The sequence below is a fragment of the Panthera pardus genome, unplaced genomic scaffold (genome assembly GCF_024362965.1).
Source record: "Panthera pardus isolate Hobbes unplaced genomic scaffold, ASM2436296v1 HiC_scaffold_16, whole genome shotgun sequence".
Taxonomy (NCBI): Eukaryota; Metazoa; Chordata; class Mammalia; order Carnivora; family Felidae; genus Panthera; species Panthera pardus.
In genome coordinates this window covers 54,763,197-54,990,431 of record NW_026526721.1, presented here as the reverse complement: position 1 = coordinate 54,990,431, position 227,235 = coordinate 54,763,197, and the positions used below count along the sequence as shown (strand labels likewise).

Sequence of the window (227,235 nt, the reverse complement as noted above, 5' to 3'; positions counted from 1 at the left end):
AAAAAAATAAAAAAAAAAAAAAAAAAAAAATGTTGAAAAAAATAAACATGTATTGGGGGGGCACCTGTGTGGCTCAGTCGGTTAAACGTCCAGCGTTGTCCCAGGTCATGATCTCACAGTTTGTGAGTTCAAGCCCTATGTCGGGCTCTCTGCTGTCAGCACAGAGCACACTTCGGATCCTCTCTTCCCAACCCCCCTCTGTCCCTTTTCCACTCACTCTCAAAAATAATAAATAATTTTTTTTTAATAAATAAACATGTATTATGGACAATTGCACTTCTAGGAATTTAAGGATATTCAACAAGATTTAGAATGTGCATTTTGACACTATTGAAAAACAAAATTGGAAGCAACCCATGTATACAGTGTAAAATACATTTAATAAAATAACAGCCTTTTGAAAAAAATAATAAAATGTGTAGGCACATGGAAAGAGATCCTGGAAAAAGGATGGAAAAAGCATAAAACCAGACTGTAAGCAATGATTCATATATCTGCATATCTTTAAGATATATTGGCATGTATAAATATAAATATAAATGATAAACTGGTTGCCTTTCAGTAGTGAAATTATTTGAATTTGTTGTTTATTTACATTCTAAAATTTTTAAATGTTACTTTAAAATTTTCAAAACCATGTTTTAAAACCTGAGTTTTGTAACCACATCAAAATTTAATTTCTGACTTTACCTAAGGAAAATTTCGTCTACAAAATGAAGATAATACATATTTTGTAGTGTTGTTTTTATTTATTTAAAAATACAAAATAAAGCTGGTGGCTTTTAGTAGTTTCTGTGTAAGTACTTACCTCCCTTTTGCGAGAGAAATAGGGTAGAAACCTTTATTTCCTTTGTCCTCAGTTTCTTATTTATCATCAGACCTATGGCCAATTGTAGAAAGTAAAATTAACAGGAAAGATTCTGCATTTTCAAGAGTGTGCAGGGTGGCAAGGTTAGTACTAGGAGTTAAATAAATCTTCAAAGTATTGTCTACACCTAGGGTAACTTCTTGACCAAAGCTAGTCTAGGTTGCTCTCTTACCTAATTTATTTTTACGAAGTAGCTATTCTAAGCAGTGTTAAGTAAACCATTTTTCTCTTTGAAAGAGACATTTTCCATGCTTTAAATCTGCCTTCTCTTGGGTGTCACAGGCTTCTCCAACTAATGCATATAATCTACAAAATTCATTATGAAGTTGTACATTGTTATTTTTTAATTTCCTGGAAGAGATTGAGGAAAGGGCATGGTTGAAAAAAGTTTGCCAAATGTTAATAACAACACAGTATGTCTAAGACTTGGATCCTGTTATCTTCCTAGCTCTTTTGACAGATTTATGGACACTAAGAGCATACAGGCTTTAAAAAGATACTTAGCTACTTAAGCCACCATATATGTGTAATAACTTCAGTCAGTTTCCACTTAATATAAATCAGAGTTTTCCTATTTAATCTTAATATTTCTATTTAGAAATGTCATTTATATATTAGCCTCTTAAAAAGTCCAAAAATATTAGGGCCATGTATCTCAAAGTAAAGATGTATGCATTGTGTTTACAGAAATAAAATAGAAGCCATTAGTTGTAAGATCAGGAATAATAATGGAAAGTTGTCTGGAATCAAGAGGAGAATTAACAGTAATAGACATTTGAGGCTGGCTGTGTAAAAACACTTTAATAAGCAAGGTCACCTTGAATTACTTAGACCTGTATTTCATGCAAACACCCTTGAGATTAGACTAATTGGAGCTATGACTTGAATTGCTGCTCTCTTTGAACTACTAATCTAAATAAGAGACTTGAGTTATTAATGATGTGGATTGATCCAAGTAGTAAAACATCTCATTCAGTGATGATTATAATATTAATCAAATGTATTTATGCCCATTTTGCATCTGTCCCGTCTGTAGGCAATAGTATCACCTTAATTTTAACAACTGTAAATGGAATTCTCTACTTGGGAATGGGGCAGCGGTAAGGAATAGATTATATAAGCACATGGTTAGAAGTTCAAAATTTAAGAAGAGATACATGGACTTCCAGTTTCTACTCTGAGAAGCAAAGTGCTTGAAAATTTTTTCTCCCACACTCACAATGAGAAAAAAGCTGAACAAACTGAAATGACTTTATTTAGATTCATCAGCGAATTGAGGTCACAGGACTAATCACCACCTCAAAAACTGGAGTTAGGTGAATACAGAGAATATAGATCAACTTACCTGAAGCACAAGCATGGTAGGAACACCTGAGTGGTAACTTTGATGAATTGCTACAGACTTGGGTGAACTAGCTTGACAGTTTATCAATCCTTAAGAGCATCCATACTTTCAGTGTCCTGAGTTTTACCTCTGGGAGCCTCACCAGGTTCTAGTGAAGATCAGAGAAAACTCCTCTCATGTTTGGTCAGAGGCAGAGAGAACGCAATCCTTTTGAAATTAGCAGAGAGCATTCTTAGCAACATAGTAAAGGTTTACCCAACAAAGAAAAGCTCTGGAGCCTTATCGGACTTGGAGGAAGGAGAACTACCCAACTCCAGTCCATTGGAATCTTCAAGTCTCAACTAAGGGAGAAAATTTTCTGACAAGTATTTGTAGGGGTTATAGCCGTAAGGCACAGGCCTACTAATTGTAAGTGATCATCACTACTGAGCCTACGAATATGGGAAGGATAATAAAGGAATACTACAAACATCTCTGTGACCACAAATTTGATAACTCAGATGAAATGAACCAATTTCTTGAAAGACACAAGCTACTAATTTATGGATACTCTGAATAGGACTATATTAAAGAAATTAATTACTAGCCTTCCAAAATAGTATCAGGCCAAGAGGGTTTTACTGATGAATTCCACCAAACATTTAAGAAAAATGATACAAATGCCCTATAATCTCTTCTAGAAAATAGAAGCAGAGTGATCACTCCTTGTCATTCTATGAGACCATCGTTACCCTAACACCAAACTCAGACATTACAAGAAAGGAAAGCTGCAGACTGATATCTCATGGACATAGATACAAAAATCAAGTTGAATCCAACAGTGTATAAAAAGAAATGAGCTATCAAGCCATGAAAAGACATAGAGGACATTTAAATGCATATTGCTAAGCAAAAGAAGCCAGTCTGAAAAGTCTGCATTGTATGATTCCAATTATATGACATTCTGGAAAAGTAAAAACTATTACAGCAGTAAAAATAGTGCTTGCTGGGGGCAAGTGGGGAGTAGGTAGCAAGGAAAATGGATAAATAGTTACAGGATAGACATTTTTTAGGGCTGTGAAACTATTATGTATGCTACTGTAATTGTGGGTACATGACATTAATTTGTCAAAATCCATGGAACTCTGTAACATAAAGAGTGAACCCTAATGTAAACTATGCACTATGGTTAATATATCACATTGATGCATTAATTGCTAGGGAGTGGGGTGAGTATATGGAACTCTATCTGCTTAATTATTCTCTAAATATGAAACTATACTTTAAAAACATCTTTTTTTAATGTTAAAAAGAAAAAAAAAAGATACATGGTGATATTATTCTTTTACCTGTCTGTTGGCCATCCTAATTCCCTTCCACAGAATCCTTGACCTGTTGTGAGTTTCTTTATGTAGCCTTAAAGAGAGGTGTAATACATACAAACATGTATATACATATATATTTGTTTGGTGGGTTACACAAATGAAAGCATTCCACACATAACTGTTTTATACCTTCCCTTTCTCACCACATGATACCTAGGAAAATGTTCTAGGGTTCTCATTATGGTGTTAAATTTTTCATGGCTGCCACACATGTAGAAAGGACTTTTTCTGTTTCCTTTTTTCTTAACTATTTAATCCCTTTCCATTTTTTCTATTGAGTTATCCACCTTTCTTTCTTATTGATTTGCAGGTAGTCTTTAGTAAGTAAAATTTCCAGTTATGATAAAAGTTGCAAGTTTTTTTCCCAGTTATTTGACTGACTTTTGACTTCATTGTATACAGATCTTCCTCAACTTATGATAAGGTTATGTCCCAATAAATTCATTGTAAACTGAAAACATCCAAGTTGAAAATGCATTTAATACACCTAACGCCCATATTTGATAGCTTAGCCTAGCCTACCTTAAATGTGCTCAAAACACTTATGTTAGCCTACAATTGGGCAAAATCATCAAACACAAAGCCTGTTTTATAATTGAGTGTTGAACACCTCACTATACTGAAAGTGAAAAACAGAATGGTTGTATGTGGATGGGTTGTTACCTTTGTGATGCCGTGGCTGACTAGGGGCTTTGGCTCACTGCTGCTGCCGGCATCACGACAGTGTCATACCTCCCATCGCTCTCCTGGGTGAAGGCCAAAATTCAAAATTTGAACGAGTTTTACTGAGTGTATATCTCTTTTGCACCATCATAAAGTAAAAAAATAGCTCTAAGTTGAACCATTGTAAGTTGAGGACCACCTGTACATTTTTTGTATGAAGAATTTTTTTCCAGTTTTTTATCTTCCATAATTTTTGTTATTGTATCTTGATAATGTTTTAAATTTCACAGAACTGGTCTCTCCTTGTTTTTTATTTGAGAAACTTCCTGAATGTGCTTGTTCATTAATTTTTTTCCATATTAATTTAGGATCATCTTGTCTAGTTAAAAAAATGGTTGACATTTTCATTTGATTAATATTAGATTTATAGATTACTTTAGGGAGAATTGACATTTCTATATTGTTAAATCATCTTTTCTAAAGCATAATATACCTCTCTATGGGTTTAAGTTTGTTATGACCTTCAATAATATTTTATTTGTATATAGTTTTTGTATACTTTTAAGTTTTGACTTTTGTCATCTTTTTACCCACTATATTTTGTGATATATTTAATCTTTCACTTTTCATTCTGCTTTAGATCAACCAAAAGTTTATTAATCCATTTCAAAGAGTCAGCTCTTGGATGTGTTTATTATTTCTATAACTTTTCTTTTTGCTAATAAAATTTTTTTAATGTTTATTCATTTTTTACACAGAGACAGAGAGACAGCATGAGTGGGGGAGGGGCAGAGAGAGAGGGAGACACAGAATCCCAAGCAAGCTCCAGGCTCTGAACTGACAGCACAGAGCCCGATGCAGGGCTCAGACTCACAAACTGTGAGGTCATAATCTGAGCTGAAGTAAGACGCTTAACCTACTGAGCCACCCAGGAGCTCCTCATTTTTCTTTTTATTAATATACAATTTCTCATTTTATTAAAAATTTTTAATTGTGAAAAATATATACATGTAGAAGAGTACACAAAACATTACATGCTATTCATGATATATAACAAAGCAAAACACCAGTAAATGACTACCAAAGTTGAAAGTCCCTCATGCGCCTTCTCAATCTCTGTCTTCCCTCCTCCTCAAAGGTAACTACTGTAGAGCTAACAACACAGTTGTTTTACCTGTTTTTAAACTTCATATAAAAAGAGTCATCAAATATGTATTCATTTGTATCTTTCTTCTTTCATTCAACATTGTGAGATTTTAAAAAAATTTTCATCCCTAAATCTGTCCCTATGATATTTAAATATAGTTGACTTTTGTGTGTTAACCTGTATCCAGCCAACTTGCTAAGATTACTTACAAGTTATTCATCTACTCTTTTGAATTTTTATATATACTTCCAATCGTCTTGAAAAGAATGACAATTTTCTTTCTTTCCAATTTTTATACTTTTCATTTCTCTTTATCATTTTATTGTACTTTGTCAACCTACTAATTTTTATTTATTTATTTTTTTAAGTACACTGTAGCCCCAATGTGGGGCTTGAACTCAGGACTCCAAGATCAAGAGTCCCATTTTTACCAACAGAGCCAGCCAGGTGCTCTCAACATATTTATTTTTAAGACCTCTAATAAAATGTCACTTTGAATGGACATTTTAATGTCTTTCCCAATCTTGAAGGGTATGAGGTTAACATTTCACCATTAAGTATAATTGATGTAACTGTTGTTATTAGAAATGCTTTATGAAATTAAAGAAGTTTCTCTTTTTAGTTCAAAAGAATTTAAAATTTTTATTAAATGTTTTCTCTGCAAGGGATATAAGTAGGATGGGCTCTCTGTTCCCATTGAGCTGACAGAATTTGAGCTTCGTATTCCTGCAATCTTAGGCTCTGCTGGATTGAAGTGTTTGGTTCCCAGAGTAAAATTCTTTCATCAAGGGATACAGTAAATGTTCTGTTAGACTGGAAGTTGAGACTGGCACCTGGCCACTCTGAGCTTCTAAATGCCAGTGAACCAAGAGGAAAAGAAGGGGCTAACTATACTACCTCAGGTGATGATTCTGTACCATACACAATGAAAGCATGGACAAGAATGTCTGGAACACAGGAGAACTACTGAAGTGCCTCTTAGTACTCCTATATCTGTGATGAAAATTAATGGAAAACTACAGTAACTGCTCATGATTCAGGAATGACCGTTTGCATCATCTCAGCAAGCAGCAAACTGATGAAGTTTTTAGTAAGGTCAAAGGGATATGGAATGGGTAGTGTAAGAAGGAAGTTAGAAATACCAGTAATCACTCTATATCCAGTTTCAAAAACAGGAACTGTAGTTCTGGGTATTTCATCCCAACTGTGAAAAAGATGTATTCTTTTCTTTCAATCTCAGTTCTTTTTCTTTGCTTTTCTTGCATCTTCCATTCCTCTGTTAACATAAGATGTGTTAATAGTGGTTAACCTGATAGCCTAGTATTCAGGTTACAAGACATCCACAGGGGAGTGTGATTCAGCCCAAAGAAGAATGAACATCACCTGTGACTAAGGTAACACGTGGAACTGTGTCCTCTGGCAGAGGAAGAGTATGTTTTGGTTGTACAAGGATGGAGTAGAGGCGTGGTTTTCCTATTGTCTTTATTTGGAAGTTAGGTACGGCTGGAACTATATTTCCCAGAACCTTTTTTTAAGGCTTAAGATTAGAGTCAGTCAAAAGAGAGGGTGCCTAAGATTTAGAAAGCAGAGACAAAGCAGCTGTCGTTACTTTTTGAAGGCTTCATTGGTTAGGTGTGGTGAAAGAAAAATGCAGAGAAACTAGGGGATTCCAAATTAACTTCACTCTCTCCTGCTCTGGAGGCTCTTCTTCCCACCTGTTAGTCCTACCCCCACAGCAGCCCAGGCTCACCTCCAAACATGGAGGCAGCAGCTTTCTTTGGTCATCACTACCTTTCCTTCACGGTATCCCTCCAGCAGCTGCCTGTATTCTCTTTCAAGCTCCCAACTTGCTTCAGTGCTTCCGGAAGTTGGCTGGTAGTTTGTCTCTGATCCTTCAGTTTCCCCTTTGGGAGGATAATCTTCTTCCACAATTGTTCCATGTATTCCTACAATAAATCCCTTATTCCTTGATACTCAGTGGTTCTGCCTTCCTGAGGGAATCCTTACTCTTACACTCATATTCCTTTCTACCTCCAAAAGTTATTGTTTCTGATCCCGCCAACATTTTCATTTTTTTAGAATTTATTCATGTATTCCTCATTGGCTGTGGGTTGCAGAGAAAGGTCTCCTTGTAATCTTATTGTCTTTTGTTAGAGGTTTGGAGGAGTTGTCATGCATCCTCACTTCTGAGTTATATTTAATTAAAAACAAACAAAAACACCAAGCAGGAGTCAAAATTAAACAGATTTAGTTTAATAATGGAAAAGCTGAATTTCAGAAATTCACAAGCCAGCCTCCCTCCTATCCCAATTAAAAATTATCTATTCAGCCATCAGAGAGAAAGCATTAAATCTCTCTCCACTCAGAGGGGCCTGTCCAGTGTGTTTACCACAAGGGAGAATAACTGAGGAGGAGAATATACTTCACTTATGGACACACAGTTCCAAGAGAAAGAGAGACAGACCTGCACTGTCTATGTTTTTAAACAGCAAACTGCCTCCAGAATGGTGTCATGAATGTCAGGCTCTCTCAAATTTCAACAAGCAGTTTAAAGTCCCTCACACCAAAAGACCCCACAAGTGTACATTCTAATATGGTCTCTTCTTTGGGTGTAGGGAAAGACCCCACATTGGAAACTTGGGGACATGGGGCTCCGCGTTCTGAAACACTGTACTTGCCCTTGTATCACAACAGCTTAAGAGATCCTTTTTGTAAATACTTTAGTTGTGACTACCTGGACTGACATCTCCTATTTATATTTTTTTTAATAATTTATTATCAAATTGGTTTCCATACAACACCCAGTGCTCATCCCAACAGGTGCCCTCCTCAATGCCCATCACCCACTTTCCCCTCTCCCCCACCCCCCATCAACCCTCAGTTTGTTCTCAGTATTTAAGAGTCTCTTATGGTTTGCCTCCTTTCCTCTCTGTAACTTTATTTCCCCTTTCCCCTCCCCCATGGTCTTCTGTTAAGTTTCTCAGGATCCACATAGGAGTGAAAACATATGGTATCTCTCTTTCTCTGTATGACTTATTTCACTTAGCATAATACTCTCCAGTTCCATCCACATTGCTACACATGGCCAGATTTCATTCTTTCTCATTGCCAAGTAGTATTCCGTTGTGTATATAAAACACATCTTCTTTATCCATTTGTCAGTTGATGGACATTTAGGCTCTTTCCATAATTTGGCTATTGTGGAAACTACTGCTATAAACATTGGGGTACAAGTGCCCCTATGCATCAGCATTCCTGTATCCCTTGGGTAAATTCCTAGCAGTGCTATTTCTGGGTCATAGGGTAGATCTATTTTTAATTTTTGAGGAACTTCCACACCGTTTGCCAGAGCGGTTGCACCAGTTTGTATTCCCACCAACAATGCAAGAGGGTTCCCATTTCTCCACATCCTCTCCAGCACCTACATAGTCTCCTTATTTGTTCATTTTAGCCACGCTGACTGGAGTGAGGTGGTATCTCAGTGTGGTTTTGATTTGTATTTCCCTGATGAGGAGCGACGTTGAGCATCTTTTCATGTGCCTGTTGGCCATCTGGATGTCTTCTTTAGAAAAGTGTCTTCTGCCCAGTGTATTCATGTCTTCTGCCCATTTCTTCACTGGATTATTTGTTTTTCGGGTGTGGAGTTTGGTGAGTTCTTTATAGATTTTGGATACTACCCCTTTATCCAATATGTCATTTGCAGATATTTTTTTCCCATTCCATCAGTTGCCTTTTAGTTTTGTTGATTGTTTCCTTTGCAGTGCAGAAGCATTTTATCTTGATGAAGTCCCAATAGTTCATTTTTGCTTTTAATTCCCTTGCCTTTGGAGATGTGTCCTGTGAGAAATTGCTGCAGCTGAGGTCAGAGAGGTTTTTTTCCTGCTTTATCCTCTAGGGTTTTAATGGTTTCCTGTCTTGCATTCAGGTCCTTCATCCATTTTGAGTTTATTTTTGTGAATTGTGTAAGAAGGTGGTCTAGTTTCATTCTTCTGCATGTCACTGTTCAGTTCTCCCAGCACCATTTGTTAAAGAGACTGTCTTTTTTCCATTGGATATTCTTTCCTGCTTTGTCAAAGATTAGTTGGCCATACATTTGTAGGTCCAATTCTGGAGTCTCTATTCCATTGGTCTATGTGTCTGTTTTTGTGCCAATACCATGCTGTCTTGATGATTACAGCTTTGTAGTAGAGGCTAAAGTCTGGGATTGTGATGCCTCCAGCTTTGGTTTTCTTCTTCAATATTACTTTAGCTATTTGGGGTCTTTTGTGGTTCCATACAAATTTTAGGATTTCTTGTTCTAGCTTTGAGAAGAATGCTGGTGCAATTTTGATTGGTATTGCATTGAATGTGTATATTGGTTTGGGTAGTATTGACATTTTAAGAATATTTATTCTTCCAATCCATGAGCATAGAATGTTTTTCCATTTCTTTGTATCTTCTTCAATTTCCTTCATAAGCTTTCTATAGTTTTCAGTATACAGATCTTTTACATCTTTGGTTAGGTTTATTCCTAGGTATTTTATGATTCTTGGTGCAATTGTGAATGGGATCAGTTTCTTTATTTCTCTTTCTGTTGTTTCATTATTGGTGTATAAAAATGCAACTGATTTCTGTACATTAATTTTGTATCCTGCGACTTTGCTGAATTCATGTGTCACTTCTAGCAGACTTTTGGTGGAATCTATTAGGTTTTCCATATAAAGTATCACGTCATCTGCAAAAAGTGAAAGCTTGACTTCATCTTTGCCAATTTTGATGGCTTTGATTTCATTTTGTTGTCATAGTGGAGGTAGGTCCAGACCACACCAAACCACGCACCTTCGCACTGGTTAACTGCGTATCCACCGGAGTGGCACAGACCCTGCGGACAGCTATTCCCGACAAGCGCTGCAGCATTGCCTGGATTAACTCTAGGTCAACTCTGGATATATAGATATATTCTCCCTCCCCACCACCACCATTTCTCCTCCTTATCTCTTCCCTCCCCTAGGCTGGTTACTCTGGTTATTGGTTTGTCTAAACAGACATATTTAATCCATTGTCTTAATACATGTTCTACACCTCCTTCTTTATACTCCTTTCTCTCTCTCTGGAATAATCAAGCCATATAGTTTCTCTGTCTGGGTAACTTTATCTTCGTTTCGTTTTCCCTCCTCCTTCTTATTTTCCTTTCTCTCTCTCTCTGGATTAAGCCTTTTAGTCTCTCTGCCTAGTCAATGTTTATTTTTTTCCTCCCCCTCCCCCCCGCTCCCATCATTTCTCTCTTTGTATGTGCTCTTCTATTTATATTCTTGTAGATTGACCCATCATCCATGTCAAGACCTCCTTGCCTATATGAGTTCTTTCTTAAAGAACAGTACACTCTACAGTGTGAGAAAACAAAATTCTATACTTGCCTTCCCATCATTTCTTGATGGTGGGAGATTGTCCTGAGCCATGGTTGTGGCTAGTGAGCCATAGAAATCTGCTAAGTGGAGTGTTGTACTTGAAAAGCTTCTGTGTTTCTAATAAAAGTGGATAGACACAGGTGTCATCAACCCTTTCGTTTCTTCTTCCTGTCTTGCACATGTGTCTTTTAGTACTATTTGTTGAAGCAACTAAAATGTCAAAGGGAACGTAATTATGGATATAAATAATCCTTACCGACTATTCTGAATTAGGAGGGGAACTTGGTTACCAGACACTTATGTGGGATTTGGATGCATTTTGCCTATCTTATTCATTAAGGCTATCTAATAAGTCAATTGTTAATATTTTTCTCAATATACTTACCTTATTTACAAAAAAAAAAAAAAAAACAGAAAAAAAAACCTAATATCTTTTTACTAGGTTCTCACATTGTTAGTACCTTAGACGGTGGTTCTCAAATTTGAGTGTCCATCAAAATCATCAAGAGAGCCATTAAAATACAGATTGCTAGGACCCACAAAACTCATACCAAGTTTCTGATTCAGAAGGTCTGAGATGGGTCTAATAATTTGTGTTTCTGACATGTTCTCAGATGATGCTAATGGTACTGATCTGGGAACCACACTTTGAAATTTACTGTTTTACAATATCATTGCTGTGGTCTTCCATACCTATTTTGAGATAATAGATCCCAGTTGATGTTAGATGCTATGAGGAGCCACACTATGTTAAATTTTGATAAAGTAGGAATGGTGAAGTGACTCAAATGCCAGAAGCACATCATCAAAAGTTGCCTTGTCAAAAAGAAAATAGTGACATGCCTGGATGGCTCAGTCAGTAAAGCATGGGACTCTTGATCTCGGGGTTGTGAATTTGAATCCTTTGCTGGGTGTAGAGATTACTTAAAAATAAAATATTAAAAAAAAATAGTAACCTTTCCCTCTCACCTTGGTTAATGATTTATTGTACCAATGTCTATAAATTTTAGAAGCAATTTGTAAGAAGATAATCATCAGTTTTTCTTACCACATGACTTTTTAATAAAAAATAAGGGAAAATTAAACCAGTGTCCAGTTTAATCATAATTGAAAACCTCAATTTTTTTTAGCTGATGGAAGACCAAATGACTTTAATTTAGCTTTGGATGTCATTAGTTTGGTAGAGTTTTTATCAGGCATCTTTCTAAGGATAAACCTACTGAAAGATAATGTATTATCAAATAGACTGGTGTAATTTTCCATTTGCAAGTTAAATGAATTAATATGGTTGACATTGTGTTTTATCATCATATGCAATTGGAGTTTTCTGATGTGTGCTTTGCTGATTACTATCATTCAGCCTTCTTAAAGAACCTAGGCATCTCATTAGTATTCTGTTACTGAGCTGGGTAATCCTGTGTGCAGCAGCTGGAAAGGGATCATATATTTCACAGAATTCTTTGAATTAAAGATAAGAAATGCTCTGGTAGTGACCCATGATTAGCAAGCAGGAATATTGCTAAAATATCTTCAAATTTACAAGCCTATCTTTTTAGAGTTAGTTGGTTTTTGTTTTGTTTTATTTTGTTTCTTTTAATCCTTATAGTAAAGATCTACTTGGCTCTCTACTTAGTATCTCTCTTTACCACCAAATCTAAGAATGCATGGTCTTTCTCCTTCTGTAGATTCATCCCCACACAACGATCTAAGGTCAGTCCTACCTTTGATCAGGAGTCATTTAAAAAGGCCTACAGCGGGAGGCAAGGTGGTGATTTCACCTGGTGGATCTATGATGATCCAGCTTTAATAGGGTTTCCAGATTCCATAGTTAGGCTTTCGTCTTTGAACTAAGTCCTACCTTAACACACAAGTCCAAATAAATGGACTCCTGACCTGCCACATGTGTGTTCTAGTTTCCTGTATAAAATCCTAATTCCTCCATAACTGGGGCCTTGTCTAGTCCCCAGGTTTTCAAGAAATGCAACCTGACCCTCTCCTAATATGTGACTCCCTGTCCTGTGCTGTGAAGGTTCAAGTGCATCTGCCATCTGGATTATGGTCATAAACAATACTTGTGTAGGACTTTACCTTTGACAAACCACCCTCTTATCTTTTTATATATTCTCTTCTTTGATCATCAAAAACGATCAGGTAAGCATGGTGGTATTACCTCAGTTTAATTTTAATTTAATTACAGGCAATCTGAGGCTCAGAAGGGTTAAATAAACTTCCCAGGGTCCCTGAGCTAGTACATAGTCACCAATGATATGAGATCAGATTGCCGAACATAAATTCAGTACTATTTTTCCTAACCCTCCCTGTGTGCCAGACCTCTTTGAAATCCTGGCACTTTTGCCTGAACTTCTTTCTACTGCTTGCCATTGGGAACTTCTCTAGGGCAGTATGATCTCCAGATCAAATGTAGTCTTGCCCATTTCACCTATCCTGCTCAAAACTCATGAGAAGGGTCAATAAATCAGTCTCTCTAAAAGATTTTATTGATTTGCTCTATCTGAATGGAATTATAGTCACAAAAGATACATAACTTGTCAGTAGGAATAATATATCATCCAAAACATCAGTTTATCTCATAAGCAAAGTTCCCTTCTTGCTGGCCACTCACACTCCTGAAATTGCTTATTCTAAGTTGAGGGAAGAGCTCCCTATCAAATCAGAGTTATTTTTCAATTTCCACTCTTCACCTCCGTTACTTCCCAAATTCCTGCTCTGTGATGCAGTCCCTTTGTTTCTTTGGCAATATCTCAAGTCCATATCCTTGGGGAAGGAGTGAGGAAGAGTGGAAAGAACTGAGGTGGGTACTGGGAAGCAGATATCTAAATACAAAAACTGTCACCAGCTTGTTCATTTAAGGAAGTTGCCTAATCTCTCTGCAGGATGGGGATGGCCAGGGGTACTGGCATCTGGAGAGCAGACTGGCTCTTATAATGAAGCAGTTCAGGCCCAGGAACAAGTCCCATCTCACCCTCTTCTGAATAAAATGGAGATAATACTTTCCTTACATTCCTTCCAGCTGAGACTCACTTAAAAGTTTTTGTAGATAAAATGCCCTACAATCGAGACTCTTAATAGGTTATTAATATATTATTACTTTATTTTTACATACTTCACATTTTCCAAGTGTTTTTGCATTTTTTTTCCCTTAGAAACTTGATATTTAGAGAGGTTTAGTACCTACCGCAAGGGTGCAAAATTAGAGACTGGAGCCAAATTGTCTGTATTCTTATTTTGGCTCTTTCCATACACACGTTTGCTAGTACCTTGACCCTGGATTGCTCCGTTCATTCCCTCCTTTGTTTCTACAAGCAATACCTAGAGACTACTTCAAAAATACTTGTTATGGGTCTGTATTCTCCTACTCAATGTGTCTAATTATACACAGTACATGGTACATTAAGATACTAAAATCTACCTGGGTAGGGCAAGCATCTTGCGCTTCATAGATGCTCGAAAGAATTAGAGGTGGGAAAAAAAAAAAAAAAAAAGAATTGGAGAATAAAGAAAGACTGGCTGCCTGATGCTCATTGGTTCCACTGCTTATTACAAGAGCTACCAGTAGCTACTGAACTCTTGAAATGTAGCTAGTTCAAATTCAGATGTGTTATAAGGATAAAATACATACCAGATTTGGGGCGCCTGGGTGGCGCAGTCCGTTAAGCGTCCGACTTCAGCCAGGTCACGATCTCTAGGTCCGTGAGTTCGAGTCCCGCGTCAGGCTCTGGGCTGATGGCTCGGAGCCTGGAGCCTGTTTCCGATTCTGTGTCTCCCTCTCTCTCTGCCCCTCCCCCGTTCATGCTCTGTCTCTCTCTGTCCCAAAAATAAATAAAAAACGTTGAAAAAAAATTAAAAAAAAATACATACCAGATTAATATATGTGTATCTTAATATTAAAACAAGTAGAATTGCTCACTAATAATTTTTGGATTGATTCCCTGTTTTGAATATATTGGTTTAAATAAGATATATTACCTGTTTATTTTATTAATAAATTAATTTTATCTGTTTCTCTTTACCTTTTTTAAAGTGACTTCTAAAAATTAAAAATTACACATGTGACTTACATTCGATTTCTATTGGACAACACTGCTCTCGGGCATTGATTCACCACCTTCCATTTCCTAAATTGCTTGTTTCCTTCTTGGTATCTTTTCTCATATAACTTCTTCTACTTAAATCTATGTTTCTTCCTTCATAACTTGGTTTGTCACACAGTTAGACCCCAACCAGTTATCAGCTTATACTTCACACCAAGCACCATTACAATACTTTCACCCACAATTATTACGAATTATTCTATTTTTTATCTCTAAAATGAAGGCCCAGTGTCCATGAAATTTCAAATATAATACCTCTTTTTACATTGTTCTAAGACACCTAGTGTAGCTCTAATAGTTTGTTGACATGGGCTTGACTGTTTATCTTGCAGACTTATAGTTATCCTAAGTGACAGTCGAACTAATCCTTCCCATCAAGTAGACAGACTACCAGGTACACTAGGTATTCTTAGTAACCAAATGTAAATTAAAAAAGAAAAAAAAATTCTTGCCTCTATTTCCACTACCTTCTTTCAGGCCAAAATCTCACTTCCCTGTTGTATTGTTATAGTTACCTGGAATCTTTGACTCCTGGTCTCCCTATCAATTCCATCCTGAATCCCATTATCCATTCAATCTTCCAAAAATATCACAATTTTCATGTCAAATTTTGCTGAAAAATCTTCAGTGGCTTCCAATAGCCTAGAGCAATAATTCTCAAACCAAGCTTCACTGGACCACATGATTTTGCTCATCTTGGAATTAACATTTCTTGCACCAGAATAGCTATTCTATATTCTATTTTTCTGTCTCTCTTCTGGTTTCTTGAACATATGGAATATAGTTATAATAACTGTTATAATATTCTTACCTACTAATTCTATCATCCATGTCCTTTCTAGGTCAGTTTTGATTGATTGATGTTTCTCATTTTAAGCTGTATTTTCCTGTTTCTTTGAATGTTTGGTAATTTTTAATTGGATGCCAGACATTGTGAAGTTTAGCTTGTTGGGTGCTGGACATATTTGTATTCCTATAAATATTTTTTAATGTTTATTTATTTATTGAGAGAGAGAGAGAGAGAGAGAGAGAACATGTGTGTCAGCAGGGGAGGAGCAGAGAGAGAGGGAGAGATAGAATCCCAAGCAGGCTCTGTGTAGTCAGCATAGAGTCCAATGCAGGACTCGATCTCACAAACTGTGAAATCTTGACCTGAGCTGAAATCAAGATTCAGTTGCTTCATCCACTGAGCCACCCAGGCACCCCATCCTATAAATTTTTTTGAGCTTTGTTCTGGGATGCAATTAAGTTACTTGGAAATCTTTCAACTCAGATTTTTAAGCTTCGTTAGGAAGAACCAGCGCTGTGCTAAGTCTAGGGTGACTTTTCCCCACCATAGAGGTAACACTCCTATGAATACTCTTCCTGATTTCCCATGAGGGATGAAGTTTTCCAATCTGGCTTGGAGGAATAGGAACTATTTCTGGTGAGCTCTCAGAAATTTTCCTCCAATCCTTTGTGTGGTCCTTTCCTTATACATATGCACTGATCACTACTCAGTTGGATTTGTGGAGATCCTCTGTAGATCTCCAGAGCCTCCTCTCTGAGTAGCCCTTTCCTTTCCAGTACTCTGTTCTACAAACTCTAGCCACCTTGGCCCACCTCAGACTCCCATCTTCATCTTGTAAATTCAAAGAGATTCCTAGGCATTATCTGAAAACCTCCTGAGCCCTGGCCTGGAAATTCCCTAAGCAGTAATCTGAGTCAGTCATGGGACTCACCTTGTCTGTTTCAGTCTCTAAAGGATAATTGCCCTTCATTGTTTATTGACCGATGACTAGAAAACCATTGTATCATGGATTCTGTGAATTTATTTGGTTGTTGTATGTGAGAGGGTAAGTCTACTCCCTGTTTCTCAATCTTGGTGGAAGCGGAGGTTTCAGTCAAGAGACATATATTATAGTTTGTTTTAAAAATGTATTTAAAAAATTTTAAATGTTTAAAAATTGGTGCCTGGGTGACTCAGTCAGTTAAGTGTCCAACTCTTGATTTCAGCTCAGGTCATGATCTCCCGGTTCGTGAGTTTGAGCCCTACACTGGGCTCTACGCTGACAGCATGGAGTCTGCTTGGGATTCTGTCTCCCTTTCTCTTTGTCCCTCCCCCTCTTGCTCTCTATCTCTCTCAAAAAATAAATAAGTAAATAAACTTAAAAAATGTATTCGGCCCTAAATGAATATTTTTAAAAATCTATAATAAAACCTAGCCAGCTAACCAAAGCCTTCCACAATCTTCCCTCAGTCTTAATTTCAAATTTATTGTCCTGTTGCAAGCAGCATGACTGAACTCAGCTTACATGTTGCCACCTCTTTATGAACAGGTTTCCCATGCTGTCAATGTGACATTGTCTTCCTGGCTGGTGTCTTCTTATCTGATTATCTCTTCCAGTCTTTTCTACTTTGTCTGATTAGTGTAATTATGTTTACCTCACCTTATCAACAATATCATACGCTCTTTTAAGGTAGGAACTATGTCTGATATTTTTATATTTTTTCCAAAAGCATAGCACAAAGATTGGGCAGTGAGGGAACACTCAACCTGGGTTTATAATTTGTCTATGCAGAATGCAGAATAGCCTGACTGTAGTAACCTGGAATTTTATTCTTGCTAGTCTTAAGCAGCATTACACAAATTACTGTATGACAGAATAAAAATAGACTATGAGGTAATTTCTGAGTAATCATGATATGACATTATAAATGCAGACAGCCTAGTTTTAAAAACTCCAGACAGATGGTAAAACATTCCACGTGATTTTATTCTGCGTGTTCTGTGTCCAATTCAATGGCTCACATCTTCTCACTTCCCTTTTCTCAGACACCAAGGGTCATGGTGCTGAAATTTTCCACTATACCAGTCTTTTCTCTGGACCTGGTAGGACAGAGTATGTAATGTCACCTTCTCTATTTTCACTGACACCAAAGCTACATGAATCCTAATTATTTCCTGAGAGTAGCTGTATCGGGGACCAACCCAGAGGCAAGAAGTCAGAATGGTTAAGAGCATGACCTCTGGTGTGAGACTGCCTGACTTTGAGTAGTGGTTTTGCTGGATATAAGCACTGTGACCTTGCTCTGTCGTTTCTCCTCCCAAGCCCCAATTCCTTCCTTATAAACAGGAGATGATAACAGTACCCACCATGCAGAGTCCTGTAGGAACTTAGATCTGCCTACAACACTCTGTGGGAGTTTAGTGCTCTTGAATTGAATTGAGATATATGTTCATACTCCTAAATTGGGTCATTGCTTTTTAAGGACAAAATTCCTTACCAAATTGTTTGAAACCCACAGCAATGACCGAGAACAGAAAGACACAGCCATTATTTCCTATTTTAGTGTGTCCATGAGCTCAAACTGTTTCACTAAGAAGACTATTGTAAGAAGTTTAGGATCCAAGGAAATTAATTATACTTTATGCCTATCTATTAGTCTTGCCAGGATATGGCCATTCTCAATTAGTGAGAAATTGAATAAATTCTACTCATATATGCCCCAATATAATTACAGTTCTTTTGTGATAATAATAATTGCTGCCATTTTTTAAACACCTTCTCTTTTCCAAGTTTGTTCTGAACTTTATAGATATTATTTTATTCTTGTTCTGATGATTTTATAGGTATTATTTTATCTAAAATGAAAACTTTATGATGTAAGCATAATATGGATGAAAAGGCTAAGGCACAGAGAGAATAAAGATCGTTCTCAACATTACTTGGTTAGATAAGAGCAGAGTCAGAATTTACACTCAGGCAGCCCGACTTCAAAGCCTACCACTTACCCTCTCTGTTTTTCTGATAAGCCAAGATGAGATTTTTATCTATGGTGACATTTGTCAAATCTGAAATTAGCCTAACTAGTGCAGTTCTAAGATGTGGTCAACATGAAATAGGAGTCATGGAAATGCATCCCAGGCATTACCAGGGGGTGAGAGGGGTAATGATTTTTTAAAAACATTAGAGGTTATCTAGAATAACATACATTTTCTTCTGAAACATAGACTCTAGAGCTGAAACTCCTTTGCAGTGAGAGGTGGTAAAGCATGTTTCCAGGTAGACCTGTGTGTGGGGCAAGGTGCCCTTGAGGAGAAGGCTTGGCCTCTCTTAGAGTATGGAGAAGTACTAAGTGTGCCAGTGTATAAGGCACCAGAGAAAGGGCAATTGAGGCTGGTCTTTAGGGCTGGCTAGGAGGTAGAATAAAGTAGACCCTAATGGCTTAATAGAATCTCCCCACTCTTGCTATTGTTTAGTACACTAGTTCTTAAAGTGAGATCCCCAGACCAGCAGCATCAATGTCAATCAGGAGTTTGCTAAAACTGCAAATTCTCAAGTCTTGTCCCAAACATACTGAACGAGAAACTGGTGACACACAACAATCTGTGCCTTAACAAACCCTCTAGATCATCCTCAGTAGACACTAAATTATTTTTTTTAATGTGTATTTATTTTTGAGAGGGAGAGAGTGTGGGGGAGGGGCAGAGAGCATGGGAGATGGAGTATCCAAAGCCCATTCTGAGCCAACAGCACCTAGCCTGACCCAGGGCTCAAACTCATGAACTGTGAGATCATGACCTGAGCCAAAGTCGGATGCTTGACTGATTGAGCCACTCAGGCATCCCTAGACACTAAATTTTAAGAACCACTGCTAGCAGGATACTTTTTGAACTACACAATTAGAAATAAGAATATTAAGAGTATTAAAATGTGGGAAGATCATTGTGAGCTCTTCAAGATTAATTAGTTACAGATAAATGTAAAGTAATTTTGACCCACTGCATTTGATCTATTTTCAAAGTCTTTTTGACCAAGATAAGTGCACAGATAAGTCTAGTCCTCACTTCCTTTCCTCCTATATGACAAAGGTTCATAAAATTAAGGCTTAGGGCTGTGGCATAGATCAAATGGACTGCAGTTTATGACTTGGTATCAGCTAAATTCTTCCACTTGGGAAAATGTATGTGAGTGCAAGTAATATGTATTAATATGTGGATATTTTAAAAACTGTTGTAACATATTTTTTAAATAAAAATCACTGGGAAAAAATAAGCATTACAACTGTTGTTATTCTGTTTCAAATTTTTTTTTTTTAATTTTTAACATTTATTTTATTTTTGAGAGAGAGAATGGATGAGGGGCAGAGAGAGAGGGAAACACAGAATCTGAAGCAGACTCCAGGCTCCATGCTGACAGCAAAGAGCCCAATGTGGGGCTCGAACTCATGAACTGCAAAATCATGCCTGAGCTGAAGTCAGACTTAAACTGACAGAGTTTAACTAACTGACTGACTGGGTGGCACCCAGGCTCTCCTCAAATAACTTGTAATGAGTCTCAACACAGCACTTAGAAGTTCTGCTCTAGAGTGTGAGCTCCCGGAGGGCAGCGACTTGCCTTATTCACTGGTGTTATGTCAAGACTGGCATAGAGTCTGGTTCCCAGCTACCCAACAAACAGATCATGAACTGGAATGAATGGAAATGAGTGTAAAGATCAGAGAGCATTCACCTCCTAAGTAAGAGAACAGAGGTAGGAAAAGGAAGCAGAACGGGGAATAAATTTGACTTGACAACTCTACCATCTCCTGTTTAGTGAGGCCTAATAGAAGCTCTATGTAGATATATATGCCTCACAGCTGCAAAATCAGGTAGCTCTGGTTTCCATGATTCATAATTTTAACATGCTTGTTGGTGGCATGAATTGATTATAAAAGTGCTGCATGGAGAGTTTATTTATCGAAGCATCAGAACTGCCTAAGAGTCTAACTTTATTGGCCCATTTCATGCACTTGAGTTCAGTTTCAATCACGAGGGAAAAAGTTATGCTGCTGAATGACATCCCCAGAAGATTTTAGAGAGAGTGAAATTGTAAATGACAGCTCAAGACTTCTTCTTTTTTAAGAAATGAATATTCAATTTGATCAAAGAATAAAATCAAAAGACACATGTGTGCCTATTGCATGCCCCTAATTCTAATTCCTGACCATTTCTCTAATAATACAAATATTTTATTCCAAAATTAGAAACCTGGCTTGCTCAAAAAGTCTGCATTATTTCCAACATACAGCAAGCATTGGTGAAATATATTTTGAAATTTATCTCTTAGATTCAAAAGGGAGCCCACTAACAGACCCACATTATAAACCACAGCATCTGCTTTGACATCATCTTTACATTTTAAGATAAAATTTATTACATTCTTTTGCAATGTGTAATCTCATTAAAAATAGGCTAGACATGACAGCATCTAAACAGAAGTTACTCCTTTGAATGTAGCCACTCATTAAAAAACACCCAGCAGCATTAACCCTTCTAGCTGAAAAACGTGTTGTTATTTTTTTCCCCAATGCATTCTTTCTTTGCTCCTTTTACTAGGTTCACAAAGGATGTTTTAAAATTGTTGAAAACATTGGGCAATTGATGAACCTGAGCAATGGATAGGGGGAAAAATTCTCTTTATGTAGTGGTGCAGGGTCACTTCTGGTTGATAGCAATTTTCCAAGTAAGTAGGCATCATCTGCTAAAAACATCTGTGACACCTGGCTAGAGAAGAAAATGATGATTTTGTGTAAATATATTACAAGTTCAGCCATTAATTTATTCATTCATCATTTATTTATTTAGAGTAGTATAAAGACTTCATAAAAGGTATACTTTCTCCCAAGTCATTAATTTCAAAGTATCTCAGCAGATTATTGTTTTGAAGCTCTCTTGTGGTTAGTTTTTCCCCATCTTCCAAAGTATTGGAACCACTAATTTTTTAGCTGAGCACAAAGCCACTTGGAATGAAGACTGTTTCATAGTCTTCACTAGTAGTCAGGGAAATGTAAACATCCTTTGGAACTATGTGTAATTACTTTCTTGTTAATGTGATATAAATGGAAGTGGCGGACAATTTCTGGGAAATTCTTTAAAAGACATGGCCCATTTATTTTCCTTCTTTCCTTTGGACTGGAAATAGACAAAATGGCTGGATCTCTAACAGAATTTTGAATCATGAGTTGACCTGGGGAATGGATGCCTTGCACAGTAAACAGATCATCCAGAAAGAAGAAACCTGATCCTTTATACTGGGGTATACATACAAGCCCTGGATTAACTCTTTCCAGACTCAATGACAGAAATAAATGTCTATCTTATTTAAGTCATCATTATTTTGGAGTTTTCTGTTCCTATTTGTCTATTTGCAAAGGGCAATTTTGTTATTGTTGTTGTTCCCCTTGGCAACTAATACTAGGGCTGCCAAGAAATACTGACTAAATATAACCATTTATAATCCTCCGAAGCTAGACCAAAAAAAAAAAAAGTTAGTTATAAAAAGAAAATATATTTATATCTAACTATGTCAAAATACAAGACAAATGTTACCATATACAAATTCAGGAGACAAATGATATGGTAAATCAAATTAATAAGATAGATGACAAAGGATCAGGATACAAAAATGTGCAAGAAGCAATTGCAAATCAAAAAGAAAAGTAAATACCCCCACAGGAAAACAGGCAAAATAAACAAGGACAATAAACAATTCAGACAAGGATCAATACAAATGACTAATAAGCATTTGAAAAGATGCTCAAATTCTGTAATACAGAAATGAAATTAACATCAAATGATATATTACTTTATGCCTATTAGATTATCAAAAATTAAAAAGAATGACTGCCAATAACTGTCAGTAGTCAAAAAAAGAGTACTTTCATACCTGGCTAGTGTAATTAAGTGTTACTGCCTTTTTGGAAAGCAGTTGGCAATATCTATTACAATTTTGAATGCATTTTCTCTGACTTGACATGCCCACCCTTGGGGACTTTCCCAAAGAAATAAAATTATAAGTAATGACACATGTACAACGATATTGATTACAACATTTTTCATAATAGTAAAAAAACAAAACACAAAAAAACTAGAAACTTCAATAGGTGAATTGCTGAATACACTGTGGTATATCTACACCATGGAATATCATACAGCCATTAAAGTGATGAATTAGGGTTCTGGAAGCTGGTTTGGCGAGTCTTGAATAAATATTACTGAGTGAGAAAAGGAAGACATATAGACCTATATATAATTCGCCTTATTTTGTTAAACAACCAATAGGAATGTGTGATGAGTTTGCATATCTACATGAGCATATAAACATGGAGGAAAATACCAAAGGATGAATTCTAAATTGTTAACCTGTGCACTGAGCAGAAGCAAAAGAAATGATGTGAGTGGAAGGGTTAAAAAATGCACGATCTGATATGGGTTATGACAAGAAGACAAAGTCAAGCCAAAAGACCCCCCAAAAAAGTGTCTGGTATGCTTGACATACTTATATGTTAAATTAATTATATATGTGTATATGGATGTATAGGTATGTATTATATATGTATATGTGTGTGTATGTATATAACATATATATACATATATATACTGAATTATGATTCTAATTTATACTCAGAAATACTGACCACCATCTTAAGATAATTTTTATTACAAAAAGGCATTATAGGAAAATTATAAAATACAGCGATGAAAAATAATTTTTTGCAGAATCCAGAATTCCTCTACTCAGATATAGCCACTTTAGGACTACTTTTAAAGGCATATAACTTTTAAATATACCATGATACTGTTTTATAAATCATTCTTCTTCAAATACCACAAATTTCTTTAATAATTAATTCTTCTCATACGTTTACGATCTTGTTTTCTAACAAACATGAAGCCATCACTTTACATCCACACATCAAGTCCTTTGACAAATGTGGTCATCCTCAAACCACACACGGACTTGGGAAGGGAAGAAGCTGGGCAGCCTGGAAGAAAGAGGATTTGAGAATTTTGTTTTCTTCCTTCTTTAAAAATTTTTTAAAAATGTTTATTTATTATTAAGAGAAAGGGACAGAGTATGAGTGGGGGAGGGGCAGAGAGAGAGGGAGACAAAGAATCCAAAGCAGGCTTCAGGCTCTGAACTGTCAGCACAGAGCCCAACACAGGGCTTGAACCTACAAACTGTGATATCATGACCTGAGCCAAAGTCGGACACTTAACTGACTGAGCCACCCAGGTATCCCTGTTTTTTCTTTCCTTTAAATCTGTGGCAAGCCCATATGGAAAACTTCCTTTCCCTTCCTCCACAAGCCAACATACTCTAACATATTTCATGATATTGAAACTTCTGTCTAGGTTAAGAATGGGACAGAATAATTCATTAGTAACATCACATGACTTATTTAGCCCTCAAAAGGTTCAGTAACATCTGTGTAATCAATGCTGCAAAATATTTGGTCTTTAGCAATTATTATAGTAAGACTTGAGATTTGACTTTTAGTTCTGCATATTAGAGTCCTCGGCCAACTACTTTCAGTAGACCACTTTATGATCATCATATACAACAAATTTTCAAGGGGGTCTCTATGTTGGGAACAGTTACTTTAATTTTATTGTTCAGGCAATTATCTATACGATTTGATCATTTGAATGTAAAAGTTGTTGACAGAATTTAGCTCTCCTGTGCTTCATTTTTTTAAGACATGACTTACTTTACATTAAGGCCCTTGTTTTGATCCCATTCTCTATTCAACCCAGAGAATAAATAACTCTGCCTCATACTCCTGGGGTTATAAGAACGATATCACAGGCCAAGTTTGAATCTTCAGGGCTGCCATGCCTATTCACCTTGTAGATTTGAGAACTACCAAATGCCAACCAAGCCACCTAAGCAACTCCCTGATCCTGTCCTTTCTTGGAATTTTTTTTTTTAATAGAGCCAAAACATGCCCTACTTCCTTATACACCTCTTGCTCTCAACCACTTGCCCTCAGACTCTACTGGAACATGCCTCAATCCTGACCGTTCAAAGTGGTAACAGGTTTATTGCTTTTAACAGCTGCCTCTATTTAATACAAATTAGACCCCTCTGAAAACCCAATCTGGTTAGTTTCCTCTACATTTGAATATTTGGAATCCTCGGAGCTCCTTGAAATGCAAGTTAAACTGTTTTGTCTGCTTTATCTAGATTGATTCTTTTTTAAAAGCCCAAACACAACAACACACCCTTTTTCTCAAGCCCTAAGCACACATGAAAAATGGCTTTCAGCCTCCCAAAGGCCAAATGGACAGCTCTAATGTCCATTTCCTACAAACTGAAAGCCAGCCAGGGTGTTATTTTTCTTGCTTCATCTCATATTGCCTAGGATTCTGCGAGGTTACTGCTGACTGTCAGTTTACCCATTCTAATTAAATTGCATTCCTGTAAGAAGAAACAAGGATCATCTCAATTACGCTGCCATATTGGCTCATTTTAGCATAACTGATTAGTTATAATTATGCAGTACTTACTTCAGTATTTACTACTAGCCCACTTCTATCCATAACACTGCTGTAATAAGCTTCAGTATAGGTGTCTTTCTATTCTCTTCTCTTTTTCTCCAATGGGAAATGATGAATTAATTGGTTTGGGGAAGAGTTATGCAGAGCTGGCCCATCAGTACTGAGAACTGATTGCATGAACTGTTTCCTATAACCCAAAAGAGTTCCACTTTTTTATATCGCTTCCCAAGCTATTTTAAATGTAGTTCAGAAAGTCTCTTGCTCCAGGGAGACATTTGCAGGTTTTGAAAAAGACTTTCAAGTCCTGGAAAAGTGATTCAAAGCCAAAGGCATTGTCTGGCTGTTTCCCCTTTTATAGCAGTCAGTTAGCTATTTGCTTCACCTAGAGACTGCAGCAAAAGAAAATTTCCTGGCTGTTAGAAGAAACAAATAGTAACGTATTTCCTTATAGAGAAAGGAAATTTTTTTAAATTACACTTTTTGAGGGAAGATATTAAAGAACATTATCAGAATTGTGGGCTAATAATTGTACATTACAATGGTTACAAGAATAGATTTTGAAGCCCAAACTTCTAGGCTCAAATCTTGTCTCCAAAAATTGCTATCTTATCATCTCTGCCTCTATTTATTTCCTCATTTGTAAAATAGGAATAATAAAAGTCCTACCTTATAGGGTTATTATGAAGCTTAAATGAATTCATATATGCAAAGTGCTTAGAACAGTGCTTGGAACATAGTAAATCATTAATATGTGCTCTTTTAAGGAGTCTTAGAATGGCCTAAATAGTAGACAACTGTTATTAACTGTTTCCTTGGCACTGCGGAAAATGTTGAGATCCTTAACTTAATTGTTCAAAATCACTAGGGGAGATAGTCCTAGAGCCCAAGACTCCAAAACTGATGCCGCCAGAGGGGGTGTTGGCTGCTTCTCTTATTAATCTTGTCTAATCCTATTATACAGCAAGCATTTAGAGAATGAGTCAAATTAGTCTGTGGATTTTGGTTGTAGAAACGGAATAGTTTTCTGGCATCTTACACCCTTGCCTCAGAGACATTTTGGGTGCCAAATCCAGGTCCATGGGTTCAACTTCTTAAAAACCAGCAGACAAATTTAGAAACAATGGCAAAATTAACTGAGGTTGTCACCACTGACCTTGACAAACGTGTATAAAGTCTTGCCCAGCACTGGTCTACTCATTTCTTTTGCTCTTTCCAAGGTAGGTTTGTCTCTCTCCCTCTTCCGCTAGTACATTGAATGACAGGTAAAAAGATGCTTTGCTATTTTTACTGATATTTTTCCCTCGGGTGTTATCCATTATATGAAGTTAAATAGTTTAAGAAAAAAAAAAGCCCAATGTGTTTGTACAACGGAATCATTCTGAGGTAAGAATTTTAACCACAATTCATTTTATTTTCATTACAGCCTCTTGGAGAATGTATGTCCATTATTACATTTATCATCCTAAAAATGATTTGTTGATGAGTCTTGTCGCCTACTAGAGTTAAATCTTGAGAGCAGAAGCTATGTATTAATTATTCTGGCATCCCAAGGATTTTGCCAATTTTTTGTACTTACTAGGTATTCAAAAGCATTTGTTGAATTTAATTAAAGTAGAATATATAATACTTTAATTTTATTTTAGGTAAGTATATCTTTGAATATCACATGAAGATGTTGATTATAATTGTACTTACTTAAAACTCAGAATTATCCTGAGTTAAGGTCATATCAACCAGAAAAATACAAAAACAATGAGAACAATACCTTGGATTTATATTAAACATCACCTTTCAGAATCACTGAATGTATTTAATGCATATCATTTGTGCTGAATAATAGCATCAGCAATTCTAAATTAGATGTTAAACTATGATGCAGATCATGGGTCACTGATCCTAAGGAATATTTTACTAGATCATAATGATGTTCCATTTTATCTAATATTCACTCTCTGGCTGTGGTGTTTATCAGTATTATATGGGAGAGTATCTTTGCCTTCGACTCTGAAGCACAAAGATACAACCCTGAATCATAATTTTCTTTAGTTTTCTTCATAGATCTGAGTATTTTTTTCTAAATTCTGTTCAAAATTGTTCATACTTTCAGCCTGGCTCTACTAGTGAACTTGGGCCCGTCGCTTATTTTGCTGGTCTTTTTTACACTCACCTATAAGTTATGGAGCACTGAGGCGGTTGATATTAATGAACTTTTAGTTCCAAGATTCCAAGGGTTAAAAAATCTTGGGCTAATACAATTCAAATTTCTTAACCAATACAGTGGACACTTGAATAACACGAGGGTTAAACGCATCAATCTCCCCCCACAACACACACACACACAAATCCATGTATAACTTTCAACTCCTCCAAAATTTAATTACTGATAGCCTACTTTGCCTAGAACCATTACTCATAATATGAACCATAAATCATAATATGATTTATGATAACATAAATAGTAAATTGAGACATATTTTGTATGTCATATGCATTATATGCTGTATTCTTACAAAAAAAGTAATCTAGAGAAAATAAAGTGTTATTAAGAAAACCATAAGGAAGAGAAAATACATTTACAGTACTGTATTGTATTTATCGAAAAACATACAAGGATAATTGGACCCACACAGTTCAAACACATATTGTTCAAGAGTCAACTCTACTTTTATTTCACATTCAACATAAAGAATGAGGTGATGATGCTTTCTTAACCAAAGATATGTTATCTGTAAGGACATGTTGCATTTTGATTATATTCCTTTCTAACCAAGGACATGATCCCTCCACAGCTGGAGCTCAGCCAGGAGACAGTAAAGCATCATGCTTAGAAACATGAACCCAGGAGTCAGACTGATGTGTCTGATTTGTTAGTTCACTCCCTGGGTGTTTAAGTTCCTACTCTGCAAAGGATTCGAGTTCACTCTGAATGTAGTAGACTTAATCCCTGCCCTATGACTGTTTACATTTAGTTAGGAAGATAGGCAGTTAGGCAAATATTAATTATATAGAAAGATTACCATGATACAAATAGTAAAGGCATCTAAGACCACATCTAAGAAAGACACAGCCTAGAGAATACCTTCCTGTAAAATGTTGCTTAGCAGAGACCCAAAGGATGACTAGGAGCTAGCCAGAGGGAAAAGGACAGGGCTGAATGTTCCAAGCAGAGGAGGTCACATCATGTGTGAACATCCAGAGGTCAAAGAGAGCTATTGGCACTCACTAGTAATGCACTGGCCAGGTCATGCCTGGGATGAGAGAGCAAGGGAGATGGGTAGGGACATAGGGCAGGCCACAGGGTGAAAAGCTTTGCAGGCCCTGTTAATGTGTTGGACTTTATCTTAAAACATGAAAAGGTTTTAAATAAGATAGTAATATGATTGTGCTCCTGTATATACAGCCTCACTCTGGATTGACTGCAGTCAAGAGACCAATTAAAAGAGTAAAGCAATAAACCAGGAGAGAAATGGTGGTGGCCTTGATCAGGGTGCTGGTAGGGGAATGGAAAGATGTGGATAGAACTGAGTGATCTTTAGACAAGGAGTCAGCAGAACTTGGCAAATGATTGAATGTGAAGGTGAAGGACGTACTTAATGTATTGGGATTCCAAAGCAGAGATATCACTAGCTACTTCTCCAAGCCTCAACGTCTTTATATAATGTGACTTATTATATATGTCCCTCAAAGGCTGCTGTGAGGTTAATGAGAGTTATTACATGTAAAGCATTAACCCAGTGCCTGGTGTACAATAAGCCCTCAGAAATGGTTATCATTTGCTCTTATAAGATAGTGTTGGTAGTGAATGTACAGGTAGCATTTCAGGGACATTTAAGATTCCTTCCTTTGAGTTACAAACTGTTATTTAAAAAAAATTTTTTTTTAATGTTTATTTTTGAGAGACAGAGAGACAGAGTGCAAGTGGGGGAGGGGCAGATGGAGATACAGAAGTGAAGCAGGCTCCAGGCTCTGAGCCATCATCACAGAGCCCAATGCAGGGCTTGAACTCCTGAACTGTGAGATCCGGACCTGAGCCAAAGTCGGACGCTTAACCGACTGAGCCACCCAAGTGCCCCCAAACATTATTTTAAAAATATAATTACAGAAGCGCCTGGGTGACTCAGTGGCTTAAGCGTCTGACTTCGGCTCAGGTCATCTCACGGTTCGTGAGTTCGAGCCCTGCTTCGGGCTCTGTGCTGATGGCTCAGAGCCTGGAGCCTGCTTCAGATTCTGTGTCTCCCTCTCTCTCTGCCTCTCCCCTGCTCACACTCTGTCTGTCTGTCTGTCTCTCTTTCTCTCGTAAATAAATAAACATTTTTAAAAAATAAAAAATTAAACCATTTAAAAATAAATAAACAAAAATATAATTACAGATGAGAGGGTCATACCTCCATGACCTGTCCTGTACATAGCTCTATCCCAACATTTCTCATCTCTAACTGTAAGAGCTAAGACATATCTATGTGGCCCAGCACTCACTACAGTGGGAACCTCTTGAGGTCTTATTTCTCTTTTAACCCACAGCATATTTAAGAGGGCATACTTAAAAATGAATGCATGACAAAATTTAATCAGAACTTTTTCCTGTGAGTAAATAGCAATTAGGTGAGTGCAGAGAACTGGAGTTTTGATCCAACATTGGGAGAAAGGAAGGACTAAGATGAGATAGTCCTGGGCAGGATGAAAGGGAAGCTGAGAAAGGAGAACCTGTGGAAGGAGGGAGCTGAAGAGACATGTCTCTGATACTCACTATGTTGATTGGGGATGGATCTTTGATTAGTTAATGAACACGGTGAGGGGGTGGGGGGAGAACAAAAAGAGGGAAGTGTCCCAGAACAAGGGAAAGCATTAGAGACTGAAAAGTACCATTCGGATTTGTCTTTAAGAGATCAATGGAAAGAAGAGTTTCTGTGGAGTGATGGGAGGAAAATTCAAGCGACAGTGGGCTGTGGTTAGACAGGGAGGAGGGGAGCAGAGCCTGGGAATGCAAGCTCAATTGCCCAGATACCTGTAGTCATGATCATAATCATCCTTTGAAATGAGAGCTTCAAATAATCAATAATTTGTGCAACACTCTTGATTTGTAATTCAACTCAATGTTTTAACATTTCTCTTTCAAGGAGATAAACCTGCTTAAAGCCCCTGCTTTTGTAGAAAGCTAAATTGCATATAAATAAATAAAATTCAAGTATTATAGCTGGTTAAGGGATGGTAGATTTATGCATAAAGACTAAGCAATTAGCAATTTTCTACTGAATAAACCTGGCCAAGTTGAAGCACATAACACACTGTCCCAGAAGCATGAATATTAGGGAGACATCAGCATCATTTGTCTACCCAGTAGTGCCCCTAATTAAGAGCATCTTGCAGCATTTCCCCAGATTTGTGGTGTTCACTGGACCTTGTAGCTAAATGTATTTCACTTACTGCCTTGAGACACATGTTCCGGCTTGTTGGGAATCATTTAAGGGCTTGATAATTCTTCCTTCCTCTGTTGACATCTGGATAAATCCATTCTCATTTTCAGGCACTTTGTCTCAAATTTTAATAATGGAAGAGGCTTTGTCAAGAGAGCCTTAGTGTTTGTTTACTTGGAAGCATATTAATATTTCTTCTTATTACTCGCATTATGGTTTCCCAGCAGTGGAAGCCTTTGAAAGTAAACATGCATAATAACCTAACCCGATGAAGAACTCAAGTGAGTCTAATCAATTATGATGAAACCAACTCGAAAACTGTTGGGTTGCTAATCTGAGAAAAATTTAACTCTTTCAACAATGTACTTAATAGGCATCGATTGAGTTTCTGCTTACACTTAAGGCACTAAAATGCCAAGGCGGTATGGATTTCAAAGGAGAGTCTCTGTGTTTCCTCCCCTCAGAAATGTCTAGCCCTGATTAAAAGGGAGAAGACTGCCAATGATAGAGTCACTGCGGTCAGCAGTGGAGGATGGGGGTCAGTGTGATCTTCCAGGACAGAGTAGCACCCAAGTAAACAATACTTGTCTCACCTCCAACTACCCAGCCAAAGCTGCCACTTTTCAATTTTCCCACTCTACTTCCTGTGGTACTATTTTCTAGCATGGTTTTTCACATCTCAAATCCACTAAGCGATTTAGAAAGCAAAGCTACCCTCCTGCATCTTTAGCACAGCATTCAAAGACTGCACAAATGCTTGTTGAATAGTAATAAAAGTAGTTAACGTGGGTTGAAATGTTAGCATGCACAGTGCTGTGCTGACTTTCATTTATTTACATACAATAGTTACATGATCTTAGGAGACGAAATAAGAACCTGTATTAGGATGAAGAATCAGACGTAATGTCTTAGTTAAAGATATTCTGATGGGAAAAACAGAAATTCAGGATAATTTAAAGTTGGGGGAGGAGAGAAATGGGAATTTATTAGAAGGTTATTGAAAGATCCTATGAAAACCAAAGGCAGGAATTGAATCTAGGTCTCAAGAGGTACTGTTAACAGGAACGCTATTTGAAACACAAGCAATCTCTCTCCCTGCCCTTGTTCCCTTATTGCTGCCTCTCTTCATTCCTGTGATTCCCTCTCTATGGATAGTTCCACTGATTAGCATGCATGTGGCACCACATGACCACACCACAGTGCCAACCTCACCTCCCAAGTTCACATCACTCCATTCAAGCAAAAAGCACAGACTGAGAGTGTCACCTTGGGCCCAAATCTAATCTGTATTCCAGATAGGAAAGATACCGTGATTGTCCCTGATTGAATCAGATGCTCACACTTGGTCTAATCAGCTAGGCCAGGACACCGGTGTCACCTTACAGACATGGCAGCTTGTGGTTCATGCTTGTGGATGAAAGCAGGCACTTCACAGAGTAGGGTGTGGGCTCATTAGACACTACAAACTGTCTGCTAAAAATGGATAAGACTTGGGGCGCCTGGGTGGCTCAGTCAGTTAAGCCTATGACTCTTGATTTCGGCTCAGGTCATGATCTCACGTTGGTGAGATCCAGCCCTATGTGGGGTTCTGCACTGGGCGTAGCGCCTGCTTAAGATTCTCTTTCTTCCTCTCCCTCTGCCCATCCCCTGCTTGCACTCTCTCTCTCTCTCTCAAAATACATACACACACATACATACATAAAAGTTGATAAGATTTTATAATTATAGAATCAATAGAAATTGGTGGTCAATTGTGTGCATGAGAGAGGAGGAGAAATTGGAGAAATTGTAGATGACTCCCAGGATTTTACATTGGGGGATGACAAGGATCAGAGATGGGAAACCCTCATCCCTCCCATTGGGAACCCCCCAAGCAGAGGATGATGAGAGAGAGCCTGTGAAAGAACAGTGTGAGAACAAGGCCTCTCATGTTGAGAATAACATAACCCATTGAAGGTTTTAGCTCAGTGGGGAGCTGAGAGTCATGGCGGCCCAAGCTCCCCTCTTCTCCTGGCTTCCACAATCCCCCTGGGGTCCCTCATTCTGACTTCTGCTGTCTGACCAGTATCATCCACCCCAGGGAGTGCGAAGATTTTTGTCTACAAATTTGCCTGAAGTATTGCCATAATACAAGATAGAAGAAACCAGGTCCCAATCAATTATTCTAAGAGGACAAAGAGTGTTTATTCTGTCCATCATTGTACCCCCAAGCCTAGCATGGACAATTATAGATGGGTAATAAATGTAGATTGAATGAGAATATATAAAAATTTTCAAAAAGCTATTTATAAAATACCTGGGGGAGAGAGAGGACTACAGAAAATACAACTAGCATAAAATAGCTAATTCCCAAACAAGAGTTTTATTCTTAAAATAATTAAATGCTCTAGACTTAAAAGTGGGTGGCCAACTTGTCCAAGGTTGCCTGGGACTCTTCTGGTTTGAGCACTAAAAGACCCAAGTCCTGGGAAATGCTTCAATTTCTGGCCAACGAGGATGGTTGGTCACCCAGGCAGGTATCATTTCTCACATGGCAGGCAGGCATTAAATTATTTCCTATCAAGTAGAAGCTAAGTTTTGACCAACATGATTCTTTCTAGTGTTATGCCCAGAATTCGTGATCCCCAAATACCGCCAGGGAGCCGAGTCCGATGTAAAAGCAAAAGAGCCTTTATTCGAGCTAGCTCAAGCTCAATCCCCTACCTGCACCGAGGCAGCGGTGAGATACCTGAGATACCGGGGAGAGAGAGCAAGTTTCAAAAGGACAAAGGTTTTATTGGGGCCTAGGGGCAGTTGGTGAGGTAATGGCTGTGGCCTCAGCCGATTGGCTGGGGAAGGGTCCGAGTCCTGTTAGGCAGGTGAGCGGTGGGGTTACTCAAGGGAAGAGGTGTGGTCAAGGTGAAGGGCACAGAACAAGATGGAGTCGGCGTAGGCCCACCCTTTCACTAGGCCAAGGTGAAAAATCATATCTCAACTCTCCCTTTCACTTAAGGCCTTCCCACTCCTTGTCTTTACCTTGTTAAGTAAGTAACTGAGATACATTTAATTCTGGAAATTGTTTCATTTAATGCAAATGTGAGTGTGGTGGTTTACATAGCACTCAGTTCCTGAAAAAATAAACACCAGGAGAGAATAGGAGGAATTATTTAGCTATAAGGCAAACTGAATGAAAACAAACATGAGTATTTAAAGCCTCTCTCTGGGTGAAGCTTTCTGATGGTAATATTCTCCGAGAATCCTGGGAATAATGGACACAGGCAATCAGGACTTGGTAGTTATTGAAAAGGTGTACCATTATTGCTGATCTATAAATGGTCACTCCAAGTCTTTGTTTTTCTTATAAATGGGGTGTCCATATGTCCTTATTTGCTTGGGACAGTCTTAGATTATATCTGCTGCCCAAGTTCAATTATTAAATTAATAATTTTATTATTACTTTCTAATATTTATTATTACTATTTACTACTATGTCCTGGTATAAAAAATACATGTGGGATTGGATGATCAGTAATATGGTCACCGTATGTATGAGCATAGCCAGGTGGCTCCTAGAGTCCAATCTCTCCACAAGCGAGTTGACAAACCAAACTCTGGAACGTTCAAAGGAAGTCCACATGTGAAGAATTTACAGCAATGTGCAGACGACCCTTGTGCCTTATCCCTTCACTTCTCTCCGGCATCCCTTTTCTCTCTCTGCCTCTTACATACTAGCAAATAAATGTTATAGTAGGTCTCAGCATCTTTTGACAAAAATGAACCAAAATGCCAGTCTCAAATTTAATTTCCTCTCAATAGATGTAGATTAAATTTTCCTTCTGAAAAATGCACCTTTAATTCTACACTCATCTATGTTTCTCTATCATGATTAAAATACACCTTTTGTTTATTTTGCTGGCAAGGTTAATTTGTTTACTTCTTTTGGGAGTTTGGGCTTTTTCATTTTCTATTTTAAGACGTTGGTTGACCGGGCTGTGATAAGTCTGTTATTCTGTCAAATTCTAAAGCCATGTGTGCAACTTGATAGTAAATGGGCCCAGGGGACAGTTGGAGCATTGGGTTAACGGATGTATACAGGAGGCCAAGAGGGAAGGAAGAGTCTATCCTTCCTTTGCTCACGTGGGTCATGTCTTGATCTCAGCTTCCTGCCTCCAAAGAGTTGCCAGGGCCTCTCTGCTCTCGGCACATTCAGTTTTCTCCTATCTGGTACTGCTTTTGACACTTTCTGTTCTTTGTATACCTTTAAATATGCAAAGTGGTCCAGACTAGGAAAGAGATTTACACAGCTGTGTGCTCTGTCTTGATGTGATCTTTTATCCTTGGATGTTATAATAAGAACTACTTTTAAAAATCTGTTATGAAAATGCATGAACATGCCACAAACTAAAATAGACCAGAAAAGTAGGAAGTGAAAGGTAACTGTCTCCTTCCCCCACCCATATCCTGTTCCCATTCCTGCCTGTTCCTTAGGTATCTTTTCCAGAAGTGCGTGCGCACACACACACATACACACACACACACACACACACACACACACACACACACACATTTATGGAGATCTTCTATAGCCACAATATACTTCCTGAGCTCTTCTATCTATGGGGTGCAAGCCATCAGGAAGCCACACAGAGTGAGGGGGGAGGATTCAGTCCAATCCCCTCACAAATATGGAGCCGCAATTTGTCTCCCTGACTACGGCTTCTCCCTGTTCCAACCCTCCCTGAATATGCTGCCAGAGCCATTTTCCTAAAATACTGCTTCCTTCATATTCTCACCCTGTCTGCAATGTTTCCTGTAGTGTTTATTCCTAAATTTCTCTGCCTAGCTTTCTAAGCTTTCCTTTTTCTTGCTCCCTTCAACCTATTCAAATGTTTATTATTATTATCATTACATATCCTTAGTCTGAGTGCTCACCTGTGGAAAGGTCAGTTTCAGCTTTTTCTCCTGGGAGATTTCACCCTCAGTCCCATTTCTGGGCTTTTGCTCATTGCTTCCCTTGCATAGTTCTCTTCTCTCTACCTCAAGAAATGTATCCACAGATTATGACTAGTCCTTGCCTTGTGCAGGGGAGGAAACTGAACCTAGAGGGAGTTAAGTGATTTCCCACAAGTCACATGCCTGTTTTCTGGCAGACATAAAATGGACTCTAGCCTGGACCACTAGTCTTAGCTTTAAATCACATTCCTTAGATCCCAGAGGTGTTATTGCTGGTCACACCCAAACCACCACACAAAAAAGAGTAGATCAAGTTCAGCAATGCATTATTTTATTGGGTTTGTTCATTGTCACCCATGTGTGAAATAGAAAGCGATTAGTTTCTTCTGGAGGGTGTAGACCATGGTGCTGATCAGTCCTCAAGAGCAGCACCAGAGCTAAGTAACTGTGGCAAGTCCTGCTCTACCTACTTGTCTGTAAAATGGGGCAAATAACAGTTGCTGTGCAACCTTGAGTGGAGAGGAAAAGCCTAAGACTCTTTTGTCCAATTAGAAGGAATGACCTCTTATTTTGGATCATGATAGCCCAGATTTCATTTCTTCTCCTTGTTATCAAATGTAAAGTGTGAAGATTAAAGATAAAATAAGTAAAGTGTTTGGTACAGAGTGAACACACACTGAAATTAACCCTGATAGTTTGCCCAGCCACCAGCCCTTCCAAGACTAGCACTTGCCTCACCTGAGCTGATGAACTGGTCCACCCACAGCCACTCATTGCCTTCAGCATGCAACCTGCTTCCCACCTCCAACCTGTGCTTCCCTGCTGCTTCCCAAATGTCTGTTGGCCAGTAGTGTTGCAGGATTCTTTGCCTCAAAACCCAGGGTTTGTTGTCTCACTGGTTTGAAGAATAAACTTATAGACACAAAATGAGCAACAGGCAAAAGTTCATTAGAGTATAAGACCAGAGAAGAATAGTAGGAAAGCTTTCTTTACAGAGAGGGGGACTTTGAAAGAGAATACCCAAGACTATAGGCAAGGGTCCTTGTTTTATAAGGTTTTGGATAGCCCTCCTTTCCTCCCTGTTCCCTCTCAGGTCCCACCTTTATTGGCCTGATAGCTCTGGGTGGTCCATTCCTTATTGGCTCATTTACATTGTATGAGGGGTGGCCCATGGCCATATTTAGGCCTTTTGTCAAATTCCTGAGGGGAACCTGAGGGGGAGTGGGTGGTGTCTGTTACATTCTTAAGGGGAACCTTACACCTGAGGGGATTTGCCATGGTCAGACACTCCTAACATTGTTCCAAAATATGTGTGTTTCCCTACCCAGGGACCTCAGGTCCTATTCTTTCCCTCTCTGCCTACTCAATCCTATTTTTTCCTATCATATATAGTTTTGTGTCCCCTCTGCTCCCAGACACTCATCTCTGTGGGATACTCACATTGTTACTCCTGTACTCTCTAATGCTGAACACTAGTCTGGATGACTTCTCCCCTTTGTCACCGTAATCTGGTTACAGTGCTCCCTCTTCCTGGATGCCCCTAGAAGACTGGAAACCTTTCCTCCACTCCTGTCAAGGCATCTAGTGTTCACAACTGGATGTTTCTCAGTCTGACCCATTCTACCACCTGCCACAATCAGGACTTTGTGGTTCAGGGGTGCATTGTGGACTTTCATGGGCCCCAAGCACTTTTGTCTTTGTGGGTGTCTTCCTTCACAAAAAGTATTAAAAATAGGGTTTTGCAACTGCATTGGCATAAAGACTAATTAATATAACCCAGGATGGATTCATTATTGTATATCATTAATATTATACTTATGTTTTCATTCTGATTTTTAAAAATTTGTTAATGTTTATTTATTTTTGAGAGAGAAAGCATGACTAGGGGAGGGGCAGAGAAAGAGGGAGACGTCTGAAGCAGGCTCCAGGCTCTGAGCTGTCAGCACAGAGCCCAACGTGGGGCCTGAACTCAGGAACCGTGAGATCATGACCTGAGCTGAAGTCGGACACTTAACTGACTGAGTCACCCAGGTGCTCCTTCATTCTGATTTTAAACAAAATTATTATTCAGCTACCTTTGTGGGTCCCTGAAAGCATCATGGACGATAGGCACTGTGCTTCCTGTGCCTGGCAGGTAAGTTGACCTCACTACAGTGAGATGTTCTTGAGTCCAGCTTTGTCATACACTTGAGGCATGCAGAGAGAGAGGAGGTGTGGACATAGTTAAAAAGATTTAACCCTTCTTAGTCTGTCTATAGTGAATAGTGTCTTGGATTAGTGCCTGGTACCCCATGTCTACCAATTTCTTCCTGCACCTATCTTCTCTACAGAGTGAATCCTTGTAGCTCTCTTTCAGGCCCAAGCCTGTTTTGGTGGATCACTTGAAGAAGGATGGATCTGTCCGAGCTTGGAGAGGCTGCAGCCTTCCTTAGAAGAAGCCAGGCTGAGCTGCTTTTGCTACAGGCCGTGGCCTTTGATGGTAAGACTTGTGGTGGCCTCTGTCTTCACTTTATTTTACTGCTTCTGGGTGGCAGCTGAGATACTTGATTGGTTGAGAAGAGTCATCCATCCTGGAACGAACTTATTTGCTTGGGATGCATTCACCTCTATGGACCTTCGAATGAGTAAGCAAGGAGCCAAGTGGCCTGGGTAGGGATGAGTCTGCAAGGAAGAGGAGGACAGCTGGGAGGCAGATCAAGCCCAAGCCCTGCTTACTCCCTTTCTCTTTGTGATAGCACAGACACTCCTGGGGGTGGGCCAGATAAAGCCTTTCTCAGAAACCCCTTAGTATGGGTGAAAACAGACAGGGGCCTGGGACTTTGACCATGGGCAGGGTTGATACATTCCAAGGAAGAAGGAAGGAAAAGCTTTGGGGAAGGCAGGAGAAATGGAAGTTTTCCCTGGCCCTCCTCAGACTTTTCTAATCTTGGAACTTTGCCCTCTGCTTATCTTCCAGGTCAGCAAGGTCACTCAACCAACACTCAATAAGAGATAATTGGGAGACTTGCTCACCCTGATGAATAATCTCTTGGTAGTTACAGACAAGGACAAAGGTTAATGAGGATTTACCCTCAAGATAAAGGCTGAGTTCTACATTAAAATCTCTAAATAAATGTCACATTTCGCCCTCCTTTTTTACGTGGCTGGGCTGCATAGTCATCTTCTGAATTTCAGCTAATTAGAGATTTCAAGTCAGATTCACAGTGTGATCTAGCATCAAGCCACCTACATATCTTAATTCCAAAATTATCCAACAGTGTAATATAAATACTGACTGAGTGTTGTTCTAGTACCCACAATTAGTCAACATTAGACTTTAAGATGACCAATTACAATTCAAACCAGTTATGTAGGACATTATATTTCCATCATAGACCAGTCCTGGATCAGCTCCCAGTTTCCAGTCATCGGATTTCATTACGATGATTGGATTTTAGAGTAGCTAATTATAATCCATCAAATCAAATACAGTAACAGAACTATCCCTGAGGTCAGAACTGGTCATGCGGAAGCTTATCACAGGTAGTCAGATAATGAAGGACAAGATCGCAGTGGTGCCAAGTGAGAAAATAAAAATTAGGCCAAAACATTAGAGATAATTGGATGATGCATTTAATAGAATTAGCACTGTAAATAACTTAAAAATAGCAGTAATTTTTCATTAATTTTTCATTGGCCAAATGGTTTTCCTCATAGAAATGCAGTAGCAGCAAAAAAGATGAGAGTAAGCAAAAGATTTTCATCCTTCTGGGGGAGTAGACAATGGAGTTTGCTTTTTTGAACTCAGGCCAAATGGAAGCAGTGTGATCAGAGTATTTGGCAAGTAGTCTTGGGTTCACATTCCCTGGCCTCGACCCTCTCCAGCTATGTAATTAGAGCAAATCACTTCACTTTACTAAGCCTTTGTTTCCTCACTTGTCAAATAGGATGATGATACTTGGATACTTGCCTGCCTACCTTCCTCCATGGGGACCTACTGTGACAATAAACATGAAAAACAAACACAATACATTGTTACCTGACCCGGGAAGGAAAACTAGAATTTCTGGGTGTCAGGGAGAAAGTGTGCTTTTAGAGATAAACACAAACACCATTCCAAAGCTAAATGTAGATGATTTTTATGTTAGAACCCATAAACAATCTATTTTGAATGGCTACCAAACTGAAATAGTATTACTACAATCTTAATCAATAGTATAGAAAAAAGACTGGAAAGAAATGCTTCAGATAGATGATAGTGACTATCTCTGAGTTGTTCCATTATAAGTGACATTTTTTTCAGTTTTTTAAATTAATTAATTTATTTATTTATTTATTTATTTATTTTGGTAATCTCTACACCCAACGTGGAACTTGAACTCATGATCCAAGATCAAGACTCACATGTTCTTCTGACCGAACCCATGGAGCCCCATGGGTGATTAAAAAAATTCTTTATGTTTCTCTACTTTTTCAGTTTTCTCCATTAAACGCACATTACCTTTATATTAGAAAAGATATTTAGTCATCTAAAAATATGAAACCATATAGACAAACCTCCTGAGTTTACAGATGGGAAAACTAAGGCCCAAAGAGTTATTACTAGCAAAGCCAAGACTAAAATCCAGGTGGCCTGACTCAAAACCATTGCTGTTTGCATTTCCATCTCTGCAATTATTCATGAATGCAAAAAACTTAAAACTTAAAAATTGAGTTCTTTTACTTTATCTTCAAAAACATCCCTGTTAGGGACTGGCCCTCAGATAGGTAAGGGTTTCCAGAAATTCTCCCTCACCATTTCCAGGAATGATAAAAGAAAGGGCTAACCATGAGGCAGGTGATGAACCTAATCCTGAGAGAAAAATTGAAGGAACAAAGCTAAGCATATACGAGACAGGAAGCATGCTATAATGGAAGAGCTCTGATTTAGGAGGTGGGTGATTGATTTAATTTCTAGAGTCATTATTCTAATGACTGCCACTAATTAGCTATGTGACTATGGACAACTCTCTTGATCTCTTTTCTCAGGTTTTTTTCTAAAATTAAAAAAAAAAAAAGTGGAAATCCTGCCAGGTATATCCATGTTTCTTTCAAGTGATAACATTTGGTGTAAAATGCAGTGCATTTATTTACCTTAAACACACAAAATTTATGCAAAATAGGTACTTTTTGAAAACATGCCTCTTTTCATAGACATAACACAAAGCAAAATCCATTTTTGTAAAAAAGAGACCAAAATAATAAATATAATGCAAAACCAGCATTTAAAACACAAATGACAAGTAGAAGCAAATGCAAAATCAGTTTGATAGGAATATAAAAATCTTCTTGCCCAGCAATTCTAGTGGTGAATTGGTTGTAATTAAGGAAACAGGGAAGGGAGAACAGTGAAGACTGGGACAGCAAGAAAGTGTGCAAGAAAATTCTTTGCAGAGACAAACACGGTGGAAGGAAGGGCGAATGCTCCCTCACCTCACCTCACACTGTCCCCAAGTCCTACTGTCCACCTCTGGGGAGAGCCTCTGGTGAGGGCTGCCTGTCCAGCACCAATGAGGCCTCCTAACTTTTGTTTCATGTGTTGGGGTGGTGGTAGTGTTGGAGTTGGCAAGACCCACCCATGCCATGGTTGTAATGGGGCTCCCCCTATTCATGAGTTCGGATTTTCCCTCTTTCAGCCAAATGCTCTCCTCTCCCTTCCCCCCTATCTACTTGAGGATCTGTGACTTGGGACTTCCATGAGCTTCTGGTAAGACTCGCTTTCCCTTAAAAGTAGTTTTCTTATTCATCTTCCCTGGCTATCTGTCTCAGGTGGGAGAGAACCTGAGAAGCATCTAAGTGAGGCCCAAAGAAGCTGTCTCAGGTGTTGTAAGAGTGTTTCATTTTACCCGAAGCTTCTTATTGGTTAATTGCATTGTGGAGGGCTGCTTTACTTAGGAGTGGGGCGTGGAAGTGAGGAGGCCAAGGAGAGAAAAACAATATATAGTGGGAAATAATATGAAGCTGCTATGCTGTATGGCAAAAATAACCCACATTCTCTTCTCTTAATCCCACATCTTTAATTCTACCATGTAATTTTCATAGCAGGCTTTTATTCCAATATTAAAAATAAGGTCTAAAGAAAGCCAGAAAGACAGAAATGGCCACTAACCTAATTTTCACTTAGTTGTAACCAGACCTTTCTGAGTGAAGTGTTTTGGAGGGGAGCTGGGAAGGGTAAGGCACCAAGACAACCACTCAGGACCTGAGACTATGAGTGAGAGGTAAGTGTTAGGGTTGGGAAGAATGGCTTATAAGGTGTTGGCCAGTAATTGTCTTGTAGCAAAATGGTCTGTGATGTTCCCAGCCTCAGCTTGCTCAAGTGTTTCTTGTTCCTACAGAGTCAGTGTGCAGGGCTATCTTCAGGATGAGCTTTGATGATTTTATCTAACTCTGCAATTTCCTGTATTGGTGATTCCAAGTCACCAAGCAGAACTAGCAGAAATGAGATCATATCTATCAGTACAAAAGTGCCCAATGTATATTTTGTACAAATACTATGGTTATAATCTTTTTTCTTCCTCTGTAGGAAAAAAGAAATGCTGGATTCGCGATGGCAGAAATGCATATGTTGAGGCTGAGGTTAAAGGGAGTGAAAATGATGGCAAAATAATCGTTGAGACGACAGATGGAAAGGTAAAGGGATCTTTCTTTCATCTCAGGGATAACTAAGTTCTCCATTTAATCAAATAACTAAATATGTCCTTTCTCTAATAGTTTAATTAGAAACCTAGTGTAGGAGGGGCGCCTTGGTGGCTCAGTTGGTTGAGCATCTTTTGATTTCGACTCAGGTCATGATCCCAGGGTCTTGAGATTGAGCCCCGAGTTGGGCTCTGCACTGAGTGTGGAGCTTTCTTGGGATTCTCTCTCTCTTTCTGTCCCTCCTCCACTTGTGCACATGTGCTCTCTCAAACAAAACAAAACAAAACAAAACAAAAAAAACCTGGGGTAGGAGATGCCCCAGATACACGTTTGGAAATTTCATACATCTTTGAGAAGCTGCTCCACTTCCTATCAAAGATTCAATGACAAACACTGAGTAAATCAGAGTAAAACAATTGCCAGGTGGTAAAGATCATGGACCCTAGAATTCACAATTCCACTTCTTTCATCAATATTTCAAGGTTTGTTGTTTTCAAAAGGTGCCCCTTGCAGTGAATAATGACCTAAAAAACTATGAAGCAAGTTTTGTTCATAGGATTGAGAAAGAGAGGGATAATTTGACTAAGAATAGCACAGTGCCAGAGAAGCCAAGAGATGAGGCATGGTCAATAATGCCAAATATTAGAAAAGGCAATTAAGGCCTTGGGAAAAGAGTTTCAGAATTAGGAGGTCACTTATGACCTTTGAAAGAGGTTAGTAGGGCAAGTGTTGGGCATAAGCTAGTCTGTAAGGTGTCATGGAGGGCATGTGAAGTAAATGTGTAATGGCCTTCAAACCCTTCTCCCTGTCACCAGGGCAGCAGACAGTCCATTCTCAGGACCTTCACCCACATTACTGAACTCAGGTTACCTGCCATTCCCATGGTGGTGAACTGGGCCCTATTGTTGGTCTGACTCGAATGAACAATTCCTGGTAGATTTTATAGATGATTCCTTGCCCATATTGTCTCCAATCTCCTTCCGATTCTGGCTCAACTCCATAACAAACAGAAGTAACCCTTACCAAGAAAGTTCCTCCTTTTTTGCGCCCTTATCTTTGCATCTGGGCAATTTATAATCTAAAGCATTGCCACTTGAGTTGTAAAATTCTGGAGGCTACTTATAAATTACTATGTATGGTGTCTTAATAGGTCTTTTTGGCAGTATCTGGACCTTAAAAATCCCAGAATAGCTAGATTTTATATGATTAATGTAATTAAGGGAAAAACTTGGGCATTATCAGCAGGAACATACATTGGTGGCCAGGAAAAAATTGAGAATGTCCTAAATAAGGAAACAGAGGGGTCCTTCAGCCTTGGGACTATCTCTTATTAAAAGAGAGAAAGTAGATTTGAATGTCTCTTTTCCATCATTGTTTATGACAATTTTTTAAAAACAACTTAATTGAGATATAATTTACATATCATATAGTTCACCTCTTTAAAGTGTGCAATTCAGTTTTTAGTATATTTAAAGAATTATGCAACAATCACTGTAATCTAATTTTAGAATATTTTCATTATCCCCAAAAGAAATCTTGTACCCATTAGCAGTCACTCCCTTTTGTCCCCTCTGATCTGTGTTATTTCTCTACAGATATGCCTATTCTGGAATTTCAGATAAATGGGATCATACAACATATGACCTTTTGTGTCTGGCTTCTTTCACTTAGTATAATAGTTTTGGAGTTCATTCATGTTGTAAGATATATCAATACTTTATTCCTTCTTATAGTTGAATAATATTCCATAGTATGGACACACCACATTTGTTCATTCACCAGTTGATAGACATTTAGGTTGTTTACATGTTTTGGCTATTAAGAATAATGCCACCATGAACGCACACATGCAAGTTTTTATGTGGATGTATTAATTTCTCTTGTGTATATACCTACGAGAATTGCTGGGTCATATGGTACCTCCTATATTTGACATTTTGAAGAACTTCCAAAATGTCTTCCAAAGTGGCTGCATCATTTTATATTCCTGCAGCAATACGCAAGGGTTGTAACTTCTCTACATTCTCACTGACACATATTATTATCTTTTAGATTATAGCCATTCTAATGGGTGTGAAGTGGTATTTGAGTGTGATTTTATTTGTATTTCCCTAATCACTAAATGATATTGAGCATCTTTTCACGTGCTGATTGGCCATTTGTGTATCCTTGGAGAAATGTCTAATCAAACCTTTTGCCCATTTTTAATTGGTTTGTTGCTTTTTTTGTTGCATTTTAAGAGTTCTTTATATATTCTGGATACAAGTCCCTTATCAGATATATGATTTGCAAAGATTTTCTCCCAGTGTTGTCTTTTCACTTTCTTAATGGAGTCCAACCCTATTTTATTAGGCTTCCAAATGAGAGGCTTTCTTGTCTGAGCATATGTTCCAAAACTGTGGCCTTTCCACAGTATTTAAGGTGATTTGTAAATATAATATGGCTATAATTATGATTTTCAAAAGAAATCGTAGGAAGAAGAGCATGAAAGCAATAAGTTAATGATGTAGAGAGAAGAGTCTAAAGGGGTTTGCTTTGTCCTGTTTGTCCTTCCACCATGTGATGATGGTACCATTTACCCATTCCTACTCTATCTCCCTGGCTCCAGCCTTCTTCCTCCTGATGTTAGAAGTAACCACACTTTTCATAACCATATGAACAGTCTTTGTAATATTAACAGAGGCAACAAAGCCAGTGAGTGTAGAATAATACTTATGGAAGAAAGTTGGCAATGAAAGAAGAGAGAATAATAGAATCAGAGCTAAGGGGAGATATTTAAAGATGCAAGAGAACCTGGTTATGTTCTACAGAAAAGGAGTCCTTGAAATATGGAAATTAAAAGGATTCAGAACAAAAGGGATTACTATTGGAACAATGCTGAAGCAGACTTTGGGTAGGAATTTGATCAAGATTATGGAGAATGTGAGAAGAAGCCATCACCAACTGGGATTAAATGGAGTCATCAGTTGATACCAATGTTTTTTAAGCAAAGAAAAGGGCTGTAAGAGATGGTGTTAGGAAACTTTGAGAGCAACTCTAGACAACTATTTGGTTGCAATACATCCATTTTCATCAGGAGATCAATATTTATTGAGTACCTACCATGTCACATCACATTATATATCACATTATAATAGATGTTTTAGTAATTATAAAAGAAAACATCAAAACTCCTTCTTCAAGTGTTTATAATCTAGATGAGAAATAGCCTAACACAGTTAATTATTAAAACATACACAAGAGTTAGTGTCAGTATAGTACAGGTTGTTTATATGGTAAAAGATTTTTTTAAAAATGAGCTAAGGGAGTGGGGAAAGGTTTGAGGAAGAGGATAGGTCTTGAACAAAGTCTGGAAGGATTCATCTGCCTCCTCAATCTTTCTATCCAAATTCCTTCTTCGAAACCTAAACATTAAGAGAGGTGCCAAATCATATACAATATGATGTGTGTGCTCTCAGAGACAACCAGAGTCAGTAAGGAGCCATAGGATTAGAGCTCTGCAAGATAGAATATTTTGATTCAACAAAAACTTTGTTAAACTTCATCTTCAGGCAAGGAGTGATCGTGGGCAGGAGAAACTCCTGTTTCTTTCATTAGGGTGGGTTAAACTTATGGCCCCATCCTCTCAAGAGGCATCTTTTTCTCGACTCTTTGAAGATTCTTTCCAATGCATGGCAAAATGAAGGAACATAAAATAGGAAAATACATATTATATTTTTCTCTTCTCTGCAGAATCTGAGTGTCAAGGAGGACGAAGTTCAGAAGATGAATCCCCCAAAGTTTGAAATGATTGAAGATGTGGCAATGCTGATTCATCTCAATGAAGCATCTGTGCTGCATACCCTGAAGAGGCGCTATGACCATTGGATGATCTATGTATGTATATATGCTTTACTGTGAAATATGTTGGCACTCATATTGGCAATGTCTCAGCCCTCTTTTGGATAAGCGCTTACCTTGAAATTAAGCATACTCACATGGGGATAATTTTTTAAATGTTTTTATTTATTTTTGAGAGACAGAACATGTATGCAGGGGAGGGGCAGAGAGAGAGGGAGACAGAGGATCTGAAACAGGCTCTGCACTGACAGCAGAGAGTAGGTAGGACTCAAACTGAAGAACTAAGAGATCATGACCTGAGCCGAAGTCAGACGCTTAACTGACTGGGCCACCCAGGTGACTCACATGGGAGTAATTCTTGAGGAATGCCCACTGGAAAGGGATCTTAACATTTCCCCAATTTTAATTTGTCAACATTCATATCCCTTTCCCTAGGTTGTCAAGCTAGAGTAAAGGCATAAGGCTTAGAGCCAAATGCTAGTTTTGTCCGAATGCTAGTTTTGTCACTTACTAGTCTTTAAGTTTCTTAACTTCTTGAGGTCACCTTATCTGTAAAATGGGATAAGAATGCTTGACTCTCCAAGGTAGCCTGGAGGATTAAATAAGAGAATGTAAAACAGACAGTGCAGTGCCTGTCACCTCGTTTGGGCTCAGTAAGTAGAATGATTTTTTCATCATCATTAAATTGGTGATGGTTGCTCAAATTCTTTGATTTACTCAGAACCCTTTCAACAGAAGCAGCACTCAGTAGATTGGGCCAAAATGGTGGCATATGGGATCCATTGCTATAGAAGCCATGAAATGTAGTCAACTTGCTCCTTGGCACTTTGATTTACTACATGACTATATTAGTTCCCCTTGGAAGCTGTAATTACATGACTATATTAGTTTCCTTGGATGCTGTAACAAAATTATTACAAACCAGTTGGCTTAAAACAACAGAAGTTTATTATGTCACAGTTCTAGAGACAAGAAGTCCAAAATCAAATCAAACCAACAGGGTCATGCTCCCTTTGGAGTCTCTAGGGGAGAATCATTCCTTACCCCTTCCAGCTTCTAGTGGCTGCTGGCATTCCTTGTGGCCATACCACTCCAGTCTCTGCCTCTGTCTTCACATCACTGTCTCTTCTGTGTGTCCGTATCTACTCTCTGTGTGTCTTATAAAGACACCAGCCATTGGATTTAAGGCCCACCCACATTATCATCTTGAGATCCCTAACTTAATTATACCTGCAAAGATCCTTTTTCCAAATAAGATCGCATTCACAGGTTGTGGGGATTAGGATCTGAATGTATCTTTTTAGGGTCACAATTCAACCATTATAGTGACTCAGTGACCCAAATGAACTACTCCCCCTCAGTGCCTTAAAAACCAGGTTCCAGATCTTATTGAAACACAAGCCACCTTCTGGCCTCAAATGCCTGATGGCTGCTCAGCCTACTGACGGCGTGCTCTCTGTCTTCAAAAGGTGTGTGTGTCAGACATGTTAGTAGTTAGCGCATCTCCCTGGGAAGAGGTAACCCCAGGTCCTGCTGCCACTCTAACCTGATTCTATCTCCTCCTGTTATAGTCCCCTCTCTGTAAGAATCTAAAAGCTCTCCTCCTTTTAGTTCCTTTATGAGTAAATATTTCAGCAAATATTATCTGGCAGTGAGAGAGCTGACAAACCTGGAAGTATTTCTAACCTGTTTTCTGAAATCTTCTCTGATTTTTCCTCAGACATATTCAGGTCTCTTCTGTGTGAGCATAAACCCTTACAAGTGGCTTCCAGTGTATCAGAAAGAAGTCATGGCTGCCTACAAAGGGAAGAGGCGATCAGAAGCTCCCCCTCACATCTTCGCTGTTGCCGATAATGCCTTTCAGGATATGCTTCACAGTAAGTGGCTGCCCTACAAAATGAAAGGTAAAAATATCTGATCTACTTTCTCTCCGTGTCACTAAGAGTCACGTAGGCATTGTGAACAGAGCGTGGCCTTTACAGTTACCTAATCACTTGAAGCCTCTGTTTCTTTTGGATAAAACATGGGCAAAATAGAGCCTGCCTCCTAGGGTTCTGGAGACGATTAGCTCACACGTCAAATTAAGTGAGATAATGCATTGAAAGTGCTCATCCCAGTGGCTGGCCCAGAGTAAGCCCCCTGTAGATGGCAGCTTTTATTACATAAAGCTCCTGCTAGACTTTCTGGCACAAAGAAGTTTCTCTGTAGCTATTGTAGCACCATGCTTCTTAAAAGGCTTAAAATGGCAAAAATGTCAACCATTAGTCAGTTATCATTTGTATTTGGAGCAAGAGAATAGGCCTGAGATTTGTATGTTCTTATGACTGGCATATATAGGGGCAAGGGAAAAATCTATTTTACTCTGTACTATTTAAATGGTATTTTTTTTCCAACTGAGAGCAAATCCTTTCCCTTGTGTCTGACTTCAAACTGCAACCAAGGAAATTTTGAATAAGTTTGCCAATACGTAGAAGCTCTGGCAAAAGAATGTTCTGACATTTTCTTTTCTTTTGTAGCTCGAGAGAATCAGTCTGTACTTTTGACGTAAGTGTTTGCCTTGCCTCTTCTTTTTGGCCAGCCGTGAGAGTTTCAATGGAAACAGACACCTACCTTTCACTGGGAATAAAACATAAATTCACTGTATTTGAATTGTTTGCTCTTTAGATACAGAATACATTCTAGGCAAGAATAAGATACTCAGGAAATTGTCATAACACTTTAGTCAGTGATTACTCTAAAATTGGTACTAGCTAGACTGCTTCCACCATTTTAGTAGATCTTTTAGAACTCCTAGTACACAAGCTGATTTTAGTCATCTTCTTGGAGAACTCCCTGTCCATATAAGCAGTTTCAAAGGTCTTTGGACTGGCTAATTGGACAGAGAGAATGAAAGTCCAATGGGTATGACCACAGAACATATAATCTGCTATTATCTGGGCAGTCAGATTGAGCAGACCAAGGTATATTAAGTAGTAGGAACTAAGAGATGGTGAAACTTGGAGGAAAAATGGAAGGAAAAATACTTCAGTGATACCACATTGTATGTTAATTTTGATGAGAAGAGCATTGATTGGCCAGGTAGACTGTCAGCATGGTGGCTGAGGGGAGAGGCTAAGACCTAAGAGGCAGTGAAATGCTAAAGTTGTTAGTCTTCCTATGCAATAATGTTGTCACCTTGTGTGTTGGGCTCTCCATTGGCTCTAGTCATCCTGAGAAGAATAACAGTCTCAGAATCTTGCAGCTAGATGGGTAGTTAGTGTTCAGCCTTTTGCAGAGATGATAGACTATTTCCTGGAGTTTCATACAGATAAAGGCAGACCTTGATCCTATGATGCTTTGAGTGATGAAGCTATCACCACTGTGTTTTCTTCCCACATTACAAAGTTAACTGGTTATCAAAGGTAAAAGGGAAGTCTAAAACCCAACTGCCAGATGGAATGATTGGTAGGCCCTCTTCTTAGGGAGGGGGTTGGACCTAGCCATCTGATAGCCTCAATATGTAAAAATCCCTTGAACAGTTGGTAATGAGGAGACCAGTCTTTAATTAATAGAGGTGCTCTTCAGCTCTTTGTTAACAGGAGCATGAGGAACAGGCTTCTGGTTTTTATAAAATCTTTAATCTTTCTGTACTGAGTTTTGATTTTTGTTCATGCTGTTTTTAGAGCCTGAGATAGTCCTTCCCCTTCTCCCAACCAATTAAATATCTACATCTCTTTAAAGTTTTCTCTTAAGTTCCATTTTTTTTCCATAGAAATGTCCCTTCTTGGGAAAAATATATTTAACTTTCACTTCATTTGTATTCTGAACCAGTTAACTGTGTCATTGAATTTTCAATCACAGAGGAGAATCTGGTGCTGGAAAGACTGTGAACACCAAACATATTATCCAGTATTTTGCCACCATAGGAACCATGCGTGAATCTAGGGAAAAGCTGGTAAGTGTTCATATATCTTGGCAGGAAAGATGAAGTGGTCCTATCTGCTGATCATGGAAGCTCTGCCTTGATTACTTTGGGGGAGAAAAGAGGAGACAAGAACCACAGAACAATTAGAAAATTTTAGAAAAGTCTTTTTTCCCCCATCTTTGCCTCTTGAGAGGATTATTAAGTGCTTCAAACCAATAACTCCCAAATATAAAATTACATAATTTGTTTTAGACTTGCTTCAAGGGTTTAGTCTTTGTTGATTGAACCCTCTGAGAATTACTTTTAAGATCTAAGCCATCTTCCCTAAAGGCTAGGGTCATCAGTGCCTTGAATGGCTACTTTTGATATTTCTGAATTCCTTTAGCTATCATGAAATGTCAAACTCCCACAGATATGCACCAGTAAAAGTCTGCTTCCTTTACCACTATCCCCTGGATCAGATCTCAAATGCCTGGTGGACATACCCTCAACTTTAATCATATTCCAGGTTCTATTTACCGTCCCTCTCTATTTAATTAATTTTATCTTTGGTGATTTTTAATTTAGCTTGTTTTGTTAAGCTCCATTAACATGTTGATGAGTTTCATAATAATTTGAGGGTAACTAGACCATGAGAATTGGTACGCAAAATAAAATTAGATAATTCTGAGTGGGACTCAAAATCAATGAGTTATTGAGCTGTTAGAGCCTCTTATCTTTCTATGTCTGGCATTGTTATTTTGCCTTTTCAATTCAATTCTGGATCCATCCTGCTGTTTTGCAAATAAGAAGTATATCAAAATAACAAACTGGTCCAATTTTCAAACCATAAAAAGTTTCTTTACCAACCCCCACATTTCTGAATTTGATTGATTTCTTTAGGTGTCACTGAACTCTGTTATTCACTAGATATTACTTCATTTTTGTGTGCATTTTAGATTGTTTGGTGTGAGTTTGTTTGGTGGAGCCATTGAGCCTTATGATAATATATAACACATTACATAATACATAACACTTCTATGAAAATCTTTGCTTAAATAGCCCCTTACTTATTTAAAGGATAGTAGACCCATAATACTTAGAAGGGACATAGTATTTATCAATTTATAAATGCCTAAATACTATAAACTACATGGTTGGTTACATAGTTAACATACATTGTTAACAGGACCATAAGAACTAGGTTTCTGGTTTTTATAAAATCTTTAATCTTTCTGTACTGAGTTTTGATTTTTGTTCATGCTGTTATTTCTAGGCTAAGATAGTCCTTCCCCTTCTCCTAACCAATTAAATATCTATATCTCTTTATGTCACAAGTCACTGCTTGGCATGGACTGCTAGATTACTTAGGAATAGTAGCAAGGTAAAAATCAATTTAATAATGCCAAGATTCTGTTCTGTTATCTTAGGATAAATTCCCAGGTGTGAGAATTAGATGGGAAGAGATGGAGATTAACAATGGGGAAAATATAAGGAATGAAACTTGCTTGGAAATAGGATATAGATCTCTATGTTCTTTTCCCACTTAGGCCAATGCCAACCAAAAGAGAAGCATTTCAAATAAATGAGCTCCCACATATATTCACAGAGGCATTGTATATTAAGACATTTTCTCATACATCTATTTTTCTGAGTTCCCATCCCAAAGTAACATTGTATAACCAAATCTGGAAATGGCTTTTAGCTACTGGTTATCAAAACAAGAATTGGGTCTGGCCTAGGAATGGAGGGTTTATCACATTACAGAATTTTGCTGAAAATTTTATCTCTTTTATTTCTCATACCTGCATCTCAGGGGACTTTAGAAGATCAAATCCGTGAAGTGAATCCTATCTTGGAAGCATTTGGAAATGCCAAAACCCTTAGAAATGACAACTCCTCTCGTTTTGTAAGTAGCATGATTAAGCATCATATCAGAGTCTTTAATTTTGAAACAAATGATAAAATTCATGTCTTAGCACATAGGTGTAAAAAAATTTCTGGAACACCAAAGAGGTCTTTGATTAAAGTTTATAATATTGTTAGAGTCTTTGAAAAAGAAAGAGATCAGTTTCATCATTAAGAAATTAAAACTACATACAAATGTGCAACCTGAGGAGCTTCTATTTGGTCAGTTTTAGGAAGAAAATATTTAATAATTTCAAATTCCTCTCCACTCCCAGTAGGGAAGCTTACCCAGCAAATTCCAATGACGCTTTATATTTTATTACATTTCACAGATTTGAAAGTACTTTCTCTTTCATAATTTCCTATACTCCTTATAACAAATCGATTTAGTAAGCACTTCCTAATTCACTTAGTATAATTATTGTTTCTACTCTTGCTATGGCTCCCCTACCTCTGTATATTTTCCACGGGGAATTTTTTTGTTGGGAGACAACATTTTTTAAAATAGCTTTTGATAGCTTGCAGCCCCAGGATAGAGAAAGAATTTGGATTTCCAACCCTAGTTTCACAAATCCATTTTATGCCAAAAATGAGTGGCAGGGAGCCACTCTATAATTTACAAGGAAATTTGCAGAAGGCTTCCTGTTTGAATCTTTGGGCACAATTACATAACACCTCATGCTGATTTGGCTAGTTTCCATCCAGGGCCTTAGCACTGCCCTGCCTGTGCTTACATCTGCTTGTAATGTCTGGCTGCATAGCAGGTGCTAATATCGGTCCATAAAACAACTGCTAGATTTGGGATTGATTAGAATGTGAAAGCGTTTTCTGCTGAAATGTGAAAAAAAGCTGGAAAAGAAGAGGGGAAAAGGAAGGAACAGAGGGAAACAGAGGGAAAGGAAAAGAAGATAAAAGAACATAAGACAGGAAAAAGTAAAAGGAAGAAAGGAAAAAACAACAAGTGGAAATAAAGATAAATGAGAAGGAAAGAAAGCAATTGAAAAAGAACAAGAGGGGTGCCTGGGTGGTTCACTTGGTTAAGCATCTGACTCTTGATTTTGGCTCAGGTCATGATCTCACTGTTGTGAGATCAAGCCCTGAGTCAGGCTCTGCACTGATAGTGTGGAGCTGGCTTGGGATTCTCTCTCTCTCTTCTCTGTCTCTCTCTCCCTCTCTCCCCATGCTGGTGCTTGCTCTCTCTATCTGTCAAAATAAATAAACATTTAAGGGAAAAAAAAGAAAGAAAAGGAACAAGAGTGAGAAAAAAGTTGGAAGGATAGAAGAAAAAATAGAGAAGCAAAATCTACAAAGATGGATGAATAGAAGGTAGAAGGAAAGGAAGGGAGAAGGAAAAAGGAAAGAGAAAAAGGGGTCCAAAAATTAAGAAACTCAGGTTAAATGATTTCAATTAATACTGTGTATATATGTGTGTATATATGTATGTATACATAAATGTATGTGTATAAATGCACATATATGTGTGTACTTTTGTGTGTGTGTGTGTGTGTGTGTGTGTGTGTGTGTGTGTGGTTCCCATTGCCCTACATTTGTTAACTTAGTGGCTCAATCCCAGTGCTTGTAGCCACTCTCCTTCCCTTGCCCAGCTGCTATCCTGCTCTGACTCCCTCTTTAAATGGATGACCTCCACCAGCTGGCCTTCTGCCCAGCACTATCATCCCCATCCTGCAAGATCTAGCTGCCACTGATGCTTCATCTTATTTTTTTTATTATTATTTTTAATGTTTATTTATTTGGGGGAGATAGAGACAGAGCACAAGCGGGAGAGGGGCAAAGAGAGAGGGAGACACAGAATCTGAAGCAGGCTCCAGGCTGTGGGCTCCACAGAGCCCGACGCAGACTCCAACCCATGAGCAGTGAGATCATGACCTGAGCCGAAGTAGGATACTTAACTGACTGAGCCACCCAGGCATCCCCCACTGAGTGTCTCCTTAGCTGCTTGTGGCTTCTGACATTGGATCTGTCACCTCTGGGCAGTCTTTCTGTACCATTGGATCCTGTCCTATGGCTTTTCATGAGAAGAAAGGAAGGAGCCCCAACTGTTATTTAAGCCAAAGTAGTATTTTTAAAACATAAATGTGATCACATCATTTTTTCTGCTTAAAATCTCCCAGTATCTTCTGAGCACACATAAAATTAAATCTTACTCCTTCCTCTGGCCCACATGGCTTACTGATATGGTGCCTGGTGACTGTCTACCTGTCAGACTCCTTTTACTCACTGAACTCCTGCACAACTGACTTTTCTTCTTGATTCAAGACTCACCAAATGTTCCTGTGTTAATGCCATTGCATTAGCTGCTTACACTTAGAATCTAGAAGAGTAAGGACCACACCTGTTTTTCTAACATGGTATGTCCATGGCCTAGCAGGTTTCCTGGGTCATAGTAGGTGCTCAACAAATGTTTGCTGAATAAATGAAAGAGTTTGCTGCATGGAGCAATAGAGAATAGTTTGGAGAATAGTTTTCTCATTTTCAGATCAGAACACGGAGGCCCAGAGATGATTCAAGAACACCCACAAAAATACACAGCTAGAAGTCGGCAGATCTGAGACTAGAATCCAGGACCACTGCCAATCCTGGTGTCATTCTGGCTTGCTCCTAGCATTAAGTGGTGTCATCTCAGACCCATGTTGTATTTTTCTTTTAACTTTGGGGAAGTAGTCAGTTTGAGAGGAATGTGTGTAATAAAACCATTGCAACTGTTCGGAATGTTTCAGTAGGAGACCGTGTTTTGTGTCCACCTAGGGCAAATTCATCAGGATGCACTTTTGTGCCAGAGGCAAGCTGTCATCTGCAGACATCGATATTTGTGAGTAGCCACTATACTATTTGATTACTTTTCTTCTAAGTTTTGCAAGAACACCTAAGTATGAATCTTTATCCTTTTCTCATCCTGCAGATTTGTTTGAAAAATCCCGAGTGATTTTCCAGCAGCCTGGAGAGAGAAACTACCACATATTCTATCAAATTCTGTCTGGAAAAAAAGAACTTCATGGTGAGTGCATTATTCTGGAGCTTAGGGACATACTAAAACAAAAGACAGAAGTCAGATTACAGACCTGGGAAAGGATTGCTTAATAAGTCTCTTAGCCTCTTTAGAACTCAGTTTATTCATCCTATAAGGTAAATAATTATTAAGCCAATCATAAAACCAATGTTCTATACTTTTATATGGCTAGAGAGTAAATGTTAGCCCTTTCCCCCCCTATGTAGTAGTGTTTGGAAGTGGGTAGGATGCCCAGCAGGCATAAATGAATGTGTGCGTGTGTGTGTGTGTGTGTGTGTGTGTACACACGTGCATGAGAGAGAGAGAGAGAGACATGTGTGTAAGAATATTAAATAATTTAAGGCCTTCAATGATTAGAAGATTAGAACCACATGAGTGGTATAGACAGGAGGCCAGAAGTGGGAGTCACCACTATGGTGCGTAGTGGACAATGGGAGTTTTATAAAGAAGGGAGGCTTTGGGTTGGGATATAAAGGATGGGAAGGGGATTTAACCGGAGTGAGTGGAGGATATTTCCTATGGGAGGAACAGTGGGTACAGTGACAGGAAAGGATAGGGCAAGATCATGCAGCAGAGAGACCCGGTTGACTGAAGGAAAGGATCTGTTATAGTAATAGTGGAGATTTTATTCTGATGGTTTCTGAACTCAAGGAGTTGGGAGGGCATGTGTATGTGCATGCATCTACATGTGTGTTATAGGGGGAGGGTAATAGGAGGTCATGATTTGTTGAAGGCAGGGACAATGAAGCTGGTGTGGTGGGCAAGAGGGATGGAAGGTGGAGATCCTAGACGGAAGTGACTATAGCAGCCCTGCTGTGAGATGACAAGGTATTGTTGAAGGCAGTGTCAGTGGGAATGGGAGAAAAGGAAGTGGATTCATAGAGGAATAGACAGGTCTTAGCAATGACTGCAGGAATGAGGGAAAGTGAGGAGTCAAAAATCCTCCCAAGTTTTATAATTTGACAAGGATAAAGGTAGTGCCATGAACAGAAATGAAGAAGTAACTTGTGTGGTAAGAGAATGAACTTCATGTATTCATTCAACAAATACTTATTGTAGGGCTGCTGTGTGTGCACCAGGCACTGTTGCTTAAGCATGGGTGTTGGAGAAGAAATAAGACAGGTCTCTGCCCTTGTGAGCTTACATTCTAGTATGGAAGACAAGTAATAAGAAAGTAAACAAAGAAATATATAATTTTAGAGAGTGGTAGGTCTACAAAAAACGTAGGGTGAGGGGACAGAGTGAATTTGGGCTTGGTGGGGGTATGTGGTTATATTTTAGATAGAATGGTCAGGCAAGATCTCTCTGAGAAGGCAATATTTTCACAGACCATAGTATGAATAAGCAAGCAAGTAGGCTAGATGTCCAGGAATAAAGTTCCAGGAAGAGGGAACAGTAAATGCAAAGACGCTGAGGCAGGAATGAATTTGGTTTACTCTTGAAATAGCAAAATGTCCCTTGCAGGTGGTGGAGAGAAGGTAACGAAGGGGGAGATGGGCAGGGCCAGATCAAGCAGCGTCTTACAGGCTTTGGCAGAGTTTATAGTGAATTTTAGGTGCTATGGGAAGTCATTGGATGGGGAGAATGACAAATTGATTGGATTGCAAAGGTCTTGCATATGAGGTAAACCACTGAGGACAATGATGCTCCCACAGGAATGGATGTGGGATGAGATAGAAGATCCAGGCGAGCAAATTGATGGAGAACAATCCCCCCAGCCTGTTATCCTAGATTAAGTATACTAATCATACACTTGGCTGTGTTTTGACCACATGGCCTTCAACTTCAAAGAGCTCTTACTGAATGGGGAAATATCTGCAAACTGGAAAATTTGCCACAGGCACAATAGGTGATATGAAAGCAGCAACTATTCTTCTCACTTTCCCTCCACCTAACCTTGAACAGATTTTTTTTTAATCTCCCTTTGATTAGCCCTGCCAAATCTAACATTCTTGGCACAAATTTCTATGCTGTACAGGGTATGTGACACAGAGGGTCCAATGTAAGTACCAGCAGTGACTGCAAGGCTTGGGGAGCTGTTTACTAATAGAACCATCTGAGGGCTCTGGGCTGCTATGGAAAAAGCATGCTTATCTTGAATTCATTGATCTTGTGGAGTCTTTGGGGGCTGCAGAGATTGATTAGTGTACAAAGGCTGACATCTGGTGGTCCATATTGGGTATTGTCAGTCCACTTGTTCTCACCACTGGTCATTCTTTGGGACATTTTAAAATTTGAACTCTTTTTATTCATGTTTGCCAAAGGAGATCTTCAGAAAGATCTCCCAAGAATTGATACAGGAGAATACATCTTAGCAACATAAGGATAATGTCCAAATTTCCTATTATAGAACTTTTATAGAAGAACTGGGTATGGAAAATCAGTCAAGAGGCTGGCCACCCACTGAAGAAGTCTAGGAAATGGGGTGATGCGTTACCCCAAAGTCAGGCCCCAATTAGTCTCTACATGGTCTGGAACATGCCTTTACTCCCTTTCAGTTTAGGCTCACCCTTGTTCAAGCCATGGCTAAAACTCACTTTCTTAGTCCCTTTAGACACGGCCCCTTGAAATTCCTTAATTCTTAATACCAACTGTATAGATTGGTGCTGCATATACCTTCCTATTTTTTCTTCTCTCCTTTACTATTTTTTTCTATTCATTTATCGTACCCATTCTTGCTATTCAACTAGTGTAGAAACTCTAGGGTGAAAGGTCAGAAACATGACCTTGTCTCTTGGAATCCCTAACATTTTGCTTACTGCTCTAAGTGCTCACTTTAGTATGTGGCAGTAAGGCAGTGTGGAAGTTGCCAAGAGGTGTGCCTGATCCATCTACTAGTGGCCTGAATGCATCTGGGGGAAGAAAGTGTCAGCATCTGGACCTCCTAGTCCGGAGCATATTAAGTTGTACTCCTTTTACCCATTATGTCTCTCTTGAACTAGTCTCATATCTTTACTCCCTTTTCTCCCCACTGGTTGTTAGGAGGAACAAGATGTGCGTGTGGTGGTGGTGCCTGGCCTAACTCTAGAGAATGCTATTCAAGCTGTAGACTATGCGAATGATTCTTTCTGGAGCTGGGCAGTGTACAACCTCTTCAGAGGTACATGGCAGTGTGAGAAATTGGTAATGATGACTTATGTGGCATAGAGGGACTAGCTACAGAACTTTGTGATTTTAAGGTGTTTTTTGTTTTTGTTTTTGTTTTTTTTTTTTGGTCCAATGGTTAGTTTTGCTCCTTTTCATAGTGAACTCAGCTAAATCTCGGAGAGCATTCAGCCATCCATGCAAAAAGTAAAATTTAATGTCAAGATGACATGGAAAACAGCCTTGAATGATAAAATACTCACTCTTAAAGGGCTCTCTGAATCTGCTATTGAAGAGAGACATCTAGAAATGACACCGGCACATTTTGTGGTTGTGAAGCAGTTGACTTTTAGCATCCTCTCGTGCCCCCTGTCTGTGCTCTCTCCAGCCCTCCTGAAAATCTCCCCCATTCTCCACATGTCCACAGCCTGGTCAACAATCTTGTGTGTGGGCCTTTAGTGGCCTAGATAGTCTTCCTGGCCCTAATAAGTGCCTCACAAAAATGTATTCACTGTTTGCTTTTTTTCCATTCTCTCTTGGCCATTTCTCTTGGTAGAAATGAAATTAATTAAATAAAGGAATCTCTGTTAACATGATATTCCAAGGTAACTTCAAGCCTCACCCCAATTAAAATTAATTGCTCCTTGAAAACAAATTTTGATAAGGCCCAGGGGGGAAGATGTTTTGAGCTAAAGGCCTTTCGGAGTTCCTCAAACACTCAGGCATTTAGTTTGTACATTTTTTAGAGCCACCACTTCATTGTGACTATATCTGCTCCAGATGATTAGGCCAATGCATCAGCCATATTTCTGGTTAGTGAGATAAAGCAAAAGCCCATTAAGTATCCTTTATAACTTCCAGAAGTGTATCTGGAAGCAAGACCCTCCTTCTGTCTATGCAAAGGAGGAAAGGAATTATGATTATAGTTACAAACACAGGTTCGAGTAGGTAGGTGGCTTAGTCTAACAGAAATACTAGAGACTAGGGGCACTTGGGTGGCTCAGTTGGTTGAGCATCCGACTCTTGATTTCAGCTCGGGTCATAATCCCAGGGTCGTGGGATAGAGCCCCACATCAGGCTCTGTGCTGAGCAGGGAGCATGCTTAGGATTCTCTGTCTTCCTCCCTCTCTGCCCCTCCCCCAGCTCTCTCTCTTTCTCTCAAATAAAATTTAAAAAAATACTAGAGACTGTGTTTTAAATTCAATATACTATTAATTGTGTCCTGGGCAAGTCATGGGGCTTTCCAGGTTTCTATTTTCCTATATTCAACATAGAGAAAATAATGTCAAATATAGCACCTTTGGTCATCACAACCAAAATGAAAATGATCAAAAATAACCTAATAAGTATTAGTGTAGGGGCGCCTGGGTGGCTCAGTCGGTTGAGCGTCTGACTTCAGCTCAGGTCATGATCTCACAGTTCCTGAGTTCGAGCCCCACGTCGGGCTCTGTGCTGATAGCTCAGAGCCTGGAGCCTGCTTCGGGTTCTGTGTCTCCCTCTCTCTTCTGCCCCTAACCCACTCACATTCTGTCTCTGTCTCTCGCAAAAATAAATAAACATTAAAAAAATTTAATCAGTATGAGTGTAAAATGAAAAGTATATGAATTGTTACAATTCAGAATGGTCTAAAAGGTAATTCTTGGCAAAACAATTTTAGAAGGTAGGTTCTTTTTGTTTTTTGTTTTTTTGTTTTTTTATGTAAATTGAAACATCCAACTGAAACATCCCCCACACTAAAAAGTGGGTGTGTGATAGCACTGGTTAGGTGTGTGATTCCTGTAGCCTCCTACAGGGAGAGGACCATGTTATTTTTGTATCCTTACCTCCTCCCATATCATACACCTATTCTAGAGAAAGAAGAGTAAGCAGATACTTTGATTGGAAAGACATGGAAATGATGTCTGTATTTGGCTGTAAAGGAGGTGAGAGGACAAGATTTTAAGGCCCCTTGGTGTCTGGCCTGGCTACGGCCTTGCATTCACCAGCATAATGAACCACAGAAGAGGCATAGCTTCAGGGCAGGCATGGTAAATACCCTGGATTCGGTTTTGATAGGGTTGGGTTTGAGCTACTTATGGCCACCTGCACTGAAATGTCTAGTAGGAAGTTGGAATTCTAGGTCTGGAACTCAGAAAACATAGGTTCGAGTCATCACTAAAACTACAAATGAGCCTTGTAAAAAGAATGTATAGAGATTTTTTGACCTTTAGAGTTATGACAATATTTGACACCACTGATTACCCATTCCTCCTTGAAAATCTCTCCTCTTGGCTTCTAGTACACCACCCTCCCTTGTTCCTCTCCTAAATCTCTGGGTATTTCTTTGTGGGTCTCTCTTTTTCATCTGGCCTGTGACTTTAGAGTGCCCTGGGGCTCAGTCCTTGCATCTATCTTGTGGTGACCTCCTGTAGACTTTTTTTTTTTTTCTTTCAAGATTTTATTTAAATTCAAGTTAGTTAACATACAGTATAGTATTGAGTTCAGAGGTAGGACCCAGTGATCCATCACTTATATATGAAACCTAGTTCTCATCCCAACAAGTGCCCTTCTTAATGCCCCTCATTCATTTAACCCATTCCCCCACCCTTCTCCCCTCCAGCAACGCTCAGTTTGTTCTCTATAGTTAAGAGTCTCTTATGGTTTGCCTCCCTCTCTGTTTTTATTTTAATTTTTATTTCCCTTCCCCTACATTCATCTGTTTTGCTTCTTAAATTCCACAAGTGAGAAAATCATATGGTATTTGTCTTTCTGATTGATTTATTTCATTTAGCATAATACACTAGTTCCATCCACACCATTGCAAATGGCAAGATTTCATTCTTTTTGATGGCTGAGTAATAGTTCATTGCGTGTGTGTGTGTGTGTGTGTGTGTGTGTGTGTGTTAGTGTATCAACAGTTGATGGCCATTTGGGCTCTTTCTATAATTTGGCTATTGTTGATAGTGTTTCTATAAACACTGGAGTGCATGTGACCCTTCAAATCAGTATTTTTGTATCCTTTGGATAAATACCTACTAGTGTAAGGTTTGAGGAACCTCCATTCTGTTTTCCATAATGGCTGCACAATAAGCCGACAGTTATAAAGATAGTTTCTATTGGATGATTTCCACAGTTTGGAGTTCAGACTTATCTCCAGTATTTTAGACTCCTAGCTAATTGACCCTTATTTCTCTACTTGGTTTGGAGAAGGACCACCTTATATGACTGACATATAATGAAATTTACTTGTGATTTTTTTCTATTGTACCACTAGTTTTTGAGGATTTTTCACAGTGTAAAATGACAGAATCATAGATTGCTGTGGTTTAGGCTGTGTATATAGTAAAAACTATGGGTTTTAGATGTTTGAGGGAAATTCCTATGGAAAAAAGAAAGACCTGTAGAAGAACCCACAACAAGGTTAATGGGCATGCCTCAGGGTTTTTGAGATTTCAGTGTGTACATTTCTGTTTAGCTTACACAAGTATAAAGCACTTTAAGTGAAAAAATATTTTCTGGAAATTTATAAGATGAAATTACATGGTATCTACTCTTTTATTGTCTGGCTTCTTTCACTCTGTGTAATTATTTTGAGAATCTTCCATGCTATAGCATGTATTCATAGTTCATGCATAGGCATCTCAAATTTAACGTGCCTGAGACCTGTTCCTGAACCACCCTCCCACACCTGCTGCTACCACAGTGTTTCCCAGGGCTATTGAAGGCAGCTCTACCCTTCCGCTTGACTCACCACAAACCCTTGGAATTACCTTTGATTATCTGTTTCTCCCACCTTATTGTCACTTGTTCCATCTACTTTCAAAAGCCTTCTTACCATCTTTGTTGGTACTGCCCTGATCAAATACCATCACCTCTCTCCTGGATTAGTTAACCATCTCCTGCCTGGTATTCCTGCTTCCACCCTTGCTTCCTCTGTCTTCAACCCAACAGCCATGGAAAATATAATAATAATAATAATAATAATAATAATAATAATAATAATAAATCAGATGATGTTACTCCTCTGCTCAAAAAGCTTCAATAGCTTCCTGTCTCATACCGAGCATAAATGCCCAAATCCTCACTCTGGCCTGTAAGGAGCTATCATCTGTCCTCTTGATGCCTCTCGGACCTCAAACCTACTATTTCCCACTTCCTTCATTTGCCCGTTCCTGACCCACCTTAGCCACTCAAAATGCCAGGCAAACTTCCCCCTCAGGGCCTTTGCATTTGCTCTTCTCTATCTAGAACATTCTCCCTCATTTATCTCCACGGTTCTCTCCCTCAACTCTTGCAGGTCTTTACTGAAATGTCACCTTGTAGAGGCCTTCCCTCATCACTTTCTTGAAAATTGTAACTCTGTATCACCAATACTTTTTTTGTTTTTAAGATTTTATTTTTAAGTACTCTCTACACCCAATGTGGGGCTTAGACTTACAACCCGGAGAGCAAAAGTTGCATGCTCCACCTGACTGAGCCAGCCAGGTGCCCCCATATTGCCAATACTTTTTATTCCCTTTCCCTGCTATTTTTATCCATGGCACTTATCACCATCTTACATCCCATATGTTTTCATGCATTTTACTTATTCTTAACATTTCTGTCTCTTGTCTCCTCCTATTAGGATATAAACTTCATGAGGGCAGGATTTTTTTTTTTCTTCTCACTGATGTATCTCTAAAACTTACAATGCCTGGCACATAGTTTGAACTCAGCAAATATTTGTTGATATAAAGTGAGGCATGAGAAAGAATATAAAGAGATTCTTGGGAAGTATTAACATTTAAAGGATCTTTGAATCATTCAAGTAAGAATTTAAGGATTATATTTCTATTAAATATACATTAAATACTATAAATACAGTACTTGCCTTCGGCATGATTTCCTTTGGGCTGGTTCAATTTCTTTTTACTTTTTAACTTTTATAAAATAGCTTCTTTGAAGCATTATCGACATAAATGTAAGTGTTGACATATGTATATATGCCTGCGACCATCACCGTAATCCAGATAATTCATGTATCCATTCAAAAGTTTTCTCATGATCTTTTATAATCCCCCCCAACCTGTTCTCACTCCTCTGTTTCTCCCTTCCCACCCAGTCCCTTGGCAAGTACTAATATGCTTTCTGTCACCATAGATTAGATTACATTTTCTTGAATTTTATAATTTGGAATCACACAGTATATACTCTTTTGCTGTCTGGCTTTCACTCAGCATAATTATTTGGAGATTCTTCCATGCCATAGCATACATAGTTCATAGTTCATTCCTTTGTTTGCTGAGTAATAATCTGTTGTATGGATATCCAACAGTTTGTTAACTCTTGATGGACAGTTGGGTTGTTTCCAAATAAAGCTGCCATGAACATTCGCAAAGTGCAATTTGTTTCTGAGATTTGGGGTTCAGGATAGCAGCTTCACTTTGCTGAGTGACAAATACGAAAATCAGATCAGCTCAAAGAAACTTCGTTGGAAGCAAATGTTAGGCATTAAGCAGTGAATGTGATTTGGCCAAGTCAGTCGCTGATGTGCTGCTGACAGCCTGCCTTGGTTTCTGCCTGCATTATGTTTCCTAAGTGAATCATGTCAGGAGTCTTAGACATATCAGAGGTGCAGTGCTGAACACAGAGGCTGATTTATGGATCCCTTGAAAGACAGACTCAGTCTCCCAATAGGAAGGACATGATATGACAGGATTACATTGCTAATGTTTCCTGGGTGCTAACCCCAGGGTCTGCCTGTTTCCCAGCCTTTGAAATTCAGGCCTCTTACACTTATAATTTTACAAAACATTTTTTTGGCCTCTGCCCTCAACCATGTATCTAGGCCAAATTTCTGTTTTCAAAGTTTTGCCAACCCACATTATCTGGGTTTTTTGTTGTTTGTTTGTTTTGTTTTTGTTTTTGTTTTCACACCAATTCAAGCTGCTGCAATTGAATCTGCTTTTGGATTTGGTCTGCCTGGTCTTCTCTTGGGAGGCATTAACACATGACTGACAAGTTAATAGAGGGCAAAATTTGATTGCAGAGGTTTGGCTGAAGAATATGGATTTTATTTTGGCTTGTTTACAAGTGCGCTATCAGCTGTAAGAATAAACTGTGAATATAGGTCAATTATTTTCTAAAGCCTTGTGTATTTCTCTGACTGTTTAACTGATGGTTTTCCCACTGCAGACATGCTCCTGGTGTCTGGAAATCCCTCTGACTTTCCCTTTTGCTCTCATGGAGTAGTTGCTATGGACAGCTGGGATGATGCTGAAGAATTGCTGGCCACAGATGTAAGGCTTGTTAGTTACCAAAGTCTGGTAATAACAATGAGAAATGAAAGCATTTCAGATCTTCCTTTTGAAGGGTCCAGGAGAAGTGACTTTCCTTCCTCTGGGGGTGGAGGGTGAAAGGAGCCCCGTTAGATCTGTGGCTGTTCAAAGTCTACTAACTGTAAAAGTGCACATTGGTCAGTATGGTAACTTTGGAACATGTGGCAACATGGGTAGATGTTTCAACTCAGTGACACCCACTGTTTTTATTTGGTATATCTTTATAGTCTTTGTTCTTTTTTTTTTTTTTTTTTTTCTATTTGGGGTTGCTACTATGTAGTTGGTTTGGGAAGATTTTTTTTTTAAATAAAAGATCATAATCACACTGTATATACTACTTGGTATACAGAGTTTGCTTTTTTGATTAATCTTATAAACATTTTCAGTGTTATTACGAACTCTTCATAAACATTTAAATGAATATTTAATATTTTATCATACATTTGTCCTGTACTGTGTTTAGCTATTCTCCTATCGTTAGACTCAAAGTTTTTTTGATTTGTTTTTTACTGTGGTAAATGTTTATAGGCAAATGTTTTTTCTGTATATTAGATTCACCTTATGCTAGATTCCCAAAAGTGAACTTACTAGGTAAGGATTATGAATTCTTTATAGTCTCTTGATACATATTCTAAATTAACTACTAGAAAGATTGTACCGATTTCTACCCTATTGGAGTGTGTGAGAACACACATCTTACCACGTGCAGTGGCTTCTTAAGATTTAGGTCTTCAGTGACATGGCTTTTTCTTTTCTGAAACACTTCCTTTTGCCAGTCTTTGAATAAAGTATGTCTGGGGGAAATGTATAGGAGCCTCCAAAATAAGCAACCCACCAGATATAGTGTTACTTTCTGCCATTACAATAGAAGACAAAACCATTTACCTTATATAGCAAGTTAATGATCAATGGCTAGAAGGGAGAAGAGAGGAGCAGGGCATCCAAGGAAAGTTCTAAAACTACTGGAAATTAAACAAGCCTTCCTAATTCTCTTTTAAAGGGATAAGCAGACTGCGGGTGACCAAGTGCCAACAGGCCTGATTTGCATTGCTTTGAACAGAGCTGTCACACCTCGGGCTGTGGCGATCTGTTTCATTCCCTTTGACAGCCTATGGAGTGTAGGGATGTGTGACACACAGCAGGGGTGAGGTGCTTACTGCAGCCATTAGGCAAATGAAGATATGGCCATCTGTTTCTCTTTTTACAGCGGGCCATGGACATCTTGGGCTTCCTTCCTGACGAGAAGTATGGATCTTACAAACTCATTGGAGCCATCCTGCACTTTGGAAACATGAAATTTAAACAGAAACCCAGAGAAGAGCAAGTGGAAGCAGATGGCACAGAAAGTAAGAATTGCTTTGAGGCCGTGGCATATATTCTGTTCAAATCCCTGAGCCCAGCCCTGCTCCCTTTTCCTTGCAGTTACCTTGCCTCTTAGATTTTGAAAACATTGAAACTGATCAGCAATCTCCCTCAATTGTTTCTCCTCAAAATTCTTCTCTTAACCATCATTCTGATGTATAATTCCAATATTTCAGAATGAGAAGCTTTCCTTAATCATTGACAATGCTAGTAAATTTGCTAAACTTGGGTACTATAGGATTAACTAGGAGAAAGCCCTTCTGTCAGCACATAGTCTGCTGAGAAAAACAGAGAAAGGAGGAAATTACCAGAAGATGTATTAAATGACATAATGGAGGTGTGAACAAAGATCTTTAGAATTCCCAAAGTAGAGTTTCCATTGGGTTGAGAGTACAATGGCTTCATTTCCCTTTGTTTTATATTCACATTAAAACATCTATATTCTTGGGGCACCTGGGTGGCTCAGTTGGTTAAGCGTCCCGTCTGACTTCAGCTCAGGTCATGATCTTGCGGTTCATGAGTTCGAGACCCACATCAGGTTCTGTGCTGATAGCTTGGAGCCTGGAGCCAGCTTCAGATTCGGATTTTCTCTCTCTGCCTCTCTCCCCCCACTCTCAAAAATAAATATTAAAAAAAAAAACTTTATAGTCTTGCCTGCTTACCAAAAAAAATTGAGGCATCCTCCTTATGAAAAGAAAGAAGCAGGGCATCTGGGTAGCTCAGTTACACGTCTAGCTCTTGATTTCAGTTCAGGTCGTGATCTCACAATCAGTGAGACTGAGCCCTGTGTGGGGCTCTGACCTGACTGCATGGAGCCTGCTTGGGATTCTCTCTCTCCCTCTCTTTCCCTCTCTCTCTCTCTGCCCTTCTCCCACTCATTCACATTCTCTCTCTCTCAAAATAAATGAATAAGCTTTTAAAAAAAAAAAGGGAAGGAAGCATAGTTATTATAATTATTTCATTTAATACTAAAATTCCTGGCTGCTAAAGCAAAAAAGAGAAAACCCATTCATTCAAATCTTTCAACAAGTAATTTCTTAAAATTTTTTGTTTTCAATTGTGCTAAAATATCCATAACATAAAATTTACCATTTTAACTGTTTTTAAGTATATAGTTCAGTGACGTTAAGCGTATTCACATTGTTGTACAACCATCACCACTCTTCATCTCCAGAACTTTTTTCATCATCTGAAACTGAAATTCTGTACCTATTAATAATTCCCTATTACCCCATTTTCTGAACCCCTGTCAACCATTAATCTATTTTCTGTCTCTATGAATTTGCCTACTCTAGGTATTTAGGTAAGTGAAATCATACAGTATTTGTCTTTCTATGTCTGGCTTATTTCACTTAGTATAATGTCTTCAAGATTCATGTTATAGTATATGTCAGAATTTCATTCCTTTTTAAGAAATGAATAATATTCCATTGTATATATATTTCACATTTTGTTTATCCATTTATCCACTTACAGACACTCAAGTTGTTTCTACCTTTCACTACTATGATTAATGCTACTGCGAACATTGGTGTTTAAATATCCATTCAAGTCCCTGATTTCAATTCTTAAAAAAAAAAAAAAAAAAAATTGTAATAGCTATCCTAATGGGTATAAAGTAGTATCTTCTTGTGGTTTTGATTTGCATTTCCTGATGATTAGGCATGTTGAGTATTTTGTCATGTGTTTATTGGCCATTTGGATATCTTCTCCAGAAAAATATTAATTCAAGTACTTTGCCCATTTTTGAATTGGGTTGTTTGTTTTTTAATTGTTTAATGAATAATTTTTGAGGCCAGTCTGTGCCAGGGGCTGTTTTGGTGCTCAGGATATACCTGTGCACATGAGATCATCCCTGTCCTGACTACCTAGTGTGGGAGATAGACCATTATACATAAGCAGACAAACACACATGAAGTCATAATGAAAACAATAAAGCAGAGTAGAAGAATAAAGCATAATCGGGATTTGAAGGTTCTTGTAGATAGTCAGAAAATCCCCTCAGGAAAGAGAACACTTGAGCACAGATGAGAATGAAGTGAAGGAATGTGACCTGATGCTTGTGTAAACATCTTATATTAACATATTAAAATGTGCTTTTATGACATCTTATTTTGTTGCTTTTTTTGTTGTTGTGTTTTTGTTTTTTGGTTTTGTTTTGTTTTTGCTTTTTACACTCTTTGAAACAGGTTTTTTGAAGAAGAATTGTTCTCATTATGAAAGCTAGGCATACTTATTTATCATAAAACACATACAAGAAAATGATGTACATAATATCCTCCAATCTCCCCAGTGGTTCCTTCTCAGAGTCTTTGCTGGACTGTCCTCATCTTTCCCACTTCTAAATGCTATAGAGATGCTGGGCTTGATCCTTGAATCTTTTCTGATTTCTTAGGTGGTCATCTCAAATTCAACCTGTGTAGAATTAAATTCTTCATCTCACCCCACCCCTGCTCTTCATTTCTCTTCATTTCTCAGTTTTTAGTAAATGTCAACTGGATTCTCTCAGTTGCCCTAACACTTAGCATCATCGTGAACTCCTTTGTCTCTGCCTTGCTGTATCTACCTTTAAATATGTATAAAACTCATAACTACTTACACACCATGACCATGTCTACTGTTAGCATCTAGCCCGAGGCATCATTTCTTACAAGATTGTTGAAATAGCTTCTTTATTGGTCTCCCTGTCTTCACTCTTGTCTCATGACTGATAGTTCTGCACAGAACAGCCAATGGTGACTCTTTCATAGTGTAAGTCCATTCATGCCCTCTCCTGGCTCTAGACTCACTAATAGCTCCCATGTTACTTAAAATAAGCCCCAAGTTCCCTTCATAGCCTCATCCTCTGTGATACCTCTAAATCTCTCTAATCCCACCTCCTACTGTGATACTGTGACTTTTTTTGATATTGTGATTTTTAATAAAAAATTATATTTTTTATTAACTTTTTATTAAACTCAAGTTTCTGGCACAGAGTTCTTAAAACTTTTGGAATTTTCTAAGTGATGAGAGCAATAAAGGTGCTTTTGTTATGTTAATGAGTCGACTTTTGGACTGTAACTAAGGATGGGAGCTGGTCACCATTGGAACTAACCAGGTGGTTAGAGAGATGGAACTTTCAGTCCCACCTCCAACAGGGGAGAGGAGAGAGGCTAAAGATTTAGTTCCATCACAATGACCAATGATTTAATTAGTCATGTCCGTGTAGTGAAGCCTCCATAAAAACCCAAAAGGACAGGTTTAGAGAGCTTCTGGGTTGGTGAACATATGGAGATTTGGGAAGACAGTGTGTGTTTAGGGCATGGAAGCTTTGCACTCTTTTTCTATACCTTGCCCTATGCCATCTATTCCATCTGGCTATTCCTGAGTGATTTGTTTTTATAATGAATTATTGATATAGTAAGTAATATATTTCCTTGAATTCTGTGAACCCCTAGCAAATTAATTGAACCTGAGGAGAGGGTCATTGGAACCACGGATCTACAGCCTGAGTCGGTAGCCCAAGAGACAACCTGGATTTGTCATTGTCATCTGAAGTGGAGGAGGGGGAGAATAGTCTCATGGAACTGAACCCATGCAATCTGATGCTATCTTCAGGTAGAATTGGGTTGAATTGTAGGGCACCCAGCATAGGACACCCAGCTGGTGTCACAGAATTGCTTGGTGTGGAATCATCACCACCTCCACTACCAACCTATGTCCCCGAAATAGGGTACAGAAACTTCATCTACCATTTCCCCTTCTGTCATTCCCTTCATTCAGCCCTACTGGTCTGTTGGCTCTTCTTAGAGCATAGGAGCTCCTTGTTTCAGGACTTTTTCACGACTTCTCCTTCCATCGGGAGCTCTTTTTTCCTAGGCATCCTCATGGCTTACTCCCTCATTTTATTAAGGTGTCTTCTTCAATGGTGACTTCCCTGACCACTCCCGCTGCCTCCTGATCACTCTCTTTCTCCTTAACCTGAATATTTTTCTTCATGTCATTCACACAGCTATTTTTTATTGACCAACAGGGACTTAATTTGGTGTGTTCAGTGCTGTGTTTCTGGGTTTTAAAAAAGTGCCTGGCACATGATTATTTGTTTAAAAAATCCTACTTACTCAGGGACAATCACTGCTAATGCCAGAGGACACATCTTTCCTGTGTTTTTATAGTTGAATATGCACAGAGAACTTTTTTAAACAAAATATATATGTTCATAGCTTTTCATGTTGTTTCATTCTAGAGTTTTTCACTAAATTATATGTGAACATCTTCCATATTTTCTGCAATAACTTTTTAGATGGTTATAAAGTGTCCCATGTATGGATAATTAGCTTAAATATTTCTTATTGAATAATTTATTTCCAGATTTTTACCATCATGAACAAAATTTTGGTGAACACCCTTACAAATTCAAAGATATATATAATTTTCTTAGAATAAACTTCTAAAAGTAAATTTTTCTCTCAAGCTGCCCTATGTTTTCCCATTTATATTCCTATTAGCAGCTTTGAGAGTAACTTTCTCACTGTGTTCACTAACATTAACAGTTCTTTCTCTTGCCAAATAGCCAAGTTTTGTTTTTTATTTAAATATTAATAAAGTTAATTTTTGTGTGTTCTGACGCATTTGCATCATTTCTTTTTCAGATTTTTATTTCCATCCTTAGCCCACTTTTAAATTGAGCACATTTTGGGGGTGTGTGGGTGGTTCCGTCAGTTGGGCATCCACCTCTTTTTTTTTTTTTTTAATGTTTATTTTTCTTTTTGACAGAGACAGAGACAGAGCATGAGCGGGGGAGGGGCAAAGAGAGAGGGAGATACAGAATCGGAAGCAGGCTCCAGGCTCTGAGCTGTCAGCACAGAGCCCAACGCGGGGCTCGAACTCACAGACTGTGAGATCATGACCTGAGCCGAAGTTGGACGCTCAACCGACTGAGCCACCCAGGCACCCCTACAACTCTTGATTTCAGCTCAGGTTGTGATCTCCCAATTTGTGACATGGAGCCCCATGTCAGGCTCTTCCCTGACAGCATGGAACCTGCTTGGGATGCTCTCTCTCTCTGTCTTTCTCTCTGTCTCTCTTTCTCTCTTCCCCTCCCCAGCTCATGCTCTCTCTCTCAACATAAAAAATAAACATTAAAAAAAACTGAACATTTTTGTTGGAAACAATCAACTTTCTCACTGATTTCTTAGGGCTCTTAATCTATTAAGCGTTGGTGATTTTTCCCCCCAATTAACCATAGAGGGAGGATTGAAGGAGCTGGACAGATGGACAAGAGGGTGGAAAGAGAGAAGGCACCTAAACTGAAGGGGGCATTCTTGCCTTTACGTCTTTCTTGAGTGCCAACCCCACATTCCTAACTTCCTATGGCATAATCACCTGGTATCCTAAACTGTGTGGCTAAAACTCATTGTATTCTCGTCTCCTCCCGCGAGACGAGATGTCTTTCTATTGACTTCTCTATTTGTATTCATGCTCTGCTCTTCTCTCCACTTCTCAGGTCAGAACCTCTTAGTCAAGTTTCTCAGTCTTTTTTTCCCTTTCTTATTACCAGTTTAGACCATCAGCACTTTGCATGTTGGCATCTTGCAGTGGGTTCACTTTCTTTCTACTCTTCCTGCTCTGGTCTGTCTTGCACACCTGCACAAAATTAATCATTGTGAAGCCTGACTCTATGCCATTGCTTTACTAAAAGTCCCTTTACTGTTTCTCCATTATTTAATGAATACCTTATAGTGAGTGGCATCAGATGTCTTCTGTGACCAGAAATCACCCGCTTTTCTGTTTATTGCTCACTCCCTGACTTTGTGGTCCAGTTTGACCAGGCATGCTCTGGCCTGCTGCAGTGCCTGTAAGTCATGCTGATCTGTCTCAGGTATTCTTGTTCACCTGTATTTGCCTATTATTATTAAAAAAATTTTTTTAATGTTTATTTATTTTTGAGAGAGAAACAGAGCACAGGTGAGTGAGAGGAAGACAGAGAGAGAAACACAAAATCCAAAGCAGGCTTCAGGCTGTCAGCACAGAGCCCAATGCAGGCCTTGAACTCATGAACGGTGAGATCATGACCTGAACCAAAGTTGGACACTTAACCAACTGAGCCACCCAGGTGCTCCTCCTGTATTTGCCTATTAAACCATTCTCATCTTTCAAGGCTCAGATCAAATACTATTTCTTTTTGAAATCTTCCTTGGTCAGACAGTCCTAAGGGATTCCTTCCTCTTTCAAACTTTCTAATAATCGATTTCTTTGTCTTTGATAAGAAGTTGTTTTACTGACTTGTTATTTTTTTCTGTTTTATTTACTTTCATGGATTATAAACTCCTTGATGCCCAAATTTTTTTGTCTTGTTTATCTCTCTTGCTACAGCATCTAGCACTTAGGCCTTGCACATAGTAAGTAATTAGTAAACTTTATTCAATAATAATAGCGAAATGTGAACAGCTCAGAAATCATATTAGAACCCTACTTGAAAGGCTAACAATTAAATGTCATTCTTCTAACCCCTCTTTACATCAGCCAGGATTGACAAAACTGGATTTTGTTCCTTTCTTTATATCTGGTTGTTTACATATGGGATTGAACTGGGATGAAATTGTAAAGTTGGAAAAGATTGCCTTTTGTTTTTCTCTACCCCCTTACTTGTTTTCAGGTAAAGCCAGACTTTGTTCTACCTTCTTGACTTCAAAACGTACTTACTAAACCTGGTTACCATTCTTAAGAGAATAGTTTTCCAATTTGGCTGCACATTGGACTCACCGGCGAGCTTTGAAATTTCTGAAGCTCAGCCCTCACCCAGACCAAAGAATACTAATCATGGGTATAAGTACAGGCATCATTGTCTTTTTTACAACTTACCAGGTGACCCCACTGTGCAGCCAAGTTTGAGGACCACTATAATATGGACTGTGTTCTCAAATCTTCATGTATGTCAGAAGCACCTGGGGAACATGATAAAAACAGGTCCAGACCCAACCACCTTCAGCAAGCTCAGTCCTTTGTACCTTTATGAGCTCTCCGGGGTATTTTGATTCATGCCAATGTGTGAGAACACCTGCTCTAGCTAAACATTGCCTCTCCCAGGTAAGACCAGACAGCCTAATTAAAAATCCCTGGGTTTATTCACAAGGTCCTGGGGCATGATGGTGGGAATTTCATAAAGCCTCTTTTCAGAACATATCAGTTTACATGATGAAAATGTGTTTACAGACCTTGCTTTGTTCATAATATCATTTCCTTACTGTCTGATGGATATTTATTCATAGATTTAAACTATTTTCATCTTGGTTGTGAAACTTTTAGTGCAAATGAAGTCACTTATTTTTTAGAGCAAGATGACAAGTACTGTTTTCTGTCTAAACAAAACAAAACACAACGAAAAACTGAAGAATGTGTAATATCCACCTGTAGGATAAATGCAAGGTATACCACTTCTCTGTCTGTAGACACTTGACTGTCTGTGGAGTGGGTGGCAAATAATTCTGTAATGTTGGATGCTATTTCTGTTAGAGCTTAAGGTGGGATACTGTACAGAGAATTTGAGTTTCCTTTGTTCATGGATAAAAATAGACTCAAAAGACTGTCCTTAACACTGGAAAAAGGAGGTATGAGTTTGAGACTATTATTACCTGTATTGTCCATCTGAATGCTTCCAAAGCTCAGAAAACTGAACTCCTTTTTTTTTTTTTTGAACAGATATTGTAGGAACTGTTCATTTTTCACATTGTCAGTTAGAATTCATTTCCACTCAGATTCATCAGGCACATTACATTTCTCTTTTTTAAAATATTTTTTAATTCTAGGTCATGTGCTCTTTAAAGTTTCTTCCAGTGCAAAAAGGCTATGATTCTGATCCATCGGATTCTCAACTTGAAATAATCATGCTTTTGTCTCCAAATATGGCACTCTTAGCAGGGATATCTCAGCATAGGATGAGCACGTCTGCTCTACTTTTGATTTCCCATTTATTTCCCCAAATAGGCTTTGCATTTTGAAAGGTTTCATAGCAACTGAGTACCTGGGCCATTATCTCTGACATAGAGTAGGTGTGTAGCCTGTAGAAATGTATGTATAATATATATTGATCTTAGTTAACAAGAAAATAAATATTTCAAGCTTTTTAATCCTTTGTGAAAGTTTCAAAAGCCCACAAAAGGAAATGGATATAGTTAATACAAGTGACATACAGTTCTCTAATTGTTCTTTGTTTTTACTTTACTCCCTATTTGTGGTTATTGCTCAGGAAATTTTTTTACTCCTTAGTGAAGTAATGAAAGACTGCATTTTCACCTCTTGTAAGACATTGTTTCATAAAGTGACTACATCAGAGATACTAGCATATCTCAGAATTCATATAAAAATGTAAGGTATAGCAGAGGGGTTAGATGAGCAAAATATTCCTTTGGCTTGACAACTAAAGAAATCTATAATTGGAGTGTGCTTATAACTTTTTGCCTGTGGCATTCTTTTGTATTGTCATTTTTTAACACATGATGTGATACATGTTTATTCTTTCTTCCCCACTTTCCTTAGAAAATGGAAGCACTGATTTAGAATAATGCCAATTGTGTGGGTTGTAAGTATATTTGTTGGGCAGCAGAGGGCACTATGGAGCAAACAGAGACGGTAGGAAAAGAAAGGTTTTGTTTTGTTTTTAATTTTTTTTAATGTTTATTTATTTTTGAGAGAGAGAGAGAGAGCGCGAGTGGGGGGAGGGACAGAGAGAGATGGAGACACAGAATCTGAAGCAGCCTCCAGGCTCTGATCTGTCAGCACAGCACATGGGGCTCAAACACATAAACAATAAGATCATGACCTGAGCCAAAGTCGGATGCTTAACCCACTGAGCCACCCAGGTGGCCCAAAAAGAAATGTTTTTGATAAAATGTCTTGAATTATCGAATTACATGCCCAAGTCCCTGTTTCATTGAAAGAACCTACACATGCATATGTAGATGGGCAAAATAGGCAAATAATAAAGATGAGATTTTTCCTGTGTGTCAAGTATTTTGTTTTAGAAGAGGGCCAGGATAAAGAAATAGATTTCTTTTTACAACTGAGGTGTAATTCACATACCATAAAATTCACTCATTTAAAGTATACAGCTCAGTGAGTTTTATCATACTCACAAGATTGTGTAATTATTACCACTATCTAATTCCAGAGCATTCAATTACTTCAAAGAGCCCTATTCTACACCTGAAACTAATCTTACACTGTGTGTTAACTAACTGGAATTTAAATAAAAATGTGAGGAAAAAAAACAGGAAAAGAATCCTGTACCCATTGGTACTTACTCCCTATTCCCTTCTCCCCCTAGTAACCACAGGGGCTACTTTCTGTTCTTTGGACTTGCCTGTTCTGGATGGTTCATATGATTGGAATCACACAATGCGTGGCCTTTTGTTTCTGGCTTCTTTCACTTAGCATAACGTTTTCAAGTTTGCCATATTGAAGCATACTTCAATACTTCATTCCTTTTTTATAGCAGAAAAAGTTTCCATTGTATTTATATACAGAATTTTGTTTATTCATTGGTTGATGGACATTTAGGTTTTTTCCACTTTTGACCATTATGAATAACATTGCTAGAAAGATTTGTGTGCAATTTTTGGTGTGAACATATGTCTTCACTTCTATTAGGTATATACCCACCAGTAGAATTTCTGGTTCCTAGATTAACTCTATTGAATTTTTCAGTAGCTCTCAAACTGTTTTCCATAGTGGCTCTACCATGTTACATTCCAACCAACAATGTATGAGGGTTCCAATCTCTCTACACCTTCACCAACTCTTGTTATTATCTGTCTTTTTGATTATAGCAAGGCTAGTGGGTGTGAGGTGGCATTTCATTGTGGTTTGATTTGCACTTCCAAGAAATAAAGTCTTCTAAACGTTTCAGATTCAAGCATTTTATTTCAAAACTATAGTCTACCTTGCTATACAGGTCTGAACATACCTTCCTTTTGTCCTCTGGGGAGTTTGTTTGGCTATAATTGAATGAATTGAAATAGTGTTTTCTCTTCCCTCTCCCCCCCCCCCTTCCTTCCTCCCACCTTCTTCTCTCCCCCTTTCCATCCAACCCTTCCTTCCTTTCTTCTGACCAGATGCTGACAAAGCTGCTTTCCTCATGGGCATTAACTCCTCTGAGTTGGTGAAGGGCTTGATCCATCCTAGAATCAAAGTTGGTAATGAATATGTTACTAGAGATCAAACTGTAGAACAGGTAAGGTGACATTTCCAGAGCATTATGACTCTATGATCTTGTAATAATTGTATACATATTGTACTTGTTATTTTTCAGCTTCTGATATTGTCTGCAACAAGAGCTTCTATAAAAAAGCAAGTAAGAGCTTCTGTGATGAGTATTCGGGATGTTTTCACTTGTGATGCATACCACAGTAAATGGTCTTGTGTTAAGAATCTTTCCAGATTCTTAATATACTGTTTGACAGTTTTCCTGTAGGTAACAAGTCTCTTGGTAGAAGTAGGCAAGCCCTTTACTTGTGATCAACGTCTTTCTTGTCCAGCTCGAGAAGCTTTCAAAGCCATTAATTTCCAATATGAACAAAACTGGTAAACTGGCACCCCTCACCTATTTGGAATATTGACTCTTTAGAGTAACAGACACATTAGTTGAGAAAGGGTTTTAAAATATAGGCTGAAGTTAGTACTTGAAGGAGGGGTGTTGAGAGCAGAAATGAGAGATGGAAGGTCATGTAGGTTTTGTTGTGCATCCAGGAGAATCTTTTAATGATAGAATAACAAGTACTCTCAGGACTGCTGATCCGGAGGCTTTGTCAGAATGCAGTAAGTGTTCCCAGGGCTGCCGGGTAATGAGACCATCTAAGTATGCTAGTGCATTTTAAAATAAAAATTTACATCTATAACGCCTGTTAGTCAATATGCAATACCATGCTGCAGTAACACATATGCACTGAAATCTCAGTGACAGCAAAATAAACATTTATTTCTGACACCAAGTCCAGTACAGATTGGATGGCCTTCTTCTGCATTGTAGTTAGGCCACCTGGAACACCTGGCCTCCAGAGTTGCCACGCAGGGGGGAAAGATGGTTTGTGGAGAGAGTGCACCCACCTTAACTGCTTGGGGCAGTGATCACACTTTCACTAATCGTCCCTTGGTGAAAATGAGTCAAATTATCCCCTTCGCTACAGGTATGGTAGCTTCCTGGAAAGAGAGAATGGTATGATCACACATAGTATGGATAAAGCACTCGCAGGCATTGATTCCTTCTCTTCTGGCAACAATACTCGGAGGTAAATAGAGGAATACTTAGGTTTTCCCGGTTGGAGAATCTGAGGCTTAGGAAACATAAGTAACACTGCAAAGGACACACAGATCATATCCAGGTGACATTTAGACTGTCTTACTTTACATACATTTTGAATCTGAAAATGAGATAGACAAATGTACAAATTTGTGATAGAAGACAGTTAATCTGATGACAATAAACTCTATCTTTGGTATATTAAAGCATCTGGTGTGACTATGTTATCTAAAACCTTTCCGCAATTTCCTTGCTTAGTTTACTCTATAAATCAATAATTCTAACTCTATCATAATACTATACTGAAACAATTACTCTCCATTTTTGTTCTCCCTCATCACTGGAGCTCCTTGAGGCCATGGACTGCGATGAATTCATTTTAGTACCCTTGGCCTCTAGCACAGTGCTCTCCAAGCAGTAGGTGCTCTATACACATTAAGATAAACTAAATATTGAGCTGAACTTGAACCACGATCAGCAGGACAAGTAGTTGAACTCTTTGTCATAGTGAAGTTAAGGGTGTTTGGCAGTTTCTTGCTTTTTAACACATTTACCACAACATGCATGCATGATGTGCTATGATTATAGAACAGAGACTCGCTCTGTATAAAACTAATGAGCCCAGAGGAGCACTGAAATCAAACCTTCTGCTCTTTAATACCGTGTTCTCAGGAACTGAGTTACCACCAGCCTTCACTATAATAGAACCAGTGAAGCAAGCTAATGTATTATTATCCAACATTAAAAGAAAAAAAAAAAACACTCCTCATCTTCCGTCCTCTCTCTGTTTCTCTTTCTCTTGCTCCTGGAGAGAGAGTAGGGAAAGCACCCTGTAAGGCTTTTCTTTTCTTAGGGATTTTACTGACTTTATAGAGACAATTGCCACTGCTAAGAATAGAGATGTATATGTTCTGTTGATGACAATTGCAAACGATGGCAAAAATTCTTGCAGTGTTAACACTTACAAAATTTGGTTCCAGCTCTGATGCTGACTAACTCTGGGACCTTGGTCAAATATCTTCACCTCTCTGAGCACCCAGAAAAGAGGCTGAATCCCTCTGTGTCTCAGGGGAGGGGTGACTGGCATCTGAATGGGATGGTCCTTCCCATTCAGACACATGGTAGGGGTTTTGCATTCCGGCTTCCAGGTGCTGAATGCCAGTAGCACAGTCATGATGGCAGCTGAAAACTGCCCTCTCAGGTTTCAAATGCGTTCTTTCTTCAGGGGCAGGTACCATCCCAAATTGAGAGCCACCACACATGATTATTCAGAACTAAGGTCCTTCAGATCTAGTATTTTATGATTCCATGAGAGTTCTAACTATACCTCTTAGAAATAAGTTGTTTTAATTTTATATTTTAATTTATTAAACAATTTTTTTAACATTTATTTTTGAGAGAGAGACAGAGAGATAGAGCACGAGTGTGGGGGGGTGGGTAGAGAGGAAAAGACACAGAATCGAAAGCAGGCTCCAGGCTCTGAGCTGTCAGCACAGAGCCCCACACAGGGCTCGAACTCACAGACTGCAAAGTCATGACCTGAGCTGAAGTCGGACACTTAACCGAGTGAGCCACACAGGCACCGCAATTGTTTTAATTTTTAAGAGTTTAATAATGATTTAAAAATCACAATAATCAGTAACTACTGACTATGTGCTGAGTGCTTTGAATGGATATCCCATTCAATTGAACAGCAAGCCTGCAAAATTGATCTTATTTATATTTCCCTTTTTATAGTCAAAGATGGTGAACCTTACAAAAATTAACTCTTCAAGGTAATATAGCTAGTAAATCCTGGAGTGAAGATGAGGAAGTAGTAAGAGTAGAAAGGAAACAGGAGAGTGGGAACCAACATTTATTGGATAGCAAATGCCAAATGTTGTGTTACATACATTTACATCCTCCGTCTCATTGAGTCTCTCCCAACAACTCTGGCAGATGCATATTTTAATATTAATAAGTTAATGTTAAATTAATAAATTAATAAAAATCATATTTTAATATTTAAAAAGGCAGGGATCAAAGTGGCCACAAATGTGGCTATTTGACTCCATTTCTTTTTGGTAGTTCTTGTTCTATCCTGTGATACTGCACCTCAGTGATCAAAGTCTTCTGCGAGGTTATTTGAAAAAGAGCGAAGGAATGAGTTCATGTAGTCCCTGAAAAGTGGAAGTGTAGGTCCTGCTGTGTAATTCCTCTTTATTGGATAGAAAAGGATGAAAATGATTAATTATTGAGCAGTATCTTGGCTTATTGGTTTCATTGAGCAGACGCCATATCGTCTAATTCCTCCCTTGACTACATCTTCAGGCTTTCTTCCTGTTTCTTCACTACTCTCCACCCCTGGCCAGTTTCTCTCCCACTCCCATTTCCAAACATTTAGGGAATTAAAAAGGGGTGAGCAAGTTCGTCATGTTCTTTTTAAAGTTTCAATGCGACTGCTGTAGACAGAGAGTGATTTCCTCAGTGCTCCAGAGGATAAAACCCTTCTTGGTGCTTTATCTGTGCGGGTGTGCTCTTGACGCCAATAATAAAAAACAGTGATGCCATCTGGCTTATGGATCACTGTGGAAATGACTCAAGATAACTGATCAGAGAGTGGGTGGCTCATAACTAAATCACCACCAGACACCAACAGGCTCCTGCTGCGTGCTCTCTCCTGGGCAGCTGAAGGATGGATGGGCTAGGCCTATTTTAAATGTTAAGTGCTCGGAGCCCATTCTGCTTCCAGGCTTGGAGACCGTCCGGCTGAAATTCACTCCTACCTGGGGTCTATCAGAAACCTGTTACTATCGCAGCACTTTTGCGTCATGGAAGTAGGATCTGCATTTACACACCATCAGTCGGCACTGAGGTTGGAGCTCTCCCCAGTAGGTTACGTTAGAGCCTTTGCCACACACCTCCAGGGAGGGGAAATGCAGCCTGAGTTTTCCAGTAGGAGAACCTGAGTCAGATTGATGCGCTAAATCGCCATTCTCCCTACAGGGAGTCAAGAGCAACCCTGGGAACTGATAGAATAAAGAATGTGGAAGCTGAGGCTAGAAAGAACCTTCAAGAACATTATTCAGGGGAAGATACTGTAGTCCAGAGAGAGTAGGTCACTTGCCAAAGGCTACAAAATTTCTTAACAGCAGCAGCAGGTAAGGGCTAGGCATTCCAGACTCCTAACCTACTCTACCAGTGTTTTCCAAACTTTATGGTGCACAGGGGTCAGTGGAGGATTGTGTTAGAGTGCCAGTTCAGATTCATAGGTCTCAGACCAGATGCAGAGTTGCTGAGAGCTGGCATCTTTAACATGCTTCCTGGTGGTGCTGATGCTGCTGCAGGTCTTAGGACCACACTTCAAATAGCAAGGCTTTCAAATGCATTACCACTCTACCCCCTGGGGAGTTGGTCCTTTGCTAATAGAAACATTTCTCTCACAGGAATGCCTGGTAAGGAGGCACTAGGCTGGCTTGCCTCTGTTTCCTCCCCCTTGCTTCCTTCTCCCTTTCTTCTCATTGTATTAAATTTCTCCTCCTGTATCATCTCAGCGGCACGCTAGAACCACAGAAAGTCAATAAATAGATCCCAATTTTGCTAGAAGGTGGCAGCTGATAGAAAATGCCCAGGATTAAAATGGACACTGCTGGCAGATGTGGAGTGCTTTCAATGTACTTTCCAGGTGATCTATGCTGTTGGTGCCCTGTCCAAGTCAATATATGAAAGGATGTTTAAGTGGCTGGTGGCACGGATCAACAGGGTGCTGGATGCCAGGCTGTCAAGGCAATTCTTCATTGGCATTCTTGACATCACTGGTTTTGAAATCCTTGATGTAAGTATATCTGGTTAAAATGAAGCCAATGCGTATTTATGAGGAGGTGAGAAAATGTGAATTGAACATCAGAAAATGGAGTCAAAGCATGATGAGTTTCATTCTCTGAAAACTTGAGAGCCACTCTGGTTGGAGAAGAGCTATTTTTAATATTAATAAATAACAATAGTTATAATTAGTAGTATTAAAAATTCAGCCTTAAAGGTAACTAGAAATAAAAGAGCCTTTTACGATTTTAAATTTCGATATCATTGTGTGTCATCTTATTGTCATAATGTTTAGTTTGCAGGTGTGTTTCAAGGAGGTAAGGATTTAATTGAGGATTTGTTACTTACTGAGTCTATTTGCCATCATCTGATTGCGGTTATGATATTCTCTGTACATTTTTCCAAGTGGACCTCAATTTTAGTTTATTTTTTTATTGAGGTATATTAGAGAATTAAAAAACATACGTTTAAGGCATACAACGTGGTGATGTGGCACACGTGTGCATTGTGAAATAAAGTCAAGTTAATTAACATAGCCATCACCTGGGATAGTTACCATTTGTTCAATTTTTCTTTTATCTCTTCTCACCTAATCACATCTTCGAAGTATAACAGCCTGGAGCAACTTTGCATTAATTTTACCAATGAAAAATTACAACAGCTCTTTAATCAGCACATGTTTGTTCTGGAGCAAGAGGAATACAGGAAAGAAGGCATTGGCTGGGTGTCCTTCGACTTCGGTCTGGATTTACAAGCCTGCATAGATCTCGTTGAGAAGGTAATGCATGCTTTTCTCCTCGTTCATTTTCATTTAAGGAGAATGGTCCCTGTTTGCCGTATCGATCCATATCAGGACTCGGGCTCTGTCAGAGGATGGGAAGAAGGGCAGGAGAGCTCTGCGCAGTTTCTCTTAATGGGCTTTGTGTGCAGCACCCGTGGCAACCTAACTCAACTCTCGTGTCAGTTGCCCTCCTCCATCATCTCCCGCGCAGATTGTCGGGACGCCATTTGCTGCTTACGCATGGCCTCCACTGTTAATGCGTGAGCAAACTTGTCGAGATTAAAAATGGTCATGCTCTTGACTGGAAAAACACAGGGCTGAAAATATGAGCACTGTAGGGCCTGGCTGATTAATATAAGGTGAATGAGTAGACCCAAAGCAGCTTAACGAAATTTGGCAAATTAGCATGCAAACAAACAACTGTCATAAATCCTCAAGGCCACTACCTTGCAGGATGTAGTTTGTTCATTTAATTGGACAAGTACCAGTTAGTTTAAGTAATTTATGACAATACTTCATGGCTTATTAGTAAATTAGCTGCAGTGTATGGTTTCTGAATTCAGTGATGTTCCCATACTCTGAAATCTTTCCATGTGCTCTGGGAAAGATTAACTGAGTTTGCCTGGGGAATTAAGTATAAAGTTTTCGGTGGCTTTGTCCGTGGCAGCATGCGTGGCGGCATGTCTTGCTATGACCGTGGATTGCAGTGAGTTCTGGAGCCAGGTCTGGGAAGGCCAAGGCCTACTGCTTTCAGTGTTCTGCACACTTTCGTTAGCTAAGCTGTTGGCATCTGATTCTCACGACCCTGTCAGGAAGGAGATAGGGTGACTGACCTCTCACTGTCTTTGTGGGCCTCAGGTTTTATTGACCAGTGTCCCATCAACCTTATTTATTAGGCTTTAGATGAAACTACATCTTCCTTGAAAATAACCATTATTCCTAACAGGAATGGATGTCACATTGATTTTGTTTATTTTATAACCAGTGAACTTCATCAGGGGAGGACAGGTTGATTAAAAAAATAATAACAATGATAATGACCCGACCTCTGAGCTGATCAAAATAATAATAATAATAATAATAATAATAATAATAATGGCCCACCCATGATGTAGTAAATGTTTGCTGGTGCTATTAAAGCTGTTTTCTGATTTCACTTCTGATGAGAAATGAAACTAAAGAACGGGACCTCCTCAGAGGGACAGATTCAGCTTTTGGCAATTGTCACCTGTAATATCTACTTACTCTGATTATGGCGAGATAACCACTTTCAGGCAGGAATGCGGGACATAGACATTATTCAGATCTGGTTAGGTCTGTGAACATTACTGATTTTTTAGTTGATATGAAGCTCATTGTCTCATTTATTCCGGTCCCAGTTATTCTAAATAACACGCTAGCAACATGGATGTAATTTCCTGTTGCATTTTCTACTGATACAATAAGATGAGAAAAAAAAAAAAAACCCTGACCAGATGATAGAAGGAAAAGATAAGTCTTTGGCTTCCTATGAATGATTTCAAAGGTATTCAGGTCAGGCAAATGAGGAATACGAAAATCTTTCTTGAAATTATTCTGTTTTGAAAAGACCCATTGAGCTGGTTCAGGCTACGTGAAGAAAATTTGTTGTAAATATTAATGTTGTACCAAACTTACTTCTTGAAATAGAATAAATCGTGAGAAGTTTTCAAAATTCAAGAGAACTGAGATAAATCAATATGTACAAAATATCTTATAGCATGCATCTGTGTGTGCATAAAAGGAAGGGGGATTTTCAGACTTAAAAGTTTCAAATTTTTGTGTTTGTCAAAAACTTTGTCAAACTAAAAAGAACGTATTTCAACACCATCTTTAATTGTTAACTTGGTCACCAAGCATACAGTGACCTCCTTCTGTGTGTGTGTGTGTGTGTGTGTGTGTGTGTGTGCAGTGAATAAATATATGCAGTGAACAAATCTGTTATAGGATTAGCTCACATTTCTTTCATTACCTGAAATATTCTAGTGTGTTTAGAACTAAAACATCAATAATTTACATATTAAAGTATTAATATATATGACTACATATTATTTATGGTTTTGCATAGGTATTGGTAAACAGATTCTTTCTATTATTTTTAAGACAAATACATCCAAAAGTATACATTTAAAATCTTCTTGCCCCTAGATTGTAGTCACCTTGAGAGACTACACCCATTTTCCAATAATTCAGCCCTTTTGCAAAAAGTTCCTCATAGGATTGGGATTTGAATAAGGTTTTAGAATATTACCAGCTGTGAGAGAAAATTAGCTGCAGTACTGATCATTGTACCTGTTTGTAAGTCCAAGCTGTATTACCTAGCTTGGTCATGTTTGTTTTTGTTTTTCTTGTTTTTTTTCTTTTTTTAATCTTATTTGTTTCACTGGGCCTGAATAAATTTTTGTTGTTTCTCTACAGTGATTACAGTGATACAGTTCCTAAAATATTTTAAATCCTGGTTGCATCTTGGCAATATGTGTTGTTGCCTCCCAAGTGGGATTCTTTGGGTATGCTAAGTCTGATTTTATTATTATAGAACGAATCACATTAATATCTAGCTATCTCTTGTACACCCATGAGTATTTCCTTGAAACACGTAATTCTAAGCTCTCTGTTACAACTCTTTCTGCCTGGCTACTGCCCACAGCAAAACAGTCCAGATCCCAGAGCTCAAATCTGGATGTTTTAGTGTTCACCTGTCAGTCAATTATGTAACAGAAATTTGCTGGGGACCTACATTTAGTCACCTTGGAACCTACTATACTAAGGGTTGTGAGAAATGCAAACCAGAGACATCATCCTGTCACTGAAGGAACTTAGGGTATCATCATTGGAAAGGCATCTTCCTAAGACTAAAACTTTTACTTCTTTGTTTTAATTAAACAAGTACATTTATTTAAGAACTACTTGTTTTGATCACTTCCTTGTTACCTTGCTGGTGAGGGAGGGATTCCTGCCCTGGGTTATAGAGATGGCTGAACATAGGACACCTGACCCTGGACAGGTGAGTTTGACAATAGCTTACTGGTCACATACACTCAGCCTGAAGAGGGAGGACACTGCATGCCAGGCAGGGTTACACAGTGGTTGCACTATTGACAGAGTGAATAAGAGGGACTGTGGGAGGCAGGCTTTATAGTAATAATAGGGTGCGGTGACTATCATTTCTCAAGGGAGGATGCGATTGGCTTGTTTGAATAATTCCAAGGGCTGGCAGGGATCTGAAACCCACCAGTCAAGGATAAGTAGGCACTGTGTCTAGTCCCATGATTAGGACAGTAGTTTGGCTAGCGGACCTCACTCACAGAGCAAAATGGAGAGGGAAACTTGCGATTAGGTCATCTGAGGCCCTCCCAGGCACACATATCAGGGCACACATAATGTTGGTCCTTAATTTCAGGCCCAATACCACACTACTGTAGAGAAGACTTTGAAGTAAGTGCTGTGGAAAACTTAAGCACTTGTTATAAGTAGCACTTGCCCTTAGGAAGTGTGCAGTCAAGCAGGAGATTTGTAAGTCTGATCAGTGTGAAAATATGTCTCAGTATAAATGCAGGAAAGGCACAAAGGCCCACAGAACTCCGAAGCACAGGAGTCCCCTCTGCCTGTGGGAATCTTGGAAGGCCAGGTAGGAAAGGGTATAAAATCTCAGCTGAATCTTAAGAAATGATTGTGATTTGGGGCACCTGGGTGGCTCAGTCTGTTGAGCATGACTTCGGCTCAGGTCATGATCTCACGGTTCGCGGGTTCGAGCCCCACATTGGGCTTTGTGCTGACAGCTCAGAGCCTGGAGCCTGCTTCAGATTCTGTGTCTCCCTTTCTCTCTGCTCCTCCCCTGCTCATACTCTGTCTCTCTCCCTCTCTCAAAAATAAATAAACATTAAAAAAATTTTTTTAATAAAAAAAAAGAAATGATTATGATTTTAGCAGGTGAAGAGAGGAGGACAGTGAGCAGGTAAGGGACTAGCAAGACCAAAGGTAGAGAGGTAACTAAACAAAGGCCACATTCTGAAATTTTCAGTAGTCTAGTAGAGCACAGAACACACAGAAGGAAGTAGCTGGAAGAAAAAAAAGGAGGGTCAGCTTGTGAAGAGACTTGAAGTAATTTATACCTTATTTTTTGGCAGCGGGGAGCCAGAGAGGGCTTCTGCGCTGGGAACAGAGCAGTCAGAGCTGCTCACGTTTGTTCTGTGGGTTTGTGTTTGATGTCTGGAATCGGAAGAAAGGCTAAGGTTAAGGCAGTTGGGGACAGCAGCACAGGTGAGAAGTAAAAAGGTCCTGAATCAGGACAACAGAAATGCAAATAGCAAGTAAGTGACAGACATAAAAGGAAGGAAGACCGGATTGACAATATTTGAAGAGGGAGAGGTGAGAACACTAATGTTCGGAGTCAGGGCAACTGACTCAAACCATTTAGTGTGCAATATAGGACATGTGATGCCACAGGGCAGCACATAATTACTTTTTTCCCTGACCTATTTGGAAATTAATTTACCGCAGGGCCTCATATTTATTAGAAGTTTTACACCTCCTGAGCACTGGAAAAATGGAGAAGACCCTGACGAAACAGTGTTTTTCCCCCTCAGTGGTTAGGCTGTTATATTTTGAGCTATGACATGTACTTGCTTAACATAAAGCTTCCATTCATCCGAAAATGGAAGTTGGCTTTATTAGATTCCCGGCAGAATGGCAGTCCTCATGGACAGAAGGTGACTGTTTGAGATGGGGACTGTCCCCCCTTGTGAGGCATTGCCACAACCCTGCTGTTGACAGACACCATTGCAGGAGATGCTTAAATTTCTAAATGATTCAGTCCAGTTTTCACTGAAGGTTGACCACATGCATGGTAGGAAAATCTGTGTGCAAGATAGAATCCATGCCTCCAAGAGCTCACACCAGTGAAGCGACTATTTAGTTTATCAGATTCTCCCTCCCCCTCCTCCTCCACCTCCTCCATGTTAAGTACTTTGCCAAGAACCCACAAGGTCAGTGGTGCCAGGAGCAAAATGGGTGTCAGTTTAGACTAGTTTGCTGTCACTTAGAACACTTCACATAATTACTCACTGCATCATTCCCCACCTAGATGTTTGGGAGGAACGAAGATGTCCCAGAACTCTTCAGTACAAGAACTAGTAGTGAAATTGTTAATTACGTTTCCTGTAAAGTGCATGTTTCAAGTCTATGAAAACACACACAAGATGTAGAAAACCATAGTCTGTATATTACAACGGTAGACTCGGGTGGATCAAAAATACGATCTTTAAATATCTGATGATCCACTACCTAGAAGCATGTGTATGGCTCAGGGAGAGCAATTTAGAACAAATTCTAAACTACAAACAAATTTCCTTTTAATATGTCACCCATCCAGAGCCTTGTCTCGGAGTTGGTGTGTTCTCTCTCCATGAAAGCATTTAAGCGTAAGCTAACCAGCTGTTTAGAAAGAAATTATGAAGGGAATTCAAGGAACTTTTAGGTGGGTTAGACCAGACTTTTAATGTCTTTCCCAAACCTGAGAGTCTATGCTTCTTAGGTACAAAGTATCGGTAGGAAATCATGCAATCTATGCCTGTTGGGCCCAGGGGTCATGCTCTGTCTCAGCATTCTTATGACATCTTCTGCATACCTTTGTTTTGTCTGCTTTCTTGTACTCACATGCATATATTTTGTCTTCTTGGTGAGATGCTCTGGAGCCACAACCCACGTATAACCCAAAACGTCTGGTACAGTGATTTATTCATAGAAGGCACTGCAAAAATATTTGTGGAGTAGACTAACGAATATACAAATACACTAATAGATATGCAAATATGAGAATCCTTGATTTTCCTTCCACAACCTGCTTTTCTCTATATGTATGTACCTTATTTTGGTTCATGGCAGCATCCATTGCCCATTTTCTCAAGCCAAAAACCTGGTCATCTTTCTCTTTCTATCAAACCCCACTTTCTATCCACCAGCAGCAGACCTTGCTCTACTTTTGAGCTATGTCATATTTCAATGACTTCTGACCACCTCTAACACTATCGCTAATCTGGACAGGGGTCAGTAAACTGTGGCCTTGTGGGCCAAATCTAGCCTGTGGCCTGTTTTTGTAAATAAAGTTTTTTTTTTTTTTAATTTATTTATTTATTATTTTTTTTTTTACAATAATTCCTCCAAAGGTTTTATTTATTTTATTTTTTTATTTTTTAATATATGAAATTTACTGTCAAATTGGTTTCCATACAACACCCAGTGCTCATCCCAAAAGATGTGACGATGTTTTATTAAAACTTTATTTATGTAAATAAAGTTTTAATAAAACATCGTCACACCCATTTTATTTACATGTTGCCACTTGCCGCTTTCAGGGCTAAAATTGCTGAGTGGATGGGAGAAGTGTAATGGGGACCACGTGGCCCACAAAGTCCAACATACTTAATACCTGGCCTTTTAAAGAAAAAGTTTGCTGACAGGGGTCATCAGGTTTTCTACCACATACTCTTTTTTTGTTGTTTTTGTTTTTGCAACCCTTTAAAAATGTAGAAACTCTTATTAGCTCACTGGGTCTCCAATACAGGCCATGAGCAGGATTTGAGCAACAGGCTCTACTTTGCCAATGCTGTTCTAAACAAATGATCTTTTTAAAGCAAACATCAAATCACGTGACTCTCTGTTAAAAATCTACAAAGACCTCCCATTACACTTAAAATCCAAATGTCTTAGTATGGCCTGGACAGCCCTTGGGATCCAATACTGCTTACCTCTCTGGCTTTATCTCATATCATATGCTTCATCTCACTACCTTAGTTCTGTCCACTCTTGCCTCTGGCAGGACCTCAAACTTGCCAAGTGTGCTCCTGCCTCAGGGCCTTTGCACTCATCATTTGTCTGCCAAGAATACTTATACACAGATCTTAGGATTTGCTTTTCTCATTTAGGTCAGAGGGTTTTACTTGACTATCCCACTAAAATAGCTCCCAGTCAGTCCCCTAGTCATTGTTGATTTCTTTACTTTGCATGATTTCTTCAGAACACTAATGGGAAACTAAATTATTTATTCTTTGTTTACTTGACTAGTATCTTTCTACTCCATTAGAATATAATCACTCTGAGGACAGGCACTTTGTGTATGTGGCTAATGGCTACATTGCCAGCTCCTACTGGTACCCAGCACTTGGTAGGTATTTAATAAATATTTGTTGAATGGATGATTGACTAGTTATGTATAGTGAATATTCTTTCCCTTTGTCAAGTGATTAGGTTCCTGGAATAAGAATTTACATGAGTTCCCACCCCCTTTGAAGATACTGTTTCCTGGTGTTTTCTACATCTGCTGTTCATATGTATCTCCAACAGCCAATGGGCATCTTTTCCATCCTTGAAGAGGAATGTATGTTTCCTCAGGCTACAGATGTGACTTTCAAGACCAAACTTTTTGACAACCATTTTGGGAAGTCGGTTCATTTTCAGAAGCCCAAGCCTGATAATAAGAGATATGAAGCTCACTTTGAACTTGTCCATTATGCAGGAGTGGTAAGTTACTTCTAGACCCTCAGCCCTGAATTTTCCTGACTCAGGCTCAAATGCATTCAGTCAAAATCCCTAGATAATATATAAGTAAAATTTAGATTAAATGAAGAGATGAACAACAGCAACAAAAAAATCTCCGTTCCAGAAAAAAAGTTGGTGTAGCCTTTTAGCATTTAGGAAATGAAATCCCCATACTATAATAGTATTCCATGTGCACAAAGGTTAGAAATCTCAAAATAGACCCTGTCATCCCAGCTCAAAGTAAGACAGCTTCAGAAAGTCATGGAGATCATCAAAGTCATGGGTTTTTTCATATTTGTCCTTCCTTTTAACTTAACATTGTGTGAATGAGTGATTTCAACTGATCTTTTTATTGAAGTTTTTTAATTTTTTTATTCTCTCATAGAGACATATTCACTGTAAAGTAATGGCCTCCAAACTATGGCCAACAAAGGTTTCCAATGACTCTCGCTGCCTCTCCTCATTTCCCTACTGGTGTGTGTTGCCCCTTTTTTTCTGCTTTTCTGCTTATGGTCAGTGATTCCGGATGGAACAGAAAGATAATTGATGAAGGATAAAATAATACTTCAGCCTGAAAGTGACCTGCCAAGTGTACATAAATGTGCTTGTAATTGTCTTCTTTCAAATCCTTGAATATTAATTATAATGATATTTACAGTAAAATATCATTATAATTGCTAATTTTTTTGAATGTTCAGTGTGTGTCAGAGACAATTGGATTTTTTTCATCTATTCTTGCCTAGGAAGGAGAGCTGATGTGAATTGTTTCTACTGGAAATACAATTTAATTCTTTCTCCCTCTCCTTTCTAGCTGTCTCTCTCCCTTCCCTCCCCTTCTCTTCCTTTCTTTCTACAATGTAAATGGTAAAGCCTAAGAATCTCTTCGGGTTGCACAATGGAACTCCTGGAGTATTATTCAGTACTGTTACCTCAAACTAATTTAAAGTTAAAGGACCCATACAATTTATGATTTTTTTTAAAGGAATGCACAGGTTGCTATGTTAATTTATGCACTCTCTTCTTTTGTTACCTGAACTGCATGCCTTTCCAAAGGTGCCTTATAACATTAGTGGCTGGCTTGAAAAGAACAAAGACCTTCTTAATGAAACAGTGGTGGCTGTATTTCAGAAGTCATCAAATAGACTGCTGGCAAACCTTTTTGAAAATCACATGAGTACTGACAGTGGTGAGTTGAACAATCTTCCCTAATTTTTTAGCTTTAGAATGGAACCCATGGCTGCCTCAGCACTTATAAAAATCCTTGCTTCTTTCCTGTGATATCTGTGTCTGCTCCCTGTGGTCTGAGTCATCCCCTCTTATTAGCCTTTCTGTCCTCAGGCTGGTGGTTCTTCAGGGAAATGGTGCTTTAAGATGGATGTATTTCAAGGAAGCTGCTCTACTCTGCTTTTATCTTCTACTCAACCCAGCTGCAAAGAGGGAGCAGCAAACCATATTTTGATAAATGATTTTGGGGAAATAACAAGCCTCTTTAATCTATATTCCCCAAATATCTTGGATTTCTCCTTCACAGTGCTTTTATATTATAGTAATTTGGGATTATTATAAGCTTCATGAGGGCAGGGATTAGGTCTGATTTATTTAATTGTAGCCTCAAGCGTGTAGCAAATGCCTGTTTAGCAGACACTCCATAAATATTTATTGGCCAACAAATAACTAATCTTGTTTAGTACTTTGTAATTTACAAAGCACTTTTATATATATTATCTTACTCAGTCCATGCCATGACACTTTCAGATACAGATAGAGGAAAATGTCTTCTTACCTTATAGAAACAAGTACAGAAGAGTCAAGGAGAATCCCCAATTTCACAAATCTACTGTTAAAAGATAAACTAAAGCATGTTAAAGTTTTTGAGCATTTATTTGAACACAAATTAATTCAAATGGGGTTGTGTCAAACCCTCAGTGTTTAAGACTTTTCCACCAGCAGGAGCTCAGGGAGATACTTTATGGAGAAAACATAGAAGCAAAGTAAGGAAGTTATTGACTGGTTGTAGTTTAAAGCCTAGTTGACTGTGATTGGTTGTCCTTAGCAGTTTGATTTTAGGGCATGTACAAGCTTAGATTATGTCTTGCTAATATAGGCCACTACAGAGTCTGAGCCACATCAGTGTAATGGCCCCTTGTTTAGTTAACTTAACACTAGTAAATTCAAAGCCAAGGTAGGAAGCAGAACTTCTGCTTCCTGGCCTGGTGCCTATACCACTCTCACTGTCTTCCAGAAACAAAACAGAGAGATGTACAGGCTACATGTATTTAGGACCTAATTCAGACTTTCGCACAATGATACAAAGGATTTGAAGATACTGAGCCCACATTGCTAACATCAGCCACACAACTGGATTAATGCTAGCTACAGAGGGAAACTCTCCATGATTCATAGCAAAAGTCACAGATTGGAAGGCCCCGAGCAGAGCCTTGCCTTCACATGGTTTGTTTGGTCCACATGGGTTAAAAAAAAAAATCAGAAGTTGCCATGTACACAGTTGGGTTTCCTTTTGTCTTCAAAAAGTGGAAAACATGGGAAAAGAGAAAAACTGGCCAGCCTAGATTCAGATACCCTTGTGGCAATGGGTGAGGTGTATCAGCTCTTCTTTAAGGGATGTGTGCTCTCATTCCCTAACCTTCTCACTGCCCTGCTGTCTCACACCCAGCTTCAAGTTAATTCCTGGCCACATCAGGCTGATTTGGGACTCCTGATTGACACAGTCAAGAAATGGAGAGAGAATTTGGCACTTCCTGGCTTCATCAGCACATGATGACATAATTCAGGAGCGAGCCTGAAATCCTGTTGGCCTGCCTTGAGAAGAGGTTGAGAAATGAAAGCTATTGTATTTGGACCCTGATAATCTTCAGGCAGCACATTTGCCTGATTCTAATGGTTTCTAAAGTGCCCCTGAGCAGTCAGTTAGTGACTCCTAAGCTTACAGCTCCCAAATGGGTCATTCTCTGAACATAAGAGATCAGGCAGCGGTGCAGGCAGAGAATCAGAGAGGAAATCATCTTCTAACTCTTCAGAGCATGTGCTGTGTCCTTTGGAAGTAGAAAAGAAGAACTATCTAGAATGTCTTTTTTGGGGTGATTTTTCAAGAACCTCCTGAAAATACTTGCCTGCATGTTTCTTATTCATCCAAACGTTAAATTACCCATAATAACCATCCTTTCTTCTGGGGACTCCAAGTACTTTAAACCAAAGTTATAATTAAAAAAAAATATATTAATAATGGAAGGTAGTAGTATTCTCTTTTCATAGATGGAGAAACTAGTGTACAAAGAAGTCAAGTGATTCATTTGGAGGGCCTGGGACATGTCAGTAGGACATTAGTGATTAGGTTTTAGGACATCTGCTCCAGCACAGGTACTACTCAGGCACAGGGAAGATTTTGTTTTTCATGTTGGCAGCTGGCCCATTTTTTCCAGATTGCCTAGGGATTTTGTGCTTGTTGTTGCTGTACATCTTTGTGAGTTAGCACTACACAAATGTTTGTAAAACAATTTGGCTTAGCATAGATTCTTTTGCTACAAGAAAATGGAAATAGATGTTTTTTTATAAATTATAAAAGTGATGCATGGTGTTGCCAAAAACACAGACTATATGGAAAAATAAAAAGAGAAATGTAAAAGTTATCTATAATTTCATCTAGAGTGGTAGCAATTGCTAACATTTTGGCCTACACTCCTCCCAATATTTTTTATGTATATAGTCACTAATAATACAACTACACTGAAAACCATGTATAGATACCGAGGATCATAACACGCAAACTGTAACCTACTTTTTCTCTTAAAATAACTCCTAGAAATCCTTCTATGCCAGTAATATGGATCCACATCATCATTTTAAAAGGTCACAGTGTTTCATTGTATACGCACACACACACTCTCTCATAATTTAATCAGTCAATCCATTGATAGACATTTGTTGATAATTTAATTTTCTGCTTTGTTTTTTTGCTGTAACTAAACAATGCTGCAGCAAGTTTCTTCACACAGTTGCCTATTTCCTTAAGGAAGAGCACTAGAAATAGACATTTGTGTTGAGACAAATATTTCTAAAGCTTTTGATAGATGTTGCCATATTGCTTCTAGAACTTGACGAATTTATACTTTCATCAACAGGGTATGGTAATGTGACAAGAAAAGAGCTTTTTAAATGCTTTCTTCTTCTTTTTTTAGCTCTACAGTTTGGGGAGAAGAAACGCAAGAAAGGAGTTTCATTCCAAATGGTTGCATCTCTGCATAAAGTAATTTTTAATTACATCTATTCATATATTAACTACTTCACAACCCGCATATATTATTATTTATTTGAAATTTCACATCTTCAAATGAGGGCAAAGCATTTGAAGTTAGCCGAGTTGGAAAAGTTGAAGTCTATCTTGATATAAATGGTTTTTCCATGGACACTGTTGGTGCCCCACCTAGGTCCCCTTTATCAGCCCTGCACCCATCTTCCAGCTGATAAGAATGTCAGCTCATAACAACTTACAGGTGCCAGGATTGCCACTGTCAAATGAGAAGCTAACCTATGTCCTTACTCACCCCTGTAGACTCTGGCCCCTTTCTTGCCTCAAGGTAGGGACTGAGTGTGGTACAATTGGTGCATTTACGCTCAGAGCTCATTCAGGGATCACTTTCGACTTTGAATCCATATCATTGCTTTTTTCTTCCCCTATCCTACCCTAGTTCTCAAATAAACCCTTCAAACCAGAATCCCCAACTCAGATTCTACTTCCAGAGAATCTGACCTAAGAAGAATTTGCATACTGAAAACTTGAAAAACAGTTTATGTGTTCAAGTCATTTTATTGCCCAGTCATAAATTATTGCTATCAAATTCAAAACAGGTAGATCTGATTCACAACAGAACTGTATCTGTCAGATAAATATTGGCTTGTCATAGGAAAGAAATAATGTATGGTTTGGTAAGCAGGGAAAATGTTGAATTCATTATTTTATTGTTGATATGCATCTTGGCTTTACGATTAAGTTGATGGACTTGGAGACAATTGTGAGGTAGATTGGTGTTTTTAGTGATTTGCAAAGTGATTTTGTGTTTGTTATGGTCTCTATTTAAGGAAAACCTAAATAAATTGATGACTAAGCTGAAATCAACAGCGCCTCATTTTGTGAGATGCATAAATCCCAATGTGAACAAAAGGCCAGGTAAGAACTAGACTTCTTTGTAATCCGTACTGGGGAATACATTTGATTCAAGCTATGTTGAATGTCTTTTTTAAAAAAATTACTGGTCCCTTTTATATAAGAGTAGATTTCTGATAGAAAAATGAAAGTAAGTTAAAAGCGAGGTCTTCAGAACTTCCTTAAGATTGCTTTTGAATTGAGATTCAAGTGGACATACAGAAGGATTTCACGAATCCGACCCAACTGGGTAACATTAGAATGCTTGATATTAGCATTGAAATTCCTCCTTGAATTTCACACTAAAACCTGGATGAGCTTCTATGCCATTGCCTATGAGGGCAAAGTATAATAAAAGGAATTAGATAATCACTGGAGGAATTAAGGTAGATATTTAGGCATAAAGGAGATTATTTGATCTGAATTATCTAAATTGACCATAAAGACAGTTCCTAAATCCATTTCTAATTGTTAAGAACTCCCTCCAGTCTTCCTCGCCAATACTAATATCTTCGTTCTCCCTACAGCACCCATCTCTTTAGCTATGTCTTCTGAGGCATGGGCAGTTTTTTTTTTTTTAATGTTTCTTCCCCCACCCCAGTTTTATTGAGATATAATTGACATATAGCACTACAGTATAAATTTAAGGTGTACAGCACAATGATTTGGCTTACATATATTGTGAAATGTTTACCAAGTTTAGTTAACATTCGTCACCTCATATAGATATTTTTTTTCTTGTGATAAAAATTCTTAAAATTGATTCTGTTAACTTTACTCTTTTGATGCTTAACTTTTCAAATATACCATATAGCAGTGTTAATTGTATTCATCATGTTGTATGTTATATCCCTAGTACTTATTTATCTTATGACTGGAAGTTAGTGCCTTAGGACCACCTTCGTCCAATTTCCCCTTCCTCACCCACCCCCTGTTTCTGGCAACCACAAATCTAATCTCTTTTCCTATGAGTTTGGGTTTGTTTGCTTTTAGATTTCACATATAAGTGAGATCACACAGTATTTATATTTCTTTGCCTGACTTATTTCACTTAGTATAATGCCTTCAGTGTCCTTCCATGTTGTTGCATATGGCAGGACTTTCTCCTTTTTTATGGCTGAATAATATTCCATTGTGTATACATGTATATATGTATGTATGCGCAAGCACACACACACACACACACACACACACACACACACACACCTCACCTTCTTTATCCATTCTTCCATCTCTGAACACTTAGGTTGTTTCCGTATCTTGGTTATTGTAGTGGATGCTTTTTGATGAAAGGACAGCAGTAGGTGGGTGGTGGTAAATTATTTGTTTGTGTATTTAATTGCCCAAACAAAGTTTTTACCATTATTAACTACATGGATTGCTTTCCTCACATAATGGGTTTGAAGATTCTCAGACTTCTTTTTGGAATTACAGGCTCCTATATAACTTGGTCAGAGGCTGTCAGCTCAAAGTTATATGTGTGATACACACTTAAGTCTTCAGAGCACTAATCACCTTTGGAATATGTAGCCAGCCAGATGCTGCTGATTCTAATTTCTGAGGTTCTGTAGTATCTTGCATTTTTATTAACCTCCTGTAATTAAGACCCTAATCTTGACAGCCTGTGACCTATTTTGGGAAAGTGTGATACTAAACAATGATACTGCAGTTTGGGTTTTTGCAACACAAACACTTCATGTTCATTGACTCTGTATGTTTTTGTCTCATTGTTTCTTATCAGCTGGGTTTCTGAATGCATCTAGGGACACTGCTTCCATTTGGCAAGAAATCTAATTAGCTGCCTCTATTTTGGAGCAATTCTGTTACCTATTAGAGTTGTCTCCCATAGAGTCAGCTCTGATTTTAGCAGTTATTTTCTTTTTTTTTTTTTAAGTTATAAGACAAAGTCATAAGAAAAGCTTTGTGATCTAATCAAGACAGTTTTTCATATGTGCTTAAAGAGAATAGCATGATTGACCTTTTGGGGTCATAGAGGTCCACTTGTTCCCCTTTTTACAGATCATCTGTTTCTATCTATGAAAGGAATTAGAGTACAGGAAGATGAATATATGGCTTAGAGTTTATTTCTGTGACTTTGGACATAAACAGAGAATCATCTGATTTCCATTTTTCTTACAATACTTTCATAGCCCTTTGTGTTAAGAGGAACACTACTTGGCTTCTTCCTGAAGACTCCTTGGAAGGCTCCTTGGAAGGTTTATCTAAGGCTTCTCTCAGAGATTGCTGCTGCAGCTCTAGTAGGGTTTCATCTGATAAACGTGGAAGTGATAGGAAGATGCTTATGCTATAGAATAAAACTTAGGTGCTCTCAAGATAGTGAGGAGAGAATGCAGGCTGGCATGTGCTCAAGTCTTTCATAAATAGTAAACAATTTTGTGGCTGTGCTCATCTTCTCCTTTCTTTGTATTCCCCCTTCTTGTAATCCCTTTTCCTTCCTACTTGGAGGTGGCAGTTGCCTTTTGTGTTCTTATACTCCTTTCTGGCTGGTTCTGGCCAGAGAATGGATATAATGCCAGCTATTTACAATTCTAGCAAAAATGTATTCTTTTTTGCCTTCTAGGTGTATTTGCTTATAAAACTTGACAAACTGTGAGTTAAAAGGTTCATTCTGTGTTAAAGGAATTTTGAGTAAATCCTATTTGGAGTAAATCCTATTTGGAGACTCTTGCATGAAAGGATGGGTACTGTGAGTGTCCTCAGGCTGGGGAGTGAGTGAATGCCTACTACCTATTATGTAAAGAGCACAAAATTCAAACATTTTTAAAATCTCAAGATGCAGCAATTAGGACAAAATCTTGAGTAATAATCTTTTTTGGACACAGACTAAGCGCGGCCCTTCTTCTTCAGGTGTATTGGACCCTTACTTGGTTCTGCAGCAGCTGCGTTGTAATGGTGTCTTAGAAGGGATCAGGATATGCTGTGAAGGTTTTCCGAACCAACTGTTGTATGCTGATTTTAAACAAAGGTAAAGATATACATCCTAGGACCCAAGGAACCTAAGGCATTCTGCTTTCCTCTCTTTCTGAGTGTTTAGGCATGCATTGTTTGTTTGGTTGATGTCCTCCAGACTACAGATCGATGTGTTTTGGTGGTGGTGAGATATATGACGACAGAGTTCCATTATTACTTCCCCTTAAATCCAACATCCATGTAGCTGTAATATCCTTAAATCTCTATTAACGGATAATAGACCTACATATAGAAGAAATATATACAGAAGAAAGACATGGAGGCTGAATTGAATTTCTGAAATGTTGTATGTACTTAATCGTAGCTGCCTTCCAAGTAGGCTGTTGCTTTACTAGCAAGCCTGTGAAAGAAAGGAAGCCAGCAGGGTGTGTGGCAGGCCGCAGGAGAGGCATTTTTGCTTTCTATTTCCTGAATTCCGAAAGTGTAAATTATAGGTCATCAAACAAATTTGAGCCAAGTATGGTAGAGTAGAAAGAGTACCTGTCTCAGAATTAAGAGGCATATTTCTAGTTCTCTGCCAGCTCACCATTAGGGTGAAGAAATCTTGGAAGAGACATTTAATGTCTCTGCTTTTCAGTTTTCTTACCTGTACAATAGAGATACTTAAGCCTGGCTCTTTCTCTCCCTTTGACTCTCAATCTCTCCTTCCGTCTGTAACTGAGCAGAGAATCAAATGATGTTGTCTCTAAAGTACTATAAAAATACACACTATTATGCCAAAGTAAGGTTTTATTGCTTGTATCCTCATTATTTTTTCCAGGAGTTTTCCAAAAGTTGAACATATTGATAGGAGAGGTACAAGTCTGTACCTTCTTTACCTCACTTGTCCAAATTATTCTTCGTTTGAATCATATGACCTCTCTGATCCCAGGACTTATTCTTTATCTATTTTAAATTAGGTACTGCATCCTGAACCCCAGGGCCTTTCCAAAGAGTAGGTTTGTGAGCAGCAGAAAAGCCACTGAAGAATTACTTGCCTCATTGGAGATAGACCATATCCAGTATCGCTTTGGAATCACTAAGGTAACAGAAAACTAGGAAGAATGCATTTGGAGAAGAGTGGGAGGAAAGAGTGTGTATCTTAAAATAAAATACCCATGAAAGTGCAATGATAAGGCATTCTACAGTTCTTGTGACCGCAAATAACACAAATAGAGCTTGGTTGAAAGTGGAAACTTCAACGCTGTTTGGGAGAAAACTCAATGTTTCTTAAACCTCAGTCTTGAGTACATTTGCATTTTTATAATTATTCATTTAAGTAAGTTTGGGCCAAGATATAAATATTGAATTAACCTTGCTGTGCTAGAAAATGTGCATCGACATCAGAGCTAGAAGAAGGTAAATCAGCTTATTGGAATGAACTGCTTGTATGTGTGTGAATTGGTTTATTCACAAGTACTCTTTTAGGGAATTAATTCTAGGAGACTATATGAGTAATTAAAAATGTTTAAGTCCCTGGGTGGATCAGTCAGCTAAGCGTTTGACTCTTGATTTCGGCTCAGGTCTTGGTCTTAGGATTGTGAGATGGAGCCCCACGCTAGGCTCTGTGCTGAGTGTGGAGCCTGCTTAAGAATCTCCCTCTCCCTCTCTCTCTCTCTACCCCTCCACAACTCACTTTCTCTCTCTCTCTCTCTAAAAAAATAAAATAAAATAATGTTAAGATCAACCCCACTATCTAAAAAAATTAATCCAAAATTAAGTCCCTTAAATGTAGTTTACTAAATTCTGTCTCATGTTAGATGATTTTGGAATAACCCACATATTATGGGAAACTTCTAATAGATTTGGTTTTAGTTGATGGTCAACATCAAGTTATTCCTAATGACATCCATAGAAGGATCAAATTGTTAGAAGGAGAATTGGAAGGTCTAGGGTAAAGAGCTCACAGAAAAAGAACTCCATTAGGACATGATTATAAAATGTTAGTCGACTCCCATCTTTTGAGTTCTTGAGAGTCTGTTTCTGGTGTTCGTTGTTTCTGCTGATTTCCACTACTGGTCTCTTGCTTCCTTGTGTGCTTAGTTATTTTTGCTGTATACTACTCATCTAGACTAGGACTAGCATGAGTAAAAAGAGCCTCCTAAAGCACAAAATTTGAGAAGCACTCACTATTAAGGTTATGTAAGTACTGACTTATACAACCTTAAAAGTGAGAGCTTCCTTAAAATTGTGCCTGACACCTCACTCACCTCATCTTGGCCATTACTAATAATTCTTGAAAAAGTGTATGTGGACTCATTAATATCGAAGACAAAGTGAATTCTCTGGAGCAGAGATCAAAAACTTTGGTGTAAGGTCCATCTACATGGACTATTTTTTATATGTTAAAATGGTTTGAGCAATCCCTATCAAAATAACACCAGCATTCTTCACAGAGCTAGAACAAACAATCCTAAAATTTGTATGGAACCAGAAAAGACCCTGAATAGCCAAAGTAATCTTGAAAAAGAAAACCAAAGCTGGAGGCATCACAATTACAGACTTCAAGCTGTATTACAAAGCTGTAATCATCAAGACAGTATGGTACTGACACAAAAACAGACACTCAGATCAATGGAACAGAACAGATAACCCAGAAATGGACCCACAAACGTATGGCCAGCTAATCTTTGACAAAGCAGGAACGAATATCCAATGGAATAAAGACAGTCTCTTCAGCAAATGGTGCTGGGAAAACTGGACAACAACATGCAGAAAAATGAACCTGCATCATTTTCTTACACCATACACAAAAATAAACTCAAAAAGGATGAAAGACCTAAATGTAAGACAGGAATCCATCAAAATCCTCGAGGAGAAAGCAGGCAAACACCTCTTTGATCTCGGCCACAGCAACTTCTTACTCAACACATCTCTGGAGGCAAAGGAAACAAAAGCAAAAATGAACTGTTGGGATCTCATCAAAATAAAAAGCTTCTGCACAGCGAATAAAACAATCAGCAAAACTAAAAGGCAACCAACAGAATGGGAGAACATATTTGCAAATGACATATCAGATAAAGGGTTAGCAAACAAAATCTATAAAGAACTTATCAAACTCAACACCCAAAAAAACAAATAATCCAATGAAGAAATAGGCAAAAGACATGAATAGACACTTCTCCAAAGAAGACATCCAGATGGCCAACTGACCCATGAAAAAATGCTCAACATCACTCATCATCAGGGAAATGCAAACCAAAACCACAATGAGATACCACCTGACACCTGTCAGAATGGCTAACATTAACAACTCAGGCAACAACCGATGCTGGCAAGCATGTGGAGAAAGAGGATCTCTTTTGCACTGCTGATGGGAATGCAAACTGGTGCAGCCACTCTGGAAAACAGTATGGAGGTTCCTCCAAAAATTAAAAATAGAACTACCCTATGACCCAGCAATTGCACTACTAGGTATTTATCCAAGGGATACAGGTGTGCTGTTTTGAAGGGGCACATGCACCCCAATGTTTATAGCAGTGCTATTGACAATAGCCAAAGTATGGAAAGAGCCCAATGTCCATCGATGGATGAATGGATAAAGAAGATGTGGTATATATATACAATGGAATATTACCTGGTAATCAAAAAGAATGAAATCTTGCCATTTGCGACTATGTAGATGGAACTGGAGGGTATTATGCTAAGTGAAATTAGTCAGAGAAAGACAAATGTCATATGACTTCACTCATATGAAGAATTTAAGATACAAACAGATGAACAGAAAGGAAGGGAAGCAAAAACAATATAAAAACAAGGAGGGTGATAAAACATAAAAGACTCTTAAAAGAGAGCAAACAGAAGGTTGCTGAAGGGGTTCTCGGGGGTGGGGATGGGCTAAATGGGTAAGGGGCATTAAGGAATCTATCCTGAAGTCATTGTTGCACTGCATTGTATGCTAACTAACTTGGATGTAAATTAAAAAATAAAAATAATAAATTAATTAAAAATGGTTTGACATTTTTAAATGGTTGTTTTTTAAAAAGAAGGGGGAAGAGTAAGAGGTGAGGAAGGAAGGAACAAGAGGAGGAGGAGGAGATGAAGAAGATTCTTTAGATCTATGAAAATTCTATGTGATCTATAAAGTCCAAAGTATTTTCTATCTGGCCTTTTACAGAAAAGTTTGCAGACCCCTGCCTGGCACTTCTGAACACTGCCTGGCTGAGTCTAACTTAAAACTTAAACCAGTTTCCCTTGACAACCTACACATTATTAACAGATAAGGAGAATAGTCTATGTTCTTTTTACTTTAAGTTTGTTTATTTATTTTTGAGAAACAGTGAATTGGAGAGGGGCAGAGAGAGAGAGAGAGAGAGAGAGAGAATCCCAAGCAGGCTCTGCAGTGCAGAGCCTGATGGGGCTTAAACCCATGAAGTTGTGAGATCATGACCTGAGCCAAAGCTGAGAGTCAGATGTTTAACTGATTGAGCCACCCAGGCACCCCAAGAATAGTCCATATTCTTAAGGAACCAAAATAACCACAAGATTAAATAAAATATTTTTTGCAAACTTTGAATTTATAAAATCAAACTTTCTAGAATGTGCATTTTACCCACTGAGTAAAACTTGACAAGAAATACAACTAATCAATGAGTATATTAGTTTATACAGTCATTCATTAGACATTTAATAAATACCCATTGTGAGTGGAAGTAATATCTGACTTATTTATTTTAGGTGTTTTTAAAAGCTGGTTTTCTGGAACAACTGGAAGCAATGAGAGATGAGAGACTTTCTAAAGTCTTCACAATGTTCCAAGCCAAAGTACGGGGCAAACTGATGCGAATCAAGTACCAGAGGATTCTGGAAGAGAGGTATGATATCACTACCCTTCACCCCCACTGCTAGAGTAGTGGTGTACCTAAATCAATGTGACCTTATCTCATTGTCTTATAATAGGTCAAGGTAAAGAACTGCAACCTCTGCTTATGTGGGGACATCACTTAAAAATTTTAAATCACGGAACACCAAACAGAGCACAAAGGGCTTTTATTGCCTTATCCAACCAAGTATAAACATAATTCAGGTATTTCTTGTATTGTTTCCAGCCTTCCCTTTGGAGGGATTCTTTATAGTCAAGGAAGTCTGGATCTCTGAGGATGGTGTGACTCACATTTCGTAATAGAAGCAGACTTGGAAAAGTTTGCATGCCTGCCACAGTCAACTCTCAGGAAGTTTGCTGCAGAGTGGGGAGGTGTCTTGACCCCTTTCCAACCTCCCCTGGGTCAGAAACTATGGCTGTTGGTGATATGTAATCCTAACTCTGTTACTTCATTTCAAGCAGGCTCACTAGGGACATTTATCACATTTGGACACTAAGGTATAGGTTTTGTCTAATAGAACCATGGAAAGCAAGCTTGTAAAATCTCCAAACAAAGGGATTCTGAAAAACAGATACTGCAATTGCATTTATTTTTTCCATGGTGTAGTTTACCTTCTGAAGACAGGTCCACAGGTCTTGGTATAACTTGTTTAATTCTCAGTGTATTAATTCCTTCTGTTTTTCCTAAGAAGAAAAATATCATTACATGGTGATACCAAAGATATTAGAGAGACCTCTCCTCAGAGTCTTTTGTGACTCAGTGCTTGGTACGGTATGGGAGTTTGGGGATTAGAAGACATGGCTTCTAGGAGTAGTTTTGTGAACATGGGTAAAACTCTTAATTACTATATAGTTTACTTCCTTCATCTATAAAATGAGGTCTTTACTATTAATTCCTTCTAAATCATTGGATGGCTTTTAAAAAATTATTATAAAATGTTTCAAATACACAAAAAATACAGAAAATATTCTAATGCATACTCATGGAGCTTATCATCAAAGTATTTCAATTCCTAACACTTCATCTATAATTGCTCACAATTAAAATATTTACAAAATTAAAACCCCTTGTGTATTTCTCCCTTGATCGAGGTCCTATACCTAGTTTCCCAGATCCTGAATTTGTTTTATCATTCCATGTTTCATTAATGTTTAATATATAAAATATATAAAGGTATGTTTTCATATCTTTAACCTATTTTTCTATAGTTGCTCAAAATATTAAAAAAAATAAATTAACAGATACAGTTGAAACCCCTTGTGGATTTCTGCCTTGATCCAAATCCTACGGGGATATATAGATATCCTTAAAAAATTATGATTTTGCATGTTTTCAGTCTTCACATAAATAATATTCCATATATTATCCTTAAATTTGTTCTTTATATTCGCAACTATTTTTGAAACTTATTTTATTTATTTATTTATTTATTTATGAGAGTGTGCACAAGCATGAGCAGGGGTGGGCCAAGAAAGAGGGAGAGAGAGAGAATCAAGCAGGCTCCATGCTCAACAGAGCCTAACTCAGGGCTCAATCTCAGGACCATGAGATCTGACCTGAGTAGAAACCAAGATTCAGACACTTAACTAACTGAGCAAGTCACCCAGGCACCCCTGAAATTTATTAATGTTTATAAATCTAGTGCTAGACTATGGAGTTTAAATGCTCTATAGTATTCCATTGTACAAATATATCATGATTTATTTATCCATTTTCTAGCCCAAGTAAATTTAACTCATTTATAATTTTTGCTATTAGGAACTGCTCTGTAGTGTCGTTTTTATAAATATCTGCTCCTGCGTGTATGCAAGAGTTTCTTGAGTGCAGTATTACTCAAAATGCTGGTTCATGCAGTGAGAGGTTGTTGATAGCAGCTGGTGAAGTTCACACTTTGAATAGCTTTCTCTAGGGTATGAATTATTAGACTTTAGCTTACACACAACTCCATCTTCATGAGATATTGTCAAAATGCTTTCCAATTTACTCTTCACCAGAAGTGTATGAAAGTCTCATTGCTCTGTATTGCTACTAACTTGCAGTATTTTGGACTTCAAAACTTTTACCAATCTTTGTCATATTTCTTGCTTTGGGGAAAGCTATCATTTCCCTTTTAAGATGATGTTTACTGTAGATTTTTTCTTTTTGTAGGTATGATATATTGTGTGGAGGACATTCATTCCATCCTATTAAGTGATTTCAACAGTAAAATGGTTAAATTTTTTCTGTATCTAATGAAATAATCCCATGCTTTTTTTGTCCATTAACCTATAAGTGTATTAAATTATATTAATAGATTTTTTAAATGTTAAAAGGACTTTATTTTTGAAATACCTTTTTCATATATTGATGGGTTTGGTTGCAGTATAATCATAAAGATTTTTGCAACAATGTTCATGAATAAGTTTGGTCTGTAATTTTATTTTCTCCTTCTGTGTTATCTGACTTTGGATCAAGATTACCTTAACCATGTAAAACAAGTAGAGAATGTTTCCTCTTTGTAAAACATGAAACAATTTATTTTGATTGTCTATTCCCTGAATGGTTGGTAAAATTGCCTATAAAGCCATGTAGATCTGGTTATGGGATTTTTTTTGATATATTTTTATAATTTTGATTCCATTTATTTAACAACATAGGTCATTGAGATTTTCTATCTTCTTGAGTCAGTTTAGATGAGTTTCTTTAAAAAAAAAAAAGTACATTTCAGAGTGCCTGGGTGGTTTGTTGGTTAAGTGTTCAACTCTTGGTTTTGACTCATGTCATGATCTCACTGTTCCATAAGTTCGAGCCCTCCATTGGGCTCCACGCTGACAGCATGGAGACTGCTTGGTATTGTCTCCCTCTCTCTCTTACCCTTCCCCTGCTCTCTCTCTCTCTTTCAAAATAAATGAAAATAAACTTAAAAAAAATTCCCAGAGTAGAATTTTTTCTTCATCCTGAGCCCATAGCAAATCAGATGTATTTCTCTTTGACATCACTTTGTGCCAGTGGTGAATTTTTAAATTTTTCTTTTCATTAAGGGTGACATTTGTTGAAAGTCTCAGCCTGTCTCTTTATCCATATGGGTATAAAAATATAAATCCCTACAATATCAAAACTGGATCCCTCATTCCATGAAGATGGCCAAGGTATACACATATTCACTTTTTGTTAAGGTTTTTTTGATCCCTCTTTCTTTCTTTCCTCCTTTAGGCTCAGTGCTCATTGAAAGGATGTAATGGGAGTATTTGGGGGACACCTAGCCCACAACATTGCTAGCCCCAGAAGTCCTCATAAGGCTTTTGCCAGAATCAAATGAGAGCCCAGATGTAGAAGTGCTTTGAAGACTAATGAGAATTTTTAATGACTCCTAAAAAGATATGCTTCTTAAGGATCTTAATTGGGAAAATAACTCTCATATAGCCTGGGTTGACTTGCTTTTATTCTTTCTCTTTTGATTTAGGGATGCACTTCTTTTGATCCAGTGGAACATAAGAGTGTTCATGGCTGTGAAGAACTGGCCCTGGATGAGGCTCTTCTTCAAGATCAAGCCTCTTGTTAAATCTGCTGGAATGGGAAAGGAGATAGCTGCTCTGAAGGAAGAGCATGTGCAACTGCAAAAAGCCTTGGAGAAATCAGAATCTGAGAGGGAAGAATTGAAAGCAGAACAAGTCTGCTTCATCAGGGAAAAGAATGATCTGCTTCTTCAGCTGCAAGCTGTGAGTGGCCCCACCATTTGTTCTTCAAATCAAGTTTTTAATTAGAGTCTCTTGTTTTGCAGGCAGTGTTCACTTGAGAAAAATGAAGCATGTGCTTTTCAAATACTATAGCATTTCACCAAACACAATGGAAATACTTAAAGAGACACCCTGTTTCATAGTGAAATGATTTCATTGGCAGGATGTCTTTGAAAAGGGGACAAACTATTAGATGGGTTTTAACTATATTAAAGCACCATAATCTATCACGGGAGCCAGGAAGCTCTGGGTCTTAATTTAAGTTTTGTATGTAGCTCCATACAAATCAAATTTGCTCCATTAGCAAATCAAAAGACAGGATTTAGTAGATCCCAAGAAAAGCTTTACTGAGATCTTCAGGATTATTGCAGTATGTTTCTAATCGGTTTTCCTGATTTTGGTCTCTCTACTTCCCCTTCCCCAGTCTAAATCAACTTTACTCATCAGTCCAATTCTTAAAAACATCAGCTCTTGACATTGGCTTTGCATCAAACTTATTGGTGGAGCATTAAAAAAATAAAAAGAAAGATGCCTAGACCCCACTCTCAGATATTTTGATTAAGCAGGCCCTGCATGAGTCCAAATAATCTATATGGGTGATTCTGATATCCAGTTAGGATTGAGAACCGTAGCTCTGTCTTAAACAAACAATATGTTGCTTTTCTGATGAATAAGCTTCAGATCCTGCAAGATGTGTGTTGTAGACTCCAGACTCCTTTGAGCCTACATCTCCAATCTGATGCCAGTGTGCCCTTACTCGCTGCCTTTCACATTCCTCTTCTCTGGCCACTGGGACTGCTGTTATCCTCAAACATCCCAAAGGCAGGGATGAGATTTTATCCACCTTTATTATATTTTCCACCCCACTTAGCACAGTGCTAAGTTAAAAGATACCAGGTTCCACTACAATTATATACAATTTATAATACAATTCGTACAATACAATTACAAAACTTTTTTTCCTGCTTTTTTAACTTAAGTGGAAAGTAGGGAAAATTTAGTAATTTTAGACAGACCCAAGTTATTCTTTTATTTTAGGGCTATGCTACTCATCAGTGTTCTAATAGGCCATATTTTACATAAGAATTTCACCCAGACCTATATTTTTGATACATTTTTAACATAGCAGTAGTTCCAGAACCTTAGTGCATTTCAGCCTCACCTGGGATGCTTGTTTGAAATACAAATTCCTGGGCCCCACTCCAAACCTACTTTAAATTCATACTGTGAAAATTACAGTTTGTAAGATCATGTTTTGTGTGGCTCAGGGGAGAGGCAGCTTTGGATGAGATCTGGCCTTCCAGTCTTCATCATTCTTCCTATGAACAGAGAGCATGGCCAGTGCTACCTAGGCTGGTATGGAAGATAGAAATGGACCCCACTCATGCAGGGGGTGGTAGGTAAAAGCCTCAGGTACATGATAAAGGATCAGTGTGGGGAACATGGGAAACACATTCAAGCCAGTTCCTGGGAAAACCCAGGAAGGCTAAGATGAGTTCAAATTGTAACTGAGATTTTAAGAGTTGACAGAGCTATGAAATATTTTATTATTCACTTTTAAGGGACACAGCTGAACACAATAGGGATCAAAGAAAGAAAGATTCTTATAAAATCATTTACTTACTCAAAATACCAGCAGAAGTGAGTAAACCCATTCCAATCAACATCCTGAATATGTGAGAGAAGAACTGCCATCAGGGAGAGGATGTTCCTACTGTTAGCCTGACATACCATTGCTCAGTCGGCCCCCAAATCCTGCCGTCATGTTTAATGAAGGGATCAATGATGGTCGATTGGACTGTCTTCTTCATTCAGTGATGATGACAGATCCAGTACACATACTGAATGGAATAGAGTGAATAGCTTTCTGCTTGTCGACCTGGTATGAACTAAAATCAAATGTTCCCATTATTTCCCAAACATTGGAAGCTTCTCTGATCTGCATGGACTCTTCCTGCTTTAACATTTTTGTTTTGTTTTTAATTTGTCCCTTCTCTTTGCTCCTCAGTGATGGTGGAGATTTACTATTCTATGCCTTCACCATCTGTGCCTCTTTGGGCACCATTTGTTGGGCAGATGGCCATTCTCTCACCAAAAGTTAGCCAGAAACCAATGGTCTAGAATTTTGTCTTTTTTTCTTGATCTGAGTTAATGAAACAACTTATGCAAGGCAAATGGATGGTTAATAAGTTGTCCAAAGTGGTGTATTGTAAAGGATGAATGAGGTCTAGAGATGGAAGACAGAGATGTATGTGAAGTTATATTGCAATGACACCATGGTAATTAAGAACTTGCTCCCAAAGAAAAGGTTTTATTTTGCCTCAGAGACAAATTAGAGAGGTTAAAAGTTATAAAACAAGTTTTGTAGCAAAAAGACAATTGACCCCTTCATTTTTTTTTTGCTTGACCCATAACACAGGAAGAATGGGTCACTCCATGAGAATTAGAGACAACACATTTGAAAGAACAAAAGGAAAGGCTATTTTACACTTGCTATGTATGACTTTTAGAATTTACTCTGGTAGAACATTGAGGAAAAGATTTTCACTGGAAGCAATTGTGAAATCTAGTTAGTGACTTGGAAATAAAATTTATGAATTCTAAATTCAGCCTATAAATAAAAAATACACAACTACTTGTTAGAGGATACCTATATGTATTAAACAAGTGCATCAGGGCACTTATAATAACATAAATCTTCTAGTGTCTGAGGGAACACTGCTTTCTTAAAAGACTGTATTCTGAGCAGGTATCAAACTCTATGCCCATGTGGATGCTTCCAGAAGCTGTGATTTAAGCAGTACACCACTGATTTTTGGAGGCATGTTATCTCCTTTAGGCCACCAGGATTCTATTAAGTGCTTTAGAAGAGGTAATCTAATCTACTGAATGGCCCAAAAGATCAAAAGCACCTCCAAGCACCAGCAACTCCTCCACTTCTCAACAATAGGATCAGGGAACTGGGAATATTATTTCACCTGCTGAGGAAAGGCGGGTGAAAGTGCTGGTCACAGGGCAGGCAATTATCTCTTTGCTATGCGTTAAGCAGCATTTTCGCCTAGCTGATAAATTATTTCCAGCTGTTGGCAACAATTTTCTCCTCATCATGGCAGGAGCAAGAGACCCTGGCAAATGTTGAAGAGCAGTGCGAGTCGCTGATTAAATCCAAGATCCAGCTGGAGGCCAGAGTCAAGGTGCTGTCTGTGCGGGTGGAGGAAGAAGAGGAGATAAATTCCGAGCTGACTGCCAGGGGGCGGAAGCTCGAAGATGAATGTTCCGAGTTGAAGAAAGAAATCGATGACCTGGAAACACTATTGGCGAAGTCACAGAAGGAGAAGTGTGCTACAGAGCACAAGGTACTTTTTCTATAATGTTAGGGAGGCCTGGATGCCCCAATCCTACTCCCTGTCGGGTTCCGGCACCAGACTTGCTCGGCTCAAATTAATTAACACGATGGCCTCCAACTTTGCAGCAGTGGGAGTCAGACTGGCATAAAATGAAGTATCTGATGAACTGTACTGTCCCCATTCAAACTTCCAATTCACACTTATGGAGCCCCACTTAATTTTCCAAATGATACATTTTCACTTGTTTCAATCTTATTACATCTGAAATCTAATAGAAAGAGCAGAGGGTTTCATTGGGCCTCTAAGTATCCTTTTTGGGGAAGAGAGCTAACATGATACCGTTTACTGAAAGGTGACTCGGGGGTATGTCTGAACCCCTAGCTCTGCCATTAATTTAAACTTTGACCTTGAAGATGCCACTTTAATTCCAGTTAAAGACTTTGACGTGCTGTCCGCTTCAGTTGAGGGTTTTAACTTGTGCATCTGTGTATGGATTGAAACTAGCTGAGGACTCTGTACCAAACCTCTGATAAACAACTGGTCTCTAAAATGACACTGTAATTTTGGCAGATGATTAAATAGCAACTCTTTGCCATTGGTTCCCTTTCATAAAAAGCACGTGGGCCTGATACAGCCAGCTTCCATTTTTATGTATTTCAACAGCTGGAATGCTTCTTTCATTGCCACTGTCGGGATGTGAGACACCACAAGATTCCTACGTGCCCCATGAATACTCACAAAACTACCTTTAGTGGTGTTCTTGTTATATAATAATATGACACTCTAAAAATGGCATCAAATGAGCTATCCTGATAATATCTGATTAACCTGAATACCTCATTCCCTAACTGTGTGTGTGTGTGTGTGTGTGTGTGTGTGTGTGTGTGTGTGTGTAAGAAAAAGTGAATTTAGAGTTTTTAACAGTATATTGGGAATTTGGTTCTTTATGACATTGGATACCTCCTGAGACTATACTAGAAAAGAGAGAAGATGGCCGTTAGCATTATGTCCACCTTCCCAGTGGAAACTCTAATGCTGCTATCATTGTTGTCTTCCCATAGGTCAAGAACCTGACTGAGGAAGTCGAGTCTCTAAGTGAGGATATCGGCAAACTTAACAGAGCGGCCAAGGTCATGCAGGAGACCCATCAGCAGACCCTGGATGACCTACGCACAGAGGAGGAAAAACTCAGCAGCCTGAGCAAAGCCAAGGTGAAGGTAGAACAACAAGTAGATGAGGTAGGTAGTGTACTATCTAGCTAGTTTGCTCCCCACATGCATACAAACCTCTGATTTTTACTCAATCTACTTGACAGTTTTGGAAAAACTTTGTGGCATGGCTTGTTTCCTTAATATTTGGAAACAGAGGTTTAGTTTTTCTTAATGTACACCGAACCACTACAGGAGAAGAGAAGCCCCAGCATGAAATCTGTCAGTTTTTAAATGCAACCTTCATACAACCCTGGGCAGTGGGAGAGCACTGAGATGAATTATAAAAGATTATCCCTGTAAGTGACTGAGTTTTCCTCATAGCTCCCACGGAAACTGGTGTTTTGCCCAACGATATGCTGGTTCTCTGTTTGACATGAGGTTGAAAGATTAGTTTCAAGGCCCTGTTGTGTCTCCAGTGGTGTGCTGAGGTTTATTTATAATTGAAAGATATGTAAATCACAAGTTGTGTTCTACCTACACTTTGGTAAAATACTTGTGAGATTCTAAAGACAGTGTCCGTGTTCTGCCTCCAAACACCCTGTGAGATGAAGATGTTTCAAACCACTCTTAATGGTTGCCTCACCATTCCTCCTACCCCCTGCCCCCTGCCCCACTGACATAGCATATGCATTCACTCTCTTATTTGCCCAAAAGCTTAGCCTTTATAAAATTGCTGACAAGGATGGTCTGGTTTTATTTGCATTATTTGCTTCTTTTTCCTCATGCCTTTCTATCAATTTCCTCTATTACCTGGTCGTTGTTTCAATTCTCTTCCCATTTCCACTGCTGGTGTGTCTCACAAAGCCTCAGTATAAGGATTTATTGTGTGTGCGTGCGCTCTCTCGCTCATACACATGCACACAATTACTTGTTTTCTCCTGGAGTTTATCTACTTTCAGGTTTTTACATACTCCTTCCAGAAATTCTCCCACCTCCTCCCATTTGAATTTTGTATATTTTGCTGGTTACAGGAAATAGCTTCTACTGCTGAAAAGTAATCACATCAATGATCAAATAGACATAGTGTAACTGTTATCTAGCCTCCTGCTAAACCAACCTTGGTATTGTTGACAACACTAATCCAGACAAAACTGGAATGTTCTGACCACCTTGGTGGGAAACGAGAATATGACATAATGTTATGGACTAGAAGAGGGTACCGAGGTGGTAAAGAAGGTATAGGAATCATGTCCTGTGAGATGTGTTCGAAAGGGTCTGTGATACTGAGTTGGGAGACTCAGGAGAGCTGCCTAACATTCATAGATGATCGTGTGGAGACATATTTGCTTGGTGCTGCTCCAGGGAGCAGAGTTTAGACTCATGAGAAGAATTTACTGAGAACATTTTTGGCTTCTTATGAAGAAGCGCTCCTGAGTAAATGGACTTACCCACCCATGAAATGAGCTGCTGTGTGAAGAAGTGGGCTTCCCATCAGTGGGAAACAATCAAACAAGGCCTCACTGGTTATTTATTATTGGTTCCTTCCTTAAGACTGAGCCTCATATTCTTTAATCTCTAAAGTTTTCTTTCATCACTGTAATTTCTAGATTTTTTGTTGTCCTAGTGATGCATGCAATATATATTTTTAAATATCTACATAACTGGGCGTCATTTACATAATCTGTGCATGTATTTTTCTTTTTTTCCAGAAGGTAAGTGTTAGTGAACACATCTAGTGAAGTATAAACTTTACGTATTTATTTGGCTAAATAATTACTCCTTTTGTCAGCTTGAGGGTGCCCTTGAGCAGGAGAGGAAAGCGAGAATGAACTGTGAAAGGGAAAAGAGCAAACTGGAGGGCGATCTGAAGCTGAACCTCATGAGTGTGGAGCACCTGGAGAGCGGCCAGCTGCAGCTGACAGAAAAGCTGAGGAAGTAAGTCACCTCGCTGTGGATGCGAGATTCGGGGAGACCTTATATTGGAAGGAATAGCTTTCTCATGGCACTTATCCTCATGACTCCAGGGCCAGATGTCTCAACACCTGACTGGGAAGATAACAAGCCTAGGAAATGAATTTTTTTTTTTTTTTGCTGGACTTTATTATATGGTTGCAAAAAGAGAGTAAATGCATAATCTAGAAGAATATGACTGAGGAAGCATCTGACTAGCAGATTGGAAAGAAAGGTGTAAAGCCTATGACTTGTGAATTATTGAAATTTGAGACTACAAGTCCAAAAATAAAAATGGCTCCCTTCTTTTACTCATGATGAGACCAATGGCATAAAAAGTAGAACAAAAAAAAAAGACTAAACTAAACAAAAAAACCCTAAACCCTTTAGTATGGAGTTCAATATAGCCTTTGATCTCTTTGAAAAAAGTTTGCCAGATATAACTTCATTAATATGTATATAGCTTTTCTATCAAGTAATTTATGATCTAAATATTAAACCTTAAAATCGAAAGCAAAACATAACAATCAAAATTAGCAAAACTTTCAGCTCACATGAACTCAAGGCAAGGTGGCTTCTCAGTTAATTTTACTGCTTAGTGAAATGGACTTTCTCATCTTGTCTCTTGTCATCCCCTGCTTAGCTAGACTTTCTTCTCACCATTAGGGATTTTCAAGTTATTGCAAAAAGATAAAATAGGAGGGAGAAACAGTGAAGCCCAAGAGTGAGGTAAGGCCAGGGTAAAGCCGGGAGCAGGTCCATCACTGGAGCCACAGGAAAGAACACAGTCAAGTGAGCATCACTGAGCTTCTGGTTTTTCTGTTTGTCTACTTGAGTTGCCATGATACATGCTCATGTTCAGGTTTTGTTCATATTCTGATGAGTTACTGAACTTGATAGGTGTTTGGAAAAGAAGTAATCCTATAAATGTATGGAACATTGAAATGATGATAGAAGTCTCTTAGCATTCCATTTTAAGATCATGTTTTAGCTCAGCAAAGTGAAAATGATGTTCCATGTCCTTGTAGGCCACAGGTCAAAGAGCTCTGGCATTTTAGAAATCCATGTTTTTGGAAAGATATAACATTAACTGTCAAACTTTTTCTCTAAATGGACCTATGTATATATAGAAACATAATATGTGATAAAGGTGGCATTTCAAATTAGTGATGACTAGAGTACTTAATAAACGGTGCTGAGATTATTAGCTATTCATTTTCTGAGATGAAAGTTAACACACTACTCATACACACAAAATCCAGTTGCACTAAAGAATTAAAGGTAAAGACAAGGCTATAAAACGGTTAGAAGATTCAGCTTTATTCACAGTAGCTAAGATATGGAAACAACCCAAACGTCCATTGATGGATAAATGGATAAAGAAAATATGGTGTTTACACACAATGAAATTTTATTCAGCCTTTTATTTTATTTTATTTTATTTTATTTTATTTTATTTTATTTTATTTATATTATTTTTGAGAGAGAGAGAGAGTACATGAAGGAGGGGCAGAGAGAGAGGGGGAGAGAGAATCCCAAGCAGACTCAGCACTGTCAGCATGGAGCCCAGTGTGGGCTCAATCTCAGAACTCTGATATCATGGCCTGAGACAAAATAAAGACCTGGAAGCTCACCTGATAGAGCCACCCAGGCACCCCTCTAATTCAGCCTTTAAAAACAAGGTAATCCTGCCATATGTGACACCATAGATGAATCTTGGGGATATGATACTGAGTGAAATAAAGCGGTCATAGAAGAACAAGTACTTCATGAATCCATTTATGTGAGGCATCTAAAATAGTCAAACTTATAGAAACAGAGTAGAATGGTAGTTGCTTAGGGCTGGAGGGAGTGGAAAATAGGGAGTTGTTATTCAATGGGTATAAAGTTTCAGTTATGAAAGATGACTGAGTTCTAAAAATCTGCTATACAACATTGTCCCTATAGTTAACATTACTGTATTGTGCACTTACATATTTATTAAGAGGGTACATCTCATGTTAAATGTTCTTACCACGATAAAAACAATACAAATCTTTGCAAGAAAATTTAGGTAATAAATCTTAGAAAATTGGCAGGTTAGGGGCACCTGGGTGGCTCAGTCGGTTAAGTGTCCGACTTCAGCTCAGGTCATGATCTCACGGTTTGTGAGTTCGAGCCCCGCGTCGGGCTCTGTGCTGACAGTTCAGAGCCTGGAGCCTGCTTCAGATTCTGTGTCTCCCTCTCCCTCTGCCCCTCCCCTGCTCACTCTCTGACTCTCTCTGTCTTTCAATAGTAAATAAACGTTAAAAAAAATTAAAAAAAAAAAAAAAGAAAACTGGCAGGTTAAATTTTCTTGAATAAGTGACAAAAGCCAAAGACAGAAAAAGAATATCTTGATACTTAACGATACGACATTTCTAAACATTTATGTGGCAAAAGCCAACATAAGTAAAATTGGAACAAGTTATACAAGGTGTGAGAAATATTTTCAGGAGATACCAGAAAATAAGAATACTAAAAGAAAATTTATAATTCATTAATTATATGAACAATCTAGTAGACAAATGATCAAAGGATGCCACCAGGTAGTTCGTTTGGTTTATTGGCCATTTTTAAATGACAAGATGCCGCCTCACTGTTAAGCAAGGACATTAAAGACTAAGGCATTCTAATTTTCCAATTTCTGTCAGATTAGGAATAATTTAGAAGTATGCTAATATTAGGCGTAAATATAGAGAAATAATCTCACACTGCTACTGAAGGGCAAAGGGCAGGGTTATGTATTTTTAAGCACACACTTATACCTGACCCAGGGAATTCCCTACTCTGTATCTAAGGAAACACTCACATGTGCACAAGGGGGCATGGTTATGAACAGTGTCATTTACAGAAGGAAAATATTGGGGAAAACCTAAGGGCTTATTAATGGGGAAGTGGATAAATCAACTACAGGATGTCTAAATTATGGAATAGTATGTCACAGTTAATTTTTAAAATGAAGTAATGTATGGGCCAACATGAAAAAAAAACTCAAATGTGTTATTGGGTTAAAAATAAGTTATGGAACTATAAATACAAATTATTTATATTTACATTTATATTTAATTATATATTTATTTATATTATTAATTATATATTATAATATGTTATAATATTATATTAATTGTATATAATAATATACTATATTATTAATTATTTATATTATTTTATTTATTTATATATTTAATTATATTTATAGTTAATATTACATATTATACCTTTCACAGTAGAGAAAATGAAACTATTTCTACCTATATGTAAACACAAATGCATGTCAATACTTAGAAAAAATGTCTGGAAGGATTCATACCAAATTGATAATGGTGGTTACCTCTTGGGAAGGAACAAAGATTGGGTGTGAGAGCCAAGGAGACTTCAGATATAGATGTAGTAGTTGAATTTTTATAAGAGAATAATTTCATGTGTTATTATTATAATTTTTAAAATATTTAAGTCAAATGTTATCACCTAAGAAATTCTATTTGATGCATTTTTCCCTTACAGGAAAGAACTAGAAATGAATCAGATGAGTTCAAAGGTGGAGAAGGAGAAAGGCCTGGTGGCTCAGCTTCAGAACATGGTTAAAGAGCTTCAGGTAATCATTTCTCATGTAGCTATATGTAGATTCATGGGTAATAATTGGTACTTTAATGACAAATGCTTTGCCAAGGTACCCATACCCTGAGGCAACCATGGACAGAAGCAGAAAAGAGCAGTGGTTAAGAAGGAAAACTGCCACATTCCACAGATAAGTGACTTGGAAAAATTACCTCTTAAGCTTAGATTTTCTTACCATAATAAAAACACGTAATTTGTCGAATATTTGTGGTGAACCAAACATTGTGCTAAAATCCTAGATACGTATTTTTTTCAGTTATTAATCTTCCTGACAGCCTTTGAGCTAATATTATTAAATGCAACAGTACATTTAAGTGGTAAGCATAGTGCTTGATCTGTGGTAAGCATTCAGTGTTAGCAATTTAATTTTTTATGATGATTAGTTTTTGTGATTAGAAAACAATTCTATTTCTGTGCTGAAAATCTGTTTTTTACCTACTCGTAGTCTCAAAACATTATTTGGTAATGGGATGCTATTTATAAGTTTTAGACCATGTGGCTGTTTTACACTATTTGACCATGTTATAAAATAATATAAGTATGAATGGATATATACACATACACACATATATGTAACTCCTCACATATGCTGTATGCATATACATCTGTATGATAGATGTTTTTCCTTTGGAGCTAAATATTTATCTCAGTAATGTAACCATTACTCAAAATAATTTTGAGCCTCTTTCTGATAATTATTTTCTGAGACATTTTAAACCAAATAAGAAAAACAGTCTCACTGATTTATAGGCATGATTTCAAACACAATATTAATCTCCAAGCGATTATCTATCATATTCACCAGGCTTGTCTTCAAATGATACTTGACTTTATCCAAAATAAAAAGACTCAAAAATTTCAATTTATCCAAAAGACAAATTCTCTTACCTTCATGATTTAAAAAAAATGCTTTAGGGGTGCCTGGGTGGCTCAGTCGGTTAAGTGTCCAACTTTGGCTCAGGTCATGATCTCCTGGTTTGTGGGTTCAAGCCCCGCGTCAGGCTCTGTGCTGTCAGTTCAGAGCCTGGAGTTTGCTTTGGATTCTGTCTCCCTCTCTCCTTGCCCCTCCCCAACTCATGCTCTGTCTCTCAAAAAATGAATAAACATTAAAACAATTTTTTTTTAATGCTCTAAAGATTATTTCTGAAGAAATGTTCTAGAAATGTTTGTTTTAATGATAGTATTGTTTGGGACAAAGGTATTGGATCCCAGAATAACTAGTTGGAAGGGGATCACGTTTACTTGGGTGTGGAAATCACAAATTTTTTAGCGCCTTCTCTGTCCCAACTCATCTACAGATCTGGTAGCCTACATATTGGCATGATCTAGAAATCGGCATCCTCGAAACCATGGTACTCTAATTTAAAGGAAAGGAAACATGCTCTAAACTAGATACTATCCTTTTCCACTCCCGTCCTAACCTATGCCTAATTATTTAAGGTAATGTTATTGAACATCAGTGGCTTTCCTGTGCTGTACTATAATGATGCTATCAAGATTTGTAGAGCTATTTGCCCTCACACTACAAGAGTTTGGGGCTCTGAGAGTTCTTGTCACTAATTTCCTTTATCTAATAATTCTGCCTCTAATGGTATCAGATTACTACTCACCGTAGCACTCCCCATTCCTCCACCCATTTTAATTCGTTACTTCGGATCTCCTGGTGCTTGAAATCACCTGCAGACCAAGAAACCAAGTAACCAAGTTTGGCAGAACTGTGTGTGAAATTAAATTGATGCTGTTTCTTATGAGTAAGTTGCTTGAACTCAGATATTTTTTTGATTCATCAGATATTTGCCCAAGATCCCAATAATTGAGATTGGTAAATGAATCCCAGATGCGTGAGGTATTGTGTACAAAATTCATCATGTTAGTTTTTATTAAGCTCTTGAAATTTTTTTTTTTCTTGTTCTATGAAAGGTGTTTCCTCTTCTTTTGGAAAGTCCTCTTTACTGTAGTTTCTCCTCCACGTATAGAATTTAATGAAGTTGCTCATCAACAAGGGCTGGGAGATCTGGAGGAAGGGCACATTTGAACTCTGGTCTTTGTAGTGATTTGGGGAAAATCATTTAATTTCTATGTATTAAAACCAAAGGTATTACATGACTTTTCTTAGTTTTGATACAGTTTTAAAAAATACAGTAAAGCTCTTGAATATAAAATATGCTACAAGTGCTTAGTAAAAGCCAAAATTATTTATTGCTGCAGAATCAGATACAGGATTTGAAAAGGGAACTGGAAACTGAAAGGACCACTCGAGCCAAGATGGAGAGGGAGAGAGCTGACCTCACACAAGAACTGGAAGACTTGAATGAAAGGCTGGAGGAGGCAGGAGGCACCCGTTTGGCTCAGCTAGACATAATGAAGAAACAGGAAACAAAATTCCAGAAGCTTCGCCAAGACATGGAAAAGGCCACACTGCACTTTGAGGCAACTTCTGCCTCTTTGAAGAAGAGACATGCAGACAGCTTGTCTGAGCTCCAGGGCCGGCTAGAAAATCTACAACAGGTCAAGCAGAAATTGGAAAAAGACAAGAGTGACTTACAGCTAGAAGTGGGTGACCTCCTGACCAATGTTGAGCAGATGACCAGAGCTAAGGTAAGCATCCTCGTCTACCTTATGGACTTCAGGACATGGAAGTAGGTAGGGGAGGCAAAGGAAAAGAAAAATAAACTGGATTGGTGACTTGAGATATTTGCTAACGGAGGCTGTATTTCTTTACATTGACTAGATCAGGCTTAAGCTCAGTGCGCGTTGTTAAGGTCACATGGCTATTACCTGACTGTAGCCTGACAGTAGCTTCTGGTTTAATTGGAGTTCCAGGCCATGTTTCTTGTGGGTCTTTCTGATGATGACATAAGTAAGTAGGCTAGAAAGTGAAGCCACTAGCTATGTGAGTCGTGTGTCTCTCTTGAAGGATGGCTTTGCGTTGGGAGCACACCTCGGGGGTGGCTCAGATACTCTTGGGTCTGTCTTGATGAATGGTGGACGCAAAGAACTTTGCTAAGGGGAGAGACTTTTTTCTCCTTCATGTTCTCTGGCATCTCTTTAACCTGCCAGCATGAGAAGGAAGTTTCACCGTGTATTCTTTCTTCACCTAGACCACTAATCCATATAGTATAAGCTCTCATATCAAATGACTAGTATCAGATCACAGGTAATGGCCATCCTATCTTCTGGTAGTTGAGAGGGGGCTTAGTTTAGGTTAAGCAGAACAAATAGAGGCCTCCCTCATTTTACCGACCTTTGCTTTATTGTGCTTCACAGATGTTGTGGTTTTTACAATTGAAGGTTTGTGGCAACCCTGAGGAAGTCTATCGGTGCCATTGATGCAACAGCATATGTTCACTCCATGCCTCTGTGGCACGGTTTAGTAATTCTCACAACATTTAAAACTTTTTCATTATTATCATATTTATTATGGTGATCCGTGATCAGTCATCTGTGATGTGACTATTATAATTATTTGGGAGTGCCAAGAACCATGCCCATATAAGACAGCAGATTTACTTGATAAGTGTGTGTGTTCTGACTGTTCCACCAACTGGCTATTCTCCTATCTCTCTCCCCCTCTCCTAAGGCCTCTCTATTCCCTGAAACACAACAATATTGAAATTAGGCCAATTAATAACCCTACAATGCCTTCTAAGTGTTCAAGTGATGGGAAGAGTTGTACATCTCTTACTTTAAATCAAAAGCTAGAAATGATTAAGCTTAGTGAGGAAGGCATGTTGGAAGCCAAGACTGGCTGAGAGCTAGCTAGGCCTCTTGTGCTAAATGGCTAGCCAAGTTGTGAATGCACAGGAAAGATTCTTGAAGGAAATTAAAAGTGCTACTTCAGTGAGCACATGAATTATAAGCAAGTGAAACAGCCTTATTGCTGATAATGGAGAAAGTTTGAGTGGTCTGGATAAGAGATCAAGCCAACTACAGCATTGCCTTAAGCCAAAGCCTAATCCAGAGCAAAAGCCTAACTCTCTTTAATTCTGTGAAGGCTGAGAAAGGTGAGGAAGCTGCAGGACATGTCTGAAACTAGCAGAGATTGGTTCATGATGTTTAAGGAAAGAAGCAGTCCCTATAAAATAAAAGTGCAAGGTGAAACAGCAAGTGCTGGTGTAGAAACTGCAGCAAATTTACTAGCAGATCTAGATAAGATACTTCATGAAGGTGGCTACACTAAATACAGATTTTCAATGTAGACAGTCTTCTGTTGGAAGAAGATTCCATCTAGGACTTTCATAACTAGGGAGGAGAAGGCAATGCCTGGCTTCAAAGGACAGGCTAACTCCTGTTAGGAGCTAAAATTGAAGCCAGTGCTCACTTACCATTGTGAAAACCCTAGGGCCCTTAAGAATCATGCTAAATGTACTTTGCCTGTGCTTTAGAAATGGAACAACAAAGTCTGGATGACGACACGTATTTAAAGTCCACTGTTGAGATCTGCTCAGAAAAGAAGATTCCTTTCAAAGTAGTACTACTCGTTGACAATGCACCTGGTCACTGAAAAACTCTGATGAAGATATACAAGAAGATTCATGTTGTCTTCATGCCTGCTAACACAACATTCATCCTACAGCCCATGGATCAAAGAGTCATTTTGACTTTCAAATCTCATGATTTAAGAAATACATTTTGTAGGTCTATAGCTGCCACAGATAGTGATTCTTCTGGTGGGTCTGGGCAAAGTATATTGAAAACCTTCTGCAAAGCATTCGCCATTCTAGATTCAAAACATTCATGATTCACAGGAAGAGGCCAAACATTAGCAGGAGTTTCGAAGAAGTTGGTTCCAATCCTTCCGGATAACTTTGAAAGGTTCAAGGTTCCACTGGAGGAAGTAACTGAAGATGTGGTAGAAAAAGCAAGAGAACTGGAATTAGAAGTGGAGCCTGAAGATGCACCTGAATTGCTGCAATCTCATGATACAACTTTAACAGATGAGGAGTTGCTTCCTATGGATGAGCAAAGAAAGTGGTTTCTTGAGATGGAACCTACTCCTGGTGAAGATGCTGTGAAGGTTATTGAAATGACAACAAAGGATTTAGAATATGATGTAAACTTAGTTGATCAAGCAGCAGCAGGGTTTGAGAGGATTGACTCCAATTCTGAAGGAGGTTCTGTGGGTAAAATGCTATCGAGCAGCATCACAAGCTACACAGAAATCATTTATGAAAGGAAGAGTCAAATGATGTGTCAAAACCATTGTTGTCTTATTCTCAGAAATTGCCACAGCCACCCTAGCCTTCAGCAACTAGCAGCCTGGTCAGTCAGCAGCCATCAACGTTGAGGCCAAGACCCTCCGCCAACAAAAAGATTATGACTCATTGAAAGCTCGGATGATGGTTAGCATTTTTTAACAATAAAGTATTTTAAATTATGGCATACACATTGCTCTTTTAAAGACATAATGCTAATGTGCAGTTAATAGACTACAGTATAGGGTAAATATAACTTTTGTGTGCACTGGGAAACCAAAAACTTCACTGACTCACTTTATTGTGATACTACCTTTATTGCACTTGTCTGGAACTGACTCCACAACATCTCCAAGGTATGACTATAGCCAGTGTCACATTCTCCTTGTGAGCAGAATTTGGGAAGTTATCTGGGAAAGAGACAAACCAACAATAAAGCTCAACTTTCATGGACCATGGCCAGAAAAATGCAGCATTTCTTCAGAGATACTGAGTGACTCCTAAAATATTTAGCCTTAATTCCCTTTAAAAAACCACATTGGGTAGAAAGAAACACAAACATCCTGCTTTTCCTTCTCTTTCTCTCCACTCTTCCTGCCAATTATCTTAGAATATAAATCTAGTAAGGATTTAAGTCCTCTCTCCTCTATCTCATCTGTATTCTGCCTTTTATATGGACTCATCTTTCTCTCAGCAATGAAAGCATGCGTTCTCCATGCCCTGTAGGCTTCATTTGCTTTCCTCAGCCCAAATGAGACTCTAGAAGTCCTTACTCTTTATAATTTTCTCTGCCTCTTGTTTATCCTCAGGAATTCTTCTGTTTCTGCATATCTTAGTAGGAAGTCATAGTCATAAAGCTGTTGATAGGTTCACCATAAATCCATACTAATTAGGTATGAATTTCCTACTTTCCAATTTCCTCTAGAATTTCATTGCTGCTCAGAAGTTCTTTATTCTTCTAATTCACCTTCTGTTTTATTTTAAACAAAATCCTCCCTCAGATTCTAACCCTGACTTTCTAAATCCTTTTCAATAAATGGTAAGACCTAACTGATAAAATCAAGACCATTCAGTATAACTTCTCTCTTCACCTTATATTTTTCTTACACTCATCCATTTCTTTCCTTCTTGTCCCAAAGAATAAAATATTTTTCCACATAACCATTACTCACCCATTACAAAACAAACCAAAATAAAAAAGACTTTTCCTCAGACACTAGGAGAAGGAAAGCAAGGTCTATCTATATCTGCCTTAATCTGTCTCCTTGACCAAAGAGTATTGTTCTATTTATCTATTGCTGTATAACAAATCATCCCTAAACCTTGTAGCTTGAAATAGCAATTTATTATCATCTCCCTTGGTTCTGGGGTTGACTGGCTTAGCTCAGATGGCAGTTGAGACTGGAGTCATCTGAAAGTTTATTCATTCCCATGTCTGGCTCCTGAGCTGGGACAACCAGAACAGCTGGAGGCTAGATGGAAATCTCTCTCACCATGTGCCTAGTTTGGGTTTCCTCACAGCATGGCAGCCACAGAGGACTTGGACTTCTTACAAGGCAATTAGGGAACAAAAGCAAGTATTACAAGAGACCAAGGCAGAAGCTGCAACAATTCTTGTGAGGCAGACTTACAATGCAGTGGAGTGATTCAGTTATAAGTCACAGGTAGGGGTCTACACAAAGGTATGAATACCAGAGGGTATGGCTCACTGGGGAGTCATCTTTGGAGACTAGTACCCACCACCCACTAGCACTCACTACCTCCTCACTCCTATAACTCCCTCAGTGTCTTTTCTTTCCCCTACATTACTTAAAAGTATTCTCTTAAATTGTTTTTTTCAAAGATCAGTAATGTCTTCCTTTACTCAGATTAGCATGTCTAAAACCAAATTTATCACCTTCTTCTGAATCTAGTGTTTCTTCTGGACATTTCTGTCACTGACACCCTGTTTCTTCCCATCACCCAGGCTTAAAGCCTGTAATTGATTATGTGTTTCCTCCCTTGTTCTTTGCTTTCCAATCAATTCTTGCAGCAGGTCAATTCTTCACTGTCTTACAGTTTTCCATTCCATACCCACACACAGGTAGGACTTTCATTACCTTTTAACTGACTATTAATGTGGTTTCCTAAATTATTATTATTTTTTTGCTTCTAGTTTTTCTTTTCTCAATCTATCACATATAGTATCCATATGAATATTTCTAGACATGGCTTTATAGAGTCATGTCCCTGCTTAACAGTGAACTCCAAATTGCTGCTTTTCAAGGTACCCTATGGCCTGTGATCTGACCCAATCTGCCCTGCCAATTTTAGATTCCATTACTGCTTCATGGACCTTCCATTTCAGCCAAGCTAACATGCTTGCCTTTCACCAAATATCTTTTCCCACCAATGTGCCTTTTCCAAACTAAGCCCTCTCCCTGGAATGCTCAAGTTCAACTTCCCATATTAAAACTTTATCTGTTTCAGAATTACTATAGCACTTTTGGGATCCCTCTTGTATTGCTGCATTATATAGTCTTTTAACTTTGCTTAAAGAGAAAGCATCTCTAGGGCAGAAACTAGGTCTTATTTTACTCATGTTTACTACATGATATGCATAACCTGTATACTCAAGTACTAGCATTAACTTTTATATATGCCTTTTGGGAATTCTGTGGCACACAGATTCAGTGACTATCCAAGGTCATACAATTATGGCAGAGATGGGCCTTGACTCCAAATTCTGTTTATGTTGGTGTGTGGCCACATTGTGCTGCTACCTTAAATATTTCCTGGTGGGATAAATTGATTATGTTCATTCTCATAGGCATATATATTATACTGAAATTTTTCTTGAACTGTTTATTTCATCTTTTTCTGAATTATAATGCCAGGAATGCCAATACTCAGTGGTACAGTGGAAACTGAAGCATTTTCAAAAAGCATATTATGCTGACAGAGAAGCCCAGGGAAATTTAGAAGTTATAGTCAATCTCACAATTATCTTGATTATTTTGAATTCCCATTGGTTCCTGCATTTCTGGGAGACAGCATTTTTAGGCAGCATTTTAAGAATCAGCTATAAGATGAATGTACATTATTCCATTAACCTTTTCTTTCCTAGTATCAAAATTAATGCCTATATTTATGCATTCTTTTGAAGGTACAACCATTTGAATGATATACCCTGTAAAGACTATCTTTAGATAAATAATTTCATTGTCTTTTGCAGATCCTGCTTATAAAAATACATTGTAAGTAGAAAACGCTATGCCAATGGTTAACATGGCCCATCAATACCTACCATTTGAAGCTATGCCTCAGAGCGCATGCCTTTTCTGTCTGCCCAGGTGGCTGCATGCTCTGCAGATATGCACAGCCCAGCTGGGCTTTACTACACAGGAGTCTCTTAAAAACTGGGGATTCTCTGGCTCCTTTGCTAGCCATTTCCACACACCATTGACTAAGTTGTCTTATAGAGCTCTGTGTTCTTTCACCCTCAGCAAACAGATGCATAGCATAGAATATTCAGGGCCATAAACAGAAGTGCTATTTCTCACACCTGGATGTCTTCTTCCTGGCCCAGTTAATGGGTCATTTATTATTGGAGACAACATAAAATAAAGATGGTTTACATAGTTACCATATTTTTATCCTGTTTCCTCTGGCACTCAGGACTCATGACAATATGAGCCAACTGGATGTCAATGTAACATTCCCTTTGTTATTACTACTTCATATAACAGATACTTAGGAGTCTAGTTTTGGCTTTTTTTTTTTTTTTTTTTTTTTTTGCCTCTGTACAGGCAGTTATCAGTTCAAATCTTAATTCTAATACTCACTAGCTCTGTGAATTTGGACCAGATGTTTAGCCTTTCTGATTCTGTCTTCTCGTTTATAGAAAAGAGTCAATCTGAACTTTTAAGGGATATTTTGTTGAAAAAAATCAGTGTGCCAACTTTGTAAAATTGTTTTTAGGAGTGAGAGCAAACCTATTCAACATATGAAATATAAGTAGACATTTCTGACCATCTGAAGACTGTTACATTTATCAATACTACAGCCTTTTTAAAGTAGTAAGTGGAGAGTATGGATAACTGAATGTGCCTGACACTTAACATCAGTGCTCTATCCTACATGATGCTGATGGCATTGTATGAGAAGCTGGTCATTGAATCTCTGCCAAGTTTGGCTGCATACTCACCAGCAAGCCTGGGTGTGCTATGGAACATCTTTGAGCTTGAACTACATGACATTCCTTATAAGCCTCCAAATGGGCATGCACCTGATTTGGCTCTTCACTGGTTTCCTAATCAGTGGATAATATCTTCACCAAGCTAAAAAATAAATTTGGGGGTTGGGGATTATAAGGAAAGCTTGAATGTGACCTCTAAGTAAACTTCAGTGGGCATGTTGGCCAGTCTCTCACTAAGGCAGTAATTTGATTGTCTTAGACATATGTTAAGTACCTATTTTGTGTCCAGCACCATACACTGCCTTGGGAATATAAGAAGATGTAATCTAGTAGTTTTTCACTGGGGGTTTAGAATAGTCACTAGTGTAAGCTTGAAGAGAGCAATCTTCACACAGAGTTGGCTCTAGCTGGAGGTCTCCAAGGTTTTTGTAGATTCAGGAGTTTCCCAGAGGACTAAACCTGACATCTTAAAAATGTTCCTCATCTTTGGCCATTGCTACATCATACAAATTATGTTAATATTCAGAATATTAGGCTTACCACCAGATTTCACATGTATCACCATTTTCTTGGAATGCCATTGGTGTGATCCCTTCTTTGTTGTCTTAATTCTTCCTTTTCCATAAAACTCATTGTAAAAACAAAGATCCCATGGGACTGTTGTATTGAATGAGACTTAATACATGTAAAGAGCAAAACACAAAAACAGCTACCTATGGAACTATGGATCTCTAGAACCACCAATGTCCTTTCTGACCATATTAATAGCAAGGATGCAAATTACAGCTAGGTAAAGTGACACAACCATTATACATCTGACAGTTCTTGGTCCTATTTTAGAATCTTGAGTCTCAAAGTCCTATCATTTCCTTTCAGAGTGTGGCAAAAATCTGATGGTTAGGTTGGTTATTTAAACAGGTGGAGGTACAACGGCCAAATGGCATATCCCTTTCTCCAAGAATAAGATACCCATTCTGAGAAGCTGGAGTTTAGAATTGAGTGTTAACCCAACAGGGTTACCTTGAGCCTTCAGCCTTAGTGATCCAGAGGGTGCGGTTGCTTTGACAGTTCAAACTTCCATTAAGCCATTGCAGCTCAGATCTACCTACTTTCTCCTCTACTGCTTAGTCAGCGCTTTGGATTTCTTTCCTGCTTCCCCTGTTCCCTCCCTCTCCTTTGCATGTTCCCAGTTGTTTATTGAACTTCTTGTATGTACTACATACTATTCTAGGCACTTGGGGGGGGGGCTATCTGTGATCCAACAGAATCTCTATTCTCATGAAGCCTATTCTACTGGGAGAGAAAGATAGTTAAATATATAACATAATGTCAGAAAGTGGCTGTGTACTTCATCAGTGTTTGGTATGTTTCCTTCTCCAAAAGAGCAAAGAATTCTAGAGAGGGTCCCAATACCCAGGGAATTGGGTTTCTCCATGACACCTACAGCCTAAGAAGTTTGGGCTCCTTAAAGTACCAGACCTTAAGTTTACTGTGTGTGATGAAATTAGAAGATACAGTTTTCCAAATGTTAGCTGTGGTCTTCAGAGGAGAAGAGAGCACAAGGGTCCCAGGAACCATCCTTTCCCTTTCTTATGCAGCTAACTCAGCAGGAACTCCATGAGCTATGTTCAACTCTTCATTCTCAACCCTAGGCTAACTCTGAGAAGCTCTGTAGTCTGTATGAAGAGCGCTTGAATGAAGCAAATGTGAAACTAGATGAAGTGAGTCAGTTGGCAAATGACCTAAAAACACAGAAGACAAAGCTACGGAGTGAGAATGGTAAGTAAATGTGCTGCTTCATTTGTGAGCCAGCCTCGGTGCCAGCAGCCTGGTGGAGGGACTCCTGAGATGATGAATCAGTTACTGAAACTGAGTGAGTATTTAAAGATTCTAGGGGAGGAATGCAGTCTCTGGGTTAACCTTGTCCACGGACATGCTCTTGTCTGGTAAAGGTCCCCCACCCCCCCCCCACCCCCCCCCACCCCCCCCACCCCCGCCCCATGCTGCTTTGGGAGGCTCCACCCAGCTCTCCTTCAGGAAGGAGAAAAGCACTACGCAGTTGGAGGAAGCAACTGTCAAGATCAAAAGATGACAGGGGCTGTCCACACAGCCTGTAAGGCATGACTTTTTATAGTGTCAACCTCATTGAAACAGACATTTTTTCTAATTTTCAATAATAAACCCATACTTTTTTTTATACTTAGTAAAAGTTATAGTCTATGCAATAGCCTACAAAGGCCACATAATTGGACCCCTCATTATCTCTCTGACCTCTTCTACTACTTTCCCTTTCTCTCATTCTGCCTTGGCTGAGTTTTTAACACACCAGGCACACTCGCGTCCTAGGGTCTTGCTCTAGCCTCTTCCTCTGCCCAGAATACTCTGTTAATTCTCCAGAGACTCGAAGATGAAGGTTAATCAAACAGATATCTGGGGACGTCAGGATAGGCCTTGTTGAGAAGGCAACATTTGAGTGCTCTCAACCACTCTCTGCTTCTTTTTTTAGAGTATTTAATACCTTCAAACAAACGACATACTTGACATGATAAATGTGCTTATTTGTCTGTCTCCATCTGTGAGAATGTAAGCTTCATGTAAGCTTTGTTTTATTCACTGATATATGTCAGTCATCTAGAATAATGCCTGCCACTTATTGGTGCTGCACAAACACCTGATAAATAAAAAGTAGAAAAATGTACCAAGGTTTGCTCTGTACTTTCAGCTACTATTGATAGTTTTTTGTGTTTCATGGTTTTTTCCCCCCAATCTTTTACATTGTGGCAATTTTTTTTGTTTTTTTTTTCTTTTTTTCAATTTTCACAAGGTTTTTTTTTTTGTATCTTTCATACTTAGTCATTTATAATGGCTACTTCTAACCCATCAAGTAGAGGGACTATAGTTTACTTAACCTTGCCTCGGAACTTGACTTGTTTCTCTGCTGTGAACAGCATGTGACTAGCTGTTTCTCTGTAATTAGAATTATTTTTAGGAATATATTTCCAGAGTTCAAATTCCTAGGTCAATGAAAACAAACAATATTCTTGCCCAGAGGCACATACTTAACAAAAAGAATAAAGACCATTTGGACTGTATCACATCCTTCTGCTAGTGGACACCTGTTTCTAGATAGTAAATCTAGAATTAAAGCTAAATTATAATGGGCTGGCAAAACTATAAACCTAGAAGCCCAGAAGATAGTGTTTTTTTTTGTTCTAGCAGGGACACTGACTAGGATTCTTATAGTGGGAGCAGGGTATATGACACTTAGCCTTGTTATAAAATCCCCACGTTGCTCTCTGCTATTTAGGACATAGTCTGTGGACTCTACAGTCCAGTGACAAGACTGGAGAATACTTATATGTCTGGCCCTAAATGATGTGCTGTATAAAATTGTCGTGATAGGCACTGTCTACCTCCCCCTAGGTTATTGGCATTAATTTTCTACTCAATTTTTTGATGAGGAAATTACTAGGTAAGTGAGTGGAGTGAAAGTGGGTGTGAAGCGATAATTCGGCTCAGGATGAAGGACCTTTTTTTTCCTTCCTTTAATTCTTATTTTCACCTTTTGGCTTTGTGTGAATTAAATTTTAAGTACATACCTATCCAAACCTCCTTTCCCCTCACTGGCTCTATGCTCTAGATTTTTTGTTGCTTTTTTGCCATTACCCACTAGTCTCATGCCCTGCCCTGTCAACATATCAAACTCCGCTTTTAAAGCCAGTCAGTGGTAAATGTGATCAATTAAGCCATGTGAAGTGGGTACGTGTTCTATAAGATACGTGATATATTAGTCTCAACCCCCTAGTGGATTGGCATTTCTTCAGGCTCCTTTTCAATATGATGTTGTCACCCAGAGGTTTTCAGTTTGGTCCACAGAACACCAGCAATCATCAAGACCCTTGAAGGGGGCTTATGAGGTTAAAATGATTGCTTTTTTTTTTTAGTTCTTTTGACATTTATATTGATGCTGCAAAAGCAGTGACAATTAAAACTACTTGAGCTTCATCAAGACACTCATCAAGACAGTGGTACTGCACTGTACTATTAATCATTATATTCAGTGATACATACAGTTGTTTTGGGGGGGAGTCAGTTTTAGGTAAGAATGTCCTTAATAAAGCAATAAAAATCAATCTTATTACATCCTGACCCCAAGTATATATCTTTTTAATATTCTCTCTGATAACAAAAGAAGTATGCTTAAAGCACTTCCATTTTGTTTTTTTTAAAGAAGTTTTAAAAATTTTAATTCCAGTACAGTTAACATAGTGTTATGTTAGTTTCAGCTGTATAATACAGTGATTGAACAATTCTATACATTTCTCAGTGCTCCTCACAATGTGTGCTCTGAATTCCCTTCACCTTGTTCACCCATCACCGCCTTACCCCTCTGCAGTATGATGTGTGATTAAGTTCTGTGTCGAGCTAGCAGGTGTTTCCAGGGAGTATCTTATTTCTTTGAAAGGACAAACTATGTTCTGACTTAAATATTTGGCAGATATTTTCTCAAAAGTGAACAAAGTGAGACTGTCACTTCAAAGAAAACAACTGATATTATTTGTTGCCAATAATAAAATTGGAGTTGTAGGCAAAAATCAGATTCTGAAAGCCTGTATGTGCCATCATGAGCTTGATGCTCTCAATTCTCAGACTTTTCTGATGAGATCACTAGTGATGTTAACAAACATGCTGTTTTAAATATTGTATAAGGGAATATGTGTCAACATTTTGAAGATCTGCATAATTCAGTGAACACATATTTTTCAAATCACCACTGCATGATGTTATACAATCATGTGTGGGTGAAAGATCCATTCAAAGTTTAAAATGGACTCATAAAGTTTAATGTAACAGAGTACACATTGCAACTAATCCTTGAGAAATTTCTATTTGTTGAGTTTTGGTGTTGTATCAAATAATAGTCACAATTATCTGAAAAGACAATGAAAAATTTTTTTAAAAATGAAAAGACTGAAGACTGTAAAATACATCTCCCTTCTCCATCTCCCTTTTCCAGGCTGGATTTTCTTCATATACTTCAATAAAACCCGTGTATTACAATAGATTGACTTCAGAGACAAATATGAAAATCTAGTTTTTATTAAGGCAGATATTTTTAAAAATGTAAAATAATGTCATTTTTATCACTAACTTTTCTGTGGTTTTGGAAAACCACAGAAAAAAATTTTTTTTCTTTAAAAAATTGTTGTTTATGTTAACATATTAACACATCACTAAGATTTTTATTATTATTTGAAAATGAATTAATACATATTTAAGTTTTTTTCTTTTTCAAATACACCAACCATTAAAAATAAAATCCATGTGGGGCGCCTGGGTGGCTTGGTCGGTTGAGTGTCCGACTTCGGCTCAGGTCATGATCTCACAGTCCGTGAGTTCGAGCCCCGCGTCGGGCTCTGTGCTGACAGCTCAGAGCCTGGAGCCTGTTTCAGATTCTGTGTCTCCCTCTCTCTGTGACCCTCCCCCGTTCATGCTCTGTCTCTCTCTGTCTCAAAAATAAATAAAAACGTTTAAAAAAAGATTTAAAAATAAAATCCATGTAAACAAAATCTCTTTGGGGCACCTAATAAATTCTAAGCATACAGAGTGTTCCTGAGACCAAAAAGGTTGAGAACTGCTACTTTAGCCCAAATAGATGCTTCCTTAGGATGCTGAGAAGTTTAGAACTTGTTTATAGCAAGAGATATGGGGGTCATAAATATTTGGGGCTTTTAGTGTTATACTAATGACACTATGGGAGCAACTGCCTCTGCCCATGATTGGCTCAGCATCTGGTACTGTTGCTAATCACCAAGGCATTTCTGTCTTATCATCAGTCTGTCTATCAGAGAGGGTAGACTACAGTATAATGGAATCCCACCCCCCCCCCACCGTGGTCATAGCCTCTACTATTTAATGACTATTTCTAATATTTATTTAGCAATTAGTCTACAAAACACATTCATACTCATTTAATTTCCATTAACAATTTTTTATTGTCCTCATTTTAGAAGTGAGGCAAAGAAGTTGTAATTATCTAGAAATTATATAGCCAGAAATTGGTAGTGCCACATAAAATGAACAAGGGAGCATAGCCTAAAAGAATGTGTTCTTCAGGGTTAAAAGCTTAATTTGAATCTACCTTCACCAACTACTGTCTGTGCATGTCTGTGTCTCCATCATATTCAAGTAAGTCTCCCTGGTTTCCCTTCTGTAATGTGGGTAATAAAGTACCGAAATAATCAAGGAGTTATGAGAATTTAACTAGACAGTAGTACCTACTGCATAGAAGATTCTCAACATATCGTAGCTAATATTACCTGTTATTGACTCAGACTCACTGCTAAAAATCAGTTCTTTATCAGGGCTCTTTTGTGAGTCCTGGAATGGAACATTGCTATGGTGCTGCTGATAACCGAACTCTCAGACCTTTTTAAGTATTATAAATATGTTGTAGGAGTCATTGTGGTTGCCCTTCAAGTGAACGAGTTAAGTGAGGAGATAGTGGATGAGGAGGAAGGCCATGATTAACTTACTTTGTGAAATCTTTCTATAGGAGAGCTCCTAAGGAGGCTGGAAGAAAAGGAGGCTCTGATAAACCAACTTTCCAGGGAGAAGAGCAGCCTCACTCGACAGATAGAAGAACTAAAAGGGCAACTGGAAGAGGAGTCCAAAGTAATGCATCTATTATTTCTCACCAGTAGCTTGACTGTATGTGTAAAAAAATACTAGCGCTTGATGGGGCAGTTTCAATATCTTCCCATACAAAAGAAGAGAGGAAAGTGCCTCAGAAGTTGTGGGAAAAAGAACATGGTGGACCTTGTATGTGCTGGGAAGGGCCTTGATCACTGAAGGATCTTCCTCAGTGATTCAAATTACTTGTCTAGTTTGTCAGATTTAGAGCAAGCAAACTGTGTATTTCCATTTTGCATTATTACTTGAACAGTAAGTCAGCAAGGCTCTTTATGGATCTTCGATTCTGAATTGCATCAAGAGGTTAAATTAAATAAAGGACCAGAATGAAATAAATGAGGCTGACTTACTTCAATATTACTTTTAAGTTGTCAATAAATTATACATAGTGGTCATTTCTTCCTAAGAGGATATATAATGTTGCTAGCAGGTGACCCCAGTGAAAGTGGCTCTTTAAGGTGAAAGCCTATGAGAGAGAAATTCTTTGAGCTCTGGTTATTTCAAGTTAATTCTTCATTCATATTCAAGGCACCTTGTTGCTAACACCCCAAAGTGCCTCGCTTATTAGTAATCTCACTACAAAGGCATCTACTCTGAGGTGAAGGTCATTGAGACTATAGACTTCTATTCTTAAATATTTTATTTTATTCCCTCCACTCTCCTTGTCTTATATATTATATACACATTTTTATTTTTTATATGTTTGTTTATTTTGAGAGAGAGAGAGAGAGAGAGAGAGCGAGCACACACGCTCAGGTGAGTGAGTGGGGGAGGGGCAGAGAGGGAGAGAGAGAATCCCAAACAGGCTCCATGTCATCAGTGCAGAGCCCAGCGCAGGGTTCGAACTCACGAACCATGAGATCATAACCTGACCCCAAATCAAGAGTTGGTTGCTTAACCTACTGAGCCACCCAGACGCCCTAATATTATATGTACATTTTTAAATGACCACCATGGTTTGTACATCAGACATTCTGCTAGATACTTCACTCTTGTTATTTCAATCTTCATGTAAGTCCTATGAAACCGGTAGACTTATATCTTTTTATATGAAAAAACCAAGGTTCTGAGAAGAAAAATAACATGCCCAAGGTCATACAGCTAGTAGTAGACAGTAAAGGAATTGACGCAGGTAGTGAGATGATTTAATTTATATTTTGGAAGATCTCTGGCTGACTTCCCAGTGGCTTCCAGCTGGCCTATGAGGCCCCTTTGCATTGGTTCCAGCTTCCTCCTGTGACCTCGCGTCATACATCTGCTTCTCTCATTTCCTCCCCTCCAGCCGCCCAGGCTGCCTCTCTGCCTCTTAAACAAACCACCATTATTCCTGCCGTAGGACTTTCTTAGCTGCTGTTTCCACTGCGTACAGGTCCATCCTCAAGGGCTTTGGGCAATGATGAGAATAAGCCAAACATTCTACATTGTGTCACTCTGTTTTAGTTTCTTTCTGCTGTCAGCATTTTTTTAAAAAATTAACTTGTTTATATGTTTGTTTTGTGTATCCACTCACTCCTTTATGGTTCCATAGGGGAAAGACTTTGTCTGCATCTCACTCACTTCTGTAAACACTAATATCTTGAACAGGTGCTCAATAAATATATAAGAGGTAGGCAATTTAAAGCCAATTTTATTGGATTTCAAAACCTCTGTCCTTCTCAGGGTCGATGTGTATTGTTGCTCCTCCTTCCCTTCCCTCTGGCTGAGGCTGCCTTTAACTAAGCCTTTGCTCTCAGAGCTGCTTCCACCTGAGAAGATGCTTTCTTTCTAATGTGCAGAGGACCCATGAGGACTGGCAGGGACTCCATTAGACTAGGTTGTTTCCACTCGACTAGATTATCTCTTGGGAATGATGCCTCTAGGTTAACTAGACCACTATATAAATGGCAGAAATTTTCACTAAACTGACTTCTGCTGTCCAAAAAGTATGGTAGCCACTACGGCCCTACTGGTGGCTGTCTAAATTAAAATTTACATTAATTAAAATTAAAATTCAGTTTTGACCACACATTGTACTAAGCGCATTTTGAGTGCTTAATAGCCACATGTGGCTATGGTTACCATATTGGATGGTACACATATAAAGTGTTTTCATCACTACAGAAAGTTCTATTGGAGGGGCACCTGGGTGACTCCGTCGGTTGAATGTCTGACCCTTGATGTTGGCTCAGGTCATGATCCCAGGGTTGTGGGATTGAGCCCCACATGGAGCTCCATGGAGCCTGCATGAGATTCTCTCCCTCTCTCCGTCTGCCCCTCTCCTCCACTCACTCTCTCTCTTTCTGTTTAAGATTTTTTTTAAAAAGTTCCATTGGATAGTGCTGTTTTAAAACGATGAGATAGTTTTCAGAGATTTACATGTGAAATAAAATATTTTGTTTTTTCATTAGTGAACATAAAGCTGGACCAAATCTGTGATCCTTTTTAGTCCAAATAACATCTGAACCTTATATAGGGCTAAATATAAATCTTATTGCCTAGATGGTAGGGAATATTCTTACTACCTTTGCCTCCCCCACTATTTCCTGAACTCCAGGGCTGCCTATTGCTGAAGCCCACATAGTCAGGCAGGCATTTCCCTAAATAGAACTCTCTTCCCTGTTATACCGGCAGCAATTAGATACTCTATCCTTTCTTGTCCCCAATTCTTTCCCTGGTATTATCTTACTAGGTTCAGGTTCAGCTTGCATTTGTGACAGGTTGTTATTAACCTTATCTAAAAAAAAAAAAAAAAATGATGTCACCTCCAAGCGTTTCGTTGTTAATGGTAGTGATGCCTTTTCTTTTCTTTCTTTTTTTTTTTTTTTTTAACGTGTGTTGTGTCCTTTAAGTCACAGAGTGCCCTGGCCCAGGCCCTGCAGTCAGCCAAGCATGACCGTGACCTTCTCCAAGAGCAATATGAGGAAGAACAAGAGGCCAAGGCTGAGCTGCTCCGGGCTCTATCCAAAGGCAATGCCGAAATGGTGCAGTGGAGGATGAAGTATGCAGATGACACTACTCAGAGAACTGAAGACTTGGAGGAAGCCAAGTGAGTAGAGCCAGGTGCACCTGAACCTGGAGGCAGTTACACAGCGGGGGATGGGGGTAGTGACTGTGTCTTAAAGACCTCATGTATGCACTTAACAACTCCTTACCAAGTGTGTGAATAAGCCCGAGACCGGAGCTGAAAGAGCCACTGCTGGCAAGGAACACGTGCTCCAGTGAGGCTACAAACTAAAAATTATAATAAAAAGTAGGAAAGACTATAAAGAGATCCTGGTGAAAGAAAGGAGGCCCTTTCTAGGACCCAAGGCAAGTCTTCATAGAAGATGTGACTTTGAGCTATGGTTTGAAAATGGGCTAGCACTTGAAATCCTAGACTTCATTTGGAACATCAAAATAATCGAGTCCGTGTGTATACACGTCTCCATACATTCAAGTCATTATGTCTCTGGTCTACAACCTGTAGACTACAAAGTGGTCTGTGAAGATGGACAGGGATGGCTGGAAACATATCAGGATCTGTCGTCATGCCTTAAGGGACAAACGTTTCTTTGAAGAGAAATCACCCTCAGACCACCTCTAAGGTTAGAATGTCGGTTTTATAGCCAACACTACATAAAGGTGTTAGAAGTCCTTCTCAGAAACTACGGGAGCTTGGGGCCTAGATGAATCAAGACTTGGTACCGGGGTGTAGAACTGAAACATTTTGCTCAGAGGTCAAAGGACCGTGTAAATTTGAGAGAAAGTGTCAAACCAACCCCAGCTTTATAGTCATTAAAGGTTTACTCAAAAGAATGTGTCTCTGGCTTGGTAGCTTAGCAAAAATTCAGAGCAGATCATTACAGTTCTCTTTAGTTTCAACCAAAAATATTGTTTTTCAGTTCTTTACCTAAATATTTGAGAGACGTGGCTGGGCACTTGCTTAACAGTCGCCGTGTCCTGTCCCTAAAGGGGTATCAAGTAATCTGTCTCTGAAGCCACAGTAACTTAAAAAGGGCTTTGGGATGACAGGTACTAAAAATATCTGCCGTACATGTTTGAAAAACTCTGGACCACAGAAAAGTGGGGCTTTGAACTGAAATGGCTCCTCATACCTGAAATATGGCATTTGCTTCTAAAGTAAGATTTTTTTTTCTTCGGTGATGGAAAATTTCTGGTGCAAGTGCCTAGCAGTCACAGTGTTTGAAGGTTTTCTTGGGAGGGGCAGAAAAGAGGGAAAGTATATAGACCACATATAACCGTGTGATTTTGTTGAGCTAACAAATTGTTGTCCTGCAGCACATGACAACTAAAAAGAAATAACGGACAATGTGGTAATATCCGAATCCCTCTTCTGCTTTAAACTTAGTTGAATATCAAATAAATAAAACGTTGTCTATATTATGTTTTCTTTCTAAATCACCCCAGGGAGGCAGAGGTACAAAAAAAAACCCTCTGGGATTCCCCCCCCCCTTTTTTTTAATTGGCAAGTTCAGGGTCCACCTGCTTTGATTTCCAGTCTTGTCTTCACAGCATGACTGTGTCTAGCTGAATCAAGCTCATCTGAGACCCAGTTGACTACTTCCAAATCCCACATTCCCTAAGGACAGGGATTTGGTTTCTTAATCTTCTACCTCTGCTTGCAGATTCTAGTGCTAAGTACTAAGTAAGAACTTATGGTTGCAAGTTGAAGAACAAAGGGTAGTTGGTATGAAATGTGGACAATGTTATCAGTGAAATGAGGGTGACCAACTTGTCTATTTTGCCCCATGGGCTTGTGGGCTTGCCTGATTTTAGCACTGATAGCCCCACATCGCGGTGAAACCCCTTAGTATAGTTGGTCACCCAAAGTAAAATCCCTATTTTCTGGTACCAGTTGGGTATTTCTAAAGTAGTTATTATAAGATCCTTGTTTTAGATGGGTTAAAGCATCAGAATCTCCTTTTTTCTCCAGCTTTATTGAGATGTAATTGACATTCACGTATCTATATTGATATTGACATGCTGGTACGAACTCTAGTTTCATCTGGGCCCCAAACTCTTGTATACTATTGAATATGTTTAAGGAATACAATGTGATGATTTCATATATGTACATATTGCAAAGTCTTTATCACAATGTGGTTAGTTAACACATCCCCTGCCCTATGTAATTACCATTCATTGTCGTTATGGTGAGACCATTAAAGCTCTACTCTCACAGCAACTTTCAAGTATATAAGACAGAATTGTTAACTATGGTCACCATGCGATCCATCAGAATCTCCTCTTAATATTTAGGAAAAATGAAGCAAGGATGCTGAACACAGATTGGTTTTTGAAGGCTTCCACCCAAAAGGGGCTATATGATCACATTGCTCTGATGGGCTAGTTGTGTGGCACATGTTCATTCCGGAGGGTCTTTTTCTGTTTAATAATAGTAGATCAGAAAGAGCTTTGGTATGCACAGTACCTTTCATCTAAGAAGTGTAATGAATGGGTAAGAATGGGGCTGCCAGTGTCCCTGCGGGAGATGTGAGCAAGAAAACACATTTCATCCATTAGAAAGTCTCAGAGCACTGCATTGTGGGGGTGGTGGAGGAAGCACTTTAATAAGCCACTCCGTCTCAGGGGATGCTGGAGGGACAACAGTGGGGGCGAGAGTCCCTCCTGAGAGCAGTGGGACCTGTTAAGTGAGCATAACAATGGCATGGATTTGAGTATATAAATTTGAGCAGATAATCTGGGGTGGAGAAGAAATTCAGAGAAAAGACAGAACTTTGGCCTGTTTAGGAGCCATGTGATAAGAGGGAGAGAGAATGAGCAGGAGAGAACCAAAGAATGTTCCTTGGGAGCAATGTAGCAAGGAGATCTTTAAAGATTAGATGCACCTAAGAACTTTTTTTTTAATGTTTATTTATTTATTTGAAAAAGAGAGAGAGAGAGCAGGGGAGGGGCAGAGAGAGAGAGAGAGAGAAAAAAAAAAATCCCAAGCAAACTCCGTATCAGCAGTGCAGAGCCCGACTCCGGGCTCGAACTCACAAACTGTGAGCTCATGACCTGAGCTGAAGTCAAGAGTCGGATGCTTAACCGACTGAGTCACCCAGGTGTCCCAATGTGCCTACAAACTTTCAACAACTGCTTACTGTTCGTGGGGTGTTCAGTACGATCTTCTTCTTTCTCCCATTTCTTAAGTCATCAGTAAAGTCTGTATTGCTTATAGGAGGTTTAGGGTAAGCAAATACTTCCAGGATTTAGAGATCCTGAGTTCCAAGACCAGGGTGACAAAGGGTAGGGGAAAATAAAGCACACATGTACACAGGAGCCAGAGGATCGTGGCCAGCCAACATCTGGGCTCTATAGGCACAAGGAAGTCATTTTCCGGCATGAGCTGCTTTTGCTTGGTACCATTAAGCCAACCTCAAGGGCCACCCTATTTTGTACTGAAGCACTGTTTTAATCCAGGACAAACCGAGTGAGCTCTCTGAGGGCTGAAGCTCACCTGCCATTTGTTTGGGTCTCCCCTTTGCAGGAAGAAGCTGGCAATTAGATTGCAGGAGGCGGCTGAAGCCGTGGGGGTAGCAAATGCCAGAAATGCCTCCCTGGAGAGGGCCAGGCACAGACTGCAGCTCGAGCTCGGGGACACCCTGTGGGACCTTGGGAAGGCCCGTTCCTCAGCAGCGGTACTGGACCGGAAGCAGCAGCACTTTGACAAGTGCTTTGATGACTGGAGGCAGAAGCAGGAGGAGTCACAGGCCGTGCTGGAGGCCTCTCAGGAGGAGGCCCGTGCCCTTAGCATGGAGCTCCTTAAGCTCAGGCACGCCTGCGAGGAGAGCACTGTGAGCCAGGAGACGCTTCAGAGGGTGAACAAGAATCTCCAAGGTACTCTGAGCTGGGCTTGGAGCCAGAGCAGGACAACGTCGTGTGGGGGTGCCCTGGCTTCCAGGGCAGGGCTGTCCTTCATGGTCAGAAGCCTCGGCATTGTCGTGGTCCCGCTCAGGTTTTCACTTTTCTATTTTTTTTTTTTAATTTTTTAATGTTTATTTATTTCTGAGACAGAGAGAGACACAGCATGAGTGGGAGAGGGGCAGAGAGAGAGGGGGACACAGAATCCGAAGCAGGCTCCAGGCTCTGAGCTGTCAGCACAGAGCCCGACGCGGGGCTCGAACTCACAAACTGTAAGATCATGACCTGAGCCAAAGTCGGTTGCTCAACCAACTGAGCTACCCAGGCACCCCTTCACTTTTCTACTTTTAATACTCTTTTTGGAAACCTTTTTAAAATTACAGTTGTTAGTTTTATTAAATTCTAAAAATAAGACCACTTTCTTTTATTTTTTAAAAATGTTTATTTGTTTTTGGGAGACAGGGACAGAGTGTGAGTGGGGGAGGGGCAGAGAGTGAGGAAGACACAGAATCCAAAGCAGGCTCCAGGCTCTGAGCTGTCAGCACAGGGCCCGATGTGGGGCTCGAACCCACAAACTGCGGGATCATGACCTGAGCCTAAGTCAGAGACTTAACTGACTGAGCCACTCAGGTGCCCTGAAAAAGGACTACTTTCTGACCTTAGCCCTAGGTTCCCTCTGTCAAGAAAGCCACCTTTAAGAATTTCTTTATCACCCATAGTCTCACCAAGATTTTCCATGCATATATTCATGTGCGTATTATTCAAATTATACAGTATTTGACACTGTTTTTTTTTTTTTTTTTGTTTGTTTTTTTTACATTTGTCAGTATATTTTCTAATTTAACAAATATTTCCATAGGCTACGCTATGTGCGGGGCTCTGTGGTGTATGTAACCATTCGTTATTTAATTCTCAAAACAGTCCTATGTGTTAGTTTCTTTGTCTGTAAAATGCAGATTATGTTAAATCGTGTAAGATTAAAAAATTGTCCAAATTCACAGTTGATCAAAAGCAGATCTGAGATTGGAGCCCAGCCAGCTTGACTGCAGCATATACACACTTAACGACCAGCTGTGCCACCTTCCACATGCCTTGTTATTCTCTTTGCATGTCTGTACAAGGAGACCTGCCGCGTGATTGTTGATAGCTAGGTAGTGTTTTATAAGAAGGATGGTTAACGTTTTTTTAACGAGACCTTATTCAGCTTAGATATGATGTTTCACAATTATAAGTAATACTATACTGTACATGCTGCACATATATTTGTGGACATGTAATAATAATTCAGTAGGGGTGGATTCCTAGAAACAAAACTGCTGGGTTAAAGGAATGAACTTCTCAATTTTGAGATACTGCCAAGCAGCCCTTCAAAGAGGCGGCCAACTTACACCAGCACCATCAGTGATGTGCATTAAAACCCTGAGATGCCCTGGGAGCAAGTTCATTACTATTGGAGACATAAATGAATCCCGCCTCCCTGTTGGCCCACATAGTCCATGATGAGGTCACTGACTGGACATGTGGGAGGTGCTGGAACAGTGGTTAGGAATCTTTAGCAGCATCCAAACCACCTGGAGGACTTGTTAGAATGGTTGGCTGGGCCCTCCCCACAGAGTTTCTGATTCACTGGGTCTAGGGTGGGGTCTGAGAATTTGCATTTCTAACAAATTGCCAGTGAGGCAAGTGCTGCTGGTCTGGGGACCACACTTGGTCTGGGGTGGGGCTTGGGCAGAAGTCTTTTGCAAAAGCTCTCCAAGTGATTCTGAGGTATGATCAGAGTGGAGAGCCACTGCCCTTGAGTTTTCTTTTGGGAACCTCTCTTCTGGAGAGGGCTTATAAGAGAAGGATTTATTATGTAAGAATTGCCATCTAAAGGGTTTGGTTTTGTAACTTTAAAACATTTTTTTGCGATGTTTATTTATTTTTTGAGAGAGAGAGAGAGAGAGCAAGAGCAGGGAAGAGGCAGAGAGAGAGAGGGAGACACAGAATCTGAAGCAGGCTCCAGGCTCTGAGCTGTCAGCACAGAGCCTGAAATGGGGCTCAAACCCACGAACTGTGAGATCATGACCTAAGCTGAGGTCCAGGTGCCCCTTGGTTTTGTGACTTTTCAAAACTCTTGTCACATCACATCACATCACATCACAGCCAGGGATCTCAAAACCAGAGCAGCAGGCATGCTCTTGAGCTCCTCTTACCATCTCTGGACTGTGGGTCATTCCCAGAGCTACTTGGCCCTACTCCACACCTCTTAGTTACTAAAGGCTTCCTTTATGAAGATGCAGAAGTGACAATAACAATATTGAGTGGGAGAGGTTTTGTCACTCCTGGATGCCTCCTTATTCTGTCAAAAGACTTGTGTTCACGAGAGACTAGACACAAACCTTCAAGTGCTTGACCTCCCTTGGATTCTTGGGTCTATCCGGGCTCCTATGTTGGCTTCTGGCAGGCAATGACCCAGCTTATGCTTCAAGTTCCCATCCTGGTATTGAGTGGCAGCGGACAAAATGGCAGCCACTGGTGTCTAGCGCTGAGCACTTACACTGGGTGTGTAAAGATTCAGGTCTGTGTCTTAGAGCACCACCAGGCAGAATCTGACATGGCTTTGACAAAAGGACCACCATGTGAAGTTACACAGGTTGTTCATGGTGCAATACTCTGAGAAGCACCATCGTCTCTAGTTGTAGTGGGCAACTTTCTGGCAGGTGGCAAAAGAATGTACTAAATAAAGAGTGACTTTTTCTGATTCAAACAAGGGTCCCATCTGTGCCAGTAGTGGCCTTGCCATCAAGCTTCCAAGGATGGCATGACTACGGTCCCAGGGAAACGGTCTGCTGTACCTGATATTATGGGTCTGAGACAGGTTTCATTCACTAACTTTGCCTTTCTTTCCTCTCCAGAAGAGATTTCTAACCTGACAAATCAGGTGAGGGAAGGAAAGAAAAACTTAAGTGAAATGGAGAAGGTCAAGAAACGGATTGAACAAGAGAAGACTGAAGTCCAGGTGGCACTGGAAGAAGCAGAGGTATTACCTCCAGGGAGCAAAGGCGGTTTGTGTCAATGTGACAAAACAGGAGACCTGCTTTCTAGTAATAATAGCAGCATCAACAACAAAATGACACTTCTTCTTCGAGTGTTAACTACTACCTGCTAGGGACTATGCCCAGTGCTAGATAGGCCTTATTTTATGCAATCACCCTAGCAAACTAGTGTCCGCATTTCACAAATGAAGGCATAGAGGCTCAGAGGGCAGGATAAGCAGCAGTGGGTGCAAATCTACCAATTGCAACGAAAAGAGCAACCATGTCTCTCTCATTCATCAATGTATCCTCAGTGCCTAGACCTTTACTGTTCAAAATGTGGCCCAAGGATCAGCTGCTTGGAGCTGTATTGCCCTGGAGCTTATCAGAAATTCAGACTCCCAGCCTTCTCCCCAGATCTGTTGAATCAAAGTCTGCATTTTAACAAGATCCTGTAGTGTTCATATTTACACTAATATTTGAGAAGCACTGGCCTGGAACATTGGCTTGGTGTGTACTAGAGGTTCAACAAATATCTGTTGAATCTATTTATTCATTCAACAATGAATAAATATCCTCACACCTCCTCCTCTCTTTAAAAAGAGTCAGCTAGGGGCGCCTGGGTGGCTCAGTCGGTTAGACGTCTGACTTCAGCCCAGGTCACCATCTCGCGGTCCATGGGTTCGAGCCCCGCATCGGGCTCTGGGCTGATGGCTCGGAGCCTGGAGCCTGCTTCTGATTCCGTGTCTCCCTCTCTCTCTGCCCCTCCCCCGTTCATGCTCTGTCTCTCTCTGTCTCAAAAATAAATAAACGTTAAAAAAAAAAAATTAAAAAAAAAAAGAGCTAAAACCCTTTTTTTCCCCCCTAAAAAACTTTAGTTTTAAAAATGGGATTCAAAGTAATGTTCTCAAACATTTGCCCGGAAAGCTCATCTTTGTACAGATTGTGTGACAGGAGTGTTTTGAGTGTTCTGGATTATAAGTTCAAGAGCAGCCTCTGCCTTTATCCCTCGGGGTGTGCCAGTGAGTGAAAGGACCACTGAGAAGACTTTATGCCAAAGAGAGTGACCTATAAAAAGAGTCATCTGTCGTGGTCACTAAACAGTTAACACTCCCTGCAAAGCCTTTTTTCTCATAGCTGAATTTCATCTTCTTGACCCTCCTTTAGACTAAGCACCCAGTACTTAAAACACAGCCCCCACCACTCACCCTCCAACTGAGAAAATGATTTTAAAAGGCAAAGCAGTCAGTTTTAAACAGAGCCTTTTGGAAGGTATGATAATGGGAAATTAGACCCCAAAGGACTGCTCCCTGCCAAGAAATCTCTGTTAAATTTATCTTATCACTACATTTCTGTAAGAAACCAGGCAGACAGAAGACATGTCCATATATATACCCCACATACAGAGTTGTCAAGTGGATGGCTTTTGACGCGGCTGTTGCCATTTTGTGAATAACTGTTTCCCTCAGGTCTTCTCCATTTCATACAGAACCTTTTATTTGCTACTGTGGTGTCATGTCACCTAACAAGGCTGGTTGGTGAAAAAGTTGGTGAAATGTTTCATTTACTTGCTCCCTTTGGTCTACTGGCCATCCTAGGCAGGGATTTCCTAAAGCCACCACTTTAACCTAAAGAAGTAATTTTTATAGCCAAACTTTCAAGCACTATGACAGGTCTGTGAGAGGTATGATTGGGCAGGGACAGTTTTAGTCTCGTATAACATATAGACTTTCCTGTGTATTGAATTGACTAGCACGTCCTAGGTGAGAAGGCCGTGGCGCTCCTACCACTTACTGCCACTAGATGGCATTATATTCTATTTGCATTTTCTCAAGTTTGCATCTTCGGCAGCACCCATAAATACTTCATCAACTTGGACGTGTATTTGTAAAATTGGGTTATTTGTTTTCCTGGGTGAGCCTTTATGAGAATCTTTATCAGATTATTTCTGAAGCCCACAAAACTCAAATTATCCCAAGTCACCTTCTCCAAAGATTCACTTTCTCTGTGGATTCTAGAGGTTGAGAGGTGACAGTTTCCCCTGAAGGAAGGGCAGCATTTCCTTGCAGGAAATTGCTATCCAAGCATTGGTTTTTGATTTATTGTCTCTGATATTGAAGGTAGTGTTGAGGGAACAGCAGCAAGGCCTTAAGGCATATTAAAATTCCTAACATCTTTCTTCTTTTTATCTTGAAATTGCTACTCAGTTTTATTTTCTCCTTTTGGTTGCATGTGGTAAGCATGCCTCAGAAGAGGCCATAAAAATTACTCTGGCCCTCAGGACTACCTGCCAATTGTTAACTGACCAATAGATTGTTGTCACACCTGTGTCCCTAATAAACATCTTCCTCAGTATCCTCCAAATATTTTGTTTGTTTCTACTGCAATGTAAATTGTATCTTTGGAATAGACTTTAACGATTTGATCAAAGCTCCACTTTTAAACTTGAATCACCTTTATAACATCCCTGGCGGTAATTGCCTTGCCTATATTTAAATACTCAAAGGGGCAGGAGATTTCCCCAGCTGTCAAAGCAATCCATTTGAAGTAGTATTAATAATCACGGTGGTGACGGCTCACACTGAGTGTTTTGTGTCAGGCACATCCTAAATTCCTTTATTGTTCTTCCTTTGACACTATTTGGACACTATCCTGTTTCCTGTTCTCTGGCTGCTTTCACCTTTTTCTCTGTTCCTCCGTGATGTCCAGAATTGAATAAAAGATTGCAGGTAGGAGTTATCACTTTCCTTGTTCTAGCTTTGATCCTTTTATTGATTCATCCTGAGGATCAACTATATTAAGAAAAGTCCAGAGTAATGAATTAAAAAGTTTAAATATAGTCACAGACAAGATTGAATCTTTCTATTTAAAAAAAAAAAAATGCTTTAGAATTCTAGTTCTTGAACTACAGCCAAGGGCCCTAAGAATGTCAAAGCTGTAAGTGACGTGACAAACAAAAGCAGTCACTTGTCTCTCATCCTGTTCCAATCTTCAGGGAACTGATTTGAACTTAGAGGCCTCCCAGCAACTCCAAAGAGAGCTGCAATAGTGACACACATTTTGAGGAAAAAAAATTTTGTATCCATAAAGTAGACTTAACTTAGTACTTTTAATTTATGTGTTTCAGGGAGCTCTGGAACGTAACGAAAGCAAGATTCTTCACTTCCAGCTTGAACTCTTGGAAGCTAAAGCAGAACTTGAAAGAAAGCTTTCAGAGAAAGATGAAGAAATAGAAAATTTTAGGTATCTGAGATTATTTTGATGAGCCACATTTGCATATTCCAGAATTCTTGACTGAACAGAACGTGCTGTGTTTGGCTGCCTTTATGGCCTCTGCTGGAACATTACCAAAGAAACTTAGCCAGTCTAACCCTATGCCAGATCTTTCTAGTAAGCTCACCACTATTAATCTAAAGGAACACCTCTACGCAATTACTGTCTGTTTTTAGGATTTTCTTATGATTGAGCAGCTTCTGTTCTCATAGAGACTGAAGAGAACACAAAAAAAGCATAATTATATGTACAAGGGCTGTGGGCACTACCCAGTCTCCCCATAACAAGTCTCTTGGGCATTCAAGAAGCTGACTGATAATGCTGAAGAGTGGAAGAAAGGAACTAAATGTGATGCCGTACATTGAAATTAATGCCAGATCAGAGTGAAATTTTCACACACCCCCTGCCTGCACCTGTAGCCATTTGTTTGGAGAGGGGCGGGAGCCAGGAGCTAAGCTGCTTATTGAATCCCTGTTGAAGAGGCTGAGTCTTAATGGTCAGGAAACTGAATTAGACAGGACTCATGGGTTGCAGGATCTTTTCTTAGCCTCATCATAACAAGCTGATGACTTTAGACATTCCACTTCTTAGCGTCTCAGTGAAGTGAGGGGATAAAAGCAGCCCCATACATGTCGCAGAAGGTGGTGAGGAGGATCAGTGAGCTGATGTTGGCAAAGCACTTCACACTGTATAGATCAAAGGCACAATTATAAACACATGGAATTCACTGTGATTATATCATTTATCTGATCTGTTCCATTAAGTCAGTGCCATATGTCAGCAAGGAAAATCACTGGAGTCTGAGTTTCCATGGGCAACTTGCTTTCAACATGTTTGTTAAAACAATTTTTAAAAAATGTTAATATAGTCAGTTGAACTGGCTTCTTTCCCATAGCCCCAATTCAGACAAAACTCCCATGGGGGTCATTTTTTTTTAATGAGAACATCAAGCCAAATTTGGCCCTCTGTGTGCTTTGAGTTATCCTTGCTCGCTCTCTCATGGACACTTGCCTCTCTAGGACTGACTGTGAGGATGAATTTCGGTCTACTTAAGAGGCCCTGACTCAGTGTCTAAAAGAATTTTTTTTGATGAAGGGCAAAACATCAGGCCTTGATATTTGCCCTACTTCCTTCCATGAGGAACAAAAATGAACGTTTCTTTGTGCAGTTAAAAGAAAAAAGCTCATTTTAGGTAATGTCAACCCTGCATCTATTAATAGACCTGGCTTAGGGAAAAATGAATCCTCAGAGAGTCTGCCTCTCGTCAGGTACATCTGAATGTCTTAGAGCAGTTCACCAATTATAATAATCTTAGTGCAAAGGAAGCTGGAGATCCAAACAGCCAGGGCTGGGAGAAGAAAGAGCTGAACTCTAGGCTGGGGCTGTGGAGGGGCTGAAAAAAGAAGAGGCGGGCTAGAGGGTGGGGCGAGCTAGTCAGGAGTTTTAGTTAATGATCCATAATAGCTATAATAGGTACATCCGGAAAGGAGAGATGAGCATATCTTACAAAATATCACAAGTGCCCTTGCAGAACGTTTCTGTGCCAGTGCAGAATGTATCAGAAGCCTCTGTTTAATCTGATTATTTGGTCTGGCCTCAGGGGCTGGGAGAGGAAGGGGCCCTGAGGAGTCTGCACAGAATGGCAGGGAGAAGCACTAGGAGAGCAGAGGATTCTGAGCAATCAAGATAAGCCAGGTAAATTCTAGAACTTGAGGAAAATATGGCCTGAAGGCAAGATGAGTTTCTAGGTCCTGTGTCCACATAAACCTTGGGAAAGGCCACAGAGACTGAAGGAAGCGTGCGAGGAAGGGACCAGAGAAGCCAAAGAGACTCAGAGGCAAAGATAAGAGCCCTGAGGGTTCTGCAGAGGGGTGATTCATTCAACTCCTCCTCCCCTGAGCTCCAGCCATCATCCTGGGAGGACGTATGTATCCTCAGTGAGCCCCAGGCCTGTTGGTGGTGAAAGTATGAGCAGCTGGGATATGTGTCATATGTTTTGCTTGTTCAATACATATTTGAGCACTTCATGTTGGCCAGACACTGGGCCTGCTATTCTTGTCGGGGCTTCCTAAACTTTTATGGATTGATGGGGCTTTCTTTCTTTCAAAAACGTTTTTTTTTTTTTTCCTACAGTGTTCTAATTGACATAGGTAGAGGTAGGGAGGTGATAATGCAGTCACTAATGGAAGGAGAGGAGGAGGTGTGGTGGCTGGCTTTGGCCCTCTCCATCCTGGATACAGAAAAGGAGGCATAATGGCAGTTAGCATGAAGGCCAACTGGTGGCCCTACCTGTCACCTGCGTCCAGTTTGGCCACAAGACTCAGAACTGGGTTGAAAACAAGTTGGTCAGGTGGGTCCTGAATTTTCAGAGGCCACAGATGTCCACAGGTGTTCACAGAGGCCACCTCCTCCAACTCAGGGTGTTCAGGGAAATGCTGAAGTATGGGAGTGTCTTGTCACTGGCCGAGGGCCAGGATGGACCCAGCCTGTGTTCTCTCAGGCACAGCCAGAGAGGTGCTGCTGACGGTCTTGGGAAGGAGGGACTGAAAGTCCTGCAGTCCAAAGCTTGCTTTGGTTTGATCGCCTCTGGAAGGGTTAAACAAATTTTCTGTAGAGGATGAGATAGTGTAGGGAAGAAAAAAATTCTCCTTACCCTCTTTGGGTCTGTGACTGATCCTAAGAATTAAACTGACTTAAGACAGTTTAAAAGGAGAAAAGTCTACATGTTTTATTGAATTTTTAATCTCCATGGGAGCTTTCACAAAAGAATGAAGACTGGGGGGACACAACCAGAGCAGGAAGTTTTATACCTTTTAGACAAACAATAAACTTGTGAAGAATTGATAAGGCACAGGGATTTGGGCTTGTGGTAGCTTAAATGCTGAAGAATTAACAAGGTTTGTTTAGACAGCCTTCTTGGCCCTAAATTCACTCTTTGTAACAAGGATGTCTCCCTTCCTTCTGTACAGGGGAGGGTATCTTTCACAAGGGAGGTTTATGTCCTGCATTCAGGGAAAAAGGGCAGAATTTAGATTGATCTTCCTGCTTCCATTGTTTTCTCAAATTCCTTGAGCTTAAGATATTTAATATGCCAAGGTGCCGTATTTTGGGGTAGCATTGGAGCAGCATCAATGGCAAATATTTTTGGCTTTGCAGGTAGGCCATAGGGTCTCTATCTCTACTCAACTTTGCAATGTAGCTTGAAAGCAGTTGTACACAATAGGAAATCAAGTGGTCATGGCTGGATTTGGCCTATAACTTCTAGTTTGCCCAACCCTGGCCTCTATAGCCTTAGGGGTCTACACATTATTTTTAATGTTCCATCATGTTTTCCTTCCATTTGGCCTGTTCCTCAAAACTCAGTGATGTCAAATTTCACACATGGTCTTAATTTATAAGCACCATCAAACTTAATTTCAGTTATTGTCTGAGTCTCTGCCAAAAGAATGTGTTTAAGTCTCTTCTCATTTCTAAGGAAAATATTTTAGCATGTCTTCAAGAAATAGGATTTCACACTCAGGCATGGTATTTGGTTAGGAAAATACCTTGCTAATCATTTTAAATCGAAATTATATGTATTAGAATTAAGGAAAATCTCACATTTCTCTGATACAGGTAAACAATATCGCAGGAGAAAAAAAGTGACCTAATGAATTGACTTTCCATTTAAAGTCATTATAACTTTTACAAGTTTTAATGTTGTTTTTTTTTTTAATTCTAAATTTGAAAAAAAGTGTAACATACAGTGTTTTCTTCATCTCAGGTGTACAGTATAGTGATTCAATAATTCTATACACAACTCAGGGCTCACTATGATAAGTGTACTCTTAATTCCCTTCACCTAGTTCACCCGTTCCCCTACCCACCTCCTGTCTGGTAACTATCAGTTTGTCTTCTATGGTTAAGTGTCTGGTTTTTGGTTTGTCTCTTTTTTTCTTTGCTGGTGTGTTTTGTTTCTTAAATTCCACATCTGAATGAAATCATGTGGTATTTATCTTTCTCTGACTTATTTCATATAGCAGTATACCTGCTAGATCCATCCAAAATTCCACTCTTTTTTATGGCTGAGTAATATTCATATATAAATACATAAAATGTGTCACGTATATACATATGTATATACTACATCTTCTTTATCCATTTCTCTATTGATGTACACTTGGGCTGCTTCCATAACTGGGCTATTGTAAATAATGCCTCAATAAACATAGGGATGTTATCTTTCAGTCTTTCAGTCTGAAATGAGTCTCCAGCAGGCAGCAAATAGGTGGGTCTTGCTTTTTTATCCATTTGGTCACCCTATGTCTTTTGTTTGGAGCATTTAGACCATTTATATTCAAAGTAATTATTGATAGGTGTATACTTATTGCCATTTTGTTACTTGTTTTATGGTGTTTTTGTAGTTCTTCTGTTCATTTCTTCTCTTGCTCTTTTCTCTCACGGTTTGCGGGCTTTCTTTAGTGATATACCTGGATTCCTTTCTCTCTCTCTCTCTCTTTCTCTCTCTTTGCTTATCTATTACTTGTTTTTGATTTGTGATTTATATATAGCATCCATTTAGCAGTCCCATAAGTTTGAACCCATTCTTTACTCTTCTACCCTCCATATTTTAGGTATATGGTGTCATAATTTACATCCTTTTATTTTGTGAGTCCTTTAACTGATTTTTATAAATATACTTAATTTTACTGCTTTTCTGCTTCCTACTTTTCTTACTCTTCCTACTTAAAGTCTTTCTACTCATAAAGTCTCTGATATTTCTGGGGCAACTGGATGGCTCATTTGGTTGAGGTTCTGACTCTTGATCTTGGCTCAGATCATGATCTCACTGTTCGTGAGTTTGAGCCCTGTGTCAGGCTCCCCCTGCTTGGGATTCTGTTTCTCTCTCTCTCTCTCTCTCTCTCTCTCTCTCCCCCTTCCCTGCTTGGGCTCTCTTTCTCAAATAAATAAAATTTTAAAAAAAGTCTCTAACATTTCTTGTAGGGCTGGTTTAGTTGTCCTGAATTCCTGTAACTTTTGTTTGGGAACTTTTTAAGTTTCCTTCTCTTATGAATGATATCTTTGCTGGATGGAATATTCTTGGTTACAGGTTTTTTCTTTCAGCACACTGAATGTATTATGCCACTCCCTTCTGGCCTACAAAGTTTCTGCTAAAAAAGTAGCTGATAGCCTTATGCGGTTTCCCTTGTATATAAATGTTTTCTTTTCTCTTTCTGCTTTTAAAATGGTTTATAATTTCTTTTTACCATTTTAATTACAATGAGTTTTGGTGTGGACCTCCTTGGGTTGATTCTTCTGGGGACTCCCATTGCCTCCTGGATCTGGATTTCTGTTTCCTTCCCCAGATTTAGGAAATTTTCTGCTATTATTTATTCAAATAATCTTTATGTCCCATTTTATCTCTCTTCTCCTTCTGGAGTCCCTACAATGCAAATCTTATTGTGTTTGATGGTATCATTGGGTTCCCTAAGTCTAATTTCAGTTTTTATTATTTTTTTCTCTCCTGTTCAGCTTGATTGCTTTGCATTACTCTGTCTTCCAGGTTGATGATATGTTCTTCTGCTTCCTCTATGCTTTCATCTAGTGTATTTTAAATTTCAGTTATGAGTTCTTCATCTCTGGTTCTTTTGTATGTTTTCTATATTTTTGTTGAGGGCCTCACTGAGCTCCTACATTCTTTTCTCAAGTCCAGTGAGTATCTTTGACCATTGCTTTAAATTGTCTTTCAGGCATTTGTTATCTTGGTTTCATTTAGCTCTTTTGCTGTGATTTTTATCCTACTCTTTCATTTGGGACACATTTTTCTTTTTCCTCATTTTGTCTAACTCTCTGTATTTGTTTCTATGTGTTAAGAAAGTCAGTTACATCTCCTACTCTTGAAAGTAGTGGCCTTATGAAGATTAGTAAATAAATCTTCCCATATATCCTAGGAATTTTTCAAAATGCTACCTCTATGCTGTATCTCTGAGGGACTGTTTGTCATGCTATGTCTTTAAAGATGGGGTTCAGTTTCATATTGCTCTCTCAGAGGCCATCCCGTTGACTTTTAAAGTTCCAGGTATTAAGCCTAATTGTAGGAACTTGTGAGGCCAGGCCCTTCTTATTTTCATAGGCAGAGGTTATAGGGTTTGCCTTCCCTGTATGGGTTCCTAGTGCCTGGGGTGCTTGGTGTGAAGAGCTGTTTCCCTTAACTCTATGTGTCTCACTCCTATGGACGATCCCATTGGTCCATTTAGCTCTTGACCATGTCTCCATCTCCACCCTTCTTACTGCCTTCATTGTTGTCTCTTCTCTAATTTTAGCTGTGGAGAGTTGGCTCTGCCAGTCTTTGTGATATTTTCTGGTTTATTTACACTGATATAGGTATTATCTAATTGTATCCAGGGGATGAGATGGGCTTAGGGTCCTCCTATTCTGCCATCTTCTCTGGAAGTCTATATCACATCTTCTTTATTCATCTATCGATGGACACTGAGGTTGCTTCCATGATGTGGCTATTGTAAATAATGCTACAGTAAATATAGGGGTGCACGTATCTTTTTGAATTCGTGTTTTTGTTTTTGTTGAGTAAATATCCAGTAGTATAATTACTAGATCATATGGTAATTCTATTTTTGATTTTTTAAGGAACACCCATACTGTTTCTCATAGGGACTGCACAAATTTGCATTCCCACCAACAGTGCCTGAGGGTTCCTTTGTCTCCACATTCTCACCAATGCTCATTATTTTTTGTTTTTGATTTTAGCCATTCTGACAGGTGTGAGGTGACATCTCATTGTGGTTTTGATTTGCATCTCCCTGATGATGAGTGATATTGAGCATCTTTTCATGTGTTTGTTGTCCATCTGTGTCTTTTTTGGCAAGAAGTCTATTCAGGTCCTCTGCCCATTTTTAATCATATTATTAGCATTACTATTATTTTTTGTGTTGAGTTGTATATGCTCTTTATATATTTTGGATATTAATCACTTACTGGATATATTATTTGCAAATATCTTTTCCCATTCAGTAGGTTGCCTTTTTGTTTTGTCAATGGTTTCCCTTAAGTTGTAAGTTTTTTTACTGGCTTCTCTCTTTCTTTTTTTTTTTTTTTTTTTTTTTTTTTTTTTTTGTATCTGGTTTTCTTTTTCAAACTGCATTTCATGTCAGGATGGGGGCAGGGGGGAATGAAAGAACTTCTTACTATATGGTCCTGGTCCTGAGTGCTTCATTTTTTTTTTAAATGTACTTGGAAGAGTTTTCATTTTAAAGATTTATTGACTATGCATGAAATGTGTTGATTGTCTAGAGGCCATTCTTTAAGCCTGTATCATATCCAAGCCTCTCAAACCATAGCACTTTCTACTGTCTGCAGGCACTCATGAAGATTCATAAACAACTGTGTAAAAGTACAGTTTGAAACATTGTCTGCTTAAGTAGAATGTATGTCTGTATAAAGGATTTTGATACCAAGCTAGGGATGCTTTAGTGTTCCTGTATAAGGAGAGTCAGCTGTGGCAAAAGTGAGTTTCCCCAATATAAAACAAAAAAGTGTCTTAAAGCTTTTAGTGATGTTGATAGTATGAGTCACTGTATAAGTCTGCTTGGGCTGCCATAATGAAATGCAGACTGGGTGGCTTAAACAACATAAATTTATTTTTTCACTATTATGGAAGTTGGAAGTCCAAAATAAGGTGTTGGCAAGTTTGGTTTCTCCTGAGGCTTCTCCTTGGCTTGCAGATGGCCGCCCTCCTGTCATGTCCTCACATGATCTTTCTTTTGTGCATGTGAATCCCTGATGTGTTTGTGTGTGTCCAAATTTTCTCTTAATCAGATTAAATTAGGCCTCACCCAATAGCCTCATTTTACCTTAATCACCTCTTGTAGAGGCCGTGTCTCTAAAGATAGTCACATTCTGAGGTACTTGGGTTTAGGGCTTCAATATATAAATGGGGAAGTACATATTCAGCTATAACAGTCTGGATTAACTTTATGTACTGGTATTCCTGTAGGATTATGACCTGGAAGCTGAACAAAAGCCCACAACCAAGGTTAGTCATGAGAGGCTGATCTCAATTTGTGGGGGCCAGGGACATAAGGTTAGCACAGAAGAGGTGCTAACTCTGGGCTTTACATTCTCCCATACATTTCCATAAGTACTTGTGAGATTTTCACCTACCAATGGGGAGACAACTGGTCATGAAAAGCAGCCCCTCCACCTGTTACCCAATTAGAAACCTGAGCCACACAACTATCCCATGTGGGCTATATGCCTTCCTGATTGGCCTCAGAGTTCAGGACACATATTCAATGCTTTTTCAATGCAGAACATAATTATGATCCAAGATGAGTACATTTTTGCTATTTCTGGTAATGGGCTCTATGATGAAGAATAGGAAGGCTCTTCCCATGTCTGTTTTGCCTGTTCAGCACTAAGTCCTATTTCACAGGGTGAGCTTAATCCTGGGGTGGGGGGTGTTAGTTATAGCAGTTAAACCATCCTGGCTCACAAACACCAAATCTTGACTCAAAACTATCAAAGTTCGGGGCACCTGGGTGGCTCAGTCGGTTGAGCATCTGACTTCGGCTCAGGTCATCATCTCATGGTTTGTGAGTTCGAGCCCCGCATCAGGCTCTGTGCTGACAGCATAGAGCCTGGAGCCTGCTTCGAATTCTGTGTCTCCCTCTCTCTCTGCTCTTCCCCCCGCTCATGCTCTGTCTCTCTCTCTCTCTCTCCTTCAAAAATAAATTAAAAAACATTAAAAAACATTTTTTTAAAAACTATCAAAGTTCATCTTTGTTTTGTGTCTGAGTCCAGTGTAGGTTAGGCTATAGAGTGAGCCACTATTCTTCAAAGCCATTCAAGAGCCCAGTTTCCTTCCATCTTGTGGTGCCACAGTCTTCCAAAAGTGGCCACCAAGTTTGCCATAGATGAGGAAGAGGGGAGTACTGGATTATACAAGTAAAAATGTTGTATGGGCAAGGCCTACAAATGTTTCTGCCCATGATCCAGTGGTCAGCATTCAGTCACATAATTCCAAACTGACTGCAGGAAGGCTGGGAAATGATTGCCATGGGTTCCCTAGATTTTTTCATTGTTTCCCTCAACACACATCTATTGTCTAAGCTTCTATCACTTGGCAAATATAGTTTCAGTGTAGGGTTTTTGTTGTCATGAGGAATATTGAAGCAACTCAATCCTCACACAGCAGTTGGTCTTCTCAGCCTACCCTTGACTGTACTCCAACTCCTACAGAAAGATAACCATGCTATTCTAGAAGGGCTAAGCAACAATAGGCCATTAGAGCAATATTGCTTGTCCTTGGGATTTAAGCCTGGGTGGCTCTTTCTTGCCTTGTTCAGATATGTTTTACCACTGAAAGTAGTTTAAATATTATAGCTGTCTGGAAGAGCATCCTTCCTTCATCCTTAGCCACTGCAGGAAATCTAGATGTTTGCTCTATGCCTTCCCTTAAGGGGTCTTAGGTAAGGCTAAGTCTGTCCCACTGGACATAAGGGCCTCACAAAGATTCTCTCTGATACTTTCCTTGATTCTTGAGAAAAGCTGGCCTGGGAATCTTAATCTATTTTGATGCTCACTAACCTAACCCTTCAACCTCTGTGTTTTTTAAAATGACAACCCCTTAGTCTCATTTTGTTAATTACCCAGAATTTTTCTTGAATTTTAATTTTTTATGTTTCCTAAACTATTATGTGCACAGCAGGTAACCTTTCTTAATTTGGGTGCATGATTTTTTTTTCTCTTAAATGTTATTCTAAAATTAGGAGGAATCAGCAATGCGCTATTGACTCCCTGCAGTCTAGTCTGGATTCTGAAACTAGGAGCAGAATTGAAGCGACACGGCTGAAGAAGAATGTGGAAGGGAACCTCAGTGAGATGGAACTCCAGCTTAGCTGTGCCAACCGACAGGTGTCAGAGACAACCAAATCCCTGGGCCAGCTTCAGATTCAAATCCAGGTACAAATTGCAATATAAGGGCAGGGAATAAGCAAACCAAGAGACAGATTGTGCTGAGAAATAAAAGTAAGGACAACAAATCTAATCCTTCAAGAAAGCAGGAACACACTTAAATTGGCGAGCTTTGCTTAGAGCATGCATGCAGGTGCATATCCCATTGAACTCAGCAATCTGTGCCCCAGGCCTGTGTTTTCTCTCACAGGACCTTCGGGTGCAGCTAGATGACAGCATACGCCTGAACAGTGAGCTGAAGGAGCAGGTGGCTGTGGCTGAGAGGCACAACTCTCTTGTCCAGTCTGAGCTAGAGGAGCTGAGGTCCTTGTATGAACAGACGGAATGTGGGCGCAAGTTGGCGGAGGAAGAGCTCCTGCAGGCCACAGAGAAAATCAATCTTTTCCACATCCAGGTGAGGCCCATAAACTCTCCCTATGAGCTGTATTAGCTGGATGAAGGCAATGGTTTCCACACATTGTTCAGCTTTGGACCATAATAGTTGCCATGTCAGGCAATGGATGTGGCATATGAGGCATAAAGAGAGCCTTTGGCAGCAGTGGGCACACTCTTCATTCATTCCCAAATGTATTAAGTTCCTAGGGTTGCTATCACTCGGGACCACAAACTGGGTGGCTTAAAACATCAGAAATTTATTCTCTTACAGTATTCAACACTAGATGGAAACCAAGTTGTTGGCTGGGCCATGCTCCCTCTGACTCTCATAGGTCAATCCTTCCTTGCGTTTTTCTAGCTTTTGGTGATTTTTGGCAATCTTTGGTGTTCGTTTGCTTATAGATGATCACTTCAATCCTCTGCCTTCACGTGGAAATCTCTCTATATGTCTTAGCATAATCTTTTCTCTGTTAGTATTTGTGTCTCAATTTCCCTTTTTTATAAGGACATCAGTCATATTGGATTTGGACACCTCCTAATGACCTTGTTTCAACTTGATTACCTCTGTAAAGACCCTATTTCCAAATAAGATCACATTTAGAGACTTCAGCCTATCTCCTTTGGAGGGGACACAATATTATCCATAACACTAAGTCCAAAAGAATGGACTCTCAGGACATTGACAGCCAGTAAGCTGGGGAGAGCTGAACATTCCCTAGTGTACCAGAACCATTTGCCTGTTTCTTCTGTTCCCTCCAAGTCACATGTTCTCCAAGGATTAAAAAAAAAAAAATCTCCTGCCTCAGAGCCAGGAGATTTCTAACAATTCTAAGTGACTGCTGACAGATATGAGCTGTCAGGACTCTGGCTCCCCATGGAAGGTTATATAAGTGACATGAAGCAAGGATTCTTAGATCGTTTGCCATTCTCATAGAATCAGGGGAAACCACAGCATCTAGGATAAACGTGTATACTAAATGGATCGTTCAACATTTATAGGGCACCCGCCATAACCTGAGCAGTTGTATGAGGTGTACGTGCAGAATGTCTCCATTGTCCTAAAAAAGTGAAGAGCCAAGTAAGGAACTCAATGCGCTGCTGGAGTATAGTGTTAGAGCAAGCACATCCCTACAGAAAGCCTTCCCTGACAGTCCTAGCCATAGCTAGATACACAATGTGCTCAATCAGAGTCATAAAGGACACATAAGCAACCTGTCAGGTAGAGAGAAAAGCCGAGGACAAAGCATGGGGGAGGAGGAGATGTGGGCTGCTGAGGGAAATTGCTGTACTCACAGAGCATAGTGGGGTAGGGGTAGGAGAGATCAGAGAAATGATGCTAAGAGGCAGGGAGAGCCAGGTCCCCAGGAACCTTGAGTCTGAAGCTAATGCAGTTTGAATTCCTTCTTGCAGCGGATGGGGATCCACTGAAGAATTTTGAGTAGCTGAGAGTGAAATGATCAGATTTTCATTTTAGGAAGTTTACTCTGGTGATTGCTGTGAATGGTAGATTAAAACAACTATAGACAGAACTGCCATACCGTGGAGTATTTAGAAACGTCATTGTGGTTGCCACAGTGACTGGAAAGTGCCTCTGGCATTTAGTGGGCAGGGTTCAGAGATACTAATATCTGTGTTAGGTACAGGATAATCCCACTTCACAAAGAATTGCCCTTCCCAGAATGCCAATTGTGCCCCCACCGAGAAATGCTAAAAAAAGGAAGGATCAGCCAGTGATGTACCAGCTGGGAAGCATTGCAATTAGTTTTTGCTTACAGTTTGACTTTTGTGTCCGTCAAAACATTGTGCATGACACAACCCTATTTAGATATCATGTGATATGGAACAAATAGGCTGTATGTTTTGCATAATTCCCGGCAAGCTAACTCGCTTCAACATTTTCTTTCTCTCTCAAGAAAGCTTATGTAAATACAATGAGCAGGATTCTTATAAAGTAGGATATTGAATTTTTAAAAAGTAATCATCTATCTGTAGTACTTAATAGCTATTGGTAATAAATCATTTGCCATGCATATTATAACTGATAATGCACCAGTGGGTCCCAATATGATGAAAAACCACTAGCCTAGAGAGAGAGATGAGGACATCAACCAGAGCAAAAACAGACATAGAGAAGAGGAGATGAATTTGAAAAAAAAAAAAAAAAATGAAAAGAAAATTAGGCCATGGAGACCTGATCTCTAGAGTATAATTTCTGAAAAATTTAGGTGTGTAACAGAAATTAACACAAAAGTGCAAATTCTCAGATCTCATTTCAGACCTACTGAATCAGAATCTCTGCAGTGGGACCCAAGAATCAAACAAATACTCAGATGATGCTGGTGGTCCAGAAGCTACCCTGTGACCAGCATATCTAGGTGATACTACATTGCTCACAAGAACCTCTCCCCAACCTTAATCATGTGGGGACACCTTGGAATTAATAGACTGCTGTCAATCTTTTGATAGAATAATGAATCTTTTATGGAACCTTCTTAGTTCCTTCTGCATTCCCAGACCTCTAAGCCTAGAATAAACATACAAGGCCAAACTTATCCTTGGCTGATTACATGTGTTCTTTTTCAAACCTGAACTGTGACAATCTGGATTGCTCTTTTGCACAATACCACCTAACCCCCTTCCTCCCAAAAAGAACCAAATAAAGAGTCAGCTTAAAAAGATTTTGGCCATTATCTCCTTAGCAGATTTTAAATGATTCTAGGTACAAACAAGTTGGCATTTATATTTGTACTTTCCTTTACAAAGAAAGAGTTTCTATGGAGTTAGTGCAGTGAGGATCCAGAAAACATTCCAGTAAGGTACACTTATCCCCACCACCACGACCACTACCAGGGAGAATCCTGGGGCAGGGGTGGGAGCACAGAACCTAGCTGTCTGTGAGGACAGAGCATGGAAGCCTTGATGAAGATGCTTCATGCCATTGAAGAAGCAGGACAGAACCTGTGAGGCTGGAATATCTTTCTTTCTATTTCTAAGGTACAATCCTGCCACTGAGAAAGGCACTAGCTAGAGAAAAGTGAAAGGACAATGAAGAGAAATCAAAAATAGGAAGCCTGTGCTTTTTATATACATTCTCTGTGCTAAGGTTTCACACCCTCAGAAAAGCTGTGCTTCAAACGTGGACCAAATAGCAGCAAAAGGAGTCTCAGCCTCTAGTGTCACAACCCAGGAAAGAAAGAATTAGGACAGTACCAGCCACAGAACAGCAATAATCCTCCCATGGGGTGGGGGGCTTCCTAAGGCCTGGGGGTTGAGGCTTATTTGAGCTACACTTCCCTCCTCCTCATTGCAAAGTCAGATAGAAAGGGAGGTAGATAAAGAGGAAATTGGATTTTTGTTTTTGTTTTTATTTTTCCTGGAGCAACATGCTGGAAACCGATTTTTATTCCCCAACTTCCTGCTCCCCGCATATCTGCAACTGACCCCGACTTGTGCTCTGGAACACTTGTTTCTACAACATCAAAGAACAAACGGCAGAAAATCATATTCCTCAGCAAGTTGAAAACCAAACACATGTTTGGGGCTTGTAGATTACCTGGATCCATTTCTATTTTCTTATTCAGACAAACTGCTAGGTCTTTAATATTGAACGTCTAACGGATGAAATCCCTTCCATTCAAATATGCCTTTGATGGCAAAGGAGAGTTTTCTAGTGTGGCTTCCTGGGGTTGGAAATATTGCTTCACTGACTATGGCTGCTTAGAACAGAATTCACCCCCGGCCAGAGCCCATTCCTGTTGCATGTCCTCGACCTGCCAGCTTGCTTTTGCATCGCTGGTCTCAACTTGCCTAATGAGAGTGCTGCTTTGCTTTAGAACACAAGCCTCCTCAACCAGAAGAAGAAGCTGGAAGTTGATGTTACCAGGATGCAGAAAGAAGCTGAAGAGGCAGTGCAGAGGTGTCAAAATGCAGAAGAGAAGGCCAAGAAGGCAGCCACTGAGGTGGGTTCATTGACTGACTGCTCGTTCCTATCTTGCAGAGTTGACGGGGCAGTAGCCAAGGGGCAGAGGCAGATCTGCAGCCAAAAAGAATTCTATTGATTCTCCATATAGCCAGGAGGAGAGTAACTGACCCCTCTGCGTCTCTCTGTTTCCATTTTGAAAAATTAGGCCAATTAGCTCCTCCTTTCCAAACAGCTCAGACAATAAAAAGGAGCAGTTGAACTGCTATGAGCAAAACCTCATGAAAGAAAGAGATTTTTTTTTTAAGTTAAGCCACTTTACACTTGTGAATCAATATATCTAGAGTCTAAAACAATTCTTCTGTGAGTCCTTACAAATCGCTATTTTCTTAGAGCCTGTGATGGCTTTATCATGATGATCTGGAAAGAAAGCTTATGTCACTTATTTTCCCCAACCCATACTATTGCTTGAGTAGCACCATCAGGTTGGTAAAGAAGGGTTTCAGGGCTGGTTTCAGGGTTTCTTTATTTGCAAGGTTAACATTGTTGATGAGAGTGCTTTTCCTAAACGGCACTAAGCTCGGCATTGGCAGCCAGCCTTGACTGAAAGTTTATGGGAACGGGAGAAGACCCACTGCCAGGCACCCCCTGCGGACAGCTGTAGCACTTCTCTCAAAGGGCACAGTGACCAGAAGGCAACACTCAACACAAATATTAGCAGAGGGAGATGGAGGGCCTGGCAGGTCCCAGTCTTGCTGAGCAGAGCAGGGACTTAATTGCAGCCTCCACTCACCCCATCCCTGTCTTGTGACTCTGTGCGTGTGGTCCAGCAAATGCCCAACTGTGTGCAGCAGCCTGCCTTTGCTATGTGAATGGAAGCTGATCCTCATGATGAAGGGGATATCAGAACTGGGACGACAAGATACTCGATTAGATTTTATATTAGTCATTTTAAAATTCAGAGGAGGGGAAGAGCTTGTGTCTCTATTTGCCTGAGTTATTTGGCAGTTGAGGAACGAAACAAAACCTTTGCACTAAATCCTGGGTACCAGGTCACTGTAGAATCCAGCCCTCTCTAAGAATAGAGAAGCATGCCTGTCACTCAGCTATTTTGTATCGAGGCAGGCACTTCTGCTCTCTGATGGAAAAGAGGTGTGTGAAAGCTTGAACATGTTTGATGGCCAAGAGAAAAATAATATGTTTCACATTTATGAAAATCCACATAGAGAAAAAGGAATAAAAAGAGTGTCTACTCCAGCTTGGGAAATGTATGCAGTCACACATTATGGAGACTATCTGCTTTACTGTGCCTTTATAAGATTTTTGACAACGTTGAAAAATGAACTCACTACCTCTTCCCCCACCTTCTAATTTTCACATAGTTCATCTCTGAGTCCCAGCCCCACATAGCAGAACCCAGAGTTGCCTCCATAATTCATTCTTTGCCCTCACCATCTGCACAGACGTCTCACACTTAAATTATACAGATGGTTGGTAACCTGATAGACAGAGAATCTTTGGCTGGGAGGACAGTGTTCCTACATTAAATGCTCTGAGAGATTCACGAACCGGTTCTTAATAATTTCATCGAGACATCAAACCCTTGTACACATAGCCAAAGCCAAGAGCAGCCTTCACAAACAAGAATTAACCTTCCTTGTGCCAGATTATTGGCACCGAGAGCATCTGTAGCTGCCAAATTCCTGGAGCCTAAACTTGTTTGCTGTTGTGAATCACAGAATTATAAAAGAGAGATGTGAAAGATCTTCATGGGCCTCCTTCCATACTTTTCCTGGTGTGTGATGTTATCGGACGCGTCCTGGGCTTTATTCAGTTCAAAGCTGTTGCTTTAGTTGGTCACCTTTCTTTCAATACAGGTGTTGTGCACCATTCATCTCTGGTCTGTTTCTGTTACCCCTCGCCCCAGTCTCCCTGGTAGCTGATGTCACCTGGATTGCCATATCATTAACAAACTTGAGGGTGGCCCAGGTTAGGGACAGAGCAGTGGGAGGAGATTGAGACACAGAGGAAGGCATGATAACTAGTCAGATAAGGACCTGAAGATTGTGGGCAGAAATGTGAAGGTCAACTGGCTGCCAGCTTATCACAGCCCCTTTCTTTCTGTTTTAGGCAGCAAACATAACAGAAGAACTGAAGAAAGAGCAAGACACCAATGCCCACTTGCAGAAGATGAGAAAGAATATGGAGCAGACAATTAAAGACTTACAAAAAAGACTGAATGAAGCTGACCAGACTGCCCTAATGGGGAGTAGAAAGCAAATCCAGAAGCTAGAATCTAGGGTAGGCATTTGTCTGGATAATCATGAGGTCATGACAACTTCTGATTCAAGGCCTTATAGTCCTGGGATAGCATTCCAAATGTTTTGTAGCTCTCTGGTCACTTCTCTTGTTAGTACTTCTAGATCACTGATAGTGTCAGATCTCAATTTATTCATTCATTCTCGCTTGACCTTGGGCCATCAACTAAGACTTTCCTTGGGCTGGATAAACTCTGCCTCCCTCTTCCTGTTAAGTGAGAATGCATCTCTTCCCATTCAGCCACACCAACTCTAGGCTCCCCACAGCCAGGGTTACCTGCTATTTCCGGATACACCCTCGCAGTCTTGCTTCTGTGCCTCTGTTCCTGTTATTTCCTCTGCAGAGAACGCCCATTTTTTAACATCCAGAGAAAGGGGGAAGGGGGACAAGTAAATCAAGGATCAAGAAATGCTTAGTGAAGATATAGGAGGGGCTGACAGAAATGATGTAGCACCTGCCTTCAGGGAGCTTGACAATAAATAGGAAGATCTATCTTGAAAATAGGATTTTTTAAATTATTGGATCAATTTCAATGACTATGTACAGGTTGGATGACAAATGCTAGAAGGATAGGAAGAATATTTGACTGGGACTTCATGGTTCAGAAGGGCCTCTTAAAATTGCTTTTGTACATTTATGGTATATCCATACAATAGAATTCTAATGCACATCTATGGTGCCTCCTTATAATCATGCTGATTAAAAAGGAATGAGGGAGCGCTCTGTAATATGTTCTGGAGATCTCATCTAGCAGTATGATGATGATAAAAGGCACAGAGAAAAGGTAGAGTCTACACCCTTTTGTGCAAGAGGGGGTTAATATAGAAGACAGGGGCACATACACATTTGCTTGCATTTTCAAAAAGAAGTGGTGACAGAATAAAACAAAAACTAATAAAAATAGCTGCCATAGGAGGAGAACACAGAGATGAAACTTAGACCTTGTGAATGAACCTTGTTTAGTTGTTTTGATTGCAAAATCATATAAAACATTTACATGCTTCATAACGTAAAAGAAAACACGTTTAAATCAAAGAGCAGAATAAAACAAATCAATCTGTAAAATGTTAAGACAAATGGAAACAACTGAAGCTAACTGTATATCAAGTTGAGGGGCATAAAACATACACAGAAGAATTATTCCTAGTGACTTTTAAACATAGTGCTTTGTACATCCCTCATGGAATATATCTAAGGACAAAAGAAAAAAAAAATCAAAGCAAACTGCACTTGTAGTTCCAAATAACTATATCTTTAACAAAATGTTTTTAATGTTTATTTATTTTTGGGAAAGAGGGAGGAGCAGAAAGAGAGGGAGACAGAGAATCCAAAGCAGGCTCCACACTGTCAGCACAAAGCCCAATGTGGGGCTTGAACACATTGAGATCATGACCTGAGCCATAGCGGGATGCTGACCCACTGAGCCACCCAGGCATGCCTCAAATAATAGTATCTTATCATTAACACTATCAGTAAGGTTAATATAGTTCTTTAACCAATAATTATTTAATCTTGATTGTATAAGAACCAAGATTTTTAGTAGGAGAAAAAAAACATATAGGCATAAAATTAAAGAACTTAGAATATGTCTTTTTTCCCTAATAAAAAAAAAATACATGAATGATAATGGTGTTTCCAATTTGAATTTAAGCTTTTAATTTTGCTTCCAATTGCTGTTTGTCCACCATAAAGCCTAGAACCCATGCTAACTCAGTAGCAATAAGCTTCCAAATATCAGCTGATACTAAGGAATTATGATTAATTTTCTTAAAACCATAATCATAATACTAATCTGTTAGGATTACATAACGGAATATTTACTGGTGAAATTATATGATGTCTAGGATTTGATATATTAAAGCGATTTTCCCTGAGGTTTTTTAATCGACATAAACACACACATGAACACATGAGAAAACCTTAAAAGGTCGCCTCATAGTCTCATGTCCCAACTGATAGAACTATGTATTAAGTTCCTAGACAATAGGGGTTTAGAAGGTTTTTTAACGGGCTTTGTCCACAAGGAACTTGCACACCTGCTGACTTGCCCTCTCTGAGGAAAAACAAGGGCAGTGTGTCTGGAGTGGGGAGGGGAGGGGGGGAGTAAGAGATGGGGTCAGACATTCCAAGCACATTCATGCCCTGGGGCATTGGGCTTTGCTATTTTAAAAGAGTAGTCAAAAAGGCCACATTGAGAAGGTGGCATCTGTGTCAAGAAGAAGGCGGGGGCTCCTGGTGGCTCAGTAGGTTAAGCCTCCGACTTCAGCTCAGGTCATGATCTCACCGTTTGTGAGTTTGAGCCCTGCATTGGGCTCTGTGCTGACAGCTCAGAACCTGGAGCCTGCTCAGATTCTGTGCCCCACCCCCTCTCTCTGCGCCTCCCCTGCTCATGCTCTATCTCTCTCTCCTTCAAAAAATAATTGAAAAAACATTAAAAAATATATTTTAAAAAGGCAGCCACAGAGGCATGGACATCTAAAGGAAGAGAAGGAACACCCTTCCTCCATCAACTCTCTACACCCCTTTCTGCTTTATTTCTCCAGCTTTGCACAATGGCAGTATTGTCACCAATGAGGTTTATCTAAGGCACGATTGTTGCTAATTGTTTTATTTCTCCAAATCACATCTCACCATCAAACATATTCTCTATCTTACTTTGTGGGTTTCCCCTCGTTAAAACATATGCTTACATACGGGAGAAATTTTTTTTTGTTCTTTTCACTGCTGTCTCCCTAGCCTTGGGGTCCGGTGTGTGGTTGGCATAAAATGTTTGTCGAATGAACGTTATGCTAACTTTGCCTGTATGACTCTGTGAGGCTACAGGCAGCTTGTCCATCCGTACTACTGCCCTCCCACAAAACAGGGCTGTCGGGCAGGGTGGGACATATCTGCCACATAGACTCAAGGTCAGATTTCAGGGAGTCAGGGCTGAACATGGAGGAAGAAACTTAAGATCAGGTAGTACATTGTCCTAATCCCTAAAGTGTGCCCCGTATAGCTTATTCTCTGTATACTTACCTATGATCATACACAGGGGTGTGTGCAATTTTGTAATCTCACAGGAAACTTACCACTTCTGCATGGATGAGGGTTTAAACGGTCCTTTTATAGACCCACATAATCCCACCAACTCACTTTTGGCGAGGCAGTGTTCCCTGAGAGGCTACCCTGTTTAACCACTGCCAGAAAGAGAGTGGCCCCCCCTCTTGATGACTTTGCTCTATTTCAAATGATCGCGCCAGTTGGCAAATTCACTGGCATCCTGTCTTGCTGGCTGCCAGCCTGCAGTCTGAGGTCAGGGTTTTGTTGCAGGTGAGACAACTGGAAGGTGAACTCGAGGACGAAATCCGTCGCAGCGCGGAGGCCCAGAGGGGAGCCCGCAGGCTGGAGCGCTGCCTCAAAGAGCTGACCTATCAGGTACTCCGGGAAACCACTGCCTGTTTGTGTGCTGGCGCAACGCGCTCCTTCAAGCCTGGGGTGGCCTCCTAGGTCTCCTGCTGTTCTTTCCCCCACCTTTGTGCTCACATTCAGTGGTAGACATGGACTGACAGGCCCAGGGCTCCTGTGCTCTTAGTGCTTTGGGTCGGTCCCTTTTCAGAGCTCTCAGGAAGCAAAATGTGAGCGCAAGTTGCAATTAGAAGGGAAAAGCTATTTATAGCGTGCTTATTTTTTCACACATAACGTCTGGGGTGCTCTCAGAAAGATGCCTTCCTGTGAGAGGCTGAGTGAGAACAATGTGTAAATGAAGTGGCTGACAGAGAGTCGGGGTGGCTCCTCAGCCAGCGTGTTACATGGGACACTGGCTACATCGAAGCAGGGGACATGCTCGCTCCTATTTTCTGGTGGCACAGGCACTCCAGGCCACTGAGGACTCTGTTCGGTGCCTGTGCCAGGTGGTAGCTGCTAAATACGGCCGTGTGGAGCTGGCAGATTCTTTTTCCGCGAGCGAACGTTGGTCTCAAGCAAATAAGTGAAAAGAGATGGAAAGACTTCTTACCAGGAGTTAACGCATTTCTAAAGCAACAATACAATCCTTCACCTTCATTTTCATTTTCTAACCTTTCTTCCCTTTTCTTCAAACGGAGGGGACCGTTGAATCCGCGAGTGCAGAGGCACTGTGCTGTGTGCTGTTCTGCGGCCCAGCATCTTCCTGGCACAGACTAGGTGCCCACGTGCCAGTTGTTGAACACGGATGCCAGAGGTCACTCCCTGGCCCTCTCCTGCTGCACCGTATAGCTTATGCCAGCGAAAAGGCAAATTCCTCCCGGGCACCCGCTTTCACAGCAACGTTGGCAGTACGAATGCAAGATCTGCCAGTCCTGGTTCTGGTTCCTGAGGCTGAGTTGTTGTTAGAGATGCCAATGTCTTCCCTCCTTGCAGCGAGAAGGATAGTGTTGACAAGAACGCGGTGCACTTCAGAAGCATCATCTTGGGCTAATTAAGATGAAATGAGCTCCTTGCACAGCTCTTCTTTACTGAAGAAGTGGTTCTTTTCTGAGACTTTTCTAAGAGTTAGTCTGACACTTCTTTAGAGTATATTAGTTATAACAATACCATTGGGGAGTGGGCCCCTGGGATGTGTGGCTAAGGAAGTAAACACCTTGGGAGCATGAAAGGTGTGGTATTCTACCCTTCTTTTGAGGGGGGTGAGGAAGCCACCTACGCTGAGGGAGTCACATGCTGCTTGTTAATGATGTCTGGGTTTTTCTTCTTTTTAGTTTCCTGTGGATTATACTGACATTTTTCCCCCTCTGAAGACAAGTCCATTATAGAACAAAACACCAAAGGCTATACTTTTTTGGTTTTCATTGCCCCAAAGACTGTATTCTTGTTCTATTGTGTTTTATCTTTGTTTCTTCACAGAGCTAGCCTTATTGTTTCCCCTTGTACTAGTACGGAAGTACAGTTCTTAATTTCTTCCAGGCGTCTGCACAATGCTCAGAGTATATCTGTTCAATTATGCAATGCTTTTCTGCTGTTAAATCAGATAACACCTACTGGGCACCTATTTAACACAAGATATGAAGCTAGGCCCTGTGACTTTAAAGAGACATTAGAGAGCGCTCCACATTTCTTGATATCAGTACCTGTTTTTGAAATATTCAAGATAGATGCTGGCCCAATCCAATCTGTTCTCCTTTAACATCAAAATAACCACCAGGACTATGAGGCAGGGTGTTTTGTGATAGTACGTCATTGGTGCCAATTGAAAATGTCATTTTGAAAGGGGCATAAATATGGTTTTCATTTCCTAGGAAACATCCTCTGGGAAGATCCTACTACATTGGAAAGGGAATCAAGTGTGACCCCAGCCACAATAGTTCTATAGCCAGTCCCCATTGAGCATTTATCTTCCCCTGTATGTCCCTCTAGCATTTGGAAACTCATCCTATTTTCTCTCTTCAGTACCTAGAATAATGTGCTATAAAGCAGGACGTAGGACTAGGGACTGACAACCGTTATAACAGGTACAGACAGTCTTTCTGCCCCCTCCCATCCACCTGCTCCATTTTATCTTCCACTGCTTTCTATATTCAAGGATCTATGTATAGATGTTATTTAATCCTTACAAATATAATTACAGATATAGTATCTTCATTTTTAGAGATAAGGAAACAAAATCTTCATTTTTAGAGATAAGTTTGGGGTAGCTTCTCCAGGAACCAGATGCCAGGATGGAGTCTGAGAAGCATAAGAGATTTATCTGACATAACACCTGGGAAAGACAAAGGGGAGAGCAAGCAGGATCAGGGCAGAGAAAGCCTTTAGACCACAATGTGAATCTGATATCCATGAAAGGAAAAGGTGAAGGAAGGAGGATGGGCTATGAGCTTCACATTGCAGCCCATCTCCTCTGAGCAGTCTCCAGCACAAAGGTTGCCTGGAAAGGAGCCCCATGTTGGGCAGAAATGGCTGGACCCTGGTAATCACTGGGCCGTTATTGACCGGGGGCTGCCTGGGGAGCGGTGATCTCAGTGTAAATGCTACAGCAGATCCCGAAGGCACTGCAGTTGGAGGTTTTCAGGTAAGTGCCCTCCTCACTGCTGAACGGCAAGTTCTTTTCTTGAAGGGAAATCTTAGCCACTCGCAACCATGGCTACCACAGTGATGTAATGCCTCGGGGCTGAGATGTGAGCCTGAGCCTAACAAAGGCTCTGTCTTCTCAAGTGGGAGGAGCTCATTAACATCAGCAACCACTTCCAGGCTTCAGTTTTCTTCCTTGTGGCTTCCTTTACCACACAGAAAATTGACTTGCCTCAGTAAATTGGTTTTAAGCAATTAAACTTCTGTTAGTTTTAGAACTTCTACACATGCATAATTCTATGAATCTTCAAATTTCTTAAACCTGGGAGGGAAAGGGACAGGCAGATGAAAACAGTAGATTTTATTGAAGAGGTAGACCTATCTCATTTTCTTATATCTTGGTCCCTGCCTTAGTAAACTTAAAATGAGTAATTATCTACTGGCAGATTGTACTTTTAGGTGGGGTGGGGGAGTATTCTAGGCCATAGAAATGGCTTGGTTAAAGCTTTATTTATTTACTTATGTATTTATATATTTACTTATATTGAGATAAACTTGACACATAACATTGCATTAGTGTTGTGTGTACAATGTAATAATTTGATGTTTGTTTACATTGTGAAATGATTATCACAAATTTGGTTAACATCCATCACCACACATAACTACAATTTTTTTCCTTGTGCTAAGAACTCTTTAAGACTTGCTCTCTTACCAACTTACAAATATACAGCATCATATTGTTAACTGCAGTCACCATGTTCAACATTGCATTCCGAGGACTTACTCATCCTATAACTGGAATTTTGTACTTCTTGACCACCTTGACCCATTTTCCCCACCCCCATAGAGCCTTGCCTTTGGCAACCACCAATTCTTTTTTTTTTGTTTATGTGAGTTTGGTTTTTTAGATTTTACATATGGGTGAGATCATACATTATTTGTTTTTTTCTGACTTCTTTCACTAGTATAATGCCCTTAAGGATTGCAAATGGCAGGACCTCCTTCTTTTTATGGCTGAATAATAATATTCCATTGTACATATAGCACATTTTCTTTAGTCATTCATTTGTTGATGAACACTAGGGTTATTTCCACGTCTTGGCTGTTGTAAATAATGCTGGCATGAACATGGGGTATTTCAAGATAGTGATTTTGTTTCCTTCAGATCAGTAACCAGAAGTGGAATTACTGAATCATATGGTAGTTCTGTTTTCAATTTTTTGAGGAAGCTCCATACTGTTTTCCACCATGGCTGCACCAATTTGTATCCCCAACAGTAGTGCACAAGGGTTCCCTTTTCTCCACATTCTCATCAACACTTGTTATTTCTTGTCTTTTTGATATATCATTATGATTTTGATTTGCATTTCCCTGATGGTAAGTGATGTTGAGCACCTTTCCATGTACCTATTGGCCATTTGTATATCTTCTTGGAAAAAAGATCTCTTCAGATCCTCTGTTCATTTGAAACAAAACACATGAACATAGGGGAAGGAAAAGAAAAGCTAAAAAACTGAGAGGGACACAAACCATAAGAGACTCTTAAATACAGAGAACAAACTGAGGGTTGCTGGAGGATGCTGGCGGGGAACTAAATGGATGATGGGCATTAAGGAGGGCACTTGTTGGGATGAGCACTGAGTGTTATATGTAAGTGATGAATCACTAAATTCTACTCCTGAAACCATTACTACACTATATGTTAACTAGCTTGGATTTAAATAAAATATAAAAAGATTAAAAATAAAATTCCAGTGTAATTAATATATAGTGTTATATTAGTCTCAGGTGTGCAGTATAGTGATTCAGCAATTCTATACATTACTCACTGCTCATTGAGATAAGCATACTCTTAATAATCCCCTTCACCTATTTCACCCATTCCCCCTACCCATCTCCCATCTGGTCACTACCAGTTTGTTCTCTATAGTTAAGAGTCTGTTTTTTTATTTGTCTCTTTATTGTTTGTTCTGTTTCTGAAATTCTACATATGAATGAAATCATATGGTATTTGTCTCTCTCTGACTTATTTCACTTAGCATTATACCCTTTAGATCCATCCACGTTGTTGCAAATGGCAAGATTTCATTCTTTTTATGGCTGAGTAATATTCTGTCATGTATATATACATCTTTATCCACACTTTATTTGGACACTTGGATTGCTTCCATATTTTTTCTATTAAAAATAATGCTGCAATAAACATAGAGCTGCATTTATCTTTGCAAATTAGTGTTTTCATATTCTTTGGATAAATACCCAGTAGTGGCATTATTGGATTCAGTCCTCTATTCTTTAATTTGTTCAAGAACCTCTCTACTGTTTTCCACAGTGTCTGTACTAGTTTGCATTCCCACCAACAGTGCACGAGGGTTCCTTTTTCTCCACATGTTTGTCAACCTTTGTTTCTTGAGTTTTTGATTATAGTGATTCTGACAGTGTGAAGTGATATCCCATAGTTGCTTTGATTTGCATTTCCCTGATAATTAATGATGTTGAGCATCTTTGCATGTTTCTGTTCCTCTGCCCATTTTTAAAGCATATTTTTTGTTTCCTGTTCTGTTTTGTTATTCAGTTGTATGAGTTCTTTATGTATTTGAGATATTAATCCCTTCTCAGGTATGTGATTTAAAAATATTTCCTCCTATTCCATAGGTTGCCTTTTCATTTTTCTGAAGGTTTCCTTTGCTGTATAGAGGTTTTTTAGTTTGCTGCAGTCCCACTTATTTATTTTTATATCTGTTGCCATTGTTTTTTTATGTCAAATCCAAACTTCATGGCCAAGACCAATTTCAAGGAGCTTACCCTCTGTTTTCTTCTAGGAGTTTTATGGTTTCATGGTTTCACATCTTACATTTAAGGCTTTAAGCCATTTTGAGCTAATTTTGTGTATAGTATAAGAAAGTGGTCTAGTTTCATTCTTTTGCATCTGGGTGTCCAATTTTCCCAGCACCATTTATTGAGGAGGCTACCCTTGTATATTCTTAGCTCCTTTGTCATAAATTAATTGACCATATGTGTATGAGTTTATTTCTGCACATTATATTTTGTTTCATTGATCTATGTGTCTGTTTTTATGTCAATACTTTGACTACTATAGTTTTATAGTTTGAAATCAGGAAGCATGATGACTTGAGGGTTCTTCTTCCTTCTCAAGATTCTTTTGGCTATTAGAGGTCTTTTGTGATTCCATACAAATTTTCAAATTGTTCTGTGAAAAATACAATTGAAATTATGATAAGGACTGTGCTGAATCTATAAATTGCTATGGGTAATATGGATATTTTAACAATATTAATTCTTCCAACCCCTGAGCATAAAATAACTTTCCATTTTATTTGTGTCTCCTAAAATTTATTTCATCAATGTCTTACAGTTTTCAGAGCACAGATCTTTCACTTCTTTGGTTAAATTTATTACTAACTATTTTATCCTTTTTGATGCATTTGTAAATGGGATTGTTTTCTCAAATTCTCTTTAGAATAGTTTGTTATTAGTGTACAGAGACACAACCGATTTTTGTATGTTGCTTTTACATCTGCAATTTTACTGAATCGGTTTATTATTTATGACAGTTTTTGATTGAGTCTTTAGGGTTTTTTTGTTTTGTTTTGTTACATATACTATTATCTCCAAATCAAGACCATTTACTTCCTTTCTGATTTGGATGCCTTTTATTTCTTTTTCTTGCCTAATTGTGCTGCTGGGACTTCCAGTAATATGTTGAATAAAAGTGGTGACAGTAGGCATCTTTGTTTCATTCCTAATCTCAGAGGAAAATCTCTCCACTTTTCTCCATTGAGTATGATGTTAGCTGTGTGTTTTTCATATATGGTCTTTATTATGTTGAGATACAACCCTCTATATTCACATTATTGAGAGGTTTTATCATGAATGGGTGTTGAGTTTTGTCAAATGATTTTTCTTCATGTATTCAGAAGTTCATATGATTTCCATCTTTCATTTTGTTAATGCGGTATATCACATTGATTTGCAGGTATCAAACTATCCTTGCATCCTTGGAATAAATCCAATTTGATTATTGGATTTATTGATGTATTGCTGAATTCAGTTTGCTAATATTTTGTTGAAGATTTTTGTATTTATGTGCATCAGGGATATTGACCTGTAGTTTTCAGTTTCCTTGCTTGCTTCCTTTCTTCCTTCTCTCTCTCTCTCTCTCTCTCTCTCTCTCTCTCTCTCTCTCTCAGTTTTGATATCAAGGTAATGCTTTCCTCATAAAAGAAGTTTGGAAGTGTTCCCTCTTCTTCAATTTTTTAAAAAGAATTTGGGAAGGATTGGTATTAATTATTCATTAAACATTTGATAGAATTTACCAGTGAAGCCACCTGGTCTTGGACTTTTATTTGTTGGGAGATTTTTGATTACTAATCCTATCTCCTCACTAGTAATTTGTCTGTTACGATTTTTTTTTATGGTGTACTTGATTTATTTTTATCATTTTTATTTTTTATCATAATAATTATACTCTTTAATCCCTATCCCCTAGTTCCATCCCTCCACCCACCTCCCTCCAGCAACCACTGTTCTCTATAGTTAAGAGTCTGTTTCTTGTTTTTATCTCTCTCCCTTTCTTTTTCTTTACACACCACATTTTATTTATCCATTCATCTATCAGAGGACACTTGAGCTGCTCCCATAGTTTGGCTATTGTAAATAATGCTGCAGTAAACATAGGGGTGCATGTATCCCTCTGAATTAGTGTTCTTGTATTTTGGGGTAAATACCAAGTAGTTCAATTCTTGGAATGTAAGATATTTCTATTTTCAATTTTTTTAGCAACTTCCATACTATTTTCCACAATGGCTGCACCAATTTGCATTCCCACCAACAGTGCAAGAGGTTTCCTTTTTCCCACATCCTTGACAACATCTGTTGTTTCTTGTATTTTTGATATCCTCAAATTTCCTTTTACTCATGATTCAGTCTTGGTAGGTTGTATGTTCTAAGAATTTATCTATTTCTTTTAGGTTATCCAAATTTGGGGCATATAATTGTTTATAATAGTCTCATGATTCTTTGTATTTCTGTGCTATCACTTATAATGTCTCCTCTTTCATTTCTAATTTTATTTGTTTGAGTCTTCTCTCTCTTTTCTTGGTGAGTCTAGCCAAAAGTTTATCAATTTTGTTTATTTAAAATATTTTTGTTGCAATATAAGTGACATACAATGTTATATTCATTTCACGTGTACAACATAGTGATTTGACAACTATAGATGTAATGCTATGTTCTCCACAAGTGTAGCTACCATCTGCCACCATATCATGCCATTGCAATACCACTGACTATATTACCTATAATCTGTATATGTCTTCATCCCATGACTTATTCATTGCAAAACTGGAAGCCTGTACCTCCCATTCCCCTTACCCCTTTTTGTTCATTTCACACACACACATACACACACACACACACTCAGAACCACAGTTCTCTGTACTTAAGATTCTGTTTTTGCTATTTTTGTTAGTTTGTTCATTTTGTTTTTTAGATTCCACCTATAAGTGAAACCATATGGTGTTTGTCTTTCTCTTATTTCACTTAGCATTATACCCTCTAGGTCCATTCATGTTGCTGCAAATGGTAAGACTGCATCTTTTTTATGGCTGAGTAATATTCCATTATATACATATACTATATCTTCTTTATCCATTCATCTATGGATGGACACTTAGGCTATTTCTACATCTTGCTCTGTAAATAATGCTGCGGGAAACATAGAGGTGCCTATATCTTTGCAAATTAGTATTTGTATTATTTGTATTATTATTGCATTCAGGTGCTCTGCCCATTGTACATCAGATTATTTGAATTTTTTGGGTATTGAGTTATGTAAGTTCTTTATATATTTTGGATATTAACCCTTTAACCAGGTATATCACTTGCAAATATATTCTCCTACTCAGTAGGTTGTCTTTTTGTTTTGTTGATGGTTTCCTTTGCTGTGCAAATGCCTTTTAGTTTGGCATAATCCTAATAGTTTCTTTTTGCTTTTGTTTCCCTTGCCTAAGGAGACACATCCATAAATATGTTGCTAAGGCAACATTCAAGAGACTATTTCCTATGTTTTCTTCTAGGAGTTTTATTGTTTTAGGTCTCACAGTTAAGTCTTTAATACATTTGGAGTATATTTATTTGTATGCTTTAAGAAGAAAGTGGCCCAGTTTCATTCTTTTGCATGTAGTGGCCCAGATTTCCCAGCACTATTTACTGAAGAGACTGTCTTTCTTCCTTGTATGTTCTTGTTGCTTTTGTCATAGACTAACTGACCATATAAATGTAAGCTTATTATTGGGCTCCCTAGTCTATTCTTTTGATCTGTGTGTTTATTTTCATGCCAGTACCATGCTATTTTGATTATTATAGCTTTGTAGTACATCTTGAAATCTGAGACTATTATACCTCCAGCTTTATTCTTTCTCAAGATTGATTTGACTAATTGGTGTCTTTTGTGGTTCTACAAATTTTAGAATTATTTGTTCTAGATCTGTGAAAAATACTATTGGTGTTTTAATAATGAGTATTATTGAATAAATCTGTAGATTACTTTGGGCAGTATGGATATTTAAAAATTTTTTTGATGTTTATTTATGAGAGACAGAGACAGAGAGAGGGAGAGGGGGAGAGGAAAAGAGAAACAGAGTACAAGCCAGGGAAGGGCAGAGAGAGAGGGAGACAGAATCTGAAGCAGGCTCCAGTCTCTGAGCTGTCAGGACAGAGCCCAATGCAGGGCTCGAAACCACAAACCATGAGATCATGATGTGAGCTGAAGTTGGACTCTTAACCAACTGAGCCACCCAGGCACCCCTATAGTATGGATATTTTAACAATATTCATTCTTCCAATCCATGAGCATGGAATATCCTTCCATTTGTTTGTGTTATTTTCATTTACCTTCATCAACATTTTATAGCTCAGAGTACACAGGTCTTTTACCTCCTTGGTTGAGTTTATTCTTAGTTATTTTATTCTTTTGGTGCACTTGTAACTAGAATTGTTTTCTTAATTTCTTTTTCTGATACTTCATTATTAGTGTCTAGAAAAACAACAGATTTATGTATATTAACTTTGAATCTGGCAACTTTACTGAATTTATTTACTCATTTCTTCTAGGTTATCAATTTTTTGGCATATAATTGTTTTTAGTGGTTTCTATGATCCTTTGTATTTCTGTGGTATCAGTTGTAATGTCCCCTCTTTCATTCTATTTTTGTATGCATCTTTTCTCTTTTTTTTCTCGGTGAGTCCAGCTAAATGTTTATCAATTTTGTTTATCTTTAAAAAAAAATAGCTCTTAGTTTCATTGGTGTTTTTCTATTGTCTTTTTAGTCTATTTTCATTTATCTTCATTCTGATCTTTGTTATTTCCTTCCTTCTGCTAACTTTGGTATTTGTTCTTTCTTCTAGTTTCTTAAGGTCTAAAGTCTGATTGTTTATTTGAGATCTTTATTCATTTCTTAATGTAGAAATTTATTACTATTAATTTCCTTCTCAGAACTGCCTTTGCTGCATCTCAAAAGTTTTGGTATGTTGTATTTCCATTTTCATTTGTCTCAAGGTATTTTTTTTATTTCTCTTTTGATTTCTTCTTTGACTCATTGGTTGTTTAGTGATATTGTTTAATCTTCCTACATTTGAGGATTTTCCAGGTTTTTTTTTCTTATAATTTCTAGTTTCATACAGTTGTGGTCAGAAGAGATACTTGATGTGACTTCAATCCTTTTAAATTTATTAAAACTTGTGTTGTGGCCTAACATATGATCTATCCTGAGGAATATTATATGCATGCTTGAGAATAATGTGTATTCTGTTCCTTTTGGTCGGAATGTATACAGTCTGTTAAGTCCATCTGGTCTAATGTTTTATTTAAGGATTATGTTTCCTGAATGATTTTCTGTCAGTCTGATCTATTAATAAAAATTGGGTATTAAAGTTCCCTACTTTTATTGTATTGCTGTTTATTTCTCCCTTTAGGTCTGTTAACATTTGCTTTATATATGTAGATATTCCTATATTGGTGTATAGATATTCACAACTGCTATATCCTCTTGTTATATTGACCCCTTTATCATTATATAATGACCTTTGCCTCTTATTGAGATCTTTGTCTTAACATCTATTTTGTCTGATATAAGTATAGGTACCCCACCTTCATTTGGTTAATGTTTGCATGTAATATCTTGTTGCATTCTTTAAAACTTTTAGTCTGTGTGTCTTTAGGTCTGAAGTGTCTTGTAGGAAGAAGCTAGATGAGTTTCCTTTCTGTATCCATTCAACCACTCTGTCTTTTGATTGGAAAATTTGGTCCACTTATATTTAAAGTAATTATTGATAGGTATGCACGTAATTGCCATTTTGTTGGTTTTCTCGCTGTTTTGTAATTCCTTTGTTACTTTCTTCTTCTCTTGCTCCTTGTTGATTTGGTGATTTTCTGTAGTATGGTTAGATTCTTTTCTGTTTATCTTTTGTGTATCTACTATAGGTTTCTGCTTTGTGGTTACCATGAAGCTTACATGAAGCAAACTGTATTTATGATAGTCTATTTTAAACTTCAATTGGGATGCACTCTAAAGCTCTATATTTTTACTGTCCTCCCTGGCAACATTTTATGTTTGTTGATGTCACAATTTACATATTTTTATCCTGTGTATTCATTAACAGATATTGGAAGTTATTTTTTACTATTTTTGTCTTTTAACCTTCATACTAGATACATAAGTGATTTACCCACCACCAAACATTATATTATTCTGAAAATATACATATATACACATATAGACATATACATGTACATGTATATGTATGCATATATACATAAATATATATACATATATATGTGTATACATATAAATATATATGTATATATATGTATATATATAAATATATATACAACATATATATATGTATATTCATTTTCCTGTTACTAATTAGGGCCCTTTCATTTCAGTTTATAGAAGTTTCTTTAATGTTTCTTATAAGGCCAGTCTAATGGTCTGAACACCTTTAGCTTTTGCTTGCCTGGAACACTGTTTATCTCTTTTTCAGTTTTGAAGGACATCTTTGCCAGGTAGAGTATTCTTAATTGGCAGGTTTTTATTTTTTTTTCTTCTTTCAATACTTTGAATGTATTGTACCTTTCCCTCTGGCCTGGAAAGTTTTTGCTGAAAAATCTGCTTATAGAGTCCTATGGGGTTAACAAGTTGTTTTTCTCTTGCTACTTTTAAGATTCTCTCCTTGTCTTTGACAATTTAGTATTATGTGTTTTGGTGTGGGTCTCTTTGGGTTTATTTCATTTGAAGTCTCTGAACTTCCTGGATCTGGATGTCTCTTTCTTTCCTCAGGTTAGGGAAGTTTTCAGCCATTATTTTTTCAAATTTTTGCCCCTTTCTCTCTTTATTCTCCTTCTAGGACCCTTAGAGTGCAAATGTTGGTCTGCTTGATGTTCTTCTATAAGTCTCTTAAGCCATCACTCTTTCATTCTTTATCTTTTTGCTGCTCTGATGAGATGAATTCCCCTGCCCTGTCTTCAAGTTCACTATCCTTTCTTCTGCTTCATCTAGTTTGATGTTGAACTCTCTGTTGTACTTTTCAGTCCACTTCTTTTTCTTTTTTTTTTTCTAATTTTTTTAATGTTTATTTTATTTTTGAGAGAGAGAGACAGAGTGTGAGCCGGGGAGGGGCAGAGAGAGAGGGAGACACAGAATCTGAAGCAGGCTCCAGGCTTTGAGCTGTCAGCACAGAGTCCAATGCAGGGCTCAAACCCACGAACCATGAGATCATGACCTGAGCTGAAGTTGGACGCCTAACCGACTGAGCCACCCAGGCACCCCCGTCCACTTATTTTTCATTACTGTGATTCTGTTTGGTACTTTCTTATATTTTCTCTTTGTTGAAATTTTGACTTCATTCATGCATTGTTCTCCTGAGCTTGGTGAGCATCTTTATGACCATTGTTTTGAACTCTTTATCAGGTAAATCACCTCACCTCTTTTTCTGAGATTTTATTTTGCTCTTCTGTTTGAAGCCCATTCCTCTGTTTCTTCATTTTCTTTGATTTTCTGCATTGATTTCTATGCATTAGGTAAAACAGCTACCTCTCCCAGTCTTGAATGAGTGGTCTCATGTAGGACATGATCCTTATTGTTCAACAATGCTCTAGCTCTTGGTTGTTTCTAAAACCTTTGTCATTATCCAAGCCCTCTTCTTTGTTCGTAGTGGCTCCCAATAGTTTAGGGTGTCCTAGCCTATTGGTATCCAAAAGGGGCAGATCTCAGTACCTAGATGTAGGCTGATTGGAATCTGGATCCGCAGGTAGGAGCTTTTAAAATATGCATATATACCTCTTCTAGGCGAAGACTGGGAGATGGCCATTTCTGTTTTATTTCTGCTGAGCCTTGGGGTGACAGCCATTTAACAACTGTTTCTTTGTGCCATACCATTGGACCTGCGAACACAAGCCCTGCTGGTCACCAGAGCCCGGCTATCAAGGGATGTGTCCTCTGGGCAGCAGCTACAAAATCCAGGACACCAGACCTGTGTACAAACTCCTTTCTTGGAAGTACTGGCAAACTGGAGTGGGGAAGATAGCCTGCCCAGTCTCTGAGTATTGCAGTCAGCTCCTTGATGTATGTTAAATTAGAAGCCAGCTTCTTAGTGACAGCTACTAAGATATATGAATTAGTCTGACAGAAAGATGGCATTTCAGTATTCTGCTTCTGTATTGTGACATGGCAGGGGAGGGGTCAGCTGGCTAAGCACTATTTGTTGCAGCCCTATGGGACCCATGAACATAAGTACCACTGGCCACCAGAGTCATGCCTTCATGGGGTATTTTCTGGGGAGCATCCACAAACCAGGGCACTAAACATGCACAAGCCTCCTTTCTGAGAGATAGCAACCTGGAGTGAGGCAGAGGGCAAGTGTGAATATGATGCCTACCAGCCTTTCATGTCTCTGGAGAGCATTGCAGTCAGCCCCTTTATGTGTGTTAAATTAGAAGCCTTCCTTAGGCTGCAGGTACTAAGATAAGCAAATAGTCCTCTTTTGTGGAAAGACTTGACATTTCTATCTCTTTCCTCGGTACAGTGTCCAAGCGGAGATATTGACTAAACTTACAGAGGAGGGAATAAGAGAACTATGAGGTAATAGATGAGTTTAATTGGAGTGGAGGAAGTTTGTGGAAAGCAGTGGAAGGGCAGTAGAAAGACTATGAAAGTCACCAAAGGAGTTGACATTTGATGAAACAAGTAATATGAAAACAGGAAAATCATTTGAGTAGCAGGAGGCAGACCTTGATTAAATCAGTATCTTGGGGAACCTGGGTGGCTCAGTTGGTTAAGTTTCTGACTCTTTATTTTGGCTCAGGTTATGATCCCCTAGTTTCATGAGTTCAAGCCCCACATTGGGCTCTGTGCTGGCAGCTAGGGATTCTCTCCCTCCCTCTTTCTCTGCCCTCCACCATTTACACTGTTTCTGTCTCTCTCACAATAAAAAAAAAAACTTTAAAAAATCAGTATTTCAACCACAAGCCAACTGAGATGGTCTTATTTTGGAAAGTTCAACAGCTCCAAAGTGGAGATACTCTACTTAAAAGGGCATGAGAAAGTGGGGGATATGCAGAGACTTTCCTACCTGTGTATCTCTCCCCTCCTATTTCCTCAGAACACCCAGGGCTCTGTAGAGCACAGCTAAGAAACACTATCCTACTAGATTTCTTTTGTCCATCCCAAGCCTGGATTGCAATGGAAGCAGTGAGAATGTACACACCAAGGTCCCCACAGTTCATAGAATTTTCCTCACTCTCTGCTGATGCCCGCACCACAATTCCAGAAGACTTACCTTTCTATAATTCCATTATCCAAAACGAAGAGTCAATTAGAAAGTTCAAGGGGGAAGAGTTGGTTTGATTAGTGGCAGGAGAGGATTGGTTTCTAGTTTTGTACACACAGCTTCTGTTATAATGGTACTTCATTCCTACTGAGAAACCACAGGCTGGTGTAGCTTGGTTAGGATGGGAGGACTGTTAGAAGAAGTGACTGTCATTGCTAATTTCTGAGAACTTACAATAAGTAAAGTAAGACCCATTTCTCAAATCACAACTCAAGTTATTTAGTAAAGTTCCTAACCAAGACACATGGGTAGCTCAGTCAGTTGAGTGTCTGACTTGGGCTCAGGTCATGATCTCATAGTCTGTGGGTTTGAGTCCCATGTCAGGCTCTGTGCTGACAGTGCAGTCTGCTTCAGATTCTCTGTCTCCCTCTCTCCCTCTCCCTCTCCAAAATTAAAATAATAAATTTCCTTTTATTTTCTCACATGAGGCTACTCCCAATGCAGACTGCTGGATCATTCAAATCACTTTCATATACCTATCTATGCATTTCAGGCAGAGGATGACAAGAAAAATCTGAGTAGGATGCAGACTCTGATGGATAAACTTCAGCTAAAAGTACAAAGTTACAAGCAGCAAATGGAGGCAGCAGTAAGTACCTGGCAGCCATTACAGCCTCATGGATTTCCCAGCCATTGTTTTTGATTTATGGAGATAGGTAAGCACTTTGTCAGAGAGGACCAGCTCAGCTTAAAGTCTGTTCATTTTCTAGTTTTTCTCAGACTAGAATTATCACCCATGCTCAAAAAATTGTTACTTTTTCCTTCGGGGAGCCAGAGCTATCACCATCAACCTTGTGGTTACGCTCAGATATGTGCATTGCAAAAAATGAGTCAAGTAAAAACATGATGTCGTTTGGGATGGCAAATTTTTGGCCAGATAGTCACCCTGGGGCCTTCCTCACCCTAAAAATCCTTGGGTGAGTGGTTTCACAGCCTCGACATAACTCTGGCCAAAACTGTCATCATTTGAAATGTACTTGCCAATGCTGGTTGCCAACTCATAGCTACATAGAATGTAATTCATAAGTAATGTATATATTGGCTTATATCTAATAATATATATCTAATAATATCTCTTCAGGGGTTTTGAATTATTTCAATAATTTTGCCTAAAACTGCTATATGTAATAATTACTTGTTGACATATAATTTTAAAGATAAGCCCCCTTCACTCAGAGGTAAACTAGGATGTTTAGCTGTTTGCAAAACAATTGTGGTTTTTCTAACACATAAGATGCCCATGAAAACCATACTACATCCAATTAGTGGAACGTGCTGAGCAGGTTCTAAATTTCCAGAAAACAATGCTTATAAAAATGGATATCATGCCTGCTAGAAAGTCTGAATCCTTATATATCATATCATACCAAAATATATTCCATTCAACACTCAGAAGTTTATATTCCTTTCACACATTTTTCAACTTTCTCATGTCAAAGCAGAGAAAATGACTATGTAAGCACAGGGATATTTTGTTCATTTTTTTTATTTTTATAGGAAGCACAAGCCAATCAATATTTTTCCAAGTATAAGAAGCAGCAACACGAGTTGAACGAAGCTAAGGAAAGGGCAGAGATAGCAGAATCCCAAGTCAATAAACTCAAGTTGAAAGCAAAAGAGTTTACAAAAAAGGTATGTCAGATATTCAACTCTAATTCTTAAAGTGTGTGTGTTTAGGGTTCATGTCATACAACGAGTAGAACAAGAAATCTCTTTGTTTCCCATCCCCTTCCCTTTAAAGTCTTCCCTATTTACTAAATTCTCCTTGTCCAGGTAATATGAAGTGCTAAGCATTTGGGTGGAATGCACATTGTATTTATACTTCTCAAATTCTTAATTCCAGGTGAACTTGTAGACTCTTAATTCCAGGTCCTAGATTCACTTTTATAGAACAGTCAGAAGTCCAGAGAACAAAGATAATTTAAAAAGTTTGAAAGATGGATCTGCTTGAAACTCCAAGAGAAGTCTTTCTAGGTAGACAAGTACATGACTTTATACTGAATCAGTATGGAGACCTGGGGGGTGAGGTTTAAAGTTGAGGCAGTGGAGAATAAATGCACTTGTCTTTTCTAGCTTTACTCCTGGTTCTGTCCTAAAGCAGGGAGAAAGGATATTTCCATATCTGTGGGTTATGACACTACTATTCTGATCCCATGGTACGGGCACTACCCTAACTTTACCAGCAAAGTGGCAGCATGACAAAGACCATTGAACAGTGGGCTTGTCCAGGTGTGTTCAGGTTACTATAACAGAATGCCAGAGCCTGGGTGGCTTATAAACAACAAACATTTCTCACAGTTCTTTAGGCTGGGAAGTCCAGGATCATGGTGCTGGCAGATTCAATATCTGGGTGAGGGCCACTTCCTCATAGCCCTTTTCTCAATGTGTCCTCACATAGTGAAAGAGTGGGGGTGAGAGGGGGGAGCTCTCTGGGGATTTTTTTTTATAAGGCACTGATTCCATTCATGAGAACTCCACCCTCATACTTAAAGCCCCACCTCCTAACACCGTCACTATGGGGATTGAGATTTCAATATATGAATTTTGGTGTTATACTAACATTGAGACCAAAGGAAGCTCAGCTTTCTTATTAGATTTTCCAGGAACACAGGGTGTTTAAATAAGGTCTAGCTTTAGGAGAAATGAACTAAAGAACATTAGATAAGACATTAGCTGTCCTTTATGGAATGCCTATAAAACACTTAGTACAGTCTCTAGCACAGAGAGCCACCATTTCATTTTTAAAAATTTGGTACCTGCCTGGTCTTCTTATAAATGAATTACTAATAACTCTGCAAGATAAATAAATAGGGTTGCCCATAATAAATACTACCTGGAAGGAGGTCAAAATAATCTCTTTTGAAGGAGAATCTAAAAGTTGGTTGTACTGAATAGGTTTAGATCTAAATATGCGAAGCATGGGTCATTGGCACACTCCAGAAATTTCTTATTGATGCTTGAATAGTTGTCTTAGGGATAAGGCCTATGTGCAAAGGTCCACTTGAATGGTTTGAACTCTGGCCACAATTTGAGAGGGTAATGGCATTGGTTTTGGGTGCATATAAACCAATATGCCTGCCCCTCAACTGCACATAATAGTTTTGTTTGGGGAAATGCCTCACACAGGCTACATTTGCACTCAGCTGTAGGAGGTCAAAAGGGCTGCAAAACAGATGTAATGTATTCGACTTTGTCACAGTTGTTTCCAACAAAGAATAAAATGAGTGAAGCAGAAATTGCTTCTGAGAGGCCCAAGATGAATAGGAAAACCATCCTTGGCAGTGCAATTACTAATTGTTTCCCATTTATAGAAGGAAAGCCTGAAAATCTCTCAACTGTCATAAACCAAGTGAAAACATTTTCTGGTAGAATTGTGTGTCCCAGCTATGGAGCCAGTGGTAATATGGCCACAGCCTTTCCTTTTCTTTTGTAGAGGGCGCTGCCTTCACTGGCAAGGCTTGGCAGGCAGAAAATTGAGAGTACCCAAGCACGTCCTTCAGATGAATTACCTGTGTCTGCTTTGTGTAATGCACATAATTGCCTCAATTCCCCGTATCCCTTTGAAGCTAATGAGGAGTTGGATGAGGTCTGCTTACTCTGGAAGGGACTGGGCTTGATTCTGGGTGTGTGTGCCACTGATGAAAGTCACAGGAATTCACAGAACACACTCATATTGTTTTTCAGGCTCATGAAGAATAAGCAGTCCTTGCTTATGAAAAACAGAAGTTGGACAAGTCCAAGGATGGTACCATTTGATTGCTGAAAACTTAAGTTGCATTTGAAACAAGCATTAAAAAAAGCATGTTTATGTGGTGTGAAAAGCAGTTTAAACAAGGTGATTAGAAAATGTAATAGAGTATCCTTGCTTCCCAGGTTAATGGGGATTTTTTTGGTCCTCAAATACAAGTAAACATTTTACATAAAAGATAAGAGTCTTTTAAATTCTCAAGTTAAAAAAATACCTATTGCCTTTTAATGCATAATATTTATGGAAGACATGGACGATGAGGCCTGGGGTATGTTAGTAAATTGTTATTACTGAAGTTAATGAGTTTTGCTGGACTCCTCCAACAATAAGTATATTTTTAGCCACTAATGGTGGGAGTTGATCAACTTTTCTCTTAGCACTGTAATTTACATATAGTCACAGGTACTTAGAACTTGTAGATAAGAATCCTCCTAATCTATACCTGGGTGGACTACATGCCTGTGCATTTTTCAACACTGAAACAGCTTCTCATATAAGATGATCAGTTTAGTGTTAGGGGGAATGCTGGCTTTGTATTGTGCCAATGTAGCTAAGCGAGAGGTACATTTCCTGGATTTCCTTTCTCTGTTTGTTCTGGATTGGAGTTGGTCACAAGAGAAATTTTCACTACATTTGAGAGGGAGCGGTAGAGATGCAGCTGTTCATTTTATGCTGTTAAGCTCATGGTATGGCCCCAGGCACTGTGATAGCTGGCAAATGCTACCCTAGGCCAAAAGAGTGAGCTGGCACTGAAACTCCCTCCTTCAGCTTCAGAGTCCTAGCTACGTGTGTGTGTGGCTCCATGGTACTGGGCACCAGCTTCTCTTGCAGGTCACCCCTGTCATTGCCTTTGGAGGCCCTGAGAGGCATGAATTCCAGTTTCTTCTTATGGATTTCAGTTCATCGTCACTCCACAACCAGCTCTCCTTGCTGACCACTAGCACAGCTGACCTACAGCTACCTAAGGTACATCCCCAGATGCGGAGGGGACAGCCTGACATGGACTTCTTTACAAATGCCCAGACTTGTGTAAGGTTGATTCTATATAATAAATCTTTATTCTAGCATTCTCAGCAGTGTGCCTCTCTGACCCAACCCTGACTCATACAGGTGGCTCCAAGATTAATTTAGAGGCTCACCAGCATTGAAGGACCCAAGTTCATTGTTGTCTGCCATCCTGAATTTGTTGACTTTAGTCTTTCAACCTGTCCCTCCTCATCACTGTAAGGAGACGATAGTAGTTCTGAGCATTTTCTACTGACAAAGTTTTTGTTTATAATGATGTCAATACTTTATAGTTTATGATGAATACCTGTCATAACATGGGAGCAAACACTTAGAGAAAATTGGACCAGGTAGCATTAACATACAATTCAAGGTTGATTTTCTCCTATAAACTATAGGGTCAAAACTTGATTAAGTAACAAAAATCCTGATTAGATTTTTTTCTTTCTTATAAACTGATTAAAATTAAAAGGAAGCGATCAAGTCAACTGCGCTATCCATTGTCTTTGTGTAAAAATTTATGTGGAAATATAAATTTATTATAAGGCTGATTAACAATATGACAACTGAGCCAGAAGAGTGAATCAAATTATCTTCATAGCTAATGTCACTCAGCTATGCAAACCTTGTGTTGGAAGGTATAACCCAGCCTCAGAGATGTCAATTCTTGAGTTGATAGGGCCCTTTGCTCTAGGCAATCTTGGAGATACTGACATTTTTAGACTTTGGAGTCCCTAAGACTCATCATACTAAATTTAGTTGGTTAAACTGATATTAACTATTCATAGAAAACTGGAGTACAATACCTTAGCATATCAATTGCCCTGGTTTTTCACCTTTTCACTAAGGTAATTTCTGCTTCTATGTTGATCAGATCATTAGTTGATCAGATTTTGAATCAACACTTAGTGATAATTTCTTCCAAGATCTTGATGGGAGTCTCACTGTGGCTGATTGCAGCAGGGATGTCAATGAATGAGAAATTTCTAAGTTTGAATTGGAATCCTTGGCATCCAGGCATTCATAATCTTGATGCAGGTAGGGAGTCAGTGAGTGATGGTTAGGACTTGAAGAGTAAATGTAATCTTGTCAAAGACAATGGTTGCAAGTCTTTCCAATGGTAGAATTACTGGGCCATGATGAGCCATAGCTGGAATTGCAGTAAAGAAAGAGTAAGTGAAGTCACTGGATATTAAGGATGCTCATCATGTGTTACCACAGTTCTGCTTCATTTCCTATACTGTCTGGGTGTTTTGAAAGGGCCTAGAACCAAGAAAAATGGGACTTTATGTGGCCATTGTTCATGTCAGAATAACCATTTTTATCTTGAGCATTTAATGATGGTACTGTTTTGTCTTGATTGTTGGGAGAGGGGAGCTGTAGAGCTATTGTTTGCATCTGTAATCAGGGATCCATGAGACAGTTGTAAGTAGTTATGAAGTCTCAATTTCAATCTCCCTCCTAGATTAGTTCCTGAGTTTTTAACCAGTAGAAAAGCGAGTTTACCTCACTCTTTGCTCTCATTTATATTATGATTAATGGACTCCTAAAAGGTGTGCAGCAGCAAAAAATTTAAACTCCACTTTAAACAACTGAATTTGCAATCAAACGATAATTTGTAAGTAAATTCAGTCCCCAAGGAGCCTAGAAGTGGCTGGAAAAGTATGGATTCCCAGCCACCTGAATCTGGGAAGAAACTGTAATCTGCTTTTCTCTGCTTTGTATTTCTTTCGGCTTCTATTCAGTCCCATACTTCCATTGGAAGAATAAATACATTGGTGCATCATCATATGCATAGTGCCATTGGAGATCTCTATAAATAACAGTAGGAAGTGAGAAGAGCAGCCACTTATTTAAGTAGCACCTGTTTAATTATAGACATTGGAAAAAGTCCTAATTGTATTTTTTTTCCTGTTGAGTTATCCTATGATCCCTCTCACCCTTTTTTCCCCTCTGATGATACGTCAACCAATCACTTTTTCACAGTAGCATTCTTATACTATAAGGTTTGATAAAGGAAAGATTTTACCTTGTTTTCTTCTGTGTCATTAGCAGTGTTGGCTCTCTCATCAGTAGAGACAGAATACCTTTCTACAGGAAAAAAGAGAAATTAAAAAAAAATCTCTTTGCAAATGCTCAGCTTCTTTCTTATTCCTACCTCAGTACAATTACGTTATTAGATTCACCTTAGTCACTCCCCCTTTCATATCTTTCTTCCAACAAACAGCATTAAAAATGCATTCAGTGTAGAAATACTTCTTCATCTACAAATAGCAATAAATTCTTATGGACGATTCAGGTGCTCCAAAGCAGGGATAAAGACTGTTCAACCAAGCCAGGAATTCCTGGCTTTTTAGGATTGTTGGCCTGATTCCTACTAACTGTTAACAATGGAAAATAACAGCCAAAGAGATGATGGTTAAACCCAGAGCGATGGCAAAGGAAAAGGGATACAACAACATTGTAAGGCCTTCCTTTTGTGTCTCGCTAAAATCTGGGATAATTTATACTTATCCTAGACTAAGGACATTTTAAAACAGTACTAGAAAAGGGAATTTAAAGAAGAAAAACATGAACCATGGTCCTATGAAACTACAACCAAGGTTTAGGGGCCATTAGTGCAACAGCTTGAAATATATTTTCAGCCTACCTAACTACAGAACTGTAGAACATTATTTTTTTAAGTAGCCAATACCCTGACATTGTTTTTGCTCTTATCTCCTGACTGCTCCTCCAGAATCAGAACCCAGCTTCCTGTCTCTGCCTTGGGATGCTTACCTGAGTAGGTTCCTTCTAAAGTCTTCCCTCTGGCCTCCAGTTGAGGTGGAGACCAGAGAGAGGAAAGGGCAAACGCACGTATTTATTCTTCCAGCTCTTTCCTTGTAAGGTCTTCTTGGTCTGTGTCCTTCAACTAAAAGTCATTCTCCCTACAAGGCATCAGATTTTACATGACTCTCTGCTTCTGGGTTTTGGGAACTGCACCCTCTCCTTGTCCCTTCAAGCTTATATTTGCTATCAAATCAGCTGCTCCCAGTTCTGGGGAAATGCACTATCTTTTGTGTTCCCCTTTGTACAGTTTTGGGTATGCCAGGTGTTTTCTGTTGGGACTTGACTTTTGCACATTTCCAAAATAGAAACTAAAATGTCATTCTTGAACAGTATGTAGTGTCCCTCTGTTCTATAATTTGAACCCTAATTTAGTCACAACCGTCATTGTATCAGGTCAGAGGTTGCTTCTGGGAGACAAACCAGACTTGCCCAGAATTTCCGATTTTGTTTACTTCCGGCCAGCTGAGGGACAGGAGGAACAAATGATAAGCAGGACTAGTCTGCGGATTAGTACAATCAAAGGTGTAGATTTGGTGAAATTCTTGCTCAGTATCACCCTTAAAAACCTTACCTTCAATAATGGTGTCTGCTATGACCAAATCCCCTAACTTCATCAGGGGCAAAAGGCAATTATCAACCAGAGGAAGGGACATGAGCTATATCTCAGCCTCCCAGGACACTCGGTCTTCTCAGAAAGGTTATGGAGTAAGAGAGCTACTTGGAGCCTAGACCTACCTCTGCCACTAGTTAGCTGTGTCATTGTAAGTGGTATACATGAAACTGTTTCATGTCCCTAACTACTTGGATTCCAGTTTCCTGGTCTATAAAATGTGGAAATAACTACATCTAAATTTTTCCTGGATCTAATTCTGTCAATAAAAGCAAAGTCTTCTAAGAAGTCCTGTGACCATGGCATCTTAATGTATAATTTTAAATTACCATAAGTAATAAAAGTACTGTAAGTAACACAGGTTTGTCCCAGAAAATCTAGAAAAAGTTTTTTTTTACACATTTAACAAGGATTAAAATAAAATGGCCTATAAAGAACAAAGAAGTAGCACCATAGACAAAGCTCAAAGAAAAAGAAAACAGTACAAGGACTAAAGCAAGTCCAGACAGAGGGGGCAAACTCTCTCCAAAGGCATCCATTTTAAAGTCTGGGTTTATTTCATTCCAGCTATTTTTCAATGCAAGATAAATTTGATCATTTTGTGTATTAGTGCCAGATTTAAATTTTTTCAGTGTGCTACAATGCATGTGCGTGTATATAGCTTGTTATATTGTTGACCATTTAACTCAGGATAAACTTGTTAAAAGTAGGATAGTTAGATGGAAATGTGGGAGCATTTAGAAAGGTTGCTGATAAATTTTGCAAATGAATATCCAGAAGATTCAAATCTGTTTACAAGCCCAGCAGCTGTGTGGGGTTAGCTGCTTGGTACACCTCTACTCGAACACCCAGGGAACAAAGCCCAAATTCCCCATGAGACACCTATCTCCACTGAAATGAATGCAACTTATTGACTTACTAAGGAACATGCAAAACCAAAGGCACCAGAGACAGGATAATTATCCAGGTAATTCCTTTTTGACTCTGTTCTAAATAAAACAAAAAGTCTATAAACTGGAAGAAAAATTACCAAAGGAAACATTTACTATTTTAAAAACTAGTTATTTCTGCATTCATGAGCATAAATACCTCACAGTCTCAATGGCTTTACTGTGGGAAACCTCCATAAGCAGGAATATTAAACAATTTGGGGCTTAGTAGGGAGTGGGTGTCAGAGGAGACAAAGTCCACAAACTTAAAAGGCAGTGAGTCTATTATGCACTGTGAGTTTCTATTTTTTATATTGTGAAGAGAATTAACAAAGGGATAATTATGACTACAGACTAATCTCAGCCCAGCATTCTCCTTGGAGGATGAAGGGAGGGCAGAGTTCACCCTTGGCTTGGAGAAGACAGGGGCATAGAGGAACAGGGGTAAGTACAGAGGTGATGAGCAGAGTGGTGTGGGAGCCATGGTCTTGAGTGAGAGGTGACCAAGAGAGTGCTTGATGCCCCTCAGAATCATTGGAGTAGCCAGAGTTTTTTCAGCATCGTTGTTGGAACTATAATTGTAATTAGTATTAAAAGAAGTAGGACCCAGAAGGCAGAAACTTGGAGAACTTAAGTTACCTGCTAATCTTGTGATCTATGTTCTGCCACAGAGTGGGGGCAAGCATTAGAGCACATAGGCCAATTCAAGGTGGAAAAAAATGTTTATAGCTATTCTTTAAAATGAATAGCTCTATATAACAGATGCCTATTTTTATGAACATACTCTTTATTAATAAAGTAATGTCCTGCAATCACTAAGACATTAATCTCTCTATATATTTGTGTCATTCTGAAATTCTATACCCATATAGAGGGTGAGCAATTAAGTAGAAATGTTGACTTTCAAAAGTGTTCCGTATGCACACTTTTCCTCCTGAAGAAAATCTTGCAAGGTATAGAATTGCCTTACTTTACTCATGACCCTTGCTTCTCCCATCTGTAAAGAAATTTGCCTAACATCACATAGTGATTCCACAAAATTTAGCAAGAATTATTAAATTCCATTCAATTCCATGCAACTTTTATGGAGTAGATCCATCACCCCTCTGCCCCCAAATCTGGGCTTCCTTTTCAAATGTTGCAGCATCTCCTGGGCAAGATAACAAGTAGAAAATTGCAATTGAGAACAGGAAACCAAGTTGCCTTGAAAGAGTGATGTTGAGGACACGAGTGGTGTTTGCCCTGTGGGGGTAGCTCCCATTACACACCTCTTCCTGGGTGGGAATGAGAGGTTTTGAAAAGCTTCTTTTGTCAGAGATGGAATGGTCCTGATGCTTTGCTTTGTGTAAACTAAAGATTAGATCTCTGATTAGAAAGATGGGTCATACGTGGTCTTCAGACCATATCTTCCTGTTTTTTCCCCCACACTCCAAAATGAGGCAACATTTTAAAAACAGAATGAAAGCTTAACTGTATTTTACATAAAACTAACATTCTTATTTTGGAGAAAAATAGGAGCTTCAAATGCACTCCACTTTTCAGCGTTCTCAAAATGACAGCTCTGCACAAAGGGAGTATTGTCCCTCAGTGTCTAGAAGCTTCTGTTTGAAGACTACTTGACCTAAGGACAACTCTGTGTTCTTATCTCCAAATCTGCTATTCCTCCTAATTTTCACAACTAGAATGATATAAATGTTTTTAAAACAAATATTCAACTGACTCAAGTATCTTTAATACATAATACAGAGATGCCATGGTTTCCTACGACATCACGTTGATAGCTTAAGGGTAAGGGGATCAACCAATCCACCTAGAAAGTCAACTTCATGAGTGCATATGCCATGACTCTAAAATATCTCTAGTCCACTCTCCATAAATATTTTTGGCAGTTAACTATCAGTAGAGGTAAAAAAAATGAGCTGAATCGGGCATCACTTATTGCTTCCAACGTCCCTTGGTGACTGTTTCCACCAGGTTCACAGATCATGCTTCCCCTGCATCTACCAGAGCCCCAGTTCTAACTTCTTACTGTGCCTGAAGGCTCAACTCCCCAAATTCCAGGCCCTAAAGCACAGGTTAAGCACAGTAGTAAGCAGAAATTGAGGATGTTAAGACCACAGACTCACCAAATCATGTAAATTCCCTCTACATTTCTGAAGCCCTGAAACCATGAAGAGGAATCTTCTGGGAGAAAAAAATTCTTTTTTCAATGCAGGACTTTGTGAGTTTTAAAGAAGTATCTTGGCCAGAAGTATCCCTATAGATAACATTTTCAAGAATACTTATCAAAATTATTCTTTAAATGCCAACCTAATTTCCCTGTTTGATATTCACAATCTCTATTACTATAGCCAAAATCTGTTACCCAACCCTACTTGTAACTTACCTACAACATGCAGCATTTGGATGGTGAGTAAGCTATATTTGCTTGAAGAAATATTGCCTAAGTATTCCCCACTGTCTGAAAGACTAAGATCCTTCAAAGTCAAAGAGAAGTCACTTTGTTTTTTTAGGTCTTTGTTCCATGAAAGTCAGGGTTCACTGATAGGTCTTTGTTCCATGAAAATCAGGGTTCACTGATAGTTGTTATCTTGTGAGGAGCTCAGAAAGTGAGCCAGGATGGAGGAGGTCTCCTTTTCCACTTTGGACCAAGTGACTATGAAATCTTGGTTCAGGGGCACCTGGGTGGCTCAGTCGGTTAAGCGTCCGACTTTGGCTCAGGTCATGATCTCGCGGTTCGTGAGTTCAAGCCCCGCATCGGGCTCTGTGCTGACAGCTCAGAACCTGGAGCCTGTTTCAGATTCTGTGTCTCCCTCTCTCTCTCTGACCCTCCCCCGTTCATACTCTGTCTCTCCAAGTCTCAAAAATAAACGTTAAAAAAAAATTTTTTTTAAATAAAAAAAGAAATCTTGGTTCAGTAAAAAAAAAAAAAAATACTGTTCACAAGTTTACATGAGAGTGCAACATTTTCACCCTGCATTTTATGAAGGTCATCTAATAACAGGATAGAAAAGGAAACATCAATGAAAATACAATTTTCAAATGAATTTTCTAAGTTACACTTAGAAATGCTTTGAGAAAGATCTTTGGAAATGCATTTCTTGGAAGAAAAGCTGTGCTCCCACAGTTTAACACTTCCCAAGGTTAAGTTTAGACTTTTGAGGAGACCTAAACCTGGGCCAGCTAGCAAGGTTTCTCTCCTTGTTTCCAACTCCTATAGCCCTATAGTGAGCACTCAAGAATGTTGCCACCAGCCTTTCAAACTCAATGTTCTGTTGACACCTAAAATGCTGGTATTCCCCAGAACTCCCCTCTTGTCACTATCTACTCCCTAGTAGTCTCTGTTACTTGTGTGGTCTCAACCACTTCTTAATTGCTCTTTCTGCACAAAGTCCCTTTTCCTGCACATTAATAGTATATTTCCAGCTATGTGGAGGTAAGCCCCCACTGGGCTGAGCTCTGTTAGAGCAGAGACTATGCTAGGTGTGCTCGGTTTGCCCCTCCAGTCAAGCTGCATCTTGTCCTTCCTATTCTGCAGTTTGGTAGCTGACCTCTGTGGATTACCATGAATTCTCTCCCTAGGCTCTAGACTTCACACTCCACCTGCAAGAGACTGATGCCAAAGTGAGCCATCTAAAATGCAAATCTGGGTCTCTTTGATGCCTCAAATCCTTCTTTGGCTCCACACTTCCTTCCTCCGGGACCCTGGTCAAGCTACTTAGCAAGACCAAGGCCTTTCATCTGATTTTGCCTCCCTCTCCAGGCTTATCTCTTGCTACTTTAGCTTTACCCTCAACCACTTATACTTCTACAAATTCAGGCAATATTTACTCCTTTGTGCTTTTGTGGTTTTTAACCTGGAATGCCTATGTCCTCTGGAAATTCCTAATTTTCTTTTAAACTTCTGCCCTATGCAAACTCCTTAAGCATATATTCTCTAACAACGCCATTTATATCCAATCATAGTAAACAATTAATTGCTCCCTTTGCTATGCTGTCTTCCTAGTTTAATTTTTACATGTTTTTACTAGATGTTGTGGATCCAGAAATGAGTAAGAGTCCACATTTTTTTTTTTTTTAATTTTTTTAAATTACATTCATTTATTTTTGAGAGAATAAGACAGAGTGCTAGCAGGGAGGGGCAGAGAGAGGGGACACAGAACCTGAAGCAGGCTCCAGGCTCTGAGCAAGCATTCAGTACAGAGCCTGATGCGGGGCTCAAACCCACGAACCGTGAGATCATGACCTGAGCCGAAGTTAGATGCTTAACCGACTGAGCCACCCAGAAGCCCCCATTCTTAAGTTCACAGTCTGAGAGCAACAAACTTGGCAGATAAAAAATCCTCAACAAGAGGAAATAGCACTGAGCTTAAGAAACTGTAGATGCTTCTGCATACTCAATTCTGAATAAATGTGAGAAAATACAATTTTCCATAGAAAGTATTTACAATTTAACATCAACATTTTCAACACTTTTCCATATTCCCATTACTGCCTGGAAAAGTGAATACTGGGTATCCCTGCCTTCAATGCTGAAATTATGTAAAGTTGGTGAATCACTCATAATTCAGGGTCTTCTTGGCAAGCACTTTGAGAATACGTGACTCAGGAAAGAAGCCCAAAAAGGAGAGCAGCTAACCTCTACCTTCTCCATATAATGGAGATTTACTAAAGAAATTTTGCTTTGCTTCTAAAATATAAAACATTTTTCCTTAGAATTGGATAAGAAATATCAAATTAATTTCTCTTTCTCTTAAATAGTAGGTTATTAGAGTAGATTATAGTAGATTTAGAGATTGGTCAAAATTTAGATTTTTTCAAATAAGAGGAAAGAGTATCAAGAACTGTTCACGCTATGATAGTGCTGTTGATAAAGCTTAATAGGATAATACTATGTAAAGAGAATAAACAGAGGCAATACTAATTAATTTTTGTTTAGTGGAAAGAATGGCAACCATCACAGATTGTAACTTAATAGGCAAGTATCCTCTCATCTTTTGAGGTGCAATGCAGGTAGGAAATCCTATTTAGAGGACAAATCATAGAGAAATATAATATTCATGAGTATATTTGCTACTTTCCATTTTAAAAATGTTTTCCTTCAACACAAACACCTAACAGGTAGAATTACTTCTGTTTTACCAATGTGGAGCTAGTGCTTAGAGCTAAAAATGGTTGCTTAAGATAACAAAGCCAGTATATATCAGACCTAGGACTGTTGTTTTGGTCCTCTAACTGGTGCAGATACATTTTCTTTCTTTTGTGCTCTCTTCTTTCCCTGTAAATCAATCCTAATTCCCTCCCAACCTCTGACATAGCACATGCACACAGAAAGCCCCATGGAGCCTACCTTTCATTGTCAATCCCCAGTCCATGTTTGTTTCGGCAATGAGTTTTCAGTAGCACATTCATAAGATAAATTTGATCCTGTAATATTTATCATACTATTTATATAAAAACCCAAAGACTCAGTTTCTTCCATATTGCTTTCAGAGGTGGGTGTATTGTCCATTTTCCATGTGATAAGTGGATAAACACTTCACACACTGCATATTAAGAAGCTATCTCTGTTCCTCTTTTCATACTTTATCACAGGTGTGATGAAAGCTAGGAGGGAGAAAGAAGGGCATGTGAGGGACTGGCATTAGTTTCTTTTTAAGTCATCTGTGCAGAACACTTATTATTTTAATACCCGTAAAATGAAAAGCTAAGCTTTATGAGAAAAACTTGGCAGTTACGAAAGGAAAAACAAAACAAAAACTCTGTAGAAACTTAAGATACAGTCTGGTTATCTACAAGTGAAAGAAAAAAGCATGTGCAGATACTTAGCAACTAGCAATCTTCGTTCTCTAGCAAGAATTCTAGATAGAAATCTAATGACCTCAGTGAGCAACCAATATAAACTAGAGCTCATGCAGCACTATGCCCTCTTCAGGTAATAACCCAGAGCCTGTTTGATTCTTTGTTAACACATGATTCTTGGATTTCTGAGTCAAGATCTGAAGCAGCTAAATGAGACAGAGGGAAAAGAAACAAGCGCTGGATAAAACAACCTGCTAGAAAATGCCCCTCCCCGCAATAAATAAATATAGTTAATATAGACAGGAGGAAAGCATACAATATTAAACTTAAAAAACAAAAATTAAGCCAGTAATTCAACATTTTAAAAGATAGCATATGGGCAGAAATTAAGATCGATACTATTAAATGCTAATAAGACTAACGGGTCAAAGTAATATATTAAAATTTTCTGATACTTTTTCTTTCAAATCATTTCCCACTATTAAATACAAGAACGCTCATCACAACACCTGTCATGTAAAACACTGGAATATCTACCAGTAGAGGAATGGATGTATCAGTTATAGCATGTCTATACTATGAGATACCATGCATTTAAAACATGAGGTAGATTTGTATTGGCTTGCAAGGTAGTCCATAGCATATTCAATTAAGAAAGAGATATTTTAGAAAAACATGGAATGACATTATTGCTATGTTTTATAAAACCTTCCATGCATACTTACCTCCCACCTTTAGTACCACTTTGTTTATGATGTTTCTAGATGCTGTTCCCACATAGCATATGTAAATTCCTTCATCAGGAAGGCTTAATCTTCTAAATGATAAGGAGGCATTTCCATTTCACTATGAAAGAGGGATGTCCTGTTTGTGTATCTGTGATCTTGCCTTTCCAGTCATGGTCTTTGTAGTATGAGTGCACATAGCTCTCTTGATTCTTCCAATGAACTACTACTTCAGGCACACTCTTAAATAAGCGAGGGAGAATTACATCTTCACCAAGTCCTCCAATGGCAATTTGCTTCTCCTCAATATTATCAAGGTTTGAGGAAGACAAAAGCAATATAACTAAAAATCAAGAGCAGTTATGAGGAGAATTAGCGATGGGTGCTTATCAAGGGCTATATCAGAACCACCTAGAAGAATTATCCTAGGTCAGCAGCCTGCCAATTAAGACAATACCATCAAAAACCTTGCTAGTCTGATTACTAGAAATGAGTCACAAAGCTAGTGTTAGAGTTTCTGCAATTGTATATTATATATGCAAGAGTCCTGTTGACTTTTATTTCATGAACCCATTTACTTCTAATACCTACTACAATAACAACAAAACCATTTATTCAGCTAGCTAGAGTCAGCAGGCCCTAAACAAATAGAACAAACTTAACTTGGTTTCATTAGGAAATATTTGGAGTGTGTAGAAGACAATGCTGGATTTGGAAATCTGTTAGGAATATGCAGACCTTAATCTCAAGCAAGGGAGCACATGGGCAGGAGGGGTCCAAAAGGGGAAATGAAGGGACTCATTTATTTTGGCTTTAGGGCACCTCTCAGGATGTCATATGTGTCAAATGAAATGTACCTAAGGAATAGCGTCCTAGATATAAATGTGGAAGTCCAATCATCCTGAGCTATATATTTATACATATAGTTTTTTACTATTAATTTCAGAAGTTGACTTTGAAAAGCAGATGGATTCAGAAAAACAAGCAAGGTTTTCGTAAAGAAAATATATTTAGCCATTTCATAATCGTTGAAGGTAGCATCCGGCTTCTTTGACTAATTCACAAAACATTGTAGGTAGATCGTGTACCCTATCTATGGATTTTAGGAAATTAGGGCTGTAAAGACAATGGAGTAAACTCCGTTGGACCTTGGCCAAGACTACCCAAGACAGGAGAATTGAGTGCTCATGTGGCCTTGTCACAGTCTTTTTCCTCTGCCTTCTCTGGGGCTCCTTCTACTCTGCTATGTCCCACTTCTCTCCCTCAGATTTAGTTTATTTCTGTACAAAGAGCTAGAGGGATGTGGTGGTATTATGCTGAGAGAAAGACATGGAAAGATGGGAAAGAAAAGGAGTGGTTTATGTCAACCTCCCAAATTGTTCTACTAAACACCTCTAATATTTCACTGGATAATTTAAAAATGCCCATGACAGGACCAAGAAAAGTGGATAATGCCTGCTGTTAAGTGCTAAGTACCAAGCTTACCCTCGAAAAAAAAAAAATCAATCATCAGTCAATCAAACTTGCCTTTCTAGTGATTTTATATCTGGTAGCAGATAACAGAAAAAGCCTTAGAGTAGACAGGAGAAAATATCATTTTTAATCTTCATCCAGGATCTCCAGTCTGTTTCCTATTTCTCTTTAAGTGATCTTTTAGAAAGGTTCACAACGCTATGGCAACAGAGGAAACCATCACCTTGCATTGTGTACTCACGTTCCTATCTAGTTGTACAAATAACTAACACTTGGTTACATTATAAAGGAACTCACCGTGAAATCCACTTAGAGGTGGTACAAGGATGAGGATGACAGAGAGCACTGCCTGTGCCTTCATGTCTCGTGGAGGTCATACTAATTACACTATCAAAGACAAGCAAAATATGCACGTTAGGGATTTCAAATGCCAGCAGGAATAGGAAAAGAAGTCGTCTGACTTTTGGAGATCAGTTAAATAAACTACGGTACATCCATACAAATCAGTCTTCTGCAGCCATTAAAGATGATATTGTAATAGTTGGTTCAATGGTATGGAAAGAAGTTCCTAATTTTGTGAGAGAAAAATCAGATTACGATGTAACTTGTAAGTAGCATAATCCCTTTTTAAAAGCACACCCATTTCTGCACATAGGAGACAGACTTGTCACTAAATACACACTAGGATGTTAACTCTGCAGAGCAGATATCACATCTAAAGCAGTGCCTACCATATAGTAGGCACTGAGAAATGGCCGTTGAGTGAATAAAGATTTGGTATATGGTCAACAGTGGTTCTCTGGATAACAGTTTTTGTTATGTTTAAAGCTTTCTACATGGATATGCATTGCTTTTACAGTAAAAATGCTAAAAACAAATTCAGTTAAGCATTAATGCCAATGATGTTAACTATGGTATTGTTTATAATCACATACAAAAACAGGGGTGGCTGTGTGGCTCAGTCGGTTAAGGGTCTGACTTTGGCTCAGGTCATGATCTCACCACTCATGAGTTCGAACCATGCAATCAGGCTCTGTGCTAACAGCTCAAAGCCTGGAGCCTGCTTCAGATTCTGTGCCTCCCTCTCTCTCTTTCAAAAATAAACATTAAAAAAAGAAAAAATAATAATAAAATAAAATATAATAACACACGAAAACAAAACAAAATCTAGAAACATTCTTATAATAATAGTATAGATCATAAGGCAGTCATTAAAATCATGGTTTACAATGAATGTTTCAAAAAGTACAAAACACAAGAAAATATAGATGGCAAAGTGTTTACATACAATATAATTCAAGTAAGTAAAATATAACTGATTTTCTCTGGTGATAGGATTATAGATCATTTTTACTCTTTAAAAAATAGCTTGTTTAAAGAATAGCATATAATTAGTTTTAAAAAACCTCTAAAGGAAAATTTTAAAGAAATCATTTGGGAGTCATACTATTAAAAAAGCTGTGTCATAAATTTGTTGTAGGGTATGAGCTTTAATAATAATTAAAACTATTCTAGGGGAACCTGGGTGGCTCACTCAGTTAGGTGTCCGACTTCAGCCCAGGTCATGATCACCGCTGGTGAGTTGGACTCACCCCGCTTTGGACTCTGTGCTGAAAGCTCAAAGCCTGGAGCCTGCTTCAGATTCTGTGTCTCCCTCTCTCTGCCCCTCCCCTGCTTTCTCTCTCCCTCTCTCTCTCTCTCTCAAAAATAAGTAAACTTTGTTTTAAAAAAAGAATAATTAAAACTATTCTAAAAAATACAATTCAGGGGTACCTGGGTGGTACAGTCGGTTGGGTGTCCAACTCTTGATCTCAGCTCAGGTCATGATCTTACAGATTTGTGGGTTTGAGCCCTGCATGGGGCTGTGTGCTGATGGCACAGAGCCTGCATGGGATTCTGTCTCTCCACTCTTCCCCTCCCCTGCTTGTGTGTGTTCTCTCAGTCTCTCTCTCAAAATAAATTAAAAAAATATAATTTGACTCCTTCATCACATCAAAATAAAACCTGATAGAATAATTTATAGTTTCATCTTTGCATTTTAAATTCTAGAATAAAATAATCATATATACAGACTAAGATGTGGGCCTTTTTTTAACAGGACTATACAATTTTTATATAGATAGATCTAAATAAAAATTGGAAAAGCAACAAGAACATATTAAGATACAAATAAACAATATATTTACTATATGACAAAGTTATCACACCAATAGCTTAGAGCAATAGATAAGATGTTTGGCAAAGCAAAAACTTGTAAAATAGTATTAGTTATGAAAATAAGACCTTTAGGGGACCTGGGTGGGTCAGTCAGTTAAGCGTCTGATTCTTGATTTCCCCAGCTCATGATCTCACAGTTCATGAGTTCAAGCCCTGCATGAAGCCCCAGGTGGGGCTCTGTGCTGACAGTGCAGAGCCTGCTTGGTATTATCTCTCTCTCTCTGCTCCTCTCCTGCTGTCTGTCTGTCTCTCTCAAAATGAATAAACATTAAAAAAAAAAAAAAAAAAGAAAATAAGGCCTTTGTATATTTTTCCTGTAGATGTATTTGCATGTATAATGTATGAAAAGATGTAGCACAATGATTATTTCTGAATACTAAGATTACAAGTAATCACTAAACTCATTTTCTGCATAAGCATATGTAAATATGTAATAATATTTTTTACCTTTATAGGCTACTTAAAAAAAAAGAATTAAGAATTATTGCTTTCCAAGTAATAATTAACTCAAATCCACCTTGCTTAATGTAACTTTGGGACATTCTATGTCCACTCTCTTTGGATTCACTTTCTCATTCTTTATAATGACTCCAATATTTGCTACCTTTTCTGGAAATTTCCAACATCCCTTTTTCCCATGTCTCTTTCAGCTGATGCTCTGGCTTCGTGAATTATAATTTATTATGGATACTCCCTCACCCCCTACATCAATTCAACCAACACATTAAGAGCTGTGTCTTCTCTTTCTGTCCCCCCTTCTCCTCTAATACAAAGCCAAAGCCTTCACTTTTGCTCTGTATCTCATATTTTTTTACATTCAAGAAATTTGTCCCTACAATTATATCCCCTCCTTTACTGTATCATTAGGTTCTCTCTTTTCATTAGATCAATACCATGAGTATAAATACCCCAATAAGCTCTATCGTAAGAACATTAAAAAAGACCATTGTATTCTCCTCTGGCTTTTGATTAGCTACCTATTTCTTAGCTCTTATTAACTTCTTGAAATAATTGTTTAAAGAACCACCCTCATTTCCCCTTTACTGTCTCTCCTCAATCCACTCTGGCCTCTGTCTGTGTGACATGCCATAAACTGCCCCTACCAGTGTCTCCAAAGGCTTCCATGTTGCCAAAAACAGTGGATATAATTTGTCCTCATCTTATCCAATCTTAGAGCAGCATTCAACATAATTGGCAGTTACCTCCCTCCTGGAAGATTCTTTGCTTGTTTCCAGCCCAACTCTTTTTCCTGGTTCTTCCTTCCTCACTGCTCCTCCTCCCCTGCTTTCCCAATTTATGTGAAAATATGGAAAGTTCTCAAGTCTTATACTTTCTCTACACTCTCTCCCTAGGTGAGTTCTTCTATTCCATGGCTCTGAATGTCATCTGTATGTGAAGGATTTTCAAACTCATCTACCGAATCAAGGTCATATATTCAGCTGCCCATTTGACAGATGCCTTATAGGCAGCACAGAATCAACATGAGCCCTTGACTTTTGCCTCATTCCCTTTACCATTGCTCCCTGCCTCAGCCCGAACAAGACAACAAAATTACCCAAAAGTGCTGCCAGTCTTGTTTTTTTGTTTGTTTTTTGTTTTTTGGTTTTTGTTGTTGTTGGTTTTTTTTTGCTATTGGATTCGATAAATCTCCATTATCTGTGCACTTACCCAACTCTGCTATTACTATCTCTTCCAAAGTCACTATCCTCTCTTACCTGGATATCTAAAATATCTGCCTGGTTACTCCTTACAATCCACTGTCAATGCAGCAGCCAAGAGTCATATTTTTAAAATATAAATCATTCTATGATATCCTCCTAATTAAATCTCTCCAGTGGCTTCCCGCCATACTTGGATCCAAATTTTTAACCCTAGCCCACCAAGCCTTGTGTACTCTGGCTCTTAGCCCTGCCTGCCCCTCCAGCCTCTTCCATAAGAGCCCACAACATACATTCTCAAAACCCTGTGAACACTAATCCTCCACTTCAAGGGTCAGCATGAGCTGAGAATTAGGCTCTTGAAAATTATTAAATTCATGCTTTTTGCATAAAATGACAATGACAGTAACCCATTTATCATTAAGATAAAGTACTATGAATAAAAAAAGAAAACATACTCAACCCCTTCTACACAAATGCTTGATTTAGCTCTGTTGAAATAATTTCAGCATTCAGCTAAGTGAGGGAGTTAATGAGTATCTGGCCCTATTTTTATGCCCAAGTTTTATTTTTAGACATTTATTTCCTTCCCCAAAAGCAGCAGAAATCTTCCACCTTGGATTAAACTGAAGTCACCCAAGTTGCAATCAGCATCCTTACAAAAGGGCTCAAATGTTAGAAGCATCTTGTTCTGGTACGTTTTGGCTGGATTCCAGATGTGGGGGAGAATGGCAAAAAGAGGCAGCCTCTGTAATGGAACATGGCAAAAAGAAATCCAGATGCTAAGACTAATCAGACAGAAGAGAAAATTGAAGCCATTCTACAAGCATAAAACAAAGAGAATGGAGCGACTACCCCTGTACCCATCTTGACAGCTACAGACCACACTGACTGCAGCCATCAGCACTGTGACAACAATGACAAACTTCACTTGTGTTCAGGCCAGACTCTCTAGCCTGCACATCAGTAACACTCAAGACTCTCTAGCCTGCACATCAGTAACACTCAAGACCAGTCCTGGCCTCATAACTGCTGGCCTAAATAGGACCTGAGCCACATGGCAAGCCAATGCTCTTTTTTTTTTTTTTTTTTGAAAAACAGGAATGTTTTACATCCCTTGCATTGTGCCAGTTCCCTTCACGAATTCCTTCAGGAAAAGCCGCTTCCAGGGTGCTACAGACTCCTCAGCATTGGTTTTAAATTCAATGCCTCTTCAAAGTGCTCTTGGCTCTGAGCCAATTTATGAAAGTCATAACAAAAGGAAACTCTTTGTAGCATCCTAGGGATTTCTCCTTAGCATCCACTTAGATTTTAATAGGATTGACTTTGTTAAGATGGAACCAAGAACAAAAGAACAATTTTAGTATTACCCACTCTTTACTCAGAAAAACCTCCCCTGATGTTTTACAATGAAAATCCACCCCTTGAGGATACATTGGGTTGAAACTGAATCTCTAGGGGTGCTTGGTTTCAGGCTCTGTTTAGGTTTCTGTTTTGTTGTTTTTGTGGATGGAGGAGTAGGTCTCTGTAACTGGGTTAAGGTGCACACTAGTACATTTGGGGGGAGGTGTGGAGGGGCAGTGGCAGTCCAGGAAGACTGAAGGAAAAAGGAGGTGAAACTAGAAAGAAGGGAAGGTAGATAGGGGGTGACAGTTGTTTTGCTTGTCTTGTCTTGCTGACCACAGCTTGAGAACAGAAAACAGAGCCACTTGCTCAGTCACAAGGGACAATCTCCAGGCATCCTCTACAGAATCACAGCACCTTAGAACAATCCATCAGAGAAGAAGAAAAGGAACTCACTTATGGGTTTTCCCATGAGGTTTTCACTCCCATGTTCCTTCTGGTTGTGCACCTGGTCCCTCAGGACAGCCACTAAGGAAGCCAGACATCATACCTCACTGAGTCTGGGAACACAGGGCAGGGGAAACCGCAGCTTCTGTGAGTTTCCCCTGGAGACTCACGTCTGGACTGTGGTTGTTGAAACTCCCACTGTGGTGGGTACAGTGGTGGGCATACAGAAGTTAGCCTTCCCCCGGGAAGGTAGATACAGCTGCTGACATTTAGAAATGGGGCAGTGATGTTAGAGTGGAGGCTCTCTTTGTGCAACGAGTGGAGAGCCCAGAAAATAGGTAAAGCCAAGAAAACCTAGGAAGGCTCATAACTCGGGTCCAATAAAAGTTGCTATTTGGGGGCACCTGGGTGGCTCAGTCTGTCGGGCATCTGACTTCGGCTCAGGTCATGATCTCACTGTTTGTGAGTTAGAGCCCTGCGTCCAACTCTGTGCTGACAGCTCGGAGCCTGGAGTCCGCTTCAGATTCTGTGTCTCCCTCTGCTCCTCCCTCACTCACGCTCTCTGTGTCTCCCTCTCTCAAAAATAAACCTTAAAAAAAATTTTTTAAGTCACTATTTTAGAAATGCCACACATTTAATATCGGATATTTTGTATATTAGCAGACCATTAATCTCCTGCCCAGATCCCCTATGATCACTTCTAGTTCAGGTTTCATGCACACATTGCTCAGCTACTGCCACCTTCTTCAGAGGATTGCCCTCAGGTGATGAAATCTGTGGTTCTGGGAGTTACATTCTTTCCCTACTCCCTGCCCCAGTGGTGGCTTCAAGGCAAGAAACATTCTGTGGTCCAGAGCCTCCCAGCAAATGAGGCTGAGCCTTCACCTGAAGCCACATCCCTGCTCAGCTCCTTTTCCTGCCCCATCCTGCTCCCACACTTCTTCACACTTTCCTCCTGGAAACACTCCACAAATCCCCATCTCTGGCGGGGTTGGTCCCCTGGAAGCAGAGCCCGAGACAAAGAACGTGAATGGGAGGGGCAGTACTATGCCTCCAAGGGCCATTCTCCACTTCAGACTCCTATCACAAAATGCTTCCTCCTGCCAAAAGGGTTGATTATATAATCCTCCTCAATAGTGCTCTATATAAGAAAGAATATAGCTGGACAGAGTGTTGTTTTTTGTTGTTGTTTTTGTTTTCTTTTTCTTTTAAAGCAAGAATGCTGCAAAGCCACGCAATAGACAAAAGAAAATGCCAGGGTTGAAAAGACAGACTGGCGGGCATTTTGTTGAGCACACAAAGGTAGTAAACAGTTGAATGAGACTGCATTAAGTGAAGTGAGTTTTGAACATGTGCAGATGTAAGGCCAAGGACTGCTTGAAAACAGTCAGCTCTCCCTGTATAAAACACACAGATAGATGGCCGTGGCATGCCAAATGCCCCAGAGAAGCCAGTCTGCTGTTTCTGTACACTTCTCCTCCTGCCAGTTCAGTGCATTATCATCACTAAATAATTTAAATGTTAATTGATTAAATGCAAGGACAAGACAAACCCAGGGTTTCTCCAAGAGCTAAACTGAAGAAGATGAACGCTCTGCGAAAAGGCTAAATAAAAGCAAGTCACAAAATAGGAGAGAAGAAAATTCTGCTATCAGATTAGGTGCTGGAGACACAATAGTCAAACTGTAAAGATCCAGAAGGAGCTGAACTCTTCTGTAACAATCTGAGTACAAAGTTCTTTGGCCATTTTCAAGAAATGATAATTGGAAATACTAGATGGTGCCCTACTAAGTTTGTGGAAGAAAGGTAACACAGAAAATCACACAGTGCTCCACATGCAGAACAAGGCCTTGACCCCCTCCACTCAAAACAAAACAAAACTAGAAAGTAGATGGACACCTGTTATTTCAATTTTTAAAACATTAAAAATATATCATTTGGATACTGAACTTTTTTTTTTTTTTTGGTTTTGTTTATTTGTTTGTTTTTTTAACTAGACCAACTACGGGGCCTGATTGTGTCAGATGTAAGGATTTTAAGGAAAGTAATGACATGACTCTGGTGTCCAATCCCCACAGACAATGTGAGACAAAGAATCTGTAACACAGAGGCAGCAGTAGTACCTAGGAGGGTTGGGGGGTGGGGTGGGGGTGGGGTCAAAGGATCCCTCCTTCCTAAGGTTGGTTTAGGTTTATCACCCAATTCTGGTATCATAATTCCATCCTACAGTGGTCACGGTTGCTATACTTAAATGTCTATTGTATGGTAAGTGACATATTCAATATTCATCATTCTCAGTATGAGATTAGCCATTTTGACTCAATCCCCATGTTTTCCTTTCAAATCCAGAAGTAAAGAAACTTTCTTGTCCCTACATATCAAGGTACTGGGGTTGAGTGACCTGTAACGGAATATTAGAATCAAGGATTTGGTGTAAAAACGATTAGGCAAAACAATCCTTACAAGATTTATTCCTAGCTGTGTAGATTGCTTAGGGCTTTTATCAAGTGATGCCTTATAAAGGACTGCCTATGTGCACCTGAATTACCAGCTATCAGTCCTTAGAATTTAAAGATGTAGCTAACTCAACTAGCTGGTGCACAAGACAGGGAGGACCAGGGCCTAGGTCTACATACACAGTTTAGTGGGTCATTCGCAAAGTACAGTGGTTGTGAAATTGGCTTTTTATCGGTGAGTTTTCTATATAGTTCAGAGTTCATTCCGCCAAATAAACCCTTGTTCGTAAAACTCCGTTGCTCTGTCCCTATGTTCTACTCCCAATCCATTCCTAGTGTCTGACAATGTTAAAGCTCTGAGAAACAAGAGAAAATGAGATACCTCAAATTTATCCTGACCTCCTAGGAAACAGGATTAGATCATCCTTTGTACTGTTCCCCCCACTCTGTTGTCCACCAAGCTTAACTGTCTTTTCTGCCATTGAAAACCTACAATTTGAGCATCTCCTATGGGTCACAGGCTATTCAGGGATGAGTCAGACAGTCCCTAATGTCACAAAGCTCAATCTGGTACCAAAGATAGATGGATTATATAAACAAATAAATCATAATACAGAGATACAGGCAGCAATAAGAACTCTCTGAGGTGCTACAGAAGGACAGAAGAAAGTTCTTGAGCTTAGTGAGGGCAGGGTGTTAAGGAAAGCTTCCCAAAGCATTAAGTTTTGAAGGGCAAGAAGAAGCTGTCCTGTGAGAAGGAGTAGAGGGAAGTGAGGAGGGAAGATATTTTCTAGGCAGACAATAGAACAAAGATACAGCCACAAGAGAACACAATAACAAAGCAGGCCGTGTGGAAGGAAAAATGCTGGAAAGGTGTGTGCAAAGGCCAGATCATAACCACTCTTGTAAGCCACAGTAAGGAAATAGAAACCTAATGATGAAGTCAGATTTGTCTTTCAGAAAGATCCCACCAGTGGAATTGTAGCAGATAAATAAAAGGAGCCAGCCTGTAAGCATCAATGAAGTAAATGTGGCAGGAAACCATTTAAAAGCAAACTAAATAGTGTGAAATAGAGAAAATGTGAAAGGGACACCGTGACAGACACTGGCACCATTTCCCTTTTTCTTTGCTAGCAGAACTCCTTCTCTGGCCAGCCCTGGGCAAGACGTGACCACCTCTAGCTAACAGAACACAGAAGGTCCAGAAAGGGTAAATGAGATGGCCACACTGGCTCAGTGCAGGAGGGGGAGTCCTCCACATTTGGGGAAGGAGAAGCTGGGGTAGTGACCACTGCAAAGAGCTGGAACCCAATCAGAACTTCCCAACTTTCCTGGAAATGGAGAGCCCAGCAACTAACCATGTTTCCACACCTCTTGAGTCTGGAAACCCAATTATAATGCCTGTACATCTGCCTTTCCCTCCTTCTAACTCTGAGCCTAATGGAAATAGGAAAGTGTGGCCAAGCCCCTTGTACTTCTCTGTCTCTAAAAGGAACTACTGAAATCAAACTGCAGAAAAAAAATTTTTTTTCCACACTGTTTTGGACAATGGACCATAAACAGGAGTCTATTGGGAGGACTTCTGTGGCAACTTTTGTGTCTGTGTAAGAGGGATAGTTACAAGGACAGAATTTCAGGGCAACCCCTTCCTTCTACTTTCTGAGCACTGATTTCATGCTGCATCTGCAAAAGCCACCTCCCAGACATGAAGAAACAAATGAGAAGATTAAAAAGTCAACATAACAAGGATCACAGAGATGACAGAAAGACAGAAAAAAAAAAAATAGAGTTTGTAATGACACAGTTGAGTCCAGCCTGTTCTGGATCCTGTACCTTTAGACTTCCTGCTAATTAAGTAATATATTTAAACTGCTGTGACTTGGGCCTTCACGTGTTTCCAAATGTCCCAAGGTGACACAAAATAAAAATATCTTCTTTCCCCTGATGAAGAGCTACTAACACAGGAAGTAGGTGCCATTTTTGTCTACATAAATAAATCAATGAAAAAAAAATAGTCTCTCTTCCTACTATAACAAAATATTGACAGAAGTGGTGCCCTATTTTAACAGGGTCAAGTTAGAGATTCATTTGCTTGCTAATGGTGGCAAAACCACTTTTAATCTTGAAGCTAAAGCAAGCATCAGTGATGAGCTACTAGACGTTTGTAGGAAGTTTAGTGTGCTTTAAGTTTTCTGTAGGAAGAAGTTTCTAACCGCAGAACCACATTAACCTTAAAAGTCCTTTCTTTTTAGTGTCAACATTAAATGGAAAATACTAATGCTCAGCTGAAGTAGTAGCTTTTCTATGGGGGTTTTCTATTATACACCTAGAAAAGGGTTTGGCTAGCTTTTACTCTCCAGGGTCCCTGTTTGTCCTTATTTCTTTCAAAGAAAAGAAAAGAGTAAACACTTGTTTTCAAAAGGCCTTTGAAAATACGGCTATCAAGTAGTAAAGTAATGTCATAGTATATAACTAGGATTTGCATATTGGTAGAATGAATGAATTTGACAAGTCATAATGCAATGATGTATACTTCAACATCATAAGCTTAATGTTGAATTTATAAAGTTAAGACTAGAGAAGAGACAATATAAAAGTTTTAAGTTGGTCTGTAGACCTTTAAAGAGCAGAGTAAATGAGTGGCTCATTCATACACAGGGGTATAATGGGCCACTCACAGATCAAGCTGCCCAGATGCACCTGGCAAGGCAGCCTCTGCTCAGTTCTACTTGTTTCTATAGCTAGAGGTTCTCCTGGGGGTTTTCTAGGCTCAATAAAAACACTGAAACATTCCAGGAGGGAGAAAGGGAAAGTGTGAGAGGGAGGGGAGGGGGCAGGAGACAGACAGACACTAACCAGTGCTGATAGGAGGCATCTTTGTTCATGATCTCATCTAAGGCAGTGAGATCCAGGCCCAGCACAATTTACTGTGCAATGTAGACTGTTTCTCCTTGCATTAGCTGATCTTCGGAGAGTAAGGATGAGAAGCCGCTACCTTCTTTGAGAAATATGCATTCTCTCATCTGCTCTCCCCTCTATCAACCTATCTTCTGGTAATTCCTTCCTGTCTCAATTCTGTCCCCTCTTATCTTTCTCTAGACCTTAACCCTTCTCCTGACCCAGCCCAGCTCTGCTTCTATCTTTCCCCATGCCTACAAACTGAACAGCATTCCTTGACCCTCTTGTTACCACTACTTGTGACCCTAATTCCCAACACATTTACCTCATGATCTGTATCTGGGACCATATCTACTGCTATTCCTTCTCACTGCATACTGACTTTAAAAGTCCTGTGAGGTACATGGGTAGCTCAGTTGGATAAGTGTGCAACATCAGTTCAGGTCATGAGCTCACTGCTCATGTGTTTGAGCCTGGCATCAGGCTCTGTGCTGACAGCGAGCCTGGAACCTGCTTCATATTCTGTCTCCATTTCTCTGCCCCTCCCCTGCTTGTGCTTTCTCTCTGTCTCTCTCTCACACACAAATATAAAATAAAATATTTTTAAAAACTTAAAAAAAATAAAAAATAAAAATCCTGCGAACCAGATTCCCCTTACCAATACTGAAATCATTTTTGAAAAACCCCCGTGACACAAGTGACAAACCCAAAGACATTCTTAAACCACATGGGGACATTCAGCTACTCCTCTCTTGCCATAAAATAGGATGTTGTCTACATTTGTGGGGATCTTGGGTGAGGAGAATTGGCAAGTCAGAAGAGAAGATTATGTAAATAAATAAAGATGGATAAAAGAACCCTTATGACCAAAGTTTACTAGGAGGTCCTATCTGCTAAGACAAAATAAACTATAGTTTTCTCTCTTCTGCATTTGTTACTTCTTTTGGTAATATTAGCAGCTAACATCACAGTGCTAGTAAGCATATAGTAATGTTATACACATTGTAAATCTAAACACAATCATATGAGGTATTGTAATTTCCATCTTAAGATGAAGACACTGAGGTTTAGAGAGGTTAAATAACTTGTTCAACATCAGTTAGTGAATGGAAAAGCCAGGACTTTAAACTACATCAGGCTCATGACTTTGAGGCCTTCCATTAACCACTACTTTACTATGAAACTTTACAAGTGACATCAGTGATTCACGACCCCTAGGTTATTCCCCAGAGAATGAGCTATCAAGGAGCAAATGGTTCCCTCCAGTGTAGCTTTAGCCTTTTTGAATCTTGACCATTTCAGTTTTGGCCATGATTGCAGGAAGTTGTTTTCTCTTAGCAAGTGGTCAACAGTGATTGTAAAACCATGTTTAGTTTAGGAAAGAAGTTAGTGTAGTAATTCCAAGTGCCCTCTCTGCTTCCACTTGCTCAGCTCTCCAAATAGGATTAACTGTGCATTCTGTTAATGATTAGTAGTAGCTTCTTTCATAGTGTCCCACGTTGGATGATAAATTATATACCATTGCTGTCTTAGTCTTTATTAAACATTACATATCAACATGTAATCAATCTCCTCAAAATCAAGAACTTCTGCTAAATGTGTAGGGAACATTTCTGTCTGCCCAGCTATACCCTGCCTTCAGAGGAATGCTTCTTCACCACTTCATTTTGTTCTGGAGGGGAGCGGCGCTGCCAATCTGTGTTGGCCACAATGTCCTACTCTACCATTCCAACCAAGGATAGGCTAATAATCCAGGCATGGCAAATCCTGGTGACCCATTTAAAGAGGGGACAAGGGATCCAAGAAAGGTCAAAGCACTTCTGAAATTTAAATGAGAAGATCTTTTTCCACTAATGCTTCCATACTGGGAGAATGTGGAACTACTGACAGCAATAAACTCCTGCCACATGAAAAGAACCATTTGACAGAAAGAAATCAGTCAATGTGGGGGGATGGGGTGTGGACTGGGAGGGTGGGGGGTGGCGGGTGCATAGAGAGGCTGAGGGTGAGAGTATAATAACAAGCAGGTGAGTACACCAGAGCAGAGAGAAGTGCTAGCCAATAAGCATGTCCTCATGGCCTTGGTTCTCACACTTTTTAATTCAAGTCTATAGACTACCCCAGTATCTTTCCATTTCATATGTGCTAACCAAATCTCTTTTTTTGCCTGAGTTAATCTGAATCTGGTTTCTATAACTTGCATATAAAAGTGTCTGACACCTAATCTCCCCAAAATTTACCTTCAATAATATTCAAAGATATGAAAAAAATGTTAAATAAGGTTTCATTTCTAACCTAGCAGAATGACAAAGATTAGATAGAGAGACGAATAGCTACACAACACACACACACACACACACACACACACACACACATACACACACACATACATTTAATATTCAGTCCTGGAAAAGATGCTTAGAGACATATCATTGGCGATGGTACACACTGATCTACAACTTAACTTTCTGGAAAGCAATTTGGCAATATTTATCAAATGCCTTTAAAACTGCAAGGCCTTCTGTAGTGACAAGCAATAGATTTAAGACTTAAGCAAGAAGGAAATGTAATAGAAGGACATTGGGGAACTCCAGAACTGAAGGACGAATCTCCAAGCTTCAAAACACCAAAGGCCCAGACAATGCTGGGAAAGTTGACAGCAGGAAGCCTGGGTTCGGTTCTTGGGTTCTTGGGTTCTGTTACACAGTGACTCAGTTCCAATCAACTTCCACCTAACTATATGATAGTTCTACTTTCCGAACTGCGGAGACCAAGAATTGGTTACATACTTCTACTCTTGGAAAAGCCAGCTATGGTAGGGAGAGAGAGCAACAGAAAATAAGATGTACAGTCAGCTCATTGGTATATTTCTATACAAGTACCTTTGGCTGCCCAACACACATACACATCTCCATACAGCCAAAGCTGCCTTCACGTACCAACACCCAAATACTCTCTGAATAATGGCAAGCTTACTTACCTCCTTCTCTGTGGGAAGCAGTCCAAGTTACACAAGCTGCTGCATCCAGGAGTAATAATAGATTTCACAAGGACACTGCTCAACAAGATCAGCATTTCTCAAACCATCTATAGTAAAGGAACAGTAAATTTTTGTTTCTAATCTGTCATGGACAAATTCACTGGGAAAATGCAATAAAGATGAATTGCTAGATAAATGAAATTAAACATAAAATGAAGCACTTGATTTTTTTTATTATTATATACAGTAGGCACAGAAACCTTGAGAGCAATGTAACAGAGTAATTTTAAAAACTCTATTTCTATACTTCTTGCATCATGAACCAATAATAAACAGTTCAAACACTGGCACCAGCCTGCAGTTCCCCACTTTGAGGAGTTCTACTTTGGATAATATTTATCCCCCCTCAAATTCTGCTTCAGTCTATAGTCCAAAAGGAATACTTAATCATCAACAACACACTTTACACACAATATGGATAGAAGATGCTTTTTTCTAAGTCATGTCACAACAATCAAGGAAACAGGCCATATTCTTTCTATCTGCCACTTCTCCTGAAGCCAGAGCTGGTATTTATGCCCATTCTGTGATCTCCTTGCCTTCTGCTAGTCTCTTAGCTATGTCCCTGACGGGTAGTCTGAACCTTGATTCTTGAATGGCTTCCATTCTTAGTGGTCTTACCTACATAGGGACAACGGTCTCCCACTAACCTTTTCCACCAAGAACATAAAAGAAAGGAGGAATATGATAGGAACTTAGTGGATCCCTAACTGCACAGCAGTAATCATAGTATTCTTACTAGGCATGGTTAGTCACCCTAGCTATATAGTATCCCACTTTTCTGCCATTTTCCCCTGGCATGAAGAACCCAATGACCAGTCTTAGTTTCTAATTCAGAAGTACCACTGCATTGAGCCCTCAAGTACAAAGATGAAGGACACTAAAAGCCACAGTGAGTAAAAACTGAGAGTAGCTTTGTTATAATTATTAGACACCTCACTCTCTCCTCAGTCCATGGTTCCTAGATCACATATTCTAACTATGGGGAGATAATTCCTTATTTATTTTTTTAAATTTAATTAATTTATTTATTTTGAGAGAGGCAGAGAGAGCACAAGTGGGGTAGGAGCAGAGAGAGAGGGGAACAGTGGATCCAAAGCGGGCTCTATGCTGACAGCAGAGAGCCCGATGCAGGGCTCAAACTCACAAACTATGAGATCATGACCTGAGCTGAAACCAAGAGTCAGAAGCTTAACCAACAGAACCACCCAGGCACCCCAATAGTTCCTTATTTAGAACATTGGTTTGGAGCCTAAACAATCTTCTGTGAAGTAGCTATATCATCAGGTAGAAGATGTCCTGGAAGATTGCAGTGTTAAGTTTTTAGAGACCATTCTACCATATTAGAAGGATTGCAGCTTCATTGATAGAAAAAAATAAAATAATGAATTACATTTGAATTAGTCCATGGCTTTCTTTGTTTTGTTTTGTTTTGTTTTTTATAATTTTTTAAAAATGTTTTTATTTATTTTTGAGAGATAAAGAGACAGAGCCTGAGCTGGGACAGAGAGATTAGGAGACACAGAATCTGAAGCAGTTTCCAGGATCTGAGCTGTCAGCACAGAGCCAGTCGCAGGGCTCGAACTCATTCGAACTCGTGAACCGCAAGATCATGACCTTGGCTGAAGTCGGATGCTCAACCGACTGAGCTACCCAGGAACCCCTTTCTTTCTTTGCTTTTGATCAAGGAACTCCCCTCACAGCCAATTTGGGTGGGATAATGATTGCGTATGAAGCATTCAGTAAGACTGCAGTTGGTAGTTCTGGCAAAGGCATGCCCAGGAGGGAGTGGAAGAGGGAAATAGAATTCCCTTCTATAGCAGAAGCAATTACATATAATTCAGCAAGGAGCCAACTTCTCTTTGTTAAGTGTGATGCCACATCAGAGATGTGGGCCGATCTCTAAGGCTAACAAAGTGAGCACTCAGCTGTGGCATAGCCTGGTTTGCTTTGATGAGGGAAAGACTTTGTGGTGGAGTCTATACAGAGCCTCCATCTCTACTCTTATGGCTGCCTTTTTCATGTTCCATGTGAATGCTCACCAGAAAGCCTTCACTGCACAAGAGGCTCTCAATCACGTGACTAGGCATTGATGGAGTCAGTTCAGCTCAGCCTCCTTCTCACTGCTTGCTTGATGGGCTTCTGATGGTATACAAGCAGTTTTCTCATGTAATGTATTTGCTTAATAGAACACTGGAAGGCACAACTTGGTGTAGATACTGGATCCCTGATCATAGACTCTAAAACTCAAGTATGTTCTTCATAAACTCTATGCTATCTGATCTACCTAGACACAATTTCTGAAACGAATATCCTTTGCTAAAGAAAGCAAAACCTTTCTCAAAGTCTAGGAGCTTTTATTGCAATTCTGTTAGGGTTTGCTATATACACATTCAGTATCCAGATCTGCCTCAGTCACTGCATAAATTTCTTCCAATGAGGAGACAATATATGGACAGAAGTTACAAGGAGATCAGCACCTGATTAAATAATATGTTAGGCAACTTTTCTGGCACCAGTTCCATCTTTTCTGTGGCTCAAGCTCCTGACAGGCAAAGTTGCCAGGATTCCAGCTTCCATGAGGCAGCCTCATCCCTGGGATCCCATAGTATCGACTCCTCCCATCACAGAAGCAACTTCCTACTGTACCATGAGTTTTTCACTATCTTCTTTAAGTTTATTTATTTATTTTGAGAGAGAGAAAACATGTGAGTGGGGGAGGGGCAGAGAGAGAGGGGGAGAGAGAGAATCTTAAGCAGGCTCTGTACTCTCAGCACAAGGCCGAAATGGGGCTCAATCCTATGAACCGTGAGATCATGACCAGAGCCAAAATCAAGAGTTGGATGCTTAACCAACTGAGCCACCCAGGTGCCCCAGTTTCTCACTATCATCTTCTTAATTTTCCAATTCCTCTTTTAACTGGCTGCCTGCAGTAAATTCCCTCTGTTGTGAATAATTGAAGTTGATACTATTTTCCTGGAAAGACTCTACGTGTAGGTCAGCTAAGTTTACTCACACTAGTCTCTGTGGGACTATAATTGACACATTTTTTTCCTCTGAGTACATAACAGGAATGTCTATCCTTGGCAACTTTTGGAATCCCCAAATTAACTAGCTCCCTGACCTCTTCTGTAAAGTCTACTTAAGAGTAGGAAAACCAAATGGCAATATTTTGTCTCCCCCATGCCTTCCAAATAGTTGATCAAAAGTAATACCATATCCTGGGATATTTTCAAGGGCTTGAAAGATGTATATGTGAATATCCACACCTTGTTCTCATCTAGTTCCTTGGTTTAGCCTTTAGCCATTGCAACACTGATGGCAATTAAAGAATGGAATTTGTTTTTTATGTCAAAAAAAGTAAAAAAACAAACAAACAAAAAAGGCTGGCTCATCAATTTAATTCCTGAAGACTCCATGTTTAATTTGAGCCAAAGATGTCTGCTTGTCTGACTTTCTCCTGAGCCTTGAATACTGCACCGCCTTTGGATTTCTGACCACACCCGCTTGGAGTCTGCAATCAGTTGCTTTCAGCGTGACTCCTCCTAACTATGCTGAGTTTAGGGATCCCATTTTCACTGTATCTCTCTCTTCTGCAGTCTCCTCTGGCCTACAAAAACAGATAGCAATGTGTGTTTTTAAAGAATTCTGCAACCTGGCTCAGTAATCTTTCTCATGGGAAAGAAGATGCTTCTGAGCCCCAGTAACAGAACAGAATGGGAGGTAGGTGGGCCAGACACATACATATATCCAAACTAATGTTCCTAGTTCTTGCAGACTTTGAAAGCAAGAAAGCCTCCGAATGATAGAAGGGCTGAAATTCAATGTCACTTAGTGCAGGACAGCATTCAGCAATGGTTCGCACTTAACCAAGCCATCAAACTTGAAATGAAAGGTGGCCGCCTAGGCTAGCTTATTGAATAGAGACTGCCTGGGGAGTATTGATGTAGTAATGATTTCAGCAGATCTGAACTTCTGATAATTCCTCTGAAATGTTTTCTGCACTGTACCCTTTGTGGCATGTATGTGCTGAATTTAAATTCATTTTTGTTACTGAGAGAGCAATAATGAAAAAAGATATGATATCGGACCGTGTACAGGTTGCCAGAAAAAATACAAGATGTCTAGCTAAATCTGAATTCAGATAAGCTAATACTTTTTTTTTTATTATAAACATGTCCTATGCATTATTTGGGACATACTTATACTAAAGCAAATCATTCGTTGGTTATCTGGAATTCAGATTTAACTGGAAATCTTGTGTTTTTATTTGCTAACTCTGGATCTCTATAGTTGGGAGACATTTGGCATTAGTTTCTTTCATATAAAGGAGACTTAGCTGAATTTGGCAAGGGAATGTAAAGAAGTGGTTAAGAACCAAGGCTATGGAGTGAGATTGCCTAGGTTTGAATCATATCACCTCCGCTTAATGACTGTGACCTTGGACCAGAACCAGCTACATAATTTGTGGCACCAGGGTGCCTCATCAGCCTCTGTTCTATTTATTTCAGAAACAGTTATCCAAACACCTGGAGATTCACTCTAAGGAGAGGTCCAGTTGCATGAGGGTAAGAGGTTGATGAGATATTTGGCAACCACTTATTATGAGCTTTTACATTTCTGTCCCAGAACACAGCAGGGTGTCTCACTGCCTCTCAAGCTGGTAAGGTTGAATGACTGATTCCAAATACTATGGTTCTCTAGGTATCATTGTGTATTACATGTAACTCTATGCAATCCACCATCAGTATCAGTTGGAATGTTTTGTTTTGTTTTGTTTTTTGTTTTTTTGGTAGCAACAGAGAGGAATTCAGAATAACAAGCAAAACATAGATTTGGGGAAAGAAGTCTAAGATTGCTTATGACTCAAGCAAGGGTTGCACAAACCAGCTTCTAGAAGGAATAGGAATAGTGCAATGTCAAAGCCCAGCTGCAGACACCTGAGGGCAGTGCACCAAGTCCCTACCTGAGATGGTCCTATCTTTTCTGCCTCTGTTTGTCAGGATTCCAAATCTTCACTTTTTTAGGGAGGTGGTGGTGGTCAGCTTCAATCTAGGTCCTCTATTCCTGGATCAGATGATTTAGGGACAGAGACAGAATGATAGCACAGCCAGAGCCTCAGAGGGAATTGATATGAGCTGGGCACACACCCCAGTTTGAGTCTATTTTAAGTTCTGCCCCAGCAACCCTGTTAGGACTACAAGAAAATAATCAGAAATATAATAGATGTATGAACAAGGTTTTTTGTTACAGTGAAGAACTGGAAGCAGCTTAAATGTCCAATAATGGGGGAAGATTAAAATAATATGAGGAAATAAAATAGGATATGGAAATGTACATTATTTGAGGTGACTTTGAGGGCTGGATTGATATTTAATGTTATGGGAAGTTCTTGTATGAAATTTATAATGCTAGTCAGGCTTTTACAATGATCCCTTTTTATAAAGACTGGTAGGAAGTACACTTAAAAACTAAAACTCACTAGTTACACCAAACAGAGATAATTTTCATTTCCACAGTTAAGTAGCCTACTCACGTTTTTCTGTGAGTCTGGAAATTATTTACTGAAGATTTCTGATTGTTTATGAATCAAGCTACAACTTACCTTTCAAAGGATGTTCTTTGTTTCCTGACTTAGTGACTTGATAGACTTACTTAGTTTCCCAAATGCACCATGCTTATTCCCACAAGTGATTTTCCTTGCAGTCAGCATCTGTGATTTCAAGATCCACAGAAGTACATCTTTCATGAAACTTCAGTCAAATCCTAGTGATATCACTTGCCACCTCGCTTTTCTACATCTTATTTGTAGCAGTCATTAAACCTTTACACAGTTTATCCATGGCTACTTTCAAAATCATAGAAGAGTTTCTAAATTCAGGGTAGATGGAGGGAAGGGAGAGAAGGTGGAAGGTAGCAGAAAAAGAGAATTGAAAATAGAAAAAACATGGACTATTCTAAAGACTGGGGAGAGTAAAGACAACATTGGTAACCAAAAGGCAATGTGATCCTTGATTAGGCATTCCATCAAAAAATTGCTACGGGGCTTCTCAAACTGATGTGCATATGAATCACTGCATTCTTGTCAAAATACAGTGATGCCTAAGCTACAGGTTTATGGATCAAACCTTAAGTAGTAATCATCTAAAGGGCATTTTGAGAATTACTGGAAGATATTGGCTGTATTAGATAATACATCAATGTTTCATTTCGTCAATGTGATAAGAGTAAATGATTATATAACTTCATTTGTAGGAGATCTGTACTAAAGTGCTTAGGGGTAAAATGTCATGATGTTTGTATCTTTCAAATGGTTCACCAACAAAATTATACATAAATATGTATATGAGAAATAAAATTGGATAAAATAACAATTGAGGATTCTTGGTGAAAGGCATATAAGCATTCACTGTACTTCACATTTTTTTCTAATTTTCAAAATAAAAAACTGTGTAATTATTAGTAAAAATAATACATATCTCTAAGCTATACCCCATAGAAATTGAGTCATTTCATCTAGAGCAAGGCCCAGGAGTTTATATTTTAACAAACACTCCAGAAAGTTCCCTTATGAGTGGTATACCGACCACATTAAGAACAATGTCTAAGACATTAGTGGGGAGCATTGTTGCTCAATGATTCACATCCTTGAAATGGTGAAGATCTCCAAGTTTGGAAGATTATAATAAACTCCAAGAGCTAAGTTCAGTTTGCTTACAGTCCTTGCCATCCCCCTCCTTTCTTGGCACCTTTCTTGCCTTGGGGAGTCTTCCAAGTTCACAATATGGAGAGAGACTGACAGAACACCTGCATATCCTTTACCTTTCAAAGGTGGGCATTTGTATTCATTTTTGATGCTGCATAGCAAATTACTAACACATTTAACAGCTTAAAACAACACCCATCCAGGCACAGCTTAAATGTATCTTGTGCTCATGGTTTCACCAGGCTGTGATCAAGGTATCAGCCAGAGCCGCTGTCTCATCTAAGGCCTGGAGTCCTCTTCCGAGCTCACTAACCATTGGCAGAATCTCGTTTCTTATAGCTATAGCACTGAGGCCTACAGCAAGTAGAGGCCACCCTCCATTCCCTGGCACATAGCCCTCTCCATGATATGGCAGTTTGCTTCTTCAAGCCAATAGGAGACTATCTCCACTACTTCAAGTCTCTGACCCTCTGTCAAAATACTCACTGCTTAGGTCAGACTAACCTAGAATAATCCCCTTTATAGTTAACTCAGAATCAACTGGTATGGGACCTTAAGGACATCTGCACAATACCTTCACCTTTGTTATATAATGGAATTGAATCAAGGCCTTGACTACCCAATCATATTCAGAGGCATGGCCCACTCTCTAGGGGAGGAAATTACAAAACAGGTGTATAGAAAGAAGCAAGAATCTGGGGCCATCTTACAGTCCTGTCTATTGCAGCATCTGTGGAAGTGAGCCTCTCTGATGGCCCTCAGCCATCACTCCATTCCTGGTATTCAAACTCTTGTCTGGTCCTCTCACACACTCTACTAGGGTTGATCTGTGTAACCAATAGAACAAGCAGAAACAACGCATTACTTCTGAGATTGGGTTTTAAAAGGTATAGTGGCTTCTGTGTGGTTTCTCTCACTTGGATCACTCACTCTGGGGGAAGCCAGCTGCCATGCTGTGTGAGCAGCCTTGTGGAGAGGTCCACATGACAAGCAACTGAAGCTTCCTACCTACAACCATGTCAATGAGCTTGGAGGCAGTTTCTCTAGTCCCTTCAGATGACTGCAGCCTTGGTCAACACCTTAACCACAATGCCATGAGAGACCTTGAACCAGAGCCCCCCAGCTAAGCTTCTCCCAGATTTCTGACCCTCAAAAACTCTGTGAGATGATAAAGGACTGCTGATGTGGGGGATGATTTGTCATGGAGCAGTAGCTAACTCATATAACACCTGTCCTAGGCCTGACAAATCTAGAGTGAAAGATGCCGGTGTCTCCCTTCTCTAACAACATGGATAAGCATGTTCTGTAGGAGTTAAGGAGCCCACAAAGAGAGGAACAGAGATCAAAGGCAGGTTGGCTGATGCAAGGACAAAAGGGGTGTTTTTCAGCCTCTGATCCAGCCTAGTGTGATTTAGTGCCATGCCTGATGTTTCCAGTATCATGAGCCAACACATTCCCTTTTCTTTTTTTTTTTTTTTTTTTTTTTTGGCCTTTAAATTCAGAGCCTTCCAAAGTACATTTAGGTCTGCTGAAAACATTTTGACCCTCCCTCCATCTCCAACAAGTATAAATTTATAATGATATGCAATCAGTATATGCAAATCAGCCAAATTCAGTAATTTGTCTCTCTTTCCCCTCTCTTGATGGCTGTGATTAAGTTGATTTGAATCTGGTTTCTGTCACTTGCAACCAGGAGTTCTGACTCATAAAAGCCTCTGTAGTATTGGTTTCATGCCTCACTCTTATTATTACTTTTTTTATGATATTTTTCCCTCCAAGGTCATGTTGGCTGGTCCTGAATCACATGCTAGGTCATGCTTTTTAGATTTGCTGGAAAATAAGTTCTATTTACTTGTGTTTACAAGAAAGTTCCTATGACATTTTTTTTCTTCCCCAGGGAAGCCTTAGCATGCTGAGAATATAGCAATTTGACTAAATGATCTACATTTATGCCAGGGTAAATTTCCTCTGTAGTGTATAGCATTTTGCTTCCTAACTTAGCTAGTCAAACTCTCTGGGTACCGAGCTGACTATTCATGCTGAAACAGCCCTAGCAGTCATTGTGAAAAGAAACACAATAAACAAATCCCACACACAAATCAAGCAAAAATTCTGAGTTCTAAGAGATGCCGTTTTTCCACACTTGCTGCTCTCAGCACGAGAGAGTCTGTAGAGACCCCACACTTAACCCACAATTCTGCTTCCTCCCAATTTTGAATGACAGCAGTGAGTTTATACAAACTAGGATCTTTCTCAGGGAGTCTCCTAACCCATGTGATAATCTTATTGTGATTCTCTCCTAAACACCCAACACAACTGCCAAAATGACAGATAATGCATTTTAAACTTTATAATCATTAGACAAAGTCATAAGTGCCTCTCCTAATTGCCTTTGCCCACATAATTCCAAATTTTGCCATTTCCCAGAATAATACAGTACTTAAAGTCTAAATTCACCTCAACATCATTCTTTCTCACCAAGACAATTTAAGTTAAGCTGGTGACCATTCACAGAAATTGCTCCTGGAAAAAATTTCAGTTACATAATCCTATTAATAGTGTTTGTCCTTTGGTTTAATGCACTAAGCATTCAGGGACTGAGCTAAGGGAGCTAAGAGGAACTGGCATAAACAATAATCTGCATTTTGCCCCCTTAGAGAATATTCTCAACTCTGTCACATAAGTTAAGATCAGAGACTCTGAGGGCTGCCTGGGTGGCTCAGTTGGTTGAGTGACCGACTTCAGTTCAGGTCCAATCTCACAGTTTGAGGGTTTGAGCCCCACATTGGGCTCTGTGCTGACAGCTCAGAGCCTGGAGCCTGCTTCAGATTCTGTGTCTCCCTCTCTCTCTCTGCTCCTCCCCTGCTCACACTCTGTTTCTCTCAAAAATAAATAACCATTAAAAAAAAAAAAAAAAAAACCAATGACCAGAGACTCTGAAACCAAATTGAAAAGCTGGCTTTTGCATTTAAAACCCTTACCATTGGCCAAATTGTCCAACTCTTCTGTATTAATTTTACATCTGTAACATAGGGATAATAGTAATACCCAGCTCAGAATCATTGTTGTAAGAATTACCTTAATGATATTTGGAAAGCATTTAACATACTACCTGGTACAAAGTATTAAATAGCCAGCACAGATCTCATTGAAATCTGATTGTATATCTCCCCACTTAGCATAGAAGGTACTTTAGTATCATTCAAAAGAAACATCACTATCACATTTTGTGTAGCATTAGTAGTCTTATACTGTGTGGGTGAAATTAAAGTGATTCCAGAGTATTAGTACCCCATATGACTAAAAGAATAAAACAATCAATCCTCTTTGCAAGAAGATATCCTAAGCTGAAAATTATTTCTGTAACATTTTTGCAAATACAAAGTCTGGCACGCAATAAAAAATAACCAGGCACTCAGAGACAAAGTAACAATCAAACAGAAATAACTGAAAATAAAACTCACAAGCACTTCAGATGTTGGAGTTTTCAGATATAGACTTTAAAATAACCACACTTATTTTGTTCAACGAGACAAGATAGGAGAATTTTGGCAGAAAACTGAAAACCATGATAAAGGAACAAACAAACTACAAGAACTGGGAAATAACAACTAAAGTTAGCAACAACTCAATAGATTGATTTAACAGCTGTTTAGGTAGTCAAAGCATTAAGATCCTGGAATATTGATTGGTCAGAAAGATCTACCTAGAATGAAGTCAAGAGAAACAAAAGAGCGGAAACATTACAAAGAAAGGTAAGAAACAGAGGAAACAGTGAGAAGAAGCAATATAAGAGGAACTTTAGGGGGAAAAAAGAGAATGGGTAAGAAGAATTATTTGAATAATGGATGCAAGTTTTCCAAAACTGAAAGACATTAATTTACAGATTCAAGAAACCCAACAAACCCTAAGCAGAAAACAACCATGTACCTCAAAGTGAAAGGTTAAAAACCAAAGAAAATCTTAAAGTAGTCAGAAGTAAAAGCAGCAACAACAAAAGCATATTGTCTTCAAAATAACAATTAAGCAGACAGCTAACTTTTTTTTTTTTATTTTTTTTTAACGTTTATTTATTTTTGAGACAGAGAGAGACAGAGCACGAACGGGGGAGGGGCAGAGAGAGAGGGAGACACAGAATCCGAAGCAGGCTCCAGGCTCCGAGCCATCAGCCCAGAGCCCGACGCGGGGCTTGAATTCACGGAACGCGAGATCGTGACCTGAGCTGAAGTCGGACGCTTAACCGACTGAGCCACCCCGGCGCCCCATAGACAGCTAACTTTTAAACAGAGTTACTAGAAGTCCAAAGAGATTAATATCTTCAAAGTGCTAAAAGAAAATAACTTCCAACCTAGAATTACTAGTCTAGCAAAAATATATTTCAAGAATGAAGAATAAAAAATAAAGTGAATTAATTTTAAGATACACAAATAGAATTTGCAACCAGTAGATCGGCACTAAAAGAAATACTAAAGGCAGTTTTCGCAGGCAGAAGGAAAAGGATACCAGGTAGAAGCTAAGATTCAGGAAGGAATGACAAGCAATGAAAAGGGGAATATGGGGCAAACTTAAGTAGGTGAACTTATGATGATAACGTTTAAAATACAGACAGAATTAGGGGTACCTGGGTGGCTCAGTCGGTTGGGCGGCCAACTACAGCTCAGGTCATGATCTCGCAGTCTTTGAGTTCGAGCCCCATGTCAGTCTCTGGCCTGAGGGCTCAGATCCTGGAGGCTGTTTCTGATTCTGTGTCTCCCTCTCTCTCTGCCCCTTCCCTGCTTGCTCTCTGTCTCTCTGTGTCTCTGTCTCTCTCTCAAAAATAATAAACAATAGGGGCGCCTGGGTGGCTCAGTCGGTTGAGCGCCGACTTCGGCTCAGGTCACGATCTCGCGGTCCGTGAGTTCGAGCCCCGCATCGGGCCCCTGTGCTGACAGCTCAGAGCCTGGAGCCTGTTTCGGATTCTGTGTCTCCCTCTCTCTGACCCTCCCCCATTCATGCTCTGTCTCTCTCTGTCTCAAAAATAAATAAACGTTAAAAAAAAAAATTAAAAAAAAAATAATAAACAATAAAACAATTTAAAAAGTACAGACAGAATTAAAGAATATAATAATAATGACTTGAACGTATGGAGGTGGCTAAAGGAATTGAAGTAACTAAAAGGAGTCTAAGGTCCTTGAATTGTCCATGAAGATTCAAGTAAAGTAAAATACAATTAATATGAGGCTTTAAGAACCAACAATGTGTATCATAATCCGTGGTTAACCAGGAGAACTGCAAAAGAATGTGTAACCTCCAGGATAGTAAACAAACAAAAAAAAAATAGATCAATAAATTTGAAGTAAAGGCCAGAGAGAAGGACATTTGGAGGAAAATATATAAAATAGAACATAAAATAGATGGGACAAATAGATGGGACAAATAGAAAGTACTGGGTAAGTCAGACAAGAACAATTCATACTGTACAACTCCACTTGTCTGAAATTCTAACAGAGGCAAAGAATTCTAAATGGGCAAAACTAAACTATAAGGTTTAAGGATACACACTTAAGTAGTACAACTAAAGAAAAGCAGGGAAAGGATGATCATAAAAGTTCAGAAGAGATTTTCCCTCCTTTGAGGGAAAGAGAGATGGGGGTGATTTGGAGGGGACATGAAGGGTTAGGAATGTTCTATTGCTTGGCTAACCTGATGGGCTTTTGTTTTGTGCTGATTCATTTAACTATATGTATTTTGTGCCTTTCCCTGTATTTATTTGATTTCCACAAAAAATAATAAAAGTATAAGGGAGATCTAAATGTGCTGATATAGTATAATCATCAGAAATATATGGTTAAATAAAGTTCAGAACAGCAGAAATAGTATGCTCTTGTTAGTAATAAAAAAAAGCTTACATACTTATATACATGCTTGCATTCACACAGATCATTTTTCAAAACCTACATAATAAATTTAATCTGACCCCCTGCCTCTTAGAGGGGAGACTAAGACTCGGCTCTTTATGGAAAGAAGGGACTAATTTTCATCCAAATGCTTTTTACTGTGAAATTAACTCTTGAATTATTTTTTTTTTAAATTAAAAGAAATCTTACCAACCTATAAATCAATTTTGAAAAAAATAGGGTTACTATTTGATCAAATCATTATTTTAAAATTAACAACGGCATTTTGAAATTTTAATTTAAACCTGGCATGTAAAACCAAGAATTTTAAATCATTGCTAAATTTGTTCAAAAGATGGCTCAAATTTTCATAACTTAGAAGGGAAGAAGAGTGGCTTTTATTTTAAACAGACACCCATGAATTGGTTGTCTTTCCATTGCCCTCACACAAATGCAACGGAGACAGGCACAGTTAATTCATTTTCATTTCAACTTGTTTCTAGAATATTGGTAGAAGCCTCCATTTGCATTACAATGGAGTGCTACTAAAAATAGGAAGAAGCAAACTTAGAGTAAACTGAATGACTGAATTTAAGAATCTGCCATAAATCATGAAATTGTACTGTAAACTGTCATATGAAGAGTGAACCAGATCAGATTTCAATAATGTGGATAATCTGAGTTGCCAGAATGATTAGAACTAAATGCAGAATATATTTAGGGAATTCAGTAATAAATAAAAAGGTAACAACCATTGTTGACAAGGTGTGAATAAATGAGCCACCCAGGACTTCCGGGTTAAGATAGCCACTTCAACACATGTTTTTTAATTTAGTTTCTTACCTCAAGTCAATAAAAATTTAGAAAAGGATTTTCTTAAAAAGAGAAAGATACAAATCAGAAAACCAGGAGGGGGGTGAATATAGTAAAATTTTGGGAGCTAGAGAAATGTGGGTAAATATGAACTGATTTGGTAGACCCAAGAAAACTAATCTCTAGCTAGTACTGGGGAAATGTGAGAGCCAAACAATTTATATTACAGAGTGCTCAGAAAACATAGAATTGTCTTTGGAACCAGTAATGAAAGGAAGAATAAGAAAAGAAAAGCTTCTGAAAGCTATTTCTTACAGCTATGCAATATGGATGGTCTGGGCCCTCTCTGTTGTAGATTGCATGTTTCTATCCACCTGCATGCCTACCATTTCATATGCTGAAACCCTAATACCCAATGTAAGGTATTGGGAGATGGGACCCTCAGGATAGGATTAGTGCCTTCATAAGAAAAAAGCATACTTCTCCCTTTCTGCTTTCCACCGTATGAGGATACAATAAGAAAATGGCCTTCTGCAAACCAGAAAGAGTGCCTTCACCAGACACTGAATCTGCCAGGACCTTATCTTAGACTTCCCAGCCTCCAGAACTATGGGAAATAACTGCTTTTGTTGGTTTGTGTGTTTGTTTAGATCACCCAGTCTATGGCAATTTGTTACAGCAGCCCAAGCAGTCTAAGACACCCAGTGAACAGATGATGTCCAGATGATGACACCATGCACACATTAAGAGGTAGAAAAAATTGTATTAGATCATGAAACTTTCTGGGCAGAACGGTACAGTACCCAAAATGGTCTAGAACTGGCTTGAGTGTCTTGAGAGTGAGGGCAAGTGGCCCCGGTTTTTTATCATGGTTAGGGGGTGGAGCTACAGAAGAATTCATTCCCAGAATTGTTTGAACTCCTCTCCAGTGCCAAAGGAAGCAGTGCCATGGATTTCTTATCAGCTTGCCTAAATAGAAGGCAGTGGGGAAGGAATAAACTGGGGCTTGACAGCTCTCAGCTGTCAAAGATTCTTAAAAATGGATTCAGACTCTATTATACTATTTAAGAAGTTAAACCTTGCAGATTTCTTCTCTTACTCCATTTTGCTGAGCAACTGCCCCTCCCAATTCTGAAGAAAATCTAGAAGCTTGTTCTCTGGAGAAACTAAAAGCAAGATGTCTGGACCGATGATCCTGGCATTCATTAGAGTTAGGGTAAAAGTCAGGAGTAAATGTACACCTAACATTGGGGCACCTGGGTGGCTCAGTCTTCTAAGCATCTGGCTTCAGTTCAGGTCATGATCTCGCGGTTCATGAGTTTGAGCCTCACATTGGGCTCTGTGCTGACAGCTCGGAGCCTGCTTGAGATTCTGTCTCCTTCTCTCTCTGCCCCTCCCATGCTCACACTCTGTCTCTGTCTCTATCTCTCAAAAATAAACAAACAGTAAAAATTTTTTAAAAAATGTACACCTAAAGCTGAGTAAAAGATCTTCCCCCACCACCAATCTTGATCACACTCTAGTGAACTCAGTTGATTAGCATGGCCCATACTTTAAGCTCTCAGAGCTTCTACAGAGCTTTCTAGATCCCCCATACTAAATATTAAGCAGGTACTCAGATATTATCAGATATCTGAGGAGAGCTCCTATCATGGAAGACAGAAATTAAAAATAAAAAAAAAAAAACAAAAACAAATTTCCTTCACAAAAAGGCATCTTGGAGTAGCTAAAGAACATAGGAGTTGGAGAAGAAGGAAATCAACACAATCAAATGAAATGAAATCATCATCATCCTGAGAGAAATAAGAAAATGCTGCAGCCATATAAGAAGAGCAGGATGCCATAAAAATTTAAGAAAACAGAAAAGATCTTGGAATTGAGAACATAACAGAAGTGTAGTCATTAGAGGATTAGAAGATAAAGTCGTGGAAGTCTCCTAGAAAGTAGAGCAAAAGTACAAAGAGGCAGAAAATAGGAGAAAAAGATATAAAAAAAAAAAATTGGATGTCAGCCCCAGAAAATCTAGGAAAAAAAGAAAAGAGGAAACAGAGCATAAAACAAAATTGTTCAAGAAAATTTCCCAGAAAAATAGGACTCGAACTGCTATTACTGGGAAAAAAAGTTTTCTGAATAGAAGTAGTAGATGGAAATAGCTACATAAAGTCATTTGAAATTTCAGATCACTGGCAGAAAAGAAGATTCTATTAACTTCCAGGAAGAAAAAGCAGATCAGAAAGGATCAGGAATCACAATGGCTTCAGATTTTGCAGCAACATTACTGTAAGCAAAAAGATAATGAACTAATACACAGAAATGTAAAGGAAAATGACTTGTAACCTATAATTATTGTTAAACTCCCAAACTTTCTGGGGGTAGAATGACATTTTCAGACATTCACAGGCATACACACACACCCACACGCACACACACACACAATGTAATACCCATCCTCTTTCTCAAGAAGCTGCTAGAAATGTGTTCCACCAAAATAAAAGTATAAACCAAGAAAAAGGAAGGCAGGATACAGGCAGCATGAGTTCCAAATAGGATGAAGGGATTCCTAGGAGGATAGCAAACAGGCATCCTGAGATGCTAGCTGGAAACTTGACCAGACTGGAGTAATGCAAGTCTAGACAGACATGCTGCAGGACATAGGACCATGAGCCCCACTACTTTGGTTTAGTCTTTTTTTTTTTTTTTTTAATACCTAGATGAATGCCCTGGAGAGCCCAGCCCATATCAGAATGTGGTGATCTTGACAATTTGCTCATAAATGTTCTGTTCTTTCCTCCAGGTTTTGCTGCCTAAAATGGATGTGGACATTTATTTCACCCCACCAAAGTATTCTGCTTCAATTTAGTTCTGGGAGCTGGAACAAGGCCATGGGGAGCTTCGAAGCAAGAAACCCAGGGCAGTCCACTTCACTCCCACTGCTCGTGTTTGGTATCTGTTTTACGCTACAATCCTTCCAAATTCACAGAGTGTAGTGAGCTCAGATTTCTTAGAACACATGCATGGCCTCCCCCACTGAATACACCAGAAGGTCCTCTTGTAAACTCCCAGGAAGCAGAAGCCTAAGACCCAGCAACTATTGGGTTTATCTTGTCCTGGAACTGCTCACACAACTAGCTTTGTATTTGCCACCCTATGGGAGGAAAGGCATGGAGAGGAATGTT

At 39.0% G+C, this 227,235-nt stretch overlaps 2 protein-coding genes across 2 annotated transcripts; one reads left to right on the top strand and one right to left on the bottom strand.

The window, feature by feature from the left end:
• The first annotated feature begins 37,910 nt into the window (after positions 1-37,910).
• Positions 37,911-184,299, top strand: MYH15 (myosin heavy chain 15). The gene is made up of 41 exons (XM_053903316.1): positions 37,911-38,017; positions 42,083-42,189; positions 45,928-46,071; positions 47,756-47,912; positions 48,552-48,579; positions 49,876-49,969; positions 51,735-51,827; positions 54,593-54,656; positions 54,747-54,842; positions 64,092-64,195; positions 65,442-65,580; positions 75,688-75,806; positions 80,536-80,685; positions 81,280-81,450; positions 88,813-88,989; positions 90,061-90,193; positions 93,204-93,271; positions 94,105-94,192; positions 97,037-97,154; positions 98,059-98,182; positions 101,816-101,952; positions 105,404-105,659; positions 108,791-109,033; positions 110,086-110,262; positions 111,965-112,110; positions 115,651-115,741; positions 117,973-118,362; positions 126,789-126,915; positions 131,693-131,811; positions 134,658-134,854; positions 138,299-138,648; positions 141,570-141,694; positions 144,817-144,932; positions 154,730-154,922; positions 155,125-155,328; positions 159,143-159,268; positions 161,359-161,529; positions 164,860-164,964; positions 179,978-180,073; positions 180,982-181,116; positions 183,169-184,299. The coding sequence occupies exons 1-41, from the start codon at positions 37,930-37,932 to the stop codon at positions 183,181-183,183; spliced, it is 5,781 nt and encodes a 1,926-aa protein (XP_053759291.1). The 5' UTR covers positions 37,911-37,929; the 3' UTR covers positions 183,184-184,299.
• Positions 184,300-185,349: 1,050 nt separating this feature from the next.
• Positions 185,350-210,709, bottom strand: HHLA2 (HERV-H LTR-associating 2). The gene is given in 8 exon segments (XM_053903317.1): positions 185,350-191,146; positions 191,183-191,294; positions 191,543-191,599; positions 193,956-193,970; positions 193,973-194,212; positions 195,133-195,224; positions 196,903-196,992; positions 210,605-210,709. Coding segments are annotated over 8 exon segments (897 nt in total). The 5' UTR covers positions 210,700-210,709; the 3' UTR covers positions 185,350-190,950.
• Positions 210,710-227,235: the final 16,526 nt, after the last annotated feature.

Excerpts from the sequence above, each read along its gene's own strand:
- MYH15 (XM_053903316.1), top strand. The coding sequence starts at position 37,930 with ATGGATCTGTCCGAGCTTGGAGAGGCTGCAGCCTTCCTTAGAAGAAGC. Across the intron at positions 88,990-90,060 it reads TTGTCCATTATGCAGGAGTG|GTGCCTTATAACATTAGTGG; the intron begins GTAAGTTACTTC and ends GCCTTTCCAAAG. Across the intron at positions 144,933-154,729 it reads GAAGAAATAGAAAATTTTAG|GAGGAATCAGCAATGCGCTA; the intron begins GTATCTGAGATT and ends TTCTAAAATTAG.